At 43.0% G+C, this 288,358-nt stretch overlaps 5 protein-coding genes and 2 long non-coding RNA genes across 15 annotated transcripts in view; 3 read left to right on the top strand and 4 right to left on the bottom strand.

The window, feature by feature from the left end:
* CAMKK2 (calcium/calmodulin dependent protein kinase kinase 2) overlaps positions 1-10,815 on the top strand; it is a 49,797-nt gene extending 38,982 nt beyond the window's left edge. For 3 of the 5 annotated variants that reach the window (XM_075012288.1, XM_075012285.1, XM_075012286.1), the window contains 2 exons: positions 2,724-2,824; positions 7,166-10,815. In XM_075012288.1, the coding sequence (XP_074868389.1) occupies positions 2,724-2,824; positions 7,166-7,241 (177 nt within the window). In that variant the 3' untranslated portion in view covers positions 7,242-10,815. Of the gene's footprint in view, positions 1-2,723; positions 2,825-7,165 lie in introns of those variants that run through there. The other 2 variants (XM_075012287.1, XR_012647968.1) reach the window with 2 other exon arrangements.
* Positions 10,816-11,191: 376 nt separating this feature from the next.
* P2RX4 (purinergic receptor P2X 4) lies at positions 11,192-27,953 on the bottom strand. Of its 2 annotated transcripts, XR_012647969.1 has the most exons (13): positions 27,613-27,953; positions 22,860-23,007; positions 21,404-21,475; positions 21,199-21,271; positions 20,260-20,356; positions 19,203-19,283; positions 18,886-19,027; positions 17,836-17,972; positions 16,014-16,107; positions 15,837-15,902; positions 15,646-15,741; positions 14,889-14,990; positions 11,192-14,803 (listed from the first exon to the last, which is right to left on the bottom strand). XR_012647969.1 is itself a non-coding variant. In XM_075012289.1 (12 exons), the coding sequence occupies exons 1-12, from the start codon at positions 27,750-27,752 to the stop codon at positions 14,771-14,773; spliced, it is 1,179 nt and encodes a 392-aa protein (XP_074868390.1). In that variant the 5' UTR covers positions 27,753-27,953; the 3' UTR covers positions 11,192-14,770. The 2 variants fall into 2 exon arrangements, 1 of the variants encoding a protein (XP_074868390.1); XM_075012289.1 differs by lacking the exon at positions 14,889-14,990.
* Positions 27,954-33,763: 5,810 nt separating this feature from the next.
* P2RX7 (purinergic receptor P2X 7) lies at positions 33,764-63,908 on the bottom strand. Its single transcript, XM_075012283.1, has 13 exons — positions 63,784-63,908; positions 61,340-61,472; positions 60,922-60,993; positions 58,788-58,860; positions 57,221-57,317; positions 52,760-52,840; positions 51,843-51,972; positions 49,894-50,024; positions 41,782-41,875; positions 40,450-40,515; positions 40,242-40,355; positions 37,826-37,924; positions 33,764-35,901 (listed from the first exon to the last, which is right to left on the bottom strand). The coding sequence occupies exons 1-13, from the start codon at positions 63,906-63,908 to the stop codon at positions 35,410-35,412; spliced, it is 1,707 nt and encodes a 568-aa protein (XP_074868384.1). The 3' UTR covers positions 33,764-35,409.
* An 8,425-nt stretch (positions 63,909-72,333) lies between these two features.
* Positions 72,334-169,492, top strand: IFT81 (intraflagellar transport 81). Of its 3 annotated transcripts, XM_075012758.1 has the most exons (20): positions 72,334-72,362; positions 73,671-73,835; positions 74,653-74,756; positions 76,997-77,177; positions 86,660-86,749; positions 88,200-88,265; positions 88,582-88,692; positions 90,020-90,104; positions 101,028-101,191; positions 104,380-104,475; positions 106,631-106,777; positions 122,869-123,018; positions 124,890-125,018; positions 132,689-132,778; positions 133,028-133,114; positions 134,016-134,087; positions 134,185-134,270; positions 138,105-138,150; positions 139,161-139,254; positions 169,329-169,492. In XM_075012758.1, the coding sequence occupies exons 2-20, from the start codon at positions 73,692-73,694 to the stop codon at positions 169,331-169,333; spliced, it is 1,947 nt and encodes a 648-aa protein (XP_074868859.1). In that variant the 5' UTR covers positions 72,334-72,362; positions 73,671-73,691; the 3' UTR covers positions 169,334-169,492. The 3 variants fall into 3 exon arrangements, with proteins under 3 accessions (XP_074868859.1, XP_074868857.1, XP_074868858.1); XM_075012756.1 differs by lacking the exon at positions 169,329-169,492 and having other exon boundaries at positions 139,161-139,630; XM_075012757.1 differs by lacking the exons at positions 72,334-72,362; positions 169,329-169,492 and having other exon boundaries at positions 73,591-73,835; positions 139,161-139,630.
* On the bottom strand, positions 118,230-129,821 carry LOC142022674 (uncharacterized). Its single transcript, XR_012648016.1, has 3 exons — positions 129,522-129,821; positions 126,715-126,992; positions 118,230-118,274 (listed from the first exon to the last, which is right to left on the bottom strand). It is a non-coding gene; the product is annotated as an uncharacterized LOC142022674 (long non-coding RNA).
* Positions 169,493-180,980: 11,488 nt separating the features above from the next.
* On the bottom strand, positions 180,981-187,270 carry LOC142022737 (uncharacterized). The gene is made up of 4 exons (XR_012648030.1): positions 186,990-187,270; positions 186,501-186,613; positions 183,688-183,836; positions 180,981-181,552 (listed from the first exon to the last, which is right to left on the bottom strand). It is a non-coding gene; the product is annotated as an uncharacterized LOC142022737 (long non-coding RNA).
* Positions 187,271-187,531: 261 nt separating this feature from the next.
* On the top strand, positions 187,532-284,455 carry ATP2A2 (ATPase sarcoplasmic/endoplasmic reticulum Ca2+ transporting 2). 2 transcript variants are annotated; one of them, XM_075012701.1, is made up of 21 exons: positions 187,532-188,374; positions 189,375-189,392; positions 189,493-189,575; positions 200,626-200,730; positions 206,728-206,866; positions 244,229-244,309; positions 248,594-248,679; positions 250,380-250,844; positions 254,065-254,153; positions 257,143-257,245; positions 257,874-258,005; positions 258,098-258,220; positions 258,426-258,644; positions 259,853-260,188; positions 261,184-261,404; positions 271,046-271,248; positions 272,668-272,753; positions 273,214-273,347; positions 274,260-274,377; positions 274,982-275,102; positions 283,325-284,455. In XM_075012701.1, exons 1-21 carry the CDS (start codon positions 188,257-188,259, stop codon positions 283,336-283,338), a joined length of 2,994 nt encoding a protein of 997 aa, XP_074868802.1. In that variant the 5' UTR covers positions 187,532-188,256; the 3' UTR covers positions 283,339-284,455. The 2 variants fall into 2 exon arrangements, with proteins under 2 accessions (XP_074868802.1, XP_074868801.1); XM_075012700.1 differs by having other exon boundaries at positions 274,982-284,455.
* The last annotated feature ends 3,903 nt before the right edge of the window (positions 284,456-288,358 follow it).

Raw genomic sequence — 288,358 nt, 5'->3', positions numbered from 1 at the left:
AGTTCACGCACCTAGAAAATGCTCTGATCTTAGTGCCTCAGCTGCACTGCTCAGCAGGGTTCCCTGTAAACTGAGCGCTTGGGCAGCCACCCAGGAGAGATTCAGGTGCCACACAACTGATTAGCAGAGCCCCACAGTGGCAGCAAATGTACCTACTGTTGGTGCACATTCTTATATGCCTTGGTGTGCGTAACAAAATTTATTTCACCCACGGATGGAAAATAATAGAGGAAACCCTGCTGCTCAGAGCTAGCTGTGCTGATGAATGATTAGTGTTGAGGACTAGTTGCCAGGACTGCTGCGTTCTCTGTTTCTAGTGCACCCGTCAATGGGGTGGCATTGGGACATACTGTAGGTCAGAAACTTTTCCCAAATTAAATCAAGGACCTCACTGCCCTGAGCAGATACTAAAGAGGCCACAAAGTCAGTTGCGTGGCTGAGGTGGCCCTTCCCACAAGCTGGAGTGGAGTTGAACTCAGTAGGTCTGGAGATCATTCAGAGAAAGCCCTTTCCAAGGGATGTTGTCTAAGAAGTCACCCCCTTTCTGAAAACCACCTGATGGGAGTTTCTGTGGCTGCCTTACTTGGAAGTGCTGTTTGGTGGGACTTTGTTGGCCCTTCTAAACTCCAGCTTGTAACCTCACATTAGCAACTTGTTCAGATGGCTGCTCTGTGAACCACATCTAGACTGAGAGACGTCTGAGCCTATGGTCACACTTGTCCCATAGGACATCTCAGTGCACAGTAGTGGGAGCTGGCAGAATACTGAATGCTGTAGTCTCTGAATCTCCCTTTTAGGGTTTTCCTGGAGCTATTTGTCATATGCTGCTGTTGATGATGACAAAAGGGAAACAGAGATTTTAACGTGAGCTGGAAGTTCACATCTTGCCAGTGAGGGTTCCACTCTGATTTCACAGCCTTCCTACGTGGCCTCCTGATGACTGTGAAAGCCAGGTCCACTGCAGAACCATAGTTAAAGTTCTGGACCATATGTAGAGGATGTCTGCATGCAACAGAGACCAGGCCTTCCAACAGGCATCCCTGGGCCTTGAGAGGTTCTTTCGGTCCCCCAGAACCATGGCTGCTCATTGGAGTTGTTGGAGTTTTAGTTTGTATGCTCCATTTTTCACTGTGCACTGCAGGGACTCTTAAGAGGTGCCGTGGTGCCCTCTCCTGCCTGCTGCTATGTCCCATACCGGCAGGTTCCAAGGAAAGCACCAGTCTAGGAGGAAGTACGACGTGTGCGTGTTCTGCTGAGTGTCCGAAGCTGCAGGCAGCACTGTATGGCTTTTTTTTAGCAAATCAAACTCTGCCCAGCATGCTGCATTCTTGGTTCCAGCTTCAGTGGGAATGGTGGGTGCTCAGAACTTTGCAAGGGGCACTCTGATCCAGCCAGGTCACGCCCAGCACGACCAGCCTCTGCATTGGCTCCTCAGTGGGCTCAGATTCACATCAGACAGTCTCTGGTTTCCCAACCCCAAATCTCCTAGGCCTTGAATTCATTAGCAGCAACCTCCTTCTTGTCTTGCTGCCTCTTCTTTGAATTTAGGTCACTCTTCAAAAGAAGGGAAACAACTTGCTTCCGTTTTATTTGTGCCCTCATCTGCCTTTATTTGTGAATAGCTACCAGCTTTAACATCCCTGAAATAGATTTTTTGTATTTAATACCTTTTACATGCCTTGCTCTGTAATGGATGCAAATACGATGACTATCCCCATTCTGAAGAGCTTACAGGAGAACATTTGAAAATGTTTCTGCTATTTTTCCTCCACAAGTGCTGAGTACACAGAGCCCTACTTGAAATCAATGTGTCCCTAGCACAGATGAGTGCAAAGTAAATTCTTTATTCATCTTGGTTTGCCACTCTCCTTTCTGGTCATGAATTGGTTGCTGTCAGATTGCGGATTTCTTAAATTGGATTTGTCTTCAAAATTATTTACAAAGTTCTCAGGGAATGATTCTTAGAGTGACCATCAAGCTGCAAATGTGACACTTAAGTGTAACATTCAGAGGCTGCTGGCTTTTATATCAGTCCATATGATATTCTTTCTGTTCCCTTTCAAATTAAGTACTCCATTGTTAAGACTCGTGGTTGTATTGGTTGGCTGCATGCTTACTTAAATCAGGGAGTTGATGCAATTACTGATAAGATATGAAATTTAAGTGGTGACCCACATTTTAAATTGTTTTGTAATGTTTGTGCTTTCAGCTGAAGTGAGCTCAGTACAAACTGTAGAATTTCCCATCACAATTTAGTTTTAGCCAATATTAAACCAACTCACCTTATCTCCAGACAATTTTACTTTTAATGCATACTCTTGCCATTAAAGATCACACACTTAGAAGTTTGCAGAAGGTCAACTCAGCAGGGTGACAGATACATGCAAATCAAAATTCTATTTTGACTTGGAAAGATTATGGGAGGAGAAAGTTCCACGTTATTCACTCAGGTTTCAGATCCAGATGCCTGTGGTTTGCAGCATACATAAGTAGCTTTGAGGAGTTCCAGATAAAGAAACAAGCTTCTGTACTAACAGCTGGAGACTTGGCAATCGTTATTATCGTTAAAACTTTTCCCAGATTAGACTTGTTCTTAACTGTTTTCTGAAGCACAGATTCTGGTGGTTTGGTATAAGCTTTAACCATTTCTATTACTCTTGAATGGAAACGTACTGCTATCAGAAAGGGTTGTCCCTGACTGAAATCAGTCTCTCGTCCTACAGATCTTGGTTAAAACAATGATCAGGAAACGGTCTTTCGGGAATCCATTTGAGGGGAGTCGGAGAGAAGAACGATCTCTGTGTGCCCCAGGGAACGTACTGACGTAAGTGTCTCCATCTCACTCAGCTGCAATGGATGCTTCTCGTGAGTGAACAGTCACAGTGCAAAACACCAGCAGAGCCTGAGAATTTTTATTTAAATGTACCGCAGCCAAGATTTTAGTCGGTATGATGTGTGTATTGCACCCAACTTCAACTCCATAGCCCTAGAACAGTGGAGAGCAAACTTTTTACATTGGGCCCCATTTTTTGTCCCTGCAGTTAGCAGGGCCCCCTGCTCCTCTCTAATGTAATCCAAATAGATGGAAATTTTGGTTACATTCATATGGTGACGGGGGAACCCTTTCGGCACTAGTAAGAAAATAAGTCTGCAAAAGGTAAAAAGTTTATTAATTGGTATATAAGTGCGAATACACATACATAAAAACGGTAACAGATTTCAGCATTTTTAATGGGATGGATAAGCTTGAGATCCAACAGCTGATCATGCCACACCCCCCTCATGAAATTCCACGCCCCACAAGGAGGCCCACCACCACTGTGTGTGCCACCCACCTGCCACCACCGCCCTAGAACTCTGCCTTTCAGTGGTAAGGGAAATGATTCCTGTAAGTGACTTGTAACTAGTGCATGCAGTGCTCTGATACTTGCAAAACAGAATCCTGTACTGAATTCGAATGAAATCAAATCTTTGTCCCTAAAGAATGCCCTGTCTTTGTTTTTGTAGACCTACTGTAGCCTGAGCCAGTTCAGGACATGTCGTTCCCTATGCATGTCTGAGTGTTGCTGCAGCAAACTCATACAATGTATATTCCTTGAAGCTTTGGGGCATTCACAGATAATGTGTGATGCAAGGCAAAAGAAGCTTTTCTCTCTTTTGGGTGTGTTCTCTCCCAAATTGTCTGTGCGCAGAGAATTAGGTACAAGGAGAGGGTTTCAGAATGGGGGCTTGTCCGTACACTCGAGTACAGGAGCACATGAACCGATGGCCATTGTTTCAGACAATGAAGCCCATAAGCTGGAGAAAAAATTTAAAATTTTCATTTAAAACAGGATAGTCCCTTGAAGCTTTAATGAAGCTTCCTCAAAATGGATCACGTATTACTAGTAGATTACTGGTCACTAGCAAAAGCTCTTCTGGCTGTATACAGCGGATGAGAGATGTGCATGAATTGCTCTTCTGACAGCAAGGATGCTCTTGTACAGTTTTTCTTGCAAAAATGTAGCATGTCTCATGGGAGACGCAACAGAATTTGGCAGTAAATTCCTCTGGCAGATTAAAGATGCTTTGTTTTTCTTTTGGTTTGCATTGCAGCTGTGAAACATTAATAAATTACCTCTATACTTTAAAAGAAAGGTTTCACCTTAATAAACTGATCCATTATGTTGAATCTGTTTTGTACTAATACCAATTAATGATAAAAATGAACATTGATCTTCTTGTTTGCCATCACCTTTTCCCTGCTCGCTCGAAGCAGATTTTTTAATGTGGATTCATTCCATGGATGAGAAGACCCCAAGAGCTTATTTGTGGGCAAGCCCAGACATCCATAGCAAAAAACCGACTGACTTCATGGAAGCTGGGATTTCACCCCAAGCGTCTATAGACTTCTGAGCTGGAATGGGCTAACTAAGGACCTTGTTGAGCTTGTAGATACTTACTGTGAAGTTCCCATTTCCTAAACACCACAATGACCTGGTTTTGCTAGTTCCCCAGGCCCATGGGTGTCCTGGCTGCTAATGCTTAGAATGGGCTACATCTGCATGGGAGTTCAAATGACAAGATCTCTGAAGCAGGAAGCTCCTGTCTGGGTCAGTCCTGTATCTATTCGGCATGTAACTGCCTACTGCAAAAAAAAAGAATTGAATTTGAACTTGAGCCTTTGTACATGAGCCCAAAAGACAACGAATGCTTGTGAATTTGGTGTGTGTGGCATTTGTAATGTGGGCTCTATAAGGCATTTGGTTAGATAGATGTCTATCAGGGATGGTTTAGACAGTACTTGGTCCTGCCATTGGGGCAGGAGGCTGGACTCGAAGGCCTCTCGAGGTCCCTTCCAGTCCTAGCATTCTATGATTCCATGATTTGCCATCTGGATAAACTGGAAGACCTGTCCAGCAGAACATCTTCACAGACTAATAAGGAGAAGCTCAAATTGTCAATTTCAAGTTGCTGAAGTTGAAACTGATGTCCTGGCAGATGCAGTCTGTGATAGTGTAAGGTTATAATGCAAAGATACATTATTAGGTTTTGCTGCTCTGCCAATGTCTAACATGTTCTGGATTGAAGTTTCTGAAGGGAAGGGCTGATAAACTACTGAGGCTATGTCTAGACTGCAGGCTTCTGTCGTCAGAGGTTTTGTCAACAGAGCGCATGTGCAGACTGCAGATCTCTTGGAAGGGATCTGCCGCATTGGGAGCATTCTGTCGCCATCCCTGTAAACCTCATTCCAGGCAGAAGGGATGTCTGGACGAAGAGAGGTTTTTCCGACATTTGGCTCCATGTGGACGGGCCAAAGGTTGGAAAAGTCTCTCCCAACAGACCTGTCAGAAAAAATACACAAGTTGCGGTGCACAATTCGCATATCTTTTGCTGATCGTTCCCCGCAGTCTAGACATGGCCTGAAAGTGCTATTGCTGGACACCATTGACTCTGCTCTAACAGTGCCTAAAGAACATGTTTCTTTATTACATTTTCCCCAACAGCCCTGTATTACGTTGATTACAGGTGGTTCAGCTGACAGATATCTGTGATCTGACTGTTTTCCATAGCTGATGCTCTGTTGCTTTCTGAGCATGCCTGGAACTTAAGCAAGTAAATCCCACTCCCAACCCCCACAGTTAATCACTGGGGAGTAGGTTTATATAAGGCCTTATGCTGTGATGCTTTCAATCACTAAAATTCACCCCATGCAGGAGAAAAGAACAAGGCCTGTGCACCAGCCAACTCAATCCTATTTTGAGATATAAGCAGGATTTCAGTTGTATTTAGGCTTCAAGGTGGCCTGCAATAGGATGAATTTCACCTTACACATGCAATTCCCATTGACATCAGATGGAGTTGTGCATGGAAGGCATCTTCCCGGAACGTATGTTAACTATGGGCTAAAAGAATTTACCTTCAGCTTTTCTCAGTCTTTTTCTTCTATTCTGAATTGCAGCTGACTGACAGCTGGCCACTCAAATCCTATTCATATCGGTGTCTTACGTCGTTGCTCTACAACAGAGCCATATTTTAAAGGCTGGGGTTAGCAAGCTTCTGTCTTGTCCATCACTGATAAAGGAGAAGTGGTTGTCAAATACAGTAGCTGAAAGTAACTTGCTTTTAGTTTTGCTGTACACACCCTGCAACCCTGGGTTAAAACAGTTGTGTGACGTGAAGTGTCTGTTGAGGTTTACCCAGAGTGGGTAAGGAGGTGATTGGGTCCATATTTCACCATGTATGTGGCCCAGAATCTGCCCCTGTTCCTCTAATTTACTCCCAAGTTCTGCTATCCTGTAGCCTTCCATAAAGGGTACATCTACACATACCGTGAGGTCAACCCGGTCAGGGTCAATATTGCAGGGTTGGATTTCATGTGACAAATTAAACTGTCTGAGGTTAATAGTCAACTCTTGCACTCCTCATTATTGCAAGGAGGAAGGGAGGTCAGTGAGAGAGATTTTCCCATTGGCCTCCTTCACTGAGGGCACCCAGGTAAGTCAATCATAGATGGGTAATTTCAGCTATGGCAATTGTGTAGTTAGAAATTACTTATCTCATTGAGCTGGAAGGGACCTTCAGAGGGCAGAGTCCTGTCCTCCTGGGTCCTGCTATCACCATCCCTGGCAGATTATTATTATCTTTTAAATCTGTTTGCCCCAGATCCCTACATGGCCCCCTCAAGGGCTGAACTCACAACAGTGGGTTCAGCAGGCCAATGCTCAAACTTCTGAGCTGTTGCATCTCTAGAATTAACTTCTAGGTCTCATATAGACCTGCCCTGAGTCTGCTTCTCTGTGTGTTATCAGGTAATTTTTAATCGCTAGTACTGCTGTTGTGACTGTTGGAAAACTAATTCTCACCCAATCTGCAGTGTCTTCACATATTGAGGTTTGCTATGCTTACAGAGCTAAGCCCTGACACTGGGGTGCTGGAGGAGTTTGTATAACAGGGGTGCTGAAAGCCACTGAACCAAACTGTAAACCCGGAATATGATGAAAAACACTTCACGCTGGGGGGGGATACATTAGCATCCCTAATTCCAGCACCTATAGCGTGATGATGTGATTGGTGGTGTGGAAATTATTTAATTATATTGACACCATATACAGGCTCGCCCCCCCTCCCCCCCACAAAATGTTTCCCTTTTAAGGACACTAATGTTTTTTATTTCATTTTAAAGCAGGCAACAAGGCAGCGAAGATCATCTGAAGTGCAGTGATCTGCCAGATGGGGGTGGGGACGAAGTTCTTTCATGAAATGGACCATTATGTTTATGATGAGCAGCCAGATCTATAGCTCTTTGATACAACGTGCGTCTGAGCAGAGATGCCGCAGAGCCGCCACCAAATAAACACAGCATGACATGGCACTAGTACAGCATTATGCGCTGCATGTAGTGCTTACATAGCCGCATGTTGCAAGAAATCTGATTACAGTACTTGTCATAAACATTGAACATCTCTGATTGTGAAAAACATAACCAAATGGACTGCTTGAGTTACAGTTTGAAACTTGTTGGCCAAGGTCAGAAGGGTGCGCTAATGTGATGGGAAATGGTGGTGAGTAGGGAAAAAAACAGACAGCAAGGCGAAGCTGGGAATGGCTTTTAAGTGGTTTTAATGCCAAATATTTCACAGAGTTTACTGCCACACGGTATTGTACAAGATAGGTAGGTGTATGAAAGTGTGACTCTTCGCACACAGCTGTAAAAAACTAGAACGATGCACTTTGCTTGTTCACAACCTACTGGAAACGGTGTTGCATCTATTTTTTATTGTTTTTTTTTTCTAATTGACATATTTTAATTACATGGCGGCAAAGTAAAAACCATCACCTTAAAATTTTTCAACAATGCCTGTCCTGAGCAAAGTTTTTTGTTTGTTTAAATAGCATCTTTATAAACGCATGTTAATTCCTGTGTTTTGACGATACCACTTTTCCTAAAATCTTGACATTAGCAGGGATAGATGTGCAATAGTTGGGCCAAGTGTTCAGGATACAGATGGAAAAATCTATTTAAGGGCTTGAAGTTCGTTCTGCATTCCTACAGCAATGGGCATTTTTGTGTTAGATGATGAGTTGAACCCTGTATTGCTGGGGGAAGCTGAACTCCTATTGTGAATGGCAAAAGAAGCACTAATGTTTCTAAATCGTTTACTTGAGCTAAGTAGATCTATAGTTACATGTTAAATTCAGGGTGAAATCCTTCACTTCCATGTACATTACATGGTTTAATGCAGTTTAGAAAACCGATTTATGCTATTTGTAAGTATCTCAATAGATTTAGGGCTTATTTAGGATTGAAGAGCATATTGAAATATTTAGATTAGTCGGTAACTTTCAGAGAAGCATTTTTTAAACTCTTAATTGGGATTTTGGGGCTCAGTCTTTCTGCAGACTAACAGCCAATGGTTGGTAACTCCCTGTGGTAGCAGACTTTAGTAATTGAGATGCACATCTAGTTTACAGCTTACTCCTTACTAAGAGCATTTTCATTGTTCCTGGGATGGCTATGGAATTACTTTGTGCTGGTGTTAGACTCTAACTAGTAAGTAGCTGGATAGATTCTGGCGTCTGCTTCTGATTTTCAGATCCTGACTGCTCTGGTAGGGGTTAAATCAGAATAATGAAGGTCATCATGGATGTGGATGAGAGAGATGAGTCTTGTGACTAAAGCATAGCACTGAGAGGCAGGTGAGCGGATTCTTTTCGCAGCCCTTCCACTGATTTGAGGTAGAACCTTGGGCAAGACATGTCATCTGCCCATGGCTCCGAGAGAACAAAACTTCCCTACCATGTAAGGGGCTTAGGAGGTTGAAGTCTTTAACCTGGCATGGAAGGCACTAGAGAAAATTCCAGTATTATTTTGAAAATTAATGGTTTCCCCTCCCCTTCAAATCCTACCCATAGCCTATTGGGCCAGAGCCATTGTGAGGCTGTTGTGGTCTTGCTGTCCTCAGCAGCAGAAGTTAGCGGCCACAGCAAGAGGCAGGATGCTGGGTTCGTTGGCTGTATGTTCTGGTGTATGATGGCATGTATGTTCCACCCCCTCCAGGAGTGACAGCACTTTACTAAAGAGTCAGGACATTAATTCTCAATTAGCAAGAAAAGTTCCCATTAGCCTATGAGCAGGTATAGTCAGCACAGCCTTCTGGCTCACACTAAGTCAAGGTTCCCTGTGTGCCTACATGGGTGCTGGAATGGTACGGTCATCTTTCCAAAGCTGGTGACATGATTCCAATCAGAACCACAACTTCAGTAACTACTTTAGAGGCAGAAACCATGAGTCCAGAGCAGTGAAAAGGAGACTTGGGTCTTCCTGTTGCTTAAGATGAAGAGTGCTAGTGTTACCTCTGCTTTGCTTTTCAACAGCGGGAGGGACACCAAAGTAAACTCAAGCTTCAAAAGTCTCACCTTCCTCTTTCCCCGTTTGTCTTCCCTGGAAACACTCACTGATAGGCTAAAGAGCTGCCAAATGGTTTCTTGTGCTTGTAAATGGGTTTGTTGTTTTTCAAAAAAAAAGAAATGCATCTAACTGCTTTAAAAGGTCAGTTCTGTTTAATTGTTCTCGCTGAGTAGTTGATGTGGCATGTTTGCATTTAAGCGTTCCAGGCAGTGCTAGCTAAAGTCATGGAGGTTAGGTACATAAAAGGCTATTGGCCCAGGGGTAGGACTGGTGGCCCTGGCATTTGTTTGTCCATAGCTGGTGCTGGATGGTAGGAGACAAGTCACTTGATCATTGTCTTTGGGCTACCATCTCTGGGACACCTGCACTGGCCACTGTTGGTAGACGGGATGCTGGACTACATGGACCTTTGGTTTGACCCAGTAATGGCCCTTCTTAAAGGTCTGAGGGAGATACAGCCGTGCAGTAATGAATTTTTTTTCCCCGTGGAAGTAATGAGTTGGTACATGCCATTTGCTACAGTTAAGGTGCCATTTACAAAAGAGGAGTGATCATAGACCTGAGCAGTGAAATGCAGAGTGTAATGTATCTACTAAAACAATCTCAGGTCTTCTGCAGCCAACAGCACAGCATCTAGGGGCCAGAGATTAGCTGTAAAAGTTTTATGGATGTTGACCTTTAACTCCTAAGCATCCGACACCTAAGCGCTTTTTCAAGCAAACTCGCCAAGGAACTTATGTTCTTGCTACATGCAGTTCCATGCCAAGCGGCTGTAGCCTGACCTCTCCGCCTAATAGACTTTTCTGAATTAAGCTCTTTATGTTGGCTGCCTTGTTGAAGTATAAAATTTGCAAGTGTACAAAGTGTGAGGATGACCTGTTAGCTAAATGCATGAGCTGTTATACAAATCCGTTCCATTTTGTACCTACTGTCCTTGGCTAGTCAAGCAATCTTTCCTGTAGTGCAGTAAACCCTTTCGCCTGTGCCTTTGAATTAGGCTGTGGCTGGCTTTCCCCTTGAAACACCTTTACAACAAAAAACAACCACCCCAACCATGCCCCTAAGTTGTGCTGAGTGAGAGAGCCACATGGTGCTGCAATGGCACAGTAAAACTGTTTGTTGGTGATGCCCCCCCACCCCCCCATTATCGCCTAGATGAACAATCTGTTTTTTTCAAAGGTCTGTGATACTGCTTTTATACTCTTTCTTTAAATGCCCCAGGCTTATTACGTTCCTATCCCGTTTTACTATGCATTTTACTGTATCAAGTGTACAAAGTTTAAATACTGTGTATTTATCACTTAAATTATATTAACTAATACAAAGGTAGATGTTTTCCCACAGATGTTTAACCTGCTCTGTACAAGTTGAAATAAATAGCCTGCAAAAGTCAACTACAACTCAGCTTGTTTCATGCAGAGCTTTCAGTCTGGTTGCTCCAGAGACCTTTATCCTGCATTAGAGAAATACTAAAAGAGGGTACTTGCTAGTGTCGGGGCGGGGGGGGGGGGGAATTATTAACCTCTTACGGCCTGCTCTGAGCTGCCCGGTTAGCGCGACCAGCTTGCGAGGCTCCCCCCTCTAGTTGTCTGGATCCTCAAGGACCTAAGGTGTTAGGAGGGACAGCGGAGGCCTGGCGATGTTAGACCACCCCGTCCCTCTGCAGACCGCCCCCCCCCCAGCCCCACCGGCAAGAAGACCAGGGGTTATGCACATACCCTCCCGCTGAAGATGTAATCCTTCTGGCAAGCAGTGGCCAGCTCGAGGGGCGAAGGTGGAACACGGAGGAGGCTTAAGGGTATGACTAATGTTCTATTTATTTAACAGAGCCAACAACAGGCAAATAAACAACAAATGGTATAAAATACACACATAAAACAATTCATAATAATCCTGTACCCTAACAAACACTTACTATTATTAATATTAAATCTATAAAGGCAACCTGTAAAACTTCTATTGTACCGGAAGGCAAAAACAAGGCAGGTAGAAATGGACTTTTACAGTAAGAGGGAAAGGTGGTTTGTTTAGTTTAGCTCCAGGGTGCTACTCCTCCTATACCCTCCAGCCGGGTTGCTACTCTGGCCTATTGGTGGCCTTAAGGCTTCACCTCTGAGGCACCTCCCCGCCGCCCCCCCTCCAACTCGGTGTTTGCCACGGCCCCACCCACCTGGAGCGTGGAGATTTTTAGCATGGGTAAAGGTGCAGGGTTGAGTTGGGCAGTGGCAGGCTAGGCCTTCACTGCAGCGTGCCACTTGCTTAGTAAGTATAACTTATTAGCTAATGTGCAACTATGAATCTAATTTGAACTTAAGTAACTGTTAATCCAAATAAACTATTAAATCAAGTGTGTGGCTTGATATTGTTTCCAATTGGGTGTTTAAGCCTGGTCGAGCCCCAGATGCAGCCCTTCCCTGGCCCTGGAAAGGGTGCAGCTGGGGTGTGACCCCCCCCCCCCTTTGTTAGGGGACCCAGGACCCAAAGTGTCTGTGAAGGGTGGAGTGTCAAAGGTCCTGGGCTGTGCCACGGGCCAATAAGTAGGTTACGTGTCCGATGATTGAAGGTCCTGTCCAGGTGAGTTTGTCACAGCCGGTAAGTGACGGTCCAGTTAAATACAGCAGGCACAGATGCTGGGGAGCGCTGATGGTATCGGCAGCGGGTCCCTGGTTATGCCACTGGGTATGCAGTCCCCCCCCCCCCCCGCCAACTCCACAGTGGAGTGGAGGGTGGGGGGGGGGGGCCAGTTCACCACCTGGTGACTTGGCCGAGGGGGCCCACCTGCTGCTCCCTGGTGGCACTGTGGAGAGCTGATTTGTGAGAGCGCTGAGGGAGAGCTGCTGCTAGGGAGTGCTGGCGGTGAGAAATCTTGCGCCTCAGGTGGTGAAGGTGGCGCTCTGGGCTGCTGACACAGCAGTGGTGTGGCAGTGCTGTCAGTGATTTTTAGCGCTGGTGGATGCTGCCTAGGCAGCCACACCAAGCGTGATTCAGCTCAGCTCTGTGCAGCCACACCTCTCTGCTGTCAGGCCCCTACTGGAGTGAGCGAATGAGAGAGTGAGTCCCCTGCGTGAGCGCTGAGCACAATTTATATAGCGGTCTCATGAATCATTCATGATATGCTTATCATATTTGTGCAGTTTTCCACAAGGTCCTCTGATTCAGGGACAGTTCTGGAAACTCCAGCTGTCACCCAATCAGAGGCCTTTGATTCAAATACCTGTTTATGAGTTCAGGTTACCGGGGAAACCAACTGACAAAAAGTGACCATTGGAGGGGGCTGCTAAATGGCAGCGTATGTAATGTTAGACTTTACCTGTACCTGCATTGATGTTTAATGGCCAAAGGCTTGTTTCCCCTGGCCCATAGGGATGATAATGCCCAAGGGATTAAAAATCCCTGACAGCTAGCAATGGGTGCGATCATGATCATTCTGCTAAATGAGATGGACGGGTGTTATACAGGTTGACCCTCTCTCATCCAGAACACTCGCCCAGCAAAGTCCGTAATCCAGCATGATTTTAATTAGCTGGATGAGCCCTTGTGTGAGGTCAGGGCATCTGTGGTCCCATAGTGTTTACAGCCACCAGCCCTGGCTGTCAGTGTCTGTGTGCTTATTTAGCTGTAATTTTAATCCCTAAATGTTGTCTAAGAGGCCAATAAGCAGTGGAAGTGTTGGTAATGTGCTAGACGCTATTGACTCTGATAAATTCTCTCATCCCGCACTAGTCAGAACCTGCCCGTGCTGGATGAGAGCAGTTCAACCTGTAGTTACAAGCCAGTAGCAGAGGGAGGAAACCAAGATGACCATGTGAACAAGGGTGAGTGTGTTACAGTAGCCCAGGTGCCATTTCTTAAAATCATTGCATGCTCCAGCCTTAGCCTACTTGCATGAGGTGCTTGGGAGAAGCCACACAGGGCCAGCTGTCACCCCCCACACGACATCCCTTCTGCCTCATGCAATAAGGTGTACAGGGGTGTCCCCGCCTGTAATTCTATCTGCATCAACTCAATAGAAGTGTAGTGATATTGGGAGGAGCACAGGCTGTGAAGGTTAGCCGCTCCTAAAAGTCCAGCTGGCTTCCTGTGAAAGCCTGACTGTCCACTCCCCCCATCTGTTCTCACGGCATTTCAGACTAGCCCCTCTAAACTCTAAGTTCAGGGGCTGCGCTGGCACTTGGCTTGAGGAGGGGAAGGAGAACGGGCAGGCAGCTGCTGATGGAACATGGACAAGGACAATGATACTTTGCCTTGCATCTGTTCACTTGAAAGTCTTTCTCACAGCCATGGTCTAAGTGCAAATTCTGATTTGGCGGGGAAGCGATCAAACGCCAAGCAGCCACCGCCCTCTCCTCCCCCCACTGGTTCCTAGCTGTAGCGGGACTGTGTCCACCTCAGCCCTATCACAGAGACAGGCAAAGGGTTTTTACACTACCTGGGGCGAATGCTTCCATTCTGACCTTGTCATGCCAGCTGCAGCGTGTCTCATTCTTGAGATTACCCTTACACTGGCGCGAGCTTTAGTGGTTCAGTCCAAAAAGAGTCTCTTCTTAGCAGCTGACCATTTAGAAGAAAGTTGATTCTGTGTAATTCGTCCAGGTGCTACCACTTTCCCCCACTGTGAACTGCTGTGGACGTTGTCAGCTTTTTCCTTTACTACACATGCTGGCTTTCAGGAGGACCAGAAACTACGAAGCCTCTCTCTAAAAGCACCAGCCACTTACTGAACACAGGAGACCTGGAGCGAGCATCTCCCTGGCCTCCTGAAGCTTAAACATATGAGGGGTAACCTGAAGGTTAGCTGTTGATTTGTCCTCAAATTAAGGAAATGCAGTTTATAGCCAGCAGGCTGCAGCTAGATGCTCTTGAGGGCTGAGAAGACGACTAGCTACCAGTAGGAGAAGGGCTCTCACCTTTCCACCCTTCCCCCATTCATTGTCCCTCATCTTGAACATTTTCCACCAACCTAGCTAATCTGTGCACCTGGCCCAATTGCCTATGCCCATAGCAAAGAGGTGGGCTCTGGTCAACTGGCCCTTCTAGGGATACAGGAAGTTAGTCCCTAGAGATAATAGGGGGACTCTACTGCTTGCCAAACTTCCATGGAAAGTGTCTCAAGATAAGTCCTGACCTCTACACTTGTTTACCATGGACAGAATTCCATCACTTAGTAACAACTTTCCTCAGTTTGTCCAAAACGTGGAGCAAGAGTTCACGAGCCACAAGGTAATGAGGGAAGTTTCTCTTCCCATGCAGAGAAAATATTTATTAACCCAGTTCCAGGATGGCAAATCTGCAGCATCCTCTGACAATCTCTCCCTGAAGCAGAATGGTATTCACAGCAGCACATCATGTCAGGGAGGGGATGCTGCAGCTCCACTGATGTCACGACTGTGTTCCATATGTATCAGCGGCCCCCTTTAGAAAAGGACAGACAGTAATGCTTGTTATACTTACAGTGAGCGCAGGAGAGAGAGACTCGAGGTTCAGGTAGTGTACTAACTTCTCACTGCAGGAGGCCAGCTTGGAATCCTGCCTTGAACTAGTCAGCTGAAAAAGGAACCTTCCCCCAAGAAACCTGCTCCAGGCATGTATTGGATCAGCTCTGCTGATTGGAAAGGATAATTAATTTGTGGCTTTTCACAGGTCAGTCCAGCTCATCTATTAGCATTTCCAACCAAATCTAAGTAGCAGCAGGACAGATGTATGCTTGCAGAACAAATATTCCAAGACCTCTCTCACTTTTAGATCCCAGGTGGTGCCTGCAATTAACAAGCCAACGTCAGTTGCAGACACACTTTGAGCTGTGAGTCCAGATCAACAGGAATTTTTTTTTTTAAAGTCATTTTCAGAGCAAGATCCCACTTCAGTCACCAGTGAAAAGGTTTGGGGGAAAAGGAGCTTTGGTCTTTCCTCCAACATCTTCTGCTCCCAAAAGGCAGGTGTCAGAAGTTACAGGTCAGGACTGACAAAGTGAGAGTAGCTTGAGGGTCTCCCATCAATGAAAAATAATCTTGTTCCTGCTGCACGGAGGAGAGACACTGGCTCCTATGGGGTTGGATTCCACCAATAAATAAAACAGCTCCTTTGGACAAGTCCTGTCCTTCTCCACTACCTCACCTATGCATTTGGGATCCAGATAGAGGTAACTTGGTGGTGATCAGATAACAGCTGACCATTTCCATGTGTGCAATGTTTGAGGGAAAGAGGGACAAGTCTGGCTACAGCTGTAACTGACTATACATAGCCATGCTGCTTACCAGTTCATAATCTTCTACATATTTGTATTTCTTCTCTCGGTAGTAATATCTCTTCTTCATGCAGTACAGAACTACAAAGTCACACAGGACTGTTGCCTAGTTAAAACCAAACAGATCATGTAAGAGTTCTTATTTCAAGGCCAAAAGATATGAGCTTAAACGTCTGTCTCCATGAAGCCAGTATAACTTACCACTCCAAACAGTGCTAGCCCAGAGCCAATGTTAATCATTGTAGGAATTATATCAAATTTTCCTGCCTGAGAGAGAGACAATGTTATAGGTGTGAACATTTTGGTAGAGACTTTGAAAACACTTAGATGCTAATACAGGAGTCTTCCATGAAACCACTGAAGAAACGAAAGTGTTACCTTTCCAAACACCATGATATCAAACCGGATGCCGTAAGCCTTAATTAGCATCCGTGAGTCAGTGCCACTTGCATCCCTGTAGTATTTTGCAAACCTGAAAAACAAGTGTTTTAGAAGCTTAAGAAAACGTAGGGCTTACTTTCCCACCCCACACCTTGAGCCCAGTCGAACAGATGAGCTTGTATTATCACAAATACAGAAAATGCACTGTTCACAATGACACACCATGCAATATTTATCAAGGACAAGCTGACAGCCTTCAACAGGAGAAGTTAGTGGCTGGATTAGCAGAGCTGGGCTTAGAAAAGCTCTCAAGCACAGGCAGGGTAGGAATGGAAGAAGAGAAATGCACATTAGTTAAAACGAGACAGTAAAAACTACATTACCACTAATCACTTTACTGGATTTCTTTTTTGTGGCTGCTGCTCTTTGTAACTTGGATCCCTCTGTTGTCAGAGTATTTCAGATGACAAATTTAGTTTCCAATGGGACAGGAGGGGAGTGAAAATACCGAGAAGATTTTAGTTTACAGATTTATAACTGAGCCACTCAAAGGCTCCACCAAGTTAAACAATCTGAGGTGGAAGATAACTGAGAATTTTTGCAGATATGTGATTTTTCAAAGGGACTTGACGGTCTAGGATAGGACTTGCTTAGTGACAGTACTTGGAGCTACAAGGTTGCTCACTCACAGAAGTCTTTTTCTTAGTTCATGCAACGTTACTTGCATGCAGATACAGAACAGGGGAGAGAAAGGGAGATCAGACTTACTGCGCCCTGTGTTTTGCTGCTTCAGAAGGAAAGAGAAGAAAGGATGGAATAGAAGAGGAATGACTGCCATTTGGTCACATGTATTTTTTCATAAGAAGCACACAGAGGGTGAGTGTTAATGACCAAGTTTGGAATCAGTTTACACTCTGGACCAGTCTGTTCTAATCAAATAGGTTAGTTTAATAGGTCTTGATGGCCTCCCAAAATCTGCTAGATCTAGAGGTCTGTGGGCTTCTTATGGCAACCATGGTTAGGGTTGAGATCTGACCGACATAGCAGCACTGCTAAACATCCCTGGGGTAGAGGCAGCTGGACTGACAAAATGTGGGAGCTCTCCCAGTTGCATCCACACTAACAGGGCTTTGCCAAGGTACTGGTATAGCTGTACTGGCCAAACGCTCCTAGTCTAGACCTAGGCTTAGTTGCCATCTTGTAACCAGACTGAAACGTTGCCATCCAGCTGTACCTTTATAATCCAGTGGGCTAGTACTCCCTGCACTCCAACGCTAAACAACAGGGGATCCCAGAGTTCACTGTCCCACGTCTGCTCCTCCAGGCACCGTAACCTCCTATGAGACATTATGGGATGGCGACAGTGCTCTCTCATCTTTTCCATCCATGTGCAGAATAAATTTTATGGGCACTGAGGCCTGTGTGAACGTGCACCATCAGCAGAAACGAAAACCTAGTGGAGGACGCTCTGCTAATTATTTGGGCGGCACGTGACTCTCCTGAGGCAACGCACAAGCGCACAGCTTACAGGAGACACCAAATGGCTGCCCTGATTTTCATCAGCTGCACAGCTGCAGCCATGATTCAGTGTATGTTAAGCCGAGGTTTTTAAAGTCCCCACATCTCACACTGAAGCTCAGCACTGCTACAGTGATTTACAGCAGCTAAGAGTCTGCTCCATTGTAAGCAGGAGTCAGAGGAAGTCGTAAGACAAGCTGCTTTCTGGTGACATTAGCAGGGGCAGAGTGATCATCACAACCTGGTTCCCAAGAAACCACAAAGCTGCACTAACCACCGGCACTATTATTCAACCAAGTACCTGAAATTATAGCCAGGTGAGACCGTGTGGTCGGAATCCTTGTTGTCAAGGCGGCGGAAGGTATATTTTGGCACGCAGGCAGAAGCAGGTTTGTCAAGGTCACAGTTCCAGTTGATCTGCACCCCCATTACTCCTCCCTGCACAGCACAAACAAAAGGAGGTCCACACAAAGAGAAGGCATAAGAGAGGATACGCAGGGATTGCTGTGTGTTGACCAACACAGGCTCATTTAGGTGCACATAAAAATTTGCTTCTCAGCCTACTGCAGGTACCCCACTAAACTTAAGCACACGTTCATTTGTCAGTGTGAAACTTGCACATCACCCCTGTCTGGGCGCCCCCAACTTCCTATCCAGAGGATAAGCTGCTCCCTAGCCCACAAGAAAAATCAGCAGCAAAAAGCCAGGATCCAGTTTATTAAAACAAAGCCATCACCAGCTACTTATACATGGAGTTTTCATGGAAAAGCCAAGCCATTGGTACTCTGTCTCAGGCGCATAAAACCTCCCCAGTGCTAGCAGATCACAGTACCGTTGGCCTGAACTGTTTAACAGCTTTACTTTACCGCTGCTGAATGAGACCTTGCTTATAATGCTGCATCAGCATTTTCAGCAGCGCCCCGCAAGACAACAGAAGGGAAGTTAAATATTTACAAAGTTGTAATATCCCTTACGGCCCTGAAAAAAGCCTTCCAGCTAGCAGCAGTTACGCTACATGTGAAGATGGCCACCAGCAGAGATCAAGTTTTATGCTCGGAGGCGGTTCAAGAGGCAGCGTAGCGATGGCGCCTGTTCCTCTACTGCCTTCTTTCACCGAGCGGGCTCAAGACACCGCTGCTGCAGCACTTCAGTGAAGATGCTATTACAGGGTGGTGGCACAGTCAAGCCCACATCCGTCAGAGGCAGCAGCCAGGCTGGCAGGAGAAGAATCCCCGCCATTGACATAGTGCTGTTTTCATAGGGGGTTAGGTTGGTATGGGCAGGAGTGTGAAGTTTTCACATCCTGCCTCATGGAGTTATAACCAAGGTACGTATGTAGCGTGGACCTGACCTCAACCGCCATCTCCTGAAAATCCTGCCCTGCAGCCTCCACTATTTGATGGACTCGGAAGATTGGGCAGAAGGGATCCGTTTGAGGGTCATAAATGCAGCTCTGGAGGTGAGCGGTGCTGATGGAGGGCAGAATATTTCTCCTGAAGCGGCACAAGAGAGGAGACAAGACTTGTTACAGCAGTCCTGGGCAACCGCACCTCCTTCTGCTCTGCCTTCCCAGCCTCCCCCAGCCAGCAGCTCACTGAGCTTTGCCACCTGCCTCCCCAGAGAAGCCCTGGCCCCAGGGATCACCTCAGCACCTCTCGAGATACTTACTTGGTGAAGTTGAACTTGGGATACCAGATATTGTTCTTCACTAAAATGGTGAAGTTCTCAGCCTCCTTTAGGAACGCCGGCCTAGGAAACAATTGGAAGATCAAAACCATTCAGCTTCACGGTGTCCTTACACCACCATCTCAGAGCCCTTCGTGAAGCCGGCCTCCACCACGCTTGTAAGGCGAGTAAGTTACCCCACTTCACTAATGGAGAAATGGAAACAGCTGAGTTAAGGTGCTTGCGCAAAGCTCCTACTGCAGTGTGCACAGGCCCACCAGTGGGTGGGGGGAGAGGGGGTGTGGTACGCTGGTGGCAGCTGGAGCTCCAGACGCCCTCGAGTGCCACAGCAGTGCTGCTCCTCGCAGCTTTTGGGGGGCGGGGAGGGCACAACACTGCTGTCCAGGCGGTGCTAAGGGCTGACCACCCTAGGCCCCACCCCTTCCAGGGGAACGGAGCTGGGCCCCCACTCACACCTTGCCCCAGGGCCCGTGGCGGCGGCCAGACCTGCTGAGTGAGCACATTATAAATCTTGACTGAGGGGTTGGAGTGAAAAGGGGGGTGATCTCTGCCAGGAGTTTGACTCCTGGTTTGCTTTTCCAGGAACATAGGATTAGACCCCCAAGTCTACACGGGAGATGCATCAAAACTGAGAGTGCACAACAGCGCCTGTAGCCAAGGGCTGGGAAGTGACCAGCACACGGCTAAGGAAGCTACGGCTCAGTGTCCACACTTGCGAAATAGGAGTGTGATTCTCACTGCAGCGGACATTCTTGTGCTAATCTCATCAAACAACACACGACCACTACGGAGTAGCCCCCGTAGCATGTGATAGCAGCCCCCCAATATGTACCTATGGGGCCTTGGCAGCTCCCAGGTCTCCCTGTCTCCTTTCCATTCCCACTTACTGCCACTGCCAGAATTACCTCAAAGCCCCCTAGCACAGTGACTCACAAACTGCCATGGATGGACCACACAGTCAGAGCCATTGTGCAGAGACAAGGTCAGGCCCGTACAGAACACCAGCAGTCAACAGCCTATGGCTACAAGCAGCCCTCACCTGGGTAATTGCGTGTCATTTTCCACGGGACACCAAGCGTAGATTTCACAGGTTTTGACAGAGCCGGAGTATTCCCTACACTTCCCAGTCTGCACTCCTGGAGGGACACAGAAATGGAGTTAATAGCAGGGCACCAACAGCAGCAAGGCAATAGTCACCCAGATATGGGCACCGTACAGGCTGGATGGCTTATCCCCACCTCATGGGACAGGGCAGTGACAGAACCTCCAGTTAATTACATTAGCAAGGGGGAGCACCAGCACCTGCCTCTAGAGGAGGGCCAACATCCACTGCCGAGAGGTGAACATTAGCCACCCATGGCCCTCAAACAAGGCTCAGACGGACAGCCGGCTTCTTGGCCCCTCACTAAGAACCTGGCAATAGCTTGCTCCTACAGCAGGCCTAATACTGTCCTTGAGGTAACTGCTCAAAGGGGCCAACCCGAAACCCCCAGCACGACCCCTCCGCAGCCGCCAGTGGGAAGAGTTTAAGCAGTTATGGCTCATTTCAGAGCATCAGTCCAATAGGCTGCAACTGAAGGGCCAGAAGAAAACTCCAGGGTCTTTGGGACATGAAGCATTATAAACGCCCTCCATTTAAACAGCAGCTTGTTATCCCAGTACATGTTGTTGGCTGGCTTGTGACAGGAAAGGCTGCGCGTATGAAAATGAACTTCCCCAGAGGGAAATGACTAGCAAAGCAGAGGACCACAGCTGCTGAGATAGTAACGCACAGATCAGTAACATCTCTCTTTTCATGTGGCACTAGCACATTTAACCCTTTGTGCGCCACTTGGCAAAGCATCTCTTCTCAAGTTGCATTGCACTTCGCTTCCAGAATAATAGCCAAGGGAATCTGGCTAAACACAGCTCCTCCGCCTGTACTAATCCTAGCACAACCTCTTAGGTGTCGCCCTACAGATGGAGAGGGGTTCCATACCATTGCTGTGGGTGCCTATGTATCCCGCAGTACAGTCCTTACTGGAATTACACACTGTGGTCTCATCTGGAAGCTAGAAGGGGAGAATTGTTACTGTCAGCCATAAAGACCTGCCAATCTCTCCACCCTCCTCCTTGCCATGAGATGGGAGTCACTCCTCCCATTCCGGATTAGACTCTTCTGGAGGTTAAGAGACCACACCTACCTCTGGACAATAGCCTTGTGTCTGATTCAGTGTGATTATCAGGTTGGTCATGATGAATAACGTATTCTCCCCCTGCGTAGGCAAGACAGTTGATGAGATTTATGGAAAGCATCACTTGATCTACAGTTACAGGTTCTCAGGTGCACTGTGATAAAGGTATTGTTTGCAGAGAACAGGTGCACTGCTACTGTAACAGGTTCTCCTAGACATCAGTTGAGCAATAATCCTCCTTCCTTAGGACAGCGCAGCCCTTAACCCTTTCTGTTGTGCTCTGGTTTACTGCCTCCACATCAGGAACACTGAGGGACGCGCCCCACCCCATAATGCTCAATAGCACAGCTCCGTTGGTCTGGGGTGCAGGCTTCAAACCTGTTAGCTGACAGAGTGGTTGGGGTGACACGGACACAGGCAAGGCCCCCAGCTGTTGAAGCAGCAGGTGTAACAACCCAAGGAGATGATGTGTCACCCCCAGTATTAGTTTAGCATCAGGCCAAACGCCTCCAGGGAATTTAATGTAGTGCCTCTGTGACAAAGCCAACAGCAGCTACTTCTAGAACATCGGGGTTCTCCTACAAGCGTTGCTACGTGAGAGAGCCCAGCCCTGCAAACTGATCCACCTGGGGACAATGCTCCTGAAGGGAACACCATTGACTTTCAGTGGGTCCAGGCACAGACAGAGCGAGCCCATCAGCATGTGTCAGTAGGTGTGACCATGTGGTGCATTTTTAATCTCCCAGCATAGAGGTTTTTCATGCTTTGTACTTTCCCACCTGCCAGGCACTGACCTCCTGCCCGCATGTCTTTATGGCACCAGCCCAAAGGGCTCAGATTCTTCTCCTTGCTTATAACCCCAGCAAACGTCTGAATTACTTAATTGGCACATTCCCACTGAGAAGGCTTCTGGCGCTCCTCTACCAGGGCTGCTGTGGACAAGAGTCATCCCCAGGCTGGCAGCCTGATGGTGTCCAGTGAGGGCTGAAGGCCAAATACAGCTCACTGAGAACAAAGTATCAAGGTGGCAGCTGACTCGTCCCTGTCAATCAGTAACTTCCGACAGTTCCTGTTTAGTTCCGGGTCGGTTTATTTGAGGAGAATGGCTCCGACTGATGAGCCTGGGAGGGGACAGTGTTGAACTTTGGTCTATTGGCTTTCAAACAAACAAAGCAATACAGAAAGGGGACAGAGAGTACCCGGATCATTACTGCAGCTTTATCCAGAGTCTATTCCCCTCTCTGCTCCCGTAGAAACAGACAAGCTTCAGGCTTAAGACACAACAGCGCTGAGCCCTTGTACAACCTGATCAGGTGAGTGGGAGCTGCAGTTGTTTGGCACCTCTGGAGACCAGGCTGAGAGCCAAGCGCCCTTACGCATCATGCGGAAAGGGAGGCCCAGAGCGGAGGCACACTGGTCTGCGAGAGGCAAAGCCCTATCAAACTGCGCTGTAAAAGGCCCATACCTGAGGTGGAATAACATAGTCAGCCACATCCCAGACCCGGAGTCCCAACTGCGACGTGTTCGTCATGGTTATTCCCTTCACCTTGGTGGTGACAGAACTGACCACGGAGTCCATTTCCTGGTAGCCCTTTTCCCACAAAAAGACCCAGCTGCAAAAGAAGGAAAGTTCATCAGGTCTTCTGCATGAGATGCCTTTAGCGATTTCAGCAGCATGCCTGGTAGCCCAGAGGCCTGAGTTCTATTTCTAGCCACTGAGGTAACTTCGGGAGTCTTTTCAGATGTGACTCATTTTCCTCCCACATCCATCTGTAAAATGGGATAATAAGGGCTCACATTGCATGGGCGGACAGCCTTATCTAATGCTTCTATAACACCTGGAAGGCACTGTACATGTTGTAATCCCCCTCTCTCCACCCCGTCACCTGTTACATGATTAATGGATCCTTCAGCGGGGGCTTGCGTTGGAAGCTTTCACAGGTAAGTTTTAGGGCAAGGATCTGAAAGGAGAAGAGTGATATGGCAGACAACGGGAATTATTTGAGGTGGAAATGAGAAATACACTCACTTCAGATAAGAATCAGCTACAGTCGAGCTGCAAAAGCTGAAGAAAAAACTGTGACACTTATCAGCTTTTGTCTCTCCACCACTGGAGTTATTTCTTGTTTACACCAATAAGGATGGGCACTCAATCAGGCCAACAACACATAAAGAGCCTGTGTGCTTTTGTCATCTGACAGGATCATCCATTTTAGGAGAGCCCCTGAGAGCAGCTTACCAGGGGACGGGACTCAATGACCTCTTGAGGTCCCTTCGAGTTCTAGCATTCTATGATTCTGTGATTCACAACACTCCAGAAATCCCACAGTTCAGAAGACCCACAAGGCCATTCCGAGTTCCTGCCCTGTCATTTGGAAGCCCTGGGGATAAGCCTTAGGAAAACCCAGATTCAGATCATTTCAAAAGGCCTGAGGGCTTCCTTGGTTGTCTGAGCCTCAACAGCTCAGGACAGCCCTGTTACAGGGAGCTGGCACCAGAAGTGACACTATCCATGAAGAGGAACTACCTTACCTCAGAAATCAGACACCTCAGCAACGGCCAAACAAATTTATGGCCCAACTGAACTCCCAGTACAACCAGGGGTGGAGGGTGAAAGAGGTGGGGGAGGGAGTTTCCTTCCATTTAGATTCTCTATTCTATCTTTAAAGATTTGTTCAGCTGAAAAAGGAACGAGCTAGGCCGAGGTTTCTCTCTGCTTTACATTTAGTGGGTAGATGGGAAGGGCTTTGAGGAGGATGGCTGTGGAAAAAACCACAGAGCTGTGGCAAATGCAGAGCTGACACAGCAACCCTAAGATACATGGGCACAGTGAGGAACCAGACAGGAAGAAACAAGGTGAAAAATGACCTCAAATTTTTGTAAGCAGCAGCAGAGAGGACACCACCAGCGTTTCCCTTTGTGCACAGAAACAGGCTGGTCTCCTCTCATCTGCTCCAGTGCAAAGCAGGAGTTACTCCTGCACAGTCAATGGCATTACACACATATAATACCCAGGAGAGAAGAGAATCAGGTTGGCAGCAGAAGAATCCAACCAAGCCACATTAATGCCACTCTATCATTCCTCCATGATGCAGGCAAGTCCCCCAGAGACCTTCTGGTGCCCCATGAAATCAAGGCAGTTAAAAGACTCTGCATTTCTCCCCTTCAAGGGTGGAGGAAATCCGCATGAAGCCAAATTGCACAGATGGGCAGATGGATCTCAAATGATAATGAACAATCAGCAATCTCAACAGCAACGAAGTGACACGCCCAAAATTTCACCACAGAAAGAGAGAAAGGCAGACTCTAAGACAGACTGTCCAGACAACACTGAGGCGTACGCAGTCTCGTTGCAGCCATATTGGTCCTAGGATATCAGCGGGACAAAGTGGGTAGCAGCAAGATGGAGGCCTAAACCCATACAGCACAGGCCTAGTTTTAGGCCTCAGGCCTAGCGACAATGGACAAAGCATGGCTGAAAGCAAAGCTAAGCTGTGAGAAAGAGACAGGCCTCTGCAGACAGCACTTGGCACAGACAGAGCTGAGAGCACAAAACACTAACTGGTAAGCGGTCCAGATGCAGAATGATAATTGGTTCCAGTCATAAGTTGAAATCACAAGGTACCATCAGCTTGTTAAAAACTCCTCACAGATACAGGCCCAGGTTCAGGAAAGGATCTGAAATGGCCGCATGATGGATAGCGATGATCTAATCAAACCACAAGGTACAGAGTGATGGGTGGTATCTAAGTAGTGTCGGAGGTGGTAACCTGGCAACGTCAGCAGTGAGGTGTGCTGCTTGGACGTGGATAGAATGTGATGTATTGAGGTGGACCATCTTTGTCTGTCCTAAGGGGCAGTGGAATTCCCACTGGCTGTGTCAGTCCATTTCGGCAGGTACATCTGTGCAGTGGTTCAGGAAAGTCTAGTTAAGACCTGTTATTGTACTTTCTTGGGAATAAACCTGGTTGGGTGCCTTTGAGGGACCTCTGCCGTGGTCACTGGGCCCACATCATTGAACGCGCGCGCGCGCACACATACACACACAAGCAGCCTTCTGCTTATCATCAGTGATGGAGCCAGAGACCCATGAGGACAGCATGGCAGTAAATCCGCCAAACTACGTAGGTGAAGTAATATCTTTTATTGGATCAACTTCTACTGGTCAGAGACAAGTTTTGAGCTTACACAGATGTCTTCCTCGGGTCTGGGACAGATCCTCAGAATGTCACAGCTAAGCAGGGTTTCCGTAAGGTGTCAACAGCTCAATAAGACCCTTAACTTTACAAGCAATTCACACAGCAGACATTAGATATGTAAGAACTACTAAATTATAGTGTAATCCTCTCCATCCAGCTCTGTGGGATATTGGTATGCTTCGTCCTGCCTCCTTTTAAGTAAACTGGATTCCATCATTGACCATGTGAGACTCATTATCAGTGATTCTAACATTCATCTTAAGCGTTTTTGCTTGATTTCACTCTGTTACATCAGAAACACTGTGCTAGTTTTAAAACAATTAATTTTCTCTATCCCATATTTAGGCCCTTGAATATTTTTCTAGCAGATAAAAGCCACAATAACTATTTCCCTTATTGAGTGTCTTAGGTGCTGGACCTATGACTGGGAGGGAGGGGCAGGGGGGCATTGCAGCACCCCTGGCATGTTGTGGTTTCCATTATTTACAAGGATTACAGTTTGGTTCAATAGCTCTCAGCACCCCCATTATACAAATTGTTCCAACCTCCCTGCTTATTTGGCAGCTACAGCTGCCCCCAAAAGATAGCCACTGAAGTCTGACCTCCACATTTTAATGTATTTCTGACCTCGCTGAGTAGTCAAGCCAAGAGACTTAATTAGCCATTTTTCCCCTGACAGCTGACCACCCTCGTGGCTAATTACAACTCTGTAAACACTAAGTTCCAGGATCTGCCTGAGTTTATACGAGCACTTGATCAAGGGCCCAACCTATCAGGTGAGCCTTACAAGGAGGGCCTTCAGGGCACCAACTCAGCTGTGACAAACAAAATGAACAAGGATAAATTCTCCATACAAGAGCCCTGTGCTGCAGGCACCTGCCTGCTACAGGAAACTAAAGAGACCAGGATGTCCCTTCCAGCCAAACCCTTTAACTTCCATTAGAGGCCCAGAGTTTAGCTGGTTTGATTTAGAGTCAGTCAATTACAACACAGGGCTTGGGAGCCAGCTGTCTCACAGTCTGCCAACCCTATTTGCCTCCTCTTCTGGGCAACCTGACTGTGCTTGCTGCTGCAGCAGCATCCGGCACCCAAAGCATGAGATTTCAATATTTTGGACAGAGACTGTGTGGGGTGCAATGGTGCTGTTACATGCCACCCAAAGACCCCCATCGGGGCAGAGGCCCAGCTCGCTCCCTGCCCCAGGCAGCTCCCAGTGCAAAGGGGCAGAAGATGGGAAGGTAGAAACGTAGCTACACAGCTACGTATCAGCTTCACCCATAGGTGCTGGGACTGGAGGTGCTTGAAGTGATTCCCATTACATACAGAGTTTCCAGAACTCTCAGCGCCACCACTGTAAAAGTTGTTCCCGTGCCCCAGGCTTCCTGGTCCCTTGTCCCCCTCAGCAGCAGATTAATGTAAGGCCAAAGACTCCACAACTCCATGTGGTTTAAGCAATTTACTGGAATGGCAGGTAAGCTCACCAGGGTTCATGTTTCAGAGCAAAACTGTGAGGCAGGTAGAACAGCTTGTTAATTTGAGCATGTGACCAGACATCGCTATATTAACGTATGGGACAAAGCAGCCGAAATGTAGCACTTTAAATACTAGCAAAATGATTTATTCGGTGATGAGCTTTCGTGGGACAGTGTCTGTCCCACGAAAGCTCATCACCGAATAAATCATTTTGCTAGTCTTTAGAGCACTACGTTTCCGCTGCTTTGTTTTGTTGGAGTACAGACTAAGTACCTCTCTGTTAATGCGCTGGGGGGAGGCTTCACCAGGGCCTCACCTGCTGCTGTACCAAGAACCCTGCCCAAGGCAGCCGCCCCAGCAGGGCAAAGCTCACCCCAAACACACAGCTGGGAAAGCGGCGCGCGGGGGGGAGGTGTTACTGGTGAAGTCACAAAGTAAAGTGAAAGTGAAAATCCGTGCAAGGCGGGGGGGGGGGCTGCCTCCCTTACCCGCTGCTCCCCTCTCCCTCGGGGCAGCCAGCCAGCCCGCCCCCCCCGCCCCACTCACCCGATCACGTAGCCCAGGATGGCCAGCTGCACCAGCCGGTTCACCAGCCCCACTTTGCGGCTCTTGATCAGCACGATGCGGGGCGTGTCGTACTCGAACAAGAAGCTGGTGAGGGTCTGGCGGACGGCGCCCGCGGCCATAGCTCCGGGGGTGAGCGCAGCCCGCACCGCACCGCCCCGCTCCGACTGATGCGCCGCCTGGAGCCCCGGCTCGGACACGCCCCCGCCCTGCGGCCCAGGGAGCGAGCGAGCCCCCTGCTGCGCCAGGCCCCACGTGCGTTGCTGCTCCGCCTGCGGACCTTGCCCCGATCCCCACCCTGGAGGAGGCGGGTGGATTAAGTGCCGGGCGCTCTGGGGCAGGGGGTGCTGCTGCCCCTCCCCTCCCCGGGCCTGGTGGGGGTTCCGTCCTGTGCAGGACACGAGAGCCGGCCTGGAGCGCCTGCAAGACTAAGAACATGATTTTTGAGGTGAATGAGCTTTCCTGGGACAGACCCACTTCTTCCGGGCTGGACATGCATTTACAGCCGTCGGGGCAATGGCTCTCCCCCCATCCCTTATACAAACTATCCCAGCACAGGCATGCAGCCAGCTCAGGCTTTTGAGCCCTGGCTTTTTAAACCCAGGGCTGTAAATTCAATCCCTGAGGGGGGCCAGTTAGGGATCTGGCGCAGAAAAAGAAGGTGAGGGTGGCTTGCTCCTACCAAGAGGGCTGGGAACTGGAAGCCCCCTTTCAGCTCCATGAGATGTGTGTCTCTCACCCCCTTCAGAGCCCTTTAAACAAAGGTGGGTGAGACAAGCATTGCTGCAGGCAAAAATCCCAAATCCAATCCGAAAAGCAAGAGGTTTTTAAAGATCATAAATTTTAGGTCTTGTTAATTTGCTGCCTGGCATCAGCGCCTGTAGAGGGCAGGGCCTGTGTTCACGTTGCAGAGGGGCAGCTGCGTGAGTCGGTATCTTCAAAAACAACGAAGGGTCCTGGGGTGTCTCAAAGGCTAATGGATTTATTTGGGCAGGAGCTTTTGTAGGGAAAATGAGTCGGACGAAGTGGATTTTACCTTATGCCCAGAGGTGATTAATGTGGGGATTCTGGTGGGACACTGGCTACCTACCCCACTCTGCCCCACTCCAACCCTGCCTTTCCCTCTTACCAGCCCTGCTTTGCGCCCTTCTCCCTGCGGAAGCACCTGGCCCCCGGTGAGTGTGAGGGCAGCCACCCCCTCCCCCAGAGTGGCATGGGTAGAGAGCAGCATAAACTAGGAAGCTCACACTACTTTCAAGTTTTATCACTTCAGGAAGTGGTGGGACTGGCCCCACTGCTGGCTAGAAGCAGCCCCTGTGCTGACAGTGAGTGTGGCAGAGCCTCAGGATTCCTTAACAGCATGTTGTTTTTACATGTTTTCAAGCTTTTCTCTACACCCACAAGGGCGAGAAATGCACATTTAATAAACATTAAAGCGGAGATTTTCATGCAATCTCTGATTCCAACAGCTGGGCCATTAAGACAAGCGCTGAATGCTGTGAGACTCAAATGACAAGAGTTGGCAGCAATGACTGAGAATCTTTAACAAAAGGCAACTTTAGTCTCAGAGGGTGGAGTGTAGTAGCTGTGTTAACAAACAAACAAACCAAAAAAAAAAAAGAGTTATCACTCTGAACAAAACCATTCCCTTTGCAGCTGAATTGGGTTTTACATGTGCAATGACTTTGATATAATTTCCCAGTCACCCATGGAGTGTACTATGGATAAGACTTTAATTTCCAATTACTGTTTCACACTTACATCAGTAATACCCCAAGAGCATGATCCTGACTAGACCTCCCATTGTGGTAGGCAGATGATCGGAGTGCTACAAGTGTAATTTTTTAAAGAGTTTGAATCACACTGTACCTACCTCCTGCCCTGAAAAAAAGACTCAAGTTAGGAGCTCCCAAAGCATTTAGTAGCCACAAAAATAGAAATAGGTATAAAAGGCTAGCTTGCAATAGAAGGAAAAGAGATCCTGCTACACATTAGGGTCAGATAACCTGGGCAGTATCAAAGGTTGAAACAGTAAGGGGAAAATGGCTGTACAAGCTCAAGCCAGAATATCAGTGTGGTTCTCTCTGCAGTTTTTCACTACTGTTGATGGAGTTTTAAACAGCCAAGACATACAGCCTCTAGTCTGGTGGTTTTCCCAGGAGTGGAGCAAATTACAACAGAATTACACACATCAAACAATCTGCATGTTCAAAACTCCTGGTAGATGAAACTCACTGGATCAGCATCTCTCCGCAGTTAACGCCATGCCAGCACATTGAAGTCAGATTGTTGCTAGGGGGAGAGAGCAGAATCCAGTCGCATAGTTACGTACATCTAAGCCAGGCCCCAATGCTGCACCTATTAACAGTGAGGACAGAACTGGACCCTTGATGTCTTAGGCTCGCCATTTATCTCTTCCCTTAGATCAAATCCTTTACTTTTTTTTTCCCCTCTCATAAATTTAATCAGATATTCCATACAATTGAACTGCAGTGTGATACCAAACTATGAACTTTAAAGGGGGCCATGATTTGCTAAGGAGAGCAACAAAAGCAGTTAAGCACTGGAATTAATTGCCTAGAGAGGGTGTGAAATCTACATCTTTGGACCCATGAAAGCTCATGACCTAATACATTTGTTAGTCTCTAAGGTGCTACAGGACACTTTGTTATTTGTGAAGCTACAGACTAACATGGCTACCCCTCTATTTAAAAGTAGGTTAGACAAACACCTATCAGAGATGATCTAGATGGCGCTTGGTTCTCCCATGAGGGCAGGGGTCTGGACTTGATGACCTCCTGAGGTCCCTTCCAGTGCTAGTATTCTGTGATTCTAAGAGCTCACAGCTCTTCTGACACATGGCTGCCCAGATACAATGGTGAAGGGGTTTTAGAAACATGAGGAGTAATAATGATTTTCAAAACATTTGAGAATGGAAGGGGGAAGGATATAATGCATATGGTACCGCAAAATTTCTAAAGAAGAATCTTTCACTCTCCTATGGATTGATTAGATACTGTGTTTATTAATGAAAACAGCCAAAACTCATCGCATAATAAAAAGGACTGAAGAATGAACATAAGAACAAATTTTAACAAGTCGTTAAAATGACAGGCCTAACCAAATATCTCAGGTTCCAACATCAGTTATTGCAAAGGCAAAGGAAGACTGTTAATCAATATATTCATGCAGGAATGTATCAGTGCCAACTTGACAATGACAACACAGTCCCAGTGCATGGCTACAATGAGCCAAGAGAATGGCAGTGTAATTAATACATATTACAACAGGAAATGGAACTAGAGCTGGAATATTTTTTTCAGACACCAGGTTTCAAAAATATGTAAAAAAATTAAAACCATAAGCTCTGGAGCTGTGCAGCTTTACAATAATGCAGAGCTGAAATTGGCCCAGTGCATATTACAGTATATCCAGCTTGCCGCATTGCTGCAAAATTAGCTAGTGAGATTGAGTCAAAGTACAAGGAAAAATAGGAATCAATGCACAGGTTAATCCATCATTTATTTGCCATCTTAGGGCTACATATATTGCCCTGAGACTGCTATGCACCTGACTGGGAAACAAACGGGCTCATGGGTGGCATGTGGCACTACAGGACCTTAGAGCAAGCATGAGGCTAAAGTCTGCTCTCAGTCACACGGGTACCACCATGAGGACATCATGAATTAGCACCAGAATTTGATCCAAGGCTTCTGAAAATAAGGTAGGAAGGTGGTAAAAACATCAGTTTTAATCCCTGAGTTTACGTTTAAAGGGACACGATCTACATCACTGTGTGTTGTATCTTTTCCCAGGCCTTGAGACAGCAAAGGCGAACCTGGACAATAGCGACATCATCATACTGTAACTGTGCTCGGATGCCGAACCATGGACTGGCACCAGTGAGCTGTTCCAAGGTGATAGCCACAGGGGGATTCTGATTAGCGTTTCGTCTGGCCAGGAGAGTGGCCTCATCATGCCACCAGGTCTTAAACTGTAAAAATTCAGCCCCGTTCAGCACGGTGCGTCCCAATACTTCCCAATCCCACGGGATCAATCTCTCGGCCTGGCTCAATCCTTGCACCAGGCCAAAGGTATAGGGGAAATTAACACCATATTGGACACACGCTTGTTTCAGATCTTTTAGCATTTTAAAGGTCAATGGCTCATGCTGATAATTAATTCCTCCTTGGGGGAATTCCTGATTCGGAGGGACCTGTTGTACGGTAACTGGAAAAGCCGAGAGGGTCAAAGGGGATAATTCGAAACCCTCGTGGGCTCCGACCGCCAGAACCGTCCTCATCAAATTAGTTATAGGCTCTGTAACGGCCTGTCGCGGAGGTTCCGCAAAGGGATTGTTTTTCTCATAATAGGGAAAGGGAGGTGCAGAGGGGCCTTCCTCCTTGGTAGGTGGTAAGAGGAGCGGGGAAGGAGGAGGAGGAGGAAAATCGGGCTCCGGCCGAGCTACATAAGCACCAACAGGGAAAATGCTCGATGATATTTCGCGAGCATTAGGATTTTTTATCTGTCCAAAGCTTCCATAACGCCCTGTCCTCTCGTCTTCCGTAATAGGCTGATCCCCTGGTCCCTCTTCATTAGAGTCTCCTGATTCCTCTGATAGAGCCCCGTTTTCGTTAGGGACCCTGCGTCCGACTCCTGTTTCCGCTAAGGAGTCTGGCGAGAGGGGGTGACCCTCTTCGGAGCCAGACTGCAACGGCCCTAAGGCAAGGACTACAAGATTGCAAAGAGACCAAACGGGGAGCGGAATAATTTCCCCTTGTTGGCGCGCTCGGCGCAGAGCTTTCATAACCAACTTCCACTCTTTTAAATTTAGAGCATTTTTCCAGTTGGGGTAAACCAATAACAATGTTTACAGACCAGATCAAAAAGTTTCCGAAATGTACTTTGTTTTACTTTTACTCCCGAGCTTCTCAATGAGGTCTGAAGCAATTGAATGTAAGAGGAGTAAGAAGACGGGGAATTTCCCATCTTAACCCTGCCCAAATCCCAAAGGTCCGACTCACCCAGTCTGGAAATCACCTTCGGTCCCTCCAGCACTGCTACACCATCGTCTCGTAGATGCCTTTCACCTTCAGGTCCCTGTTCGGGCGCCAGATGTTGTATCTTTTCTAGGTCCCGAAGGCGAGGTGCCGCAAAGGATGAGACAAAGAATTGACAGCAGGGGACCGACAGTCTGGAAGACTGAAGGCCCTAAGTTTATTTTTCCATAGCTTTTATAATCAAGTGAGAGCACATTATTATGAAAAAAGCAATCAGATATATTTCATCTAGCTCAGCGCATCTATTTCTAGTAAAGGCACATTGTTCCTCCCAGGCCTTGAACATGAACTCTCGGAGAACATCTGGGTCAAGCAACACAGCTCCCCCGTGGCCTGCCTCCAGAAGAGCGGATGTCTTGTTTGCAAAACATGTTGTGTTGCTTCAGATGCCAAGAGTCTAGCTGGGCCTGGGAGGTTTGTAGGAGGGAAAGGCAAACTCTTTCAACTGTGCAATTAAAAATGCTTTTCCTGTGTTACTAATATCACCCAGTAATGTCCTCTGATAATAGATCTGATTGACCACAAAGCTGAAAGAATCTGAAATGTCACAGAATTTGTGCATGACATACACACTTAAGGGAACCAATCCTGGGAGGTGGGGGCGGGGCAATGGCACGTGGCCCCCAGCCCCCAGGAATCTCCATGAGAGTCACCACTGGTGGGCCATGTCTACACGAGCCCCAAACTTCGAAATGGCCACGCAAATGGCCATTTCGAAGTTTACTGATGAAGCGCTGAAATGCATATTCAGCGCTTCATTAGCATGCGGGCGGCCGCGGCACTTTGAAATTGACGCGGCTCGCCGCCGCGCGTCTCGTCCAGACGGGGCTCCTTTTCGAAAGGACCCCGCCTACTTCGAAGTCCCCTTATTCCAATGAGCAGATGGGAATAAGGGGACTTCGAAGTAGGCGGGGTCCTTTCGAAAAGGAGCCCCGTCTGGACGAGACGCGCGGCGGCGAGGAGCGTCAATTTCAAAGTGCCGCGGCCGCCCGCATGCTAATGAAGCGCTGAATATGCATTTCAGCGCTTCATTAGCAAACTTCGAAATGGCCATTTGCGTGGCCATTTCGAAGTCTGGGGCTCGTGTAGACGTAGCCGTGGTGAGTTATATGGGCCTGTGCTGCCTCTGCTCCCCTGATATTCAGAACAGCAGGGCCCAGCTCCACCAGTGTTCAGGGCCTGGCCTCCTTCCTGGGCACCACACTTGTGCACCTCCCCAAGAGCATCCCTGGGCAATGGCTGGCTGCCACTCCTCCCCCTTCTCCCTGAGCTGGAGCCACAAGCTCCCCCTCCAGAAAAGCCCTGATCATCTCCCCATACCTGCCTGGAGGAGCCTCAGGGCAGCCAGAGCTGTGCTGACCCAGCCTGTTCTGGGGAAATGCCACAGTGTTCTGAAATGCCCCTCGTAGGTTCTAGGGCAGCCGAGGCAGCAAGTAGGAAGTACCACTACCTCGGCCACCCTGGAACCTGCATGGGGCATATTTAAAGCGTCTTTGAATCAAGAGACACTTTCCCTGAGAGCAGGCAGAGCTACCACAGCAGTGGCTGGGGCCCCTGGGCCCTTTAAATCATCCAGCTGAGCCCCTAGTCCTCTTTTCCTTCTGATCAGAAGGCCTGAGGGGCAGGGAGAAGGGAGCCCCTGCTGCAGAGCTCACTGCTGCCAATGGGGAGAAGCTTGGGGGAGTCCTCTCTTGCCTAAGCCCCAGGGCAACCTGCCTGTACCCCAAATCCTTCATCCCAGATCTCACCCCCTCAGCTGGAGTCCTCAACCTTCTGCTCCAGCCTGGAGTCACCCCACTGCACCCTGAACCCCTCATCTCCACTCCCATTCCCTACTCCCCCTGCACCTCCCACACTGTTAAATAGGGAGACTGTTAAATGGTTCTAGGATAATTATTGCATCACATCTGATGAAGCAGGTCTTTGCCCACGAAAGCTTATGCTCCAAAAATCTGTTAGTCTATAAGGTGCCACAGGACTTGTGTTCATTTTGCAGATACAGACTAATACAGCTCCCCCCCTGAGGCTAATTATACATAATTTTTAAAAATAAGGACACACAGCTCCTGCATAAAGCAGGAGTTGGGGGATGTGGGCTACCGGACCCCATAAGTAGCATCCAGCTGCACAGGCCACCATGAAATTTGGGGCAGTTTCGTGCCCCAAATTTTTTTGTGCCCAGTACAGCTGTGTGCTTTGCATACTGGTAGGGAGAGTCCTGTATCCAACCCTGGGCATGGAAAAATTGGGGATACCTTTGAAAACTATGAGCCAGGCATCCTGTCGTAGGTCAAAGAGCCAGTGGCAGAATGAAAACAGGACCCAAGACTGACCAGTGTTCCTTGTAAGCTGAGTGCTTGTGTGGCCACACATCAGAGATTCAAATGCCTCCCAGCTGATTAGCAGAGCACCAGCAGTGAAGTTGGTTTCTACTGCTGGTGCACATTTCACATGCCTCGGTGCACATAAAAATTTATTCCACACATTGACAGAAAAAGATTAGAGGGGCCATTGCTCTTGGTTCCTAGCCTCCTGCACTAATCATTTGCTAATACTTCCCCATTATTGCCACTGAACATGGAATTCAGTCATACAGGAGTAGAACCTGGAAAGCTCACACTTTTCTTTTAGAAATAGCTCCTAAGAGAAATTAAGGAGACTTAACTGCAGGAAATAAATTCCATGGTGGTGCTGGAGTATAGCAGAGGCTTAGCCAAGTTTATTTCTTCCTCTCAAAACCAGTGTACTTGCCGTCCTCACTAGGATACATTTCTCTGATCTTCCACCTGCAGCAGCTGGGTATCAAAGCACTGCCCTCCACCTCTGCAGACCCAAACCGCCAGTGAATATATTGTCTGTAAGCACAGTGACGAAGATGGTTATTGAGCATCTCAGTGTTCAAATCCAACAAGGGCTCTTTGTAAAGCAGGATAAACTCCAGCGTTGCTCTGGAAAGAACGAGCTGCTCAAACAAAGGCGAGGTTGTAATGCATGACCCTTCTTTTCTTCGGCAGCAGAGCTGCTCCCGGAAAGCCAGCATTTGACGGCATTTTCCACAGCAGCACCAAGCAGGACGGTCGTGGGGTGGAGGGGTTTCCTCTGGCCTTTTAAGGGGTTGCATCTCATGGGCGTTTGCTACGGCAGGGACACGATCATGACACTGTGGTGGGATCTTGGTCATGTCAGTAAAATCTCCTGTGTGTCTCTGCAACTAAAATTCCCAAAAAACATAATCAGAGGAGTCACGGTGAAAATGATGACGGTATCAGAGGGGTAGCCATGTTAGTCTGTATCTGCAAAAACAATGAGAAGTCTTGTGGCACCTTAGGCACTAACAGACTTTTTGGAGCACAAGCTTTCGTGGGCAAAGACCCACTTCATCAGACGCACGCTCCAAAAATGTTAGTGTATTAGGTGTCCCAGGACTCCTCGTTGTTTTTACAGTGAAAATGAGAAAATCCAGCGTTTTCTTTGCTCTGTGCCCAAATCTGCGCTTACTTGTCATTGGAGAATCCCCTCTGTATTCACAAATTTGATTCTCACGACTCAGGCATCACATTTAATGCAGCAGATCAGATATAACAGGAAAGAGGCAGATCAGGAAAATGAATGGTTCCTGGCTTTGAATCCTAACACAGAACAAACCCTCAGACAGGAAGCTCTTGGTTCACTCCCACTCCACATGGGGAAGGCTCAGAATATTCTTTTATGTTTGTTTTGTAAGCCTGTCCCCAGTGATTGGCTGCACTAGGGACAGGATTGTATACAACAATGTAGTTGTAGTGGAGTCAGTCCCAGGACGTTAGAGACGAGACAGGTAGGAGTCCTTTCCACACAGCAGTCACAGCACAGGCAATTGCGGAAGAAGCTTCCTCCATGCTTCCCTGCCACGCCCCTTAATCCTTGCATGATGTATTGTTAGCACTGGATGAAGGCCTGCTGATGGAGGGAGGGAGACAAAGGAGGGAGTTGCCCCTGGGCCCAGAGATTCAATGGGGCCTGGAGCTCCTCACTGTCACTGCTGCTCCAGGCCCCTTTGAATTGCTGCTGGAACACCGCGCCATCAGGCTCTGAGGGCTAGAGGTGGGGGATGCACCAGAGTCTGGGCAGCACTAAGGCCTGACTACTCTCAGCCCCACCCCTTCTAGCTGAGGCACCACCCCTTCCAGGGGGGCAGAGCCAGCCCTCCCCCTGCACACCTTGTCCTGTCAGCTCTGATGATTGGATGGTTCTTGGCCTGCCTCTAGGCATGGCAAAGACAGGACCCAAGGACTGCCAATTATAATGGTTGTCTTTTTTGTGATATGAGCCCCCTCCCTCCATGGGAACTGAACTGAGAACTACCAAGGGCATGACAACACTGCTACTGGTTCGGGTCAGCTGACTCAGGCTCACAAGACTTGGACTATGGAGCTAAAAACTGCCATATACACACTGGAGCCTGACTCTGAAACCTCACAAAGGGGGTGAGTCTCCAGCCCAAGGCTGAAAGTCTGCATTGCTATTTCTAGCTCCACAAGCCCACTTCAACCGCTCCAGGCCCTGAGACTGGCTACGTCTACATGGCAGCCGAGATCGAGGCTCTGAGATGGAGCCTGGTGCTCGATTTAGGGGGTCTATTTAAGACCCACCACTGCTCACAGATTACTCTCCTATTGGCCCTGTTCCTCTACCCCAGATTAGAAGAATAAGGGAAGCTGGTGGGAAAGCTTCTCCTGTTGCCCTGCCGTAGTGCAGAGCCTGCGGTAACATGACTCAAGGTACATGGACTCCAGCCATGTTATTCTCATAGCTGGAGCTGCTTAGCTTAAATCAACTTTCTGTTGTAGTGTAGATGTTGCTTCTATTCCATCAGAGCTGACAGGACAAGGTGTGCTTCTATGCTCCAGATTTGTTACTGCAGTGTAGCTGTATCTCACTTTGTTTCAAGCAGGCCTAAGGACACCCTCTAATGAGATCTTTTAGTTTTACTGGAGAAAAAAAAACCAGTCATATTTCCAACACAGTAAACTTCCAACGCTTCCCTGGATCACAAGCGTGGTCCTTCCAAAAGCTAGCTAGAAACTTAGGGAGAAAAACTCAAGTCACACAGGAAATAAATCCCAAAAGCCATCAGCGCAAAGGCTTGAGCTCACCTGGACAATCTCGCCTTTAATGTTCTGCAGACTTGTCCTCAATTGTTTGTCTACCAGAAGAATGTGCGGCTCATCAACATATGACACGTACATCAGGGTCTGTGCAACAAAAGACATTAGCATCCTCTGCTGGAGTATGTGTTTAGAATGCTCAGGACTTAATACTCTATTTATTTGACCCATAATTAGGGTCCTTCCTTCCTTACTTAGATAAAAATTTTGTGGCACCTTATAGACTAACAGATATTTTGGACTGTAAACGTTCTTGGGCAAAGACCCGCTTCATCAGATGCATGAGTCATATGACGAAGTAGGTCTTTGCCTACAAAAGCTTCTGCTCCAAAATATCTGTTAGTCTATAAGGTGCCACAGGATTCTTGTTTTTGAAGATACAGAGTAACTCGGCTCCCCCTCTGATGCTTAGATAAAAATCTCTCTGAAGACAAAAGTCCATTGGAAGATTGTTCCTGGCATAGAGGGCAAAAGGTAGGAAGACAAGGCATTGGGAGCAGGGAGGGAGACAAAGGGAACAGTCAGATATTAGCCTTCAGTGGAGCCCAGGGAGCACTAAGAGAGGAGGATGGAACTGTAGGTGGGAGTTGGACTGTACAAGGGTTTATAGTGTTAAGCTTTTGAGCTGAGATTTGGACACCTAACTCCCTTAGACTCCTTGGAAACCCCACCCTGGAAGCAGAGTGCAGCATGACCAGATTGAGAAAAACAAAACTATTTTCAAAGCAAAAACGCAGTCAAGTAGCACTTTAAAGACTAACAAAATAATTTATTAGGTGAGCTTTTGCCGGACAGGCCCACTTCACCTAATACATTATTTTGTTAGTCTTTAAAGTGCTACTTGACTGCTTTTTTGCTTTGATAGTATATAGACCAGCACAGCTTCCTCTCTGTTACTAAAACTATTTTCATGCAATAGTAACAGAGAGGAAGCCGTGCTAGTCTGTACACTATCAAAACAAAAAGCAGTCAAGTAGCACTTTAAAGACTAGCAAAATAGTTTATTAGGTGAGCTTTCAAAGAAGTGGCATGTCCCACGAAAGCTCACCTAATAAGCTATTTTGCTAGTCTTTAAAGTGCTACTTGACTGCTTTTTATTTTCATGCAAATGCCCTTAACTGTTACAGGAGGGAAGTGCTAATGGGAGACACGCCATCCTCTAGAGCAGCAGGTCTCAATCCACAGGCCAGTCATTACACAGCTGCGGCCATGTGACAGCCTCAGGGCTGTTAGCCAGAGGCCTATGACCTACATAATACAGAGGGAGCTGTATATGCACCCCGTAAGGGTAAAGAAGTTGAGAACTGAGGCTCTACAGCAGCTTTCTCTAAAGGACAAAACCTGCCTCGCCCTCTGCAATGGCCAAAGGTCTTTGCTGTTGTAGATGTGTGCAGTGGAGCAGCATTTAGAGGGCCCAGGCCTAGAGGGGTGACAGGTTTGCTGAAATTTTGGTGGTGGCCAGCATGCCCAGAGCCTGCACCTCTCCCCCACCTGCCTAAGGCTCTGGGAGGGAGTTTGGGCGCTGGGTGCAGGCTCTTGGCTGGAGCAGGGGATTGGGGTATGGCTCTGGAAGGGAATGTGAGGAGAGATCTGGCATGAAAGCTCTAGGAGGGAGTCTGGGTGCTGGAGGGAGTTTGGGGGCAGGAGGATGGGGTCAGGGTGGAAGTTCTGGGTGGGAGTGAGAAAGAAGTGGGGGTGTGACGACTAACGGGGCACCCCCACTGGCCGCAGCTCCCAGGCGAGGGGACCAGCGATCTCTGCATGCTGCTGCCCCGCAGGCACCATCCCTGCAGCTTCCCACTGGCTACAGGGGTGCTCAGGGTGGGGGCAGTGAGCAGAGACTCCCCTGGCCCTGGGGGCCACACAGATGTGCTGGCAGCCAAGTCAGAAACAGCTCTAGCTCTTCCAGTGGTGGTGGCAGAGGCCCCAGCCTGTTTGAAATTGCCCAGGAATGGCAGCAAGGCTGGGGAAGAGACCTGACCTGAGCTCTGGTGGAGCCAAGCCTCAAACCAGGAATATTCCACAGGAGCCCACAGAACTTGCTGCCCAGAGGCAGGCCTCGTTTCCATGGCCTCCATAAAGTACAGAACACAGGGACATGGTTAAGAGCATTTTTGGATTGTGGCTGCTTGTGGGAAGAAGTGTAGACCCATAACTATAGGGACGCACTGGCCACTTTCCTGTGTAGCTGCCTGCAAAGAGTTCTACAGCACTTAAGTCCACTACTGCACTAACACTAACCTCCTGCCTGCAACCCAGTCCTGCAAGGTGTGCACAGGGTACAGGAGAACTCAGATCTACTCTGTACTGGGAACAGCCCCACAAAGAGCCGATGAAGGACACAATGAAGGGCCTGATACAAGTGGGTTTTCCTACTACTTAAGCAGCTAATTATATTCCGTACCCATTTTGGCCCCAGAGCAGACTCGCACTTCTTCCTGAAGTAATACTCCTTGATGGATGTAGTGCAGCAGGGGAAAGTGTATGAAGTAATAAGAAAATCAATAACGAACTGAGCCTGCATGCAAGACAAAAACAAGCAGTGATTCCATTTTCTTAATGAGGCTGCGTCTCCAAACCAGCTCCATCCGAACAGGAAATAAATCTCTTACCAAGCCAAAGTAGGACAGCACTGACCCAATGTACACCAGCAGCTCAAAGGCGCTAAACTGGCCAGCCTGAGGCAAAGCAGAAGAGAGTAGTTGGAATTCAGACCATCTTTGTCAGTTTGCTGCAGAACAGAAACAGCCCGGCCAAACACGTGTCACATGGCAGATTTCTAGCTCTTCTGACTTCATTGGAATTTAAGCACCCAACTGAGCAGAATGTGCTTAAATTAAACGGTAGCTAGCCAGGAACCCAGGGTTCCCTTTCAGCCCTGCCATGCCCTGCTGGAAGGACCACTTGTCTTCTTCCAAACAGCGCCAGTCACTTTCCCCACAGTCCCTACCCAGATAGAAGGGGAACCAGAGGCAGGGAAGGAGCTCTCACCTGCACACTAAGCAATGACACAAATGTTCCCACTTCATTTATTCTCCCCGTTCAGCAGGAGCATTTTTCCTCTCAGCCTCTGAAAGCAGGAAAGAGGAAGTGCTCCCTTCAGGGCATGTTTCAACCCTAGCAAGGCCGCCAGGGGCCCTCCCCTCTGGAGTTGCAAGTGGCACCTAACTTAGTAGCCAAGGACAATGGACCAATCCTTGAGCTCTGATCCCACTGCATGGCAAGGCTGAGTCCTGCCATTTGATGGAAGATGCACTGGATAGGACTCGATCCGGCAAAGCACCTGGGATTCTGTGCTCGCACAGGGGTCCCACTAGCAAATCAAGCCCTTGATTTCTGACGTGTTTTGAAGACACCAAACACTGTCTAACAGGGACATAGGTAACAATAATACCATGGCCTTCAATAGCACCACCCACCAATATTCTGTCAAATTTTTTCCATCCCAGGATGGAATGAATTTGTTATATGCACCAAAGCATGTGTGGATATGCACCACCAACAGAAATCCACGCTGCTGGCTGGGGGCACTTCGTTAATCAGCTGTGCAGCACCAGACTCCCTCCTGGGCAGCTGCCCAAGCACAGCTCACAGGGAACCCTGCTTTCCTCCAACCACCTCAGTGCGTTTTCCAAACCACAAGTATCATAGTCCCTGCCCTGCCGTAGGTACCGAGCACAACCTCAGTTTTACAGATGGGGAACTGAACCACAAAGAACGGAAGTGACCTGTCCAAGATCACAGAGAAAGTCACTGTCTGGATCAAGGTTATAAACAGGTTTCCACCATGGTCCTATGCTGTAATCACTAGGGAGTGCTGTCTCCCATAATAGCTGCCCAATTGTTATTACTGGAGTTATTTTTGCCAAAGGGTCAGACATTCTCATTTCTTTGAGGAAGCAGGCACATGTGCGGCGCTGATGAGAAAACAGGGTTGCACTTACTGTGCCGAAGACAAGGATGTCGAATCGTATCCCATAGGCTTTGATCAGCGTCCGCTCCTCCTTCCCATTGGGCTGTTTGTAGTACTTTGCGAATCTGTCAAAACCAAACAAGGACCATGCCACGTGTCAGGGGAATTCAATGCCTCTGCACTAGAGAATAAAATGGGCTTTTTGTTTTTACCACCTCATCCCCTTTCTGCCCGTTTAGTATGGTACTCTCACTCCCAGGACACTAGAAGGCTGTCACAGATAATGGACCATTCTGATAAACTGTATTTCATGTTTCTCCCTTCACAGGAGCTTAAAAAAAATCAGAGCAATGCACAGGAAGGGATCTCGTGTCCTGAATCAAAAGGTAACTTTTAGAGCAAAGATTCTAGAGAAGCAGTGAGATACAGGACACGCAGGAAGAAAAACCAGGGAAAATTTTAGCTGCTGGCAATGGTGTGAACACTAGTGTCTCCCCCAGGCACTGGTGCTTTTACCACTGTGTTGTCTACACCTTCTCTCAGCTCTTGGGGTCCCTTTCCTATATTGGTTTTTATAGCCACTTTCTGCTTAATCTACGGCTCTGTTTCAAACCAGGAGAATAGTAGCTGCAGGGATAAAGTGCAGCTTCATAACTCATGTGGGTGCCTGGGTCAGGGTTACACATCACCTCCAGTGCAGAAGTGAGATTATTGACTCCATTACTACCAACTCTTGGGCCCTCACTCTGCTCACTACACAACAGTTCTCCTCCTCCCTGAAATTAATTATCATGAGAAATTCCACTGGTGCCACCAGCATGGAGATCAGCAAACTGGGACACTGTGAGCACAGATCAACGAGAACACTCCCACCTGTTGTTGAAAAGTTGGCAGATCAGGTACAGTCATAAAAAAAACCAAACAAACAGAGAGACATCCTGAGAAATGTTCAATGCCATTAAAATCTTAACTCCAATACCAACGTTCATATCACTTATCTCAGAATCACCAGGTCAGTGCACCAGGCCTTGGCAGAAAGCACCGTCTTGTTCTTGATTGGTTCACTTAGTAGTAGTAGCATCCTTCAGTCTACGTAGACTATGGATCGCGCCCTTCGTAGTTCCGTTTGGCATCCTCATTTGCAGCATCAGCTGTGACTGTGAAGACTCACACGAGAGTGACAGTCCTTGCTGCATCTGTTGCATATGTAATCGGTGTCTGGCAGGTCCTTGCTGTGCTTTCTGTGGGCTTGCTTCTCCTTTGCTAGCTGTGTGATCCTCAACTCACCCTTCTGAAGGCCCTTGTATAGTTCCTGCCTCCATCTGCTGCGATCGTCTGCCAGCTCCTCCCAGCTGTCTGGCTTGACGTCTACTTCCCTGAGGTCTCTCTTGCAAACATCTTTGTAGCACAGCTGGGGGCGTCCGGGAGGTCTTTTGTCAGAGGCTAGCTCGCCATACAGGATGTCTTTTGGGATCCTTCCATCATTCATCCTGTGGACGTGGCCAAGCCAGCGGAGCCGCCGCTGCCTGAGGAGGGTGTGCATAGTTGGGATTCCAGCTTGCTCAAGGACGGTAGTGTTGGACACTCTGTCCTTCCACGATATTCCAAGGATGCGCCTGAGGCAGCGTAAGTGGAAGACGTTCAGCCTCTTTTCCTGGCGGGCGTACAGGGTCCAAGTCTCGCTGCCGTAAAGGAAGATGCAGGCCTGAGGATGCAGGCTCTGTAGACTTGCATTTTGGTGTGGGTGTACAGCTTGTTGTTATTCCACACTCTCTTGTTGAGTCTGGACAGAGTTGTAGCTGCTTTACCGATCCTCCTATTTAGCTCAGTCTCCAAGGACAGGGTGTCAGTGATGGTGGACCCGAGGTAAACGAACTTGTGGACAACCTCTAACGTATAGTTGTCAATGCTGATTGATGGAGAAACAGCAATGTCCTGAGCAAGTACATTTGTGTTCTTTAGGCTGATGGAGAGCCCAAAGTCCTTGCATGCTTTGGAGAACCGATCCAGCAGCTTCTGAAGCTGGTCTTCTGTGTGTGACACAACAGCAGTGTCATCTGCGAACAGCATCTCTCTGATGAGGACTTCCCGCACCTTAGATTTAGCTCTCAGCCTTGCAAGATTAAACAGTTTCCCATCAGATCTTGTGTGCAAAAAGATGCCCTCTGTTGAAGATCCAAAGACGTGTTTAAGGAGGAGTGCGAAGAAGATCCCGAACAGTGTCGGATCAAGGACGCATCCTTGTTTGACGCCGCTCCTGATGCTGAAAGCATCCAATGTGCCATCGTATTGGACGGTTCCTCTCATGTCTTCGTGGAAAGACTGGATCATCTTGAGTAACCGCGCCAGACATCCTATCTTGTGGAGCAGTTTGAACAGACCATCCCTGCTGACCAAATCGAAGGCCTTGGTTAGGTCGATGAAGGCAATATAGAGTGGCTTCCTCTGCTCCCTGCATTTCTCCTGCAGCTGCCTCAGAGAGAAGACCATGTCGACGGTAGATCTCTCTGCACGGAATCCACACTGTGATTCGGGATACACCCTCTCAGCAATCTTCTGGAGTCTGCCGAGGATGACGCGAGCAAACACTTTACCAGTGATGCTTAGGAGGGAGATTCCACAGTAATTGTCGCAGTCACTTCTGTCTCCTTTGTTCTTATACAAGGTATGATGTTAGCGTTGCGCATGTCCTGTGGAACCTCTCCCTCTCTCCAGCACAGGCACAGTAGCTCATGTAGGGGTTCCAGGAGAGTGTCTGTGGCACACTTGATTACCTCTGGCGGTATACCATCCTGGCCCGGGGCCTTTCCTACTGCAATGTTGTTGATGGCTTTCTTCAGTTCATCCACAGTTGGTTCCTGGTCCAGTTCGTCCATTACTGGTAAGAGCTCGACGGCATCGAGGGCTGAGTCGACCACAATGTTCTCGCATGAGTACAGCTCGGAGTAGTGCTCGACCCAGCGCTCCATCTGTTTGGCTTTGTCAGTGATGACTTCACCAGATTTGCATTTCAGAGGTGATTCCCAAGAAGCTGCACTGCTCTAAACCAACTGGAAGGTCGCGCATTGATGCCAGAAAGACGACTAACTCAGAGAGAGCTGAAAAGTTCAGAGTGACCCTGGAGGAGAATCTGCACAGCAACCCTGTGGGTGCCGATGTGACATACAGATGGCAGCATCTGAGGGATACAATGTACAACACGGCCTTGTCGGTGTTTGGAAGAAGAGCTAGAAACACAAATGACTGGTTCAAAGCTAACTCCGATGAGATGATTCCAGCCATCGAAAAAAAGGGGGCTGCGCTCCTGCAGTACAAACGTTCACCAAGCCAGAATACCCTGCAAGCGCTCAGAGCAGCCAGAAAAACAGTACAGCAGATGGCCAGGCACTGTGCCAACAACTACTGGCTTGAGCTATGCAGCAGCATCCAGACCAGTGCTGACTTTGGTAACCTCAGGGGAATGTATGAGAGCATCAAGAAGGCATTAGGACCCACCCAGGACAAGATGGCACTTCTGAATTGGTTCACTTAAGTATTTTCTAACATGGGTTCACTTTGGATTCATTTAGCCTAGCAATCCCCACTGTAATATTTTTTAGTACGGTGAACTGGTTTCAGGTCTACGGAGAGAAAGTATTTCAAGGTCACATGGTTGCTGCTGATGGTGACTTTATTGATTTTCTGTAGAACATGCCACCACCTCAGCCCTCTGCTCTCTAATTGCTCATGCTCTCAGACAGGCCAAACCACTGAATTGAGCCAATGAGCCAGTTTGGAGCTGCTCCCCATGTCCATATTCCCCCTCCGCTTCCTCTGCTCAATAGGCAGTGAACTCACCGGCACCCAAAATGAATAGCGAAAAAAGAGGTGCAGGGGTGCTGTCTATATCATTTGTCCCTCCTCACAGAAGCCCCTGTGTGGGTACACTGCTGAGCAAGGGCTCAGGCTGTATTTGGCACCAAAGCTGGGGGCAGAGCTGGAGGAGTAGCTGCACTCTGCAGTGTGTTTGCCTCAGTGCCCTGCAATGCCTCATGGCTCATGCTGCACTGCAGTGACTACACTGCCAAGGCCAGAGTAGGAGGGCTGTTTCCTCTTCACCCTAGGCCCTTTGGATCCAAGCAAGAAGACCCACCACCTGAGACAGCAGGCATTCCCAAGAGAGAAGTAGAACTGCCCCGGCTTCACTCTTCCTATGATGCCACCTTCCCATTTTATGGGGGGAGCTCCCTTGAAAAGCAGGCAGCTCCTGGCTATGGAAGCCCTGGGGCCAGAGAGCTGGGGATGAGGGGAGAGAGAGGGGGACACGGGGCTGCTAGGTGAACACAGAGGCAAAGGGCCTTCACACAGGTGGCTCCTGGCTTCCTGCTAATCCCCTGGACTGGATGTTCAGCGTGCATGCCCTGCGGTCTGTTTGTGGGAGGAATCCTATGCAAATTTCTTCCCTCGGCCTCTCCCACATCACGAGGGTCTTCCCTCAGAGGGAGTTAACAGACCCCTTGGCTGTTTTTGTACACGTCCTCATTCAGGAAATGGCCGTCTGGGAGAGCGAACTTATGGACGGAACAAAAACAGAGGCAGAACTCGCGGACTTGGCCCAACACTCCAGACGATTCAAACACCCCACTGTGAGGAGCATTTTACCAGCACAGCAGTTTCTCATCAGAAAACTCAGGACCTCCATGAAGTGCTCTGCAAGGGGTGGAGAGTTTCCTGCAGAATCCCCTGCCCCTTCCTGAGGTCAGTGGGAGTGAAGAGTGCTGGCTCCTGTGTGAGGCAGGATCCAAAAAGACAATGTTTCCTAAAGCTGTCAAGGCCCAGTAGCGTCTGTCATCGGCTTGATAGCAGCACATCAGCCAGTTTTCACTCACTCCCACCTGCTACAGCTTCCTCCCATCTCCCTTCTGCAGAACTCAGAAGTGCTTCTCAGCTGTACTTCAGGTCTTGTGTTCATTAACTTCCCCTTTGCTGAGTTCTCTTCACCAGGCAGTGAGTCACTCAGCATTATACAGCATGATGGGTTCTGCTTTTCCTGGCTGCTCAGACGTAAAATCCTCTTTTATCTCACGTTCAATGGTTCTGTGATCTCCAGCTGAGGCATGTTTTGCTGGCCAGCACTTGATTCAGATGCCATTGATGCCTGCAGCTTTGTGAGGTTCTATTTTCAGGTTTTACCAAGGTATTCAGGATCAGACAGTATCCCCCCACCTCTGCCACACACAAGTTTTCTATCTGCTGGAGGAGAGGTCACTTTACATGTGCTCAAGAGGTCAGAGAAACTTTCTTCTTTGCAAAAGCTTCGTGCTCTGATTTGATACAGAAGAGTATCGTTGATGGCCAGCTCGGCAGTCGCCCACTGCATTTCAAATACTTCTTTGTGTCCTTATGCCAATTAAATCTATGGCAAAATTTCTTTTTAAACACAACCAAAGTCAATGGAGCTGAATATAGGCACTGGCGTCCCCTCACACACAGAAGTCTGCATGGCTGGGGCCTTGGACAACTTGACTTCCAGAATCTGATCCTCATTCAGATGGTAAGAAGGTTCCCCCTATGATTATCTGTATATAGCCTCACTCTCCTGTGACAAAGACTCCCTAGATATCCTAGAAGGACCTACTGCTTCCCAGGCCTCCTCAGGAATGCACAAGAAAATACCCTTTGCTGTACACATTACCATTTGACTTTTTACCCCATGGAAAATTAGTCTGATTCAGTCCTAATCAGTTGAGAGTATGGCCCAGTCCTGCAATCCTTACTTACCCAACTAGCCATATTGAAGTCAATGCAGCTACATTATATAAATAAATCTGAGTCACAGGAGCAATAGTTTTGCAAGATCTTTACAGAAAAGCTCTCCTGACACATGAACAGGAAAAGACTGTCTGTGGGGCAGACTCTGGTGTCTCTTATTACGCCACAGCAACTTTGGAGAAGTTCCAGAGGGCTCAGTAAAATTACTCCCTTTGTACACCAGCATCACTGGGAGCAGAATCACTAGGAAAAAAATTCTTCTCTGCATTGAGTTATTCAGAGAAGAACAATGGAGCTTTTGCCTTCAAAACTGCAAATGTGGTCAGAAAAAAGCAGCATGTTTTAAAATTAAGTGGATTTTGTGCGGGGTTTCTTTTTCTTCTTGTCTTAATTAGCCTTGTCAGATTTGTCAAGCCCATTTTCTATTAGGATCTAATCAATCCAACAACCCACTGCCCATTGCTCTTCATTGACCTGCTTTGCTTTTTTAAAATTTCACCACTTTTATCTTAAACTGCCATACACAAATGATCTCCTTCCCTTGCTTTTATTCTTTGAGCCAGGGTGGTAGCTGGGTGAGGGATTTTCTATTCTCATAGAAAACACTAGCAAGAGCCAGGTATTGTGTGAGCTGGCATGAGCAGACTTCTGCAAACAGGCTTGCCAGTCAGTGTTCATAGGAAAGTGTTCACAAGAGCTTCAGGGCCGGGGCACATGGCAATGTTGTTTCTTAGGGTCTGATTGGCCACACTACCACAATGGACAGAGCTAACTGTGATGAACTACAGAAAAATGATCTAGCTACAGAGCCATAATTTTATATATACAAATAGTGTAATTTACAAAGTGGCCTCCTGCCTAGGTGCTCTCACACTAGTCAATAATTTTATCACAAACATTCACAAAGCAATCTTGCGGCCCTCCTGCAAAACCCTTCTATGGTATTTACAAAAATCTTGACCGCACTCAAGGAGCTGGTGTCATATATTCATGTCACGTCATGTCTTCCTTGCACGTGGTAGGTTGCAAAGCTGCAACTAGGCTTCTGTAGCAGATCTGGACAGGCCAAAGGGCACCTGTCTTGGAGTGGGTACACAAGCCATGTTCGCCTAATGCACTGCCAGGTATGACTGTTACCTGCTTAGCTACGGTATATTACACACTGTATCATCTAGTGATTGAATTTTATATGACAAATTTAGCATTTTGTTGCACTGAGACCACTTGGCCACCAGGCTGACACACAGGGTCTCATTGTTTCTTGATGTCCCTCCCCACATCTGTTAGTATCCACTTGTTGCCTTTTGTCCTAGACTGTAAGTTCTTTTTATTCTGTGTTTGTACAGCACCCAGCACAGTTGGGGCCTGGTCCCTGGCTAGGCCTCCTAAGAACTACAGTAACTCCATTCAACCCTACAACATAATAAAAAATTTATTATGGGATTTTATTGGTCAGACTCAGAAGATCACGTGTACAGCTTGGTCCCGAATCATATGAGCTGTTTCAAGCAGACAGACTCCTGTGCTATACTCAATAGAGTTCTATGTGATTGAGTAAGATCACAGACTCACAGTATCATAGGGCTGGAAGGGACCTCAGGAGGTCATCTAGTCCAGCCCCCTGCTTCAAGTAGGATCAACCCCCACTAAGTCGTCCCAGACAGGACCTTGTCCAGCCACCGGGACTTAAAAACCTTGAGGGATGGAGAATCCACCACCTCTCCAGGCAACACATTCCAGCGCTTCACCACCCTCCTGGTGAAGTAGTTTCTCCTAATATCTAACCTACACCTCTCCCTCTTCAACTTCAGACCATTGCACCTTGTTCTGCCTTCTGACACCACTGAGAACAGTTTATCACCCTCCTCTTTAGAGCTCCACTTCAGGAAGTTGAAGGCTGCTATTAAATCACCCCTAAGTCTTCTCTTCCGTAAACTAAACAAGCCCAAATCCTCAACCTATCCTCATAAGTCTTGTGCTCCAGCCCTCGATTCATTTTTGTTGCCCTCTGCTGAACCTGCGGGAACAGTTTGCAGGATCAGGATATAATTTGCACATACATTCACTAGAACTAAGCACACAGCTTTGGTAGATACAAGCACAAATGCATAAGCGGTTGTTTGTATGCACGAGACGACCCAACTGATAATGCACAGGCTACCACAGTAACTGTGCAGGCAAGTTAGGCTCCTCAGTAGAAGTGGCTATTATCAAAAAGAAAGATCATAGCAGAAACATGTTGCTTTGTCAAGAATGATAGCCAGAGCTCCAGCGCCCTAGCCACAAACATCTTGATTTCTACCCATCTGATTCCAACTGCACATCCATATCACCCAAGCAATATGGATAATATCACTGTTTTGCTACATATGATTTGAAAAATATCTTCTACCTGAAGTTGTAACCAGGATATTCAGTTGTTGTTTTGTCATCAAGACGACGAAAACTGTACTTTGGACTGCAGTGGAAGAACCATTTGTCCAGGTTACAGTCCCAGTTGATTTCAATGCCCATGATTCCGCCCTGGACAGAGAAAGGGATAACACACTTTAAATGAGTTCAGATGCATGAAAAAATGAATGCACAGAGCCTGATTCAGAAACTGCTCTGTGCTCTAAACTCCCATTGAAGCCAGTAGAGTGTAGTCTAATGGCAGGATTAGACCCATAAATACACTAATAGTTAAGGTATATTTCTACTCTCTAGCAAAAATTTCTTTCTAAGTGACAATTAACTGAACAGATCAAACTACAATAAACTCTTTTATATCCAGCAGCCCCAGGATATTCAAATATTCAAATATTCTGGATAATAGAGAGGTATACCTAGCAATGCATAAAACTAAAGAAAAACAAGATTAGATATTAAACAAACAAAATGTATGCAGAGTACTTTATTTACCAACACCAGTAGTATTGTACCCTGTAAACTTGTACTGTATTTCCTGCATTTATTTGTATTTACTTTCACTATACTGTACTTATGGAAAACTTAACTAAAATTTACTTTTGCTTAAAATGCTGGTTAAATGAGAGTTCTAGATAATAGAATACCAAATATGAAAGAGTTTACTGTAGCTAGAATCTGGAATTCATTCAGCTACTGAAGGCATCTCTTATTTTTTGGCCAATTTCGCATCCTGCCAACAAAAATTCTAACTTTATTGTCATTTTCTGACCCAGAACGGAATGTTGCAGCTTTGATAGGACTACAGATTGGAACTACAGCACTCCAGTTTCTTTCTCCGAACGAATCACTTCATATCTCTGTGTCTCCATTTCACTCATACGTAATTATTAGGGCTGTTGATTAACCACAGTTAACTCAAAAATTAATTGTGATTTAATTTAATTGTGGTTTTAATTACACAGTTGAATAACAGAATACCAATTAAAATTTATTACACATTTTGGATGTTCTAAAATTTCAAATATATTGATTTCCAGTACAACACAGAATACAAAGTGTACAGTGCTCACTTTATATCATTTTTATTATAAATATTTGCATTGTGAAAATGATAAAAGAAATAGTATTTTTCAATTCTCCACAAAAAAGTGATGTAGCCCCATCTCTTTGTAGTGAAAGTGCAACATAAAAATGTAGATTTTTATTACATAACTGCACACAAAAACAAAATAATGAAAAAAAAATTAGAACCTACAAGTCCACTTAGTCCTACTTCTTGTTCAGCCATTGCTAAGAGAAATGTTTGTTTGCATTTACACAAAATAATTGTGTCCGCTTATTTTTAATGTCACCTGTAAGTGAGAACAGGCATTCAAATGCACTTTCATAGCTAGCGTTGTAAAGTAGTTACATGCCAGACATGCTAAACATTCCATATGCCTCTTCATACTTTGGCCACCATTCTAGAGGACATGCCTCTATGCTGACAACATTAATTAAAAAAAAATGCATTAATTGAATTTTTGACTGAACTCCTTGGAAAAGAACTGTACATTTTCTGCTGATTCACCCGCATTCTGCCATATATTTCATGTCTTAGCAGTCTCAGATCATGCTGTTTGTTTTAAAATAAATGATGTCTAAAGATAGCTAGAGCACTTGACACAAGGTTCAAGAATCTGAAGTGCCTTCCAAATCCCATAGGGATGAAGTGCAGCGCATGCTTCCAGAAGTCTTAAAAAGCAACATTCTGATGCAGATATTACAGAACCCATATCACCAAAAGGGATTTGAAGGTGCCCTGAACCTCAGAAGATCAGCCCTTAAAAACTGGCCAATTCACTTTTTTGCGACATTTAACAAGGAAAATGAAAGAGAAATGTTATACAGGTATTCTAGTACTCAAGAGACAGCAGAAGACATGCCACAGACCTGAATTGCCATCTCTGAAAAATTTTCTCCTGTTGCTTGGAGAATATTTCCCAGCCGGAAAATTGGGCAGTCCGGTGCAGTTATCTTGTTGAATGTGCACGAAATATTCAATTTTGGTGAAAAGTTTCTTCTGCGAAGAACCCCCACAAAGTATTTAAAAACATAACATGAGGTCTTCCCTGAAAAAGCATCTACAAATACCACTGAGGGACTCCCTGCTCTTGGCTTCCCCCTGAATCTGTATCAAACGTGCTCAGTTTACAAGTAGAAATATGGGGTGTTCTGTAATTACCAGCTCCACAAATTTCACTTGGAGTCTGAGAATGAAGATGGATCTGTTAGTCCTTGGGCACAATCACCAGGAAGATCAAATTATTCCATAAGTGACATCTGCGCAACCCAATCCCTCCACATTATGCCCTCAGTGACATTTATGTTATTCTGGCCTTCAGCAGCTTTACCCTGGTATAGCCAAACAGAACTTGGTGAATAATTTTGTTGCCAATGCATGGGAAGGAGGAAAACAATGAGAAGTCCTAAGGCACCTTACAGACTAACAGATATTTTGGAACATAACCTTTTGTAGGCAGACTTTGCATCTGACAAAACGGGCCTTTTCCCATGAAAGCTTATGCTCCGAAATGTGTTAGTCTGCAAGGTGTCACATGACTTCTCGTTGTTTTTGCGGATACAGTCTAACACAGCTACCCCTCTGATACTGGAGACCATCTCATAGTCCTATAACTGCATTGAGTCCTGAAATGTTAGGAAGAATGATTTTTGTCACTCAGCATACAACATATATATCCCTAAATACACAGGGAGGCTGCGGAATTAATGAGTTAAGAAGCAGCTTTATTTACACATCCTTTTCTGGAGTGGAATCACTCTTTAAGAGAATGAATGTTTGCACTTACGCAGTGTGATTAAATTTTGGGAAGTGGATATTGTTCTTTATTAGTACCGTAAAGTTTTCAGCACTCTTCAGAATGGCAGGCCTGAAAGAGGAACATAACAAGTACAATGAAAGCTATTAAACCAGCTATCTTCCTTTTGTTAAATACATCAACTAATGCTATGCTATTTTACTATTACCTGGAAAATTGTCACGAGGAGAATATGATACTGAGAATTACTTACCAGTTAACCCATGAATTAGATGGCTCAGGAGACTGAGAATGGAATGCATAGCTTTCTTGATTTTACTTATAAACTTAAATCGGCAGCTCTCTGAGGGCGGGACTGTCTTTTATGCTTGCTTGTATAGTAGCTATACAATGGGGCCCAATTCTGACTCAGGTCCCCAGATGCTATTGAAATCTAGCCATTGATCACTAGTGACTGATGTTACCATGCAATGGCTGTAGCTTATGGGAAATTAGCTGTTCTGCATTCACTGCAGTTCCCAGAAGACAGATGGGTTTGCCACAGACATTTAAACTACAACTGGCACAGATTATAGAAAAGAGATGTTGAACTACTCTCTCCTGCATGGAGGTGCTCCCTCCAGGTCAGAGTTCAGTCACATCATCTGGACCATGTGAAGGAAGCTTGCTCTGCTACTACCCAGGACATCCTTGTTTCGTGACATTCAATTTCCAGCATCATCAACCTGGTACCAGAACAAATTTAGCTTTAAAAATAATATGTTGAGAAAGGATGTGAGTGGACAGACTGGATTTTCCTATTCTCTTTTCAAAGCAGGCCAGAACAGCTTTGATTTTCACCTAGAAAGCACTCAAAAGAGAACACGAGTGGTCCCTGAAGCAGTGACCCATCCAAAGGACAGCATATCAGAGCATCTGCCTTAGCACATCATTGTATTAACGGCCATGTCTGTGATCCAAAGACCTGGCAAGAACTGGCAGTATTTCAGCTGGCCGACACAGCATCAATTGTACTTTTCTGCATGTCTCCTAAGCATGTTGAAAAAGTAGCAGTTGACTGCAACCCAAACTTAAACATTTTGGGGCATGAGGTGAACAATTAAAATTTCTAACCAGTCAATAATGGTCAAGACATGATTAAATCATGCTGAATTAAAAAAAATTAAAATAGGGGAATACAAGATTTTTAAACTACTTGTGCATTCAGGAGAGACACTTCGGAATCTCCCCAGACCTTTTGTAGGAGGAAGCTGAAAACATTTGTCTTTAGGTCAGTTTATCCTGGTCAGTTCACCTGGCATTGCCCAGAGTTACAGATGAATGGAGGAAAAGAAACGAAAAGGGATCCTTCTTGCCTAAAATGTATGGCGTGGTTAAGTTTTAACCATCACAAAAGGGAGAACTTCCTGCTCAAGGGAACTTGCATAGAAAAGCCAGTTGTGCTGTAGCTGAGAGTAGGGCTGTAAAATCCCTTTTAATTAGTTAACTGGTTAAACTTTATGTTTTACCAGTTAATCAATTAAATGGGGGGATGGGAGCCAGACTGATCCAACTGGACTGGAGAGCCCCTGCTCATGGCATGCCCCAGGCCGCCGCAGATCATGGCTGTTCCAACTGGGCTGGAGAGCTGCTATGGACCAGGGCTGCTCCAGCTGAGCTGGAGCATTCCTGCCTGTACTGCCCCTGGGCTGGGGCTGTCGTGGGCACGGGGTGCTCCAGCTGCACTGGAGCACCCCCGGCCTGCAGGAAGCAGTCTCCCCTGCCAGCCCTCACTGGTTAACTGCAACTGGTAAGCCTCCTCGATTTAGGGTGAGGCTCATCAATTAACCAATTATCCACTATCATCCCTCGCTGAGAGTCAACATTGCTTTGCTAGAAGTCAATATCTGAAGGCTCCAGGCTACAGACTTCCATGTAGGTTGGTGTGCTTATCAACTTTCAAAGAAACCTTCAAATTACCCATTTAGGGACTGGCGTGAGGGCCTTCCCTGCTGGTGGATTTTGTTAAGAATTCTCATACATGTGATTTGCTACCCTGTCTCAGATTATTGTTTCACCTGTTTTGGACTCTTGGCAATGACCAATCATTGATCTGTTAAAGGAAAAAAGGACCAGAACATGGGTACTATACTAACTGTGCAATGTAAATACAGACTAACTCTGTTTCCTGCTGTGTGCAGGTATCTCTTTGGGCAATGAAACATTTAAAAATATTTAATATAGTCTGACCTCACACTGAAACAAAGCCAAGAGTTTTCACAACTTGGCTTTTACTAAGCTGATGTGCATGACATTGGTAAGAATGGAAGAATTCCCATTTTTACATGAATTTGGAGATTGACTGTGCAACATGTTAACCTGCCTCAAGCAACTGGAACTGAGACTGCTCAGCAGCATGCAGGATTGGAGCAGTGAGAATTTTACCACTGATTTCAATGAGAGAAGTATTAAGCCAGTTGTGGGGGTTCCGGCACTCTATCCATAGAGTAAAGAAAGCACAGCCAGCTTCCCCCATAGGTGCCTCTCACCCAGGAGAGTCTACCTCTTGGAATATTAGGTGAGTTTAGTTTCCCTGGACTATTTAGTTCATCCACCTCCACTGGAACTGCCAATAAGAGGGCAAATCAATGTTAATTGGACTGCAAGGTTTTGTGGTGTGGATATATCAGTTCAACAGGTGGACTATTCAGTTCTCTGTGATTAAGCCTACCAAACCACATGCAATGGTAATGAAGGGAGAAAAACGCAAACCATATCATGGTCTAAATACGCTGCTGGTGTAAAGTGGCACAGGTCCACTTGAGTCAAAGGAGCTGCATCAATCGACTCTAATAGAGAATTTACCCTGCATGTCTTTTCTAAGCCGAAAGGTCTAATTTATTACAAGAGACCAAAGGCCTTGTCCACGCATTTCAAAAGCTGCTACATATCAGGGATTGGTGGGAACAATATTATATCGTCAGGGCTCAAGTACAGAATACTTTTGCATTGTACATGTGAGTGAAATCAAATGTTTCATTATAACAATATTTACATTTTTGGCCTGACACAGATGAGTAACTATACACTAAAGTGGACTCCTTATATTATAAAACACTCATGGATCAAAGAAATTAGAAGTGGAAAAGAGATATTAGGTCCTTTTTAGACTACTTCAGTATATTTTATAGCGTTGTTTAGTCCAATTTTACACATTACTAGCACTAGGACTTTCACCACTTCCACAGTCAGAGTTTGCAAATGTTTCCCTTGAAACTTATTGATACGGCCTTACCAAATTCATGGCCATTAAAAATGTGCCCAGGACCATGATATCTGTTCTCTCCCTGTGAAATTTGGTCTTTTGTGTGCTTCTACCCTATACCAGGGGTTGGCAATCTGTGGCTCCGGAGCTGCAGGTGGCTCTTTAAGGAGTCATTTGTAGCTCCAGACGCTACTGCCACTGACTCCTCTGCAGGTCCCTGCCCTGCTGCCGCTGAAACACTAGAACTTAATTTAATTGGTTTGACAGCCAGCAGGAGGGATCTGGTCATTAAACCAACTGAATTTAGTTCTGTTATTTCAATGGCAGCAGGGCAGGGAGCCGCAGAGAGGCCCTCACTTGCCCTGCTACCTGAGAGTGTTTTTCAAACTGAAAGTCCTAACTCCAAAGGAAGTTACAGGGAGGTCACAAACTTTTTAAGACGGTTACAGTATCACCACCATTACATCTGAGCTGCTATCTTCAGAGCTGGGTGGCCACTGAGTGGCAGCTTCTGAGTGAGGGTCCAGCTCTGCATGTAGCAGGTCAGAAGGGTAAAAATACCATACCATGCTACCCTTACTTTAGTGTTGGTGCTGTTTCTGCTTTCAGATTTGCAGTACCAGCCACCAGCTGCCTCTCTTCAGCAGCTCAGCTTTGAAGGCAGCATTGCAACTAGCAGCAATGAAGAAAGAAGCGTAGCAGTATTTCAACCTTCACCCAATAACCTTGAGATCACCCACAAACCCATTTTAAGTCAGGGCCCTTAGAATTATAACACTGTGAAAGTTCAGCTTTAAATAGCTGAAATAATTAAATTTATTGTTTTTAAAATCCTATGATGGTGACATTGACCAAAGTGGGCTGTAAATTTGGTAGGGCCCTACTTATTAGTTCTTTCATATTTTTTCTTGTCCTCTTCTTTAATGATCAAAATGCCTTTAGTGAATCCATGGCAAGTCTGTGACAGGTAGAATTGTTCTCATGGCAACAGACTGTGAGGTTGTAAGCTTGGGCTTATTATTTCACTTCAAGGTCAGAGAGAAGGAGAAGCTGCTACAAGAAAATTGCTGATACTTAAATTTATAAAAATAAGAATTAATAATAGTAAGAGCTAGATCGACAACAACTGTTTTACAATGGTTCCAAGGACTCTCTGCCAGGTGCTGAGCACTCGCATATGCTATTGTTTTGGAGGAACTGGCTCTTATTGATTACAAAGTAATAAAAATATAAACACGTTTGCTTACACTGGGGCACCTTTCATCGATTCTACAGGGCACCAGGCAGTGACTTCACAGGTTTTAATTGTTGCATTATATTTCACACATCTTCCCGTCTGAATTCCTGTACAGAAGAAAAGTTAGCTATCACTAAGCTCTCACAGATGGTGTGACTCTGTCCTTTGGACACAGTTTAAAAGCATTAGTGGATCTCAACACACAGGTAGAAAAGACACTTTAAAATCAGAGCCAAGGTTTTGATTTTAGCAGCTCTTTGTGGGCTGAATTAGCTGTAGGAAGGGTTATCAGATCCATGTTTCAGCTACGCATGGACAGTGTTTAACCCCACCCCTTGCCCGCATCAACACGTCACTTTGGATGTGAATGATTTTCTCCATAGTCATGTTGAGTGACAATATTTAAGAATTCTAGGCAAGTTAGAAAACTACCAACATCCTCATGAAGAACTTAATTCAGCAATATGAGCCAATTAAAGCACAAGTGTTCTGCTAAGTACTACAACATACTGAGTGACATCATGCAGCCAGTGATACACAGGCTAACTATTACAGCGTCAGAGACAACTCCTATTGGCTATCAGTGCGCTAGAACAGCGGTATCCAATAGGAATTCAAAGATCGCCACACTTGTGGTTGTCGCCTTCCCATATTTGCCACTTTTGCCCCCCGCATAAATGCAACCCGCCTCCCCCAAAGCCAGGCACTCACAGACCCCCCCCACTGTAAATAATCTAAATAAATCCTCCTGGGGCTAGGCACCCCCAGTCCTCCCATTCTAATTCAATGCCAGCAACTCATCAGAGCTGCCACCAGAGCCGCTACTGCTGCCACACAATTCTCCCACCAAGCGGTGGGGCGCACATCTGGAACAAGCAGATGGAATTCCTTACATGGCGGCTCTCAGAAGTAGCCACAATTAAAGGTTCCAAGGGCTGTATGCAGCCCAAGAGCTGTGTTTGCTACAATGCAGCATCCTATTCACCACATGTGATGAGTGGCAAATGCATTGGACACCACAGTCCTAGAACACACACATTCTTAGAACAAACTATCCTTTCTGATGGTATCGAACATAACCAAGCCTTTAAATAGTGCTTGATCTTGCACTCACTCTGCATGCAGAATGGTCACTGACTTCAATGTGAATTACACTTGTAGAAAGCACTCCAGTATCTGTTCTGCATCCTCCCTCCTACTTCCACCCTCTCTGTAACCCCCTGATCATTCCCATCTTTTCTTAAAGTTCTCCACAGAGTGGGAAAATATCTATGTGAGTGAATACAAATTTCATGTAATTCCCCTTGCTACTCCTTTTGTTTCTGGCTCCCACTCTTGTCTTTATACTTCCCTCCTCGCCACCCACTGTGCTTGGTGGTTCATCTCCCTAGTCAGAGGGATGCATACGCAATTGCCAGTGGGAGCTGCACCACTGTATCTCAGAGCAGAATTTGGCTCTACAGTTGCAAACTCTCTAAGGCTGGACTCCACAATTTCTAATAATTATTAACTCAAGGACAGTTGCATTTTATCACCTACTACACAAGTTTTAAAATCTGATTGTGGAATCCATGTACCATTACTCCGGGGGTCCATGTGTCCTTTCACACACTTCACATCTGAAGAGCAGATAGCTTTGGGAATGGGGTACTGAAAAAGAAATCAACATAGAACACTATTATAAATCTCCTTCTCTCTCTTGCTATTGTAAAACGTTCTATGCATAAATGGCAACCCGTAAGATAAAATCATTCAGAACGAAAGGCAGACCAGAGGAAGTTCAGCAAGATAAAATCATTCAGAGCGAAAGGCAGAACAGAGGAAGTTCAGCCCCCATCTGTAACCTGCTCACTCAACTTGGAGCTTATGACTTCCTTTTTGGAGGAGGTCAGGACAAGCAAAGATATAATGGGACAAATTCACCTCAAGTGCAATCTCTTGGCTTCACTGGAGTTAGTCCAGGAATTTCTTTGTCCAGTAAATCTATTTTTAAAAATACACCCCAAAGATATAGGAAATGCATCAAATTCTATTCTGGTCACACCATGCCACCTCCTAGGCTGCAATCCTATTGTCAATAAGAGGAGAGTTCAGATTAATCCATGTAATTACTTTATGTATCAAACCTTTTAAAAAACTGCGTATCATCAGACTGCATTAAAGACTTAAGAGGATTTCAAGTTGCATCCATAAAAGAGTTCAAGAAAAGATTTATGTTCAAGTTACATACAAGTCCTGCAGAAATTAACAGGTTTCCTGAGTTTTCCTCATCAAATCCCCCTCAGTGCACATACTTAGCAAGCTGGTTTTTATCATTTCTGTCTCTCTGCAGTTCTCTGGTATCACTCTGATGCCTTTGTACTGGTAATTTAGAATATGGACAGAAAATGGAATACTAGCTTTTGACAAGCTTAGTTGTATCTTATAAAATTGTATTATGTCTAACAATGGCATGGAATTTACTTCTCTGTTTCACAAACATCAAAAATAGACTGTTAGGTGTTTTATGTATGTTGTTTTTTAAAAAGTGAATTGAATAGTTGAAGCCCACTTGTATATTCAAAAAAGTGCATGCATTTGTGTGCCCACATTTTCACACCCAACACTTATCATTGCCAGTCTAAATACCTAGTTGAGCACGCAAAGGCCTGATGTGTAAAGACAACTGTGGACGCTGTTGCCATGTAAGTGATTTAATCTGCATGTATTTTTGTGTCCCTGTGCCTCAGATCTATCCGCATACAAATTTGGCTTATTTATTAAACAATTGCTGCATCTATCTTGTACATCAAAACTGTAAAACAGAATAGGTGAAATAAGAGGCACGGATTCCTTTCGGCTTTTAAATTTCCTTGGTTTGCAGTAACATTTCTTTCCTGATCCTCTGCATCCTTCCATTTGGTGGGCACTGATTCTCACCTATCATACGGAGACAAGCCAACCTGACAGCGGATTGTTTATTTTCTTGTTTGTTAAGAGCACATACATGCAGAGAAGCTGGTAACAATTCTCCAACTCATGGGTGTGTAAAATGACAGGCAGGTTCCCTCTGGGGGCATGAAATTTCGTAAGTGGGGTGCAGGATGATCTACTGCCGGGCCTCAGGCTCATTCATCTAATTAAAAATGTTGAAAAATATTACTGTTTTTATGTATGGGTGGTCACATTTATACACCAATTAATAATGTTTTTACATTCTACATACTTATTTTCTTAAATATGCCGAAAAGGTTTTCATTAGACCACAACTGAAATTTCCATGGTTTGGTTTACATTAGACAGTTTGGGAGATCCCTGCTAATTGCCTGGATGAAAAGTGTGCCTGCCATAAAAAGTTTGCTCATCCCTGCTCTGACCCATATTCCTCATGGGTACACTTTATACAAGTGGTGAATCCAGATGTGTTCAATAAGAATAAATGCTTGGAGAGAGTGTGACCGAGGCGCAGGTTTAGCTGCAGGGTCTTTGGCGTGGCACATCACACCAAGACCAGTTGATTCACTGAGAAAAGCAAAAGGGTGGAGGGGAAAAAAGAAGTGTAACTAGACTAGTTGTTGCATGTGGCTGAATGAAATAAAGAAGCAGAGGAAGTCAAAGCAACGTTCACTTGTGCAGAACCACCATAGGGACAAGCCACTAATTAAAGCTTGCAGTTGCTATAGGGCACGTCTTTCAAAGAAGGCTACATTATGCATGTGGAAAATCACTTACCTCAGGGCAGACACTCTGAACCTGGTTTTCCGTTGTAATTATGTTGGTTATAACAAAAAAAGAGTCTATCCCCTAATTAGAGAGAAGAAAAGAGAAATAATATACTTTGTGCCACATTCTGATCTCAATCAGGACTGAATTTTTTCCTGCATTTGCTGCTAGTAATCAAAAATTACTTGTCCTAGAAACATCAAGTTTCTTAAAACTCCATAAAAATAAAATAATTAATATTATTTTTTCCATGCTTAAAAGTTAATGCTTCCAATTAACAGCCTTCTTAACTCATGCTCACAAATACAACTGCTTCTCTTGTTCACATGCTAAAACCACTGAGCAGCAGGCCAAAGACACATGCCAGCAAAACAACTGCACATGTCCATATAGTCAGAAACTGCAATGACATTAAACTGAGACTCACCTGCACGGGAATAGTGTATTCTGCAGTGTCCCAGATCCTTGAGTCAGTCTGAACAACTCCTTTCACTTTAGTATGAATTGAGCTGATCACGGAGTCCTTCTTCTGATACCGTTTATCAGTGACAAGTGCATAACTAACCAAACAAAATGAAAAGCACAATTTAAACAACTGAAATGGACTGAAATTACAGTTATTTCTTGGTATTATTGTCAGAGAAGGTATACTGTAATTTAAAAGTCATATTAAAATTTGTAAAGGAATTTGAGATCTTACCATGCACTGAATACATTTCTTAGGCCAAGATCTCCCTCAGTTATAGCTTTCCAATCCCATTGATTTTCATGGGATTGTAGGGATGTGTGCAAGAAGAGACATTTTATAATGTAGTTGTGTATTATTAGCGTGAAATCCTTGCCCCACTAAAATCAATGGTAAAATTCCCTGCTATCGTCAAGGAGCAAGAAACAGCATTTTTTTGCATTCCTCCTTGTGCAAAGGCACATAACAAGGCCCATGAAAAGCAGTAGTAACTGACATTTGTTAAGTCTTTTCAGACTTCTTACGATCATCTTAGTTTATTAAATGGTCAATCTGAAAGGCTTCTCTTTGAAGGAAAATCAAGATTTTCATGTTATTGTTATTATTAAAAGGTCACTGCTAAGAAACTTATTTGTATGCTGTAAAAATATATTTTTGTAAAACCTAAGGTCCATAGAAATGCTGCCACAGCATTATTTTATTCCACTTAAACAGATGTTTGGAAATAATGTAATTAGCCATTAACCCCACCTCTAAGACCTCTGGAAACCAAACACTGCAGGACAAAGACACTGAAAGTGTCCCTATTATCTGAAGGTAAAATTTTCTAAAATATCCAAATGACCTTCTATAGTCCATTGGCTTTTAATATGACAGACTCCTAAGTGCTTAAGTGCTTTTGAAAATGAGACAGACTCTTAAATCATTTAAGTGCTTTTGAAAATATTGCCCCGATGTATTTTCACTGTCCAAGTAATCAACAGGGATAAATAGTGACTTGTGCTTTGGATTTTATAACAAGAGTTTTAAAAGTGACTAATGATTTTGGAAATTTCAATTTTGGGTGTTCAAATATAGACTACGAAAGGGCCTGGTTTCTAGAAAATCCATCCCTCTCAGGTGTTTCAGATTAAGCACTCAAGATTACTAACCATTTGGAAAACGTTAAGCTGATCATTTCCATTTTGTTAATCTAATGCATTACCAACAATATAGAGAAGGAAATACATTTGTTTGCAATATTTTTCTAAAATTAAGTGACTTTCTTAAGAGTCACTGACATCCATTGCTTCTGCAGCATCTCATAAGCAAATGTCATAGTTCAAACTCTTGAAACTGATGGCAACTTTTAAAGATTTTATGGAAGTGCAGAAGACATTTTCCACATTAAATGGCATATAACAAGGACTGCTTTCACAGACTAGTCTGTATTTTACCTGAGTTAGCACCATTTCAGTTAAAAAAATACACATTTTCTGGGGTGCAAAACTGTATCTAAAATGTGTAAGTGTGAAATGATGGACCAAAACAATTCCCTTTTTCAAAATCACTCCTAATCTACCACTTTTCCTGTCTCAGAAGTGTTCTTCATAGTTAGCCTTTACCCTCTTGAGAACAGTGATTTGAGATATTCATGCTGCTGCAGTCTGGCTGTTTGAGAAAACTGCTTTCAATGACAGTTTGGAAATGGTGCCTTAATTAGGCAGTAGCACTTCTTACAAGTTTATTGCCAGAGAAATTGGTATCAGCTGTTCAATGTGCAAAGAATTCTGCAAGAATTAAACCTATTTTATAAACAACAAAGGACATTGATCTGCAAACACCAATGCTGAAAGCAGCCCAGTTCTGAAGCAAAGAGGAAAACACCCATTCTTTAGGGTCCCAGGGCTAAGCACTTAACAGTCATGAAACCCTGTTTTTAAGATTTATGTCCTGGGTGACTCCTTGTGCAACTTGAATGGTAGATATAGCATTGGACTCTTAAGGCCAGGTTCTGATTTCAGTTACATTAGCATAAACCTTAAGTAATTCTATTGACTAGGTAAAGGAAAGCAGACAGCACATACCAACGGAAACAAAGCTACATTCAGGCCCTTTTTACTAGAAGGATGAGAGAAAAATATGGACCAAGGACCACCACTCCAACCAGCCAACCCCCTGTTCTAAACAGCCATTCTACAGTATCTCTGCCATTACCATACTGATCAGACTGTAAATACCAACTAAACCAATTTCATATTGATTCCACAGTACAGATTTAAAGGCTGAGTTCCAATGACCCACATAAGAAACACATTTGCTCATCTATGTGCTACTTGACTGCTTTTTTGTTTTGATAGCATATAGACTAGCACGGCTTTCTCTCTGTTACTATTCATTTGTTCATCTGATCACTTTTAACTTACCAAACATACAGGAAGACAGCCATATGGAAGGTCCACTTCATACTCCCATAAGAAAAACTCTGAAAGCGGACAACTTTAGAAGTTTCATATTCACACAAACTCTTTAAACTGCAAAATGCAGCCATTGCTACAATTTCCTCTGAGATCTGTGCTCTCAAGAACTGTAGCCGTTTGATTCAGTCTACTTCCACGCCCACAACCCCGGTAGGCAGGCTACACCACTTAAAGGCACAGTAAGAAGACTGTTTGCATTACTAGCATGGAAGATGAAGAGGAGAAACTAAGTACATTAAGCTCTTAGAAGAAAAAGCATTAATTATTGTTAATCAGTAGCAAGAAAATGAGGAAATGTGTGCCAAAGGCTTCACCTATGGGCAAGCAAAAGACAAAGGGCTGTATTAATCCCTGCTGCATCTTCATTAAAATCAAAGTAATTCACAAGTGATGAATTTGGACCAATATTTGTTGACTAAATGCTATCCTCCACAGCCACCCACACTATGCTGGACAAAGACCGTTTTCAGAGGGGGAATATTTCTGGAATTCCATTTGATTGGATATTACAAATGTGCTTTAACATTTTGAATATTCAGGATTTTCAAAAGAAAAACTAAGTGCCAGATGTATTAATACTCCTATGATACCCTCCAAATAGCCTGGCTATTCATAGCAATGTTCTGGAATCCAAGTTTTATTTTCCTGTTAAATTATCACCAACAATCCCTCTGTTTCAAATTCTTATCTTTCTGGAATGGAAATCTTGTTTGCAGTTCTGTTGTAGCCACGCCAATCCCAGGATGTTAGAGAGACATGAAGTTGGTCCAATAAAAGATGCAGGCTGAACCTCTCTAGTCTGGCCCTCTCTCATCCAGCAACATCCATAACCCAGCATAATGTTAGTTACCTAGATGACCACTTATCAAAAGTATGGCCAAGTTTCCCACCATCCCATAAAGCTTGTTTACAGACACCTGTTCTCCCTCTCTGTGTTCGGTGCTGTTATTTAGTTGTAATTTACCCTAAATATCTTCTAAGAGCCCTGTAAGCAGGGGAAGTGTTGGTAACACTGCTAGATAATATTGACCTTCTCTGGCTCATCCAAGTCTCTCATTCAGCACCAGTCAGGTCCCAAAGATGCTGAACTAGAAAGGTTCAACCTGTATCCTCTCATCCAGTATCACTGGACATCTTATTTCTTACTGAACAAATCTGGATGTGCCAGACACCAGAGTGGCTTCTGAGAGCTGGTGAATGTCCCCAAATGCCCAGATTTCAACAGAAGTTGAGGGCACTTGGCATTCCACAGGAACAGAATTAGTTTCCAATATGCATTGGGGGTTCTGGCAGTCTGAAGTCAACAGAGTTCTTCAACAAACTAATATGGATGCAACTGCAGCAGAGCTGAAATGCATTTACCCGATTTCTCCTTCAAGCCACCAGAGCAGCTACAGATGCTCATGCCAGCTCACAGTCTATGTCACTATCTTTGCTCAATAGCACCACCTCCAAAGGCCATGACAGTTCTTTATCATTCCATTGACAGAAGGCTGGATGGTGTAGAGATATGAGAACAGGAAGGATAGGAAGGATTGGATGTCTAACCAGGGCTCCTCACTGTTTTATTCATAGATTCCAAGGCCAAAAAAAGACCACTGTGATTGTCTAGTCTGACTTTCAGGGATTGAAAGTGCAATAGTCCAAATCCACAGAAGCAACTTGCAATTGCTTTATCTACCTCCAATGGCTAATACGACACACCTGAGTGCACCCTTTCTCCTTTCTGGCCACTTTCCTTACCTCATTGTTTTTCACTCTATATTGCTGTTCCACCCTCTCGGAAACATCCCTTCTGATCTTCAATGCTCTCTTCTCTTGGACCAAATTCAGCGTCACCTGCGTAATCCGCTTCTCACTGATCTTCTTGTCTTCTGGAACAGTCTGCTCAATTGCCTCTTCTATCACTGTGGCTATCCCTTGGACTCCCTTATCTAGGTCTTTTTCTTGTCTGCATTCCTAATCTTTTCTTTGAATGCTGCTCTGTATGCATTCCCTACTTCTTCCTCACCTAGCCTTGCCACGTCTCTTCTTTTCTTAAACTGTGTTTTATACTTTCTCTTGAATTTCATCTTGATGTTTCCGATCTCTAGACTGTGGTCCGAGTCTATATCCGCTCCTTGGAAAGTTCGGCATTGCTGTACTTATGCTACACATCTTCTTCTTACCAAGGTCATATCTAACGTATTCTTGGACTTCTTGTCATTCGATCACCATGTCCACTTCCGACAGTCCTTTTGTTGGAATCTCATGTTGCAGATCACCATCTTGTGCTCCACAGCAAACTCCGGTAGTTTCTCACCTTGTTTGTTTCTTTCTCCATATCCAAACCTTCCCATGACTCTCTCCCAACCTTTATCTGTTTTGACCTTCGCATTCCAATCTCCTGTGATGATCAACACATCTCTCTTCAGTATCTCCTCCAGCATCTTTGTCAAGTCTTTATAGAATAGCTCGATCTCTTCCTCCATACTGTCCAACGTGTGGACAGACACCTGAACAACTGAGTTGTTGAACAGTTTTGCCTCAAATCTCACTACCATTATTCTTGCACCCACTGGTTTGTATCCTAACAATGCTTCTCTAGTTCTTTTGCTAAGAAGGAATCCAACTCCTGCCTCATGCTTTGTTTTGTCCCCTGACCAAATGACTTTGCAACCACACACCTCTCCCAATGCTGTCCAACGCATCTCTACCAGTTCAAGTATATCGCATCAGTATTTCTCCATCTCCTTTTGAAGCAGCACTAACTTTCCAGTCACCCACAATGTTCGGACATTCCATGTTCCAATTGATAGTATACGTGTTAGTTGTAATTTTCTTTCAGTAGCCAACTCATCAACCCAACCTGATCGCTTGATTGGTGCCACAGACCTTGTTTATCCATTTATCCGGCATCTTTTATCAGTTAGTCATACTTGCATCAGATTTCATTTGTATTGTTGTTTCACAATCAACCCATTAACACTCATCTGACCAATCCTCTTTCTTTATCCAGGCTTGGGACTAGCATGAAACCCCTGCTTCACTTCATGGTGGAGTTATAGAGAGATATTATGGTGAGGGTAAGAATAGGGAAGTGTATAAGATGATCAGGAATATTAATAGGAAGTGGCAGCCAAAACAGATTGTGATCAAAGATGAAAATGATGAGGTGCTCATGAACAAGGAGAAGGTTGTGCAATGATGGATGACATATTGCACCAATTTACACAAAGCACAGTTGGACCCAAGTGTCTCAGAGGGATTGTTTGAAGAATTGAAAGAGGCATCTCCACTGAGCATGTAGAGCAAGACTGATATTTCGAAGGAGGAAGTAGAAAGAGCAGTGAAACAACTAAACAACAAGAGCCCTGGAAATGATAAGATCACGGGAGAGATGATCAAATACGGAGGACAAAGCATGATTCAGGAAATCCACCAACTATGTAATATAGCATGGAAAGAAGGGAAGACAGCTAAGGAGTGGACAAGATCCATGCTAGTAACAATACAGAAGAAAGGAAGTGCACTGGACTGCAAGAACTATGGAACTATTGCCTTAATGAGTCATCTAGGCAAGGTGCTAATGATAATACTGACAGAAGGACTGAGATAGCAGATGGAAAAACATCTAGAGGACGAGCAAGCAGGATTCAGGAAAGACAGAAGTACCATATAGTAGATACTGGCACTAAGATTCATAGCAGAGGAAGATTGATGAAATAACAAGAGCATCTACAATTGCTTCATCGATTTTCAGAAGGCATTTAAAGTACAGATCAGAAAGTGGCTCGGGCAGTGTTGGAGTCATACAGAGTGGAAAGCAGACTGATATGATTGTTGAAGGATTTCAGCAACAATGTGGAGGCACCAGTGAGAGCGTGCAGAGAGTTGGGAAGTTGGTTTAGAATGAGTAGAGGTATGAGACAAGGAGATCCAATGTCACTGAGCATCTTTATCATACACCTAGAGAGAGCAATGGACAAAATCAAGGAAGCAGTAGAAGGGATATCTGCGCACAGGATGAGAATCAACAACGTGAGGTTTGTGGATGACATAGTTATCATTGAAGAAGAAGAGAAGTGAATGAGAACAGTGCAGGTGCTAAACAAGAAAGAGAAGAGGTACGGACTGATTATGAACAACGACAAAACAAAAACAATGGTATATGGGGATAAAGAAATTGGAAGGAAGATCACCGTGGATGGGATCAAACTAGACAATGTACAGAAGTTCACATATCTGGGGGGGCAACACAACATACGATCTAGACTGTAAAAAGGAAATAGCGAGTAGAATAGCGAAAGCAAGAGTGAGTTTGAAGGCAATGGATAAGATCTGGAAAAGCAAAGTGATTAGCTTAGGAATGAAGGTGAGTGTTTTGAAAATGTGTGTATTCAACAACATGTTGTACTGATATGAGACATGGATGATAACGAAAAATTCAAAGACAAGGATACTGGCATTTGAGAAGAGTTGTTATAGAAAGATCCTGAGTATAGGATGGATGCAGAAAGTCACCAACAAGGAATTATATAGGAAGATAAAACGGAAAGAGAATGTACTGCAGAAGGTCATACAATGGAAGTTACAACTATTCGAGCATACCTGCAGATTGAATGATGAATAAAAAAATCAAGACCCTGGTATTCAGCATAATAGACGGTTCAAATAAGAGAGGCAGACCCCACAGAGAATGGGTATACGATATAGTAGACGGTTGCAGACATAGTCTACAGAAACTAAGTCACTCAGCACTAGATAGGAAAAAATGGAAGGACATAGTGAGGGAGGCATCGGACACCAACGGGCGCTGAGCCCATGGTTGTTGATGTTGATGATAATGATGGGTGTGCACCAGAGGTCTGAAAACATTGGACTGAAAGGAGAGTGGCTCCATGAAGGGCCTGATTCTTTGTTGCCTTGAACTCTGCATAGAAATGCAAAGTACTATATTTACAATTTCTAAGTTCCTGAGAGAAATTCTGCAGTGATTCACAACTTGTGCAGCCCAATTTGCTCCAGTGTGGTATAAACCAGAAGATAATTTAATCCATTGTATGTGGGCTTGCATGTGATTCAGAAATAACTCTAGGGCTGTGGCCACACTTGGCCAAATCTTCAAAATGGCCATGCAAGTGGCTATTTCGAAGACTACTAATGAGGCGCTGAATTGAATATTCAGTGCCTCATTAGGATTAGGACACTTCTGGCCGTGGCGCTTCAAAAGTGCCGCTTTCGAATGCTCACTGCTTGGTGCTGCTGCATGGGGGTCCTTTTCGAAAGCACCTTTCAAAATCCCCTTATTCCCCTCAGCTGAGAGGCCATTTTGAAGTTTTTGCCAAATGCGGCCACAGCCTAGAAGTGGCTTACCATGGCTCAGGCTCTGAAATCTTCCTAGATATTGATCCCTGTTTTTCAAATGCTCTCTGTCTAGAAAAATCAAGAGTTGGATGTATCAGTATCATTCACAGAGCTCAGTTAATGTATGAGTTCTAGTCTCAGTTTCAGTGTTAGCAACAGATTATAAGTTTTGAAAAACTATTTTTGCCCACGTATTACCACCTGGAATGGCATTGACAAAACACAAGCAAAATTAAATTAAAGAAACTAATTTGTGAAGTACGTCTTAGAAAACCTTTGGATAAACATAGCATCCACGCTTCATGTGAACTGTCTCTTTAATTTTCAATTTCAAATAACCACAATAAAATTCACTCCAATACATAGGTGAATAGACAAGCGGGGGTTCCCCAAGACCTCTTACACTTGGTTTCCCAAGGATTCAGTTTGACACTAATTTCATCACCTAGGTTCTTTTAACCGGCATGCAGCCAAGCAAAAGTAAGTTCATTAGACTCAAACATAGGGCATGTGATACATCCAAATTTACACAGCAAACCTCTTTCTTCATGTATATTTTCATATTACATTGTATTTATAACACATAACATCACAGATTTTGGGATTGGATAGGTTACTTCATAAGTATCAACCATATACAGTATGCTCTGTCTGCACGCTGCCCAAGTATGGCATACTCTTTACCTCATCTCTACTATCTTACCCATTGTTATTTTGCCCATAGTAAATGGTACCCTGCATATTCCCCCTTACGTTAGTACATTCTGTTTCCACCCAGCTGATCTATTTACCCCCTCAATCCTGTCTCCCAACAAATTATGCCTCTTCCCCTACCAAGCCAAGTCTGTAAGACACAACAGTTCTATTTAGAATGTTTTCATGTTGTAGAAAACAGGGCAACTGCATTAGTCAAGATTTCCGCCTTTTGTACACAATCCACAATAATCAACATTTAAGAAAAGGGTCATTGTTATGGAGTACACATCTGTGTATGGAGACCTATATCCAGCTCATTTGCTCTTCATTTTATTAAATGATTCCTGAATACAGAATATCAAAAGTTTTTCAGAAAATCATCTTGCTCCGAGTTACACTGCTGCTAATTTTACAAAAGTGCACATTCTGGGACTAATTCTACTCTTTGTTGAGCCACAGTCCAGCAAAGCTTTTCCTACATGGCTAAGCATACACACTACCTATGGTTACACTGACCTGAACTGCCAGCAGCAGTATGTAAATGAGCAGTCTTGAGAATGCAAATAGCCACTCACTTTCATATTTACTAGCCAGCTGAGGCTGCTGCCAGCAGAAAAAAAGCAAGGTAAATGTGGGTCTGCCAGCAAAACCCACCCTTTCTTGGCAGCCTTTTATGACTGATTTTTTTCTAGGCATAAGAGGCTGCTGACAAAGCATGGCGAGTTCACTGGCAGAACCACATTTGCACTGCTTTTCTTCTGCCAGCAGCAGCGTGTGCTGGCCAGCAAATATGCAAACGAGCATCTATTTGCATTCTGACCTCTCATTTGCATACTGCTGCAGGCTGTTCGGGTCAGTGTAACCATAGCCACTGTGTATAGCCCCATCAAAGTCAAACCATGGAACTTTTTGCCAGAGGACACTGCAAAGGCCTAAACTACTAAATGGGTTAAAAAAAGAATTCAACACATTAATGGATGATAGATCCATCAGTGCTTTTTAGCCAAGCCAGGCAGGGTTGCAAAACCATCCTCTGAAATGCCCCTATCCTGAGTTTGCCAGAAACTGGGAATGGGCAAAAGGGGGTGAATCACTTGATTACCTGTTCTGTTCATTACTTCTAAAGCACTGGGCATTAGATGATAATGGTCTGACTCAGTAGGGTCATTTTTATGAAGCGTTATACACTAATCTTATCAGGAATGGGATATTATACATCTGTAAATCAAGATGAAGTCCTCTGAATTAATGGAGCTCTACTAGAATGAGACAATAATTAATTTCTCCATCAGGAAAGAGAAAACACAGCTCACATAAAAGCATACCAGAAAATAAAATAACTGGAAATACAAATTCTTTACTTTTGCAAATCAATTTATACACCCTGATCTTGAAAAAGAACAAACACTAGAACATTAAGAGATTAAGGTTTTGTTTTTTTTAATATACTGGAATCATTTCAGAATTGCAGGAGATGATAAAATTGCAAAGACTGGTACATGCACTGACCCTCCATCTGCCTGAAATTGGTTACAGTTATTTTCCCCAGTGATATGCATATTTATTTGTAAGCAATTATGGTTATTCAAATACTAGGGTAATCAGATACAAACTAAAAGAAAAGAAAAACACCTTTCTCTTCCTTATTTTATGCTTTTGTCAAATGAGGAAAACTACAAGTAGAACCTCTCTAATCTAGAAATTTTGTGTCCAGCAACATCCCTAATCTGGCATAATTTTAGTTAGTTGGACGACCATTTATCACTAGGGAAAGTTTGCTTTCAGCCACCAGTCCTGGCTTTCAGTGTTCTGTGCTGTTATTTAGCTGTAATTTACCCGTAAACATCCAGAAAGAGCCCAGTCAGCAATGGAAGTGTTGGCAATACTGCTAGACAATACTGACCTCCCTTGGTCTGGCAAATTCTCTTGTCTGGCACCCACCAGATCCCAAGGGTGTGAGATTAGAGAGGTTCACCTGTACGTGGGCCTAGGCTTAGTAGTACAGTAACCTTGCAAAGCTATTTGTTACCTCCTGAGGAAGAGGGCTCAGCAGGAGCCCAGGTGAACTACTAATAAGCCCCCGCAGAAACGGGCACCGCCTGTGGTGTAAGGAAAGATGCTAGGAGCCATTCTGGTGCTCCCTTCGACGGAGAGCGTTTGTGACCAGCGTGGGAGGCGACGGGACTGAGGCGCGGGTGGCTCACTCCCATGTACCACAGCTCCCAGCTGTGCTAACTGGAGTCACAACTGACAAGCGCCCAGTCACGGTCGCTCACAGCCCCCGTGGCCCCACGTTTACCCCTGCACCCCCACTGGCGCCTCCTCCCGCCCCGCCAAAGCAGAGTCCCACGCCTGCACATGCGCCCCGCAGTCCACCACGGGCTTGGCGTGCAATGGGCCTTTCCCGTACGGCGACACTCTGCACGCCACGTGACCGGAAGTGAGGCAGCCACTTAGACCTAGCAACCGTTACTAAGGGCCTGGTAACTAAGAGAAACACTCTTGGGGAGCAGAAGAAGGAAAAGGAGGAGGGGGAGGGGACGGCAACTGGTAACTGGGGCAGAAGGTCAGGTAAAGGGGGCTGGGGCGAGGGGTGGGGTGCTCGGAGGAGCAGTTTGTCCCCTGCAGCTCAGAGGTCCGTAGCGGTCAGAGCCGGGATAGATGCGGGGTTTCCATTCGTCCCGGCCACAGGGAGTGACCCCGGGAGGCACTGGCAGCTATGGCAGCGCTGTCTGTTGCGAGGAAGAGTATAGGCGTGCGCGGCAGCCGGTGGGATCAGACCCTTTGGGGGAAGTCGTTTGTGGTCCCCCAGAGGCACCCAAAGAAATCGGCCCCTGCTGAGGGGAGTGATACAGGGTCCCCATCAATCCCATTGAACAGAATGATGGGACTCCATCCATAGGGGTCCGTCCCAGCTTTGAGATCTGGGGTCCTCCAGTGTTCATAGAGCTTGTGACTTCCCCTGGAGAAAATATGGGGTTCTCTTGGCCCCTGCAGGGGGTATTCTGCTGTGGGAGAGGATATGAGGTTCCTCTGTTACCCATAAGGGTTGATCCCTGGTGAGGGGTTATGAGGTCCTGCATGTAGCTATAGTGCTCTCTGCTACAGGGATTGATACCTTATGCAGTAATTGCATCCAGGGTGGAAAGATCCACAAGGGCTTCTTGGTCCTGTGAGCTACTGTTTGCTCATAAATACAAATATTTGAATATATTTTTCTTTCTATGGCCTCAGCCAGTGGTTTCCAACCTGGGGTTGGCATGTGTATTGCAGGCAGTCTGCAGAAAAAAAAGATAAATAAAAATGATGGAGGTCTGTGAGCAGTTTTGGGAGAGTGCTTGGTGGTCCTGCCCTAGTGAAACACTGGCCCAAACTAAAAAAAGGTCAACCCAGCTAGGTCACTCAAGGGTGTGAAAAAGTCACGCTGCTGACTGACATTGGTACATTGACCTAACCCCCCCAGACACTTCTAGGTCAATGGAAGAATTCTGCCATCAACCTAGCTACCATCTCTTGTTGAGGTGGATTACCTATGTCCATGGGAGAACACCCCCCGCCCCGGCCGGTGTAGGTAATGTCCACACTGAAATAGTACAGTTTTAACTATAGACAAACTTGCATGATAAGAAGAAATGTACTAGACAGGGTTTGCATTCTTCCTGTCTTTCAGTGGTTATTTCTCCCCCCAGCTCTGTGCATCCCTCACAGGAATTATGCCATACAAAGGTTCACAGATTTCATTGCATCTGTTTTACTGAGTGGCTTTTTCCCTCCAACCCCCTCTTTTGCAGGATTGTCTTCAGGATTCAGTTATGAGTGATCAAATCAAATCAATTGTTGAGAAGCTCAATAAGGAGCCTTTTAAGAAGAACTACAATCTAATAACATTTGACTCACTGGAGTCAATGCAGCTCTTGCAGCTTCTCAATGATGTTCTGGGGGAGATTGACCCAAAGGTAAGGACGGAGTTTAAAAGGCTTGATCTCAAGAGTGGTAGAAGCAGAAATTGTGTAGAAAACCTCCATTTACAGTTGCTTTATATATTTTATGGCATATGTTAGCTTTAGATACGTAGGTTGTGCTAATCTTAGAGAGCTAAATATGTGTAATCAGAAGAGAATCCTTTCTGTCCAGTTACATAGTTATTTTTGTCAAACTAGCAAATATTGGAGACCAGTCATCTTAAGTTTCTGATTAGCTATCAAAATGTGGATATTGATCTTATTCGTATGTACAGTTTTTCTATCTATAGAACAAAATTCTGGTTAGCTCTTGCTCACATCTATAAGGTGGGAAGCGATTAGTAAATGAACTCTGGGATGCAACTTTTGCCTTTGTGTGCCACAAAGCAACGGGGTTGACTGTCCATAATCTAATCTAAGGTCTTACAGTGGCTGACCTATGGAGTGGAATAGGTTTTTAGATCAGAAGTTGTTGGCCATATATCTGAGTAATGACTCTGCCCACAGTGTCATCATGGCCCTGTCTTATCAGGATTACTGAAGTAATCTGTATGACTGGCATACTGTGGGCTCATTGCCAACCAGAATACAGGACTGAAATAAAGTTGTAAAGCACGCATATGGGGAAAGAGTCCAAAGAGAATCATAATTTGGCTCTTAGAGTAGTGTTCTGTATGTGATATCTCACTTATGTCAGTCACATGTTGTAGTATATCATGTAATGGGTGGATCAAGTACGTCCCTTTAGATCTGCTTGGCTAACTGTCTGACCTATCCATAGTAATATGGTATTTATTTTTTTGCTATTCAGCATGTTGTTGACATTAGAGAGGAGATGCCAGAGCAAACAGCTAAACGAATGTTGAGCCTTCTTGGTATCCTTAAATACAAACCTCCAGCAAGTATTACTGACTTGTGAGTATCAGCTTGTTTATAGACAATGGCAACATAGGTGTATTTTAATTGCAGACCAGTACTGAAATGATCTACTCTATGTAAAAATATTGTCTGTCTTCTGATTTTGTAATTGGTTACTTGAAGGTCTGTCTTATTAATTGGTTTGTCATTGCTAATGGTCTTTTCCTTGTTCAAAAAGAAAATTATATATTTGTACCACATTCTTTCACTTCCAGACTCTCTCATCAGTATAGATCTCTAATAATAAGTTACTGGCATATTTACCCAACATTGCTTGGGTCTTTAACTCAATTTTTTTAAAAGGAAAATGTACCTAGTTTATTGAAATGTTTGTATTTTTCAAAATACAGTGTTACTTTTATGAAGTTAATTTTTATTTTAGAACTCTTAAAAAATTGTTAATTTTTTTCCATTTAATTTTTCATTTATTTCTATCAAGTGTGTTTTTATTCTTCATCCTATAAACTCTTATCATTTACTATATTTTAACAAAAAAAAGCTATAGTCGTGATTTGCAATAGCAGTTTCCTTTACTATTCAAACTCTAAGCATTTATTTAGTTGTGCCAGAACAGAGCACTACTTCAAATTTCTCCATTTTTATTTATTTTCTGGAAGGTTATTGAGATGCAATCCTGTTCCAGTTTTATCCTGTTTTTCTGGCTCATCTTGTTTCGGTCCGGGGGGAAAGTAACTAAAATTTCTTACAGGTACTGTAGTATCACAGCCTCTTTAGGGGAGCCCCTCGGCAGGAGGTTTTGGATGGGATTGTGGTACAACAGTACCTGTAAGAAATTTAAGTGTGGGGTGGAGTGCGGGGGTGGGGGCGGGTCTTAAGGCAAGGGGTTGGAGAGTATTGAGATGTACAGGTGTTAGAGCAAGGGCTTGGAGATGTAGAGGATCAGGGCTGGGGCTGAGGGGTGCAGGAGTCAGGGTTGTGGAGGTGAAGAAGGGCTCAGGGCAGGAAGTGTAGAGATGCAGGAGTCAGGATTGCGGGGTGAGGAGGTGCTGAGTGCAGGAGCTGGGGGATATGGGGAGCAGGAGTTAGGGTTGAGGAGTGACTCAGTGTGTTTGGGCTGGGAGGGGGCCCTAACCCCCCACCTCAAGATTTGTGCCAGGGCTGCTTGCTCTTCCCCTTCCTGTTCCTTTCAGGGAGCAAGAGCAAAGTGCACAGCTCATGTGCCCCCTGGCCTCCCCAGCCAGAGTGGGAAATGCAGCAAACTGTGCACTTTCCCCTCACTGCCTGACAAAGCGGAACAGCCAGCAATGTTCACCTTCAGCCCCGCTCCTTTTCTCCCTAAAGGGCTCCTGACAGGTGGGAGGCTGAAGGCCCCTTTCACCTGTCTGTTTAGTTTTATCAGAGTCAATCCCATTCCAGGCACAGCCCATTTTCCTGGCACAGCCAACCCCTTACCTTGCTTTAAGTTATGATAACGGAATGCTGCATATCCAATTTGATGCTCCTGGCGCTTAACATTTAGGAGGAGTTCTTGAACAAACAGACAGACAAACTCGTTTCAATATATAGTAGGTTTTTTTTAGTGTTTAAATAGCAGTATCAGTCATGACTGATTGCTCCATTTAATATGCAGATGTTCCAAATATATTTCTTCTTTTAACCCCTAGGAGACATAGCTTTGTTTGTTGTAGCAAAGAATTCAAGGGTTTTGAGAGTTACTTCTCAATTCTGTCCTTATTGTAGCACCTTACAGACTAACAAAATGAAGAAGTGGGTTTGCCCCACAGAATCTCATCACCTAATACATTATTTTGTTAGTTTTTAAAGTGCTACATGACTTTTTTCATTTTGTTAAGATACAGACTAACACGGCCACCTCTCTGTTATTGTCCCATTTGGTGTGTTTTAGTATCTTGTGGTATTCAGTAGGTTAGCCAGTAGAGGGTGCTGTCTGACTAGGAGGGTCATCACCTCTTAGCCACCAGGCATATCAGTCTGTACTCCCCTCATTCGGTAGCAGCTTGGTAACCCAGGCCATTCCCATTTTAAATTTCTGGAGGGTACCACAGAAATACAAGATCCATTGCGGCAGTCTTTCTTCACTGAATTCTGTGTGAGTTTTGCCTGCATAAGGGCAGCAGAATTGGCCTGTGGTCAGCAAACTAACAACAACATTAGAGAAAAACATTAACAAATGGGGGAGGGAATCAAAAATTGCTAGAGTGTATGTTCCAAAGTAGCATTCTTTATTTGGATACTTATTTTTTATCGTTATTTAGGAGTACATTCCGCCAGGGGTTAGTTACAGGAAGCAAACCTGTAATTCATCCTGTCTTATACTGGCTCCTTCAGCGGACAAATGAACTCAAGAAAAGAGCTTATCTGGCACGTTTCTTAATTAAACTTGAAGTGCCAGCTGAGTTTCTGCAGGATGATACTGTGGCTGACACCAACAAACAGGTAATGTTTTTAGAGGACTTCGCTAGCCAGTTATAATTTTAAATTAATAAAACAGGTAAAAGGAGGGACAAAGAGATGGCTCAGGGGTTACTGTTTAGCAGATTGAGAAAAATGTGTTTTTCAAATGTGTTAGCTACACCTTTTAAATAAGTAGTGGTCAAAACCATGTTAAGAACTAATGCAGACAGACTTAACACTTTTAAAAAACCACCAACAGCTAACACTTTTTTAATATGTGAGCTACCATGTTTCTTCCTAGGCAAGGCTATGGTGCTTGTACTGTAAGTATCCCATTGTAAACTGTCCCCAAACATTCATAACTACATGCTATTGTCTTCTGATTGTTTTTTGGTTACTCAAATAAAATGCAGTGGTGGTCTGTCTAATTTCCAGCAGATATCTATGTTCTGTGGATAAACAAAAGAGTTCAGTTGCCAAGGCTGGCATTCCAGCATATTTTGTGAATGTTAAATGTGAATTTTAAGTAATCAGACTGAGTGGATCTGAAATTTAAAGCCAACAAGTTATATTTAAAATGTGTGTTCAGATTTATGTTATTTTAGGTACACATTTAGTTAATTTCTATGAAGTTTTTCTAGTGCTTTTCTTTAGGTACAGTCTTTCATTAAATCAGTGTGATGAAACATTTGTAACAACTATTTCTTGTTATGCATCATGAAAGCAGTACAGCTCTATGGAGGTTTGAACACCCCCTCCCTTTTTTTCTGCCATGGACATTCTCTGATTTTATAACTTCCAAAATAACTAAACGGAAGCAGAAGTTAGAGAAAGGAATGTAGACTGTACATTTGTTCAGTATGTGGCAGTCCTAATCTGTATAAATATCAAATTCTCTTGTTTCCGTGATGTAAGATGTTTCTTTTTGGGATTACAATAATATATTATTAAAGTAATACTGGCTCAAAATAGAAGCTGGAAAACATACCAGCTTTGATGCAATTTGACATTACCATATGAGAGTATTTAAATGCTGATGAAGTTAACTTCAATAAAAACTCAGTTAGCTGGTTACCAGATGTATATCATTATATTTTAGGGATAGATAACACAAATTCATAAGAACATAAGAACATAAGAATGGCCATACTGGGTCAGACCAAAGGTCCATCCAGCCCAGCATCCCATCTGCCGACGGTGGCCAATGCCAGGTGCCCCAGAGAAGGAGAACAGAAGACAATGATCAAGTGATTTATCTCCTGCCATCCATCTCCTGCCCTTGTTCTGAAGGCCAGGGCACCATACTTTATCCCTGGCTAATAGCCATTTATGGACCTAACCTGCAAAAATTTATCAAGCTCTTTTTTAAACCCTAATAGAGTCCTGGCCTTCACAGCCTCCTTGGGCAAGGAGTTCCACAGGTTGACTGTGCGCTGTGCGAAGAAAAATTTCCTTGTATTAGTTTTGAACCTACTACCCATCAATTTCATTTGGTGTCCCCTAGTTCTTGTATTATGGGAAAAGGTAAATAATTTTTCTATATTCACTTTCTCCACACCATTCATGATTTTATATACCTCTATCATATCGCCCCTCAATCGCCTCTTTTCCAAACTGAAAAGTCCCAGTCTCTCTAGCCTCTCCCCATATGGGACCCGTTCCAAGCCCCTAATCATCTTAGTCGCCCTTTTCTGAACCTTTCCTAATGCCAATATATCTTTTTTGAGGTGAGGAGACCACATCTGCACGCAGTACTCAAGATGTGGGCGTACCATAGTTTTATATAGGGGAAGTATGATATCTTTTGTCTTATTATCGATCCCTTTTTTAATAATTCCTAACATCCTATTTGCTTTACTAACTGCCGCTGCACACTGCGTGGATGTCTTCAGAGAACTATCCACTATAACTCCAAGATCCCTTTCCTGATCTGTCGTAGCTAAATTTGACCCCATCATGTAGTACGTGTAATTTGGGTTATTTTTTCCAACATGCATTACCTTACACTTACCCACATTAAATTTCATTTGCCATTTTGCTGCCCAATCACTCAGTTTGCTGAGATCTTTTTGTAGTTCTTCACAATCTGTTTTGGTTTTGACTGTCCTGAACAACTTGGTGTCATCTGCAAACTTTGCCACCTCACTGCTTACCTCATTTTCTAGATCATTGATGAACAAGTTGAACAGGATCGGTCCCAGGACTGACCGCTGGGGAACACCACTAGTTACCCTCCTCCATTGTGAAAATTTACCATTTATTCCAACCCTTTGTTTTCTGTCTTTTAACCAATTCCCGATCCATGAAAGGATCTTTCCTCCTATCCCATGACGACCTAATTTACATAAAAGCCTTTGGTGTGGGACCGTGTCAAAGGCTTTCTGGAAATCTAGGTATATTATGTCCACTGGGTGCCCCTTGTCCGCATGTTTATTAACCCCTTCAAAGAATTCTAATAGATTAGTTAGACACGACTTCCCTCTGCAGAAACCATGCTGACTTTTGCCCAACAATTTGTGCTCTTCTACGTGCCTTGCAATTTTATTCTTTACTAGTGTTTCTACTAATTTGCCTGGTACTGATGTTAAACTTATCGGTCTATAATTGCCAGGGTCTCCTCTAGAGCCTTTTTTAAATATTGACGTTATATTGGCCGTCTTCCAGTCATTTGGTACCAAAGTGGATTTAAAGGATAGGTTACAAACCACTGTTAATAACTCCGCAATTTCACATTTGAGTTCTTTCAGAACCCTTGGGTGAATACCGTCTGGTCCTGGAGACTTGTTACTATTCAGCTTATCAATTAACTCCAAAACCTCCTCTAATGTCACTTCAATCTGAGAGAGTTCCTCAGATTTGTCACCTAAAAAGGCTGGCTCAGATTTAGGAACCTCTGTAACATCCTCAGCCGTGAAGACTGAAGCAAAGAAATAATTTAATCGCTCCGCAATGGCACTGTCTTCCTTGATCGTTCCTGTTATATCTTTATCGTCCAAGGGCCCCACTGCTTTTTTAGCAGGCTTCCTGCTTCTAATGTATTTAAAAAACATTTTACTATCGTTTTTTGAATTTTTGGCTAGCTGTTCCTCAAAATCTTTTTTGGCTTTTCTTACTACATTATGACACTTAATTTGGGAGTGTTTATGTTCCTTTCTATTTTCCTCACTAGGATTTGACTTCCACTTTTTAAAAGCTGCCCTTTTCTCTCTCACTGCCTTTTTAACATGGCTGTTTAGCCATGGTGGTTCTTTGTTAGGTCTCTTACTGTGTTTTTTTATTTGGGGTATACATTTAAGTTGGGCCTCTAGTATGGTGTCTTTAAACAGTTTCCATGCAGCTTCCAGGGATTTTAGTTTAGTTACTCTACCTTTTAGTTTCTGTTTAACTAGCTTCCTCATTTTAGTGTAATTCCCCTTTTTGAAATTAAATGCCAGAGTGTTTGACCGCTGCGGTGTTCTTCCCAACACAGGAATATTAAAAGTTATTATATTGTGGTCACTATTTCCAAGCAGTCCAGTAACAGTTACCTCTTGGACCAGATCCTGCGTTCCAGTCAAGACTAGATCGAGAATTGACTCTCCCCTTGTGGGTTCCTGTACTAGCTGCTCCAAGAAGCAGTCATTTAAGGCATCAAGAAATTTAATCTCTGAATCCCGTCCTGAGGTGACATGCACCCAATCAATATGGGGATAATTGAAATCTCCTATTATTACTGTGTTTTTTGTTTTGATAGCCTCTCTAATCTCCCTTAACATTTCAGCATCACTATCACTGTCCTGGTTAGGTGGTCGGTAATATACTCCTAATGCCATATTCATATTAGAGGAATGAATTGTTATCCATAATGATTCTATGGAACATTTTGATTCCTTTAGGATTTTTGCTTCATTTGATTCTATATTATCCTTCACATATAGTACCACTCCGCCACCCGCACGACCTGTTCTGTCTTTCCGATATAATTTATATCCCGGTATGATAGTGTCCCACTGATTGTCCTCATTCCACCATGTTTCTGAGATGCCTATTATGTCAACTTCCTCCTTTGATATGAGGTACTCCAGTTCACCCATCTTATTAGACAGACTCCTAGCATTTGTGTAAAAGCACGTTAAAAAACTACCACTATTTATATGTCCGCCTTTCACAGACGCGTTGGATTTTTTTATATATGCGATTGTTTCACATCTGATCTTGCCCATATATTATTTCCCACGTTCCCTATCTGACTGACTTCTAGGGAATCCCTATCTATGGAGCCTCGTGTAAGAGAAGTCTCCGTCCGATCCAGGTGCTCCCCCGCACCAATCGGCTTTCCCCCACCTCTTAGTTTAAAAACTGCTCTATGACCTTTTTAATGTTTCATGCCAGCACTCTGGATCCACCTTGATTTAGGTGGAGCCCATCATTCACATATGATTTCTTGGAAGTAACATAGTTTATGCAGGTTTCTTTAGTATATGGTACTTTGCTTAGTTGTATTTTTCCAATTATTTCAGCAGGTGACTTCATGAAATTATTAGTTGCCAGGCCAGGCTGTGATTTGGAAATCAAATTGGCTGTAGTTTATACAGGAGACCCTCGCCATTCATTGGGGATATGTGCTTGAGATTACCGCAAATGGCGAAATCTACATATCCTGGTCATGGGGGTGTTCTTGACACAAAATAACTATATTTTGCACTTAAAATGATGTAATGATGCAATAGATTCATATTTATATGTAACTATGCAATAAACACATGTCATATCTAAAATAAACAAAAAGCCTTTCCTGAACTTATATTTAATGCTGGTGACAATGACGGGGAAGAAAATGATAATTTTGATTGATGATGATGGAGTGGTAAGAGGGGGAAAAAGGGCTGGAGAGAGTAAATCCAGTAAAGTGCTAGTTGGCATTTTATTCCCTGTACTTTCACAGTCTACACTTCAAAATAATGAATTTCTGACCAAGCTCAAACACAGAAATAGTAAAATCCTTAACTGAACTCTAATCTCCCTAAACAGTTCCTTGCAAGTGTTCCCTGGATATCTTACTGTTGTTTAATTGGCAGAGATGGTTGCCAAAGCACTTGAGAAAGGGGCAGTTGGTTACCAGGGGTGTGTGTGCAAAGGAACTGTGTGATGGAAAGCTGTTCAGATTTTTTCTTTAACTCTTTAAACATTTCCTGGTCTGGCATCATTACATCTTGAATTGCCCTTTTAATTTTAAGGTTTAATTCTATAGAGGGATCATACTCAAGCATTTTAGCTTCTTTCCTGCAAACAGTGAGGGGCTTCCTGTATCAAATAACCAAGAAAACATAGACCTAAATCTCTCTGGCTAATCTTTGCTGAACTTGCCCCCCTGCCATTGACAGCCAGGCCATCACTGAACATACAGGCTCTTTTGGGTTGCATGTGTGTGTCTTCAATTATGTGCTGTGTGCACTTCTTCTCCAGCTGCCACTGGAGTTTCATCCAATTAATCTGGCTAAGTATTCTCTTATTATGATCCAAAATATTATTCTGGGTCTTCACTCAAGTGTATCCCCAATTAATGAAATATTGAATCTATGTGGCTACTATTGGCTTTAAGCTCTCCAGCACATGTGCTATTGGAAAGTGGACCATCTGTGTCTAGCCTCTTGCCTGGATTGTGCCTCATTTGGAGAAAGGAATCTGTTAAGCAACAAAAGAAAGCCAAAGAAAATAGGGCTGTCCACACTTCCCTATGGCTGTGTCTGCACTACAAAAATAACTTTGAAGTTGCTTACTTTGAAGTACAATTTCAAAGTAAGCAACTTTGAAGCTGAGCATCTACACACGCCCTACTTCGAAGTTAAACTTTGATGTAGGGCAATACTCCATTCCTGGGACTGCAGTAAGGACTTTGAAGTTGGGCTCTCTACTTCAAGTTAACTTCGAAGTAAGGAAAAATGTGTATGGACTCTCTGCTGGCTACTTTGAAGTAGTACGTAAGTTCGAAGTTAACTTCAAAACTAGTTCCTAGTGTAGACGCACCCTATGAGTATGTAACTGTAAATGTCTCTGGATTTCAAACCAAGAAAGACTGTAGAAAATGGGCATGGAAAAGCCCTCCCAGATAATTTGATCATTTGTAGTTGCCAGAGCTAGATTGGTGTTCATAGTTTGCTTCCAAGGCTTTGGCCAGTCTTGTTTTAAATGTCCCAAGCTATGGGCTTCCATTGCTTCCAGTGAGAAACTATTCCCCAAGCTATCTGATTTATCTGTATAAAAGCTTTCATTATCATCATTCACCATCATTCATTTTGCTTATTTTTATGATTGGATTTATCATTTTTACTAGCATAGTGCCAAAAGGGGCACAGTTTCACCCCCCTACTCCAAGGTTTGTCTCTACAGAATGTTACTGCATAGTTAGGGAGAGTGTGAATCTATAGCACAATGGTTGAATTCACAACAACATCCTAGATGGACAGTGCTACTGTGTACTAAAAGTTCTGACTTTTTAGAGTGCAGTAGTGGTGTCCATGCAGAGTCATACCTGGCTCATTATGAATTAATGTCCCCCATAGACTAGCCCATAGTCATGTTTTTCTCCCACCTCTTTGCAGATAATTACTTGCCAACTTCATGCATGCATCTTACCATGTTTCCCTCTCTGTTTGTCAGTTAGCCACACTATCCCTGTGTCTACACATGCCCCTTTCAAAAGGGGCATGTTAATGAGCAGGTTCGAAAGATGCTAATGAGGCGCTGCAATGAATATGCAGTGCCTCATTAACATGATGGCAGCCGCGTCGATTCAAAAGTGTGGCTTTTCAAATCGCGCGCCACCCATGGAGATGGGACCTTCCGAAAGGGTCTCCCAGTTTTCGAAAGCCCTTCTTCCAATCACCAGATAGGAAGAAGGGCTTTCGAAAACTGGAGCGGGGTTCCTTTCAGAAGGTCCCGTCTCCACGGGTGGTGCGTGATTCTAAAAGCCACACTTTCGAATCTCCGTGGCTGCCATTATGCTAATGAGGTGCTGCATATTCATTGGAGCACCTCATTAGCCTCTTTCAAACCCACTCATTAACATGCCCCTTTCAAAAGGAAGGGGCATGCGTAGACCCAGACTATATGTATTTCTTCTTTACTATTTTCTTGTAAATCAATCCCTCCCGTGTTGTTTTTCTCTAAATTCATACCACTTTGTCAGGATGTGTCTGATACTGAAGGGCTGAGAACAGAATGTGGTATTTCAGCTACTATCTCATCAGAGTTAAACAGAAAGGAATAATCTCTTCACTGCTTTGTGATATATTTTTGGTGCATTGGACTTTTTGGTTCCTGTATTGTATTGAAGATTCATATTTAATTTGCTCTTGAAAGGAAGTAAGGGTATGTCTACCCAGAAGCCTTATTTTGAATAAGCTATTTCGGAAGAGCTATTCCAGAATACAGTAGGCTCTCAATTTTTGTGAACCTTAGGTTCACAAATTCAATTATTTGCAAGTGGCCAGAGCGGCCGCTTCCCGGGTCCCCAGGCAGGAGTGCTGGCAGCCACCACTTCCCTGGGGCCCCAGGCAGGAGTGCCGGAAGCTGGGGACTGCCATATTTGTGAAATGCAACATTTGCGAGGGTTTGCAACATGGAACCCTCAGGAATGTTGAGACCCTACTGTAAGTTATTTTGAAATAATGCTTCTACATGCAAAAATGCATTTCAAAATAGCACCTAGTTATTTCAAAATACAGCATCTGTATACATAGAGCCTAGTTTGTAATAGACCCATTAGACCCACCATAGCTTATGTCAGAATGGGCTTTCTTCCCTTTCTTAACAGCACCTGTTTTGAAATAGCTATTTCAACATAGGCACTGTTCCTCATAGAATGAGGTTTACCAATTTTAAAGTAAGCTAACCATTATTTCAGAATTATCAGGTGCATGGTGTTATACACTAGGCTCATTATTTCAAAATAATGGCTGTTATTTTGAAATAACTTTGCTGTGTAGACCTACCCTAAGAGAGCACTTGCAGGTTAGTTTTTGGATGTTTGTAATCTTATTTAATGTCTGTATTTCTGGGGGCATAATCTTTCCTTGAATGTTAGTGGGCATTTTTCCAAATTTAATCTCATTTCATTTTCCATCTATATTCCTAAACTTTCTAGGTCCTGTAAAATTATTTCTCTACCTGCACTTGTTCCCATTGGCTACGTCTACACGTGCAGCCAACATCGAAATAGCTTATTTCGATGTTGCGACGTCGAAATAGTCTATTTCGATGAATAACGTCTACACGTCCTCCAGGGCCGGCAACGTCGATGTTCAACTTCGACGTTGCTCAGCCCAACATCGAAATAGGCGCAGCGAGGGAACGTCTACACGTCAAAGTAGCACACATCGAAATAGGGATGCCAGGCACAGCTGCAGACAGGGTCACAGGGCGGACTCAACAGCCAGCCGCTCCCTTAAAGGGCCCCTCCCAGACACAGTTGCACTAAACAACACAAGATACACAGAGCTGACAACTGGTTGCAGACCCTGTGCCTGCAGCATAGATCCCCAGCTGCCGCAGAAGCAGCCAGAAGCCCTGGGCTAAGGGCTGCTGCCCACGGTGACCATAGAGCCCCGCAGGGGCTGGAGAGAGAGCATCTCTCAACCCCCCAGCTGATGGCCGCCATGGAGGACCCAGCAATTTCGACGTTGCGGGACGCGGATCGTCTACACGGTCCCTACTTCGACGTTGAACGTCGAAGTAGGGCGCTATTCCTATCTCCTCATGAGGTTAGTGACTTCGACGTCTCGCTGCCTAACGTCGAAGTTGGTGCCGCTACTTCGAAGTAGCGTGCACGTGTAGACGCAGCTATTGTCTTGCAGTTTAGGCTGTCTGGTGGGAACACAATGGCTTAGTGATAGCATGTGGTATACTACCTTATAGTAATTATATTGCCCCAGTCACCGTAGCATCTGAACACATTGGGTTCAATTCTGCAAGGTCTATGCACTCTGGTCACTACTACAGTATATGGGACTATTCGCGTGCTGTAAGTTAAGTATGCACTTTTGTTGGAGTGATGCCAGAGTGGTCAGTACCTTGCAAGAGCAAGAAGCTTGTGAGGCTTGTATCTGCATTCTTAGATCAAGTTTTTTCTCCCTGAGCTGGTAGAGTTACATTAGAAGTGTACTCAGACCTAGAGAAAGCCATACACCAGCCAACCAATGACTTTTACTGAGAACATACATGGATTAGCTCCCCCTGGAGCCAAGCAAGTTTTCTTTAATTAGAACCATGCTGGCTGCAATATGTGTCACTGAGAAAAGAATTAAAACAGGGCAGAAATTCTGGGCTTCATGAAGGCACCCTCAAATAGAAGGTTGTTTACTGCAGTGATGTAATGTGAACGTCCGCTTTATACGCTGACATGTTTTTCTGATGAAAACTCAGCTAAATGCCGTGGTGGTCACATTTCCGTTTTGTGCACATATGGTATTACTAAAAAACCAATGTAGTGATGTGAAATATATTAGATACAGTGCAGCCTTGAAGATTTTCTTTGTGTCTTGTAGTATGAAGATCTGATGGAAGCCTTTAAAAACCTGCATAAGGAATGTGAGCAGCTCAAGACTTCTGGTTTCTCCACTGCAGAAATAAGACGGGTAAAAAACAAACCAAACCAAACCATAGATTTCCAACAGTTTTGTCCATATTGTATCTTAAATGACTTTCAGTTTCCTCAGTTCCATGGGCCCACTGCAGTACCTAGTGAGTACAGGTCAGCGCTAATAGATACTGTAGATTTGCACTACTTAGCTGGACTGATTCTCTGCTGACAAAGGAAGAAGGAGCCCTGAGGTCACGCTCAGAACTGGGTCTTCTGCAGCACATTGTGAAGCAGTCCTGCCAAGACATAGGGCTGGCTTCAGAAATAGATTTCAAATATTAACACTATATTGTCCTCTGAAAACACATTCTATGTAAAACCTCTTTCATCAGTAAGGCAGGGTAACATTTTAAGAAGCACCTAAGTGACTTAAGATTCAATTGAAAACAACAGAAATAATGAAATGTAAACTCCATAGTAAAATTTATTTCAGCTATAAACTAAGGTGGTGATATTATTAAACAAGAATGTTTTCATAAATCCCTTGTGGAGCAAAGCATGTAAATATATTTCTAGATTTTCAACGAGACTGTTTGTGTGCTTAAAGTTAAGCATGTGTTTAAGTGCTGTGCTGGATTGTGGCCTAATTATGTAGTTCCTGTTTCTCCTTTGACAGCATATTGGGCAGGTCTACACTAGAGCTTAAAGTCGATTATAGAGATGCAATTCCAGCTACAGCAACTGTGTAGCTGAAATTGACTTATCTACAGTCAGCTTACCTGGCTGTCCTCACAGAGAGAGGATGACAGGAGAAATTCTCCTGCTAGCTTCCTTTAATCTTCACATTATTGAGGAGTACAGGGGTCAACTGTCAACCCCTGGTAGTTTGATTTTTGCATGTCCCTACTAGGTACATAATCGTGAACATCAGAAGACGTACCCTGTAAAACAGTAGACACATCACTGTAAAAAAAGAGTGAATTAGAATAGTAATCAAACTTGTTACTTATAACCAGAGTATCCCCTTAAATGTAATTTCACTGGAAAAATTGTGGAATGCAGTTCTCCTATGTAACTTGATGCAAAACTAGAATTCAAACTTCTATCTGCTTATAAGTGGACATGAAGGCAGCTTTTAAGGGCATACATGTTACAGGATCAAATTTGTAGTTGTCTTTTACTTTTTGTTTTTTTTTTTCTACTCATCAGAAGAAATCCATGTGCTCATATTTTAAATGTGCATAATAATACATAGGAAATGCTGTGCTGTTAGTCTATACTTCATAAAGATTATGAGGGTTGGGGTGATAGTATGAAAGAGAGCAGGACTTACAGTCTCGGATGGTTAGACCCTGAATCAATGAAGTTGCAAGTATATTAGTAATGTAAAAAGACAGATACTGATTTTGCTTATTGCACATTTATGTGACTGTAGTGGAAACTGGCCCAACCTATAATATTGTAAGTAAATTAATATTTTGTTGTTTATTTTTGCTGATTTGCAGGATATCACTGCAATGGAAGAGGAGAAGGATCAGCTCATCAAGAGAGTGGAGCGTCTTAAGAAGAGGGTAATGAGAGAAGTAACGTAACATTTCAGCGTCATAGTCTTTGGCTTGCAACTCTGATTTAGGAATGCAAACAAGGATTAAGATGAACATGCTGTATGTCTGAGGAAGGAATTGAATAAGTAATTGATGGAAAGGAGATCTCCCTAGGCTGTAGTCCAAAGCTTTTAAGGACCTTGAATCCAGGGCCTTACTGCCATCTCTAAGTAGCATTATATATGGAAAGGAAGTGCTAAGTGCCTTTGTGAGACACATGATCATGCTAATTTATTTCTCAGCTATCTGACAGTAATGTGCACTATTTATCCATGTGCTGTAGGTGGAGACGGTGCAAAATCATCAGCGAATGCTTGAAATAGCAAGACAGCTTCGAGTAGAGAAAGAGAGAGAGGAATCTTTAGCCCAGCAGAAACAAGAGCAAAAGAATCAGGTATCCATGTAAAAGCAAATCTGTTAAACATAAGGAAATAGATTTTTGGCTTTATTTGTGGATGAGCCATAGGTAGTTTTTTCAAAAGACTCACACTAAAGATATTAGGTGACCATTTCTATGTGGCCTGCCCCCAGGAATTAAAACCTAGTTTTAGTAGGAATATGTTAGCAAATTTCTATAGTAGAGGTTTAATCCAGTAGGGTGCTGAGCACCTCAAATGTCTCTAACAGTATTCACTGCCACTGATATAACTGCCATCAAAGCTGCTTAAGAAGTCTGTGCTCTGTTGTGTATTAATGTATTTTTGAGAGGGAATTAAATTTATTGTAGCAAGTAAATATTGGTTTGATGTGGTTTGTACTACTTATATGTGTTTCCATTATGGTTTAAGATGAGGAGTGGCATAAACAAACACAATGGCATTACACTACCCTGTTCTGTGGTATGTGGGTTCTGGAGCAACCTTGTGAGTTTGTCTTTCCAGCTTGAAGATCACATATACCCTAGGTGTAACATGCATGATTGAAGGTGGTTGGAATCAGAATGCAATGCTGGACTTTTCTAATAGGTTACGCTGACAAAACAAGATATTTTTTTTTACCAAAGTCCAGTCCTGTATGATTGCATTGTTTGTTATATCAGCTAGCCAACTTCAGACAACTAATAATGTGAACTGGCAAAATACACTGAAAGAAAAAGTTAAAAATTTTAATATTGCAGGCTACATTTGTGTTTGGCTCTTGTGCTGAAGTTATTGGACACTCTTTTGCCTGTTGAGTCTTCGCTTGACATTTCAATTAGACCTCAAGTGAAAGGAACTTGTTGTTCAAGATATTTGTCCAAATCACAAAAATGCTATTCAAGCAGGTACAGTTTAGGAACAAACTTGGCAGTGTCTTCTCAAACTTGGCTCAGAATTATAGCAGGTTGCTGTGACAACTCATCTGCATAGCCAAAGCACTGTAAAGATGTTCACCCAGTCCCTTTCAATAGCTCTCCCTGATCCTAGTTACTGGTTTTTGTCCTTACCTCGTGAATACTCAGGTTTGTTGATTTTTTTTTAAAGAGTTGTTAAATTAGTTTGTATCATAGAGAAAAAAATCAGTCAGATGTTGCTCAAGAAGTATGTATTCTGTAATTCTAAAATGCAGCAAATAAAACTAGACTAATTGTGGGTGCTTTCTACCTTTGTCTTGTGGAAGATGTGTTCTCCAGGTGCAAACTGTTACCATTTTTTGTATTTTGGGCATCTGAATGATACTACATTTTGTTGTTGCCTTTCAAAAGAATACATGTATTAATAAAGTCTCTTGTCTTTTATAAGCTGTTCCATGCAGAGCAGAGGTTGCAAAGAGTGCAGCTCCAGCTGAAAGATATGCAAAATGCAGTGGTGGATTCAAAGCCTGAAAGTAAGTAACATTGTTCCTAGGCTTCTGCTTTCATGTAAAGCCCTGTTAAATCTTTGGAGACTTCCGTATACTCAGAGGTTCACCCACATAACTGAATTGGAGCTGTGATTATATGTGTTTAGATTTATGTATTGCCAAATTAAGTATTGTCCTTCCCCTTCACAGACTTTAAATGTTCTAATAGCAACACGTAAGATTCATCTGATTCAAATTCTCCTACACCAAATCATGTGTCAAAAAGGAGGGCAGCAGAGGCCATTGTTATCTTAAAACATACAGGCTGCATCAAGTTCTTCTGAAATATTTTTTTTAAAGAAGGGGGCTCTTTCAAAAGATCCCACAGAGCATCTACACACAAAAAGTGTTCTTTCGAAAGTAAATCGAAAGAATATAGCCATCCTTTCGAAATCACTCTTCCTTTCCCATTTCAGGAACAGCACCCCTTTCAAAAGCTTCTTTCAAAAGAAAACATGTGGATGATCTGCAGGCCCCTTTTTTCAAAAGAGAAGTCCTCATAAGGCCTGATTTTTTGATCCTGGGCCTGTTCTTTCAAAACAGCGGGGGCCTTATGGACGCTCTCTTTCAAAAGAGCAGATCACTCCTTTGATCTGCTTTTTTGTGTGTGAAAGCACTCTTTCGAAAGAAGCTCTTTCAGAAGAGATCTTCCAGAAGGGCTTCTCTCAAAAGATTTCTCTAGTGTAGACATAGCCACAGTCTCTTTTGCCAAGCATTCATAGTAATTGTTCATAGTTAGATACCAAGGTGATAGAAATCTCAGATTGGTCGGAGTATGCACAAAACGGCATGTCGAAAGGAAAGCCAATTCACATACTCTTAAAAGAAATGTATACAGGTTCAGTTGTTGTATTGCATAGCAAACAGAAGGAGGAGATCAATGGTCTCTTTTCTTAGTTCTAAGTCTTTTAAAAAATTCCTTCCAGAAGTATATAGTGGAGAAGGTTTTGGCCCACACTTATCTGGGGGCTGATGAAGCAGTGATTTGCAAACTTCTTTTTTTAAAATCTGTTTGAAGTCTGCAAGAAAGCTGCAGAAATGGTGAAAGAATCAGGTTTTAAAATGGTAATATACAAGATTCTGAAGAGATTGAATAATGTAATTCTGTCTGGCTGAAAAAAGATAGAAGAACAGGGATAAATTTCAAATGGAACCAAAAAGGGATCTGAATTACATGCTTTATTCAGAAGGAATATGTAGGGCATTTTTAATCAGTCCATTTTCCCAGTAGCTGTACTTAGCTGCCTGAAATGTTGCCATACCATAGTGATGTCAACATTTCTGCACTAGTTCCAAGTTTTTTACTATTTTATTTTTAGTCCAATGGAAACTTCATGGGTTAGATTTATGTTAGCTTACAGAAGCAAGGGCAGCATAGTAAAAAGTCAATAAACTTGTTGTTTCATCATTGAGATAAAAATACAGATTAGGTTATATACTGAGATCGCATCTTCTGCTTTGTTTGCAAAAGAGAACCAAATGTTTAAAGATTCTGGGCTAAATCCTGGAGTCCGTACTTAAGTAAAGACCCTATTGAAGATTTCGCTGAGTAAAGGCTCCAGAATTTGGTTTTCTGCTTGGGGAGAAGCAAAGGCTCTGCTCTTCAGAGCAATTATAATGTAGCAGATAGGTCAGCTAATTTCATTTTTTCAACATAAGTATATTAAGTGGGGTTTAGGTTATTTAAAAAACTTTGTGGATCTGTACTTGGAACTAATATAGCCCTGGAAAATGTTTGGCTGCAGCTCTGTGTGCCAGGATGACAATTCCTACTAATTCACATCCATGTCAGGTTTGAGGTTGTCTGAAAAGCAGTGTAGTCTCGCTGCTGGTTTGGTATCTTCTCCCCTAAAATCAGGCTCCTCACTTTTCAATCTCTATTAGATTCTTTCATGTCTGACTCAAGAATAGGGTTGCCAGACATCCCACAATCAGCAGGACAGTTCCAGATTTCCCTGACAAGTCCTACATCCTGCATTTACACAAAAATGTCATGCTGGACATTTTTGCTAAAATGGGGGATGCAGGACTTGTCAGGAAAATTCCCCCCCCCGCCCCAGCTGGGTTCCCACAGCTGAGGCTGCCAGCAGGGTTTGGTGCCCCAGCCTGCTCCCAGCTGCAAGGCTTCAGACAGGTTTCCCATGGGTGATGCTGGCAGTGGGGCTCCACACCCCAGCCAGCTCCCTACCACAGGGCCACCGGGGATCCCAGCCCCTCCTCTGGAAGCCTATGGCTAGGGCTGTTGGCTGGGGCACGTTCCGCATAATCCCCCGCCCCTACTCAAGAAGGAAAGTCTGTTTAGTGAATGTGTTGCTCTTCAGTGAGTGCTTAAGTGGGAGTATTCTGTATGTCTTTGTATTACTGTGTGAGCTGATTTTGAGTTCTTTTTTTCTATGCATACATCAGTGCTTTCAACTGGGGGTGTAACTCCAGCCTGGAGGAGACATACTTGCATTAGCTCTCATCAAGATAGTGTGCTGAAAATAGTGTGTGTCACCAGAGCAGCATAAGCAGCTTGATGGTCTAGCTGCCCCACATACATATGTAGGGTCTCAGGTGGACAGCCAGCCTGTCCCACCACATGCATTTCCTTGGTTATCCTCTTATTTTTAGTGCATTAGCTCAGTCAGAGCTAGCGCAGGTATGTCCCCTCTAACGGGGAATTACACTCCCTCGCTTGAAGGGTAGACATACCTCCTAACATGAAGTTAATTTTAAGAAAAGCTTATAGTCCTGGACCTTGGTCACTATTTATTTTGTGCCAGTATGCTATTAGTATCAATGTGCATTATTAGCCTTGCCAGGAAAATATTACAGCTAATTGTTTGTAGAGGTTTTATTCTTCTAGAAGTGTAGCTGGAGTGAGTAATTTAAAAGATGTATTGTACCATGAAAAGTGGTTGACCATTGTAGTAGTCTCGATAGGTTTTCTCTTAAGTGTTTTGAAGTGACTGTTCTCCTTGGTTTCATTATAGTGTCCCATCCCAGTTTCATTGTTCAGCATTTCTTAATGTTTTTCTTAACTGTGAAGGCAGTTGCGGTTGCTGCTCTTTGTACTAAAGTAAGCGGCATGAATTTGCAGTTTCTAATTATTTGCCCAGGATATGACACAGTATTTTTGTTGACAGTGGCCAGTAGCAGAGTGGTTTAAAAAAAATCTAATTCATGCTTTCTCAGCATGATTGTCCTCGATTTGCTTTGAATATCTCTGTTGGCATAAACAGAAATTGTTAATGCCAAGAAGGAACTGAATTACTTAAATTCTTGGTCCTTGTCCACTGTAGAGAACACTAATGTTCATTCCATTGGCACGGATACTGGGATGTGGATGGCAGGCTGCAAAGTATTGATTAAAATGATGTGAAAAGACAACTGTTGTTGATAAACAGTAGCATTGGTAATTGATACACTTGCTCACATTAATAAATACCAATAGTACCAGAAGGGTAGTCACTTTAAAATGCTAGTAAGAGAGTATTCGCCATCTAACAAAGTGGGTCTTTGCTCATGCAAGCTTACGCTCTACCTAAATCTGTTAGTCTATAAGGTGCCACAGGACTTCTCGTAGTTTTTAGTAAAAGAGGAATTGCATCATATAAACTGTATCCAGTATTTAACCTTATTCTGTACATCTGATAAAAAGCATAAAATGCCTTTATTAAAATACATTACATTTAATTTTTAAAAGGTAATTTAAACAGTTCTTTGTAACCTATATTTTAAATGCATTGTATTTGGTTCACTGATGTTACTTCCTCTACATTCTTAGGGATGAATTCTTCCTACAGATTCTCCTGTTTAACTCCCGGTGAAGTCAAAGTTGTGTGTCATAGGGTTGATTCTTGACCACAATTAAAAAGAAGAGTTAATTTAGAGAAGAAATCAGATCACTTTTGCACATTGGAGTTTGTTTCTCAGAGATTTCATGAAAGAGCTAATTGATGTGATGTTAACAAATTATACTTCAATGAGTTTCTCATACACATGCATTGAATCAGGCTGGTGTCCTTAAATCCCTAACATTGCATGGGGGTTATTTGTTTTTTTCACATTACTTTTAAATGAAAAGTGAAATTAAAGAGGAGAAAAATAAAAATAGATTCAAATTCTTATCCAGGTCTCTGCTTCAACCCTGAGTCAATTTCTGTGGCAGCTGGGACTGGGGGATAAAGACGGGCCTCCTCTCCCGGGTTTCAGTCTAATAGGAGAACAGCATCACCAGTTTTACAGGACCTGATTCATAGCCCATTGAAATTAGTGGAAAGTCTCTTGTCCATGTCAGTGGGTGTTAGATCAAACCCACAGAACATGGCTTTTAATGGGCAGGGAGCATCCAGCTCTCTTCATGTACTAGAGCTGTACCAGTTTTGCTGTATTTCATGTAATATGTGGCTGTGGAATCAGAGGGAGAATTTTCTCTTGACACCTTAAACCCACATAGAATTTGATTTTTCTCCCATGTAAGTCAATGACAAAATAACCACTGCCTTCATCAGAAGTATAGACTATCAGTCAAAGAAGTTATTAGTTAAAAGCTGAAACTGTGTCCTTAATGTGCCCCATTGTGTTTAGACTGTTCACAGATTCTCTGACAATGACATGATCTAGCATGTGCAGTATGTGCTGCAATAGAGAAGTATAAGAAGACTGTAATAGTTTAATCCTCAGTTTTTCATTGCCTTGTTTTGGGGTTTTAATTAAGACGATTTTTGTCAGATTTTCAGGCCTGGCCTCAACTTTTTTGATCCACTTTTGCAGCTACAGATTTATTTTTTTGCATGTGTAAAAGTGATGCAGCCATTAGAGAAAACACTGAGACTTACTTTAATTTACAGGCTATTTTTCAATATGTCCTTTTTGTATTTTTATTATTTATTTATTATAAAGGAATTAGTAGATGTGCATATACTGTCATAAATGATTCTTACATACTTTTTGAAAAGCTCCTGTTTCCAGCAGGCCTTTCAGGGAGCAGAAAGCCTTTGAGCCAGAGAAGAGCCTTTTCTTTGGCCCATGAAATTCCATTCAGGTTTGCTAAAGTCCCAGTCCTATAATAGGAAAGGAATAATCTGGGTGAAAAGGAAAGTGAAAGAAGCTATAAAAGTAACTATGTATGTCAAATGGACATAGGAACAGTTGTTAACCATAAGTATTAATTTATAAGATAGGAATAATAGAAAATTGATATAGGAAATAAAGAGAAGAAAAAAATCAATGGCCAACAGAATTAAGGCCATTAAGGAGTTTTTAAAGTAGAAGTAAAAGGAATTTAACTAAAGGTGGAAATAGTAAAGTTGTCAATAATGACACAGAAAAGGCACATATGCTCAATAAATATTTCTGTTCTGCATTTTGGAAGAAGATGGTGTCTCCATGTTACATGACGGTAAGAGGCCACTAACTGTATGTTCCTCTTTTTTTTTAATAATCAGATAAGTTAATGTTGCAAGTGTCTATGATACAAATTTGCGCAATTAGCAGTGTCTGAGAGCTGAAGCAAGTCTAAATGTATGTTAGTTAACAAAGTCAAGGCAAGAAGGTTGCCTAATTCCTGCATAACTAAGCAAGTGCTAAATAACTCTTTGCTTACCCATTTCCTGTAATAAAAAATTCTGAATGGAAAACATGAGGGATTGCTGTTAATAGTTTTTCACATGTAAATATATGGTTGGCAGATCTCAGCTAAAATAGTCTTACGGCAGTAAGCCAAACTTACTGTGCAGCTTGTGTATCGAGAGAAATAAAGTCAGAGTTGGAAAAAATTAAAAACAAGATTTTATAGTTGGTAATGGAAAGATTTAAAATACACTTGCTTCTCTGCCTTCTAACCTGGGAATTTGAGAGAGAGGAAAAAAGCATGATTCACTGAAAAACACTGCTTAAAAAATAGCTTTTAGGGAGCTACTTCCCATATGTCTGATCCTACTGAGTAAAGTATTCCAAAATTATTTGTGAAGGAAACCAAGCAGGTTAGTCATCAGTATTCAGTGTGCACTTTCCCATCAAGTTGTCAAGTTTCAACTTGTTTCACTGCTTTCCTAAGGAGCAATCAGAATTTAGAACTGACTTGGCAATAGCTATCAACTTGTTGGAGAAATAAACCCAAATACTAGCAGGTTTCTAGCCCCTTGAAGCCACTTGGTCTCTGCTCCTCCGGAAATGCTTGGTTAGAGTCTCTAATATCATGTGTACAGTGGGCTGATTAGAAATGTATAGCCTTAAACAAAGATGTAAGTAGCAGTAGATATAAAATATATCATTTGGGACCATGGTGGACAATCAACTGATTGTGAGCTTTTAGTATAACTCTTTGGCCAAGAGCTAATGCAAATCTGGTATACATAAAAAGGGGAATATAGAGCAGTGGTTCCCAACCTTTTCAGTAACACAGCACGCTTCAATGAGACAAACAATCCCATAGCTTAGCCACTTTTTTCAGCTGAATCGATTACTCATAAACGTAACATTTACTTACATTTACTATGGTTACAGTCTAACTGGAGAGCTTTGCAACATAGTAGTGTGTACAACAAGTTAAACCTGGATTACGTGCATTACTGTTTCAAATCCAGCAGAGTACACTCTCTTAGACAGCAAGTACAAACACATTTTCAAAATCTGCTTGACACCATGTGAGGGATGTTGAGCAAATGAATAACCACTGAAAGCAGGCTCCCCTCCCCACCAGCCTGTTGGAGCCAGAACGTGACATTTAAACCATGTCCCAGGTCCGACTGGCTGCTGCCCTCCCTGCCTTCCACTTGCCACAGCAAGGAGTCGGGGGCAGGCTCCCTGATAGCTCGTGAACGGGATCCTTTGAGGTCAGCATTTCCCCTCACAGTGGCTCTGCTAAGAGCCACTATGGGTGGGAAATTGATGAACCCCTTGCTGCTTGATCTCTAGCTGGCACAGGGTCATTAATTCCCCCATCTCTACCCCTCCAGTGGCTCTGCAAAGAACCACAACAAGGGAAAATTGAGAATTGTTCACCTCTATATTGGGCGCTGCTGTGACTGCTGCCAGAATACTGTGTCCAGTTGTGGTGCGTGCAATTCAAGAAGGATGTTAATAAAGGTTTAGGAGAGGGTTTGTGGAAGAGTTAGGAGGATGATTAAAAGATTAGAAAATGTGTCTTATAATGATAGGACTCAAAGAGTTCAATCTGTGTAGCTTACCAAACAAGGTTAAGGGATGACTTCACGACAGTCTGTAAGTACTGCAAGGGAACAAATATTAAATAAGGGTTTCTTCAGTCTGGCATATAAAGTTATAGCATGATCCACTGGCTGGAAGCTGAAGCTAAATAAATTTGTACTGGAAATAAGGTATGAGGGTAATTAGCCGTTTGGAACAGTTTACCAAGGTTTGTGGTGGTTTCTCCATCGTTGGTAACTTTCAAATCCAAGTTGGATGCTATTTTTGTTTAAGATCTTCTCTAAGAATTATTTCGGGTAAGTTTTCTATAGATGGTCAGACTAGATGATCTAATAGTCCCTTCGGGCTTTACCGTCTATGGATCTATAGTGTTAAATATATTATAATCTTTCTTTCTGATTTAAGAAGAAGTTGGCAAGCTAGAAATCGCCTAAAGTAAAAAACTAGCACTTAGTTTCCAGGTAGGTGAAGTGGCATGACTTTTGTTTCCAAGCCAAGGGTCATGGTTACACATCCCCTACCAGGGCTTGTGTTCCCACTCAGTGTTGATTCCGAAGTTTAGTATGTTGTGTATATAGGAGAGGTTAGTGCACTTGTGGAGGTGCTGCTCCAATACTAGCTATGGGAAAAGGAACCCAACTCTTATGAAATGCCTGGTGAAAATTAAAAATTATAGCAGTTTGGGAGAAAAAGTAAATCGTGACTCTGCTGTGCTGCCCTGCATTTCCTTTAATAATCAGATGCTAATGGCAAGGTGGCATGTGAGCAGTTTTACAGCTTCTATATGCATCTACACATTATATCTCAGTTCTAAAATCACCCTTAAAGCTGCAATTTTATTTATTTTATATTTCAAATAAACACTTGACATTTTCCATGCAGTTAACTTGTAAATTTTGTAGAGAAATGCCTGATTTCTAAGTGCATGTTTAAATGGCCAGTATAAACCAAATAATCCTTATAAACTGCTGGAATGGAAACAAAGAAATCACTCTATTTTGGCTTGCGCTCAATTTTACCATATGACTAAAATTGCTTCCTCTAGTGGCCGCTTTCATTCCTCTTAAGTTTTGAAGAGCTTTTCCTCTGTGGCACCTGGTTTAAATCCCATAAGCTGCTGAAATAAGGAGCGCTCCCCCATTCTGCCTAAAACCTTTTGAGAACAGAAGAGTGAAGAGGGTCTGGCCCTCCCCACTTCTCAGATGTAAATAGCTACAGGAGAGTCACAACCCCTTTTCATAGACCCATTTCATTTTGACCTTCTCCTTCACCTGTTCTCAGTGGCAAAGCCTCAAGTTCCTCAGACTTCAAGGACCACAGGGCAGGGCAGCTATCCCCAGCCCTACTTTCATTTCCCCTTCCCTCCTGCCCTTCCATCTCTGCCTCAGCAAGATCAATCATATCTCAGACTTTTCCCTGCATGCGTGGAAGAAGTGAGAAACTGGCTGAGTCTGATTTTTCATGTTTTTCTTGGCATAGCTAATCTAACATTTTCTATAATATCTGTGACAACCCATGAAAATAACCATCATGCTTCCTAAGCACTTCAGGTAGCTATGGCACCATTAGTCTTTTTTTGTGCACATCAGACCCATGAAAATATTCTAAAATACCTGTCCCCACTGTCAGCTTATCTTGTGTATGCTTTTCAAATCACAGCCCTTGGCAGTGGTGTCTTAGAGAACTAATTGAGCTATTACCACCTACTGCTATCAGAAGACATTTTAAAAACTCACAGCTGCTTTAGTTTACTCTGTCATTTCCCACTGGTTGTGAATTTTACTTATCTGAAAGTATTAATGTTCCTTCCTGAATCAGCAGGAAAATAGGCTAAACTACTATACCTAGCAAGGGCCAAATGGTCAAAAGCTTAGTAACAGGAAGTGAACTTGATCATGTTTTGCAATTTCTTCTTGTCTTTTTCAATAACATTTTTATTTTCAGTATTCTTAGTCCAGGTACACTTGTGTGATTTTTTTTTTTTTCAAAGAGAACTGGGACTCTGCTCTGGCAGGTGAAGGGAGACTTAAAGTGAGCATAAATTGCAACTACGTTCACTTTTAGGCTCCGGTATCCTGCCAAAGTAACATAAAGAGGGTTTATTGGAACAAGAATGAAGATGAAGGGGGTTGGAGACTATCGGAAATCTGCACAGGCCAAGCTCTCACTAAGAACACCTACAAAAGCTTATTAAATATACTGGGTTGAATTCTGAACCTGTTTTATTAAACGAATATAAGAACAGCCCTACTGAGTCAAACCATAGGTCCATGTTGCCCAGTATCCTGTCTTCAACAGTGGCCAATGACAGGTGCCTCTGAGGGAGTGAACAGAACAGGTGATCATAAAGGGATCCATCCTTTGTTGCCCATTAGCAGCTTCTAACAAACAGAGGCTAGGGACACCATCCCTGCCCATCCTGGCTAATAGTTATTGACAGACCTATTCTGTATAAACTTACTTAGTTCTTTTTTGAACCCTACTATAGTCTTGGACTTCACAACATCCTCTGGCAAGTAGTTCCACAAGCTGATTGTGTGTTGTGTGAAGAAGTGATTCCTTTTTGTTTGTTTTAAACCTGCTACCTGTTAATTTCATTTAGCAGCTCCTAGTTCTCATGTTATGAAAAGGAGTAAATAACTCTTCTTTATGCACGTTTTCCAAACTAGTCACTATTTCATAGACCTCTATCATATTCCCTCCTCCAGCTGTCTCTTTTCAAAGCTGAAAAGTCTCTTATTGATCTCTCCTCATATGGCAGCCATTCCATACCCCAAAACGTTTTTGTTGCCCTTTTCTGAACTTTTTCCAATGTCATTAGGGTAGATGTGTGAACAGAGTTTGCAGTGATGTTTTGTTGCAGGGAATGGTTCCTCGGTTAGCATTTCTGTTGTGGGATGTGAGGTTGGTGGTATTTGTTTCAGGTTCGGGGAGGGAGACTGTCCTGACTCCCAAAGTCTGTGAGAGTGAGGGATCAAAATCTAGGATAGGTTGTAGATCCTTGATGATGTGTAGGAGATGTTTTAGCTGGGACCTGTATGTAATGACTAGTGGCATTGTGTTGCTTTCTTTGTTGGGTCTCACCTGGAGTAGGTGATTTCTGGGTGCCGGCCTGGCTTTATCAATCTGTTTTTTCACTTCCCCAGGTGGGGATTGAGTTTTAAGAATGATTGATGGAGATTCTGTAAATGTTTGTCTCTGTCTGAGAGACTGGAGCAAATGTGGTTGTATCCTAGGACTTGGAATTTGGAATTTGTGATTTTGTTCTGGATGAAAGGTGGAGGTGTGTAGGTAAATATAGCAGTCAGTAGGTTTCTGGTATAGAGTGGTGTTTATGTGACCATCATTTATTTGCACTGTAGTGTCCAGGAAGTGGATGTCTTTGTATGGACTGATCCAGGCTGAGATTGATGCTGGGGTGAAAATTGTTGGAGATTGTAACCAAATTCAGGTTAATAGAATTTCATTGAGGGGGGGTTTTATTGCAGTTAAATCTTGAAGAAAATTTGGAAGGGAAACATATGTAGGTTGTTGTATTGCATGTTGCTCTTTTTTAAAGAGAGAACCAGAATTTAACGTATAAATCAAACAACTTGGTATTCTTTTCAGGACTCAAGCATTACGCTCTAATTATTGTAATCTTTTGCTAAATAGCTTAATATGTTGGTTAAATTACAGTTATTATGGAGTGAACCCTAATTATCCTCTACATCCCTTTGTTTAGACACATGTTGATTTAATATTTTTTTCAAGGTTTAATGAAGAGACTGGAAGAGGAGATAAAGTTCAATTCATATCTGTGCTCTGAAAAATTTCCTAGAGAACTAGAAAGTAAGAAGCAATCATTGTATTTCCTACAAAAAGTGGTTTCAGAGCCAGCTATGGGTCAGTCTGATCTCAATGAACTTGAAACTAAGGTATGTTGACTAAAATCCCTCTTGTTTGTCTTCTGGACTTATATAAGCATTGTGTGTCTTATTTCTCTCCTAAACTCTGGAATAAATGTTTTCTGTTCCCAAGCCTAATTATCCTCATTTTTAAAGAAAAGAGAAAGTATGATTTGCTGACTCAGCCTAGGCTCTGGTATTACTGAAAACCCTGCCTTACAAAACTGTTTAGAAAATTATTTTAGTAATTTGGGTTTGTATGAATAGACATTTGTTGAAGAGCTGATCTTTTTCCCCACTCCTTACATCATTTTTACGCTGGTTTTAAGTCCATTAACTTCAGTGTAGTTACATTTATATAAAACCAGTATTAGTATAATTGACTTTTAATTTTAACGCAGTGTGCAGTGGTGTGAAGATGATTTGCATACCTGAATAACTTGCATGCTTTTTGTTTCAAGTGGTAATTTCCCAGCTAATTTGTTGATCAAAGCTAATAAATTTGATATACTCTTTAATATTGTTTTTTCAAACATCAAAAACTGAAGCTGCTCAGATCAGCTAATCTCTTTGGTGATAATAGATTTCTTATTTGCTTAGGAAAAATGAAAGCTTAGTAAACTGAATATTTAATTTTTGTCATCCACAGCAAAGTATAATTTATAAAAGAAAAAATGCCACAATGTTTTGAATACTATCTACAACAGAAATAGGGTTGCATATTTCCCTCAATTATTACATCAGCCTAAATGTGCAAATAGATGTGTACTGTAATAATCCTAGAGCTACTACTAGAAATTTAGAGAAAAGTAAAACATTGTTCGATGGTATGTATGTTGAAAATGATAAAAGCTGGCTGCAGCCTTAACTACAGATAGGCTAATGATTCCATAAATTTTGTACTGTGTTTGATAGAAATTTTCTCTCCCCAGCCTAAAGCTGACCCTCTATGATATCCCCAAATACCTCAGGAGTGGCTCATGGAGGATGGGTAGAAAAGAAACAGGGTGAAATCCTGGCTTAATTGAAGTTGGTGGGAGTTTTGCCATTTACATTAATGGAGCCAGGATTTCACCATATGTCTTTGTGATAGATTTTAATGATAGCATTTAGCTGTGTCACAATAGTTATGGACAGAAGCTACTCTAAGATATGCTTTAAAATATGTGGTGATAGTGTAATTAAATCATCCACTTTAGCTGAAGTTCTGGGAAAGAGGAGCTGTGTGATAATAGCTCACAGCGTGATAATCCCACATGCTGCATGTATAATGAAGCAGGACAAACTTCCAAATGGACAGTCAATTTAGAGGTGATCTAGTGAGAAGAAGAGTAATCTGGAACAATGGAAAGACCACCATGTGCCTACAGTGCATGAGGGAAAGGGACATACAGAAAGGACTATCTGGCTAGCAGAAGTGATTGAAACCATGAATGCTGTTTTGATCACAAGAAACACATGGTAGTGGATGGCAGAGGTTCCAAAACACCACTATTTCTGATCTAATCTGTGTTTAATAATGGTCTCAGCCTTGAAGAATATATCAGTGACAGTAGGGGAGGACGTGGTGTTGCCATTGATTTTACTTTGATCATAACAGAAGTGGCTAGTACCACAGGCTGTACAAGCCAAATAGGAGCATCCAGGACTGCAGCATGAGTTCATGCCTTCCACCCACTTCAGCACCACCTGCAGTTGATGCAGATGTCTCTCCCAGAGCTTGGCCAATGCCAGACAGCTAATTGTCTTGCCCCATCTTCATTCCCTACCACCTCACCTGGAAGCCCCCTTCATCCACATCCCTTCTTCCTACCCCCCAAAAAAGTTCCTGTTCCCCACACGAAATGCCTCTTTCAGCCCAGCCTGACACTCCAACACCTAACCCCCAAGGGCAGGACCTGGTCCTCTTCATCCTGCCTCAGCAAACCATAAGAGAAATACTAGGGAGGCATCCTCACTTTCAATCGTTGAGCTTTGACAGAGGTTAGTCCAAAAGGAATCGTGACATCAAAAAGTTTGGGAATCGCTGATATCAGGGAATTCACACCCATTCCAACAGAAAGTTAATGCCTTTAGAAATAGAGTCCCACCTAAAAGAAGAGTTGAGGAGTCTCAATATTTGGAAGTCTCTGTAAAACATTAAGCAATAGGCTGGACATATTTGGTTTTCAAAATACACAGCTGTGGCCCACAGAATTGCTAGGGTAGTGTCTAGTACCGTGTCTATTACTTAAAGAGTTCCCTCAGATTGCTGCACCCTTTTACAGCATTTGCTTATTAGCACACATTTTTCTAGGCGGCAGAGAATCAAGACAGCATGTTTAGGCTCTGGGCTCCATGGTTGGAGGGAACACCCAACGTAACAATGAGTCAGAGTTAGAATATCAGACATTAGTATATTGTCATAGTTCCTGTTGACTGGCTGCCAGCTGAGTACTAGTTGTTTTGCTTCACAGGAGGAAATCACGGTTTTGGAAGAAGAAGTAAAATAAGCCCATTTTGGATGAGTAGAAGGCTTTTGGGGCAAGTGGGTCTCGGGTCTTCAGAATTATTGTGCTGTTGGCCTCCATTTAGTTTGAATCTATCTCCTCTTCAGACTAGTTGTAAATGGTTTATTAAAGAAGAATTATAGCTGGTCATATATAGCTGGTTAATTATAGCTGGTCATTACACAAAGCAATTGTAACATCATCCCTTTTCTCCATAAGAATCAATCAACCTAGTTCCTACTGCAGGATCACAGCCTTGATTTGTAGGGACTCCCTAACACAGCTTGTTCTTGTTGTTAAGGCACAGGACTGGGAGTCTGAAAACATGGGCTGTATTTCTGGCTTTGCATCAGACTTGGTGTGCAACCTCGAATGAGTCACTTAACCTTTTGATGTCCTCCATCTTTAAAATGAGTCTGGTATTTCCTAAGTTGTGAGGCTAAATTAATTAGTCTGCAAATCATTCTGATATATATTGAGTATGATCTGGTATGGCTATGGTCTGAAGAAGTGGGTCTGTCCCACGAAAGCTCACCTAATAAATTATTTTGTTAGTCTTTAAAGTGCTACTTGACTGCTTTTTTGTTTTGATGGTATATAGACTAGCACGGCTTTCTCTCTGTTACTTAGAGAGAGGATGGAGTATTGATGTTCTATTTTCTCTGACTCTGCTAATATTTATGCAGTAAGAAATATGACATATTCTCAATCTTCCACTCTTTATTCCAGATAAGTGAAGTCAATGCTCAGATTAATCAATTAATTGAAAAGAGAATGTTGAAATATGAGCCAGTTGATAGTAAATTTTCCATGTATCGGCAACAGGTAAGAAGGAACAAAAGCTTTATCGTAAGCAGCAAAATCCTATCAAATTGACTGACTTTGTTATCTATACTCTTTCTTGTGTTGTCTTTTTCTTTATTTGTTTATGGAAAAACTAAATTAAACAAAAGCATAGAATATAAATAAATAACAGTTGAACACAAGTATATTTACGTAAACCCTGCAGCCGCTTAGTGCTGGGCATAGTTGTATCAACTGCAGTGGGACTAAGTCTTATAGTAAGTGGTTGCGGAATCAGGCCATTAGGCTTGGCATGTTAGATGTAGTAGAGAATTTGTATCCTAGGCCTAACACCTGAAAGGTGCCCTCAGCTCCTAAGAAGGTAGTTGTAGATGGGGCACAATCCATGCTCATTACTGAGGTGCTAGTCTACACTTAAAAATGTAACTGAAATAGCTCATCTGGAATCAGAGCATTCACATTAGGGCTTCTTCTAAACAGCCATATTGATACATTTTCAAGTGTAGACAAGTCCTAACAAAGAAAAATCTTGATCCTGATTTGGCAGTCACTGCTGGTCTCAACTCTCAGCCATATCCCACTTCTTGTGCGTGACCATGTATTATACCATTTTCCAAATTATCTCTATTTCAGAACATATATCATAGTCTTAAAGTGGGGAAAAAAAGCAAAGAACAAATGCTCTTGGTCAAGACATGCTAAAGCCATAGATTATAGACCAAAATTTGTGAAAACTGACCATTTCTAGGGCTTATATAGTAAAATATTAGATTTATTTCCTAATAATCTGTTAACTTGGAATTTTAATGGCATTATTTGTACAGTTCCTACAGCTATGGAAAATATTTTTTTAAAGTTATTTGGTAAAAATTGTAATTTAGTGGTAGAATGTGTGTTATTTTTATTTGCAAATGTGATCTAAAGTTTGTTATCTTTATTATATAAATATGTGTTTTGTTGACCAAGATAAGTTTGCTACATAATGTATTGTATAGAAGGCTAGGTGGCTCGTAATATAAAGCTTTGATGTTTCACAGAAGAAGCATTCCAGGAATTCAGCTTGAATGGAAAAACTTAGTTGTCTCTGCTCAGTTCCATAATGAGTATCAGTTAACTTTACAAAATCATCATATGTATTCATCACAGATTGTCTCTGTCAATAAGAAAGCAAAATCTGAGATGTCATGTAGACAGAATCACTTCTGATGTATGTTAAGGAAAACAAATGTTCCTTTAGTCCAGTACAGAGAAATTACCATAGAAGATACCTACCTTGTGCTAGACTTTATTTTAATATGCAGATTACAGTGTTACAGGTTTTAATTTTGGTGTCTGATTCTTGAAAAATGTGATATAAAATGCTTTATTTTTCTGGTATATTTTACACCTGCATTCTTAAACACATTAATTTTCCCACGAAATGTTAGGCAACGTTAAATATACTAATACTTTATAGTGTACACGGTGTGAAAATTTCATTTAAAAATAATCTATCTCTGAGGCTCAAAGAAGTGAAATAATCAGTAATCCTTATTTTTGCTCATCGATTTTTCTACAATGCATGAATTTAATGACTTATTTCTGTTGCTAGTTACATGCTACATATTTCTGTAGGTTGGAGTTATAAAAATGCATATTCTGACATTTGAAAAATCTCTAATATCTTTCCGGGTAAACCTGATTAGTGCCTCGTATATATGCGCAAAAAAGATTAAAATTAAACAGCAACAGTAATTTAACATCTGATTTTTTTAATGAAAATTAAATATTTGTGAGTAAAAATTTAAGCTAAATATAAAAGTATTATTGTGAATTTGGAACATAAGTTCTCTGGGTGAAATCCTAGTTCCAGTAAAGTCAATGAGAATTTTATCATTTAACAAAATGGATTCAGGATTGACTCTAATACAACTGTTGTTATAATTTACTTCCAGCATACAAAGGGGTCTGTTAAATAGCAATATTTTCTCAATAGTAAATGTCCTCCCTACAGTTTTCTTTATTGCCTCAATGTTACCACACATGAATTTTACAATTTAACTTTGATTTTGATGATGATTAATCCTTTGGGCTCCTAGTGGAGCATAGGGCCTCAGATTTTATTGATGATTAAATATGGGTGACCAAATGCACTGTTTACTTAGCTCACCGAGACTGACATCTAATAATCCCATAGGCATCCATCATTTCTCGGAAGAAAGAAGCCAAGGCTGAAGAGCTTCAAGCTGCCAAAGAGGAGATGTCAAACATGGAGAAGCAAATGTTACAGAAAGCAAACCAGGCCCGTGAGTTGGATGGCACTGAAGTTTTAAAAGGTGATGAGGTGAGCCGAAGTAGCAGTGAGGTTAGGAACGATGAGAGAAGGTAAAAGATGGAGCATTTCCAGTTGTTGAATTTTACAATCTGGTAACAATTTCTCGAGTAATTTACTGACGTTTTATGGAATGTTCACATCAAAGAAAACGACAGTGTTGTAACTAAATTAGGCCTCTGCTTTCTTGTGACGTATAATTTAGAATTTGATACCAAAGACTGCTTTTAATAATTGTTTTAATTTCATACTGTCAGATAAATAATATTTTCCATAGTTTATACTACAACAAAGTTTTTAAACCATTTGATTTTGCAGCTATTTTCAGGTGTTTAATGTTTTCTCCAAATCATACATAAATATTTGTATATAACATGTACTAGAGTAGTTGGTATCTTGTAACCTTCTAATGCCAGATTGATAGATTGATAGATTGTTAGATTGATGATAAATAATGGTGTTTTGGTCTTTCTAATAATCACGGTTCAATCACAAGGAATCAGAATTCAGATACGTCACTTGGCTCAAATTTGCTAAGGGATATGCAATGAAAAAATCCACAAATTTACCTTTTATTCTCTTTTGGACACATCATTACAGAGTGAAATTATCAGCATGACATGAAACACGTTTTAGTACCATTTGCTCATTATCCAGCTACATTTTGCTCTTTTTCTAGTCTCCCAGGCCCACTTGAAGTTTCTCTATTACAAAATGTTTTGGGAGTAAGGGAACTTCCAGGCTGCACAGCTACTTCAAAATGCCTACAGCTATATTGCTTGTCTCCACTATCTACACAAGCCCAGATTTTGACTCCACACTCAGTTTGGCTCAGGCAAAGCTTTTTTTGAAGCTGCACGCAACAAAGAAGCTTTTTGTCCTTCAAAGGTGTGTGAAGTATCAGGCTGCTGTAGCTGGGCAACAGCTTGTTGCCATGTGAAACTGACTTTCCTGATGTACCACTTTTCACATGGAGAAAACTGACACCCATATTAAGGGAGCAGAGACAGGCAGAATCAGTAAGACAAAGCCTGCCTAAGCTGAACCCACCCTCTTTCCTCTTGTTTCTTTTCACTCTTCTGCATGTGCTCATTGCTTAATCCATACTGCTTATCTGGAGTAACGCTCGGTGATCTTTTCCCAGGCCCAGGTCTTGCTGTCTGATATGCTACTCTGTGTGTGAACTCCATTCTGGACACCATCACTCAGGCCTCCTCCATTAACTCGCTCCTCAAATATCACCTTCCCTTCAAGGGAACCTTATGCACTAAAAATGTATGTATGTGCATGTGCACTTGTATGTGTTTTTACTCGTGGGAGTAATAAAACAAATGTTTAATCCTCAAGAGGGACACCTTTTTCTAGAGCAACGTGCTTGTTCATACTGCCTTTTGCCCACCTCCTGCCTAAACAATACTGAAAACCGCTGGTGACAACAACAGGAACTTACTATCCAGGATAGTATTTAGTACAGTGAATGGTTCAGTTGACTCAAGTAGAATATTCATGTTACCAAGACCCAGGTAAATCTGCAAGAACAAGGCTTTAGGCTGTCACCTCTTTCTTGTTTGTAAAGCACTAGGCAGATCTATGGTGCAATATCGGTTGTAATAATAACAAAACCAGGTGCTTGGATTTCTTACCACTACTAGCTCTTTGGCCCCAGGGTCTGGCTTGTCAGGGTCTTTGACAGCTTTTTTAATAAAACTTAGAACCAGGAAATCTGTGCTTCATGATGTCCCCACTATTCAAAAAGAAATGATTAATTATTCACAAGCTTGTTTTTTTTTTTTACAAGAGAAATATTCATGAACAGTCTTATCTCCAGAAAAAATGCTGCATATCTGTGTTACTACAAAGTAAATGAAGGAAACTTCATGTTGTGGCAAAACCTGAGGGGAACAATTGGTTTTAGTCTGGGAATGGTTAGGCAGTCGGTTAATATGGTAAATCAGGGTGCTTTGTTTCAGGTATAGAAAAACCCTTGGTGAGAGAATATGGGGGTTGCATAGCTGGGTCATAGCATGGAGCAAGGGATGTTGCCCAATATGGAGAAGCTGAAGAGAATATTTGAACGTAAGTTTGTCACCCGTGTCCAGACATGCTCTTTTATTTTGCTTGTCTTGTTGCCTTAAGGAGCTACTGCTATTTAGGAAAAGCGCCTGCTTCCCTTTTTTAAATACACTTCCTACTTTACAGAAGGCAGCACATTTGGATGCAAACCAAAGGGAACACACACAAATCTCGGCTCACCACTTGTCTAGCCAAACTTATATGCACCATGAGAGTCTGAGATGGGTTGCTCATAAATTTATATGTCCTGATTCACTGATGTTTAACTCCAACTATATGCCAGTGTGAATTTAAGTCTAAACTTGATAATGTAGGGGTAATTTGGGCTTGTAGACTGAATTGTATAGCATACGTTCAGTGGGGGCAAAGGTAGGTTTCACATTTAGCATTAACTTTTGCACTTTTGATAACTGAATGCTTGGTTATGCTAGCTTAATGTTCCAATAACAGATTCTTCTTTTAGTAGTGTCTCTGTAGGTGCTCCCCTTCAGGTGAGCAAGTGCTCTGCCACTTTGATCAGAGATTTTTGGTAGCAGTGTCAATTTGACCCACACTTGCACCCTACATAGTCTTGTGCCCCATATTTAGCTTATATAGGACTGCGTGGGCATACTGCCCTCGGTTCATTCTCCGTCACCTTCAGCCAGAGTTACAGTTTAGTGTGTGCTTATTTGTGCTTTATATTAGAAGGTAGCTCTTTAGTAGTAGTATGTTTAGTTTGTAATCTTACAGTTGTTGGAATGTTTGTTCCTGATTATAGTTTCTTTATAAACAGTTACTCTCTTTTGATTTTACCCTATGGAGTAATCCAAACACATTTTTCTTCTGTGTGGGATACCAGGGTGTCTTGGATTTAAAAGATGCCTCTTATGTCAAGAAACTGTCCCTGTCACTGTGGGCTGATGGGATTCCCAGTGCATATGGTGTTTCAGAGACTCTTAGTTCCTCAACAAGTGCAAGATTCTGCAGTTTTTTTAAAGTGAAGAGCCTGTAAAAATGGTGAAATAACGTATAGGCCGTGTCTGCACTAGCCCAAACCTTTGAAATGGCCATGCAAATGGCCATTTCGAAGTTTACTAATGAAGTGCTGAAATACATATTCAGCGCCTCATTAGCATGCGGGCGGTCGCAGCACTTCAAAGTAGCCGGGATCCTTTCGAAAAGGAGCCCCGTCTGGATGAGGCGTGCAGCGGCAAGCCGCATCAATTTCGAAGTCCCCTTATTCTTATGAGCAGATGGGAGTAAGGGGACTTCGAAGCAGGCGGGGTCCTTTCAAAAAGGAGCCCTGTCTGGACGAACCGCGCGGCAGTGAGCCCCGTCAATTTTGAAGCGCCGCGGCCACCCGCATGCTAATGAGGCGCTGAATATGTATTTCAGCGCTTCATTAGTAAACTTCAAAATGGCCATTTGCATGGCCATTTCGAAGTTTTGGGCTAGTGTAGACATGGCCACAGTGTATAAGTGATGGAGCAAGCCCTAAGATCAGCTCTAGACCCAGGTCCAAAGACTATTGTACATGGTCGCTCCTCATCTGTTAGTGCCCCATTGGTGTCAAGATCGTGATCACTGAGAGCTTTCAAAGTGAAGGCAGTTCTGAGACCCCAGTCTTCAACACCCTCCATGAGGTACAGTAACTGTTTGGAAGTACAAGTGCTTCCAACTCAAAGAGTAAGGAGGAGGATAAGAGGAGCACGATGGAGAGTTACTACTCAAGATTACATCACCAGAGACCTCAAACCACAAGAAAGGTGATAATGAGGCTCTGAGCACTATGGGTATGATAAATGACTCTAAGACAACTAAGTCCTGTTCCTCTCTGATAAAGGGAGTAGCAAAGACTTCTGTTACCAAGAGAATAGCTTCAGTGCAAGCCATGATACCCTGAGTACAGCACTTTGTACAGCAACATCAGGAACATCAGCAGCAGCACACCACCATACCAAGTTCCGTTGTGCTCCTTGTACCTCAGAAGTTCCATTATACTAAAGATCTTATGGTACTGAATGAGTGTCAGTCACTCCTCCTTGTGACTGCCAGTCACCTCCTAGTACCAAGGTCTACCTGGTTACCAACTGCTCATGTTTTTGGCAGCTTTTGCCACCACTTTCCCAACTTCTGTCTATCCATGAAGAAGGATTGTAATCTCCTGTATAATATGTGGAAGAACATTCTGACTCCAATTTGGAATTTTCCTTTGAAGGCTCTCCAATATAATGATCCCCGATGGACTTGCAAGAAAGGTATGATGCCAGCCTTCATCTTCACTCAGATACTTTCTAAATGGATTTCTGGATGCATTGTTGCCTGCTTATGGTTCTGCTGAGGTTCTGCCTTTCATACAGGTGACTGGATAGTCTACTAGGTCACAGTCTACATTTGCAGTTATACTCAAGGACATTCTCTAGTTGCTGAAATCTGACATGCTGCAATGTGGTTGTTGGTACATATGTTTTCCATCCATTATGCTTTGATTCATGAGGCAAGATCAGATGCTGCAGTAGGCAGTGCAATTATTTCTTCTGTGATGGATTATTTTCCAAAACTCTAACCTCATTAAGGAGTAATTGCTCAGAAGTCACCTGAAGTGCAGCACTGACACTAGAAAAAGGAGAAGTTACGTACATTGCACAGTAACTGGAGTTCTTTTAAGATTTGTCCATAAGGGTGCTTCAGTAACTGCCCTCCTTCCCTCTGCTTCAGTTTCGTTTGTGTGACTATTGTTTTCCAGCCCAGCCTTATATAGCTTCATTATGGGGCATAAGGATATGTAGGGCACATGCATGGGCCAAACTGGCATTGCTATAAATCTCCAGTCAAAGGCACAGGATGCATGCACATCTGAAGAGGTGTGCTAACAGAGAGGACCCATCTTGGAGAACTTCAGTTATTGCACAAGGTGAGTAACCTCTCCTTTTTGCATTTGTATATGATTTTTTAAAGGGATTAAATAATAGTGTTCACTATTAACACAACCATCTTCTTCCCAAATCCCAACATGTTCTTTTTCTCTTATACTTAGGCATTAATATCTGTGATGTCACATCTTGAATAGTTTATTGTGAAATTTCTCTGTCTAGTGCTGCTGTATCCTCTTATGGCATGGCATTCAATGCATTTGGCATTCAGATTTATACCTTCTTTGCCTTTACTGTTATAGCAGCTATTGTATCTCCATTTGAGGTTGTCTTCACTCTTCATCCTTGGAAAGGTCAATCTTGACTTATGTTTTTGGGAGCTACTGTTTTGCCTTCTCCTCTAGTCATGAAAAGGAACATAGAGCTTTCTAGGTACAGCTAGTTCAAGAAGTTGCACAGCCAGATGAGAACAATTCATTTGACCAACAGAGACCAACAGAGACCAACAGAGAGAGACCAATTAATTTGATACCAAACCACAAAATGCTGGAGCTATATTGTCTGTTTGCTTCAGGGACAGTGAAATCTTTTAAGTACTTCAAACAGAAATACAGTGAACATAGGGGCAAAGCTGGCAAGCTGTGAGCTGCAGCTGTCAGATCCTGAAAATTAGGGAATCCAATTTTGACACTTAGAAGGGTAGATGGTTCAATTACAAGTGATCCTAGGTAAACCTGTGGTATTTTTAGCTCTTTTCACAGCACATTGTACTTTCCAGAGTTCAGTGTAGGACGGCAGGAGCCTAGACTTTCCCAGGGTATCAGAATTAAATAGGATCAAAGCCGGGTTCACCCACAGCGGATGAGTCAAAAAGAACATGTTGATGAGAATGTAGCCTAGGAAATCCCGTGGATTTTAAACATATAGTTGAGTTAAGCAACTTGCTGGCTTGGTGTGTTATTTTTACTTACAGACCTCCCTCTCTCCCTTCCTCTCTCTCTCATTTGTTTGCAAATGTCAGGAGAAGAAAAGAGGTTTTGACTATAGATTGTTCTGCCAAAAGAGTAGTAGTCAGTGTGAGTCCATCAGAAAATAAACTTCTGTTAGCAATACCAGATAGATAATGTTTTATAAATGTAGTTATCAAGGAGCTAGCCATTTAGGTGTTAATAGGTTTAAGCAGTATCTGATGGGTGGATTTTTTGGTTTTTTTTACCATTATGCAACCGTCTCTTTCTCATAAATACTTAGGATTAAAACCTTTCTCCAGTATTTCTCTTTCTGCCAAAGGTTCTACAAATAAATTAAATGGGGAGAATGGATGTTATAGTCAGTCCTACTGTGTGCACAAAGAAGAGCTTATAGAATTAACTCAATCCCTGGGAAAATAATGGAAGGGATCCTCAAGGAATCTGTTTTTGAGCACTTGGAAGAGGGGAAAGTGATCAAAAGTAGCCAACATGGATTCACCAGGGGCAAGTCCTGCCTGACCAATCTGATTAGCTTCTATGATGAGGTAACAAGCTCTGTGGACATGGGGAAGTCAGTGGATGTGATATACCTTGACTTCAGCAACGCTTTTGATACGGTCACCCACAACATTCTTGTCCATAAGTTAAGGAAATATGGATTGGATCCTTGGACTGTAACATGGATAGAAAGCTGGCTTGATGGTCGGGCCCAATGGGTTGTGGTCAATGGCTCAATATCTGGATGGCGGTCTGTTTCAAGTGGAGTGCCGCAAGGCTCGGTTCTGGGGCCGGTGTTATTCAACATCTTTATTAATGACCTCGATGAGGGATTGGATTGCACCCTCAGCACGTTTGTGGATGACACAAAACTGGGGGGAGAGGTAGATACGTTGGAGGGTAGAGAGAGAGTCCAGAGGGACCTGGATAAAGAGGAGGACTGGGCCAAAAGAAATCTGATGTGGTTCAATAAGGAGAAGTGTAGAGTCCTGCACTGGGGCAGAAGAATCCCAAGCATTGTTACAGGCTGGGGACTGACTGGCTCAGCAGCAGGGTGATGAAAAGGGACCTAGGGGTTATGGTGGATGAAAGGCTGGATTTGAGTAAACAGTGTGCCCTTGTAGCCAAGAAGGCTAACGGCATACTAGGGTGCATTAGGAGGAGCATTTCGAGCAGATCTAGAGAAGTAGTTATTCCTCTTTATTTGGCACTGGTGAGGCCACATCTGGAATATTGTGTCCAGTTTTGGGCTCCCCAATATAAAAAGGATGTGGATTTGCTGGAGGAGGTTCAGCGAAGGGCAACAAAAGTGATTAAGGGTCTGGAGCACAAGACCTATGAGGATAGGCTGAGGATTTGGGCTTGTTTAGTTTACGGAAGAGAAGACTTAGAGGTCATTTAATAGCAGCCTTCAGCTCCCTGAAGAGGAACTCTAAAAAGGAGGATGAGAAACTGTTCTCAGTGGTGTCAGATGGCAAAACAAGGAGTAATGGTCTGAAGTTGAAGAGGGAGAGGTATAGGTTAGATATTTGGAAAAACTACTTCACCAGGCAGGTGGTGAAGCATTGGAATGCGTTGCTTAGAGAGGTGGTTGATTCTCCATCCCTTGAGGTTTTTAAGTCCCAGCTGGACAAGGTCCTGGCTGGGATGACTTAGTGGGGGTTGATTCTGCTTGAAGCAGGGGGCTGGACTAGATGACCTCCTGAGGTCCCGTCCAGCCCTGTGATTCTGTGATTCTGTAATTGCTACTGAAGCCAAAAGCTCTTGTTGTAAGACATTTAACTACTGCTGAAACAAAATATAGTCTGTGATTGCGGAAAGGTCTACACACCTGTGCAAGATTTACCTGCTCAGAGTCGATCTTTTGGGGGTTTGTTTTGCGCATGTGCGAAACAGCGCTGTCTGGGGTCAAAGTCTAGGCAAGCGGCAAGGATTAAGGAATGTCAATGGGAGAAGCACTCCCATTGACCTTCCTCCTTACAGAGAGACATTGAAGTTGACCACTGATATGTCAATTTTAGGTACACAATTGACATAGCTAAAATTGTGTATTGGCGATCAACTTTTATGTCTAGTAGATAGATGGCTTTCAGGGATGGTCTAGAAAGTGCTTGGTCCTGCCATGAGAGCAGGGGGCTGGACTTGATGGCCTCTCGAGGTCCCTTCCAGTCCTACTCTTCTATGATTCTATGATTGTATAGATGGCCTGAGATGTAAACTATGGCTTGAGACAACTGAATGATCTCTCTGCACCCATAAAGCATGAATCTTAACGATCTCCATGTTTTCAGTGATAATTTGAAACACTTTTTCATTAAATATATTCTGATTAGTATTAATAATAGCTGCTGTAATATCTATTCCTGCCCAGCAGCAAGCATTTTAGAAGAAACTTGCTAGTCAACGTTAATGAAATACCTCTGCGATTGGTCTGTCTGAGGAATAGACTGTAGAATAATTTTCTTTTTAATATATCAAAATAATTGGCTTCTTTCTAAAAGTTTGTCCTTCATATATGACTCATTAGTCATATGTAAAGCTGTCTATACTGGCTTACATGCCAAGATCTGATAAAAGATTACTGAAAGCCTGTCATTTCCAGGAACTTTCCCTGACTGAATTTTAATTGCTTGCAATGCCTTTATCATGTTAATTGGACTGGCTCAAAAATTAACCATCTGTTCCTTGATTCTCTCTATAGTTTTGACTAAGATTTTCTATAGTTGTCCTACTGAGACAATGATAATGTCCCTGTGTGGATAAAACTGCTTGTTCTGAATCTACCTTCAGTTCCTAATTTCAGAAAGAAAAGTCCCTTTTTGGAAATTAGATTGGCCTAATATTATTCATGTTTTCTTAATTATTAGTAGTTTAGTTGTTTTGGATACCTTGACACAACTGCTGCCAATGGCTTTTCTTCACATTTAATACATTGTTTTTTTACATTGCCTTTCTGCAAAGGAAAATTTTTAATATGATGCGTCCAAAATGATATTCCCACATGACACCATACTCAATCACTGTTGCAAAAGTAAGGAATTTATTTGTGGGTTTGTTTCCCTCCAACCCCAACAAACAAAAACAACCAGCAGCCAGCCTATTCTTTCATCTTTTATATGTTTGCTGTGGTTAATCCTGCAGTAAGGAGTCTCAGCAAGGTAGAGTAAGGAGTCTGTGAAATCTCCTTTCTTTTGTTCTTTTTCCTGTTTAGATGATAGAGGATACACAAACCAACTGGTTAGATCTGAAAAAAAAATTCTTTACTATATCTTTTAAAATAAATAAATGTTATTGTCAATGGCAGTGTTAACAGTAAAGTAGAAAATAACATAGAATGTGTCCCATCTTGTTTATAAATTCATAATCCCAAGCACTCAAATGTCATTGGATTGTCTTAAAACTAATGGTGTTTTTAAAATAAATATTTTGGATTGTTTTTAGTAGTTTTTCTTTTCTTTAGGGTTCTCAAGCTTTCCTCTGGAACTGTGAGGTCTAGAGATGTACAATGTAATTCCATAAGCAGAATAACATGAAATATTGTGAGTTATTTGCATTTATGATTGACACTTTAAGTTAGTAAAAAAAATCTAGAAGAAAACCTGAATATAAATTAGAATTATGCTGCTTGCTGAGGGCTCAGTCTTGCAGAGCATGATTTTAGCTTTACTTATGTAAAATGCCATTGAAGCCAATAGAACTGCTTGTGCTTAAAGTTAAGAACGTAAATAGTGTTTGCAAGGTTGGGGCTAAAATGCTAAGTGCTTTGACGGATCAGATCCTAAACTGTGTATAGGACATAATCAGTGGAAGCAGTTTGTAGTGGGTTAGAGTATATTGGGCAAGGTTTATGAAAAGAGAGAAAGCAAAGATATAGGAGGGAACAATTTAATATTCGGCTGTTCGCTGAGCTTGGCAATTAAATTGCAGACGTTTCATTACCATCCGAGGTAATATCGTCAGTGCACGATTCAGTTCAATAAAGTCCTCTGCAACTGGTCTTTATATAGTCCTTTTTGTGTGAACCTGACCAATAGTCAATCTTGATTGATTGTTTTCCTTTGACCAATCATTGTTGGCCATGGTTTCCTTGCAAGATCTTTTCCTATTATCTCTTAATCTCATAGGCTCAAACACCGGATCCAAATCGACGTGCCAGTTGATTGAATCAATACCTGAAAACCATGCTTCTAAAAACTCTCTTCCTTGTCTAAGGTCTGATTGTCCTATAACTTCCATGTTGTTCAAATCAAATGTATGGCCAGTGTTATCTTCATGCAATGTGATCAAGGAGGGAACAAAGTGAACCATTTATGTTCTTATGAATACAGTTCTTTAAAAACAAAGACCTCAAAGTGTTGTCTGTTTATGTCTGATACACTGCCCTTTCCGGAACTGCTTTGATTGTGGCAGATATCCCAGATACACTGAGAACTGTAAGAGGTGCTGGGTCAAAAGCCAATGGACTGTAACCATCTGAAGAGAGTGTGTTACCTACGTGTTACTTTTACGGAGAGGAGTGATGGTCTTGTGGTGAAAGCATAGGACTGAGAGTTAGGAAAGCTAGTGTTTGGTTCCTGTTCACATGCTTAAGTGCTTTGTAGAATGAAGAGCTAAATTCACAGCTGTCCCATAGACTTCATGTAAGGTCTTCCGAAAATCAGTTTAATAGCTCTGACTCAGTTTTCCCATCTACAAAATGACAATACTTATGTGTCTCACAAGAATCTTCTAAGGAGCCTGCAGATGCTAAGGCACAGTGTATAGTACGTGGAAAAGTTGATCTAAGATACACAACTCCAGCGACATGAATTGGATAGCTGGAGTCAATATATCCTAAATTGATTTCTCCTGCCATCCTCACAGCGGGAGGCTGACGGGATAAACTCTCCCATCGACTTCTCTTACTCCTTGCAACAGGGTTGATGGTGGAGCCCCGATGGTTCGATTTAGTGGAGCCACACTAGGCATGCTAAATTGAACCCTGGAAGATCAACTGCCAATGCATCGATCTTCTGTTAAGTGTAGATGTACACTTAGATGGAATTCAGTAAAGCAGGGGTAGGTGAGCATATCAGTGGTCGATATTTAAATAAAATGTGAGGAGATTCCACGTACCCATATGCCTTCCTGACCAAAGTCTGACTTTTATTCAATCCATTTTATAGCATAGCTACCAGACTGTGATATTACATCCGCCCATATAAATAATCACATGGAAAAGCATAATTTTTCCTTGCTTACATTAAAAGTTTCTGTATCTCAGGGGGCCTCTGGCTTGACTTGCAAGCAATGTCAGAAGGCTGGTTTATTTACTTTAATTGTTACCTCAGTGCCAGGGAATTTGTCCAGTCATTTGCTATTTGAAACATAAATAAATATTAATATTAAGTTGGTTGAAAACAGAAATCTCAGTAGTGGACAAAAGTCTTTGAAATTATACTTTCCTTTGGGTATCAACAGATCCGCAGAAATGCTCTAAGAGGATTCTTCTGAGCTATGCAGAAAGCAGATAACTGCTCAGAGATTAGATTAACCCCTGGAAAATGGATTCCTTTCTATTCATACTGACCAGCTGGCTGATATCTTCACCGCTGTGTGTCTCAGTTTCTCCATCTGTAAAAAGGGAATAGTGATACTGAGCTCCTTTTGTAAAGTGCTTGGAGATATACCAATGAAATGTGGAATATAAGAGCAAGGTGGATAATTTGAAAGGGATTTGGCTAAGCATAGCTAATCCTTTTCTTAGTTAACAGTATCTTACGAGAGTAAAATGTAATGTTTTATTAAAAGTTTTAAGAGACTGTTTGCTGCACTCCCAGCTCAAGATGAGTTGTTGGGAACTACAGAAGCTAACCATATCTGCAAAAAATATCCTAGTATGCTTTCACACATTTGAAAGCATTGATAATTTACAAATAGACTAGTCATAAATTACCTGATTTTGTGGAGCTCTTGGTTTGATTCATGGCTCCTGAGCTAAGGGGTGCCTGGGCTGTCACAGATCTGGTAAGTCTGCCATGAGTTCCCTTCCAGTTAAATTTAAATGGAGTTATCCCTGCTACCCTACCACTGAATTTGGCCCTAGACGTAGACGTGTTTTTAAATCTGTGGGAGATTTGTAGGAAATTAAATCTGTAGAAATTCTGCGAAGATATTTGATTCATTATCTACAGAAAATTGTCATCTCAGTACTATTATGTGAAAACCAAAATACACATTTATAAACCAGGAGATTGTACTATATTAAAGCCAGATCTGCATGTGTTCTGAAATGGATGGGGTTGCAGTTCTGTCCACATATCCTGTCTGGAGGTTTCCTCCATTTTTTTGTTTTGGATGGGTTGCTTGTTATATGGCCCAGACTTAGTCAACTAATAATAGAACATCTGAGGACTCAGTTTTTTTCATCAACATGTTGATTGGTTACCATTATTAAGCAGATATGCTTGGCCAAATACTGAATATGCAAATACCGTCTCCCCCACTCAGGCTATTTTCAAGACCTTAAAAATAGTTATGGAAGTGAGGAGTATAACAGCTTGCTTTCAACCCAGGGATAAACTGACAGAAAATCATTCAGATCTGACAGCTGTCTATAGTCACATGTGAAAAAAGTTTCTTCTCTTACATAATTCTTTACTATATTCTGCCATCCAGATGAAATATCACTGGAACTGAGCCATGAAGAGAAAAGAGAGCAACCCTTGTTTTTCTGAAATTAGTTTGTTATTTGGAGTTATGTCTGATTGTTTTGTAACCAAGTATCTTCTGAAATAGCTTGAAAATTACAGAAAATGCAGTTTTTGCATAAGTTATAAAACATTTTTTCTAGCCTGTATAAATTGAAAGGATGAGTTTGAGCTGACTGTGATCAAACATTTCTTCTGTTAATTTCCAGGATAGTTAAACTTGCAACAACAATATTACAATAAAGACCTTAGTATAATTGTAAGAAAAAGTTCTGCTTTACTGGTAGTTCTGTGACTTTTGTGACCTTGTCTATCTTTGTCCTAGGTAATACGCACAATATAAAATGGTATTCTAAAGCCACACAGTCCAATCTGCATAGAGCACATTGAGTAATCTGTGGGTTTGTTCTTTCACGAAAAACGTTTATAGCTTTTGGCTTTAAAAATAGTTCTGGAGCATAGCAAGATAGGAAAAAAAGCTTTGGCCTAGATATTGCACAGGATGGCAGATGAACAGGGTGGATTTCATTTTGGGCATTTTGCCCAGGACACTTTTTATAGAACATACAGTTACTCTAAGGGTTCTCAGGCTGTGGTCACATCAGTTTTATGCATTATTCTTCACCAGGGAAATTCACTGACAAGCTAGATACTTGCATCTTTAAAATTGTGTCCGTGGTAACAGGACTGCTAATATTTTCTTGTGATTCTTTGTTAGTAGAATGCACTAATTCTACAATAATTACCTTATCCCAGCTGAACCTTTTGAAACCTGTGTTATACTCAATTATAGTGTCATATTGGTTTTTCATTTCTTGCTTTCCATCTCTGGATAAATGTTAATGAATTTTGTCTTGTAACACCCCTGTGAAGTGTATCAATAAGAGCTAATCTCATTTTATAAATGGGAAACTAACAAGTAAGAAAAAGTTTAGGTCCTAGTTTAGAAAAATAATAATTCAAAGAGACTCGGTTCTGTATTCAGCTGGAGAGACACTTAAGGCCTGATTTTTCAGGCGTATGTCAAGTTGACTTAGGTAAATGTGGTGATTTTTAAGGCTCTGGATTGTTATGCTTTACATTTTAATAAGCAAAAATTGAACTCCTGTTCACTAAGTCTAGCTCTATGCTTTTATGCTAGTTCTAGGTATGACAGTTCTCCAGCTGGATATACAGAGTGAGGAGTAGACTCTGTTCAGTCTTGTCCTTTTGTTAAAAATGGTCAATCAATAATATCTTCTATTCAGCAAGAAAAATTCAGAGAGATCAGTGTTTTAACTACTTACAACCTGTATTTTAAAATTATGAATCTTTTCCCTATGACCCATTTCAATTTTCTCTCTGCAATTTTCTGTCTTTCCTGTCAGACTTGAGAATTCATAGAGTTTAAGGTGAGGAGGGGCCACCAAATCATCTAGTCTGACCTCCTATGTATCACAGACCATCAGCCCCAGCACTGCATATTAATCCAACAACCAACATGAGACCAAAGTATTACAGTCTGCAGGAGACTAGATGATAATGTGCCACGGGCCAAGAATAGGAAGGACTGACTGTAGTGTGCCGTTGCTTGAGGCTCAGAGAGGTCAACAGACTTGCCTGGCCCCAGGGCAAAGTGTGATGGGGGTGGGGCCTTAGGGTTAGGGGTGGAAAAGGTTGAGGGCAGTCAGCTCTCAGCACTGCTCAGAGTGTGCCACACCACCCTTCCCCGCCCATCAGCTCTCAGAGTTGTACAGTGCAGCACTCCAGAAGCAATGTAAAAGGCCTGAGCCTCTGCATGCTGCCACCACTGCAAAGGAACAGCAGCCAGGAGCACTGAGCCCTTTTGAATCATCGGGCCCTGGGACAACTGCACCTTTTGTCCCTGCCTGTCAGCAGCTCTGTCAAGGCTGTTACAATGGCAGGGAGATAGTTTAATGAGATATACCCAGACAGTCTTGGCAAGTGACCTGCACCCCAGGCTGCTGAGGAAAATGCAAATCTCCCAAGTTCACTACCAAACTGCAAGGTGGAATTTCCTCCCAACACCACATCCACCCACGCACCCAAGCAGAATGGTTGGTACCATTTCAGTGCCCTGATTAACTCCATTTAATGTCCCATCTCTAGATGTGGCCATCTTGATATTCCAGAGGAAGGAATTTTTATTTAAGATATTCCCTAGAATGCATGGTGGTGGGCATGGGAAATCAGTTCCCAATCCTGCAGGCGGCTTGCTGAAACATTGAAGCATGAGTTTTAGGAACACAGAACTCTCTGTAATTCCTATGTGTTTACTGGTTAAATTTGAAAAAAATATAATGGTACTTTTAATGTAAAAAAAAATTAAATTGCCATAGTGATATCCGAATCACAGTTAACTGGAACATTAATGATAATACTTGTTCACTGCCTTAGGAGAGCAAGGGCAATCTTGTGGCTCAAGCCCATAAATAGCTACTGGGAGACCTGAGTTCTAGTCCCAACTGTCACACGTCATGTCATTTTGAACAAGTCTCAGAAACTGTCTCTCAGGCTGGGTCTACACTCACTGTGGAAGATTGAATGCTTAGGTTCAATCTTCCAGGGTCCAGTTTCACGCATGAGGAAAAGGGCACGTTCTGGAGTCAATCTCGACCCCAGAACTCCTTGCCAGCCAGCAAGGATTAAGGAATGCCAATGGGAGGAGCACTCCCATCGGTATTCTGCAGTGAGGAAAGGGACTGATATCGACAGCTGCTAAATCAATTTTTGGTACACAACTGGCGTACCTAAAATTGTGTAGCAGTTGTCAATATTCAAGGTAAGTATAGACCCAGCCTCAGTTTCCATCTGTAATGTACTGTAACCAGGCATGACTCCCTGCCATGGCACCTCCTGCTGGTCACCTGGGATTTAGCTCTTCCAGTGTCTGGAGTGCACTGTTCTGGCCAGGGTCTTGCCTGCTGTTACCTGCCTAGAGCAAGAGTCTCAGCTCTTGTCCCCTCTGGGAGCCCTCTTTATACAGCCCTCAGCTGGGCCCTAATTAGCTTTTGTGCCCTACAGCTGATTGCTCTTCAGCCCCAGCCCTCTCCCAGGGCTTGCTTTAACCTTTGCTGGGCCATTGCGGGGCAAACATGCTGTCACATGTATAGGAATAAGAATGATTACCTAATTCTCAAGGATGGTTTATAATTTAGGTCTCTAAATCTCTTTGATGTTCTTGGATTGAGGGCACTTTCATGCAAGTGCAAAGCACTATTAAAACATCAGTCAATTTTATATTAACTTTTTTATTATCTAAAAGTCTACAAAAATTGCAAATATAAATTAGCTGTTCTAACCCCCAGTGGGACAGGTAGGCAGAAATGGTTTCCATGTTCCAAGTGATTAAACAGAGGTATAGTGAGCTGGAACACTATATATCTAAATGCTATGCTGCAGTCCTTTCAAAATGCTATAGGAACAGGATATTTTACTTTATATAGTTACAAAGTGGGATAAGGCCATTTTATTTACTCAAATTAAATTACAAGTGTCCCTGTTATATCTCTTTTCAGTTTAAACGCTATGTTAATAAGCTTCGAAGCAAGAACACATTTTACAAAAAGAAGCGTCTAGAAATAGCAGAAATTACAGCTGAGTACGGAATCCTACAGAGAACAGAAGAACTCCTAAAACAACGTCATGAAGCTATTCAGCAACAGTTGGTAAGGCAAAGTTCTCCCATTCCAATACATCCTAACCTCCACCACAGTGATAACCATCAATGCAATGAAATGGACATAATTGGTTTGGAATTTTTTAATGTTTTAATCTTTAAAGCTCTCTTACTATTATTAGCTAAACACTGATAAAGCATGCTGGATATAGGAATTTTTTTAATCTGCCAGTTATACTCAGCTATCATATTTCATGACTAGAAATAGTTTCTTATAGACAGTTGTACAAGCTCTAAATTTTATTTCTTGAGTTGGACAGGCCTAATTCTACACTCAAGTCATTGGGAAACTTTTTAGTGACTTCAACAGAAGTGGGTCTAGGTTCTTAATTAGTCAGAGGTAAGCTTTGGTATATTTTGAGGGCTTCAAAATTACTTTGTCAACAATAAGACACAGATATCAAGGGTCAGAAATACTGGAATAGTACTTAAAAACAGCAACAACAACCAAGCTTTAAGAAGTCATGTACTTCACAGTGGTTGCTGAAGTAAGATACAGAGTATGTATTATTGCTCAGAAATTGAAAACTAGCCAAACTCTACTTCTGCTATACAACGACAGTAAATATCCGGCATTCTGTCACCCAGAATGCTCAGATAGTGGCATTTTAACCATAGCTACACCCACATCTTGAATGCCGCCTACAGACGCAGTCTCCTCATCTCAAAAAAGATACATTGGCATTAGGAAAGGGCAACTAAAATGGTTAGGGGTTTGGAACTGGTCCCATATGAAGAGAGATTAAAGAGAGCAGGGCTTTTCATCTTAGAAAAGAGGAGACTAAGCGGGGATATGAGCGAGGAATATAAAATCATGAGTGGTGTGGAGAAAGTGAGCAAAGAAAAATTATGTACTTGTTCCCATAAGACCAGAACTAGAGGACACTGAATGAAATTATTGGGCAGCAGGTTTAAAACAAATAAAAGGAATTTCTTCACACCGTGCACAGTCAACCTGTGGAACTCCTTGCCAGAGGAGGCTGTGAAGGCCAGGACCATAACAGGGTTTAAAAAAGAGCTAGATAAAGTCATGGAGGTTAGGTCCATTAGTGGCTATTAGCCAGGATGTTAAGGAATGGTGTCCCTAGCCGCTGGTTGTCAGAAGCTGGAGATGGATGGCAGGAGAGAGATCGGTCCACTCCCTCTGGAGCATATGGCATTGGCCTCTGTCTGACAGGGTACTGGGCTGGATGGACCTTTCGTCTGACCCAGTACGGCCATTCTTATGTTCTTTGCATATGTAATGATTAACTACCATAACCACAGTGTCAATGGAAAGTAAAGTTTTGTTGAACTGTAAAAGGAATAAAAATAGTTAAAGAATAACTTCTCTACTGTATTACATCCCAACTGTTTTCAAGACATGTACAGAAAAATAGCCTTCTATAAAGTGGCATTACTTTAAGTTATTTTCTTCTGTAAAAACCAGCATTGGAGAACACAATTATAAAACAGTTCAGAAATACTGTATTCTGGGTTTTCTTTCAATACCATTTTTTGTAGAGTTCAGTACATTTCTTATAGATTACATCCTCCAAAATAGGCATCCCTCCTTTTATATATTTAATTGCTGCATATAAGATCTGATCTGAATCCCATTGAAGTCAATAGTAAACTTTCTTTTTACTTCAGTTGGCATTTCAAAGGTCTTGCAGAAAGTATTAATAGCCTACCAGTTGAACAGAATGGCAAATACTTTTGTTCTTTTGGCAGTCATGTAGTTTTATCAGTCTTAAAATAAACTGATTCCAGCACTTAACTTCACTTTCAGGATTCTTGAAATATTTTATTTACATGAGAGAACTTCATGGTTGGCCAGAACATATCCTCACATATTGTACTAATTTCCTATATCCACAGCAAGCTATTGAGGACAAGAAGGGTATCTCTGGATACAGTTACACACAGGAGGAACTGGAGAGAGTATCTGCAGCTAAGAGTGAGATGGATGAAATGAAGGGACGAACACTAGATAACATGTCTGAAATGGTGACTTTGCCTAATTTAACTATTATATTTCCACAAGCTGGATGTTAAATCTTAGAAAAAATAAAATCAGGATGGGTATTTTTACATGGGTTTTAGAATAAAATGCAACATATGTTTGTAGAAATACATTTTGTAATGTACTTCTGGATAAATATAGCTACAACGGTTTAGAGGCAGAGATTGAGAAAAATTGAGTATGTACCACTTTGTTTCTTTTTGATATACAAATAATGCCTTCAAAAGTGCATGTGTGTGGGGGCAGTGTTTCTTTCTTGTTTTTCATTTAGGAGTATTAGGGATGCCTAACTGGGGCTTCCTTGGTTTGACATTTTTGTGATTTCAGACATTGCCTATTATTATTGGCACCTTCATTGAAAACCTGGAATGGGATTGAAATTTAACAAAGACTCTGGAAGTTATTTAATCTCTGGAAGTTAATAGTTGTGAACAGAACCAAAGCATAATGAGTTTTAAAAGCCTGACTAATCCCTTCAGATCAATTGCTCAAGTTACAGAATCATAGAATCCTAGGGCTGTAAGGGATCTTAGGAGGTCATCTCCAGTCCCCTGCCTAAAGCTGGATCAACCCCAAATAAATCATCCCAGCCAGGACTTTGTTGAGCCGGGACTTAAAAAACTTTAGGGATGGAGAGTCCACCACCTCTCTAGGTAAAGCATTCTAGTGCTCCACCAGCCTCCTGGTGAAATAGTTTTTCCTAATATCCAACCTACACCTCTTCCTCTGCAATTTCAGACCATTGCTGCTTGTTATGCCATCTGTCACTATTGAGAACAGCCTCTGTCCATCCTCTTTAGAGCCCACCTTTAGGAATGTGAAGGCTACTGTCAGGTCACTCCTCAATCTTCTCTTCTCCAACTTCAGTACGCCCAAGTCCCTCAGCCTCTCCTCATAGGTCATGTGTTCCAGCTTCCTAATCATTTTCGTTGCCCTCTGTTGAACCCACTCCAATGCATCCCTTCTATATTGGGGGGCCCAGAACTGGACTCAGTGCTCCATATGAGGCCTCATCAGTGCCTAATAGAGGTGAATAATAACTTCTCTAAATCTGCTAGAAGTCCTTCTCCTAATGCACCCCACTATGCTGTTCGCCTTCTTGGCTACAAGGGCACACTGTTGACTCATATCCAGCCTCTCATCCACTGTAATCCCCAGGTCCTTTTCTGCTGTGCTGTTACTTAGCCAGTTAGTTCTCAACCTGTAACAATACTTGGGATTCTTCCATTCCAAGGTCAGGACTCTGCACTTGTCCTTGTTGAACCTCATCATATTTCTTTTGGCCCAGTCCTCCAATTTATCTAGGTCACTCTGGATCCTATCCCTACCCTCTAACATATCTACCTCTCCCCCTAGCTTAGTGTCATCCGCAAATTTGTTGAGGGTGCAATCCATCCCCTCATCTAGGTCATTAATAAAGATGTTGAACAATACTGGCCCTAGAACTGATCCTTGGAGCACTCCACTTGAAACTGATCACCAAGCAGACATTGAGCCATTGATCACTATCCGTTATGCCCAACCATCTAGCCAGCTTTCTATCCATCTAACAGTCTATGTATCCAATCCATACTTCCTTAATTTATGGGCAAGAATGTTGAACGAGACTGTATCAAAAGCTTTGCTAAAGTCAAGGTATATCACATCCTTTGAATTCCCCACATTCACAGAGCCAGTTACCTCATCATAGAAGCAAATCAAATTGGTCAGGCATGATTTTCCCCTGGTGAATCCATGTTGACTACTCTCGATCACTTTCCCCTCTTCCAAGTGCTTTAAAATGGATTTCTTGAGGATCCTCTCATGATTTTTCCAGGGACCATGGTAAGGCTGACCACTCTATAGTTTCCTGGATTGTCCTGTCCTTTTTTTAAAGATGGGTAATGCATTTGCCTTTTTCCAGTCATCTGAGACCTCTCCCGATCTCCACAAGTTTGCAAAGATAACAGCCAAAGGTTCTGCAATGATACCGGCCAGTTACTTGAGTAACCTTAAATGCATTAAATTCAGACCCATGAATCTGTGTGCATCTAGCATTTCTAAAAAGCTCTTAACCTGTACTTTCCCCACAGAGGGCTGCCCACCTCCTTCCCATGCTGCGTTGCCTAGCGTAGTCTGGGACCTTGACCTTGTCTGTGAAGCCTGAGGCAAAAATACCATAGAGTACTTCAGACTTCCCACATCATCTGTCACCAGTTTACCTCTCTCATCCAGTAACGGCCCCCTCTCTGATAACCCTCTTATTGCCTGTAGAAACCCTTCTTGTTGCCCTTCACATTCCTTGCTAGCTGTAGTTCCAATTGTGCTTTCGCTTTCCTGATTACTCCCCAGCATTCTCCAGCTATATATTTATACTCCTTCGTAGTCATCTGTCCAAGTTTCCACTTTTACACATCCTTTCCCTGGTAAGCCAAGCTGGTTGTGTAAAATATTTGCTTTTCTTACTGTGTATTGGGATGGTTTGTTCCTATGCCTTCAATAAGACTTCTTTAAAATACTTGCCAGTTCTCGTGAACCTCTTTCCCCTTCATATTAGCTCCTCGGGGGATCTTGCAGACTGGTTCTCTCAGGGAGTTGAAGTCTGATCTTCTGAAATCAAGGGTCTGTATTTTACTACTCGCCTTCCTTCTTTTTGCCAGAATCCTGAAGTCTACCATCTCATGATTGCTGAAGTCCAGGTTGCCACCCACATCTATTTCTCCTACTAGCTCTTCCCTGTTTGTGAGCAGCAGGTTGAGCTGTGCACAGTCCCTGGTTGGTTCCTTCAGGACTTATACCAGGAAGTTATCAACAACATTCTCCAAAAACTTCCTGGATTGTCTGTGTGCTGCTGTATTGGTCTCCCAATAAATGTCTGGATGATTAAAGTCTCCCAAGAGAACCAGGGCCTGTGATTTGGATGCTTCTCTTAGTTGTCTGAAGAAATCCTCCTCTACCTCATCTACCTGATCTAGTGGTCGATAGCAGACACCAATCACAACATCACCTCTGTTGCTTCCACCTCTAAGCTTAATCCAGAGACTCTCAACTGGCTTTTCTCCCATATTCTGGAGCTCTGAGCTATCGTACTGCTCTCTCGCATCCATCACAATTCCTCCTCCTCCTTTTCTCCTCTGCCTCTCCTTCCTAAGAGTGCTCCAGTTATAAGACTCATCCAACCACATCTCTGTTATTTCAATCACCTCATACTTCTTTGTCTGTGCCACGGCCTCTAATTCTTCTTGCTTGTATCCCAGGATTCTTGCATTTGTGTACACACACCTTAGATAATTAGCTGATTGGCCTACTTTTTCCTTTCAAACCAGAGGTCCTCATTTGTTGTTCTTTCCTCCTTCCCCACTTACTTCAGGGCTTGTGTCACCATCCCCCAGCAAACCTAGTTTAAAGCCCTCCTCATTAGGTTTACAAGCCTGCCTGCAAAGATGCTCTTTCCTCTCTTTGTTAGGTGGCTCCCATCTCTTCCTAGCAATCCTTGTTCCTGAAACAAAATCCCATTGTCATAGAAACCAAATCCCTCTCTCTGACACCACCTGTGCAACCATGCATTTACTTCCATGATTTGATGATCTTTATCTGAACCCCTTCCTACAACAGGGAGGCTGGACAAGAAAACCACTCGTGCTCCATATTCCTTGAACTTCCTTTCCATGGGCCGTGTCTACACTAGCCAAAAACTTCGAAATGGCCATGCAAATGGCCATTTCGAAGTTTACTAATGAAGCATTGAAATACATATTCAGCACCTCATTAGCATGCAGGCAACCGCAGCATTTCGAAATTGATGCGGCTCACCGCCACACGGCTCATCCAGATGGGGCTCCTTTTCGAAAGGACCCCAGCTACTTCGAAGTCCCCTTATTCCTATGAGCAGATGGGAATAATGGGACTTTGAAGTAGGTGGGGTATTTTCGAAAAGGAGCCCTGTCTGGACGAGCCGCGCGGCGGCAAGCTGCGTCAATTTTGAAGTGCAAAAGTCGCCTGCATGCTAATGAGGTGCTGAATATGTATTTCAGCGCTTCATTAGTAAATTTCGAAATGGCCATTTGCATGGCCATTTTGAAGTTTTTGGCTAATGTAGATGTAGCCATGGTTACATAATCCACAGTGATCTGCTCAAGGCCATTCTCTGCTGTGTCTTTAGTTCCTACATGGAGAAGTAGGAATGGGTAATAATCTGAGGGTCTGATGATTTTTGGAAGTCTCTCTGGTACATCATGGATTCTAGCTGTGGGTAAACAGCAAACTTCCCAAGATTCCAGGTCTGGACGGCAGATGGATGACTCTTTTCCTCTTAGGAGGGACTCCCTGACCACCAGCACCCGTCTTCTTCTCTTGGGGGTGGTGATTGTAGAGCTCCCATCTCTAGGACTATGCATCCCATGCCTTCCACTCAGTGGGGTCTTCTTCTGTTCCATTCCATGAGAGGTCTCTGCCACAGCATTATTCACCATATTATCCCTGCAGAGAGCCTGAAAGCAGTTGCTTACCTTCACCAGAATTGGAGATATCTTAATTGGCATTCTTCTCCTGGAGGTTACATGCTTCCAGTTTTCTTCCTCACTTTGTACTGCCCTCACTGATTGCTCAGCCGGCTGTGCCTGCAGTACTAAATGCTGCTTTCTGTTGAGGAAGTCTTTAACTTCTCTGATGGACCAGAGGTTTGATATTTGCATCTCAAGTCTTCTAATCTTTTATTCCAAAAGGGCGATCAGCTTGCACTTGGTATATACGAAATCCCTTCTATCTTCTGGGAGGAACACAAACACAGCACATGCTGTGCAGGTCATAACAGCTGACTTGTATCTTGTGATGTCATTTTTTAACTCATTGTATGGTCTTGCAGACACGACTTAAACTTCTAATGAAAAAAATCACAGAAAAAAAATTTTTTGAAAGCCTCTCAAAGCTTCTTAATTTATGCATAATAAAGAAGCAGTAAAAAGGGTGCTTTTTTGCACTTTGTTGGTCCCTTTTTAAACTGACTGGTGGAAATGCAAAAGGTTTCTCTTTATAACACTTAAAGGGAAAGCTATGCCTGTTAATCTATTTATACCCTAGATTACGATTCGCATTGGTTCCAATCCAACTTCCATCAAAGCGAATTTATCCATTAAGTTCAGTGAGCATTGGATTGGATCCTACGTTCATAGAAATGTTCTCTCTTTATCACACACTGTACAAAATACCTGGTTTTCAGGAACAGTCTTAGGACATATCTGCACTAAAAGCCCTACATCAGCATGGCTACAAAACCATAGTGCATCTAGTGAAGATGCTTTATGTCAACAGAATATTACTCTCTTGTCAGCATAGTTATTCCACCTCCAGAGAAAGGGAAGCTTTGTTGGCAGGAGAGCATCTTATGCCAGTGTGGATAGTGCTTAGGTCGCTGGAATTTACCTCCTCTTGGGGTGGGGAGAGGAGGCAGGGTGTCTTTTTCACACCACTAAGGCTGCGTCTACACGTGCACGCTACTTCGAAGTAGTGGCAGTAACTTCGAAATAGCGCCCGTCACGTCTACACATGTTGGGCGCTATTTCGAAGTTGAAATCGACGTTAGGCGGCGAGACGTCGAAGTCGCTAACCCCATGAGCGGATGGGAATAGCGCCCTACTTCGACGTTCAACATCGAAGTAGGGACGTGTAGACGATCCGCGTCCCGCAACATCGAAATAGCGGGGTCCTCCATGGCGGCCATCAGCTGGGGGGTTGAGAGATACTCTCTCTCCAGCCCTTGCGGGGCTCTGTGGTCACCGTGGGCAGCAGCCCTTAGCCCAGGGCTTCTGGCTGCTGCTGCTGCAGCTGGGGGTCCGTGCTGCATATACAGGGTCTGCAACTAGTTGTTGGCTCTGTGTATCTTGCACTGTTTAATGAAAGTGTGTCTGGGAGGGGCCCTTTAAGGGAGCGACTTGCTGTTGAGTCCGCCCCGTGACCCTGTCTGCAGCTGTGCCTGGCTCCCTTATTTCGATGTGTGCTACTTTGGCGTGTAGACGTTCCCTCGCTGTGCCTATTTCGATGTTGGGCTGAGCAACGTCGAAGTTGAACATCGACGTTGCCAGCCCTGGAGGACGTGTAGACGTTATTCATCGAAATAGCCTATTTCGATGTCGCAACATCGAAATAAGCTATTTCGAAGTTGGGTGCACGTGTAGACGTAGCCTAAACAACGTAAGTTCGACTGACATAAGAAGTAGTGCCCTTGGAGATAGAGAAGTAATTTTGGTGTAAATATGTGTAATTTTGTATCTGTCCCAATGGAGAACATTATAAAATATTGGCAGACTTGATTCTCTTATAAATGTACATTTATTTGTAACTGTTCTCTTTGGCTACAGTTACACTAGCAAGTTTTCCAGCAAAACCCTGGTTTTGTTGACAAAACTTGTGGAGTGTGCACACACACAATGAATTTTGTCAACTGTATCTGGACAAAACACAGTAGTTTCACTGGCAGCGTTCTGCCCCAAAGCTTTGATGCACAATGCTGCTGTTGACAGATTCTGTCGACATAGAAGCTGTGTGGCCACCCTAGGGGCCCTTCTCTCTCATCACAACAATGGGCAGCCCGGTCTGCTGTGGTTCTGGGTGCCTGTTTTGTCAAGAGCAGCCAGGCAGTCCGGCTGCTCTGTTGACAGAGCAGAGCACTCTCCTGATTAGCTGGGACTACGCTACAGAGTTCTGTTGACAGGAGTGGCTTCCTGTCGACAAAGTTCAGGAACATCCACGCTACAAATGTGTTCTGTTGACAATTTGTTGACAGAACACAGCAGTTTTCATGGCAGAGTTCTCTCTTGACCATATGATGCACAGTGCCTTTGTCACCAGATTCTGTCGACAAAAAAAATAGTGTAGATGCTCTGGGGAGGCCTCTGTTAACAGAGAGGGCTTCTGGTTCACCAGGCTGGCCTTTTTTTAGAGTTTCCGTTTGGCTTTCTGTCAACAGAGGGCTGGGCAGTCTGGCCACTCTCTGTAGACAGAGGGAGTTGACGGGGGAACCTGTATTAGGTGTGGACATGTTCTGTAGACAGAGGTTCTGTTGGGAAACATCTGTTGACAGTGACTTCTATTGACAGAACTCCGTAGGGTAGGCCCAATTATTGGCTTTTGTGTGTGGCTGCATGCTGTCAACATAAGTTTTGTTGGGGAAACTCTCCTGACAGTGACGTCTACTGACAGAGTGGTGTAATGTAATCATAGCCTTCGTGCATGTCTTACAGATCGATATATGCAAGTAATGTTAAAAGCTGACTAGACCTCTTAGCATTTTTTATGTTCTTGTCAGGGTCTCACAGGCCATATACCTATACTAAAAAGGGTCAGGGACCTTTTTTTTGCAATAACTTCTAGACTAAGCAAGGTATTAGGTTGCACAATCAGCAGGTTAGACTTCATCTAGAATAAACAGGCAATTCAAACCATGAGAGTAGAGTTGCATTAGATTGTGACAGTAACCCTCTTATAAAATATGCTGTTTCTTAGTTATCATTTGCCTATCATTTATTTTACAGAATATATGTTTCAGTCTCCTTTCTTCATGTCTCATACCTGTTTTCTCGCCGCATTTTTGCCTTCCTTTTCTTTACTTTCCCATTCTTAATAATCTCTCAGTTTTACTAGCAGCATTTTCATGTAATGCCTGTTGTTTATATATCAGGTAAAAAAACTTAATGCTATGGTGGCAGAGAAGAAGTCAAGCCTAGCTCCAATTATCAAAGAATTGAGACAGTTGCGTCAAAATTGCCAGGTTAGTAAAAATGTTTAGGAATACATAATGTAATAGATATTTGTGTGCTGTATGTACAGTGGGACAAATTTTTAGAAATCACCTCTATATTTTGTCTTGCAATTTTGTCCATGAAAACTGGACATAGCTTCAACCTGCTGTAGGTGAGCTTACAGTGTGAGACAGACAAGCACTTATATTGCTTAGTTGTTGTATGATACTAGACTGAAGTTTTATTTACACTAATTTTTTTTGCACTTTTCACACCAGGAGTTAACCCAACAGTGTGATGAAAAAAAGGTCCAGTATGACAGCTGTGCAGCAGGTTTAGAAAGTAATCGCTCCACACTTGAACAGGTAAGATTGTTACTACTGTATATTTACAAACTTTAGGAAGCATATAATTCGTTATGGGATAAATTACCCCTGCCCTGCCCCTGGAGAGGAAGGATGGACCAGTAAGTGGGGCACTGTTGGCAGGCGGAAGATCCAGGCTAAGTTTCCGGTATTCCCACAAACTTTCTGTGTGTGATCCTGGGAAAGTTACTCTGTCAGTTCCTCATCTATAAAATGGGGGTCCTAAAGAGGAGGTTGGATTTGAAGGAATAAAGATGCCCATTGAAGCCAACCATAGGAATGATGTCCCTGTAACTGTTTTGGTCATGAGACAGACACATACTCTGCTTTCTGGATGAGGAAGGACCTTGTGCACACAGGTTTTATCCCCAACTGTGCGTTTCCAACACCACACATCCTGAGCTGCTCAGGGCTGTCGAGAGTTATCCACATTTTTTGTTTGAGCAGCAACAAATTCCTTCCAGATACTGTGTCTTCCAGGCCCATCCAGTGGAACCTTTGTCCTGATCAGCATTGTCTCATGTAGAAGCTTCTAGGACAGAATTTAGCTGTTTGAATGTTAATGAGTTATCACCAAGCAAGACTTCAAATGTTTGTGTAACTGGAATGCCAGTTTCACTAAATTAGCAAAACAAAACCATTGTTTAATAGATAAATGTAATAAAACAGATAGGCAGGTGCTATCTGCATACAGAGTAATTGTTGGGAAAATACCCAAAGGAAATTCAATTACTAATTCACATGAATGTAGGGGCCACTGACTGCAGTCAGAATTCTGCACACAAAATGATGGCAGGATATTGCCCTAGACACTTCCTGTTGTGCTTCATCCAATAATAGTCTGTCTGCTGTGGACTTTCAAGAATACTGCCCAATAAAACATATTGTTCTCATATTGCAGGAGGTGAAAGGGCTTCGTGAGGAGTGTATTCAGGAAGAAAGCTGCTATCATTATACTAACTGCATGAAAAGGGTAAGGCCACAAGAGAGAAGGCAAAATTTGTACAGGTGAGAATATTTAAGAGTGAAAGATCATATATGTCTAAAATATGCTGTGTGTTTATATTTAGAATCTAGAAGTACAACTTCAGCGTGCTAAAGATGAGATGAAGACATATGTCTCTCCAGATCCACAAGACAGAAGAAAAGCAATTAGGTAAATGTTCTTGTCTGTCTCTTGTGTAATTCAGAGGATAGTTATAAACAGACTGCAGTCACAGATTGTTTCATTGGTATTTGAGCTGGAAGAAATAATTCACCATCTAGGTTTAAAAATAATAATAAAAAATAAGTACCCTACATCCAAAAGATATTGTTGTATACCTAGCAGTTCCCTCAAACATACCAAAAATCTTCCCTTTTGTCTTGGAGAATATAGGCCAGACAGCTGCTTTTAACTCCAGGATACTAGTGGAGAGGATTCAGAGTTGCCTTGCTGCAGCCAAGCCCAAGGAGGAAATATGAGTCAGACTGAGAGAGTCAGCCAGATTTTCTCCAGGGGTTCTTGAAAGTGCACACTGAAGCTGCAAATCCATCACCTTTTCAAGGGAATATGGCATATGTTGGTCTCAGATCCTCGTCAGCTCTCACTAGTCTGAGACAATAGCTAGCACTAACATTGGTGCTTGAAAGGAGGAGTATCTGTCTCCAAAGGAAAAATGCGTTGCTCCTTGTACCCTCCTTTTACCATCCACCCCAGAAGACACAAGTGGGTCCGACTGGAATATAAATATTTAATAATAACAACTCACTTTTGTGCAGAGAAGAAGTCTAATGTTTTGCAGAGGAGTTAATATTAGTAACTAGAACTGTAACTGGGAATTGGTGCAGGAGAAGGTGAGAGGGCAGGTTAAGGGGGAAGAGAATTTAGTGAATGGCAAAAACTCAAACCAACCTTAAATGCTTCTCAGTCCCTAACCTCATTGTGGCTATGTCTACACTAGCCCCCCCCACCCCCTTTCGAAAGGGGGATGCTAATGAGATGTTTCGGGATATGGTAAAGAGACGCTGCAATAAATATGCAGCGCCTCATTAGCATAATGGAGGCTGCAGCACTTCAAAAGTGCCGTTTTCGATCGTGCATGGCTCATCTACATGGGGTCCTTTTCGAAAGAACCCTGCATGCTGCAAAGTCCCCTTATTCCTATTTGGTTATAGGAATAAGGAAATTTTGAAATGTGTGGGGTCCTTTCAAAAAAGACTCTGTGTAGACTAGCCGCACGTGATCGAAAGCGGCACTTTCGAAGTGCTGCAGCCACCATTATGCTAATGAGGCACTACATATTTATTGAAGTGCCTCATTGGCATATCCCAAAGCATCTCATTAGCATCCCCCTTTCGAAAGGCGGGGTGGGGGAGCTAGTGTGGACATAGCCACAATGAGGTTAGGGACTGAGAAGCATTTAAGATTAGTTTGCGTTTCTAACATTCACTAAATTCTCTTCCCCCCTCAACTCACCCTCTCACTGTCTCCTGCACCAATTCCCAGTTTCAGTTCTAGTTACTAATATTAACTCCTCTGCAAAACATTAGACGACTTCTCTGCACAAGTGAGTTGTTATTATTACATAACAACTGCGGTCGCCATTATGCTAATGTGGTGTTGCATGTTCATTGAAGAGCCTCATTAGCATATCCCAAAATGTCTGATTAGCATCCCCCTTGCAAAAAGGCGGGGCTAGTGTAGACATCGCCATATACCCTGCACTTTCCATACACAGTGAAAGATGCAGCTTCTGCCCTAAAAAGCTTTCAGTCAAAATAAGGGCAGCCAAATGGTGGAACAGGCTTCAGCATACAGGCTAACACTATTGTCATCTGTCTAATAATTATTTAATGGAATCAAATCTTGGTGGCCACTCAATAATGAGTAGGACATCTTCATGTCACCCTCTTATTTCTGAGTCCGTTGTTGACTGACCTGCTTATCACAGAAGGGGCAGATGTTGGTAGCTGTTGGAGGGGCGCTGAGCAGTTTTCACTACTGTTTTCTTCTTCTCCACTTCTCCTTGTCTATGCTGCAGCAGAATCTCTCAAATTGTGCCACCCCCAATGGATTACTGCTCTGCACTGGGGACGGTCCTGGGCAAGGCTCTCCCAAGTGTCAACACGGATGCTGCACTTTCTCATGTGTGCCTTCAGCATGTCCTTATATCACTTTCTCTGGCTCCCAACATTCCTCCATCCATCCTCCAACTCCAAAAACAGAATCTGTTTTGGGAAGTGCGAATCAGACATCTGAACCACGTGACTAGTCCAACGAAATTGTTGGTGAATGAAAATGGCTTCAATTCTTGCAAGATGCTAGTGTTGTGCACCTGTCCTCCCACAAGATATTTAGGATTCTCCTGAGGGAGCATTGATGATATTGTTCAAATGCCTTCAGATGACACTTGTATGTTGTCCAGGTTTCACATGCGCACAATAGCATTGGAATAACCACTATGTGGTATTGTGACTAGGCAAAGAAAGGAGCCAGTAGGGGAAATGCAGGAACTGGAACATGGTGAATGGAGTTAGGGGGACTTAGGGCATTTTAAGACTTGAGTGGAGCATTGCCACTTCCCCTGCTGGCACTGCTTCACCAAACCTTTGCAAAATATGAGAAAAGAAGCTCGGTAAGAGGACAGTATTTCTGAAATAATAAACATTTTATTTTGACCTGTGCTTTCAGAAAGCATTCAAATTTATTTGTATTTTGAAGGCCATCATATGCAGATGTTTACAAAATACAAAATAGGGAGAGAAAATGAGTTTCTAGAACTCCTTTTAGAATGTATTTTCACTAGGCATTGGAATGTAAACATAGCTACAATGAACCATAAATAGAACTGCACTTTCCTAATAAAGTATTGAACAAAAAAGGTCTTAATTCTGATCCTCTTTATTGGATATAAACTCTCTGTTCCGTACAGTCAGTACTAAGGAATGTGAAAAGTTAATTTTATTCCCTAAAAATAAAAGTTGGCTTTTTAATTTAATTAAGTTGCAGTCTTTCCAGTCATCATTATAAATAGTAAAGAAAAAGACTTATGAAAAATGTTATCATTTTTTGCAAAAAAAATCTTTACTCAAAACAAACAAAAAATCATTCCTGGACCAGGTCCTTAGTTGTGCCTGAGTAACAAGCATTGTGCTTAATAGGAGAGGAGAGCTTTTAGGTGGCTTTCCACACTTTTGATCTTGTTGGAATAATCAGGAGCCATTTTGGGCCCCATGCACAGCTTAGAGCAGTCTCATGGCTGTTCTAAAGTGCACTGACTAGACTGGTCCTCATTTGCTAGAACACAGCATGCTCCAGGCTACACTCTCACCAATTCCTAACATATATCTACTCTGCTGAGTGAACCAGGAGCCAGGTTCAGGTGGTGTAGATTTGTAATACTGGTTGTCAAGAGTTTTGCACCTACATCTATGTTTAGTGCCTCATAAAAAGCCTGATTTTGAGGAGTGCTGAGCTCCCCTCAGTTCCTGTTGGAATTCATAGGCGCTGCAGGTTGCTCAGCATTTTGGAAATGAGGCCACCAACGTTAGGTTTTGTCAAACATGAAACCAAATACCATTCACCGTACATTCCTGACTCTTCCCATTTGCTCCAGTGACACTACTCCCATGAGCAAAGCAGTCTGGATTTGGACATGGTATGGCATTTTAACAAAAGTGTGGCACGGAGCAGTCTCAGAATCCTGGCAACTTTAATATGATATTAAAAAGAATTTCAACCATTCATTATTCCAGAAGGGCCATGCACCCAGACTTCACATGGGGAACGCCAGAAATCAAGCCTACTCTGAAAGCTTAACAGTGACCCTATCCACTGAATAAAGCATTTTCTTATACTTTTGACTTTCCTATTTAGGATTTTGATGTTATCCCCACATTCATTATACTTGCAAATTTTCTGCCACTTTCCATTTTTTCCACCCATGTATAGTAAATTTGTCCTACAACTAATTAAAATTATAACTCTGTTATCGTTTACCTTCTTTAGAGAACAATATACACGAATGATTCTTGAACAAGAAAACCTTGGAAAGGTAAGTATGAGTTTTTGTTTGTTTGTATGTTTTTTTATTTTAAGAAGCATGTTGCAGTTCATACTTTTATTTGGTTCATTGTGCAAAACTGTGCTTATCCTTTTTAAAAGCATATTGCAGACCACAAAGAAAACTGCATTACGGTTGGCATCAGTAACTAATCCCCTGAAAAGAGATTACACTTACCCTTCAGAGTTTGATTTCCTACAGCATATATATCATGAACTTCTTGTAAAAGATATTCAAACAGCTTAACACAAAAGCATATTCCCTGTAAAGCATCTGGGTAAGAACTGAAACAGATATTACAAACTGTGCCAGCTCAAATTTGAAGTCGTATATAAAGCAACCTGTTGAAGTCAATAAATTTTAGAGCTGTTGGTCTTTATAAAAAGGCTAATGATACCTTCAATGTAGCTGTGTTAACAAAAGCTGTTGTCCAAGTTTAATTGCATAAGAGAAGAGGTTCAGAGTAGTGAAAAAGGGCTTAGCCATTCTATTTCAATCAAAAAGTCCTCTTTTTTCCTTTCTCATTTTGCTTTTGAGTCAGTTTGAGAGTGAATTCTATAAGTTTGTGTCGCTACAATTGGGAATTATTTGCTGTTTATCATGTAAAAGTTTAATTTCATGATATATAACTATATTACCTGCTGCAACTTGATATGGAAAGTCTCGGTCTAGAAGTGAACTGATTTGTTAAAGTAAACTTCTATAAAAACAAATGGGACTCCTCACAGAGACCTGGGAACACAGCTATGTAAAGTTGCACCATATAACAAAGTAGGTGGTATTTTTAAGGAGCTAGACTAAAATTAACATCATACAAGGCACACACATCAAGACGCTACAAAGAATGCTACATTGAATGTTTTCGAACTTTAACTGAACATTAATAATGTTTCAAGGATAGAGGAAATGTTTTTAATTCACATTAGATTATCATTTTAAGGTAATGCTTGTCATGTTGTAACCATCCAAAAATCTGAAATAACTTTATTTGTTTGTAACAGAAACTACGAGAGAAACAAAAAGCTGTACGGGAAAGTCATGGGCCAAATATGAAGCAAGCTAAAATGTGGCGTGATTTTGAGCAACTCATGGCATGTAAGAGAGAATGTTTTCTAAAGCAACAAAATCAAGCTTCTGTTGGTCAAATAATTCAGGAGGGCGGTGAAGATAGGCTGGTATTATGAATTTGTTTACAATTCCTGCTTCATACCTCATCATTTCCTTAATCATTCCACAGAATATTGCTTTGTCCTCTCACTGTTTCTACATGGGTTACTTTTAAATTATTTGTTTTCAGTGGGGTAATAGAAGGGTGATATTAACACCTATGCAGAGAGCCCTCTACATTATTTTAGTGCCAGGTTAGTGGCTTAAGTCATACGGAGGGTCTTGCGTGAGCCTTCTGCACTAAGGAGAATTTCCATGAAAGCCTAGGTATCTTTCCAAAACAACAAGAGTCCCGTGGCACCTTATAGACAAACAGATATTTTGGAACATAAGCTTTCATGGGCAAAGACCTGCTTCATCAGATGAAGCAGGTCTTTGACCACAAAAGCTTATGCTCCAAAATATCTGTTAGTCTATAAGGTGCCACAGCATTCTTGTTATTTTTGAAGATACAGAATAACTTGGCTACCTCTCTGATACTTATCTTCCCAAAGAAACCAGGGGAAAAAGAATCCTCCCTCAAGGCCCTAGAAAGTTGGTAGAGCTGTTCTGCAACAACTATTGTTGGTCTAATACTACATTTTAAGGGGGAAAGATAGGAAGTGCTAGTTACTGGTGGAATTCACTCATTTCCTAGCTTGACCCTCTACTTGCTTCCTTGCCCCCATTCATCCACTTGTGCTGGTAATTATGGAGCCATTGGAGAACTGAACTCCAGGCCATACTAGAGGTGCACATTCCTGAACCCTCTACCTCGTTGTGCATCTGAAGTAACTGACTGTGCTCCTAGAGCTTGGGTGGGGAAACCATTGTCCAGATCTGGACCATGGCTTGCTTGGATCTAGGCCCCGAAGCTCACGGCTCCCTTCCCTCCCCAGCATCTGACCTGTCATGGGTTGGGGGATGTGGAGGCCCAAGCCTCATGGGACAGAGTCTGGCAAGCCGGGGCCAGATCCAGCCCACAGGCTCTGCCTAGGGGAACGACAGTGTAATGCTTCCTTGAGAGAGGCTTTTCCTGACGCTTTCATTGGTCAGAGTGCTGGCCAGTCAGAATAGTGAAGGAGGTGCCTGGGAGCGACAGGAGAGAACCTCTCCGGGCAGATTTTCTCCATCCACTGCTGCCAGACAGGGGAGGGGCAGCCATGTAAGTGCTCCCCCGTTGCCTGGACGCACTTTCTCTTGCCCACACCCCCCCCACCATGCTCCTGTACCCTCCCTCTTGTCCATACCCCTCACCTGCAGCCTATTCTTGAATCCTCCTCACTGCTGCCCCCAGCCCACTTATGCACCCAGATCCCCAACCCCAGCCCAGTCATGAACCCTCCCTCCCATTCAAACCCCCTCCCTGCTGCCTGTACCACACACTGAATACCACCCATGTTTGGTCCTGCCCTGGATCCCAAAAGAGAATCTAGCCTGGGGGAAGCCTTGAACTTCAGTTCCCACCTTCTCCACCCACCTGCCTATGATGCTGGAGCATGAAGGAGTGAGGTGTGTCCGTCAGGGGCCGCGTCAATGAGAGTTTTGTGTGTGTTTTTTAAATTTTATTTTGCTTCTTACTTTTATGTGGTCCCTGGTGGATTTTTCTGTGGGTCAGTGGCCCCCGACCCTAAAAAGGTTCCGCACCCATGTGCCAGAGGATATTTCATTGGCACAAAGGCAGACTCAGTATATGAGAACAATATCTTGGATTCTGAGCTTTTTCATTTTTTTTCTTTTCGAACGTATCATTACCCTCTTGGAAATTTAAACTGGGACCTACTAAAAATACAGGTCTAGGGTTTCCCCTGTGCTGAGGCAGCTTTGTTCTGCTTTATTATTGCAGTGTGGTTCTAAAGCAGTGACAGCTGCCTACAAGAAGATCATCCTGGTATAGGGGCCTCCTCCAGTGGTACAGGTCTGGCCCTGTTCTTTCTACCCAAATTAGGAAAATGTTTGTGGGCCAAACTTCCCTGTACCCTAACTAGTTATCAGAATAGCCCCTGGGGGTCACTGGCAGACTTCAGACTGTTCCAGTGTACATCAAGGGGTCCCCCTGGTGCACAGATAGCCCAGAATTAGTAGAGTGCAAAAATGGCTTTAAATTCTCCCAGCCCCTCCTGAGGTATACTCCTTGGCCAAACAGACAATGGTCAGAGCCACAGAGTTAAGCTACATCATAAAAACCAAAATTCTTGCTGCTTTTCTTAGGGTTTTTTCTTTTGGTTGGTTGGTTGGTTTGGTTGTTTGTTTTTTTGCCTGTGGAAAAACCATTTGGAAATTTCTATCCTGTTTGAAATAAAATTGACCTTATTTTTTAATAGTATTTTCTGAGTTATTTTGGGCATAAGAAATATTTTAGCTTTCTCTGATATTTACCTATGGAGCCACTTGCTGTTTTTATGTGAACCCCCTTCCTTGTCTGTATTTGCATTAAATATATTAACATAACTAGAAGAAAAATAAAATCTGATGTCTATAATGTGCCTTTGAATTTTTTAAAAGTTTCTTTAATTGACAGAAGTAATTGAATTGTCTTTAATGAAGGCAAGCAGCTTGCTGGGCCTTAGAGGGGAAAAAGGGGTTTCCAAAGCTCAGATTCACTTCACAGAGTTATTTCCAAATTCTTCCTTGGCAACAAAGAGTGTTTTCAGCCATGCTGAGATAATTCTTCAAATCCCACACAATCCTAAACTTTGTCCAAAGACTGGGGCAGTCCCATGTATCCCTATCTCATCCTCATGTGGGGTCCTGCCCCATGACTTCTTTTTCCCATTGAGGATAGCTCAAGGGACTCTCTTTCTCCACAGCTGCACGCTAATCTTCTCTCCAAGGATAGGCAGAAGCTGCAAAGAGTCAATAAGCAGCATTAACTGCTTTGCGGATTTTCACTGGGTTTGGAAGGAAGCCTGCTGTGTAGGAGTGGACCTTGGGTAGATTTACAGGCAGCTGGGATAGCATATCCTTACCACTGTGTGCCTCTTCCACAATTTGAGTGCCCTACATGGCGAAAGCAAAGGCATGGAAGTGGAACTATAGCAAACAATGTGCTAGGTGCAAACCCAACAAAATGGCAGCAGACTGTGTGGTGTGGGAGAGCCCAGATCCAGGAAGATTTTTAGATTCTTCTCCTGCTAGCCCAGTACTTATTAATTATTATTACATTTATTTACAGTGCTCTAATGTCAAATGGAGCTGAAGAAAGCTTTGGCAGTTACATACTTGGCCTTTTGAGGAAGGGTATAGGCATCTTGTTGAATGCTTGTCATCAACAGTGGAATAGCATGGCCATCTAGACAGGAGATATATTAGGGGAGCCTGGGATGATCTCCAGAAAAGGGGCATTTGGATTCCTTAGGAGTCATGTGCAGTGGGGAAGGAGAACACATGCTACAAAGCCACAGAAAAGGGGGAGGGAAGAGGATGAGTGAGGGACAAGCACAAATCATGTAGACATCTCTTTATTATATGGCATTGCCAGTTACCTGGGAATTATGCTTTTGAAATCTATAAAAGTAATGTACAGTCCAACTAGATGTATTTTTTTTCCTATTCTGTGTTGCCCTCAAAGTAGAATTTTTTGCTTTAAAAAAAAAGTTTCTGGTGGTTCATTTAAGATTTATGTGATGGTTGCACTGATTTAATTAGTGCTGTATGATTCTTATGGCATTAGAATGACTTGCTGAGGCAAGCAGAAAATTGTAATTACGCTAAGAAAAGACAATTGGAAAAAGTTGTTACAGTTATTTTTAGCTTTTAAATAAGTGGACAGTTAATAACATGGCTTTTGTAGATTCTGATCAGTGGCTTTTCTAACCAGGTAGAGATTTGATGAGAGTATTTAAAAATCTTGGACTGCTTCTGACAGTTAATTTCTTCTGCTGGTAACTGACAAAGAAGGAGCTTATTATCTTTTGCTCTGCTAGTATTAATAGGCTAGCTGGTTACGTAATGGGATTACAAAAAAAACTTGGAAAAATCAACTGCCTTTTACTTGTGAAAATGCAAATAAAACATAAAAAATGTAGTTAGTGAAATTCAGTGTTCCTGTACTTTTAAAAATGTCTTCCCATTAAAACACCACTTTGCTAACAGTTGTTAGGACAAACTGCATATGCTGATTGAAAAGAATAATACCTATCTTTAGCCAGAATTGAATCGGGATATATTCCAGCTTTAAAGGTTCTGTGTATTCTATAGCATTGCCTGGTTTTATCATGAATGTTTAACACTGATTCAAAGGATGTCCTTTTCAAGAGTTACAGGCACTACGAGTAAGCACTATGAACAGAGAAATCAGAAATGGGCATGAGCAAACATATTTGGCTTGTTACATAACCAATCAGTTAATATGTTTATCATCTGGATTTCACATGCTCATTTTGGTTTGGTCATTATTAGCAGTTATCATCTTGTTTCTACTTGAGCATTAGTAAAGAAGACACATTAGAATATCCCCCAAAAGATCTAAATCTGCAAATGCTTTGGCTACGTCTACACTACAGCAGTTTTTCGAAAGTTCTTCCGGAAGATCTCTTCCGAAAAAACTTCTTCTGAAAGACCGCATCCCCACACAAAAAAGCAAATCAAAAGATCGATCCTCTCTTTGAATAGACAGCATCCACACAGCCCCTGCTGTTTCAGAAGAACAGGACACAGATCGAAAAATCCAGCGCCATGAGGACTGCTCTTTCGAAAAAGGGCCCACAGAGCATCTACGCTTGCTTTTTTTTTTGAAAGAAGGCGCTCTCCCTGGCTGGGGAGAGGAATAGGGCTTCCAGAAGAAGAGCAGTGTTCTTTCGATTTCAGATTGAAAGAGTGCATTTTATATGTAGGTGCTCCACATGTTCTTTCGAAAAAGGGCTAGATTTTCCAAAAGAACTTGCTAGTGTAGATGCAGCCTATATGTATAAATTGGTACCATTGAGCAATTCACATATGCATACGTGTCCACGTGCCCACATGTTTATAGGCTTGAGCTCTACAGCTGTATTTTATTACATTTAAATGTTACATTTTTGATAGGTATAAAGTACAAAAAAAGACCTGAAGAAAAATCTAGTTCATTTAAGACCTTAACATTTTGTTCTAAAAATAATTTAAGTCAAAACATTTTTGGCACAGAATATACTAAAATATAAATCCCTGCAAACATCTGTATCTTAAGGTACAATACAATAGAAACGGTTACTTAGTGACAGCTCAGTGAGTTAAAAAAACATTGTGAGAATGTCCTGATTAATCACAGAATACTAGAACTAGAAGGAAGCTCAGAAGGTCATTGAGTCCAGTCCCCTGCATTCACGGCAGGACCAAGCACCATCTAGAGTGATACTATACCTTTTCAATATCTACTATATATTTGAGAGAGTTGGTCTGTCTGTTTGTTCAAGAACTCCTTCTAAACAGTAGGAGCCAGGACTATCAAATTTGGTAAAAGGTTTGGTTGTGCCAGGAAAATGGCATGTGCATGGAATGGGATTGCTTCTCGTAAAACCATACAGAAGAGAGACAAGCAATAGGCAGGACTGCTCCACCCCCAAACCTCCCACCCTCCAGGCACCTTTATCAAGGGCAGGGGAGAAGTTGCAGCTCTCTCCCTCTGATTTGAACGGGAATGTTGCTGGCTGTTCCCCGTCATCAGGAAGCCAAGGGAAGTGCACAGCTTGCTGCATTCCCCACTGTGTGGCTGGGGAAGGATAAGGACCTGAGCAACACTGGATAAATCTCCTAGTATACTATAAAATCAGGATGAACCAGATAGCCTGGGAACTGGAAATGGGATACAGAGCCTTTTACCTCTCGATTGCTGTTACATATGTGGCTCAGATCAGGAGTAGATGAAAGTCACTACTACCTTGTGGCTGTCCTCTGCTGTCAGTTCTGCTCTGACAAAATTCTTCATTTCTGTTGGAATTTTGCCACCATAAGGTCTGACAGAGTTAGCCCTATATTCTTCTTCCTGGCAAAACAGCATAAAGGGACAGTGGCAAAATTTAAAAGAACACATTTCAAAAATTCTTCTTACCTGCAATAATGGTCTTGATCCTGTGCAAGCCAAACTCTCATGGAGGGGGGGCACCTTAAATTACAGACCTGAAATTTATTAAAGTTTTTCTGAGCATGAAAGACAAAAATAGGCAAGCTGCTATCTCCTTAGTTTGTAGTTGATGGCTACTCAATTTCACTGTCAGGTTTTCATGCAGCAACACAATGTTGCAATATTTATGACTTTATTTTTAATTTAACTATTTTATATTATTTCATAGAAATTATTTTCATGAATGGGCAAAAAGCAAATAAAAGAATTCTTATGTATTTCCTTTGTTCTTAGGGTAGAGAAAAGCATAATTTTTACAAGACAGGGGAAAACTTGATCCAAGTATGTTCCTTTAACAAAATCATATTCCCAGAGCAATGCAAATATTATAGACAGACAGAAACATGCACATACAGAGAATCAGTTCCTGCCAAATGGATTAAGACCTTGATCTTGCAATTGGATCCACAGAGGCAGAGCTTATATCTACACAGGCTATATCTACATGGCAGAACCTTGGTATCCCAAAATAGCTATTCCGTGTGTTTGACATGTGCCTGTTATTTCAAAATGGTTTTCCAAAATAACATGTGCACTATTTCAGCACCCCTGTACTCCTCATTGCAGGAGGAGTAAGAGATGTTTAGAAATAGGCTATTTCAAACTACACACAAAATAAGCTATGCAAATTGCATAGCACATTTTGAGTTTAGGTTGTGGTGTTAGGTGTAGCCACGGAGTCCTAGTCAAGTCAATAAGTGTTGAATCAAATCACATTTTTAAGCACACTCTAACACAGTAAAAACATCACAGTGTTTCATTTTGGAATATAATAAAGTCAGGTCCTAACCCTACAGAAGAATTTGGTCAATAGGAGTATAGCAAACAGGATTTGACCAATATGTTTAAAAATAAGTGTTTCACTCTCACTGCTCCTATCACTTTGAATGCAAAGGGAACGAGCCTCATTAACAAATAATGAACCACAAATGTGCATTTTTATATATCAGGGAGTGATGCAGAAATTGGTCAAGTAATGTTTTGTTTTTAAATTATTCAAATGATGCCTGTGTAATCCAAATAGCTACTAGGTATGGTTCACTGTCCCGAGAGTGGCATCTAGACCATCTACAAAGAGAAAGAAAGCAAGCTCGACATCCTTAGCTGAGATCCACCTGCCTTTTAGTTCAAACTGTAGTAGTTCATGCACTACCTCCAGAGGTCCAAGGTTTGAGTGTGCCTGCTGGTGGTTACACATGCAGAGGAATTGTTAGTCTTTAAAGTGCTACATTTCTGCTGTTTTGTTTTGTTGGAATTCAGACTAACACAGCTACCTCTCTGTTACTATTCAGAAAATGACAATGACCATCTCAAGCATAAAGCTCATCAGGAAAACAGCTTCCACAACTTTTAATCACAGCAACATGAACTCCTCTCAAATGAGAAGAAGCTGGAGTTTGGCGCTCTAAATAATGTCTTGTTAACAATTATGTTCCTATTCCTTTAAGGTGGTTGTTTTTTTCTAATTTTGGTTTTTACATTGCATGCAACAGACACTGAGAATCTATCCATGTGAAACAATCCACTTTATGCTCTTCCTATACAGAACTAGGAACTCCTTGTTCTTCTTGAGGTTGATTAAATTGGATGACCTAGGAGATAAATTAAAAAATATTAACTGTGTCCACAGTAAGCTTACTTACATTGTAAAAATCATCACAAAATTCTTCCCAACTTTTGGTAACCTTTCCCAGTTTTTGGCTGAAAAAAGATTGAGTTGCTTACAAGGTATTTTTATGACGTTTTAAAATATTTACAGTTCTCATAACGTCAACTTTAATGTTTTTAAATGTTGGGCGGGGAGGGATATGCTATAGCCCTTACCACTGTGGCCAAAGCTATTTTCAGCCTTTAAAGGGATTCACTTGCTAGTGACTTGGCAATGTCAAACAAATGTTCAACTTTTATTCTGACACTTCTTGAAGAATTTGATTGAAACTATATATGTCTAGATAACATCCAACAAAGTGCCCCTCTTGCGTTTGTTTCAAGATATTTTTGGAAACAACAGAGGCGACCTTGGACAGAGCTGCTTTTCCAATTTAGGACTTCAGTTGGTCTAACTGAATAATTATAATCAGCAAATGTTTTTCTAAACACACCAACAGCAAAACAGATTTGGTAGTATATTGTACTGAAGAATTGTGTTTTTCTGTGATACCTACTTTGCCAGTTGTGCTGATCTATTTAGGGCAAAACTAGTATATTTCATAGTCAACAATCTACTTCCAAATCTATTTACAAGTGGCTCTCTCATTCACATTCACTGTTCATCAAAAAGTCTGTGTAATTTTAACTGAACAATTCTTTTTATGTAATATTTTAGTTTCTTTAAAAATCAGAACTAGACATTAGCCTTTTCTTACTGACATCAAAAGTCTGATTCAAGCCAGGGCTCAGTCAGACTTGATGTAAAGTCTAAATGAGGACAGTGGTAATGCTGGCAAATGCTCTGTGATGGGATTGCCACCTGTCCAGATCATAGGAGAAATACTGCGTGTCAAGCTTCAAGTTTAAAAAGCAAGGTTAGGTGCCAATGCCTGTTTACATCTAGTCTGGGACAGATCACTTGCTTTTCTTTTCTCCATTGGCCAGTCTTACAGTTGTATCCATAAATCTTTGTTGCATCCACTCAGTTATAACATTTAAACATTTTTGCATTTAATTTTATACCCAGTCAATACATTTGGATTTGTTCATTAGTTTGTTGGTATAACCTAACCCTGTGTTAGAAAGAAATAGCAGCTTACTGCAGTACAGTAGACCCCTGAGATACGTGCACTTGAGTTCCACGTATCTCAGGTTAACGTGACTGAGTGGCAGGGAGCTAGTGCCTGGTGCCAGCTCCCTGCTAGTCAGAGAAGTGGAGAAACTGACCAGCGATGCTGTACTGGTCAATTTCCTGGCTCCTGGCTCCACTCGACTGCCGCCAAGACAAGAAAGGTTTCCCCGCCACCACAGTAGCAGCAGCTTAGATGCCACCACTGACAGGAGTGGCTGCTGCCCCTGACAGAAGCGGAGAAACCGCTGTTATCAGGGGTGGCAGCCTGACTCTCCCCACCCCTCACAAGAGCAGTTTTCCCACTCCTGTCAGGGGCAGCAGCTGCTCCTGTCAGTGGTGGCATCTAAGCTGCTGCTACTGTCAAGAGCAGGGAAACCTCTCCTGACAGGAGCCAGGAAAATGACCAGTACAACCCTGGTCAGTTTCCCGGCTCTGCAAGTGGTGGGGAGCCAGGAGCCAGGCTGCTGCCTGGTTTGGCTCCTTCTACTTGCTGGAGCCAGGAAAGCGACTAGGTCTGCTGCCCTGGTCAGTTTCCTGACTCCTGAGTTGCCCGAAATTTGACTTACACAGGGGGGCAAGTCGGGGGGTCTACTGTAATAATGCAGTTCACAGATTGTAAGGTCAGAAGAGACCATGATGATCATCTAGTCTGACCTGCACATTGCAGTCCACAGAATCACACCCACGCACTACTGTAATAGATCCCTATCCTCTGGATGAGTTACTATTGTCCGCAAATCATGATTTAATGACTTCAGGTTACAGAGACTCCACTCTCTTCCAGTGTTATGAATGCAAACAGAAAAATCAAATTATCATATTCTTATTGTTTGTTCAGGAGAACATACCTCTGGAATAGTCATTTTTGCCCTCTTTTATTCAATTATCAAACCCAAACCCTATCAAAGTCAGGACTACCACCGAGCCCCACACAATGGAGTCTGGCTTCAGGGTCAGGGCTGCCACCTGGCCCCCACACAGCAGTGTTTGGGGTCACAGCTGCCACCCAGCTACACCACTGGGGTCCTATTCATGGCCCCATTCAGTGGAGGGATCACTGTGCTGGGGTCTCTGCACATAGCACTATGCAGGAAGGTTAGGGAGTGCTGTGGTTCTGAACCTACAAACCAGGTACTACATTATGGGCTGCATATGCCTCCCACAATGATTAATAGGTTGAGAACCACTGGTCTTTGCAAACAGAAATGCACATCCATTACACTGGGGTTAATTGCTGAAGGGCTTTGTGCTCACCTCCATTTTTGTAGGCACAATTTTGTGGCTCCAATTACACTTGCAGTGACGGGAAGCTCAAATGCTAGCATTAAGATATTTAAGGGCACAAATATGAACAGTAGTTTTGGACATCTAGGATGGGATCCACAAAGGTACTTGGATCAGATTTAACCTCCTAATCCTAGTCTGAGGTCTTTAAATCCCACTTCTGGTTCCACTGTTACCCACAAAACTCTTGCTGAACCCTGTAGGTGTCTAAACTTAGTCAGCACCTCTCACTTTCAGTGTAGAAGTTCCCTATGCCTGTGTTTCTGCCTCTGGGTATATGCACTGTTGCCTTCTTCTTGGAGTCCAGACACCTAACTTCTTCCTAAACCCTAGAGTAAACAGGCCACTTGTTTGGTGTTAAACTAAATAGTCCTGATTTTCTAGGGCTTGTTCCCCATCTGGCACTTAGACAAACGCAGATGTGGATCAGCCAGGAGATGCCCGTTTGAAGAGCACTTCTCTGCCATCACCAGCAAGACCTCACACACAAGGTCATACTGGAGGGTGACAGAGTGGCAGGCTCTGAAAAATGGCGCCCCTACTGAGGCTTGGCCTCACACATCTGTTGTGTGGAAAGTCATGTTGCGAGAGACAGGCCCATGCCATTCCCAGAAGTACCAGAATGATCAGCAGTCCAGAAATGCGTGAGTGGCCACCTTACTGTAAAGTGATTCACAAACAGGGAAAGAGAGCTACTTGGCCACCGAAGGTTTATGTGAGGCCTGATAAAGAGCAACTGGCGTGCTCAGAGGCACCTACTGGCTCAGAACTCATTCAAAATCAAGTTGGAGGAGCTGGTGGCATATATCCATCTTATAACTTTTAGCTCAGTGGTTAGCGTACTCATCTGGGGTGTGCGAGCCGCAGATTGTCTCCCACCCACGCCATGGAGTGCAGGATTTGTATCGGGGTCTCCACCCTCTGAAGAAGGTTCGCTAAACACTGAGCTGTGGAATAGTCTGCTGTGCACCTTTCTCAGTCTCTCCTGTAGAAACTGTCTTGCAATTTAGATATATTATGAAGGAGTGATTGGAGCAGAAGAACTGGACTCAACCCACAGTCTGTCACTTCCCAAGTGAGGGCCCCAAACACTGGATTACAGAATCATGCTTTGTTCCAATAACTGTTTCAGTATTTGTCCACAGTGGGATGAGGAGAGAAACCCCATATAAGAACATCCCCTAGCTCAGTAATGAGAGAACTCCCCTGCGAATTGAGAGAGTCCAGTCTTCTTCCCTCCTTTCCAGAACAGGAAATTAAAGCAGGTTCCCTCTCATTCTGGTGACAGGCTCCAACCACTGGGCTAATGGTTATAAAATGGTGAATAATACCTCCTCGTCTGAGTGTTTTCTGCAGAACAACTAACTCAGTCCTGTGAGTGGCATCTAAGCCCACTGAATCCAGTTGGAGCTGGAGATCCTATCTGTAGATCACTCAGCAGAGCCAGGTGCTTGCTTACAGAATGGACTTGGACACCTAGCACACAGAGGAGGCAGGGCTGAACACACATCTTTCCCTTTGGCTTCTCCTATTTGCTAGTATAGGCAGCTTCCTGCTTAGCATTCTGGCTTTTCTGGGTAGCATTTTTCAGCATCTGTCCTGTCCCATTCATTGTACAGACAGCCTAGACACCAAACTCAGGCTTTGTGGAAGGAGGTGTTGGTCCTGTGATTTTCTAGGCACCTAAAAGCTGGAAGTCATGATGCTCAGGATTGCAGTGCCTAAATTCCTTCATGGCACTGACCTTTGACCACTAGCCACAGTTAATTGGGCTGGTAAAAAGGAAGTTGCATGCACAAATGTGTGCTCACATATACTACTGACTAAATTAGCTCAGAATGATACTATTTATACAGGACCAAGAGTATGAACAACCCTGTGAGATCAGTAACAAAAAATTCATAAATTATTTAGTAGATGGGTAAATGAAAGCACAAAGAGATTTGACTCACTGTAGAAAGATGGATAAATTAGTTGGAGATAGAGCCAAGAACAGAATCTAGTACTAAGGAGTCCTAACTTCTAGTATTCTTTGGAGCACCTCCCGCTCCATAAAAGGTAAATAATTGTAGAGGCCGAATCATCATCGGCAGATCAATGGTATGATACTTAACTTGTTAAGACCTTTTAATTGAATCCAATTACAAAATGACAAATAGTAATATCAAGCCAATTTTTGACAGTATTATGACTAAAATGTAACACATGTAGCAGGATCTTCAGTGAATGATATCATACCAGAACCATCTGCAAAGATTTATACCTTAAAAACAAAAAAGCAGTCCAGTAGCACTTTAAAGACTAACAAAATAATTTATTAGGTGATGAGCTTTTCTGGGACAGACCCTCTTCTTCAGATCATAGCCACACCAGAACAGACATAGCTCAATATTTAAAGCACAGAGAACCAAAAATAGTAATCAAGGTTGACAAATCAGAAAAATATTATCAAGGTGAGCAAATCAGAGAGTAGAGGAGCAGAAGGTGGGGGGGAGGTCAAGAATTAGATTAAGCCAAGTATGAAAAAGAGCCCCTATAATGACCTAAAATGTTTCCATCCTGGTTCAAACCATGTGTTAATGTGTCGAATTTGAATATAAAAGAGAGTACAGCAAACTTTCTTACTGAAGAGGAATTTTCACAACAGATTGGAAAGAGAGGCTGCTGAACTCTCTTTTATATTCAAATTCGACACATTAACATGTGGTTTGAACCGGGATGGGAATTTTTTAGGTCATTATAGGGCTCTTTTGCACACTTGGCTTAATCTAATTCTTGACTCCCCCTCCCACCTTCTGCCCCTCTACTCTCTGATTTGCTCACCTTGATAATATTTTTCCGATTTGTCAACCTTGATTACCATTTTTGGTTCTCTGTGCCTTAAATATTGATTCTGTTCTGGTATGGCTATGGTCTGAAGAAGTGGGTCTGTCCCACGAAAGCTCATCACCTAATAAATTATTTTGTTAGTCTTTAAAGTGCTATTGAACTGCTTTTTTGTTTTGATAGTATATAGACTAGCACAGCTTTCTCTCTGTTGTTATATATTAAAAATATTCATTTATTTGTACACAAAGAAAGTTGCTAGGTTTAGGCCAACCAATAAACCCACTGACATCAACTAGACTATAGGCCTGATTCGCAGTGTCACTACAGCCTATGTCTGCTCCCAGAGCAGTGCAAAGGGACCAAAATTACACTTCCCCCGCACCTAATTTTAAGGCCTCTTTAAACTGACATACCTTATTCAGAATCATTCTCTTTGTACCAGAACAGTGCCTGTGAATAAGGTTTGTATGATTAGGCCTCTCATTTGTAAAGGATGTGTTTAATTTTATAAGACAGTATTTCTAAACAGGTTTTTGACAGGTGTGTTTGTCCTGTGTATAATTCCATTCTTCTGTGAACATCTAATGGTGCCACAGCTAAAGTGCACTAATTAAATAAGCTACAGCAAATTATAGCTAATCAACCCCAGAACTAACAGCAGTACTCACTTTTTTTTGGAGCCCTTCATTCTCTGCATTATTTGGCATTATCCTTTGAAATGCTAAATTAATACAATTGAAAGATAAAAAACAAAAAAGACATTGAATGGTTCAGGAGCCTGGTAATAGGAAATGGAGTTTCCACCTCTGGATTGTTTCTTTGGTCTGTAGTGATCCAAAGTGTTTTCATTTAAAGCTTCTTTAGTGGGCCAAGGGTCATGAATTTGGGGGTCTTCCATCCTTTCATGTTGTAAACAGATACAGGTTGACCCTCTCTGGTCCAGCACTCTCTGGTTTGGCAACAACCAGACCATGGATGTTGCTGAACCAGAGAGCTATGGTCACAGAGATTGCTGATCTGGTGGCAAACAGCTCCAGTGGCCTGGGGTGCAGAGCCACTGCAGGCCTGGGGCGCAGAGCCCTATAGGCTGGACAGGGGTGCCCAGAGCGGCCTGATTTCCCCTGGTCTAGTAAATTCCCTCCTTTGGGACAGCTCAGGTCCTGAGCGTATTGGACAAGGGAGGTCCAAATTGTATCACAAAATCAACAGCACAACTGAAAGTCATACTCCAGTCTCATTTATATGGGTACAAATCCAGGTTAGCCCTACTGAAAGTCAGTGGAGCTATGCTGTGGCTATGGCTACACTTCCAGGAAGATCAACACGTGAGTGGTAGATTTTCTGGGGCTCAGTTTAGCATGCCCAGTGGAGATGCACTAAATCGAACAATCAGGGTGCCGCCATCAACCCTGGTATGCCTCACAGTCACAAGGAGTATGGGAAGTCACTGGGAGAGTTTCTCCCCTCGACCTCCCACTGTGGGGGAGGCAGCAAAAAAATCGATTTAAGATATGTCGACTCCTGCTAGTAATTCTTGTAGCTGGATTTGTGTATCTTAAATTGATTTTATCCCCTCATGTAGAGGGACCTGTATATTGGTGTAAAGAGCAGAGTTTGGCCTTATATAGTAAGAGAGAGCTTGAGTGGGGAAAGGGTGCAGACTCCTGGCATTGTGGGCACTACCAAAATTTCTGCAAACCTGACACCCCTGAACTGAGGTGATGTGTACTGGTGCAGTCACCTTTTAGGGAAAAGAAAAGAAAAGCAAGGTAAAGAAAAGAGAAGAGCACACCTAATCTGGGACATTATGAGTACCCACAAATAATAATACTAACACACCCCCAAGCCAGGGATGATATTATTAGAACATAAGAATGGCCATACTGGGTCTGACCAATAATCCATTTAACCCAGTATCCTGCCAACAATGGTCAATGCCCAATGCTTCAGAGGAAATGAATGGAACAGGGCATTTGCTGAACATCCGTCCTGTCTTTCATTCTCAGTCTCTGGCAGTCAGCAGTTTAGGAACATGTAAAGCATGATTATCTTGGCTAATAGCCATTGAAGGGCCTGACCTTCATGAACTTAATACAATTCTTTTTTCAACCCAGTTATCATTTTGACCTCCACAGCATCACCTGGTAACAAGTTCCACAGGTTGACTGTGTGAAGAAATACTTCCTCTTGTTTTGAACCTGATGCCTATTAATTTCATCACATAACCCCAGCTCTTGTATTATGTAAAGTATGAAAAGCATAATGCTTTTAAACCCATAAAATGTACCATGCAAATGAGAAGTTGTATTCAAGAAATATTACAATATTTTAATGAGAATGTAAAGTAGCCATAATTTTATTCTGTGATCAAAGTGACCGATTTTTCTTTCAGTTATGGAGACAGCTATAAATCAAAATTAAATCCTTTGAAGTCAGTAGAATCACAGTGATGTACATGAGAGAAGAATCAGTCCCAAATGAGCCATAAGCAAATCCCCAGCTGGTAACATTATCAGCCTCCAGAATTACCTGAACTGCCACCATTTTCCAGCTACCAAAGAAAGACATATCACATTCATGGAAGTGACAGAAAAATGGGGCAAAAGTGTATTATAATAGCAGTGGTACAGGTTAAACCTATCTAATCCAGAACTCGCTTGATTGGCAACATCCATAATCTGGCATTATTTTAATTATGTGGATGTCCACCTATCATGGGTGTAGCCAAGTTTCCTACAATCTTATGAAGTTTGTTTACAGCCACCAGTCCTGGTCCTCAGCATTCTGTACTGTTCTTTAGCTGTAGTTTACCCCATATGTCTTCTAAGAGCCCAGTAAGTAGTGGAGTGTTGGTAATGTGCTAGACAATATTGACCTCCCGTGGTCCAGCAAATTCTCTTGTTCAGCATCAATCAGGTCCCGAGGATGCCAGATGAGAGAGGTTCAACCTGTACCTCTGTCTTCCTTGGCAGCAATATAATGCCCTCATGTATTACCCACTCAAAAATCTGATTATGACCCAGTCAAACATTATTGCTTAATAATGTATTGCTTAATACCATGAGAACAATTTTATTGCTTTTTATTGTGTTTTGAAGAAAAATTAAGGTGCCCTTTTTAGGCTATGCAATCAAGCTGACCGGTCTTAAAAGCACTTTCTACAAGACAAGGTTCAAATTAATGTCCTATATCTATCTACTTTTAGAAGCACAGTGTTGAATCAGTATTGAAATTTATACATAACATTTCTCTGTAACACCCATATTTACAGTATAACATCAGCATTACAAACATCTTGGGAAAGGTGTTTATAACTCTGAAATATTTATACCAATGAATAAAATGTTATGCTTGTTTTTCAGAAAATTTTACAACTGAACATTGATTTAAACCAGCCTTGAAACTTCACTATGCAGAAGAAAAATGCAGCTTTTAAACATCTTAAGCTAAATGAAACAAGCAAAGGAAAATTTCTTTACCTTGTCACATCTTTTTTTAAACTTTCCTTCTAAGTTTCAATATAATCTTCAAACTGCTGTGGTCCCATTTGCATTGCTCCACTTGTGTCTGTGGCATGCTAGGCCAACTTAAGTTAAAATCATTGACGACATTGGAGTTAAAAGTTTCTATATATGTGAAAGGTCTTGAGTTGTTACAACACTCAAGTTATAATTTGAGGCAACTTTGCCATGAAGAGAAGTCTTTAGTGATTTACCCAAGATCACACATCAGTAGCAGAGTGTGAAATAGAATGCAGCAGTAATACTTTTCAGGCCCTCTCTGTGGGCATTAGATCACATACTCTCTCAGCAAAGAGGTCATTATCATTTCAGAAGTCTTTTCCTATCAGGAATTGGTTGGGACAACTCTGCCAATCCCAATATCCTAAAGTGACAGTTTTGAACAGCTCCAGATCTGTGAGCAGAAGGAAAACAGCTTGCAGCAGATGGGTGAACAGGTTAAGATATAGAAAAAAATAAGTGTTATTTCATACTGAAACCAAATAACCTAAATGGGGAAAATGTCAAAGGATAATCAGATCTCCCATCTGCTCAAGGCTCAGCTCTTATTTTTAGGCATTTTCTATTGTAGTTAGGTTGCCTTGCAACCTCTCACATGTAAGACTTTAAACAATGTTGAGTTTCTCACGTCACCAGCTGTGGTAGCCAATAGTTACCGAACATAAACTTGGGTGTCTACTTTCTCCAAGTCAATGCCTCAGTAATATCGTTAAACATAATAGTCCCTGACTGTGGCTTGATTTCTCATGGGGAGGGAGACAGAACATTTTGTGTTCGCTTATCCTTTACGGTGATGAAACAGGAGGAGCACTACAATGCGAAACCAAATCTATTGCTATTAATAAAACATTGCCTTCCAACCACAGAGAAGTAACCTGTTTATTTAACTAAGCAAGAGAGATGCCTCTTTCTGACCTTTCCACAGCCTCAGTACCTCATCTGGGAGCAGATTTCTCAGACCAGGGTGCTTCTTTGAATAAATGACATTTCAAAACAAAAACCAACAGATCTAAGGCTGTGTCTTGAGGAATGTAGAATGCCAGAGAATATCAACACAGTATTCAGAGGAAAACCATCCACAAAATGAGTCCCTGTCAGCTTTTGTCTCTTGAAGTTGTTATTGTGCCTTGCACAGGAATTACTTAATACCCAGAGCCAATATTCACTCCTCACTCCAGGACCCTGCTGCATTCAACTGCCCACAGCCATACAGGGGGCTTACTAGCTGTCAGTCAATACAGATTCTTCTTGCAGAATCAAAGGCTTTACAGTGTGTGAAATAAAGGAAAAGATTGAGTAAGGAGGATTCCCTAATGTCTGGTGGTATTCATTTCCATCTATGGATTCTTCTAAAGCATTTTTGCTAGAGTAAGGAGGGAGAGACATGATCTTAATCCCTGGAGCATGAAGAGATTGTTTGTCTTGGGAATGCATTCCAACACAAATTATGTTCAAAATATTTTTTCAGAAGAGATGATCATCAAGACCCATTAAAAAGGTGTCATTCTCACTAACACTTGCAATTCACTGAGGACAGGTCTACAACAGATGAGAAAGTTGACCTAAAATACACAACTCCAGCTGTGAGAATAGCATAGCAGGAGTTGACATACCTTGGGTAAAATTTGTCTCCCACCTCCACAGTGGGAAGTTGATGGAAGAAACTCTCCCATCGACTTCCCTTACTCTTCACGACTTCAGGGAGTACCAGGGTTGATGGGGGTTCCCTCATCATTTGATTTAGTCGGTTGATACTACAGCCACTAAATGAAACCCTGCAGATCAACTTCCAGGGTGTCAACCTAGTGTCAAGTGTAGACAAGCCCTCAGTCTGAACAAAGACCTGTGTCTACTAAAGAAGTTCCAACTGTTTAACTAGATCTTAAACCACTGCACACCATAAGGGAGATGGACTTAAATTTGTTTAGATATTATTAAAATTGGTTTGGCTTAATTTGGTAATTTTCCAATGCTAGTTAAATTGACTGAACAAGAATTTAAATGTCTCAACGTTGGAGATTTGCATGTATGTAATTATATAGATTTAGAATTGATTTAGTTAAACTGTTGCAACTTTTCTAGCACAGGCAAAACCTAAATCAATGACAGTTGCATCCACCTAAGAGGTCTGCATCCGGTCCTATGTTTTTCTCAGAAGGTTGAATCTTAACTTTCATGGATACCCGTTCAGCTCTATTTCAACAACAGTGATCTCCAAGGGAGTGTGAACAAGGATGGATTTAGTTCAGTATTTTTAGAAAATCAGATTTAACTCTCTCTTTTGGAGTGAAACTAAATAAACCCCAAGTTCACCTTAACCAATATCAATCATTTATCTACAATTAAATACAATTTTCCTGCATTATCTTATCATTGGCAGCACCCAAAACTACTGGAAAGAAAATTTGCCTATATTTGTCCCAGACAGTCCTGCAGCCAACAAACAGGATAGATGCAGAAAACTTTTCCCCATCTCCAACTTATCTAGATTTCTTTATAAAACAGCAGAACAGATGATGCGTTCAAGCTGAAACTAATCATACAGATAGGGCGACCACATCTCCCTGTCCCAAATACAGGACAGGGAGACATGGCAGGGGAGTGGCTCCTCCTGGCTCCACCAAGTCCCAGGGAGTCAGGAAGGAGGTGGCAGCTGCCAGCATTCCCCCGAGCAGCCCCAGGGAAGCAGCAGTCACCAGTGCTCCCCCAGCTAGAGCTCCGGGGAAGCAGCAGCCACACACCCTCCCCACCAAAGTCCTGGGGAAGTGGCACGAAGGCAGCAGCTGTGCGCTCTCTGGCCACCAGCTGCTGGTGGAAAAGGTCAGCAGGGTGGGGAGGAGCAAATATGGGACAATTAGGCCCTTTTAAAAAATAAGTAACGACATCTTTCTAGCATCCCAAATATGGGACTGTCCCACCAAATACAGGACAGATGATCACCTTCTGTACAGATCCATTCCTTCCACTAAGTCTAATGCAAAATTCTGTTCCACTTTGGGGATTATTTATTCAGGTTGTATGCCAGAACTAGGTTTATCTCCATTGCAAAACTGATTATTTAGCAGAAGATGCCCGAACTAGGAAGCATGTGGGATACTCCAAAATAAGCACCAGTGTTGACAGATCCACTCTTCTACTCAATGGAGCCTTCTACTTTTGAGGATAAAGTTCATCTGTGAAGGAGACAGAGCTTCATCCAGGGCCAGACCAAGAATATGAAACAAACAGAAACTAAGAATCATCACATATCTCCCCACCTGTTGCTCCAACTTGCCTTTTCTAATATAAATATACAGTAGCATGTACATCTCCCCCCCCCATGCAATCCTAACAAAACAAAACACTATGCTGCAATTTTAAAATCCTACACTTGGGAATGCAGAAATGAAAGAATGAGCCACACATTCAAGATGTTAGCCATATCTCTTAATGCAGTACTAGAAGGCTGGAGGGTCAAGGAGAACAGAATAGAATAGAATGTGGATTTTCCTGGTTAGGATTTTGTGGCCTCAAAAGTAAAAAAAAAAAAAAAGACTGGACTTGCTGCTCAGAGACGTTATAGTAGCCTCCTGGCTGTCTCCAGCCCCAAGCATGTGTTCATCTGGTGTTGTGCCTACTCACAAGTTGTTCAGAGCACTGGCCCACATGGCAAGTGCCAGAGAGAAATTATGCTTTTAGACAGAATAAGAACACTTCACACAAATTGACTCTAAATCAAGATGGAGTGGATTGAGCATAAATAGGACATACGTCCAGCAAAATGTAAACATTTGCCCATGACTGCTACACGCACAAACTTTTCCAGGCTCCCTCTTCCCTTCCTCATACTTCTGAACTCATGATCTTCCTTCCAAGTGAGACTGCCCAGTCTACCCAACTTCACAAATCATGAAGAAAGTTATGACTCACTTTCTGAATGGGTTATCTAGTTTAGCTGATAATAATTACATAGTTTTTGTTTGAAAGTGATTACAACTTTTTAATTGTAGCTGGATTGAAATCTGAGCATTTTATTTTTGGTCACAACAAAATGGGACAAACTCCTCCTGGTAGAACTCCAGTGAAGTCAGTAGATTACCTCTCAGCTGAATTTGGCCGCATGTGCCTACAACATCCTGAAGGATTGTTCAGCTCTAAATATTAGACAACTGGCAGCACCTGCAGTTGCCAAGTGTTGTGATGTTTGGCACTGACATATGGACAATCCCAAAGGATTTTTGAAATGAGCCAGGTCCCTTGCTAATAGATCTTATCATTGTTTTCTTGGATATTGCCAGGGCTATGAACTTCTGGATTAACTGTGAAAATCCTGGGAACAAGCCATGTTTTCAGTGTTGTCAAAATGTCTTGCTCAAGTCAGAAGAAAATGAATCTAGAGTCCTCAGTTAAAAATCTACAGGTAGGATGATATCGGAAAAAAAGGAAAGCATAATTTGTTGACTGAGGATTTCCTGGATTTTTCTGCTTTCTATATTTATACTATGTTCTGGCCTGCTTTAAAACTGGAGTATAAGTTTCAGTATTATTTACGGAAGCCAGGCTGTTACTGTTTCTAGATCATACCATAAAAAATCAGGTCACAGTTTCAATACCTGATTTAAACTTCTATCTCAGAAGAAATCATCTGTGGACCAGATCCTCAAATCCAAGTCTGGCAGCACGAAAGAGACAAAATTGTCTTACAGGGGAAACTGAAGATTCCCCATGGTGCAGGGAAATCTTTGGGATGTGTAGAGCTAGTTATACTTTCTTACCACCCATCACCACAAATTGCATGGAGGACTAGCGTGGATGGGGCACAGTAGTTAGTGCTCCAGCTAGTTGTCAGCTAGCGTAGCAGTCCATATGAAACCACTACATCCAGATTGATTTAGAACAGCCTTTATGTAGCTCTAAACTATCCAGGGGAAAACTTCACCCATCAGTTAGGCCATTATCAAGAGAGTGGAGAGATAGGTTAGACCTTTTTTTCGTTCTTTCATTCCATTGTGCAAAGCATAAATCTGCTGCTGAGGACTGATCCTTTTATTTTAATATAATGTAATATCATCACAGTGCAATTACAGCAGAGAGGTCCTGATTCAGCACTGACACACACTGTGGGCTACAATTTATACCTATGCAACTAGGTGTAAAATTCTACTATTCAGATTTCACAATGAATTACAAAGCAGTGGAGAATCAGGTCCAAAGAAAGTGACCCACTGTCTCTGTTCTGTAAACAGCTTCACTAACATGAAACCCAAAACATGAAATGCTTCCTGCAGGACGATCCTCTATGAATCCCAACTAAGCTGTGCAGAATTTGAAGTGTGTTTTTTTAGGCCCTGTGAAAGGTCACTAAATAGCGAAAATGCATATTCCTCTTTGGACTATGCTGTAGCAATTGAGTCCATGAATCTAAACAGCCAATCAGTTTGTTAACTCGTCATAGACTCCTAGATCCCCTAAGCATTTCTGTTGTAATTTCTTAGCTATAACCAAATCAAAGAGTAATCCTTGTAGGCATACAGGTCCTGATTCTCCACAGCCGTATACCTTGTGTTGCTTTTCACTGCAGCTGAAAGTGAGTGCAGAATGATAACAGTTTACACCCACTTAGCACAAGTCTGACCATGCAAAGTGCAAGGCACTACAGAATCAGGCTAACGATATTTATGTAACTGGTTTCTCATCCACCACTTCTTGTCAGTTACAATGTTACCAGCTGCACAGTATAAATACCTGGATCATTAGCTAGGAGGGAGAAGGGAGCAGCTACAATAAATACCATATTTAAAGCAGTGCTCAGTTGCTCCTTTCAAATGCAGTCCCACCTCCTGGTACGTGAATAGCCCAATAGAGGCAAATATGGTCAATACACACTTTCAAAAGGGCTTTTCAAGTTTTTTAAGCATTATTACAGTAAATGGGATTTCCTGTTGAGTGCTCACCAGTCAATAAGAACCTAACAACATCCTCAAGAGAAACCCAGCCTCAGTACAAACAGCGTGGCCCTTTGACAACTTCCACTCTCTGGGTTGGACCTACCACCATCATGCTATCAAAACAGAATGGCAACAATCCACATCTACTTCGGACAGGAGTAAATGACTACACATGGTGGAAGGCAACGGAGAATCTGTCCCTGGACTCTATTCCTGGCTTGCACTGACGATGTAGGACCCTGGGACACAAAATCCTGGGTCCCATCTGCAACAAAAAAACAATATCTATTAGAGATAGGGATGTAAAATCCCATTTACAGTTAACTGGTTAAATTTAACATTTAACCAGTTAACTGATTAAATAGGGAGCAGCATGAGAGGCCACTCTATCCCACTCCCCACCTCTTGAAGCAGGGATGCTTTGTCTGGGCTGGAGAACCCCTGCCCCCCAGCGCTCTAGGGCCACACCTGCTGCAAACAAGGACTTCTCCAGCTGAGCTGGAGCAGACCCCTGCTTGCAATGGGTGGTTAACGGTAAATGGTAAGTCTCATCCTTTTAGGGTGAACTTATCCGTTAACTGGTTAACCATTAATGTCCCTATTTGGAGATTAATCTGAACTGGAACACTAACCCACATCCCATGGTGAACCAAACACAGAACTGAACTGGCACTGAAGATACTAAATGTAACCACACTTGAATTCTGAACCAAATTTTGCAATTCAGATCCATCTATATGCTTTATCTACCCCCATAGGCTTGTTGATCTTCTTTAATAATATTACTGAGGTTATGAAGTCAGGGTCTCAGAAGTTAGAAAATGCCAGAATTGAGGCTTGGATGCTTTGGAAAGTATGTGATCATGTACATAAAAACTATGTCATTATTACAAATGCAAAGAGCAGCCAAATTAAGGTTGCATAAGCAACCTTAATTCTGGTGTTTCCTAACTTTTGATTGCATGACTTTCCACCTTTAATAATGTAATTCCTATTTCTTTCTTTGTGTGTAATCTAGATACAGGGCCACATTCATCGCTAATACAACTCCAGTGAAATAAATAGGTCACATCTTTCAAAAAAACTGTCCCTTACCATTTTGAATAGGTAGTCCTTTTTCAGCGTATTGTTGTCCCATAAATATAGTTTGTTTTAAGGTTAGAACCTACAACATTAATATATTTGTACTTTAGATCTACTTGGTAATCCACAAGTTGAGAGGAGTCAACCACAGCCAAACGGAGTATGGATGCATCAAGAAACTTCAAATTTGCCAAGTACAATTTCTCCAAGCACCACCTCACAAATTCCTTTTGTGTGGCTTGTCTGATTGTTTCCAGATAAAGGGAGGCAAGCACTCACTTCTAGCTATACGCTGGGCATGTACTTAGGTGTTCTAACAATTCTTTCTTCATCTGTCACAAAATGGGGAATTCAGAATTTAAGATTGATGGAAGAAACACATTTATTACTTTTACTTTTTTCATTCCTCCCCATAATTGGCATTTTTTCCAAGCGGGATTGTATTGAAGGGCCAAATCATTTCTGATAAAAGAAGGGGTAGATCAAGCAGTGTTTCTTTACCAGGAACACAGCCAATTTATTTCAGTACAACAGGCATAGGCAGGGTCTGCAGAGGAGAGAAAGTGGATAATCCCATGAATTTAAAGATGCTCTTAAACATAGAAAAAGAAAATGGGGAAGGCAGACACCCACTAATTCACTTTCTCCTTGTGGATTACCTGCGTATGGGATAGATCCATCTGATCCTGACCAGAATATCTTTATTTAGTTCTCAAGAGGAAGGAGGGAAAACCTAAATTCCCTGCCAGTATGTTCAGAGGCAAAATTCCTTCCTGTCAACAAACCATCATACACTAAGGAAAGTACACGCGTGATTTGCACATCATTCTTATTTGCATTACAAGCGTGGTTATACTCTGAACTTTCTGTTTCTGTTTCTTTAATATAAAAGTTCCACAGTGATGATACTTTGCCCTTTTCTACTGCCTACCTCTGCTTGCCATCCAGGAATCTCAAGAGCTATGCAAACAAAAAATAAGCATTATAGTGCCTCCATGAAGTATTCAAGGAGAAACTGAAGCACAGAAAAACTGATTTGTGAAAATCTTAAATATCTGTGGAAAAACTGAGAAGAAAATATGGATCTGTTGCTTCTCAGTCTTGTGTGTTAACCACTAAACCTTGATCTCTCTTTCTATTACTCTATTCTCCTTTGGAAACCAAATAAAAGAGCACACACACTAAACATGATCTTACGTACATTTTAGAGAACTAATCTAACATCAGCACAGATCCATCAAGTCACAGAAAACACATTTTCAAGATGCCAAGAGAACATTTGACCTTTTGGCACTAGATGTTGGGATTTACGGATGCTTAATTCTAGTACAAAAAACATATTAGTACTTAGTATCAGGAAATCCTGACTGCTAGTGTTGAGAGGTTAATGAGATAATTGTTTACATTAGGTGTTTATTACCCCAGTATCACTTCCTCACAATATTAATGGGTTATTTAATACAGGAAGGTCAGTGAATGACTCTTTAATTTCCTTTGCACGCGTTTTGCTATTTTTAAAGTGAATTTTATCAGTAAAGACCTAGTTCTACAGCTGTAGACTTCTATTGACCCTCATTCTGAAGATGTCATGTCATTGGAAATTCCTGGAGCTATCCCCAACTGGTTCCTGATCACAACAACTAAGTAGAAACTGCCCTAGAGAGTTCAAAATATGCACCGAGCTCAGCATGTGCTGGGCCAGCACTTGTGGAAGTTTATTTATATCGCTATGTAAATACCCATGCACTACATAGATGAACAATAAATATCTTTATGAATCTCACTAATAAGTCTCGTTACATTAATATGAGGTGTGCCCAGCAACTTGAAACACAATGAAATCCACCCACTTGAAAGTGAGATTCAGTTATATCAGTTCACAGGGATTTGTGTGAAGAGCCTATTCAGTATTGACCTACTATAACACTTGCAAACGGTATGATGGGAAGAATTACACCTAACCTGGCATATTTCAGATGAAAAGCATATAAATGTTGGATAAAAACATACATTGACATCCACCCCAATCCTGCAAACTGCTCTCACAGGTAGGGCCTTATAGCCATGCACAGCTCCGTGAAATCAACGAGGCTCTGTGTGGCCACAAGGGTTCAATTGCACAAAACTGCTTGCACAGTTGGGGCCATAGGCAAAATGGGCATATATAAGTGGTATAGTGCGGGAAATCCTGATATAGGCCTAGAACTGCAGGGTAGTGGAATGTATAAGCATGAGGCAAAGATAAGACTGGGGAATTAGGTTGCTGGCACCTAGCAGCTGAGAGCTAACTGAATATAACGGATTGAGCTTCTACAACTGGACAGACAGGCAACAGACATTTAAACAGAATATTAACAGTTTTGCTCTTAATTATTTCTAAACCTTCTAGCTCATGCACACTCAGCATGAAATGTATTTTGGCCCCAGTTAATTATTTTCTATTTTTATGTGATCCCAGATAAGAGATAGTTAAGTGGTTTGTTGGGAGTTTCAGCCTATTTAAAGTTCTGGTTTTTAATACTCAGTTTTCTTCTAACTGATACTATTTAAAAAACAATAAACTTCCCATACAAATATTTATTGGTGCCCATCCCAAGGAGAATTTCATTTAAAAAATTAGTGATCTGAGGGCAGGAATGGGTAATATTCACTCCCAGGCCAGTGACAGCTGCAAAGCCCAAAATCTGATGACATTGTAAAGCTAAAAATGGAAACTTTATGCCATCTTGAAATGGAAGATCCCTATCTTTCCAATGAGAGTGTTTTGTTTTCAGTCCTGTGAAGTCCAAACATATGACACTCTTCAGATATATTACATTTTTATTATAGAAAATTTTTTTAGAAGGTTAGAAAACTTTATTAGTTATAGCTTTGATTTTTCACTGAAATTCATGCACTGGGAGTCATAGAAGCAAAAGTATCTGTTCTGTAGCTGGAGGGATTAAAAATTACCAATTAAATTTTAAAGTTCTATAAAACATGTATTTTCTATAAAATGTGTAGTATATACTTTTCACATTATCTATACTATAGCTGGTATTGGAAAATATATATGATAATCTGCATTAATAATTTATAGATTTACCATGTGTTAAGAATGGAACCATCTCAAAATCATTCAGTTTAAATGTTTTTAACCACACTTGTATTCCTTTATATAGCAAGATATGGCCCTATGACATCTCTGTCTAAAGCAAGGGAGTGGGATTCAGTAATTTTGGATTCTATTATAGGCTGAGTCTACACATTCAAGACCTTCCAGAAAAACACCCTCCAGATGCCTTAAAGGTCCTCTCCCAAACAACCCTTCCCTGCACGTGCTGCTCAGGCCTGCTGTGCCTCTTACAGCTATGTTGAGCCTGTCCTTGGTCCTAACTCTCGCCCCTGTGAATCATGGATCCTGAGCAGCTGCAGAACTGCCCTCACTTACCTGCTGGCCATCCTGCTTGTGGTCCTCCTGAGCCTCTTATGGGGCAGGAGACATAGGCCTGTGGATCCCAACTCTCCACAGCCCCTACCACACTTCACCTGGGCTATCTGGCATGTGTGGACCCACTCTGTAAGCTCCAAGTGGTGGCTGAGTGGGATGATGTGTGCTGGCCTCAGAACTTCCAAATGAAGGACTCTTTCTTGGAGATCTACAGCTGGCTCGCCCCCATCCTCTGATGCCAGGACACCTGGGTGCGGACAGCCCTCTCAGTGGAGAAGTGCATGGTCATCACCGTATTGAAACTGGACACCCCAAACAGCTATCGCTCCATCGGGCAGCAGTTTGGGGTGGACAAGTCCACCGTTGGGGCCATCATCCTTGAGGTAAGGCACACTCTGCACGCTGACCCAGCATGGGGAGTAGAGAGGAAGCCACACAGTATGGGGGATCCTCAGGGGCTGTGGGTGGTGGTGTGAGAGGGTGAGCAGGGGGGCCTAGCCCTGGGGAACCATGATGCCGCACCCACCCTTAGGCCGGCAGCCAGAGGGGAGGCCCCTGTGGTGGGGGAAGAGGGCCTGGCAGAGAAAGAGTGAGGGCTCAGGGAGAGGGTTTGGGGATGGGGTCCGGGGAGGAGGCAGGGTCACTCTGTGCACACCCACAAGTGTGCGGTCTCTCTGTCCCCTGCAGGTCGTGAGAACTATCAACCAGGTGCTGCTGCAGAGGCTGGTGCATGTTGGGGACCTGGGTGTGGCCGTCGCAGGGTTCGCCAACCTCGGCTTCCCCCAGTACTTCAGATCCATCGACCGCATGCACATACCCATCAGGGTCCCAGACCACAGTACCAGCTGATATGTGAAGCACAGGGGCTACCATTCCATCATGCTCCAGGTGGTGGTGGACCATCGAAGGCAGTTTATGGACACATATGTGGGCTAGGCAAGATGGGCGCAAGATGTGCTTGTGTTCAGGAATTCTGCCCTGTACTGTACGATGGAGGCCGGCACCTAAATCCCCCCAGCAGGAGCATGCTGTCAGGGACGTCGCTATGCCACTCTGCATTGAGGGAACCCAGCATAACCCCTGCAGCCATGGCTTATGCCGCCATACACCGGCCACCTCACCCCCTCCCAGGAGCTCTTCAATGACCGGCTCACATGGGCATGTTACCCTGTGGAGTGTACTTTTGGCTGCTTGAATGAAAGATTTTGTCTCCTCATGCACCTTGATGTCGGAGGGGAGAATGACCCCAGGTCATGGAGGCCTGCTGTGCCCTTCACAACCTCATTGAGGTGTGTGAGCAGGCCTTCCCACAGGGCTGGACAATCAAGTCCGCCCCCAGATATGAGCAGCCTGCCATGGCCCCCAACCGCCAGGTCCCCAGCAAAGGTGTGCGTTTCTGGGAGATGCTCTGAGAGGTTTTCGCTCATGAGGAGGACTGAACCTCACCTGGGCAACCTCACAGGCCCCCCACCCATGCACCCTTCACCGTTCCCTGCTAATAATCAGGGATACTGGGGTGTAGAAAACATAGAAATCTTTAGTTAACCATAAAAAATGTTCTGAAAGAAGGTGCTTTTCCTGTTTCGGAGGGGAGTATGGAATCCAGAAGAGGCACTGCATTCTTCTGGATTCCTTCTGGAAGAGTGCCTTTTATGTGCAAAAGCTCCTGGGATCTTCCAGAACAGTGCAGCCTTCTTCCAGAAGATCCTGAATGTGTAGATCCAGCCATAGTGTGTGCCACCACTGTAATCTTTTACATGTTATTCAGTTAAAAATTCACTTTTCAGTGGTTCCAATCCAATAAAACACAAGCAAAGTTAAGCACATGCTTAAGTGCTTAAGTGCTTTGTTGGATTGTGGCCAATTACATCAGTGTCATTTCAATCAGAGTAAATGGAAATTGCAGCGCTGTTGCTAAGCGGACAATTTATTTATTCACTCTCAGTAAACCAGTGAAAATAATTGCTTTTAAAGGATTTGAATGAAATGTGCTGTATGAGTACAAAGTGTAATTATTGCCCATCATTTATTTGGCAACAACAAAAAAATTAGAGAAAATTAAAATGTTTTAGGTATATAAAATTAATCCTGACTCATGATTTGCTGAAAATAGTCAGGATAAGATGATACATCTTTATAATTTATCTTCCCAAAAGTCAGTATTAGAGAGACCTATAGTAATGCTAACTAATCTGATTGCATGTGCAATAAGTATATCCTGACTGGCTGCAGTTATTAGTTGTTTCCCAAAAAGTGAAAAATAAAGCTTGTTTTTTCTTCCCTTAATCTCTAAGTATATCTCCCCATAAAAACATTAGCTTAAGCAGAAAAAATGTTCAAGTTTTTAAATTCATCACTATTGCGGAAAAATGTGCAGATATTTCTGATGAAAACATTCTGAATATTCATTACATACCTGCTATTTAATTTAAGATTTAACAGAGTAGTTGTTGTCATTTTAGTTCCCTTGTATCACAGCTTAGCATAGTTCATGAAGATGGACAATATCATGACATTCAACATAGTTCTGAGGATGGCAAAAGCCCATGATTCTTTTTGTAGATTGTATGATGTTTGTATAGCATCTAAAACAATGGAGTCCTGGTCTATGGCTAGGGCTTGTAGGTGCTATAACAACAACAATGATAATAACGAGATTCAAGTTGGAATACAGAAAATAGCCACAATGGTGTGAAATATTTGTATATTCTGAGCAGACAGAGAAAGACCAGTTTCTTACAGCAAGAGATCAGCAAATCCACTTCAGGTGTACAGGAATCCACAGAAAGCAGAGTTCCTTGAAGACAGAGTTGTGACCCACAGGGCAAGCTCCGAGAGTGTAATCTTCAAAAGATATTGTTTGACATAGCCCTCATTAAAAATCACTTATCCAGGAATTGTGAAGTTCTGGGTTCTAGAACCAAGGCCAAGCTGCTTAAAGGTGACCAAGAAAGGAAAAAATAATCGGACTCACAGCCTTTTTGCTTCTTTTTGATGTATAAAGAGGGTTGGGAGGTTGGTGTTCTGATTTTATTTTAACAGATTTATTTTTCTGTTTATTTTTTAGATTAGCAATTTCAGTTTTGTCGACTGTGGAAGAAACTATGGCAGCTCGAGAACTAATGAAATGATAACATTGCAAGAGCAAAGATAGTAAAAACAAAGCAGTTAGAAGAGGAAGGAATTCTGAGTCATGGTTTTAAAACTGGTTTCTTGTTTGTTTTTATTAATACCTGCTTAACTCAGTTACACGGGTACAGCAGAAGGAAGTCTTTAATATTTTGCACTCTACTTCTGTTACTGTGTGAGAGAACACAATAAAGAAGCATCAAGACAATCAAGGATCCTCCAACAAATCAGTTGGAAAATCAGACCTGACATTCCTGGTATTTCAAAAGGGGAAAAAAGCCTAATATTTTAAATATCCTTTGGAGGTTATATTTCATTCTAAATTGTCTTCTGACTGACTTTGATGCAATTTCCACATAAGTCAATAGAAGGTGAACAAAGGTAACTATGGAGTTTATCAGCCTCTGATGTCCTCTTCACACAAAGCAGCAATGATATATTCTTCCTTTGAGAAACCCCTGACAAGCCATGGAGTTATGCTAGGACCAAAAAAAAAAAATAGTCATCAACATCAGTCTAATTTTGATATTCACCACAACAGAACTCAATCTGCTTATAATTCCTTTGTTATCAAGAAAGGAAGAAAATCCTCTGAGAAGAGGATGGAATTTAAAAGACAGTGTTAAATAATTCTAATAATTTAATTGTCTTAATTTAAAATAGCACAAAACGAAACAACCAGGAGTGCCTTTGGCCAGCCTTGGTATCCAAAGGAAGGGCTGCAGGACAGTTATTTGGATGGCTTCAGAAGGAATGAAAAAAGATAGAAACTGAATCAAGATATGGTTTGAAATAAATCATTCAGAAGCAAATAAAGAATAGACAAACTGAAGAAGGCCTTGCTTTTGGGTGGCTATCACAATTCCTTAGACAACAAATTATAGACATTTTGCAGCAGTATGATACAGAATCTGCCTTTCTAGAGGGTAAATTTACATCTAGTATCTGTCGAGGGAAGCAGTACATACCTGTCTGTGGTATCTTTTAAGATACCATTCACTCTCATAAGACCACATTCTTGAAAATGGAAATGGAGCAGAACTGGAATAAATGGGATTTGTTCTGAAAAAAAAAATAACAGTGCTGAGGGACAGAAACTTCCCCTCTCCCCAGACAGCATGATTACGCTGGCAGAAGTTGTTAGTATGGAAGAAGTACAAAATATGAAGGGATGAGGAGCAAATCTCCTTTAATCTTCATCTCCATAGTGAGTTGTATAAAATAACTCCGCAAAAGCCATTAAAATTTTAAGATACTTTAGGGGCCTATAGACCCAAGACTCAGAATTTGGCCCAGCAACTGATGGAGATCAGTAGTATGACATTAGGAAAACTTTTCTGATGGAAGGTAAGCACCCCTTACAATCTCTTAGCGAGCTTCTTCAAGGTGACTGCTCCACCTTGGAATGTTTGTGGTTTGATGATACTAGAACCTGAACTTGCTTATTTCTGGTTGGATAAACCTAAGTAATAGGTACAATTCAACAAAAATAATGGGAGGAACTGTAACTATAAACCATCTCGTACTTGCCTCACATACTTCAGCTCTCGTGAACGGCTGCTGTATAACAAGTCTATTAACCATAATGAAGAAGAATTTTACTCTTTTTTTTTTTGCTAACATATTGTGAAAAACTTGGGATGTGCAAGACAGTCAGTTTCACATCTGGGAATAGTATGTGAGGCTAACATATTGCCCTCAGGCTTGTGTCTGAGCTGGGGAAGTCAACTTTGCAGAGAGATGACTGAATATAAAGAAGTGAAGTCAGAAATGTGAGGAACTTGTTGACATGGATAAATGTGAAAATAGATGGGTGTTATTAGGTTGACAAAAATAGCATTAGAAGGTAGATTTAGACGTAAAATGATACCAAATCAGAATGCTGATGATTTACACTCACTTTCACGGATGTAAATAACTACACTAGCACAGCAGTATAGTGCTGCCACTAGATTCCCCAAGTAGAAAGCAGGGTAAGTCCAAAGAAACAGCCAGTGCAACTGAGTAAACCTACTGCACTCATTCAAAGGGTGGGATTTCCAAGATGCCCTGGAGAAATCATGTCTGCTCTGGCTGATATGGCAAAAATTCCTCTTTGGGCAACTGATGCTCCTGCATGGCCAACTGAAGCTACAATCTGGCCCTAATTTCGCAGTTTGTGTCAGGTGACGAGTTAAGAGTGCTAAATTTTTCTGGTGCAGTGGCACATACATGCAGCAAGAGCTGTCTTTTGGCAGTTGTTTTCCAAGAGAGACAGAATATATTTTCCTGGGAATACAGGCTGTCTTCACATATCTGTAGTGTATAACCAGATGCACTTTCCACTTCAACAAAAATTGTGAAACAGATCTCTGAACTTCGAGTCAGAATAAACCAAGATAGTATTTTCTAAGGCCTCTTCCTTTGTGCTTCCACATACAAGAAAACAAGTCATATTTTCTCTGCAACAGAGCTAACTCTACTCCTTCCTGCATTTTGCAATCCCACTGAAGTCAGTGATATTGCATAGATGTAACAAGAGCAAAAATTTGCAATGTCGATTTGCTTACTTGCTTCTTCTATTACATATAATAGCATGAGATCACTGAAAATCTCCATCTTCTCTAATCTCCTTTTAATTTAATCATCCTATACTCTCTCCCCATTTTTATCGTCTGTCTGCCTATCAACATAACATCTGTTTAGGCTGTAGTGGACATACTCATCTTAAATCAACAGCTTTCATTAATAAAGTCTGCCAACACTTGAAGAAGGAGCCATAATAATCCAGAAGGAGTCTGCATCTGCCATTCATTTGGACTTAAGTTATTTTGCCAATTTTAAAGGTAATTTATTATGTAGCTTGTTCACTTTTTCTAACAGCTATACAGTTACAGTACAAATGTGTTCTGAAATTTCCCATCTGAATTTTATATGTCTATCTGGGATATGCGAAGATATGCATGATACATCCAAAATGAATTTTTAAGGAAATCACAGAACACCTCATTTCCTTTAGACTGCTGTACGTTAATTATTTATAAAATCTTTAAATCTCTTGATTATCTTGGGGTGGGGCAAATATATTTGTTTTAAGTGCAGCTAGAGTCAGGATTGACTTATGACATATACACTTTCTTGGCTTGGTCCTCATTCAGGCTAAAAGTATCCACCAATTACTTGATAGACTGGTGGTTGCTAGAACATGTTTTTTAGCATAGTTTGTCTTAGTATCATAGACAGGAATTTGTTCTGGAAAACCATACAGTACATTTATTACAAAGCCATGCTCTAGAGTGAGACTATTTAGTATGAATGATGAAGGCACAGGATGAAAAGCCAAGAGAATTAGTTTCTATTCCCACTTCTGCCATAGACTGTGTGACCTTGAATAAGTCACTTCATCTCTCTATACCTCAATTTCCCTTCTGTAAAATCAGGATGATAATAATACTAACCACCCTTGCAAGGGTGCTATGTAGCTCAATTATTTAAGGTTTATAAAGTGCTTTGAGATCCTTGAGCAGAAGGCACTATGAATACAAAGATTCATAGTAAAATGAGTAGTGAAATAATTTAAAAAAAGAAGCCAGTCTACAGTAAGAAAACCATACTAGAATATTTCTAAACAAGAATGTTATTAGCATAGTTTCAACCCAAGTGTGGAGAAAGCCACAGAGTTCTCAGGCTGTGTGGCTACATCCACATGAGAAGCTTTTCCTGGCAAAGCTGGGCCTTTGTCAGGAAAAAATGCAGCACGTCTATGTGCAAAAATGCACTTTGTGACGGTTTGTCGACAAAACCTGGAACATCATTCAGCAGCATTATACCTCTCCCTGTTCAGGTATAATGCCTCTCTCGACAGTATTGTGTTGACAAAACAGCTGTATAGATGCTCCAAGGCCCTTCTGTCAACACACAGGGCTTTTGGTTCACTGGGCAGACCTGTTTGCAGAGCTTGCAGTCAGCTGTTCTGTGGAGAGAGGGCTGGGCAATGTGGATGCTCTGTTGATGGAGCAGACTGCTCTTTCAATATGCTTTTATGTGTAGATACAATCTGTCGACAGAAGTTTTGCCAGGAAATCCCTTCTGACAGTAACTTTTGTCGACAGAGGCTTCTCGTGTAGACATATCCTGTGTATAAGTGGTGAAAATGGCTATCTTTTCAATAATGTTTTCTGACTGGGAGTTACAAGTGGCTCCTGGAAATGCTAAATTTCAAGAGTTTTACAATTGCCTCCAGAGAGGGTTAGCTATGACACAACATGTGTTTTCCTCAAAAGAAATGAAAAAAGCAGGGTAATATAGTCTTTTGCAAATATAGGTCCCTGAAATAGAAAGGATACTGTAGGTCAGGATAATTCCAGTTAGCACCTAATTTCCATTGATGTAGATGGGAACTATGCACAAGGAAAATTAAAAACTGGTCCCACAGGCTGCAAGTCCTGAGCTCTGACAGATTCATGCTAAGAATTTTGTTCTTTTGGAGATGAAAAACTTGTACTGGTCACCTATAAAATGAAAACCCTTGCTACCACATCTTGTTATGGAACACCTATAAAGATTATAGTGAAAGGTAGAGAAAAAGTCAGAAAATGGAAACTCAGATCAATATACCAGTTTTTCCATTGAAAAAATATGTCCTAAGGCTTAGCCTGCTAAGTTATATTACTAGAGGGACATAGCAGCCCAACAGTTCCTTTTTATTTTCTGAACTGAATCAAAATGGTTTGGAGACAGGTGCAATGCTCTAAGGAAAGGCAGAGGCTGGTGACAGATATGAAGTAATTGGGTCAATTAATCTTGCTACAGAAATGTTCCCTTTTGAGAGCAAATATCATGTGTTGCATTATAGTGATAATAATTCTAGCAAGGATCTTTGATGGATCAAATTGTTAGAATTATCAAACCTAAAAGAACCTTTGTGCTGTGATCTCTGACTAGTTTTGTCTTACTTAGAGGGGAGGATGCATGGGTAAAAGCAGGATGTTTATATTTCACATAATTTTATATTATCTTTAAAATAGCCTGGAAGGTGCGATTAATAAATTCCGTTGCTAATGGAGGTTGAACCTTTCTAGTCTGGCAACATCCATAGTCTGGCATGATTTTAGTTAGGTGGATGTCCACTTATCATGGGTTTGGCCAAGCCTCCTGTGGTTCCATAAAGTTTGTTTACAGCTTCCAGTCCCAGCTCTCCATGTTCTATGAAGCTGTTTATCTCTAATTTATGCCTAAATGTCTTGTAAAAGCCCAGTATGAAGTGGAAATTTTGGTAATGCAGGTAGGCAATATTGACCTCCTGTGGTTTGACAAATTCTCTGATTAGCCACTGGTTAGACTAGAGAGGTTCAACTTGTAATAAAGACTGTTTGATGACATGGGAGGATTTTATCTACAGGCAAAAACCCAAGAATGTCACTTCATTATGGATTTCATTATGTTAATAAACAAACATGTATGAGCCTGGAGAAGATAGCCCACAAAGTGCATATAAGATGATTCCACCTAGACCCCTGCCACAACAATGTAATAACAACAATAATAATTAATGGTTCATTAGTCCCCAGTGAATGACTCAAAGTCCTGCAAGCTGCAGAGCAAAGAAGGGCTTTTTGATCTTGTGTATTGCTGTTTGCTTACGCTCAGGGTACCTGCGAGTTCTTCTTTTGACCTTGAAAACTCATGAGCAATTTGAATTTCCCATTTGATTTTCCCTAGTAGGCCATTTTTTGTGGAGTGCGCTTGCTTGTGGTGGAGTGTCATAAGATTATGACTGTAACCTCCGACTTGAGCTGATTTCCCTTTAAGAGAAATTACATGACTACAAAGTGAAGGCAAAATTCTCCTCTCAGGTGATATCTAGATTGCTGAGAATTGTCAGCAAAAGATGTGCAAATTGCAGAATGCAGAACGCATTTGCGTATCTGCTGCTGATAGTTCTGTTGGGAGAGCCTTTCCCAACTCTTGGCCCATTCACAAGGGACCAAATGTCATGAAAAACCCCCTCTGCTGGCACATCCCTTCTTCCTCGTGGAACAAGGAAGACCAGGATGTTGGCAGAAGGCTTCCAACACACCAAACTTCTGTTGGGAGACCTCCAGTCTCCCAAGAGAAGCCTTCAATTTAGACATAGCCTCAGATGTGTGTGACAGGTCTCAGTTCCCTATATGTAAAGATTAGTTTTCCATATCATTGTTACTGAGGCGCTACTCCAGTGGAGTGGCAGCTATTCCAATGGAGTCTTCTGTGACATGCCAGGAAACTATCACAGGGGCACAAAATAAATTAAGAAACCTATTGAGTCTGATTCTGATCCCTTACTCCCTGTTTCACTGATAGTGGGAATCTGGCCAACTGTCTCTCTTCTACTTACACTGTCAAGGAGGGAAACAGCTGCTCAGTGCAGGAACAATGATCCAGTTCTAGAAATCTCCTGACTGCAACTCTATCCTTTGTATTCAGTCTTTGGGCTTCTGCGGTAGTGAAATCCTACCAGCTGCTGATCCAAGAATACACACAGCCTACCAATAAAAATTAAAAAGAAAGAAGCCAACTAACTTAATTATTCAAAATCAAAATCACATTTAATCACTGATAATTTGTCTACTGGGTTTCTATAACGGTTTCATCTCAATATTTTAAGCATTTTGCTGCTTAAACTTTAATCTTCTTGAAGGGGGAGAAAAAAATCCTTGACACACTACCATGAAATCAAAGAACAAGCTAAGTGGAAAAAAATAGTTACTATATTTAAACTGCATTACCCTATCAGAGAACTGCAGTCCTCAAATCATCCCATTTTGGTACAGCATTTTTGTGGCATTTTAATATGTTTTGCAGATTTTACGAGGCTGTTGCTGTACAACATTTTTAATGATAGTAATTTAAGAAGAACAAAGTAGTACAGTGGGGGTCATTGCCCTTATTTTTCATTCAATTGCTTTTGAATCTAACTCCAAAAACCAATCAGATGAGTTTGGGGATCTCTACCAAGGCTCTAGTGGGCAATGAGCCAGCCTGCAAAAATCATCACATAATTAGCATAGTTAAACATGGTGGTAAAACAGAGCCCGTGTCTGCTTAGGAGAGGTCCATTCTAAAATAGAAAGGGTATTGCAGGTCAGGATTCAGGTGCATTGACTGAGCTCACTAGGGATTTGTGCAGTACCCTCCTGTGGTATGCTCAGCACCAGCCAAAGCTATCAGTCTCTTTATTTGACATTTGAGCAACACAATACACAGAGACTTTATGTATGGAAAGGACAACCCTTAATATAACCAGCAACATCTTTGCAGCTTTGAGGTGGAGCAGTGAGGATTAGTGATTGTTACTGCATTTTTAGGACCAGATCACACAGTCCTCAACTCAGGCTAAATTCCTATTTGTTTCAATTCGTGTGGACCACAGGTGTAGTTCTTGTGTTGAGGCCCCATCTCTAGGGCTCTTCTCTTTATATAATACAGTAAAAAAGATAGTGGGCAAAATTAATGAATGGTGTATTTCCATTAAATCAATGTTGTTTCATTAAGGTAGCCCATTTGGTTGTGTTCCTTTCTAAGGTATCCCCCTGAATCCCACTTTAACTTCATTTTTTGTACATGATGAAATAAAACGGTTTCCCTTTCCCTTCTAGATGGCTGGTGGTGTGCATCTGCTAGATGAATTAATTTACTTTAAGTCTTCACACTTACACTGTTCAGGTAGCAATTAGGTGCCTTTCCACTGACTTGGTCTAAGATCACCTTCTACCCTGTGACTCGGAAGGGGAATAAATTTCCAGGGAAACTTCATGAGATCCCAAAGTATGTCCCTTTCAGAAGCTGCACTTCAAATGTGCAGCTATACAAGGTCTCCATGGACTTTGAATTATCTGCACAGACAGCCCCTCCAGTCTATTCTCTGGATCAACCCCCACACCCAACGTGCGGTTTGTTCCCTTGCCATGCGTGTGCTTTGCCCGTCCCCCACACATCAGAAGGGGAAAGAAGAGGGTGACTAGATTGGAAATTTGGTCCTTAAAGATGTAATGAACCATATTCAATTTATTAGCTTTTGAGAAAGAGGGTGACCCAGAGCCATCATCAAACCATTCATACCCCTCTCCCCACAAAAAAAAATCCTCAGAGCCTCAATATCACACAATTTGTACCATAGTCTTTAAAGTGCTACTTGACTGCTTTTGGTTTTGAATTTGTACCATGGAACTTCTATTGGATCAAAGGAAGGCAGAAGGAGGTGATTGGTGCCAGTTGGGCTTTATTCTCAGTTTTATATATATGTTTCCCAAAGGTGCAAAAGAAATTGAGGTGGGGAGGTGGGAACCAACTCTTGCAATTATGTTGAGGGTGGGATATCAACAGGATGGGGTGGAATTAGCAAATTACACTTGAAACTAGTGTGTCCTTAAGGACTCAGGATCACCCTAGCAGGACAAACACCTGTTGACAGCAATGGTCCTCAGGAGCACTCTGCTATTCTGTTACACTGCCCTTGCCACATTTGAGGTTCATTAAAAGATGCTCACATGAGCTTTTTGGAGAAACAAACACACATCAGGTAGTCCTATAATTTTGTGTAGAGTATGAATTATTTATGATTTTATTTTTAATATTTGTTTATTGGGGATACTATTATTGAGGTTAAGTCTCAGTCTGTTTGGAAACAGCCCACCACTCCAGTGATCACTGGTGCTGGTACAGTCCTTAAGGCTGTTGACAACTTCTGCTACCTCGGAACCATAATGTCCTCTAGTATAAACATAGATTATGAAGTATCTGCTCAATTAGCCAAAGCCAGCACTGCTGTTGGAAAATTGACCAAACGTCTATGGAATGACCATGGTATTAAACTCCATACCAAAGTAGCAATTTATCAGGCAGTTGTCCTGAATATCCTGCTGTATGGCTCAGAGTCATGGACACTATATCTCTGCCATATTTTGAAACTCGATCAGTTCCATATGCGCTGTCTGAGGAAGATCACCCATGTGAACTGGTGGGACAAAACTCCTAACACGGAGGTTCTTATGCTGGGTGGTGTCATTGGCATAGAAGCAATGCTTACAAACAGACAATTTTGTTGGATTGGTCAAGTTATGAGGATGCACGGATACCAAATATGGTCTTCTATTGCCACCTTGCTCATAGAAAGTGCCCTATCAGTGGTCAGCATGGCTACGTCTACACGTGCACCCAACTTCGAAATAGCTTATTTCGATGTTGCGACATCGAAATAGGCTATTTCGACGAATAACGTCTACACGTCCTCCAGGGCTGGCAACGTCGATGTTCAACTTCGACGTTGCACAGCCCGACATCGAAATAGGCGCAGCGAGGGAACGTCTACACGTCAAAGTACCACACATCGAAATAGGGATGCCAGGCACAGCTGCACACAGGGTCACAGGGCAGGCTAGCGCTTCCGGGGCAACAGCTAGCCGCTCCCTTAAAGGGCCCCTCCCACAGACGCTCAGCCTGCACAGCACGCGGTCTGACGAGCCAGATAGGCACACAGACCCCGAGCGCCGCAGTCATGGACCCCCAGCAGCAGCAGCAGCAGCAGCAGCAGCAGCAGCAGCAGCTAGAGGTCCAGCCAGCCCTCCTGGCAGGAGCAGGGCTTGCCCTGGCTCTTGTCATGTTGGGGGCAGCTGAGCACCTTCCTGCCCCAGGGGAGGAGATGCCCCCGGGGCAGCGGGGCTCAGCCCCTACCCCTGCAGCACCCCGCTCCACCCCCCGCCTCACACACCGGCGGCTGTGGAGCCACCCCACCAGCACCGACTGGTGGGAGCGCCTGGTGCTTGGGGAGTGGGACGACGAGCACTGGGTCCGCAACTTCAGGATGACCCGACAGACATTCCTGGAGCTGTGCCAGTGGCTCAGCCCCGCACTCAGGCACCGGGACACTGCCATGCGGCGTGCCCTCCCTGTGGAGAAACGGGTCGGCATCGCTGTCTGGAAGCTGGCCACTCCGGACAGCTACCGATCCGTGGGGCAGCAGTTTGGCGTCGGAAAGGCCACCGTCGGGGCTGTCCTCATGGAGGTAAGAGAACCCACAGGGGGAGGCCAGGCCAGGGCAGGGGGGCCAGGGCAGGCCAGGGGGGCCAGGGCAGAGCAGGGCAGGCCAGGGGGGCCAGGGCAGAGCAGGGCAGAGCAGGGCAGGCCAGGGCAGAGCAGGGCAGGCCAGGGGGGCCAGGGCAGGCCAGGGCAGAGCAGGGCAGGCCAGGGGGGCCAGGGCAGGCCAGGGCAGAGCAGGGCAGGCCAGGGGGGCCAGGGCAGAGCAGGGCAGGCCAGGGCAGAGCAGGGCAGGCCAGGGGGGCCAGGGCAGGCCAGGGCAGAGCAGGGCAGGCCAGGGGGGCCAGGGCAGGCCAGGGCAGGGCCATGCACACCCTGCTCACCCCTCATTGGGGCTGTCCCATGTGCTTTCCCTGCAGGTCGTGCGTGCCATCAACTCCATGCTCCTGCACAGGCTCGTGAGGCTGGGGGACCCACGTGCCACTGTCGCCGCCTTTGCCACCCTGGGCTTCCCCAACTGCTTCGGGGCTCTGGATGGGACCCACATCCCCATCCGTGCCCCAGACCACAGCGGAGGCCGATACGTGAACCGGAAGGGCTACCATTCAGTCGTCCTGCAGGCCTTGGTGGACAGCCGGGGACGGTTCCAGGACATTTACGTGGGCTGGCCTGGCAGCACCCACGACGCCTGGGTTTTCCGCAACTCGGGCCTGTGCCGCCGGCTGGAGGCGGGGACCTACATCCCCCAGCGGGAGATCCCTCTGGGGGACACCACCATGCCCTTCTGCATCATTGCGGATGCGGCCTACCCCCTCCGGCTGTGGCTCATGCGCCCCTACACGGGCCACCTCTCCGCCAGCCAGGAGCGCTTCAACGAGCGCCTGAACCGTGCGCGCCAGGTGGTGGAGCGCTCCTTCGGCCGCCTCAAGGGACGATGGCGATGTCTCCTCACCCGCCTGGATGCCAGCCCCAACAACATCCCCCAGATTGTGGGTGCCTGCTGCGCCCTGCACAACCTTGTCGAGAGCAAGGGGGAGACCTTCCTTCAGGGCTGGGCCGCCGAGGCCAGCAGGGCACACGTCCAGCCACCTGCTGCCCCCAGTCGGCAGGTGGACCCAGAGGGGACCCGGGTCCGGGAAGCCCTGCGGGCCCACTTCGACGACCAGGCCGCGGGGTGAACTCTGCCCAGGCCCCCGACTGCCCGCCCCTTCCTCCCCCACACTCCTGCCTCAACGCCCACACCACCATGGAGCACCCCACCGCCCCCCGCCCCCGTCCAGGAGAAACGACAGCACGAACTTGTGGGTGAACGTAAATGTTTTCTTTGGCTGAACCTTTTTTTTTTTTTAAATAGAAAAATATAGACATGTGAAAGGGAAAGCAAAAAGGAGGGACAAACATGTAACAAAAGCAAGATGGGCACGAATAAAACTATGTACAACAATAAACTCCAAGCAGGGTGCGCCATCAACAAAAGAAAACCAAAAAGCAGGGAGGAGAACAGGGAGAACTATTTACAGGGGGGACGGGGCAAGCAGGGGCAGCACCCACACCACCCACCCACCCAGTCCCCAAAGTCTGTCCATCGGGGGGGGGGGCCACGTCCCGGGCCCCTCACCCCCTACAGGCCCCCAGTGGGCGTTCCCGGCCGGGAGCTCCGGCGGGCCTGCAGTCTGGTCCGCGGCTGGGTGGGAGCGGGCTCCACCGGAAGATATCGGCGCCGGCGAGTCTCGGGTGGCTCCAGGGGTCCCTCGGCGCGGTGGCCCTCGCGGGGAGGTGGTGGGGCGACGGCGGACGGGCCGGCGGCGGCTGGAGCAGCCGGTGGTGGGGCTGCAGGAGCGGGCATGGCGGGCGGTGGCGCAGCCGGCGCGGCATGGGGGGCCAGGAAGTCAATCAGCCGGTTGACGGTCTGGAGAAGGGCCCCCCATGCCTCTCGGTGCCAGGCCAACGCCTGCTCCTGCAGCCGGAGGTGCTGCTCCGACACCTCCAGCTGCCGGCGGAAGATGGCCAGCAGCTGGGGGTCTGTGGCCACCGCCGGTAGTAGGCGCGGGGTCCGCCGTCTTGCCCTCCGCGGGGCCGGTGGTTCCTCGGCCGAGGGGCTTCCCTGGAGCGAGGGTCCCGGAGGAGTCTCCGGGACGACCGACGCCTCGCCGGCGCTCTCTTCCGGTCCTTCGGATGGTGCAGGTGCAGGTGCAGGACACAGGAGAGGAGGGGGGAAAGAAGAATGGAGACAGGCGTTAGTGTGGTCCCCGAGCCGTGGCCTTTGTCCCCCCCACCCTGTGCTGCAGGTTCCCCATCCCCGTCCCCGGGAGATGCTGCTGTGATGGATGGGGTTCAGGGGTCCCCCTGCCCTGCAGCCCGTCCCCTGGTGGGAGCGACTCTCACTTCAGCCCGCAGGGTCTGAGAGCAGGAGAGGTTTCTTAGGCCACAGCTGGCCAGTTTCTGGCAGGAGTGACAGCACCAGCTGTCGGAAGAGACAGTCCTTCCAACCCGTCGTGGGGAGAAGACCCCAAGGGGGGGCCCCTCTGGGATGCAGCTTTCCCTCTCCTCAGGCTGGCTGCCTACCAGCTCTCCCTTCCCCTAGCCTCTACCTGTGGCCCCCGCCCTCGCCCCCCAATTCCAAGCCAGCTCGGCTCCTCCCTCCTGTTTGTTCAGGGCAGAGGTGTCACCTGCCAGCTGTAGCGCCAGGATCCTCCTTTGGCCCTGGGAGCTCCTCGGCTCGGGTGGTTCATCTGCAGCCTGGGTCTCCCTTTGGCACTCCCCGCACTCCATCGCATGCTGCTGCTGCGGGGTGTCCCACCCCCTCCGCCCGGGGGCCCCTCGAGGTTCCGCTCCCCCCTGGCCTGGGGATGGGGCATGGCACTGTCATGCAGGGTGGCGGGGGGCAGGGGCTGCTGGCTGCAGTGCTGTGAGGGCCCTGTCCCTGGTGTCCTTGGGGCCATGGCCATGTGAGCGTGTGGGGGGCCCTGGACACATCTCTGTTCCCCCCGCCCCTCCAGCCCCGGGGTGTCCACCAGAGAGGGGTACCTACCTGTGGGTCCGCTCCCATGGTCCGGAGATCCCCGGGGGTCGGAGGCCCTGCTGCTGCTCCGGGATGGCAGGAGGAGGATCTGCAGGCTGGAATCGGTGGAGGAGGAGCCCCCCTCCTCCTCCTCCTCCTCCCCCTGCCGCAATGTCCCGGGAATGGCCTCCGGGGGGGACCCCGGGGTGCGGGGCTTACCTCCGGGCCGGAGCCCGGCTGCAGGGCCTGCTGGGGCTCGTCAGCCGACGTGTCAAGGGTGGCCGGAGGGGGGGAGGTGTGCCGGGAGCCCAGGATGTCCCTGAGCTCCCTGTAAAAGGGGCAAGTGACTGGGGCGGCCCCAGATCGGCTGGCCGCATCCCGGGCCCGGGCGTAACCCTGCCGCAGCTCCTTCACCTTGCTGCGCACATGGTCAGGAGTGCGGGCAGGGTGACCCCGGGCAGCCAGGCCGTCGGCCAGCCGAGCGAACGCATGCGCGTTCCGTCTCTTGCTCCCCATTACCTGGAGCACCTCCTCCTCGCTCCAGAGCCCCAGCAGGTCCCGCATCTTGGCCTCCGTCCAAGAGGGGCCCCGCTGCCGCTTTCCAGACTGCTTGGCCCTCTGGCTGGGCTGGCTGCCCTGGCTGCCCTTGGGGGGGGTCCCCTGGGGGCGCTGGGGGGGCTGCTGGGCTGCCATGGCTGCTGTCGGAGGCTGAGGTCTCTGCAGGCTCCTCGCCGCGTGTGCAGCCTGCAGCCTGCACGTTGCCACAGCCTCCTGCAGTCAGGGCGGGGGAGGGGCCCTTTAAGGGGCCGCTCCACGCGGCCACCAGTGAGCTGCGGGGCTGGAGAGAGCGTCTCTCAACCCCCCAGCTGATGGGCGCCATGGAGGACCCGTCAATTTCGACGTTGTGGGACGCGGATCGTCTACACTGTCCCTACTTCGACGTTGAACGTCGAAGTAGGGCGCTATTCCCATCCGCTCATGGGGTTAGCGACTTCGACGTCTCGCCGCCTAACGTCGAAGTTAACTTCGAAATAGCGCCCGACGTGTGTAGACGTGACGGGTGCTATTTCGAAGTTGGTGCCGCTACTTCGAAGTAGCGTGCACGTGTAGACGCAGCTCATAAGTGCTACAAAGACACCTCAAAGGCCAGTCTGAAGTCATGCAGCGTGTTTCCCAATGATCTAGAAGCTCTAATTCAGGACAGATTATCCTGGTGGCAAACTACTGTACAGGCTCTTAATTGCTTTGAGAGTCAGCGTAACCAGGCACTACAGGAAAAGCATAGCATTCGAAAAGAACATACAACGCTTGCAGTTGGTGTCATGTGACATCTGTAATCGGCTCCGACGATCAAGGACTAGTTTAGTCGCTCACCAATGGCTTCATAGAAGATGAAATCCACTGATCGACGGCTCAGTCCAGTCCAGTCCATTGATGTCACCTTTTACTGATCTGTGAAAGGTAAGAAAATGAAGCACAATCTTTTCAAAGATGTTGAAGTGTTTCTGATGTGTGAAGGCGAGTATTTTACATTTTGTGTACATCTGGTGTGTTGATTGTACCTGTCATATATATATATACACACACCCATCCCACACACTTGTGGTTTTTTGACATATCAGTTTGATGTATGCTGGCATACTGTGTTGGTATGAGGTGTATTGTGTTGGTGAATCGGTCAGCGTGTTATGCCTGTGCCACCTTGGGGCGTGTTCATACATGTGGAGTTGGTGTGCTGTTTGGTGTCATTGGTATGCGTCAGTATGAGTTGTATAAATTATTAATAGTTTGTATCATTCAGTATTGTGTATGCACATAACATTGGAAGCATATATTGTGTGTGTGTGTGACACAATGGTGTGCTTGGGGTCTATGTTGAATATTGGTGTGTTGGCCTGTATCATATATGCACAGGGCTTTTTTGTGGCAGTACATGCCAGTACTGGCACCTCCACCAAAACAGATCAATATTCCCCGCACTGGAATACCCGTGGTTGGGGCTGCTGGCAGGGCTTCACACCCCAGCTGGCTCCCAGCCCCAGGGGCTTTCAGAGCCCCTGCCAGCCCCCCAGCAGTGCAGTGCCGGGAGCTAGAGACTCCACCGTCCCACTGGCAGCCCTATGGAGGGGAGCTGCCTGGAGCGTGGAGCCTTGCTAGCAGGCCTAGCAGCTGGAACCCTGGCAGCACCAGGGGAGACATGGGAGGGAGTACCTGGCTGTGTACTGATTTCTTTGTTTTTTTACAAAAAAAGTACAGTATATGAATGTGTGTCAACCGATAGTGAGTGGTGAACTTTGTATCAGTTGGATCTGTGTCGTCTGTTAGTCACTGTGCATGTATGTGTATTGATGTGGGTTGTCAGTGTTATGTGCTTTTTGTGTGTGCTGGGTAAGTGTCAAGTGCATGTATTATGCATTTATCTTGGCTGGTGTCATATGTGCATAAAAAATTGAGGCAAGTAACAGAGAGTTCAATACAAGATAAAAACAAAGTTGACACATTCTGTATCTCCCTAACACTTAATTTGTCCTTTGTCTGGACAATGTCCATTTACATTAGAAGCTTTTTTGAGGGGCCAGTTACACTTCTACAAATGGTGTGGCATATTGCAGCAGAGATATAATGGCTAGAAGAAATGAGGGAGACCTATCCCTTGCAACTTTTTATTCTCATGTTGATTCCCCCCTCAGTGTGGCTGCAGGACCGAGGTATTTTTACCACGTCTCGCACAACCTTTTTAATGTGGTGACACATTACATTTTCGATGTTTCAGATTCAAAATGAGTGAATATTGCTACAATGGTACATGTAGTGCCTATATTAATTAGTGTCAAGTATATGTGTGTACAATGTGTGTCAGTGTCAAATTATATGTGATCTGGTATTAGGCACACATGTATGAGGCAGTATGTATATACATGTTATGTTGGTTGGTGCTGAGTATATGTACAAGGTTTATGTTGTATGTGGTTCTGTATCGTTCAGCATGTACATTCATGCTGTTCGTTAGGTGTGTCTTTCATGGTATGTCTATACTACAATCAAACGTCGTAATTTTAGCTTCTATAGACATATTTGAGCCAGCTTTAACTAGCTTATTCAGACCACGCTGAAAACCTGTGTGGTCATGACTTCACTGCTCTGATACCTGAGCTACCTAGATTAAAGCTAGCTCAGGTATGTCTACACAAGCTGCAATCACACCCCGTGATTCCATTATGGATATACTCCCAAACATCAGCTAGAGTTGGTGTGTGACAGTCAATGTCATATATTATTTATGTAACCTGAATTTTGTGAATTATTAACTGGTCTGGGTATAGCAGTCATGGTTGCCTATTTATAGTTTGGTTGGAAGGTGTTGGTTATTGTGGTACTGAGCATGAGATAGATGATGTGTGTTAGTTTCTAGGTCAGCCATTGTTATGTTGTGTACAGGAGAGCCAAAGGTGCATGTGTGTTATTTTTGGGGTTGGAACTAAGTCTTTGTGGACGCATTGGAGAGGGTTCAGCACAGGCCAACAAAAATTATTAGGGGGCTGGACCACATGACCTGTGAAGAGAGGCTGAGAGATTTGGGCTCATTTAGTTTGCAGAAGAGAAGGCTGAGTGGCGATTTGATAGCAGCCTTCAACTTCCTGAAAGGGGGCTCTAAGGAGGATGGAGAGAGACTGTTTTCAATGGTGACAGATGGCAGAACACGAAGCAGTGGTCTGAAGTTACAAAGGAAGAGGTGTAGGCTGGACATTAGGAAAAATTATTTCACGAGGAGGATGGTGAAGCACTGGAAAGCATTACCAAGAGAGATGGTGGAATCTCCATCCCTAGAGGTTTTTAAGTCCCGTCTTTTCATAGTCCTGGCTGGGATGATTTAGTTGGGGTTGATGCTGCCTTAGGCAGGGGGCTGGACTAGATGACCTCCTGAGGTCTCTTGCAGCCCTAGAATTCTATGATTCTGTGATCGTGATTCTATGATTTGTAATGGGGGCTGAGGTCACTGGCACCTAGCTAATGTTGGGCTAATGGCAGGGGGAGACAAGGTGGTGCTCAGCTGGGGACAGGGAAGCACTTTTCCATGCCAGCTCCCTCTTTGCTCCATTGGCCCATTTCTCTCACCTGTGCCCCTCCCCCACCACCAAGGTGGGGATCCTGTCAGGACAGAGGCAGCTCCTTCCACTGTGCTGGGGCGTGGGGGCTGTCGAGAGGCAGGAGGCTGTCAGCAGAGGAGCCTGTCAGGATAGTTATCACAGGGGTAGCCAGGTTAGTCTGTATCTTCAAAAACAACAAGAAGTCCTGTGGCACCTTATAGACCAACGGATATTTTGGAGCATGAGCTTTCGTGGGCAAAGACGCAAATCGTGTCAGGGTATCCATGTCAGGATAGGAAGCAGCCCCACACCCCCACCACAATAATGCTCCTGACAGAATAGGGAGCAGCTGCCCAGCAGTGCCGGCGCATAGGGGGAAGCTGACAGAATGGGGGACAGCCCCACAACCTGGGGGGAGCTGACAGAACAATGCACAGCGCCTCCCCCGCTGAAGACAAGGGGCAGCTCCCCATCCCATGCTGGGGGCCTGTCAGAACAGGGCTCAGCCCCGCCTTACCCCAGTCTGGGGCCCGGCTCTCTTCGGAACAGGGGCACCCCTTATCGTGCTGGCGGGGGGGCGCTGGCTCAGGACAGGGGCGACATCCCCTTACACAACGTTCCGGAGCTCGGGTCCTCTGAGGAGAGTGCGACAGGCCAGGCTCCCACCCGCCCCGACCGCAGTGAGGGTCAGGCAAGTGCAGGGAGCAGCCGCTGAGGGTCACGCCGGGGCAGGCCGCCAGCTCACTGAAGGCTATTCCTCCGCCTCAGCGAGCCGCGTTGGCAGGGAAGAGGCCAAGCAGCTTTTCTCCACCCAGGCCTCTCTCCTGCGCGCGCGCGCCCGCCTGCACAGTAGTAGCAGCGGCGAGGAACGCAGCGCTCCGCAGAATCGCGGTGCGGGCGGGCCCCTTTGCTTGCGGCGTTTCGGATCCGGGTGCGGAGGGGCGGGGCTGCTGCCTCCTCCCAGCTCCCCGCTCCCGGCCAATGAGCGGCGTCCACATGCCGCGGCCGCGAGAGGGGCAGCGGCGAGTTGGCTCCGATAAATTCTATTAGAGCAGCCGCTGCTGGCTCAGCCCGCGCTGGGGAGGGAACAGAGCGGAGCACAGCCCGGCAGCGCGCCGCACCGGCTCGCCGGGGACAGCGGCCTAGGCTACGCCGCCCGCTGGAGAAGCGCCGGGAGCGGATCTCCCCCGCGGGGCAATTCACACTCACCCCTAGAGGGGCCGGGGGCAGTTAACCACCCGGAGGCAGCGGCGCCCCCTAGAGGAGCCAGGGCATTTCGTACCCTCAGAGGCGAGCGGGGGCGACACGTTACCGTAGCACCCCTCGGGGCGGCGAAAGGGACAATTGCCCCGTCTGAGGCGAAGAGAGGGGCGGCTCAGTCCCCTCCGCGCGCGCCCCAGAGTGCCGGTGGGGGCGGCTGGTGCCTCAGCAGTATCCCCCGGAGAGCGGCCTGACGCCTGAGAGAAAGGGGGAGACTGCCTCGTGGCTCCCAGACGGCCGCCGGAGAAGGGGGTGCAGCTGAGGGGAAAGGGGGGCCGTTGCGTTCCCTCGGGGGCAAATTCCCCCCCGGTACGGAGCGAAGGGGGTGCAGGTGTCGTGGACGGAGAGGAGCGCGCCTAGGAGCCCTATTGTTGTCTCGGTCTATGGTGATAATCACCCGGGGGCGGCTGGGGACCTGTAGCGGGGGAGAGAGAGGCACCGAGCGGGCTGCGGGGAGGGCTGGCGGCGGCGGCTGCTGCTGAGAAGAAGGAAGCGGAGGCGGGACACCATTTGCCGGCCCGGCCATGGAGAACGCGCACACCAAGACGGTGGAGGAAGTTTTGGCTTATTTCGGTGTGAACGAGAGCACCGGGCTCAGCTTGGAGCAAGTCAAGAAGCTCAAGGAGCGATGGGGCGCCAACGGTAGGTGAACCACAATCCCCACAGCCGCCGCTGCCGGGGGGATGCTGGCGCCGCCGCTGCTGCTGCGTGCTGGGATCCTCTTTCTCCCTCTCCTCTCATCCTCCTTGGGGCCCTGTTTCAAGGCCTAACCTGTATGTGGAAAGCCGGCATCTGACTCAGGACCCGGAATAGGAGCGAGAGGGAGAGAAGATGGCTGACTTGAACTCCACCTCGTGGGTTTCTTTTATACCGTAAGCGCTCAGGGCTGATTCAGCCTGCAGGGTGCTACCTCTGCTTCCTTTCACCTAGTTGGGAAATCCTCTTCTGTCATGAAAGAAAGCACATACTTTTTGAATGTGCTTGTTTTATTATTTATTCAACCTTCATTTTCTTCGTTATTCTCGCCCTTTCCCTCCCAACCATCGTTCTTAGACTTTTTGAAGGAAGGTTTTTTAACATTAAAAAAACAGTTCAGGAGGCAATAAGGCCGACCTTCATTTTTTATAGCTTTCTTTTGTTCCAGTTGTATTACAGAATCGGCTTAAGGGGAGAAATAATAGCAGATCGGGAGACAGCAGTTACTAAATAGATTGTGAAACAGTTTGATATGCCTCATATTTTGGTAAAGTTAATGTGGAGGGAAATCAGCGTTCGTCTGGAGTGTAAAATAGGTTTTAAGCCTGTGATCCTTTGAATGCAGCAGGGCCAGAAGTAACATGCCAGGCATGAGTGATGACTTGGCTGATTTGTAACCCTACTAGATTGCTGCTAAAATTTATTTGACATGAATTGCAGAATTAGCTAGGCCCATTCCAGTTCTTGCTGAAAGGCAGGGCCTTAATTATGTTACCCTTAAAGTCAGAATTTCATATAACTATGGAATCTGGTAGAATTTCAGTTTTATAACTTTTTAGCTATAATAACCTTTTAATGATGGATGCTTTATAGTGGCTAATGTAGTTATCTAACAGTCTTTTCTCTCTTTAACATGCTCCATGGGGAAAATCTTTGGTACCTGCAGAACTACCTGCTGAAGAAGGTAAGCTAGCTTGTACAATCATCTGGTGTTTCTTATCCATAACTTTGGCTACTTCCGTGTATGTTTAAGATGTAATATACGTGCTTTTTATATCTTCCAGGAAAATCCTTACTTGAGCTTGTGATTGAACAATTTGAAGACTTGCTAGTTAGAATTTTATTGTTGGCAGCTTGTATATCTTTTGTAAGTATAAAATGTCTTTCAGGCTTTTCAAACTTTGAACAAATGAGAACATTATATGTGTATGGAGTTATTCCTTTATTATCTTGTTTACACCAATTCTATTTATTAAGTAGAAAATAAATGGCATGCTATGTCTTCCATTGGTTATCCTTCTGAGTTTAATTTTTCATGTTTTAGACATTCATTTTCTGTATTTGCATCATGTTTGGTGTACAACTCTTTCTTGAATACAGTTCAGTTAGATGCACAGAGACCTATGTATGTTTTGCCTATAATCCATCATATTTTTTTATACCTATGTGAGATTAAACAGCCCAATCCTCCTTTTTGTTGTTGGCTTTTTAAACCAACCTTGATAGATTTAATGGGTCATTCTTTTTGCTTTGACTTAATCCTTATCAAGCTAAATGAATGATCATTGGAAGAGGTTTGTAGGTACAGTTTGAACTGTAACCAGAATTTCCATGGGGAATATTTCAGTTGCCTTCCCTCCCTGATAATAGCAAGGTGACAGTTGTTGCTTTTGACAGTGACAAGAATGATGACGGCAATGATGGCACCATTGTTGACCAAATTTGGTAACTGACCTTTGGATAGTCTTTTTGTAAAGTGGCCCCCCTCATTGCATACAGGATTGAGAGGAGAAGAAATACTAAATGACTGTTTTTCAATATGTTTAATTGGATAGTTTCTTTATGTAGTCTGGATGGGGTATGTTGTTGCTAAGGAACTGGAGAAATGAAAACTAAGTACAGGAGGAAGGTGTTGGGGCTGCATATGTTCTTGACATGTTGGAGAACAGAATGATTGATTGATTTCTTTTTATTTTTTTAAATAGTGTGCAAAATGTTAGAGATTGTTAGTGAAGGCTATCAAATAGACTTCCACCTGAGGAACTGTAGCTTAACTGTGATCAGAAAAAACAGAAATTATAGAAGACTATGGGAATAAGAAGTGGAATTTGTGCGGATTTCTAGTGTTAGAGGTATCTCCAAAGTTCAAATAATGATGAAGAGAGCCTGAAGAAAATGAGTCATAACCATTTTTAAATGGTCTCGGTTTGTCTGCTGGTAAAACAAAAAAACATCCGTGTAGCACTTTAAAGACTAACAATTTACTGGGTGATGAGCTTTTGTGGGACAGACCCACTTCTTCAGGTTAGAACCTTATTAGAACAGACTAAATATATAAAGAACAATTTTTGGACCTCTGTGCTTTAGATATTGAGTCTGTTCTGGTAAGGCTCTGATCTGAAGAGGTGGATCTGTCCCATGAAAGCTCATTACCTAGTAAATTGTTTTGTTAGTCTTTAAAGTGCTACATGACTGCTTTTTTGTTTTGGTAGAATACAGACTAACATGGCTATCTCTCTAACTTTATCCCCTGTTGTGCCTGATGCCATATACTGTGCTGCTGATTCTTGACCAGTGAACTCTTGTAACATCACAAAACTGGCACATAGTTTCTTTAAAAAAAAAAAAAAAAAAGCTCCAGTTTTGATGTGTGTAATTGCCAGCTGGCCAAGGATTGGCATTGAGCATGCCTGTGGAGACAGGCATATTCTAGTCACTTGAATGTTTTCCTGGGAGAAATATGGCTGACAATAGCAATTTTGAGCAATGGGTGAACATCTTTCTTATCAGTGGGAGGTAGTTTCTTGTAAAAGGTATGAAAGTTTCATCCCTTGAGTAGAATGGGAAAGATAGCAATAAAGGGTAGAGGAATCTCTTCTAATGCATGAGTTACCACTTCTAGATACAGTAACAGAGGTAGCCGTGTTAGTCTGTAGTCCAACAAAACAAAGCAGCAGAAATGTGGTACTTTAAAGACTAACAAAATGATTTATTCGGTGATGAGCTTGATCTGAAGAAGTGGGTCTGTCCCATGAAAGCTCATCACCGAATAAATCATTTTGTTAGTCTTTAAAGTGCTACATTTCTGTTGCTTCACTTCTAGATAAGTACGCTCTGTTTAATTTTTAACCAAAGGGGTGAAGGTAGAGATCAAATTCACCAAAATGGAAATTGAATATTGAGTCACCTCATTAGACAAAACTGTACTAAACTGACAAAGGTCAAATAACATAAGGCCAAATACACTTTGCTAGTATGTATACTGAAATTATTAAATTTTCGTTTGAAATTTATTCTACTAAATTGGTAACTGTGGTACAAAATATAATACTGGACTGTTTGGGTTCTCTCCTCTGTGCTGCCACTGAGCTGCTGGAACCTTGGGCAAGTTACTTCAGTTTTCTGTGCCTCAGGTTGCCTCAGTCTTTTAAAGTGGGGATCATGCTTATAATTCCTTGTATAACATGTCATACCCTGGCCTGAAAATCATTAACTAAAACAGAAATGCTGCTAATCACTTTTACTGGCGTTCTATGACCAGATGAGCTACGTGTTAAAATTAATGAGGGGTTGTAATACTATAGTAGTACGCTTTATGTACACCCCTTACAACCTACAAAATACCTGGCTTTTCACATTTAACTTTTTCCTTTTTAGAATGAAATGTATCAGGATTGCTTTGATATTAACTTAATCTGTAGGGCTTTGCTTTTTGGCTGTAGTAATAGAATTTGCGGGGAGGACTGGCTTTTTAACAATTTTTGAGCTTATATATGTCCAAAATCAGATCTTTTGAGGCTTTCTCTTTGCTGGAATGGAGTAATCTGTACTGCTCTTTAATATAAACCATACCAAACACCACTGCTTTAAAGCACATTTGGAAACATCTAGTATGCCCAAGCAGAGTCTGCACAGACCAATTAATATGCAACATATTAATATGCTTTATAAATCACACATTTATAGTCTGCATTTCTGCTCCTTGGAGGCAAGCCGTTAGATACAAGGAACCATTTTTGGTGTTTTCTTTTTTTTTTCCAGTGTTTACTGGGTAAAACAACTTATTACATTGGGGGATGCAATAGTAGTGTCTTGTGGTTAAAACTGAAAATCAGAATCCTTGGTTACCTATTATTGAGTCCTTGGCAGGGCATGGGGCTTCTTTTGAAGTTGGTGGACTTCAGCAGGAGCAAGATCAGAACCATATTGCACAGGCTTGGATTGTGTGTCCTCAGTGACCCTAAGATATTTTCTGTAATCTTACTGATCTAGTAGACCGCTATAACTGTAGTGCTCAGATAGAAGTAAGTAAAATTGAGATTGTGTAACAGTTGCTGATCTGATCCTGGTTTTCAGTTTGTAACTTTCTGAAGCTTTCAGCTGAAATTTGGTGGACCTGGTCTTTGTACAAAAATTAAATATCCAGAAAGTTTTGTAACAAAATGGTTCTAATACCTTTTGAGTTTGTGTAGGGAAAGGGGAAATATACTTTGTGTGTGATTATTTTAAATCTCTTTGAAAAGTCTTGATTGAATTGTCATTGCTGAACTAGCTTAGTGGTTGAGTGTTGGAATTAGGCATGGAAATGGTCTTAATAGTGAAGTGCACTTGTGTTCCAGTGAACATTGGTCTCTTTTCTGAGAGAGAGAGAGAGAGAGAGGGAGTGTTCAGTCGATGAAAATCACACAATGCCTTCAAGGAGGCCTGGCAAGACGTGTGTCTTGTGCAGTAAAAGCCATAATGTTGGCAAGTATTAATTATGGCAGAGCTCCAGAGATGCCTTTGTTCTTTCACTGTTCATCTTTTAAGGTTTAAAAACTGCACCTGGTGAACTTTGCAAGGTAGGTACAATGGAGGGTTCCTTATGGAATATTTTGCTTTCAAAGTTTTTTTTATATATTTCACAGGCATATCTTGTCTATAAAACTTTGTTAGGGTTGCATGCATAATCACTCAAGTAAGGAATTGAGACAGTTAAGCTTGCACATGACACCTTGTCTCTGCAGCTTTTTGTATGTGCATTACATGCTTTTTCTGTAATTTCTTACAGTACTTGTGCTCAGATTGCAGTTTGTACACAATTGGCAATGGGTAGATTAGTCAATTTACATGCAGATGTATAATAGTGACATTGTAGCTATTACATGTGTACTGATTTAAACTACCAAGGTGATATGCAAAGTACCTATCAAGCTGTATCTTTTTTTGTATGCAGATCTCAAAGAAGATTTTTTTTCTGCAGCCTTAGATGCACATACTAGCACATTTTATTCTAGTGTTTGTAGATTTTCATTGTCCTATTCTTCATGTAAATTTCTAATGACTTAAAATACATGTCCAGAGGAGACAAAAACTTAAGTTCGACACCACCTGATCAAACAAAGGAATCTGTAAGCATGGACCTTTCCCAAAATGTCTTATCAGAATCTGTAGACCTCAGAGTAAGTTTCCTCAATGGGATCCACGTGAGGATTGGCAGTGTCTTAGTTAGTGGTGTCTTGATTCTAATTTAGAGGGTTAGCCAGGTAAACAAGAACTTAGTCAAGCTCTTTTCTTGAACTCATTTAGTCTAATATTTTGTTAGACTGGTTTACTGTGTAATGTCAAAAATGTTTGATAAATAGTAGTTGATCACTTAGCATATTTATAATTCATGTATACGTGCAAGAGAGGAGAGTTAAAGTAATGTACAGAACCATGACTTCAGCACTACCTGACTCTTGCATTTTACCATGAAACCTTTAATGTGCAATAGTTTCTCATACTGGACACAGGGTAGTCTAGGTAGAGTATCTATAACTGCCTAAATGAGAGGATCATGAAACCAGCTTTGTCTACTACTACCACTTCTGCTAGCCCCTTTCTACCAAATCAGACTTAGAGGTGGGAGCTCTGAAAACTTGCTAGCGACAGGGTTAGATGAAAATTTCACATTGGTATGTATAATGAACGTTTTTTATTGAGCTCCATTCACAACAATCAGGCATATGTCTGAGCTTTTTGTCCTCGAGTATGCAAAATTTGCACTGTACCATCAAAGTAAGAATTTTCTGTGCAAGGTCTTCAGGATTGTCTTAAAACATCCTGTGAACAAGCTGACTGTTAGATACGAAATAGTAATAAGTGCATGCTGCATAAGCTACCAGTAGGGTTGGAAAACTACATTGTCGTGTTCTCAGGAAAGCTGAGATTATGCAGTGTCACCTCAGACATTATCTAATGGAGAAAGATCACAGAGCTTTAAGAAGTAATTTATAAAGCTTTTAAAAATTCTTCCTTGTAGTAGGGTGCTGTAGCTAGGTAAAAAAACTTAAAGCAGATGGTTTGGCAATTTGTTTTTCTGCCATTAAGTATTTAGCAAAGCAATTGTATATTCAGAAACATGGGTCACACATACTACAGCTTGATGCAATCTGTTTACTCAAAATTATTTCCCTTTATATAATTGTCACTTAATTTTATTTTTCACCAACAGTTTGCAAGAAGAGCATTTTTTATCTCATCCTAAGTAACTCAATAAATTTGGGAGAAATGAAAATCTTACTCAGTGATAGTTTGTGCAAGGAATAGATTAGTGTTCAGGTGATTAAAAAGGTACTATCCAGTAAGGTAAACACATTTGAATAAAAACATGCACTAATAAGAGTCTAGCCTTCACTCAGGAGAAATACAAAAAAGGGTAACCCCTTTCCCCCGCCACTCTCTGAACATTGGCCAGGTAAAAGAGAGCCACTGAAGTTGTTTAAAGACCTTTTATTGATAGGATAAAATTTTGGTTCATATTTTGTGAAAATCTGGCTTGTGGCCACTGACCGTCTAGTTGATCAGTAGGTATAATCTCTTGGGCAATGGATTTCATCTCAGAACTGCCACTCTTGTTGAATACTTTAGTCATTTGACAAAAATCATTAAGAAAGAATGAGGGAGTAGTATTCTGAAGACAACAAAAATGGAATAATCTGTGTGCTCTGGTATAAAGAAAATATTCAAACAGTGAGGCTTTTTTTGAGAGAACAGATACTTACCATTTTATATATGTTTTTTTTTATTCGTTTTCAATACCATTCAGTTTATTGCTAGTTTGTTTACTAGTGCATCCTCTCTGCTTGTCTTAGTGACCTTGATGCAGAAGAATCTTTGTTTGTCATTGCATATGTATAGTGTTTATTTGTCTTTACATACGTTTCTACTTTAAAAAGCTGCATGATCCCATCCTTCTTAAAGTTTAAGAGATTCCTGCAATAGTTAAACCGATTAAATATGGCTTGAACACAAACTGCATACTGTTGAATCAGTTGTCTTCTAGGTTTGTTCTCTCATTCAGGTGTCAGGGCAGTATGTATATGCGATATTTCCCTTAGTTTCTAGACTCCCTTTCCACTGAAACAAAATCAAACAAAACAAAAAAAACTTTTTTAGCCTCTTAAGTATACAGAAAATTCTTTTAAATTACTTACTTTTGATAAACCTAGAATTGTCTTAAAACAGTTCATGGTGATCTTAATTATGTTCATTGAATCATGACTAAGATATGGTTACTAGACTTCTGTTGGTATGGTCATATCACTGAGCCCTTATTTTTTTAATTGAATACTCTGTGTATTGTGTATATTGTAAGACTCTGAGGGTTTTTGTGGTGGAACTATTTGCCACTCTGGCAATGCATTTGTAAACTGCCTTGCATAAAGATGTCCTGGTTTGTGAGTAGGGCCTTAGGCACTACAATAAAACAAGTAAATATTTATAAATTTGCTTATTTGCCAGAAGTTGGCTTATTGATCCTCTACTTAGTAAAGCAAACAAGATGTTGGTAACACTTCAATAAATGAATCTGTTTATGTTTCTGTTCATCCCTGCACTTGCTAGATCAGGGGTCTGCAACCTGCGGCTCCAGAGCTGCGTGCAGCTCTTTAAGGAATCAGCTGTGGCTCCAGGTGCTGCTGCTGCTGACTCCTCTTCTGGCTACCTGCCCTGCTGCAGCTGAAGGAATGGAACTAAATGTAATTAGTTTAACAGCCAATGGGAGTGAGCTGTTCATTAAATCAATTAATTTTAGTTCCATTATTTCAGCTATGGCAGGGGAGGGAGCTGCTTGTGCTGTAGGTGGGGAAAGTGCTAAGCCTGCAGGAGAGTTGGGAGGAGGGGCAGCCACATCTGCCCCACCAGAGCTGCATTGAAAAAGGTGGCGGCCATCATGGAGGAGCAGCGGCAGCGTGTGTAGCTGGAGGAGCTCATTGGCCGAAGTGGGTTAAGCCTGGAGATGGGGAGGGTTGTGGGGGCAGGTCTGGGGCTGAGAGAGTTTAAGCCTAGGGATGGCAGAGCAGATTTGGGTGTGGGAGGGGTTAAGCCTGCAGATGGAGGGGGGGGGAGTGGGTTTGTGGGATGGGGGGTAAAGCTGTGGGATGCAGGGAGTGGGTTTGGGGGCTGAGGCACAAAGAGCCTGGGAATGAGGTAGAAGGGGAGTGTGGAGGGTTGATTTGAATGTTGCTCCCTCCTGTTTAAGAACCTATCCCTATGTGCAGTGTTTGACTTATCCTCATTTGCTCTCCAATCCAGGGGTGAAAGTAATTTACACTTTCTAACTGGTATAAATCATTGTGTGTGCACTATTCTTAAAATAGGGATTACAAAAGGTAAGGGTTGTTGTGTATTAATGACTGTCTTGTATTCATGTGCATTGTGGTTCTTAAAGTACTAATTTTTTTAACTGAGTTTTCGAAAAAATGGCTCCTCTTGCTATTTTGATTGCAGACCTCCTGCACGAGTGCTTACTAAATCTAGGTTATTGTACAGTTACTTATTTTGGTTGGATGTTGCATCAGATGTATAGCATTTTGACACTCTCCCACAAACTATTGTAATAGGGGAAGATCAGACACTTGCAGCTGATGAAGCCTATTAACTTTTTATGGGTACAGTCACTGGAGCCTTTTTAACATACAGGAAACGTTTTTTTTTTTTTAAAGCCAAGCAATTATTCATTGCTAACAAGTCTTAAGCTAATTACAGTTAGAATTAATAGGAACACTTGAATTTTACCTTTTGTCGAATGTTTTGGAAAGATTCATATTTTGGGATTGGTGGTTGTTTGTTTGGCTTCTGAAACTTCTAAGGATTTTGGTCTGCCTGTTGATCCCAATGCACCTATGATTAAGACTTAAAATAAACTGTCACACTTGCTCTCTCATGATCTCCGTCTCAGTTTCAGCTGGTGCCTTATAGCATAGGTTATCACACTGTGAGGTAGGCACTCTGGGGGTACAGAATGTATTCTGGGGCCAAGGAGAAGCTTAGGAGTGAGGAGAGGAATTAACTGCACACATTTTACCCATAACAATGGATGAATAGCAAAGCTGACTTCTCCAGACATATCAGCTCTTCTGATGGCATTGTGAATTTGACTCTAGGTGGCACTGTGCATTTTGATTTGTGACATTTATATATCATTGTAAAAAGTCACTTCCATCTGTACATTATAATCAGTTTTACATTTGCTCCAACAGCCATGAATTATTGGCGTTGTTTGAATCAATGCTTTACCGTTTATACTTACTGAGAATTACATATTTTTAATCAATATAAATCCACATGTAGCAGAGCTGTGTAAATTGGGGGGCCCAGTCATATAAGTTTTAGAACCGCTGTTTTTAGGTACTTGATGCTGATGACTAGAAATTTCCCTTTAATGTTCATTATTCCTGAGACAGCCATATCTACATTTGGTGTATTGAGCATGCTGATATGATAGAAAAACATTTGCCTTTTTCAGTACTTCATGTCGTCGGAGATTAGCCATTCTTCATAGGACCTCTGAAATGCATTTTTCTATTGTGCGTATGATGGAAACTGTGGTCCCAATAAACTTCAGGTTTTAACCCAATCTTTTTCACAGGGTAGAAACTGCTGTGCTTTTCCACTAGACCATACAACCTCCGTAAGCAGAGCCTAACACAAGACTGCCTTGCTTGTCACAATATTAAACACTAAACTTGATCCTGTGTTGGTTTTGCTTGGTGGTTCAGATTGCTTTATCTTCAGGGCTCTCATGCTGTTGCGTTATCCTTTTTAACGTCCTGGAGCATTTCACAACTTGGAAATAGTGCTAGTACACCATAATAGTGGAATGATGGTGTCTTTGATAAGTTTGCTTGTTTTCTGGCCCACTTGGTAAAATAACTGAATCTGTCAGTGATTCATAATGCTGTTGTCTGACTACTGGCACTAATTATTTTTGCACATTTTTCCCATTTATTGTCACTTTATGGACTTCCTGTTGCTCAACATGTTCACTGAAGAATTAGACTGTGTTCTCAGTTATGACAGAATTTTTGCTTGAACTTATTTAATGACTAGGTCTTCTCTGTGTTCCTGAAGTGCTTGAGACATGTATATGACAAAAGCCTATGTAGTCCCAAAACTCATCTGAACCCTTACACATATAGACTTATAGGTGACTTGTAGACTCATTGTCCTTCAGCTTTAATACATTTCCAAGTAAAATGTAGGAGAAAAGCCTTGTTAGTTGTTCTTTACATAGAACCTCCCCAAGCTGCTTTTTAGCATTTTTTTTCTTCCTTATTAGTGAGGATTTTTGCTTCTGTGATCTGCTATTTTCATGTGACTATTGGGTGCCTTCCCTAGAATACTTAAGAGACTACTCAGGCCTAATTTGTAGTTTGTGTTTTAAACCACTGAGTATTGCTTTTTCCAACTTGCATTTTAAATTTCTAGAACTGTTTACTAACATCCACCTTGATCACCTTTTGTGCGGTCCCCTTTTTCTCATTGGCAAAGAGACATTTCACCTTGTAGAATAAGTATCGCTGGACAATCCCCATTGCCAGCGGATACTGACACAGTTGGGGACTATCCCATTCTTTCCTGTTGGTTGTGTGATTCTGCACTAGAATATATAAACCAGTGGCCAGTCAGGAAAAGAAATCCCAATCAGATTAAAAATATCAGGTTGAAATAATATTTTCAAAAGCTTTAGGTTTTCTTAAGTCTACTTTTGTAATTGCACCTTAAATAATAACACAATACAAGCATTAGTAATTTTTAAATATACTTTCCTTCCATCATGTTAGCTTGATTTGTTTTGTTTTGTTTTGCAAAGTCAATGTATCTTTTTCTCTCTGAAACAAATGCTTTCAAAGTAGTGTTTTTGACAAACCATTTTATTACAAAATTTTAATAAGCTAACAGTAGAAAATATTTCATAGAAAGTGAGGGAGGAATGTACGGAAAGTGAGGGAGGAATGTACGGAAAGAAAATGTAGCTCATAAATAGGGTCATAAATTCAGAGACATGAAAAATGTGTGCCTGAAATCTGGTCTTTTGTGTGCTTTACTGGGGTTCAAGGAGAGAGCAGAACTGGAGGTTGCAGTGGTAGTAAAGCTTGGAGATACGGCAGTAGTTCAGGTGGAATTGTTCATAATGGTAGGGATGGAACTGGTGGGAGAGGAGTTATCAGTTGTGGTGGGGCTGTGTGCTATACTACATAGACTTCATGAGGAAGATCAGGATGTCTCAAAATGGGAATCCTGACCTAAAAGGGAATTTGCAGGGAGGTTTCAAGGTTATTGAGGGTGGTGGTGGTTGTGATATTGCCACACTTACTTTTGCATTGTTGCCTTCAGAGCTCTGCAGCTAGAATGTGGCAGCTTCTGCTTGAGGGCAGGCAGAAGCAAGGATGGTAGTATCAGACCATGCCACAATTACCGCTCTTTGCCTTCAGAGCTGGGCTCCCAGCCAGTAACTGCTGCGCTTCAGCTGCCTAGCTCTCAAGGCAGCATTGCTGCCAGCAGCAGTGCAGAAGTCAGGATAGTAGCACACAACATCCTTCCATAAACAACTCCTTTTAAGGGTCCAGAGCCCTACAATTACAACACCATGAAATTTTCAGATTTAATTAGCTGAAATAAGGTTATTTTCAAAATCCTAGGACTGCAAAATTCCTCAAAATGGACTGATCTTCATAAGGTCTAACTAATAAATGAGTCAGTAAGTGAGCTTGAGAGAGGTGCCATAAGACTTCAGGAATCTTGTAATTAATTGGACCTTAAACAATAAAGATAAGTGTTTGTCATAGATATTTTTATGAAAGGTCTACAATTCTATCTTTTGTGTAGTATTGTCGTGTGCGTGTCTGTGTGTGCTTGTATCATTTAGATTATAAGTGTGATTTCTTTTTCAGGTTTTGGCCTGGTTTGAAGAAGGTGAAGAAACAATCACAGCATTTGTAGAACCTTTTGTAATCTTACTTATATTAGTAGCCAATGCAATTGTGGGTGTGTGGCAGGTAAGCAAACGTTTTTATAATATCAGACCTCAAATAGCTTGGTCTCTTGGTTAACAAAAGCAGATGGTGTGTACAGAACATTTAACAGTAGTATAGGCATATGCAAAAGAACTATATACATTGGTAACAATAAATTGCTTAGAACCAAAATCATCATGCGTCTTCTGGCATGCAGTGTTGATCCAAAGCTAAAATGGAAGCCTCAGAAATATTAAACACATAGGTAGACTGAACCATGTAACATAGAATACCTTATGGATGTGTCTAGGAAAGAGGTGGTTCTTAACACGAAACCATTCACAAACATTTTCTATGATGTTTAATTTATTCTGTTAAACATTTTGTTTGTTAGTGAAACAATTATTAATGGCTTCAAAACCAGATAGCAAAACTAAAGTTTTTAAGGTCATAGTTGAGTAAAGGAAGGTGTGATTGTGTATCTTGCACTCTTAGATGTTTTTCATTGAACAAAGGTTAGTTTTATTATGCATTTCCTGTAACACCTGTGCCAATCCATAAGAGTGTAATGTATTACATATTTTCCGGCTTGCACTTATGACAAAAATGCTTAAACAGTAAAGAAGCTGCTTTAAATATTTGAATAGTTATTGGCTATTTACAGTGGCTCAGACTGGAATTCTGACTTTTGAACTTCTTCCACTGTTTGCTTTATGACCTTGCTAATTGAACTGGATTAGGTTGGTGGGGGGAAAAAACTCTTAAATTCCGATAATTGATTTTAAAATGGCTCTCCATCATAAAGAGTACTTGCTCTCAAACTACCCCTTGTCCCTAGTAAACCAGGAGAGAGTTGAAGAGAGCTGTTAGAAAGTGAGCAGATTTTCGGAGTGATATCTTTTGATTTTTTTTTTTTGAAACACAGAAGCTGTTATGTTTTAAGTGTGGAACCTTTGAAAGTTTCCAATTGAAATTGGTAATCCAGTTCTCCTAATTTCAATGGTAACTCTCTTCAAATCTTAGGTAGCTTTAAAAAAATCTCAGCATTGGCTTCCCCTTTATCGGCCATTTATAGACATGCTAAAAATCCTCACTTTTTCTCTCTTGATGGGGATGAGGATTATGGAACACTGATCACCTTGCTTTTTTTTGTACTTGAGGTCACAAGTGCAGATCACAGAATAGTTATTGCTTCTGGTAGATACCATTTAACACTGGACTTTCAGTAACTTAAAGCTTTTTTTCTTAATTAGGTACACTTATCGCTACTGTGGATAGGTGTGATTGGATTATGATACTGTATTGATAAGAATATGGAGTCTAGAGGAATAGAATTTACAGTTTTTTGGAAAAATAACTTGAAGCTAGCATACATCTAGGGTTTCTGAGTCCAAACCCAGAAGGTGTTGGTTCTGCTTGAGACTACAATAAAGTCCTTATAGGAAGAAACCGTATATGTGGATGTATCATCTGAAGTCTGGCTTCCTGCTTGTCCCTGTCTCCCTCCCCCTAATATTCTCCTCAAATACAAAGAAAACTTTAATGAGGGATATCCTTTTCTCTGGAAGATACGAGGTTTTATGCTAGATAATTTAATATAAAGATGAAAAACTTATACTTTTCAGTTACTGTACCTGACTCTGGGACCTTGTCTGTACTTAGGCAAAACTTTGAAATGGTCATGAAATGAATATTCAGCACCTTATTAGCATGCCACCAGCCCCGGGACTTTGAAAGTGCCGTGTTTCGCTCATGAGCGGCTCATCTACATGGGGGTCCTTTTTCAAAAGGACCCTGCAAACATCAATCCCCTTATTCCTTTCAGCGCCTCATTAGTATTTTCCAGTTTGGCCATTAGCATGACCATTTCGAAGTTTTGCCCAAGTGTAGATGTAGCCTAGGTGATTCATCTCTTCAAAACCATCAATTTCATTGGTTTAAAATCTACCATATTCACATTTCTGTGTACATGTAACAAAAGCTGGCCCATCTCAATGAAATAATCCCTACATCAAAACGCTGTTACTTGGTGATGAGCTGAAAAATTTCAAAAAGTAAATGAACTTGTAAAGTCAGAATAACTGCAGAAAGATCAAGGTTTTTAAAAGAGCAGAATAAATAAATGCACATTCCGCCTCCATGGCCTAGCTCTGTTGGGACCTGAGCAGTCCCAGACCCAGGAATTTTTACTGGACTGGGGAGATCAGTGTCTTGCTGGTCTCTAGCCCTGGTCTCTGGCCCCTCAGCTGTGGCCTAGCAATGTCAGTGGTTGTGCCAGACCATGGATGTTGCAGGACCAAAGAGTCATGGGTTTTTAGGGGGTTCAACCTGTAGCTCTAATTCATTATCCAGTACTTGAACACTAATTAAATACATAATATAAATGAGAGAGCAAATCTGTGGCTACCCTCCGTATACTGGGTATAAAGAGATGTACTGGGTAATGATGTGGTCACTCTGCTTTGTTGGAATAAACTGTAAATGTTAGTCTCTCTCTAACTGGGGTGGGGGGGGGGGAATATATTTACTCTTTCAGCCCGTAGTCTAGTTAATACTAATGGAGGATCTAGGCAGGAGCTCTGTCTTACCGCCCTTGAAATTTTCTCTGTCTTGTTTTCGTGTCTCTCTTTCCTGGTGGATGACTGCGATGCAGTTTTTGATATACTTTTAAAATAACTTTGGGATATTTCAGAATCAACTTAGAGATCTGGTCTTAAACTCTTAAAGGGATGACTTCAGACTGGTGAAAGAATTTGGTTTCTGGCAATTTCAAATATTAGATTTGGGGGAGCGAGGCTTGTTTTTAAATGTGGTATTTATGTTTGATCCATGACTCTTCTCTAAAATGGAATTCATTATCAAGTTGTGAGCACTGAGGACTGAGCTAGCAAAGATTTCCTGTCAGCATCTTATTTGATTTAATTCTTGTTTTTGCCCCTCAAATTTTAATAGTGTTATTGACACTAAGCAGCCCACAGGGCACAGTAAAAATAAAAAAAAATTGTTACTGTTAACTATCTGTATATGCAGAGTAACCTGTACCTATGAGGAAGAACTAACATTCTGCTGTTCATCCTCTGAAGAGCAGAAAAGACATATGTTTGAAGCCATATCCCCCTGCTTCCTTGCACCTAAGGTGTCTCATAGTTGTTAATATTTATGGCATCCAAATCTTTTTCCACACTGCCATTTATTTGACAACATTTACCAGATCTTCTGATATAAAGTGTAATTCATGGTGTTTTGTTGTCTGTTGCAACTAGTTCTACACAGAGCACTGATCATGAGCAATCAGTTGTGTGTTAGCTGTTGACAAATTGAGCGCTGATGGCTTAGGGTTTGAATTTCTAAAGAGTTTGCTTTTATACATTTCTAACATGTACTAGAGACCTTTGGCATCTGGTGTAAGTCTGGAAAAGTTAGTATTAGTGTTGTTTGTATACCTAGAACAACTTAAACTGTCATAGATTGTGCTGGACTAGAGAGGTTCTTTCTCATCCAGCAACATCCATAATCCGGCATGATTTTAGTTAGACTAGTCATGGATGTGGCCAAGTTTCCCATGGTCTCGTAAAGTTTGTTTCCATCTCGGAGTTCTGGCTTTCCATGTTCTGTGCTGTTCTTGGGTTGCAGTTTACCCTTAAATGTCTTCTAAGAGCCTGGTAAGCAGTAGAAGTGTTGGTAATGCTGCTAGATAATATTGGCCTCCCTGTAGTCCAGCAAATTCTCTTCTTTGGCATCTGTCAGGTTCCGAGGGTGCCAGATGAGAGATTCAACCTTGTACTAATACTTTTTGAATTGCTCATAATAGTATTTCCACTGGTGTTAACAGTAGAGCTTGTAGAGATGAGCTGCTGTTTCACTGCTTGTGTCATCTAAACTGGGACAATACTCTATTTCATATGTTAGCTGCCAATCTGTGCTTCTACTTCCACTATTACTCCTTCTTGCAGAGTTGTACTTGTGGTAGCGCAGTGATGGGAAACATTAAGAACACCAAAGTAAACTTGATCTTAGTCTTATGTGACAGCTTGCTATAAACCTGTAAGCTGCTATTGGAGATCTTAAAATTAAGACTGGTGCTGAAGCCTCAGCATCAGGGCGTAGCCAGCTTCTAGAAGGCAATGGCTAACCTCTTCTCTGGGGGGGATGGGAAGCCAGAGGTGGGGGCCTTTTCTGCAGAGGGTGGGGGTGAGTCAGGTGCATAGCTCCAGAAGGTGTCCTTCTGCATGTGGAAATTCTGGAGCCAGCGCTGGTTGTTCCACTAGCCCATCACCACCTGGTCCCACCAGTCTGAGCTGGTGGTGTAGCACCAGACACACCTGATGAGTTGGGTGTATGTGCGTTACCACAGCAAGGCAGCAGTGACAATGGCTTCCCCCTCATGGAAGGGGTCAGGCTTGTTCTTCCAGAGGAAGAGGATGGCAGGGATGACAAGCTACAGCAGTCTTGGGTGCGGCTCGTGCAAGCTCCAGGGCTGCTCTGGCAGCATAGCTAACTGAAAAGTCTAAAGTCTGTCTCAATAAGCCTGGGAGCCTTGTACTAGCTTTGATATCCCTCCAAGAGGTATGCAAGACTACGCACAGGCAGGGAACATGGCCCTGGGAGGTTCTTTAAAGGTGGTGTGGGCTCTTGCTCCAGGAAGGGCTTGGAGTCTATGCAACCCTGACTTCTGGGTCATTGGAGTCTGCTCTATCAGGGTGCATGGACGCTGTCAACAGGGGGTGCCTGTATTAGGTGTGGATGTGTTCTGTAGACACAGGTTCTGCCAGGAAGTATTGGCTGACAGAATGGTGTAGTGTGGACACAGCTTTAGGGTACACCTGCATTGCAGTGGGGAGGTATAATTTCCTGTTTGGGTAGGCGGGCATTAATTGGTATGCTAAAATTGAGTGGTACTCTCATGGCTATTCCAAGCCACTGTAGCCACACTGCAGTCAGAGATTCTAGGCACATATCTGAGTGGCTAGGTATAGTCATCATCTGTGCTATTGTGGCCTCTCTGCTGTTTTTAGCACACTGGATCAGACAAATTCCAGGGCTTATATATCTCTTGACACTGAGAATTGCACCTCTCAGCTGCATTGTAGACATACCAAAGTTTAAGCTCCTTTTTCGGGTCCAATCTTCTGTAATTGATTGATAAGCCCGAAATCTTCTTTCTGTAATTGAGGCTTTTGCGCAGACACTAAATAGTTACAATTTCTATTTGTATTCTTAGTATGTTGTCACCTTCTCTGGTGTTACAGCTTTGGCACTGTATCTGGGAAGTTGTAGGTACTTTGTCAAATAATGGGTGTGAAATGTCATGTAGTATCCCTACTTTACAAGTGCAAAGAAGAGAGCTTTTGGACAATAGTTATTTCCAAGCTAGATAACAAAGTAGCTGTTTGTAAGTGGATATGTCCATGCCTCTTAATCTAAGTCTTTGTTCCACACTTGAGTTTTAAGAAGGGAGATGAGAATAGTATTTTAGCAAGTAAATGACTGGATTTTTCCCTCCCCCCACTGTCTCTTTATTTGTCAGTAACTAGTGAAAACCCCAGACAGATCTGGTCCAGGTATATTTTTGTACCAAAGGATGTGTTCTGTTTAGCAAGGCACAGCTGACCTATTGGTATGGACATCTAGTTTCAACTGGTGTTTCTGCTAGAGTGTACCTTGCATCAAACCATAACCATAAGATCCCTTAAATTTATAGTTTGCTTGATCTTCAGGTACCAAAACATAATGGATATTCTGGATAGGTGACTGCAGATGCCAAGACAGTGACTCCTTAAACCTTTTAAGGACCCAGTATAACCTGAATTCTCTTTTAGTGCTTTCCGGACTGCAACCTCATTTTGAAGTTGCAACCACATAATGGGGTGGGTCAAATGATCTTCTGTGTGAAAGAACATAGCATAATTGAATAAGTGATATTCATGTAATGCTACATGTGGAAAATTAGAAAGATGACCACTTTAGGTGTCAGAATTGACTTCCAAATATTTTAAAGTTTAATGTGTTTTTTTTTTTTCCCTCCCCCCCACCTTTCAGGAAAGAAATGCTGAAAATGCAATTGAAGCTCTTAAAGAATATGAACCTGAAATGGGCAAAGTATATCGACAAGACAGAAAAAGTGTACAAAGGATTAAAGCAAGAGACATTGTCCCTGGTGATATTGTGGAAGTAGCTGGTGAGAGATCTTTTTATTAGTAACATGTGTAAGGGCTTGTTTGTTTTATTTTTCTGTACTGGTTTGAAGCCATGGGATGGATTTTAATGAAGCATGAATAAAGCAAGTTAGACACTTCATGTATATGTTATTGAAAAATCAACATCCTCCATTGATCTATTATTATCTAACACTAAATATGCACTAGTATCTTCAAATTTGTTTTAGATTACCTTTTAAACTGGTAGACCTAAAAGCAAAAGATGTCCTTGCAACTAACTGGATTACAATTTCAGTGGGATTTTTTTCCTCTTCTTCATTGCAAACAAAAGGTAAAATAATAATGTACAATGTAAACGTAACAAAACTTAAATTTTCCTTAATATTCCAAATGTTACTTGTAATGGCAAAAAATTCATTTTTAATTTGAGCGGCCTGTATAAATGCCTGTGAGAAAGCAGGATGGCTTCTATTGAAACATTAGTATTCAGCTTCTAATCTTGCATCATGTCCTAAGAAAAATTCAAGTGACGTTTTCTTATACTTGGAAGTGACTATCACCTTGAAAAATGTTGTGTTGCTTATTCCTAACTGTATTGGCAGTGGCTTATTTTTTTTCCTAAGGATTTTACTAAAGTTTCTGTATAAATGCTATAGGTGGATCTTGTTGAAAGTGACACAAATCATTGTATTAACATTTTTAGGCCTTACTGTCAGTCGGCTGATTATGCTTTTAAGACAATTTGAGCTTTACATAAATTTTTTTTCTTCTGATCCTTCTTCCCACTTAGGATTTAATTTTTATAGTAGCCATCCAGAAGGGGAGATAAATATGTACCATTCAAGTTAACTGTCCTGCTATTTTTAGGATGCGAGAAAAGTATGCTCTCAAAGTGAAGTTAGCATTGGCTCTTGGCCCAGCTTTTACTCATTGAGAAACTTTAAAATTCCCTAACCCTGTTCTGAGCCTCTGCCTTGGAGATGGCATGCAATTAGTTATATTTGCCCTAGTTATTGATGCTTCTGGTTTGCCAGAATACCCAGGCTTTAAGTACTATCTTTTCTTGCTGAAACCCTATCCTAGCTGGTAACATACAGAGGAGCAAGATCCTGTTCTGTATATGTTTTACTGCATACAGATCTCAGCAGCTTATCTACCAGGACTACAAAACACAGTGGTGGACTTCCTCAGCACACTTTTCAGCGTTGCGCATGATTGTGGGCTGAATGAGTAGTTTTAGATGGGGGTCATATACAGATGGATTTCTTTGACATGCCATGTGGAGTGCAGGTACTTCTGCTCGAGAGGAGGGCATGATTGCAGCTTGATGGGAGATGCCCTGGCTGTTACTGGGCCTCATATATTGCTTAGCCCTCCAACTCCCTTCTTGCTCAAGGCTCTGAAGACATTGAAGCACCACTGTGTCCAACACAGGGATGGTTCCCAGGAATGGTTTGCATGTTTCTGTGCCCCCCACCATTTCCAACTTCCTCTGACAGTTAATCTTCTCACCCAGAAGTCAGGCACCATCACCATCCAAACTTCCATGCTGCACCTCAAGTCAGGCTGCTCTCTGGTATAGAGCAAGACTGCTCCCTGGCAGTACGAACAGTATTGCTTAATGGCAGAAGACCCTTAACAAGGAAGACTTAGCTACAGAAATGGAAATACTTCCAGACTTGGTACAGTCCCTGATTTGTGCCTCCCTTCTAGTCCAATACAGATTTTCAATTACTTGTTCAATTTAAAAAAAATTAGATTATTGCTGAATTACACCTTGCTGCCCTCACAGTTTCTCTCAACTGTTGAGGCATTTTCAGCCTTCACCACTATCCTCCCTCTACTAGGAGAGTTATCAATAGGTGACCACATCTCCCTGTCCCAAATATGGGACAGGGTGATATGGGGGACAGGGGCAGCTCCTCCTTGCTCTACCAAGCCCTGGGGAGCTGGGAATGAGGCATCAGCCACCGGCCCTCCCTGGGAGCCTCGGGGTAGCGGCAGCCCCTGGCACTTCCTGAGCCTCAGAAGAGGCAGCCACTGACATGCTGTAGGGACATGGCAACTGCCCATGCTTCCCTGCTTCCCTGAGCCTTGGAGCTGACTGGTGGTGACCTTGGAGGTGACCTGTGGTGCTCTCTGGCCAGCAGATCTGTTTGCTCAGCTGCTACGGAAAAGGTCAGCAAGAGACGGGCCCAAATACGGGACAGTTAGTCTCTTTTGAAGGGGGGGGGAAAAAAAAAAAAAAAAGTAGGGATGCCATTTTGGTGCCCAAAATTATGGGACTAGCCCACCAAATAAGGAATGGATGGTCACCCTAGTTATTAAAGGCTTGTTCAACTTCTTTCCACATATTAAGGAACCTGTTCCATCATGGGAGCTGACCTTCTCAGTGGGGCTGAGGATATCTCCATTTGAACTAACAAGGCTACCTTGACTGGCCCTTAAGGCTTCATTCCTCATAACAGTCACTTCTGCCAGGCAGGTGTGGAAGCTTGGTCCCTTTAGGGCTTCACCTAGGATTTTCATCTCATTTGCAGAATGCATAAAAGGACCAACTGGCTCAACCCAAAGACTGTACAAATTAACCTTGTGTAGTAACCAGAGCTCTTTGAGATGTATGTCCTTACGGCTGCTCCATTTCCTACCCTTCTTCCTTTTTGCCTTGGAGTTTCACTGGACTTGAAAGAACTGAACTGATGAGCCTGCCCATTCTTCATATCATGTTAGAGCAAAAGGATGTCTGAGGTGTACGTATGGACCCCCAGACACTGCTGAGAAAATCTCCAATCTAGAATGCACAGGTGTACACGCTCCCTGATGTGGAGTATCTGCAGGGATACTTGGCCAAAAGCAGATAAAATAAATTATGAAGCAGCATACTGTCTCCAGCTTTAATGCCACACTTCCTTTATTTCCTTTTCTGTATCTTCAGACTTAAACAGCCCTTTTTTGCAGCTAACCTGTTTTATAAACTAGTTGGGAATGAAAAATTAATGAAATTGAATATCTCAAAACTATAGTGGGCAAGGTATTTTAAGTGACAAATGAGAAGGGATGTTGATTTACTCTGTCTTCCTGTTTTTAATTTATTTTTATTGTGGGAAAAGTGGTTCATGTAACTGATTGTTTGTAAAACCAAGGTTCTGCTGTAGTTATTTGTTTCAACAACAAAATGATTTAATTTAATTCTTAAAAGGGAGTACACAAGTAATGTAGGCTTTGGGCCTATAAGTTTTATTGCAGCAACTTTGGACCTGACTTAAAGTGCCAGAAATAGAAAGCAATCTCTGAAAACAGTTTGCTTTGTTATGCGGACGCATTACTTTGGTACATTATACTATAAAGAATATTAGTGGAATTGCATGTGGATAATTAAGCTAAGGGTATGTATTGTAGTTTGGAACATCCAAATATGTGGAGATACTGACTTGATTTCACTGCATTACCAGTCAATTGGCATTCAGATGAAACTGAATTGCTTGTTTTCAACTGAGGAACTTTTGTAAAGTGGAAAGGACAGAGAGATCATAGTTGACTCTTTTTGTACCTGGGATGGGAACACTCTGAAATTACAAATGGAACACCTGAGGAGCCACCAGGCTTTACAGAACCAGAAGATCTCCTTTCTGTGCCTCACTGACTCTAGTCTGGGGACTTCTCTCAAAAGAAGGCAGCAGTTGCTAGATTTTTGCTGTTTGAACACAGTTAACCTTTCCTAATATGCCAAATGCTTGAGAATTCTTAAGGCAATATTTCTCAAAACCATAAATATGTTTATAGTATGAAAATATACGTTTGTGGTTAAAATGACAGACCTTGAAGTGCAGTTCAAATTAAAAACAAAATATCTTCCTGGCTTGTTAAATGTTAAATGTTTCAATAGTTTAGTTTTATTGTAAATCTGGTCTAACTGATTCCAGCTGCCATTTGCAACAGGAAAGTTCAAATGAGTTATGGGAAACTGAAACAGATGACATTACAGCACATCAGTGGTATGGGAATGTTTTGACTGCATTAGATACACAAAACCATTTGCCTCTTGTCCACTCTTCTTGTGCTATTTTGAGGATTGTTGCATGTCTTTGCTTAAATACATCTTCATCATCCAACAGTCTACCATGAGCCCTTCAAACTTGAAGTGAAAGTTGTTTTTTCTGAACTTGATGTTTGTTTCTTTGGCAATGATTGATGGACTCAGTTTATGCTTATTACAGTATCTTCTGGAGAGCTGAGGTTGTGCTATAAGTCAAGCTCTTTTTTAAGCTAAAAATATCAGAAATTATGGCAGTAAGACAACTAGACTTTCTTGAATCTTTTCTTGACTGGAAGACAGACTGCAGTTTCAAAGACCTTGCTTTCAAAAGGCATGATGGACAAACACATGCATTTTCAGCCCTAATTCAGGTACACAGGTACCAAAAATTGCAAACAGGGTATTGTAAACATAGCCAGCTATGCATTTAGAGTTTTCTAAAAGCAGTGGCTACTCAGTGACTGATCTAGATAAATTTTTTTCAAGAGACTCTCTAGCTTCTATCCCCAATTACGGATGGTCTTCTCAAAATCTGACCTCGATTGGCTAAACTTTAATTGCTGGTGTAAAGTAGGAGCTCAGGTACGTATTCTTGCAATTGCAGTTGTGTGTCTTAACTGTTTGTGTCTCTAAAGACCTATTTTTGCAGTAAACCTGTTAATCAGAAAATATTGTCATTAGATTATTTGAAACTTTTTCATGCATTCATGATGCAATATTTCTGTGGTGAATGGGTAGATGGTGTGGTCTGGGTGTTTAGTTTTGGTTTCCTTTGTGTTGGCACACGCCATCACCTACAGTACAGTTCAATCCTTTACTCAGCTCAAGTACAATAAGGTCTCAGAGTATGCAAACTTAGAGTACGCGACCCTGCTCTTATGCGACTGACCCTGATTCCTATAGTAAACCCTGTGGCCCGATTTTCCACTTGCACTTAACTTGCTCTTACCGCCCTGTCTCAACCCCACTGGGTCTGCATGGCCTGGGCTCAGCCTCACCAGCCCAGCTCCGCTCACCACCCACACATAGCTCCTGCTCAACCCGCACCTCTGGCTCTAGCTCACCACCCCTCAGGCGCAACTCCAGCTCAACCTCCCTGGTCCCTGTTCAACACCCCCTGCCAGCTCACCACCCGCGTGTGGCTCTGGCTCTCCTGCCACCCCCACCTCTGGCTCACCACCCCTCGTGTGTGGCTCTTGTTCACCCTCCTGCTCTAGTTTTAAACCCCCCACATGCAGCTCCAATTCAAACCTCTTGCATGTGGCCCCATTTCCACACTCCTGCCCCAGTTTAAATCCCCCATGTGTGGCTCTGGTTCAACCCCTGTGCCGGCTCACCACCCCTCGTGTGTGGCTGTGGTTTGCCCTCCATTCACCGCCCATGCGCAGTTCCAATTCAGACCTCTCACATGCGGCCCTGTTTGCACCCTCCCACCCCGGTTTAACCTCCCACCCTCAGTTCACCCCCCCCCCCCCCCGCATCTCTCCACCTGGCTCTGGCTCAGTCTCCCACCGTGTCTTGGCTCACCACCCAAGAAGGGCTCTGACTCACTACCCTGCACACAGCTCCAGTTTAACTACACCTCTCTCCTCCCTGTAGCCCTAACCCATCCCAGCCTTATTTCCCCCCCACCTCCAATGGCCTTAACCCTCCCCAGCTGCCCCCCCCACCCCAGGACTTATCTTTCCGCTGCTTCCCCAGCTGCAGAAAATGTGTTCTGCCAGGGAAAACGCTGGACCGCCACCTATGTGAAATTCAGGTCATGCCAGGGGGCGTGGAACAGAACCCTTGCGTCCTCTGAGACCTTACTGTACTTTATTCCAGTCTGATCTCTGTTTCATTCCAGAAAAGTCGTTTTTGTTTTTTTCTCCTGACAAAAAGGTGCATGATATATTTTGCATATTGGGGAATAGGATCATTTTAAGAATTTTAGTCGATAATCTGTTCAGTTCAAATAGTATCACTTATGCCTGTTGCATTAAATGGGAAAAAATTGACAGCTATTCTGCATTATCTGTAGTTGAACATTAGGATCTAAAACCCAAATATCAATTTCAATTTAAAACCACTTAGTTAAGCTCCTAGTGATCTAGGAGAGTCAAGTAGCTGCAACATATGAACAAATGTGATACTTTACTGCAACTACAGAATAGCATGCATGTGCAGGTATCTGCTGGAATACAATTTTTTGTACCCTTAATTTCAAGAAACTTATGCTAAGCTCATTGGTGTTTTGCTAATATCTGGATATACTCTTCTGCAAACCTTCGGGGTTTTTTTAGAAACAGAAAAATAATAGGTTGGCTTAAGTACTGTGATCTCTCAACTTTTTATATTTTCAACTACATGAATATCTAGGCATTAGTCTATGAACAGACTGAGTAGTAGTGGTTTCAACTGCTTTTCTTGGCTATTAGCACAATTGTGAATTTTGAACTCAGATGATGACACTATGTGGTCAAGATCTCTCCCCCTAGAGTAGGGCTAGGGAAATGATGGCCCACCGGCCAGATCCTGTCACCTGCTTATTTTCCTCTGGCTTACAGCATATCTCTGCATGTGGACCAGAAGCCCTTAGCCTGTTTCCCTCATCCCACTCCACTGGCCTGGAGCTGTGAGTGCTGGCTTGCAGTGATGAGTGGTGTGGCAATCGGGAAAGCTCTGCATGCTGACCTCACATTCAGGCTCTGCCCCCACAGCTTCCTTTGACCAGGAACCCAAGTTCCATGGCAGCTGGCAGGGCAGTGCACAGAGCTACCTACGGCTGCTTCCCCCTCAAGGGTCATAGGGACATGTCAGATGCTTCCAGGAGTTGCGCAGGGCCAGGGCAGGCAGGTAGCCTGCCTCAGTCCTCAGGTACCACCAATCATAAGCCACCTGAATTAACCCCTCAACCATCTGCCCCAGGCCTGAGCTCCCTTTTATACTCTTAATTCCATCACACACCACAACTGAAGCCCTTATGCACCTAGACTCCTTTTCAGAGCCTCAATTTCCCAGCCTACTCCAGCACCTTAACTCACATCCAGACCCGCAACTCACTGTCCTGAGCCTATTCTTGTACTCATCCCCTGCTCCCCCAGTTGGAGCACTCATTCCCTCCTGCACCCCAACTGTCTGCTCTAGACTGAAGCTGCCTTCTGCATCCTGAATCCCTCCTTTTTTGACCTCCATGCTGGATTAGGGAAGCTGTGAGTCTGTGTGTGCCCCACCTCCACCAGGGGATGGGTGGCCTGTGACTGATTTCCCCCACCCCCGGTCTCCCTGGGTCGGGGATCATTGTTCCCCTACTCCTGTCGTAGAGCATAGTCTTAACGGGAAAAAGCAGGAAAAATCTAATTGCTTTAGCATAATACAAATTCAGATACTGGAGCAATACAATCTGTACTTTTAAGTGGTAGAAAACAATGCACTAAATCATTTCAAACAAGGGAAAGCTCTGTGCAAGTAGAGAAGCCAATAATGTGAACCGTAGTTAATGTCAAGACTCGGAGGTGAGAGAAACTATCTGCATGCCTCTGTCTCAAGTGTAAGAGTATTTGCATGGCCTTTGACATGGTGTTTGCAAAAAGATGACCATGTAGGGAAGTGACAGAGCACTTCATACTGGGATACATATCTGGGCATGGAATTAGGGAATTCTAGGCGGCGTGCCAATGACATTTGTATGTCCGGGCAAGTGTGTCTCACCATTGAGTGTCGTAAATAACCAGGTGGTAGATTTCGCTGATATGTCAGTGGCATCTAAATTCTTTCTACAGGTCTTCCAGTGCAGAAGAGTAATAATAGTGATGTAGTTGGCACTGCATGGTAGTGACTAGCACTGTAATATCGTCTTTTTTTCCAGAAGAGTTCTAACTCTGAACAGTCAGTTTATATTTGGGCCTGAGAGACAGAAATCTAGTCAGGAAGCGATAGACTAGAGATTATTAAAAAGCTAAATGCATGCTTAATTTACTTTTTATAAGAACTATTTTAAAAGAACATAAGAACATAAGAATGGCCATACTGGGTCAGACCAAAGGTCCATCAAGCCCAGCATCCCATCTGCCGACGGTGGCCAATGCCAGGTGCCCCAGAGAAGGAGAACAGAAGACAATGATCAAGTGATTTATCTCCTGCCATCCATCTCCTGCCCTTGTTATGAAGGCTAGGGCACCATACTTTATCCCTGGCTAATAGCCATTTATGGACCTAACCTGCAAAAATTTATCAAGAGGCTCTTTTTTAAACCCTAATAGAGTCTGGCCTTCACAGCCTCCTCGGGCAAGGAGTTCCACAGGTTGACTGTGCGCTGTGTGAAGAAAAATTTCCTTTTATTAGTTTTGAACCTACTACCCATCAATTTCATTTGGTGTCCCCTAGTTCTTGTATTATGGGAAAAGGTAAATAATTTTTCTATATTCACTTTCTCCACACCATTTATGATTTTATATACCTCTATCATATCGCCCCTCAATCGCCTTTTTTCCAAACTGAAAAGTCCCAGTCTCTCTAGCCTCTCCCCATATGGGACCCTTTCCAAGCCCCTAATCATCTTAGTCGCCCTTTTCTGAACCTTTTCTAATGCCAATATATCTTTTTTGAGGTGAGGAGACCACATCTGCACGCAGTACTCGAGATGTGGGCGTACCATAGTTTTATATAGGGGAAGTATGATATCTTTTGTCTTATTATCGATCCCTTTTTTAATAATTCCTAACATCCTATTTGCCTTACTAACTGCCGCTGCACACTGCGTGGATGTCTTCAGAGAACTATCCACTATAACTCCAAGATCCGTTTCCTGATCTGTCGTAGCTAAATTTGACCCCATCATGTAGTACGTGTAATTTGGGTTATTTTTTCCAACATGCATTACCTTACACTTACCCACATTAAATTTCATAAAGAATTTTGGTTGCTGAGGTGTTTGAATGAACCATTCTCAAGGTTACCCTAAAGACCATGAATACTAGGTTGTATTATCATTCTTGTGTTAGGGGCGCCTAGAAATAGACGATTGAGGAGCCAGTTTATTGTAATTCATTGGGTCGGGGTGGAGAATTCACAATCTCTTTTTTCCTGTTGCTGGACTTCTGGAGTTGTCTGGGTTTCAGTTTACAGTAGCTGAAACCAGAGGATGTGATGACCACCCTGGAGTAAGGTGTATGTGTGGGGATTTGTCTCTGTGCTGATGGAGGAGGTGGGGCCTGGGTGGAAAGGCATGGGGCCAAAGTCAGTTAATCTTAAGCTCTGCCAAGATCATAGTGCTGCCCTGACCTCTCTGAGCCAGGTGGATCAATGCTGCGTCGACAACTCATAGGAATCCTGGGTTCCACCTGCAGTAGCAGGAGCAGTGGTGACTGGGATCTCCAGGCCCTGGTGCAATTGCATGTCCCATGCACCTCCCACCCCCAGTGGGCCTGGCTGAAATATATGTTGGGTCTGAGATGGGAGGGGGCCGAGAAACAAGTTTAACATCTTTTCAGAATGAAATAGTAAGTTGAAGAAAAGGAGGGCAGCAGATTTAAGACCACTTAGAGGCCAGGTGCAGATAACTTTTGGTAGGTGAAACGGGAAATCATGACCCTCATGTTCATGGGCTTGCAGCCTCTACAAATGTTAGTTTGGTTTGTTTTGTTTTGTTTTTAAAAGCTGTGTTTCATGAATGAGTCCCTCTTTCACACAGGATTAAGCAGGGTTCATGGAAAATGGTGTGATTTTTGTGAGACATGAACACGTTTTATGTGGGAGGTTTTTAAAAGCTCATAAAAATAAAACTTTATCTTCCTCTTTAATCACAGTAACTGAATATCAGATATCTGGAGGACTGTCTTAAGGCGTATGTCCCAAATCCTTTAAGGTTTTATACACAGACTTGTAGTTGGCCCAGTTCTCAGTAGTGTAGTGTTGAAAACAAACTTAGTGTAACTTAGTAACCTAGAGTTGGTGAGCAGAACAAATATCCAGATGTTATCCTCAAATGCCTTTTCACCTTTACTGCTTTTATAGAACTAGTCAGTTTGAGACAGTCAAGCTTCCTGGAAGTTGCATCTTATTGTCAATTACTAGTTATTTTAATAGACCAAAGGTTTTTTTCTATTTTTTAATTTTATTCAGAATGTTAAATTTAGTTTGGTTTCACTATGCCAAGTGAAAATTCTAGTTTAACAAGTGCCTTAGGTACATTTTAGCCTTCAGTTGTTAGTTTGGGGTCCTTGAGTAGAATCCTTCCATGGTTGCAAGAGCACTGTAGTGCATCCACCTCATTTCATTATAACCAGTATACATCCACTGTGTTGCAAAGCCCCAGCATTCTCCCTAGCTTGGACTCCCCTTTGGTGTAGTCAGTTTGCCCCACTTTTGTGAACTTCTGGGATTTCTTCCTCTTCTCCCCACTTCCGGCTTAACAGATCCCTCCTTGTTTGCTGTTGGGGGGTGAGCAGGTTTTTAGCCCTCAAGCTTTTATAGCGGAATCAATGGAATGGTTAATCTTACTAAGCTCTTTTTTTTTTTTTTTTATCAAAATAAAATGGGCTATACAGAGAATACTAGTGTTGTATTTTTGCACCACAGAAACACCCTATCTATTCATTCCAGCATATTAAAGCAGTTTTACATATTAATTTTAGTTATGTAAATATTAAGATATGGCAGTAAACTTGAAGTGTATAAAAGTCCAACATTTTAAAAAGCTATTTCTGAACATATCTATTCTGGAAGAGATTACATTCTGCTGCCTCAGATGGTTAAATTAGTGTTAGCTCTTGAAAATGGATTACTGCTTGTAGTGTATGTTTTTAAAAACGGTTGTAAACATGTTTACTGTAATGAGCTTTCCTAAAATGAATCTCACAGACAGCTTTCCAGGTACACTTATCAGTTGATTTTTTTTTTTTTCTTATTATTATACAGCTTTCTGGCTAGAGTAGGCCCCTTCTGTGGTGGCTAGAGGTGTGGAAGTTTGGGGAGGGGTTTAAGGAGGTCGTTGCAGCCCAGTTGGGCTGGAGCAGTACCCCCTGCCACAGACGGGCCGCCGTGGCCAGGCTGGAGTACCTCTGTGTTGTGGACTGTGGCTGCTCCAGTCCCCACCTTCAGCAGTGCTGTGGGCAGGGATGCTCCAGCTGGGCTAGAGCAGCCCCTGCACACTGCAAGCAGAGGCACTCTAGCCTGGAATGAGCAGCTCCTCCCCAGCTGCTCCCCACACCCATTTAATTGTTTAACAGGTTAAACATTGCATTTAACCAGTTAACTAGTTAAAACAGGGTTTTGCATCCCTAGTTTCCAGCCAGCTGGTGGCAGCGGCCAGCATGTCCTTCAGCCTGTGCTGCTTCCTGCTGCTCCCGTTGGCCAGCAGGGAGCTGCATCCACAGGGAATTCAGAGGCTTTGTGCCTGCTGAAGCTCCAGGTAAACAAAATGTCCTGGCTTTCCATCAGCTTACCCTGACTGGTTTGGAGCCAAAGTTAGCCGATCCCTGTTGAGGCTAGCCAATGGTTTTGTGTCTTTAAAAAAAAAAAAAAAAAAAGTGTTTAAAATTTTAATTAAATTGTGTATTTGGTATTTTATAACTGAGATAAAAGTAGTGTATTATAAATGTGTGGATATAGGGATCATCTTTCGTTTCATGCCCATGTAAACAAATCACTGGAAGTATGTGCTTCCCTGAAGTTTGGCTTTCTTAGTGGTAGCTGTTTGCTTTTCCTAGTATTATTCTGTTGCAGGACTAGATCATAATTACTGGTACTTCTATGGCACATAATTATATTGATTGTAAAATTTATTGGTGTCATTGTTATAGCCCTTTGAAGTTGCAAAAGCTTCATTGCAAACAAATCCTGAAGGAATGCCAAAAGAGCAGTGCTGAAGGTGTGCATGAAATTTGGCCCATCCATTTCACAAAATGCTAGACCTTTATAAGCTAATTAAGTACACAGTGAATGATAGTATTATGGCACTGGTATCCATCTGCTATTGTGTAATTTGATCTCTTAATGCAAGTCAACCACTAGATCAAATCTCAAGCCAATCTGAAAATATAAGGTGCAGAATTGATGGAATCGATGGTAAAATTAAATAGCCTGTTATCATGAGAGACATGCCAATCTATAGGGGTGTTTTAAAATGAACAAAGAATAACAATTTGACACGGATAAAGCCGGAGACGTTCCTCTGTAAAGTCCTACAAAATCTGTAACTAAATTTTCTAAGATTTTCATATTATTAAAATGGTCTGCTGATGAAGTGGCTTTTAAACTTAAAGTTGTTAGATATGCATAAGCAAATAGTTGTGATGCTGCTCGTGATTTCTGTATCAATGAGAAGCAAATAAGAGAATGATGAGCAAATCAAACACTAAAATGTGTCAAGAAGCAAGGGGGAAAAACATGTCCAACCAGGTGTACTTCATTTTGTGGACTAGGAAAGGATCTCTGTTTGGACTGTTGGGTGCCAACAAAATGGGCATCTTATCGCAAGAACTGGAATTTCTGTGTGCTCTGCAAATGTCAAAATATGACAAATACAAGTCAGTAAAGCCATCAGTATTGGTTTGCATCAGATAGGTTGGTGTACTCTCTTCATGATTTGCCAGGGTCTGTCTTCAGTGAACAAAAACAGCTAGCTCAAAAGCTGCCAAGAGATCTGAGGAACAAAATTGAAACTTTCCAAAGGTTTACTATAAAACATTGAAAGGAATATGCGTTTGAGTTGTCACAAATAGGAAGTATGGATGAAATACTGATTGGTTTTATCCTGTTTGGCTAATAGATCTGAGCTCCATCCTGTTTTTTTATTTAAAAGAAAAACCTTGCCTAAAAACATGACATTTCCTATATGCATTCATGAAGAGGAATAGATGGATGAAAGTGGGACTGTTGAATGGCTAAAGTGTGGAATAAAAGATGAGGAACATATCTGAAGAAACTTGCTATACTTGTTTGGGACATGTTCAGGGCATGTAAGGTGGATGAGATGAAACGGTCAGAAAATGAAAACTTTTAACTAATATGTGGCAGCTTAACTTGTGTTCTACAGCTTCTTGATGTATTCTTGAACAAACCCTTAAATACAGGCTATGCAAAATGTGGTCAGACTGGATGCGCTCAGGCATGGTGAAAGTGACAAAAGGCAGGAATATTTTGAACCACAAAATCAGTCTAGTTGCCCAGTGGATCAAGAATGTGAGAGTCCATTCCCTTGGAAATGATAGAAAAATCAATGTGCTCACTGAGTCAAAAGATGACACCATATTTGCTGATGACACAATGGAGGCTGATAAGGGATCTGAGTCTCAAGATTACAATGTTGACATCTAGGATGACACTGCAGGAGCAGCTTTGGCTGAAGCCCAATTTAAGGAACTAGAGAATTGGAGAGATTCAGACTGAGGGATTTTAAGACTTTAAGTACATTAGAATGATCTTAAACTTCAGTCAATTTTAAATATCCATTTACTCATTTTAATTTTGAAGGTATGTGAATACATATTCACTAGTAACCGGTTTTGCAGTACATTACATTAAAATCTCCTAAAACTTTTTGTGTTTCCTGTGACTCCAAAATTTAAAAGACAGCAGGGGCAGCAAACTCTCTCCCAGATTGTCAGAGTAAGCTGCTGATACACCTGTACATTGTGTGCATCTGGAGCATTGGCAGGCACTGAGTCCTTTAATTCCCAGTGGCTGGAGTTCACCAGTCCCAGCCACTGGGAATTGTAGAAAGTGATGCAGGCTGAGGGATGTACTGGCCAGCAATTCCCACTGCTCCTGTTGGCTGGGATTTGTGAATTGTAGAGTCTGGAAACTGGGGCTCTGTGCCTTCCGATGCTCTAGGTATACAAAACGTCCAGGCACGCCAGTGGCTTATCTTGACTGGCTGGGAGGCCAATCTTTAAGACAGAATCCACTTTTTGAGGATTCACTTGTTCACCAATATTTGGCTTATAAACAAGGATCTATAGTAGCGTATTTTGTACCCCGTTATAGTCTTGGCCTTCAGCATTCTCTGGCTGAAAGTTTCATAGGTTGACTGCATTGTGTGAAGAAATACTTCCTTTTGTTTTAAGTCCGCTGCCTATTCATTTCATTTGGTGACCCCTTACTCTTGTGTTATGGCAAGGAGTTAATAGCACTTTCTTACCTACTTCATACTAGTCATGATTTTATAGCCGTTTATCGTATTTCCCTTCAGTCTCTTTTCCGATCTCAGAAGTCCTGATCTTGTCAGTCTCTCCTCATACAGAAGCTGTTCTGTACCCCAATAAATTTTGTTGTCCTTTTCTGAATCTTTTTTTCAATTCCAACATATATATTGTGACGAGATGACCACATCTGCACATAATGTTCAAGATTCAGGATGTATGGATTTGTATCGAGGCAGTATATTTTCTGTCTTACTGTGTATCCCTTTTTTAATAGGCTGTTTGGTATCATTTACTTAACTGCTGCTGTGCATTGGGAGGGGGCTGGCGGTGTTTTCAGAGAACTAGCTACAATGACTCCAAGGTCTGTCTTGGCATAAGAACAGCTAACTTTAAATCTCACTTTTATGTGTATAGATGAGTTACATTTTCCAATGTGCATTAATTTGCATGTATCATGATTACATTTCATTGGCCATTTTATTGCCCACTCACTCAGTTTTGTGAAAACAAAAAAGCATTCCAGTAGCACTTTTAAGACTAACAAAATAAAGTGCTACTGGAATGCTTTTTTGCTTAGCTAGTATATAGACTAGCCCAGCTATCTCTCTGTTACTATTCCTTTAAAGCTTTTTGCAGTCTACAGTGGACTTAATTATCTTCTTCAAATTTTGCCACCTCACTGATTATGCCTTTCTCCAGATAATTTTGTAGTATGTTGAATAGGAATCATCCCAGTAAAGACCTCTGAGGGAGGCCACTAGTTAACTGACCATTTATTCCTATTGCTGTTATGTTTGTGGTTGCTTTGAGGTTTCAGACAATGTGCATCCCTGTGGGTGCTCCATCGTAGGCATTGGTGTGCCATTGATCAGTGGTTTCTAGAGCAGTGTTCTCATGGGGCCATGCAGGGACTGTGCCTGGCTCATGCATATTTGGTACTCTTCCCTTCTTCCTTCCCTCCCCCAACCCCACTGTTTACCTACCCTTCTTTTCCAGAGACAGAGCTCTGCACTGTTCCTCAGAGAAAAAAATTATCATTGACTTTTAGATATATATATATATATAATATATATATATCTAAGTCCCTTGATTTACGTGAGGGTTGCGTCTCCATGCACCCTTGTGTAACTGGAGTTTTGCGTAAGTCGGAGAGCAGCTTTTTTCCCCCCTGGCGGAACACACGTTCTGCGGCTGGGGGAACAGCAGGAGCACCTGGGTGGCGGGAGGGGGGCAGTCGGGGAGCATTAAGCCTGGTAATGGGTTGGGACCATGAGAAGGAGGTAGGAGGTTAAGCCTGGGGTGGGTTAGGACTGCAGGGGGGAGTGGTGGGTGGAGTCAGAGCCACACATGGGGGTGGTGAGCTGGAGCTGTGCTCAGGTGGTGAGCCAGGCTGCGGTGGGTAGGGGGTGTTGCACATGGGCGTGGTGAGCTGGAGCCATGTGTGGAGGGTTTCAACCACGGGAGAGGAACCAGAGCTGTGCTCAGGAGGCTTGAAGTGCTGTAGGGAGCTGGAGCCACATGTGGAGGGTGGGGTTGAGTCAGCACTGCGCCTGGGTGGTGAGCCAGCAGGGGGTTGAACTAGGGCTGGGATGCGGAGTGGGGGCGTTTATCTTGAGCTGCATGTGAAGGGTGGGGAAGTGGGGTCAGACACAGTAGTGGGGGATGAGCTGGAGCCATGCCTGAGTGGTGAGCAGGACTGTGTGGGGTTTGAACTGGGCCTGCGCAGGCTAGGGGGGAGCAGGGTTTTGAGTTGTTGTGCTTAAGTCATGTTAATGTGAGTTAAGTGCAACTTGTAATTGCGCATTTCGAGGGTTTACTGTAGTTTTCTTTTTCCTTAGATACATTTCTGTTAACCCAGTTTGGTCTAACCCTTTAATTTTTTTTCTTTCCCTTTTTCCTTGTGATTGGATAGAATGTCTGGTTCTCCAAGTTTTAGACATTGCATATCCTGTAATGCTATCCCTGTGTTGGATGGACACTTACAATGTACCGATTGCTTGTGGGGGGGAAAACCCATGCTCCCCAGAAATGTGCCCATTGCAGTAAATTAAAGACAGGGACCTACATTTAAAACTCCATTCTCATGTAAAAATTCTTTCACCCTGCCTTGGACCTGGGCCCTCGACATTCCATATCCCATTTTATGCCTCTCTGGTTAAGGAGACAAACTTTTAAAAGGTGAATGTTTGTTTGTTTTTACCTCAGAAGGCTCCCTCAGCCAGTAGGTGATATCCTAGCACTTCTGTGCCTATTGTAAAAGCCATACCGCTTGCACCGTTAATACTGCCAGTGCTCACCTCTCGTACCAAAGTAGATGACTTAAAGTTGCCTACCTCCCTCACAATGGCATCAGTTAGTACTGACAGTTCAGCAAACTGTTGCTGAACGTAGCACTTACTGCTAATAGGGCACTGGCAAGCAATGCTGCTGGCATGCTAACAGCCCCTCCACTCCTGTTTACACCCAACAAGCTGACACCACAGCCACCCACAGTATGGCACACTATGGTTCCATCCACGCCAGCACCACAATTCACCCACTGCTATGGCCTCCTGTATTGACTTTAACTCTTCACCTCTTGGCATTGACCTTTCTCCATACACACAGACACCATACCGTTGCCTGTCTCCTGCCAATCTTTTGAGCGAGGAAAAGGAAGCTATTGAGGCAGTTATTTTTACCGAGGCATTCCCCTTCCATCAACCCACAGATTCTTTTGGCACTGTCATGATCCAGATCATCATCATACCAAAAAATTTCCTACATGATTCCATCCATGGCTGACCGTACCACCTGTTCTGTGTCCTTTACACTGGCAATTTTGGAGCCCAGAGAGACCTCAAAAGACATCCCTCCAGTAAACACCTATCATAATGTGCCGCATAACAGATCTTGTCAACACCATCAGCCCCCACCTATAAACAGAAGGAAATGACTCCTGCACAGGCAGCGATTCTGTACGCCTCTCTCGGTATTAATTCATCTCCTCTTTATGAAGCCATCATGCTCCCCCCCTGCAATGCAGTGGATGACTTTACCCACTTTCAGGAACTCTTCAGAAGGGTGGCTGCAGAGCTCAAATACCACCCTTGAAGAGGTTACAGAAAACCAACAAGTAACTGATCTCCTCCCATCAGTTACATCCTCTAAGATTGCCCTGCTGATCAACCCAGCCATTAGGGACTCGGCCAGAACTATCTGGCAAATGCCAGCCACTAGAATACCTATTCACAAAAGAGCAGATAGGAAATATGTCCCACCCAAGGGTCTGGATTTTCTTTTCAAACAACCTATCTCATACTCCCTAGATGTGGAAGCTGCTCAACAAAAGATGAAGCTGCAACATTACTCCTTCAGACTGTGACAGTAAAAGACTTGACCTCTTTGGCCATAAAGCTAATGTTTCTTCCACTCTGCAGTTTAGAGTGGCCAGTTATTCAGGCCTCCTCAGTAAGTACAACCACAGGAATTATTCCGAATTCAGTTTGATTAATGACGTCTCCAATGCAAGAACAGTTCAAAGCACTAATAAGGGAAGATCATACGGCTTCAGGCTTCTCTCAGTGCTGCTGGTGCAGATGCAGTTTCCACTGCAACAGCAGTAGTTGAGTATTGTGGTTTGCTACTTCTGCTTTCCCACAAGAGAGAGAATCCATGGCGGTGGCCCTTTCCTTCAACAGAGAGACTCTTCTACACTTTGCTTTCTTGGTATTCACATTAGGTCCTAGACAATAATAATAATAATAGAGATCAACCATATCCCAGACCACAATATTCTGTGTACTGCAAACAATCACATGCCCTGTATGATGGGCATCAACTGTAGCGAAACAGAAGCAGGTCTCCATGTTGACACCCAGCAACAAACACTGCACCCAACCACTTCAATCTACTAACAAAGTTTGGGTTTTGGAAAATGGTTCTCTGGCTCCATCTGAATCCCTTAAACTGTTTGGCCAGTTGGCATGTCATTACCTCATATAAATGGGTGTTGGAAACAATGTTATATTTATCCGCTCCATCTGGTGGCCATAGGACCAGTTCTGACCCAATATGAAGAGAGGCTTCTGTTCTCATCTTCTCACACAGAAGAAAAATGAGGGATGACACCTTGTTTTTGACCTCAGAGCCCTTAATTATTTATGTAAAAAATCAGATGTGTTAGATGGTGACCTTCACAGCCCATGATTCCAGTGCTGGAGACATCCCTCTACTTTTGACTCGTTTCCACAGATGTTTGACCTAAGTCAGAATTGTTACCAGTACCAAATTTTACCCTTTGGCCTCTCCAGTCTATTCCAAAATTCTGGTGGTACTAACTGCACACCTCAGAAGGAAGAGCATCATCATTACCTGGATGATTGCCTCCTGAAAGCATATTCTGTTCAGGGCCCAAATGGTAGGCGCTTACCACTGTCTGCTGTTTCCAATCCCTCTATCAATAAACAAAACAGAACCAACACTCTCACTCCCACCCAAAAGATATAGTTTATAGGAGCTCAGCACAACAACTGCAACCTCTTCTCTTCCACACAACAGATCCAATAGCATAGAAGCATTACTATGCAAGCTAAAGAGCAGCCCGTAGGTTACGGTAGATAACTGGCTCTCTAACTACTTGCAGGTGGCCATGTGTGCAATGTAGCCATGCAAAATGCATACCTCTTTTTGCATTGGTTCCAGGGAAGAGCGAGTATGGCTCATATACCTAACATACACCCTCTTGCCCAACTCTTTTCTCTTCCTGCTCCAGTCAAACATTTGCTTGCAGGGTGGACACTCTCACAGTCTCTGCTCAGGACTCAATTCACACAAGAGCCCATGGTGACCATTACCATAGACTCCCCCCGTACAAGTTAAGGAATACACCTTGGGAACCAAACCACTTGGGGCCTGTGGTCCACCTCTGATAGGTTCCTACATTTGAAAAAAAAACAAACCAAAACCCTCAACTCAAGCTCCAAGCAGTTTGATTATACCTGCAGCTGGTTTCTCCCTTTCAATATGTCAGAGTCCATTGTGACAATGTAGTCTGCTTGTTTTTAACATAAACTGACATGGGGAAGCTTGATCCCATGCACTCTATACAGAATCCATGAAACTCTGGAACTGGGGTGTCCAACACAAAACAAGAATACATGTCTTTCACCTTCCCACGGTTCTCAGTGCCTCTGTGGACACATTCATCAGCTCTCATTTCAGGAAGTAGGAATGGGTGATAACATTATCAGCCTAATACATCAGATGTAGTCACCCCAAGATCGATTATTTATGCCACTTAGAGCAACAGATCCCTGGTCTGGAGCACAAGTCTGGGCATAAGTAAACGCTTTCTGGGAGGAGCACTGCTGATTGAAAGGGATTGCGGTATCACATGCTTTCCCACAAATACCCCTCCTCAACAAAGTAGTGCAAAAAAACTGAAGGACAGAGCTATAGTCTTACTCACAGTCTCCTCATGGACCAGACAATCATTGTACCCCTTTCTCATGAAGATGTTTGCCATTCCATCAATAACTTTTCCATCCAGGCACAACATCCTGATCTTCGCATGCTACATCTCAAAGCCTGGTACCACAATGGGTCTCTGCTCAGAAAGTAGAATGTTCAGGACTTGTGCAGTTATTACATAGCAGTGCCCAGACCGCTCACAACACTTAAACAGAAATGGAGCACAAATGTGAGAATCTTTTCCAACAGGGACATCCCACCAGCCTCAGCATCCCTTTTTATTACTGTTTTACATATTAAGCACTCCAGTCCCTCTCATAGCAGCGTAAAGGTATATCTCACAGCTATTGCAACATTCCGCCTGAAAATAAATGGCGCTGCTATATTCACTCATCCAGTCACAAAGATTCTTAAGGGGACTCTAAGTCTTCTAGCCAGCTATTAAACCACCTTGTGACTGCTGGGACTTCTATGTTTTCCTCAGTTCACTGATTTGCCAACCATTTGGACCAATTTGCAACCTGTTCTCTGTTGCATCTATCAGTGGAAACCGTGTTTTTAGTAGCTACAGGCTGAACCTCTCTCATTTGGCACCCTCAGGACATGACCAGTGCTGGACGAGAGAATTCGCTGGACTACGGGACGTCATTATTGTCTAGCACATTACCAACACTTTCATTGCTTAGTGGGTTTTTAAGGGAAATTTAGCGGAAGTTACAGGTAAATACCAGCACAGAATGCAGAGCCAGGACTGGTGGCTGAAAACAAACCTTATGGGACCACGGGGAACTTGGCCGTATCCATGGTAAGTGGTTGTCTGTCTGTCTAAAATCACGGCAGATTATGGATGTTGCTGGATGAAAGAGTTCCAGATTAGAGAAGTTGAACAGGTATGATGATCACCAGATTGGGGAAAAATCACAGCACTCATGGCAGAGCCACCATACACTACATTTTTTTTTAAATATATACCAAAAACTTACTTCTCCTTCCACAGTAACAAAACCATCCAGCTTCTGACCTTCTTTCCAAAACCACATACTAGTGTCTCTTACCTCCACAGGGCTAAACCTTTTAGAGCTTTTCCTGGACTCTTCATATCAATAGCAGATCATAAGGGCAAAGCTCTTCCTTCCCATAGGCTTTCACACTAGATATCTGACTGCATCTGGTTATGCTATCAGTATAACAGAGGGAGGAGCGCTCATGTTAGAGCACACTCTGAGCGCTGCATCCACACCTGTAGCATTTTTTACAGGAAGTTCCAATTACAGACCTATGCAGACCACATGAGCCTCTGAATGTGCTTTCATGAAACACTATGTACACATTTGAAGCCTGCTCGTAGACACTAGCAAGGCTAAAGCTGTCCTGTCGATTTTGCTTTTTTTATTAGATCCTAAGTCTCTCCCCCCGCCCCGTCCTTAATAGGTAATTCTACAGTCCCCTATAGTGGCACATCTACAGAGACCTCCCTCAAAGAAGAGGTTACTGTTTTTTGGCGATGAGTTTCCCTCTGGGTGCTATACTACCTGCCCTCCTCCATTCAACTTCAGAACTTTCTGGTGTAGTCTCCCTTGTAGAGAAGGAGGTGCGGGAGGCGGGGGGGAGCTGTCAGGGCACGGAAGATATACCAGCCATGCAGTGCACTTGTGTGGCCGGTGAGAACAATGCTCTAAAAACCTCTGATCAACAGTGCAGAGGCTCACTGATACCTACAGCAGAGCACCCACAGGGACATTTACCTTGAAGAATGTCAGATACTGCTCTTCTCCTCCTCCCTGCCTTTTTTTCTCTTTCCTTTTTAAAAAAAAATCATATCTTTGTATTCAAGTTCTGTCTTTTCTAAATGTTTGTATAGGAGTGGGCAAACATTGTTCGTTCTTGTGTTTTGACAATTTCTGCAGTTCTAACAGCATTCGCCATTCTGTATATAGGAAATACTTCAGACAGCCAGAATACGAAAACATGCGAAACTATGGCTGTTTGCTGTAGTGTATAGGCATAGAACTGTTTTTTATGCAATAGACCACAATGATATATTTTCTTTTATACTTCTAAAAGCTTAAATATTCCCACACATATCCTATAACTTTCTCTGAGAATCTCTTAACAGGGAAGAACTTTTTAAAATTTATACCATGGATACTTAACTAAGCAACTGGTAAGAAATAATTTAAGTCTAGAATTGATAACACTAAATATAAATAAAAAAATATTTATGCCAATACTTGGTGTGTTTGAGTGTATCTGCTGAGACAGAAATTACTAAACAGTTTACACTCAGCATTATAAATAAGATTCTTTCTAGAATTAAATCAATATTTCTGCAGCTTCAGGGATTTAGAATTCTATTTTTTCAGTGTACTCGGACTAGCTGTCCATTCAACTTCGAGGATTTGTGGGGCTTTTGTTTTTTGAAGTGCGAAGGCGTGCAGTCCTTGACTCCCTTTTGGCAAGCTTTTGATTCAGGAATTAGATGCATCTGGGTAACTGAACACACTAACAGCATGGACTGTGTATCTTAAAGTCTACTAATCTGTTTGAAGAGTGTCCTAAATACAAAAAAGCAAAACTGTGCTCTTGGGGGACTGTTATGTTGAAGGTTGAAATGGCTTTTCTTAAAGTGTTTTGAAAATCTAATCCTTTTTCATTGTTAAGCAACAGTAAAATTAGAATGTTTTTATATATGTAGAATTTGGGAGATTAGCTTGAGTCAGCCTAACTCTGTGTGCACCACAAAAAAAGCAATGTAGGTTTGGTAACCTCAGTTAACAATTTACCGTAACCAGAAACTACAGTTCAAATGGTATTGGAGTTAAGTTTTTAGGCCCTATCTGTTATTGAACTTGGAATACTTACCCAACCTATTTTTAAACCCATTCAGACTGTTAAATATGTGGTTTAAGTGCTATTCTAGCCTAGAATACTAGTATTAGTTGCTGCTTTTGAATAGACAGGAACTGGGAGGTTTAGTGTTTCATTAATGAAAAACATTTTTCTGAGTAGTACCTGAAAGTGTGGTGGTAGTGGAAACCCTTGACTGATTATGGGATATATAGCCTTCAGTGTTGGTTTTCCTGATATCCAAATGCATAGTGACTGTCAGAAGTTGGCTCATTGTTGCAGCACCTCCTACTGACTATCCTGGGGATTAGGGCTATAAGCCAGTATGCCCTCTTCTGATGATGATTTGTCATTACTTCTGCTTCAGGGATCCACATCATTGTGAGGACCACTGCATCTTCTTCATGACACAGATACTCCATGATGCCAGTATTGCAGTCCCTCAATCCAGCCACTTTCACAGTGGTGAAATGCATGGAGAGGTGTTAGAGTGACGGGGTTACTGAGTCCTGCATCTCCATTCACATCTAGATGAGAATTTTTAGCCACTAAGGAGACCATAAAGTTTATTAGTTGACAGAAATACAGCATAGAACAGGCTAGTCAGTACAGAAACGAGCTGCAGATAGTACAGTCCATCTTAGGAGAGAGAGAACAATGTGCGTCTTTGCCCACGAAAGCTTTATGCTTCAAAAAATCTGTTTAGCCTATAAGGTGCCACAGGACTTCTCATTTTTGCGGATACAAACTAACACTGCTACCCCTCTGACAATTGGGGGAGAGGGAGGTCAGGGCCTGGCCCTCACCTTTGCTTTCCTAGCCAGCCAAAACTGCCTACTCCCTGCCTGGTTCAAATTCAAAATGGCTTTTCCCTGCTTCTGAGGGAAAAAGGTTTAGACGGCTGCGTTCCTCCTTCCCCTGCCCCCAGGCTCAGGTTATGAAGGCATGGTAGTTGTGTATGTATAGAAACTATCACACTTCCAACTCCACCAACTAGGTATTGATGCAGTGCCTAGAGAAACTGAGGCATACACCAGGCATTTACTACAGGACAGGTAGAAAACATGCAATATAAGGGGAATAAAATCTCCACAATTCCCATTTTGTCACAAGTATATTGGGCCTATGCACTATACTGGGTCTGAGCCTGAGAACCCTATAGATGGCAGCCTCTTGCTATGTCCCCTCTGACTCCTCTATAGATCTCCCTGGGCTGCTTCCCTGCAGCCTTACCACCCTTTTTGTCCTGGCTTCAGAGCTTTAGCTTGCATGCATCCCAATGGGAGCTACCTTTAGCTCCCTGGGTCTCTGTCTGTGGCACTGCTCTGTTCAGGGTGCTTGCCCAGCTCTCCCTTGAACTCCAAGGGAATGAGTCCAGGTATTCTGTACTACAGCTCTTCCTATATAGGCCTATGTGGCCTTGGTTGACTGACTGCTCCATGAGCCCTTCTATGATTTTTCTGTTTTCTGTACAGTCTCCCTAGGTCTGCAAACCCTGAGAGCCCAGTGTGGGGCAGGTGCCCCAACACACCTTCCCCTTTAAGACCAGCATCCTTCTGGGTGGAGGAAAGGGTGTTTCTGCCTTCTCAACCTCCCCTGCAGCTCGGCCTATAAGATGTCCCTGTCTGCTGCCTCACATTCTCTAGTGAGAGGAATAATCTGCTTCTCTCTTCCAGGGTGTGGGTTCCCTGTGGTTCTGCAGGTCCTCTGTCCTACTCAATTTTATCTACCATCTCTCAAACACCCCCTGCTGGGTATAGGAAAGGGCTCCTTGCCAGGCCCCCAGTCCTCACTACCCCATAGCTCTGGACAGTCTCCTACCCAGCCCAGCTCTCAAGCATCACTTCTTTGAGTGTCCCCGTGGGTGCTCCACAATAGGTGACGGGCTTGCCTGGCGCCGCAGATCAGATCTTCCAAGCAGTTTCTGCCGGACCGCGCATGCGCCGGCGCGCGCCGCTCCCTTGCGCGCTCCTGGCCATGTGCGCGATCCGGTCCCCGCCAGTTCCTCTTAACCGCCGTCGGCTGCAGACGGAATCCGACTAGGCTAAGGCCAAATAGCGTATTCAACGGCTTTATCTGTTTTTCTTTCAAAGTTTTTTCAGATACTTAGGCTACTATGAGTTAGCCGGTTGTTGTTATTTTGCAAAAAAAAAAAAAAAAACCAAACAAACCACAACAAACAAACTACGAGCGGGACAGCTTCAGTCCAGTCCCAGTAACAAGTGCCGGAGGCCAGGAGCTACGGCCATCAGCCCTCCTGCTGAGGCAGGCCATCGGACGGGGGAAAACAGCACAAAGAAGGTGCTAAGTACCCACTTAATAAAACTCAAAGACTCACCAACAATGTCCTCTTCAGGCTTTAAAAAATGTGAGTCCTGCCGAGAGGCGATGCCAGTGTCCGATGGGCACAGCCTATGCATAAGGTGCCTGGGGGAGTCCCATGTGGCACAAAAATGCGCCTTCTGTGCAAAATTAACGACAAGAGCACGGAGAGACAGGGAGATGTGCATTAAAATGCTGCTTCTTGATAAGGCCCTCCAGCCAGACGTGCCGGAGCGGCCGCAGCAGGAGGGACCCTCCGGGGCCCTTAAAAGGAAAGCTGCCTCCCTCACTCCATCAGCGCAGAAACGGAGGAAAGTCTCTCCAGCCTGATCCCTGCCGGCAGCAACAGTGAGCGGGACGGGAGGAACACGCAGCCCCCAGCCGCAGCAACAGCTGATCGGCGGCGGCACGGAGAGCCACGTGCAAACGGCTCGGCCTCCGATGATCAGCCAGCCGCCCCGCACCGCAGGCAGGGCAGCGGCTAAACAAGCGCCGGTACCGGCGGCACCGCAGGCAGCGGCACCGACCCTGGCGGAACCGGTGGTGCAGAGCGCGCAGGCGCACAGCCTGCAGGCGCAGAAGGACACCGCACGTGCGGCGCCGCCTTCGAGCATGCCTAGCACGGGGCCGGGATCCCCCGTGCGTCAGGGGGCGGAGTCACCTCCTCCAGGGAGGGGGAAGGCTGCACATAAGAGGAGGCATTGCAGCCCCTCTCCGGACAGGGCTGTGGAGCTGCTTTCTCACAGCCCTCCGCTTACGTTGCAGACTCCAACCAGAAGGCAGGGGTCCCCCCTAGCCTACCCGGAGCCCCCTTCTCCATTTTTTGCAACCAGCCTCATCCTGGATGGCACCACCTTCACCCTTCCTGGGGTTTGAACCACTGGACTATTATGCGAAGTCGCTCTCTCCAGTGTCTCGACGATCTCCCTCCCCCAGACGCAGAGGGTACACACCAAGGGAGTGGTCTAGGTCACTCTCCCAAGAACAGTGCCTATACTGCCATGGTCGCCCCTACCACGCGGGGCATACACACCATCGGCAATCTACTAGGGAAAGATCCCCACAAACTATCTCGTACCCCCGAGGGCAATCGCGACCGGGGACAGAGACTCAAGCATCTCAAGGGGGACTGGTCATGGAACCCCGAGACTTTCCCTCGCAAACCTCTAGCGAGAGGGTGTACCATCACCAGCAGGAACCGGAAGAGTCCAGAGGGATGTACCCCAGCGGTTCCTCACTCTCTTCCCCGGACGAGGCTACGGCCCTGGGGGACGTCCATCCTACGGACGATCTCAAACAGTTTCAGGAGCTGTTTAAGAGGGTGGCCTTCACGCAAGGCATCCAGACAGCAGAGGTGCAAGAGAAACACCATAAGCTCCTCAAAAATTTGAGACCTCCGGCCTCTTCCAGAGTAGCAATACCGCTTGATGAAGCGATCTTAGAGTCCACCACTACGATATGGCGGACCCCTGCAACTATTCCGCCTGTCCAAAAGAGAGCGGATAAGAAATACTTCGTGCCGGCGAAGGGTATGGAGTTCCTGTTTAGCCACCCACAGCCAAACTCCCTGGTGGTGGAGTCCTCGCAACAAAGATCAAAAACATCTCAATTTAAAACAGGGGGAACGGACAAAGATGCCAAGAAGCTAGAGCTGTTCGGCAGAAAGGTCTACTCCTCCTCCACTTTAACGTTGCGAATGGCAAATTACGCAGCGCACTTAGCGAACCATAATTTTGACAACTATTCCAGGTTAACTTCCCTCATGGACTCGCTTCCAGAGGACAAAAAGCCGGTCCTCAAGGCCATAGTGCAAGAAGGCTGCGAGGATGGGAGTTCAGATTGCTTTGGATGTTGCGGACACGGCAGCACGTTCCACAGCAACCGCAGTGGTGATGCGAAGGGAGTCCTGGCTCCAGACCTCGGGTATACCGAGGGATCTGCAGGCGAAGATAGTTGACCTTCCCTTCGACTCGCAGAAGCTGTTTGCTGAATCAACTGACTCGGTCCTTCATTCCAGTAAAGATTCAAGAGCCACACTCAGGACCCTGGGGATTTACACCCCCCCATACACAAAGAAAAGGTACTACCCTCAGCAAAGGCGGTACCGGTACCAGTACCAGCAACAGCGCCCCCAGTATCACAGGGGTTACGAGCAAGGGCGACATCAACAGCACCAGTAGTACAGAACTCCCAGGCGACGCTCACAACAGAGCCGGGCGTCCTCGGGGCGGGGCCAAAGGCCACAAGTTTGACATACAGATCCAGGGCTGCGCCATCACTACCATCGCACACGGTCATCCGAAGCAGCTATTTCACCATCGCCTCCGACCATTCTACGACCAGTGGCAAAGGATCACCACAGACAAATGGGTGCTGGAGATCATAGCCACGGGGTACGCCATCCCCTTCCAGTCGCTCCCACTGTCACGACCTCCACCCAAGCCCCACCTCCAGGAGGCCTCCCAGGTAGCGAGGCTCAGGCAGGAGGTGGACCATCTCATGCTCATAGGGGCGGTGGAAAGAGTGCCGGAGCAACTGCACGGGAAAGGGTTCTACTCCAGGTATTTCCTCACGGAGAAAAAGACAGGAGGCTGGAGGCCCATCTTAGACCTTCGCGGCCTCAACAGGTACCTGCGCAAGCAACGTTTTCGGATGACCACGATCGCCTCCATCCTTACAGCTCTGGACGATGGAGACTGGTTCGCAGCCCTCGATTTACAAGACGCGTACTTCCACATAACCATCCATCCAGCTCACCGGTGATTCCTCCGGTTCATGGTGGGCAACGAACACTTCCAATACAAGGTCCTACCGTTTGGCCTCTCCTCGGCCCCCAGAGTCTTCACCAAGACCTTGGCAGTGGTGTCAGCCTACCTGCACAGACAGGGGGTATTCATTTTCCCGTATCTGGACGACTGCCTGCTCAAAGGGGCCTCGAAAGGAGAGGTTCTGCGCATGATACACGTCACAGCAAACACGTTCTCCTCACTTGGCCTGGTTATCAATCTGGCAAAATCACAAATAGACCCCACACAGGACATAGAGTTCATAGGGGCTCGCATAAACTCGGTTGCAGCGAGAGTATACCTACCAGAGGCTCGCTTTCGAGCCATCGGTTCCCTCGTGCAAGTCATCACCTTCAGCCCTACGGTGCCGGTCTTGACGTGCCTGCAGCTGCTGGGCCACATGGCAGCGGCGACGTTTGTAGTGCAGAACTCCAGGTTACACATGCGCAGCATGCAGCACTGGCTGGCGAGTGTATACAAACGGGCAGTACACACCGTTCACAAGGTGGTGTCGCCCACAGCCGGGGTGCGCAAATCCCTGCAATGGTGGGTAAACCTCAGGAACTTGCTAACAGGGGTACCCTTCCACCAGCCGCAAATATCGGTTTTTCTCACTACAGATGCCTCCCTCATAGGGTGGGGAGCGCACATGGGCGAAGAGGTGACTCAAGGACTGTGGTCACCCACGGAACAGTCGCTACACATCAACGTACTGGAGCTCAGAGCAGTGTTCAACGCCTGCAAACACTTTCGAGACCACATACAAGGCAAAGTCGTCGGGATCAGTACAGACAATACCTCCACCATGTTTTATATAAACAGGCAAGGAGGAGCTCGATCCCGTGCCTTATGCGCGGAAGCAATCCGCTTATGGAACTGGTGCATCGCCCACGATATAATTTTGAAAGCCTCATACTTACCGGGTGCGCACAACGTGAAGGCAGACCAGCTAAGCAGGCGTTTTGCGCTCACACACGAGTGGCAGATCCGTCCCGATCTGCTACGGTCGATTTTCCACGCATGGGGTTTTCCCCAAATAGATCTGTTTGCCACTCAGCACAACAAGCAGTGCCCACGATTCTGCTCCAGGGCAGGACTGGGATGGGGGTCCCTGGGGGACGCGTTCGCGATCCCGTGGGGGGGCCCCCTGCTTTATGCGTTTCCTCCCACAGTGCTGATCCACAAAGTTTTGCAAAAAGCCAGGAGGGAAAGGGCCCGGATGATCCTGATAGTCCCAATGTGGGATCGCCAACAATGGTTCCCCCTACTCCTGCGCATGTCGAACCGTCCACCGATGCCTCTTCCGGTGGCGCCGGATCTGCTCACGCAAGCCCAGGGGTCCGTAGTGCATCCGCACCCCCACAGCCTGCGACTGCAAGCGTGGTTAATCCATGGCTCAGCTCCCTAGAGAGCACATGCACAGTGGCAGTACAACATGTCCTAGAAAGTAGCAGGAGGACTTCCACTAGGAAGACCTACAAACAAAAATGGACTCGCTTCACGGCTTGGTGTTCTACCAAATAGCTGGCCCCCCTTTCGGTGCCTATACCTACAATTCTAGAGTATTTACTGGACCTCAAGAGAGGAGGACTCTCGCTATCCTCGTTAAAGGTCCACCTTGCTGCCATCTCGGCGTTCAGACATGAGGAGGAAGGGCACACGGTGTTCGCCCACCCTATGGTTACCAGGTTGCTCAAAGGGTTGATAAACCTCTACCCCCCTCGGAAACCGATTCCACCTTCGTGGAACTTGGACCTAGTGCTTACCACACTGATGGGACCACCGTTCGAGCCCTTGGCCACGGTTCCCCTCCGCCTCCTTACAATTAAGACGACCTTTCTTCTCGCAATTACGTCAGCTCGTAGGGTGAGCGAGCTCGCGGCAGTCATGGCAACGCCACCCTGCACTGTTTTTTCCAAGGAGGCGGTAACCATACGGCTGCATCCAGCCTTTGTCCCCAAAGTTTCTTCCGAATTTCACATAAACAAACCTATTGTTCTACCCTCGTTTTATCCAAAACCGCATAACTCCAACGAAGAGGCGCGCCTACACCTCCTGGACGTGAGGAGGGCGCTAGCCTTCTACGTAGACAGGACCAAGTCCTTCCGGAAAACGGATAGACTCCTAGTCTCCCTCGCTCCCAAATAGAAAGGAGAGGGTCTCTCCTCGCAGAGAATCTCAAAGCACATTGTATCCTGCATAAAAATGTGCTACGAGCTCAGAAAGACTCCTTTATCGGCCACTCCCAGGGCTCATTCCACCAGGGCGGTGGCGGCATCAACAGCCTTTTTCAAGGGCGTTGCGTTAAAAGACATTTGCAGAGCGGCGACCTGGTCGTCCTACGACACCTTCGCCAAACATTACGCCCTTCACAGGGTATTCCAAGAGGATACCCGTCTCTCTGCAGCGGTCCTCTCGGGGACAAGCTGCACATAATCCGATTACCCACCTCCTATCTTGGGTTACTGCTGGGTAGTCACCTATTGTGGAGCACCCACGGGGACACTCGAAGAAGAAAGAGAAGTTACTCACCGTAGTAACGGTGGTTCTTCGAGATGTGTCCCCGTGGGTGCTCCACTACCTGCCCATCCTCCCCGCTTCGGATCTCTGTTAGTGTTTTGCAGGGGCACCCGAGGCGGTTGGTCGAGGAACTGGCGGGGACCGGATCGCACACGTGGCCAGGAGCGCGCAAGGGAGCGGCGTGCGCCGGCGCATGCGTGGTCCGGCAGAAACTGCTTGGAAGATCCGATCTGCGGCGCCGGGCAAGCCCGTCACCTATTGTGGAGCACCCACGGGGACACATCTCGAAGAACCACCGTTACTACGGTGAGTAACTTCTCTTTTCCTATCCTTCCTTCTCTTAAGGACACAGTGCCTTTTTATATGGCCTCAGAAGCAAGCCCTGTGCTTCCACTCAGACAAGGGCTCCCATTGTCCTTTTCTTGCTTAGCCTCTTCCAGTGGGCTAGCTGTGACTTTGCAACTGAGATTTGGGCCCTCCCTTTGCAAGTGCTCCTGTTTCCTACAGATCCTGCAGGTCTTCCCCATGCCTCCTTCTGGGCTCTTTCCATTTTTAACGTGAGGCTTTTGTTCCCCATTCTCATACAGGTGCATTCTCCCTTCCAACGTCTGTCATCTGCAGGTGTAACATTTGCTTACTAAAAAGGTGTTGCTATTTGCTGAGACATGTAATTCGGCAAGCTCTCCAGGGCCTTCCACAGTCTCTGTTGGGTCCCGTGTACCTGCAGCAGCAGGACCTGAAGCTGCCCTTGCTGCTTCTCGGCCCCGTATTGCTTGGGCTCTGACTTTGGAGTCCGGTCCAGAAGGGCATATAAACCCTCAGCAAAACATGCTTTTGCATATTGTGGCTCCATTATCTTACCACACTTTGTCTCTCAAACCATCTTTCAGATTCCCTTTGTATCAGGGCAGTAGTCAAACTATTGAATCCTTCACTCATTCCCCTTCTCTCAAGGTGACCACATGCTTAAATTCTCTAATGTGTGACAGGGTTTGATTCACAACTTGGCACCTCTTGCTGGCTGTCCTGGGGTTTAGCTCTGTATGCCAGTGTGCCTGCATCTAGTGATCTGTTGCCCTAATAACTTCTGCTCCAGGGACCCACATTGCTCCCAGGGCACTGCATCTTCATGACAGAGCCCTCTGGCTATGCCACACTCTGTGGTGCCCCCTACACCCCATTCTTGGGGGCAATATCGCAGTCTTTCAGTCTGGCCACTTTTTCAGTGTTTAGGGGTGTGTGGGTGGCATAAGCCAGGTCCACCTACTACTCCAAATCCCAGCCCAGGGACTGTGTAGATGGCCACAGTGTGCTGCATCTCCTCTTATTCCTCTTTAGATTTCCATGGGCCGCTTCCCAGTCAACCCAGCATCATCTTTGACCTTGTCTCGGGGACTCAGCCTGTAGATTCCTGCAGTCTGGCAGGTGCTGCCTTTTAATTCCTTGGGTCTCCTCTGCCTGCAGCACTGCTTTGTCCAAGGTGCTTGCTGCCCTCCTGCTGCAAGGGAACCATCCTTCAAGTTCCAGTGAATCACTCACACTAATCTGTATTGCGGTTTTTCTGATTATGGACCTTCCCCAGCCTTGATTGGCTACTCCTATAAGCCCGTATGTGGTTGGCTACTCCTGCGCATCTTCCTAGGGCTCTTTTCATTCTGTGTCCATTGTGGAGCAGAAGCCCCATCATGGTGTCCTGCAGCTGTTTATAGTTGGTGATCTAGCCGTTGTCTGATTTGTGGTTTCAGTCCATTGACTAACTGAAAAAAAAGCTGATTACGAATGTTTGTGGGAGCTCAAATCCTTGCTTCTCAGAGTGGTTCCACAGATTTTGAGATGTGGATAGGGAAGTAGCAACTGAGTGTGCTGTTGTGTCTAGAGAGATACTTACTTTCTAAGATGGCTGATTTGTGGCATCTTTATATTGTTAGTTGCATATATCTTTTAGTTGGTCTTTAAACAACACCCAAAGATCTGTGGGGTGAAAGGCTGGACAACTTCGTTGGCATATTGCGGTAAAATCCGAGGACCTGATTTGAGCATGTTTCTATGTAATAATGCTGTGGTCTTCAACCAGTATGGGCTTGCTTGAAAATGATGGGATGTCCCCCTTTGACTTATATAATATGGGATAGCGGCCTATATCAAAAGTACCTCGATATTAAAATTGATCATAGTTGTTACTGTTTATAGAATGCCAAAACTTTTGCCTTCTAGAAAAAGTCCCTTCTCTGTGACTTCAGAATCAGATCTCAAGCCTGCAAACATTTGCATAACTTGAAACATGGGAATAGTCCCACTGACGGTAATATTTAGAGGCGTTTAACTGTTTGCAGGACTAGGCCCAAATTAATCAATCTCTGCACCATCAAAACAAAAGAAGAGATGAAGGTGAGATGCAAAACAAAATAGGTAAGCTGAAAACCAGTTTTAAACTTGAGAGTAAAATACAGCAAAAGTGAAATAGATGGCTCTAGAAAGAAGTAAACTATGAGAAGATTATTGGAAACAGTCTTGCCTTAAGTTAAATAGTAATTTCAGGTACTTAATAGTTAGAACAAGTTTCTGATTAAAGATCTAGGATTGACACATCTGATGGAATCAATGGAATAGGAATTAAACTTGACTCAAAAGTTTCATATTTAAATCTGCATATCCTAAACTGCCCACTTCTGTTCGAAATAAACTTCTTCGTACACACAAACATGAATTTAGAGCAGCACTTAAGCCAGCTATTATGTTTAATGATATATTTTTAAAATTTAATTTCTTTATTATACATCAGGATTTATATTGAAACTTTGCTGAAAAGTATTCCATTTTTTGTGGCACAAAGAGGAATAAAATCTTTTGAGTGAAAGACTGCAGAATTAGTCCCATATTTAAATTGGAGGGGCTGCTTGTATGAGGCAGGAAAGCAAGAGTTGGCCCAAGCATTGCACAAATCATGGCATTGTCCGGAACTATCTAGGTAGCTTTTCAGCCCTCTGGAGATGAAGGTATTGTAATCCTACAATCTGTTTTTGGAATTGAAAATCACAAAATTGTAATTCTGATTTCCCCACCCCTTATACCCTGGGGAAGTATAATTAAGTTAAAATATTAATAGTTTTAGATTTTGGGGGAACTGTAGTGGAATTGCTCTTTCAAATACAAAGCCCAGTCATTTTTGTCCTCTCACTTTGTGGCAGTTTGTAGCAGACAATTTGTTCCAAGTAGTTTAGGGTTTGGCTTGCTTCAGACCTACTTTGTGGCCTACTGATATATCTTCGTCCTTCTGAAATACTTTCATGGCTTCTGTGGATGATTTGAAGCTATCTAATATTAAAACTCTTTTCTATCTTGAATAAGATAGATGAAGAAAACCACTAATGACTTTGAGGCATTGGCTACGTCTACACATGCCCCTCCCTTTTGGAAGGGGCATGTAAATGAAATGGGTTGAAAAATACTAATGAGGTACTGATACGAATATTCGGTGCCTTGTTTGCACAATGCCAGCTACCTGGAGCATCGAAAGTGTGGTTTCAGATTGCAAACTAGCTGTGTAGATGGGGTTTCTTTGAAAGGAAACCCCAGTTTGGAAAGCACCCTTCCCAGTTATCATGAAAAGGTTTTGCATTAGTATCCTTGTGCAGATTGGTGTGCAAACCTTGATTTTTTTTTTTTTTTTCTTTGCTGAAAGTGTGAATGGGTAAGTGGGAAATGCAGTCTTTAACTTGTTGGATGCTGCTATCAGATTAATTTTGTGTAAATTGTATTTGCAAATGTGACTGGTTTTAAATCTTGTTGCATTTTAAACTACTTCTGCTTGTACCTGAAACTCCTTCATGTTACAGGCCATGCTGATAGTTTTGAATAGAGGGAAGATGATATACATATCTCATAGAACTGGAAGGGACCTCAAGAGGTCATTGAATCCAGACCTCTGTCCCTGGAGGAGCATAAGTGGTTTTCAGCTATCACAGTTTCACAAGAGGAGAAGGCACAGGATTAGGCATTGAAGTACTGAGTTTTAATGCATACTCTGCCACTACTGGGCCGTGGCCTGCAGCAGGTCTCTTTGTCTCCATTTTCCTGTCTGTAAAATGGGAATAATACTTGCTTCCCTATCCCACGTGAATATGTGTGGTGCAGGATTTTCAATAGCTCTTTGCAGATGTAAATTCTATTTATTTTTAAAAGCTTAGTTGTTAGCCACCTAGAAAAGCTTGTGCGCTAAAGAGAGACTTACAGTACTAGGTTGCGAATATGCAGGAGGAAACATAATGCTCCTGAATCTAAGTGGTTACTGAAATGTCAAATCTATGTACTCTATTGTGGCACTAGTACGACCTCACTATTTGTGTACGTGGTGTCTGTCTTAAATTGTTCGTTTGAGCATTCTAGCAAACTATAGAACAATGAAATGTTAACTTGGTCACAGTACCTTTTGCCTAAAACAATTGTTGGTGACTAGAAGTAAATATTTATTTCATGGACTGGCAGTCACTGGGTATCGTTTAATCTAGCAGATCAAAGCTCTAACTTGAAGTTGAAATTTCATCAACTTTGTTTTCTGTGACTTTTGCTGAACACTTTCTAGAATTTCAGAAGTAGTAAATGAAGACACTTCCTTGAGTATACTTCCCTAAATGTGCTGGTTATTTAAGTGCTGCTTTAGGTAGGTGCATGTACACAAAGTCATTGTAAAGTTCCTGGTAAAGCAGTTTCTTCTAATACAGGTTGAAGCTTTCTTATCTAGCACATTGGGGACCTGGCCCAAGCCAGATGAGAGAATTTTCCAAACCACGGGAAGTCACCTTCCCTCAGACCCCCGCTCCAGCTGGTTCTTTACTGACCGCAGGTCCTGGCAGCTGGGTCTTGGCCACTGTTCACCATGGCTCCCTACCACCCACAGATCCCGGAAGCCTGCAGCTGTTCACAGCCACTAACCCCAGCTTCCCACATCTCCCCCATGCCCTCGTATGTCTCCCTACACCCCAGCAGCTGACATCAGGCACAGACTTCTGGGACCCACAGGCAGCGGGGAGCATGGGCCAGCATCTGACAGCAGGTGCAGGCTGCTGGGCCCGTGGGTTGCCAGATGAAGAATGTTGCCAGATAAGAGAATTCCAGTTAAGGGAGGCAGAACCTGTATAGCTTTGTTAAATGTGTTGCTATGTTTTAGATACTAGTAGATGCTCAGCTGTTGAAAGTACAGCAACAGTGTACACACACAGATTGACAAGACCTGTACCACATTGTACTGAGGTATTAGCCTTCTCTTGTGAAATTGTGATAGCTGAAAACCAGCTGCTATCATATGTCTACATATAAACCTCCTCACGACATCCAGAGAACATATTCAAATAGCTTTCCCATTTTTGGCCTCAGTTATTGTTTGTCTAGTGCTATTTTCTCTCACTGCTCAAGGGCACTGTAGCTTAGATTAGTTTTCACATTCAGTAATGGTACGAAATGGAACATGAACTTAGCTGTTTATTGGCTTTTTTCATATACACAGATGTGATGGGCCTTTTGCAAATTAATGGCAGTCTTTTATGTTTGTCACCTGAAAGAAGAATTTGCTAACTAGCACTATTTTTATCTTTGTGAGCCTTCATGAATAGGGCCCAAAATTCATTTTTAATTGGCTTTTTACAGTTAAAAATAGTGTGTATTTAATTCTCAGATCCCATCTCTCTCCTCCATGGCATTTCTGCTTATTAACTGGAGTACATGAAGATTTTAACACTCATACTGGCTTGCTTACACTGTTACTCTTATGTGCACTATTGCTGCTAGTTGCATAAGCAGTTCCTGTAGGAATTGCAGCTTGCTTTTTACTGCAGGGATATATTGGAGAGGGAATGTTGTAATACATTCACTGGCAAGATCAGTTCTTACAAGTTAGTAAGCAAAACATTCAGATTCTTTGTTTCTTTCAGAACATGTATGCTTTATTTCATAATAATTGACACTGGAGACTTTCCGCATTAAGAATAGCAATGGACCTTTGTACAGAAGTTATACTTGTCCATTTAGAAATTTTTAACTGCAGTATATAAAGAGAGGTACAGAAATGTGAATTAGAATAACGAGTTTCAGCAGGTTTGTCTCCACAAACCAGTTTCTTGGGCTAAGTCTCACAGTGGTGGTGATGACAGCAGCAGTTCATTTTTTCTTTGTCTCAAAAACGAGGACTAATATTCCCCTTGAGTTCCCTCTTATCCTGCATTTGGGATTTAGAAATCCAGTGAACATACTGGGGGGGTCAGAGGGGAAAACCTGATTAAGATGCAGGAAAATAGCCAGCTACATAGTTCTGGTTGGGCACATGCTTACTACTGTCTGGCATCTTTTCTACTGATTGTTCTCTTCAGCTACATTTTTAGAAAACTGTTCCTAGCATTGAATGGAAAGGGCTTTTTCAAATGTCTTCCTTAATATCTAGTAGGTAGAACATGCGTCAGTCCGAGGACAGAAAATACCTCATGTGAATGTCATCATAATTCACAAATGGGGGTTCAGAACTTGGTATCTTGTTGGTTAGCAGATCCTATTGGTTTTGAGGGTATGGGAAAATTTAAATAATTTTATATTCAGATTTCAAAAAAACTAGGTTGAAGCTTTATGGGAACTCTTTTAAAATATAGCATTAAACTTGCAGTGGCTAGCATGTTTCCTGAAAGTGCAGAATGCTCACAATTGGCCCATAACAAGGGGGTACTATAGTCTTTTTGTAGTTAAAAAAATTTTTTGATAACTTTTTGAAAATTCTCTGTATATTTTCCCATAGTTGAAGACTAAGTTTAGCTATTTCATTTGTGCAAAATATATTGCATAAGCATAGGATTTCTAAAGAGGGGAAGGTCAGCCAGAAACCAATATTGGTGCCTGGAAACCACAGTAGTTTGTGGAGTTTTTTGTTACCAGGAAAAGCTTTGAAATGTGTATTCTCCAATTGCTTTTAGAATTCATTCAGCTTCTAGTAGACCATGTTCAGTCTAAGCTATCTCCAGGTGATCTGAGAAGTAACTTAATGGAAACATAAATTTCTTTTCCTTTTTTTTTTCCTCAGAAACTTGTATCAGACTTCTTTATTAGTGCTTATACAGGTCCTGAATTATTTTAGCAGCTCAAAGTGAATTTTATAACATGTTTGTAAAGAATATTGTAACTTACTACTAACGTTTCCTGAACACTTACGTGGAAGTTACTCAGTAAATACCCAAAAAGTCAATGATATAGCATGAAGACTTGTAAATCAATACTGAATAACTTAATTCTCTAACTTTTTTGTTTTTGAATCCACAGTTGGTGACAAAGTTCCTGCTGATATAAGAATTACTTCTATCAAATCAACAACTCTAAGAGTGGACCAGTCAATTCTGACAGGTAAGCTGTGTAATTTTTGAGTTATGTACACAAGTGTTTGGAAGTGGTTTTCATTTACTGTTTATTTGAAGAGTCCACTGGAAACAAGGCCCAAGTTGCTTAAATAACGTGGTGTGCTTGGTGACTGTATAATAATGGCTAATGGTCCTGTTGAATGTTATGATCTTGCAATTTTATATTGCAATGATGAACATATGCTATTAAACACTTGGCTATATAGGCTCCACCGGTGGGAGACCAATGAGTTTTCTTTTTGGGGTTTTGAAGTTTTATTGAGATTCTTAGTGGATATGCTATAGAGCAATGAACAACATCAGAGAATACCAGAACTTGGCCAATTGATCTGTGACCAATGATCTATTAAAAATATTAAGTATTGGGTTGTGATAGCAATTGCTTTGTGCAGATGCAAAACCTATAGACGCTCTTCTACTGCTAAAATGATCAACCCTCCCAATACACCTTTCACAATCCATAGGTCTTACACCTTCTTATCACAACATGTGATGTACCTCATTCAGAGCACTAAATGCCCCAATACATCTATGTGGCTGAAGCCAGACAACCACTATACTCTCAAATGAACTCGCATTGTAAAATTTTAAGACAAAAAATCCCAACACCCTTGGATGAAACATTTCTCAGAAACTGGTCTCTCTCTCTATCTAACCTGTTCTCAAAAGAAACCACAACACTTCTAAAAGACAAACCTGGAATTTTAAATTCATAACTGGGCTAGGCACTAAAAAATCATGGACTGAACACAGACACTGTGTTTAGGGGTTATTACAACAATCTTTAATCCATAATGACCCTCTAACACATTTTCCTCTGGAGGAGTGTTTAATATGTCATAACCTTGAATGATTCAATTAAGTCTGTTAACTGCTTACGCTAAACAATCAGTTCAAGCCTTCTGTTTAGCAGGGTTGCTTCTCTGTTACTATGAGTGAGGGATTCCTGGACTTGAAGAAAAGTTCAGTGTAAGCTTAAAAGCTTTTGTCTCTGTTCAACAGAGTTGGTCCAACAAAAATTATTCAATCACTTACCTTGTTTAACTAGCAATTGCTTGCTCTTTATGGAATTCACTCAGTTTGAACAATCAAACTTTATATCTGGGCAATATACAGAAAATGCAACAATTTTTTTTTAAAGTTATGGAAGCTCACATTAAATAAAGTACATTAAGGAACATGTGACACTGTAGTACTCAAGTCTACCAATTACCAGTTTTTCCTTTTTATAAAAGCACATTCAAATTAATTTTTGTTTAACTTTAGGGGGCCTGTTTTGTCTATGGTTTTAACAAAATTCTTATTTAGTTTATGATAGCAAGCAGAAAAATTTGGTCAAACTCCCTAAGGTATGATGACCCTATCACTTGTTTACATATCTCCCTCTTTTCATGGCTCCAGTGTGCTCAAAACCCTTTGTTTGAGGTGGGAGGCAGTTTACATAACTTTTAAGACCTTGTTATCCAGACTAACCTAGGACAATGAAATGTAGAAACTGCGGTTTAATAGAGCCTTTTCTTTAATTTCTCTTGAAGAAATCCTTATATTAAATGTTCCAATAAAAATGAAATTTTCTATCTGGATGAATGTTGGACTACTAAGCTTATTTTCGTTTGTTTACTTTTTTGTTAAACCTTACATAATGCCCTATAATCTGCTATTAAGATGCCCCTGAAATCCAGATATTATACCCTCTACCTCCTGAGGCTTCCAATAAGCCAGACTTCATCTTTAAATAGCAGGTAACTCACCAGATGTAACAGCAACATATGGCCTTTATGCAAAACTGACCTTGTAAAGAAGTGCATTCAGCTACATGTAGATTTCAAGAACATATTGTTCTGCTAAGGACACTCTCTCTTTTTTTCATCCAAACCCCCTACTTCTTACAGATTGCATCTGTGCTCTCCTAAGCCTGTTTTAAAATACCTGAAAGCATATAAATTCTAATCTACAGCTGTTGTGGATTCATTTTAAAGGGAAAAAAGCAAGTAAAGGAGAAAGGAATTTTAGGGTGTTTGTTTCTGGAAGATGTCTAGACATCTGGACGTGAGCTCCACTTGTGTATAGTTCTTTCAGAGGCATATAAAAATGATTGGGTTGTCTTCTCTCAATCAGTGAATGATTAGTCAAATTAATGGTCTTTTTTGTTTTTGTTTGTGTTGATTTCTGTTTTACCATGTTATAAACCTAATGTCCCTTTTTAATCCTTCCCAGCATTCAGAGTTTCACTATCTAGTCCAGTGAGGCTATAATGGACTTTCTAGAGAAAAGCCTTTCCCTCCCCACTTGCAGTAAAGATGACAGACTCTTGACTAGCATTGGGCAGCCTCTTTGTTGCAAGTGAAACCCCTTAAAGTGGGGAGGGAAAGGGGGAAGACCCATCCAGGAATATAAATGTAACCTATCAGTTGTCAACCTTTTCCTCTTCACTGTCCCCTTCCACTTACCTACTCTGTATGTATTTTAGAATTTTGTCTGTGTTTATGCTAAGCAATCTGTCATTGGTGCTCTCCAACAGATGAAGGAATATCTTTGACTCTCCTTACAAGACACTGAAATCTGTTCCTCTTGATTATCAGTACCCAAATGTTAATACTAAAGTAATCCAATAATTGACCATAAATAGAAACCTGAAATTAACATTTTCCTTATAACTTGAATATAGTAATAAAAAAGTGACTCAAACCATTTGCTCATCAAAGCCTGAAGGCAAGAGACCATAAGAAGCTTGTCATTTTTAAAATCTTAAGGAAGCAAGCTTTTAATTTCTGCATTGATTAGATTATTTTGTTTTACATCTTTAAACCTTTGATCAACAGTTCTCCTATTGATTTTAATGTGGCACAATCATGCTAAAATTTGTTACTTACAGAACAGGACCCTTTCTATTACTAGTTGAATATGTTTTGTAGAAGTCCACATTCATGTTTCAGCATTTGTATTTTTGTTTGGAGGAAACGGTTTAATTTTACCAACTGAAGAAGCAAATTTCATAGTCTGCTATTGTCACGTATCAATGAATAGTGTAGATTCATGTCCAGTGATAAAGCAATGATAAGATCAAATTCTGTAATCATAAGAGTGGCCATCCTAGCTCAGACCAAAGGTCCCCCCAGCCCTGTATTCTGTCTTCTGAGTGACAAGTAGCTGGAGCCAGACCAGGCAATCATCAAGTGATCCATCCTCTTACCTATTTGTGGTTTCTGGCAAACCAAGGGTAGGGATACCAATCTTGCCCATCCTGGCTAATTGCCATTGATGGACCTATCCTCCATGAACTTACCTAGTTCCCTTTTTTTTTTTTTTTTTTTTTTTTTTTTTTCTTTTTTTGAATGATCTTGTGGTCTTTGCCTTCACAGCATCCTCTGGAGTTGACTGTGTGTTTTCAAAAGAACTTCCTTTGGTTTTAAACCTGTTGCCTCCTAATTTCATTTGGTGATCCCTAATTCTGTTATGGGAAGGTGTAAATAACTCTCTTCTTTATTCACTTTCTCCACGCCAGTCATGATTTTGTAGACCTCTGTCATATTCCCACCCCTTAGGCATGTCTTTTTCCTAGCTGAAACAATAACATGATGATCACTTATCACTTTTAAAATTTATGGAGGCAGCAAAAGTATACACAGTTCCACATTACAGTAAATGCATCATAGCAAATGGTTTAAATTTGTTCACTGCCTTTTGAAAAGCAAAAATATATCTTTGTGTATGCCTCTGTTAACTGTATTAGCCTAGTTGTACTATTGACATCTGGTGTTCTAGAAATGGCTTAAAGATATCACTATCACTTGTATGTCTAATAAAACTAGTGGTATATTCTTCCAGTTCTAGTATACAACAGCAGCAGCGTGGAAACTGGAGCAGGAGTCCCCTGGCTGCCCACCAGCAGTGCAGGATGTGGCTGGGAGTCCCTGGGGGAGCGGGATGCTGGGGCCACAGCAGCCACCAGAAGCACAGGCTGGCTGGGGCCAGAAGCCCTGGACTATCCCCAGTGTGGCAAATTCTCTCTCTTGTTCAGAACCCATCAGGTCTTGACCGTGCTGGACCTGGGAGGCTAAAAAACTGTCAGCCTTAAAAGAGACAGGAAGAGGGACTATGGAAACAATTAACTATTGAAATGCTATAAGGAAAGGTATAAGCAAGTGCCATGACACAAGAGAAATGCAATTTTGAGGAGTATAAGTTTTTACTCTATTTTCTAATAGATCAGTTTGTGTAATTTTAACTTCACTTGTAAACTCCTGTTAACAGTTTAACCTTTATTTAGGTGAGTCTGTGTCTGTTATCAAGCATACTGATCCTGTGCCTGATCCTCGTGCTGTGAACCAAGACAAGAAGAACATGCTCTTTTCTGTAAGTAATGAAGTTGAGTTAGTGATTTACAGCAAAATAAATTTTAGCAAATGAACACTTGTGGAGGCTTTTAAGTCTTAGAATTTTCCAGGTTAAATAACTCTATATTGACAGGATATGCATACTGCCTTGCTGAACTCTTCTGAAACATAAACTGCTGAAAGGAAATACTATCTTGTTTTGTTAAAGCAAATCCTTAAGGGTAGGGTTCCCAATTCAGATAAAATAGACAATTTTTAACTTTCTTTGGTGCTGAAACTTGAATATATTCTAGAAAAACACTTTTTAAGAAAGTTTCGCCAGCACATGCAAACAATTTCTGAAACCTATGTCTCATCACCTAAGAACTACCAGTATTTTGTGAAGAGGAATGATTCGAATTTCACTTCCCTAATTTGATTGTGTCCAAATATGCAGTGAGAACTGTAAACTTAATTTTAGTCTATCTACTGTTTATACAAAAGGAAACAAAAATTTGAATTCTTTAGGTTGCTTAATTATTGAAATAATAAACGAATGATAGTAGGTCATTGATAGACTTTGCTTTTAAAGGTCTTATTCTGTCATTGTTATTCATACATTCATGAGGGCAACTGTTGTGCTCTGGAACATTCACTGTATATACAAACTGGCAGAATTGGGCTTATAGTTGACAAAACATAAAATTCTTTCTCTGGTTTAAGGGTGAAAGCTATCATGGCTGTAAGCCCCGTGATTTGAGTGGAGTGGTGCCTGCTTACCTAAGGACTCATTTTGGATATAAGTCATAGAAGAATTTTGTCATGCTGTATGTTAATTCATCTCCATTGACCCATTCCTTGTAGAGGTGATGCTGTAAACATTAACTCTTAACATTTTCACCCTGTGTATTTCCAATACTATACTGCATGAGCTAGAGCTCACATTTACATAATGGTGATAGCAGTTAAGGTTTGTAGTAGTCTTTATTCATAGCTGGCAGGCTGTTTTCACTGCTCTGAATTTAAAGCATTGGAGAATCTAGCTTAATTTTACTAGCAACTTGTGTAGAGATGAGCAGTGAACAGTTTTAAAAATGAGAAAAACAGCTGTATTTCAAACTGATAGCAGCATTATATGTACAAGACAAACACACAATACTCTGCATTTTTCTTCCCCTGCAGAAGCTCTCTTGGATTTGATGTTACTTTACTAAAAACAGATACAGCTGTTAACAGAAAGCTCCTTGACTACACAGGACGTTAGGTTTATTTTTGCTTCAAGCTTAAATGAAAATCTGCAACTTTTTAAAAATTCTGCTTACTAGGAAAATTGTTGCATAAACTTGAACAATTTTTAATTGCAATAGTTTCATGTATTTTCCTTTTGTATTGGGTTAACTTTTTTTTTACTATAATCATATAAAAAGTAACATTTAAATATATAAAAATATGTAAGGCTGTGTGTGCCCCTTTAAAGACTAATGTATATCTCCTTACTGACCTCACAAAGAATGGCTGTCAAAATAGAATCCAAAATAACTTAACAAGAACTGATAAGTGAAGTATGTGAACCACATGAGCATTGCATCTTAAATTAGCCAAAATCAGAACAAACTTTCAAATAGAACTTAGTGTCTTAGTAGAAAATGTTATCTGTGAAATCTGGTTTGTAATAGACCTACTTCATTGTTGCCACAGAACAACTTATCAAGCTTTTCGCTCCTTTCAATTCAATTTTAGGGTACTAATATTGCTGCTGGTAAAGCTATGGGAGTGGTGGTAGCAACAGGAGTGAACACTGAAATTGGGAAGATTCGTGATGAGATGGTGGCTACTGAACAAGAGAGAACACCACTCCAACAGAAACTGGATGAGTTTGGAGAGCAGCTGTCCAAAGTCATCTCACTTATTTGCATTGCTGTCTGGATAATCAACATAGGTCACTTCAATGATCCAGTTCATGGTGGCTCGTGGATACGAGGTGCTATCTACTACTTTAAAATTGCTGTTGCTCTCGCCGTTGCTGCTATCCCAGAGGGTCTGCCTGCTGTTATTACCACATGCTTGGCCCTAGGAACCCGCAGAATGGCCAAGAAGAATGCTATTGTTAGAAGTCTGCCATCTGTTGAAACGTTGGGTTGCACATCGGTTATTTGTTCTGACAAGACTGGTACTCTCACAACTAACCAGATGTCAGTTTGCAGGGTATGGTAAAGATTATGAAGTTTTGAATATTTTTCTGCAGTCTTTGGTATATGCTGTTAGTGTTTCTGATTTACTTCATACCAGACATCATTGCTCCCAACTCTGCACTGACACTAAGTGTCCACTTTATTAGATAGACAAAATGAAGAGAGGAAAGGGTCAGCCTTGGTGGGAGTATGACCAAATTACAGCAACTTTCATGTCCTATTACACCGTGTCCTTTTGTTTCAGGTCTGTAATTCATCCTCTTTTTTTCTTACTGAATTGTCTGCCCTACCAAAAATGGGATCTGTAACTCACCACTATTGCAGCTCCAAAGTTGGGAGTTCTAGTATTATAGATGAGGCTTAGGTGGGTGCAGGAGTTTCACCACCATATTGCATCAGATCCTGTGAAAATGCGTACTTCCCTCTGTTTTATTCTATCTTGTCTAGTTTTATGAGATTTCATATCCCTGCAGTATTTCAAGTACACTGTATTGCAATATTCATTTGATAGTCCAGAGTTTGAGCTCAGATGCCTTCAGCTATGAAAATAATCATGCATTGATTCATTTGCCTGTGTCATTTGATGCTAGGCATAGCAGAGTAAAGCAGCTGACTGATTTTTGTTCTTCAAAAAATAGTTTTAAAGTAGTATACTATTTAGGCTGCATATTCATTTTCGAATCTTTTGTACAGCCCTGCCACTTGGAATTCTGAACAGAAATTTATTGGAAAGTTTTTCCATTTTGATACATTTCTGACCCCATATCTTGAAAGGTAGTTAAGTGATTATCAGATGTCAAGCCCCTATGCTGGCTGTATTATGTGATCTCCAAATACTTGTCAAAGTTAACAGTATCGGTCCAGAATTTTTAAACGTATAAATGTGCCACTGAGGATTCGAAGAACCTCTTCCCTCCCAAAAAAGCCCTGAAACTCTTAAACATGGTTTTTGTTCTCTCATTTAATTAATTGCAAGCTTTTCTTCCTTTTTAACCAGATTGCTGGTCTTACACAGAGTTAAGTATTGTAGTATTTATACCTAAAAGATAAAGCAGCTGCTCATTAGTATTCCGGAGGAGATTACTTGCAGTGGTATTGCATAACTGCCCTAGCCTTCATAGCAATCATTTCATTACTTAGATGCCAAAAAGCAGAGCACTTCCTATAAAGATTTTAATGCACTACTAGTCCTTTTTTATGTCTAGAGGGCTAAGAGTTTTGGATCTTATGTACCATGATCAATTTGTGTTTTCAGAGGAGTCAGAATCACTAAATTTTTTACAAGTGAAACTTGTCTACAATAAGTGTGTTGAACAAGTAGTACAGCTAGGTCAGACTTTACTTATGGAGGCACTGCGCATAGGTTTTCAAGAAGCCTTTTCAGTGGTAGTTCCACATGAAATTTTTATCTGCTGTGTGTTGTTGCTGAATTTATAGCCTGTACAAGTTTGTAGGACTTTGAAGGTTTGTCTGACAAAAGTTAGACATGTAGTACTGTCTTTACAGCCTGATGCCACTTCAAATTTTTTTACCCTCCATGTGCATCTTTGACCAGAATGTAATGGAAGTGTTATCATCTCTTCAGATTGACCTGGAGGTCGGGGAAGTGTCTGCTTCCCTCAAATACTAGTTTTATTCTGTAGTTCAGAAACGTATGTTCCAATATATGTTGCCTTCCAATAGAATAATAGACTGGAAACCAATTTCTTCAATAAAAAATGAAGATGGGAATACTCTTACTCAAAGGCTGGAAGGAAAGGATCACTTCCCATGAGTCAGACACTGCCTAAATTCTCTGTCTCTCATACTTAGAAGCAGACTTTTGCTGCTCTGGAGTTCTGTAGAGATAAATGCAGTGTGATCTTCAAACTGATTTGTTTTTCTTGACTTGGGACTCCTGTGCTTGTTAACAATAACAGAATATGGATTTCTGGATTTATATATCTGAAGCATAGGAACATATGTTCAGAAGGATCTTCTAATAGAACTCAAATTCCCATCACCTGGGCACATGACTAGGTCAAGCAGTTGGTTTAGTCAGTTACTTGCCCTTTTGATCAGCTTGCTCCACTGTTTCTACAACTGAGACTAACAATCCTGATTTACATAATAAAGTACAGGTTGAACATCTCTAATCCAGAGCTATCTCATCTGGCAATGTCCATAATGATTTTAGTTAGCCAGACAACCACTTATCCTGGGTGTGGCTAAGTTTTTTGCATGGTCCCATAAAGTTTGTTTCCAGCCACCAGTCCTGGCTCTGTTCTGTGCTGGTGTTTAGAAAGCACTTAGGGGCAAATTACAGCTAAGACCCCAGTTAGCTGTGAGAGTGTTGATGAGGTGTTAGACAATGGCAGATTCTCTTGATCACCGCTGGTCAGGTCCCAAGAATGGGTGAGGGGTGGAATAGCTCAGTGCTTAGCGTATTGGCCTTGTAAACTCAGGGTTGTGAGATCAAACCTTGGGGGCGCTTTCCAGGGTATGCAGCAGGTTAGATTTTGAAAAAAAAAAACAAAACAAAAAAAAAAAACTGTGCAGGATGGTAGGTTCTGCTGTGAGTGCAGCAGACTGGGCTCAATGATCTCTCAAGGTCCCTTCCAGCTCTATGAGATCTGCATATCTCCATGTTACAACTGGACAAGAGAGGTTTAACCTGTAGTGTTACATGCACATATGGCTAAATATTTAGAGTAAATAAAATTATGTAGTCTAGGATGAATTCCAGAATAGGAATCCTTCTTGCCTATTCCTTAGCTTTTTGTGAACTGATTGCTCCTTCTTAAATTTTGTTTTGTGTATATACACTTGAATCTCTTTATCCAGCAACCTTGGGAAACAGTATGCTGGATTAAAAAAAAAAAAAAAAGCCAGGCTGGGAGGCTGCTGCAGAGCCTGAGCATGTGGTGGTGGAGACAGTATGGTTAGGATGGCATGAGGGCATGGTTGGTTCTTTACTCCCAGAGAACATAGCTCTGCACTTCCCACCACTGTGGGAGCAGTGTGGAAAAGCCTCAGGGAAGCATTTCACTGTGCTGCCATTGCAGGGGAGCAGCAGCACACAGAGCTGCTTCGTCCTCTGTCTGCCAGGCTCCATACCAGGGGAGTTCCTGAATTAGACACACAGAAGTAAAGAGGTTCAGGCGTATAACATAACATAATCAGGCTGATTTTAGTCCATTCAACTTCAGTGTGTGATAGAAATTTAATATTTTAAAACACTTTATTTCTTACAGATATTTATCCTGGAAAGAGTAGAAGGAGACAGCTGTTCCCTGAATGAATTTACTGTAACAGGGTCAACATATGCTCCCATGGGAGAAGTGTAAGTATTTATCTCACATTAAATGTCTGTCTGTCAGATTATTCCTTGGTTGTACATGTACAGACTGATAGGCAGCTCAGTAATTAAAGTATCTGATAACATTTTGTTTACCAAAGTTTGTCAGACATTGTGTATAATAAATTTGAGGTTAGAGAGAACCTGTTTTGGCCTAGAATATAGTTTACTGAAAAGAAGTTAAATTCTGCAAAGCATAAACATAAGAAAACACCCGTAAAAGACACCTTTCTGTCATTGTTCATTTGATAACTAGTCTTCCAAAAATGATGAGTTAGGGCTGTAAAAAGCTTTGCACTTTTAGGTTTTTGGAAAGGTTTTAATTTAAATGTGATATATACTCATGTGCTGGCAGTACCCCTCTGGCATATATGTTGAACAAACCAAAGGATAAACCTGCACAAATCAACCATCAAGAAAGGGAAAACTTTAACCTCCCTGGACATTCAGTAAAGGATTTAAAAGTAGCCATTCTTCTACAAAAAACTGAATTGAAGGTCACTTGCAAAGTCAATACTAGACATGAAGGCCTCAGTGAGGATCTTAATTGGTAACACACTATGGCTACGTCTACACTAGCCCCAAACTTCGAAATGGCCACGGAAATGGCCATTTCAAAGTTTACTAATGAAGCGCTGAAATGCATATTCAGCGCTTCATTAGCATGCGGGCGGCCGCGGCGCTTCGAAATTGGCGCGGCTCGTCCTGATGGGGCTCCTTTTCGAAAGGACCCCACCTACTTCGAAGGCCCCTTATTCCCATGAGCAGATGGGAATAAGGGGACTTCGAAGTAGGCGAGCTCCTTTCGAAAAGGAGCCCCGTCAGGGCAAGCCACGTCAATTTCGAAGTGCCGCGGCCGCCCGCATGCTAATGAAGCGCTGAATATGCATTTCAGCGCTTCATTAGTAAACTTTGAAATGGCCATTTTGCGTGGCCATTTCGAAGTTTGGGGCTAGTGTAGACACGGCCTATAGAGGCAACTTTCCCTAGATGGATCTTCACAGCTCCCTATCGGTTGTATTGAATGGCTGCAGTCATCCTGACTGATCACCATGATATACAATGGGTAATATCTTTTTTGCAATAATTTTTACATATAGACCTGCCTTTTTTATTTCATCTCCTTTCCATCTGATGACGCGTCTTTTACCCTAAAAGCTTATGCCCTAATACAGGGGTGAGCAAACTTTATTTTTGGCCCCACTTTTTGTCTTTGCAATTAGCAGAGCCCTCCAACCTGTTGGGAAGCAAGTGCCAGTCTCCTGGAGGTGGCGCATTGCATGCCTTTTGTAGCTACAGGGGCTGGAGGGGAGGGGGTGGGGGTTATGACCCCCAAATTAAGTTCTGATTATATCTTCCAGGCTCTTTTTAAGCAGGCTTGGCTCCCAGGTTTATCACTTGGCAATGTCTCATTTCAAACTTTGTAAACAGCCAGAGAATACTGCAAGTCAGCAGGTACTACAGGATCTGCCCTGCTGTTTCCATCGCTTAGAACTGACTCCTGCTCTGCAAAAACAAATTGAGTTGGAAGGAGTTAAAAACCACCTAATGATAAAAGAAAAGGAAACTGGGCACCATGCCTGCAGAAAGGGGAAGTGGCTGTGCTGGGAAGGCATGTTGAATGGATCCAGCATGCTTGCTGCTTTTCAGTTCATTTTCTGGCTCCTGCCCCTTTAAGAAGCCTGGGGACTTGACTGTTCCAATCTAAGCTGGTTGGTGCAAGCCAGTCCGCTGGGAAGCTTTGAGGATTGCTTGCTGTTACCTATCTCTCTGCCTCCCCAACCTGAATTTCAGGGGAGGAGCAGCACTAGTGGGAGACTAATCCCAAACTTGTTCCTTTTCAAAAGCTCCGGAAAAAAGAGCAGCAGGTTTGGGGAAAACAGCTCCCAGCTCTGGATTTATAAACACAGCAGCAGACAGAGTGGCAGAGCAGTATGCTCTTCCTCCAGCAATTGGACCTGGGAATATTTTTTTTGTTTTTCTTTTTCCTCCTCCTCTCTTGCCAAATTTTCTCTCTCACCCGCCCCCATTTTTTTTTTTTTTTAACTTGATGGCTTGGAAAATTTGAAAGAAGATTCAGTGGCCCAAAGCAGGTGGTGGGAGAGAAGGGTCTTCTGCAAACTTACTTTCTCTAGAACAAGGAGAGAGCAGGGAGGAGGAATAAATCTTTGGAGGGGGGCAGCTTGACTGGAGGCTGGTTAAAGAGCAGAGGAGCTGGCTTAATATGCTAGCAGCGTGTACAAGAAGTGACATGGCAAAGAGGGAGAAGAAGCATAGGGAGGGTGGGGAGGGATGGTGGTACTGCACCACTGTTTAGGTGTTTCATGCCTCCCCACTTTTTGCACTCCTACCCTAATGAATCCATTAGTCTCTAGGATGCCACAGGACTCCTTGTTTTTTACCAATACCAGTCCGTGTAGAGCATTAGCATAAATTGATACTCAATGTCAGGCCTTATAAATAAGATACAGTTGTCATTGCATATTTTGTTTACACAGCATCTTTGAAAGCGATCAGGTAGTCTACTATGCTTGTGCCTTTCATAGTTCTACAGTATGTCGTCTTGCCATAAAAATTTTTAGATAGTTGAATCCCCAGGTCCTTTGGGCAAATTGATGATCTTCTTTGGCTTTGTTTGAAGTGGATTTCCTCGTTCAGTCCACTGAGAATTTTTTGTTTGTTTGGGAGTGGGATGGTTTATAAAACATTTGAATCAATAACTGACTTCACTTTTTGGATATAAATTATTTTTAAAGAAAATAATTGTAAAAACAAAATTTTCCAGGACATTTAAAATAACAATTCATATGTAAGTCTAGAATTGGACTTTTTTAAATAAAAAGCTAAGGAAACTTTACCATTTAGGGAGATGGAAAGAGACACTTACGACAGTTTAATGTACGTGAAATGTAAGCAGTTAGTTAACTGGCTCAGTAACTTTCACTCCAATTCTTCATTTTTTATGTTTGGACAGGCATAAAGATGACAAGCTTGTTAAATGTCATCAGTATGATGGCCTTGTAGAACTGGCAACAATCTGTGCACTTTGTAATGATTCTTCTTTGGATTACAATGAAGTAAGTCAGTCTTTTTTATGGAAACCACAATGAACTTAAAATTAGATGGGGAAAGATAAATGTCTGTTCTCAAGTTTGGGAGTTGGTTCACATTTCTGAACAAGCCCTCTGGGTGTAAGACTCTGTTTCCCACACAAACAGCAATAAAGCACAGTGCTATATCTGCTATTCTTTTGTTGAGGGAAATTTTGTAGTCCCCTAAGAACCGGTTAATGCCACTCATTAATTAGTTGGAAGGGACATTGTTGAGGTACTTGAGTCCAAAGAGTAAGACTAATTTGGAACTCAGACCTCTTGCTTAACAACGTAGCATGAATTGCTGCTAGGCTTTCCTGCTAGTCCCAAATCTGTCTTGAAATGATAGATAAAAGATATAAATTAGGAAAATAGCAAAAATTTTCTTTTAAAATGAGGAAAAAAGATGGGTGGAATCTGACATTTGGAGAAACTCATTTCTTTGTACATTTTTCATTATGAACTACAGCAAAATCTGCTAAGTACGGTTTCCATTTGTAGTATCACTTGAACTTTCACTATGGTGACCTGCCAAAGGTCATGGTTTCTATAGCAGCAAAAGTAACTTTTTTTTGTTTTGTTTTGTTTTTGTTTGTTTGTAAATCACTTGAAGGCTAAGGGAGTGTATGAAAAGGTTGGAGAAGCTACAGAGACTGCACTCACCTGCTTGGTTGAGAAGATGAATGTATTTGACACTGAATTAAAGGGGCTCTCCCGAATTGAACGTGCAAATGCTTGCAACTCGGTCAGTACTTAGAGAATACTGTAAATAGTAGGTGTTTTTAGTTGTTTGTTACAACCTGAATGCAATGTTACTATTTAATGTTTCCTTCATAGGTCATAAAACAACTCATGAAGAAAGAGTTCACCCTGGAATTCTCAAGAGACAGAAAATCTATGTCTGTCTATTGTACTCCAAATAAACCAAGCCGGACATCCATGAGCAAGATGTTTGTTAAGGCAAGTTCAGAATATGAGAAGTGTAGTTTTGAAATGGCTACAAAGCAACATGACTCTTGAAGTTGTGCCGAGATTAATTGCAGATAAATCATGAGCATATATATATGCCAAATGTTCTCTGTTTTGGGAATGGAGTGTCTTATCTTGTGTTAAATGCTTCTGTGATGGAGAGAAGCTTTCCTCATTTCTTGTTTTGCTCCTTTAGGGTGCTCCTGAAGGTGTACTTGATAGGTGTACACATGTTCGTGTTGGAAGCACCAAAGTACCATTAACATCAGGAATTAAGCAGAGGATCATGGCTGTCATTCGAGAGTGGGGTACTGGTAGAGACACGTTGCGTTGCTTGGCTCTAGCAACGCATGACAATCCACCAAGAAAAGAAGAAATGAACCTTGAGGACTCTGCAAACTTTGTTAATTATGAGGTTAGTTTAGTAAAAGGCCTGTTCCACCTTTTGTTTCAACAGCTCTTCTGTAAGAGTGGTAACTCTTTTATTAAGAATGAGTTTATCTATTTATTTTTAGAAAACAAAACAGTAAAGGGCAGTGAGTTTAACAAGCTGGGAGTCTCTTAAATCATATATAAAACACTTTAGAAACTTTTCTGAATTAATAGGTGTGGTCTGGCTCAGCAGTGGCAAATTATACTTGCTATGCTAGGGTCCACAATTAGTAGCATCCCTTGAATTCTTTCATGTTCCCCACCTGCATTACTCCTCCAGCAGGGCTTGGACTAAATGTTAATATGTCTTTTAATTTTATTTATTTGTCCTTCTAGCAGCTCATCTATACAAGGACACTTGATTATAAGTTTTTAGTAAGGTGCCATTCAGACTGGTCCTTCACAGATAATGCTAATGTTATATGCACAATACATTTCTCTAAATGCCTGTTCTCTCGGATACTCAATTGATTAGACTATTTAAATTTCACTTCTGGAAAAAGTAATTTGTTAAAATAGCACTGAGGAAATTCTGTGTGTAATGTGCTTCATTTACTTTTAATACCAGGCCTCCTCCCGTCCCCATTATCCATAATGTAATCTTTCCATGCCTCGCTGGGGGCAGAGTAGGGCTGAGCAATAGTCACTTCCTTCCCCATTATGGGGGCTGGCTTAGGCCCTGCCACACCTCCAAATGTTCCTGTATGCCCAAGCCAAGGAGACATCCTCTACCAGTGTTTAAGATCTCATTTGTTCAGATTAGAAGTGTTTCCCAATAGCTTGTCCTGCAAACTCACTTTGAAATCTCAGGGTCACGCTGAATTCTTTCCCTTTTTTTGGATTTCCATTAGTAAAGATTTTTCTCTCAGTTATCTGAAGAACTCCATTATATTTCCATACATGTAAATGTTAATCTTGGTAAGTATGGTGTGCTGATCCTGGTCCTTTCAGTTTTGGAAAAAAAACTGAGGGAAGGAGGTTTGGTGGGGGTTGGCATACAAGTGTATAGATGCTTAACTTCTAAATACAATTTGTTTTTGATTTTGTGGGATAAAAAAAGTGCTCTTTTTCTTGTGAACTAATGTTTAAGCCACTTTGACTTGTAGGGAAAAAAAGATGTATACTGTCATACCAAAGGAATAAAATATCTCCTAATATTTTATGTTAAATCTCAATGGTCTCTTGTTTTAGACCAGTTTGACCTTCATTGGCTGTGTGGGTATGCTGGACCCCCCAAGAACTGAAGTAGCCTCATCCATAAAATTATGTAAGAAAGCTGGCATTCGTGTTATTATGATTACTGGTGACAATAAGGGCACGGCAGTAGCCATCTGTCGTCGTATTGGTATCTTTGGAGAAGATGAGGATGTTTCTTCAAAAGCCTTTACTGGACGTGAGTTTGATGAACTTTCCCCAGCTGTCCAGAGAGATGCTTGCCTACATGCTCGTTGCTTTGCCCGTGTAGAGCCTTCTCATAAGTCTAAGATTGTTGAGTTCCTCCAGTCTTTCGATGAGATCACAGCTATGGTAAGTAATTAGAAGCTCGCATGGCTTGTAAGAGAGACTTTACTTTCTGAAACAAATTTATAGCTCATCAAACACCTGAATCTGATAAAATTCAGTTACTTTTTTAAAAAACCGTAAAGGGATTCCTCCCTTGTATTTTTTTTCCTAAAACAACAGGTAAATGATCACAGCTATTGGTTCATGGAAAACATTTTAGCCTGAAAACTTGGAATTTTCACCCAATTAGTGATAACTGTCATCAATCACACTTTCAGTTTTTTTTAGGAATATGTTCAGTATTGCGTTGCTCAGAAAACTACTTCAGTTATCTCGACACAGTTCAGCATAAGGAGTACCTTACTGGTTCACAGCAAAACCTTGACAAAATATGGTATTTGTGATCTGGTAGAACTGGGATTTTTTTTTCTTCCTGTCCCCCAAGCATCTGAGCATGTCTCTGATCACTTGGGGCTGTGTAAAATCAAAGGCACTGCCATCTCCTGAGGGCAGAAACTTGTTATCTTCAGCCTCATCAAAGTAACAGGTAGAAAATTAGAAAACCAGCTGTCTTTCGGTTTAGGCACTTTCTACACTAAGCCTATGGCCTGAAGAACTAAGATAGCTGACCTCTGAGACAATGTTAGACAAGGAAGGAATATTTGTGTAATGGTTCCCTTGATAGTGGATGTTTGGGTGGAGTAAATGGAGAGGTTTCCCTTGAACCTGATTTTCTTGCATTTCTGCAATCAATGGCATAGCTAGTTACGTTGCACGTGTCTCGTTAATGTCCACATAAGAGGCATAACCAGAAAAAGGAATTGGAAATGGACTGTTGCTACTCAGATCATCTTCTGTAGTTGTCAATTCAAGTTTAAACTTCCTGTCCTTCTTCACCTTAAAGCTCCATCCCAATTCTGCATCTCCTTGCACACTTAAGATTTTTGCCTCCTGTGTAAAATCCTCCTCCAGTCCCTATATACAAATACTGATGTTTTCTGTTAAACTTTGTATTTTAGACTGGTGATGGTGTGAATGATGCCCCTGCACTGAAGAAAGCAGAAATTGGGATTGCTATGGGGTCAGGTACTGCAGTAGCTAAAACTGCTTCTGAAATGGTGTTAGCTGATGACAACTTCTCAACAATTGTAGCTGCTGTGGAAGAAGGGCGTGCAATCTACAACAACATGAAGCAGTTCATCCGTTATCTTATCTCTTCAAATGTTGGAGAAGTTGTCTGGTAAGTCTAAGTGGTTCCATTTTCATTTTGCATATCTATAATGGAAGTTGGTCAGTTTCAACTTCTAATATTGCCAGATGCTATTTGGGGAACAGACTTATTAGAAACAATAACTGTGTTTAAAACAAATCAGGGAATTAATTATATAGTCCACTATGTTATGAGAAAAATTTTTCAGAGAAACTTCTATTCAAAGGTTATATACATATACTTGAACTGATCTTGAGCTGAAAGTAGCAGACAGACTTGTTGAAAGTCTTTAGGGAAAGATAAAAAGGGTTAAAAACAAGGGCGATACCATTGTAGCAGTCTGCTACAAACCATCTATCCAGGAAAAAGAGGTGGATGAGGTTTTCTTTATAACAACACCGTCCAAAGCACAGAGCTTGGCAGTTGAAGTCCCCCATCAGCACCACCCACACATCTGTTGGGGAAAATAACAAGTCAGGTTACAGATTATACAAAAAGTTCTTGGACTGTATTGGAGACATCTCTTATTTAAGAAGGTGGAGAAAGCTACTAGGCTATACTAGATTTAATTTTGACAAATAGGAACTGTTTGAGAATTTTGAAAGTGGAAGGTGCCTTGGCTGAAAGGGATCATGAAATGATAGTTTGTGATTTCTAAGGAATGGTAGGAGGGACAACAGCAAAATAAAAAGTATGGATTTCAAGAAGGCATACTTTAGCAAACTTGGAGTTGGTAGATAAGGTCCCATGGGAAGCAAGTGCAAGAGGAAAGACAATTGGCAGTTTTTCAAAGAGACGTTATTAAGGGCATGAGCAAACTATTCTGCTATGCAGGAAAAATTGGAAGTAAGACAAGAAGACCTGGCTTAACTAGGAGATCTTCAATTATATAAAAAAATCAAGAGCCCTACAAACGGGAATCTGGGTCAAATTACAAAGGATTAATATGAACAAATAACACAAGTATGTAGGAACAAAATTAGAAAGGTCAAGGCATAAAAGAGATCAAACTAGCTAGAGAGACATAAAGGGAAATAAGAAAACATTCTACCAGTACACTAGAAGCAAGAGGAAGACCAAGAACAAGGTAGGCCTATTACTCAATGAAAGGGGGGAAAAACAAACAGAAAATGTGGAAATGGCAGGGGTGCTTAATGACGGTTGAGGTTTTTCACCAAGAAGGTTGGTGGAGAATACTCAATTAGCTGATTATCGAGATAGCTGAGCCATTAGTGATTATATGTAAGAAGTAATAGAAGATGGGAGAGATTCCAAAAGAGTGGAAAATGACAAATACAGTGCCCGTCTACAGAAGGGAAATAAGAGTGAACCAGGGAATTAAACTAGTCAGCTTAGCCTTTTGTACTTGGAAAGATAAAGGAGCAAATAGTGAGGCAAACAACTTTCAAATATCTAGAGCAGGGATTCCCAAACTTTATATAGCTGGGAGCTGGGGTTTTTTCGGTACCCTTTTTTTGCAGCCCAAAAATGTAAACTTCTTCCTCGAGTGTCCCCGTGGGTGCTCCACGATAGGTGTCGGGCTCACCCCGGTGCCCCAGATCGGATCTTTCCAGCAGTTTCTGCCGGACCGCACATGCGCCGGCGCGTACCGCTCCCCTGCGCACTCCCGGCCACATGCGCGATCCAGTCCCCGCCAGTTCCTTCTTAACCACCATCGGCTGCAGACGGAATCTGCTCAGGCTGCAGCCAGAGTCAGCGTATTTAAAGTTTTTCAGAGTTTGAGTTTCTTTTCAGAGTTCTTAGTTAAATTGTTTGTTTGTTTCTTTATTGCAAAAATATATTGCAAAAAAAAAAAATATATATATATATATATATATATATATATATATATATATATATATATATATATATAAAAATAGAAAGTCTTAGTAATGAGAAGGAGGCGCGGAGGCAACCCGGGGACGTGAAGGCCAGTAGGCCTCCTGCTGCGGCAGGCTGGAGTCCGTGAGAGGGGAACAGGTGCTAAGTACCCTATTAACAGCTCAAAGACTCACCGCAATGTCCTCTTCAGGATTCAAGAAGTGTGAGTCGTGCCACGAAGCTATGCCGGCCTCTGATGGGCACAGTCAATGTATTAGGTGCCTGGGGGAATCACACGTCACCCAGAAATGCTCCTTCTGTGCAAAGCTTACGGCCAGAGCCAGAAAGGATAGAGAAATGTGGCTGAAAATGCTGCTGTTTGATAAGGCCCTCCAGCCAGATGTGCCGGAGAGGCCTCAACTGGAGGGACCCACAGGGCTCCATAAAAGGAAGGCGGTGTCCCTCACCCCCTCGGTGCAGAAACGGAGGAAGCTCTCTCCAGCCCGATCCCTGCCAGCAGTCATGGCGAGTGGGACGGGCGTAGCACACAGTCACAAGCAAGCAGCAGCGCACGTGGCAGAGGCTGAGCCTCCGATTACTAAGCAGCCGGCCCGCGCATTCAGAGCGGCGGCCAGGCAAGCGCCGGAACCGGCGGCACCTCCACAAGCGGCACAGACCCCCGTGGCACCAACGGTGCAGGGCCAACAGGCACGTAGCCTGCAGGCACCGGAGGAGACCACCCGCGCGGCACCGACAGCGGGGCCGAGATCCCCGGCACGGGGAGGGGCGGAGCCAGCCCCACAGGGGAGGAGAAAGGCAGCAGCGAAAACTCGGCACCGCAGCCCTTCTCTGGACAGGGCTGCTCTCAACAAGTCCTCCCCTTATGCTGCGTACACCAACCAGGAGACATGGGTCTCCCCCAGCCTACCCAGAGCCGCCTTCTCTGTTCCTCCAACCAGCGTCACCATGGCTCGGGCCACCCTCGCCTTTTCTGGGATTTGACCCTCTGGAGTACTACCACAAACCAGTTTCACCCTTGTCTCAGTCATCTAGACAGTCTCGCTCCCCCAGACATCGGGGGTATGCACCTCGAGAGTGGTCCAGGTGTCCATCTCAGGAACCATGCCCGTGCTGCCACGGTCGTCCTTATCACGCTGGGCATAGACACCACAGGCGTACACCCAGGGGCAGGTCCCCCTCGACCGCCCAGTACTCCTGCGGGCACTCACGGACGGGGACGGAAACACAGCTGTCTCAAGGGGAGCTGATTTTGGAACCCCGAGATTTTCCCTCACAAGCCTCCAGTGAGAGGGTGTACCACCGGCAGCAGGACCCTGAGAGTTCAAGGGAGGTCTACCCTAGTGGTTCCTCCTTGTCCTCCCCCGACGAGGCTACGGCCCCCGGGGATGTTGCCGCCCCCCCCCCCCGCCCCGGACGACCTCAAACAGTTTCAGGAGCTGTTTAAAAGAGTGGCTTTCACGCAAGGCATCCAAACAGCAGAGGTGCAGGAGAAGCACCACAAGCTCCTCAAAAACCTGAGGCCTCCGGCCTCATCCAAAATCGCTATCCCGCTCGACAAAGCAATCATAGAGTCTGCTACTACCATATGGCAGACTCCGGCTTCCGCTCCACCTCTAAACAAGAGGGCGGATAAGAAATACTTCGTCCCGGCGAAGGGCATGGAGTTCCTGTTTAGTCACCCACAACCAAATTCTCTGGTGGTGGAATCGTCTCAGCAGAGATCAGACTTCCCCAGTACAAAGCGGGGGGAACGGATAGAGATGCCAAGAAGCTAGAGCTATTTGGCAGAAAGGTATACTCCTCCTCCACCCTGCTGCTGAGAGTGGCTAATTATGCAGCACATCTAGCGAACCACAATTTTGACAATTACTCCAGGCTTACTTCTCTCATGGATTCACTTCCAGAAGATAAGAAGCCGGTGCTGAAGGCCATCGTGCAAGAGGGCTATGCAGCTTCAAGGATGGGAGTCCAGATCGCCCTGGACGTAGTGGACACGGCGGCACGCTCAACGGCTACGGCAGTGGTCATGCGCAGGGAATCCTGGCTCCAGACATCGGGTATCCCGGGGGATCTGCAGGCAAAAGTTGTCGATTTCCCTTTCGACACACAGAAGTTGTTTGCAGAGTCAACTGATTCGGTCCTTCATTCCAGTAAAGACTCAAGAGCCACACTCAGAACCTTGGGTATTTATACCCCTCCATGCAGAAAGAAAAAGTATTACCCTCAACAAAGGCGATACCCGTACCAACCTCAGCGTGCTCAGTACCACCGGGGCTACGACCGAGGGCGGCATCAACAGCAACAACAGTATGGAACTCCTAGGCGACATTCCCAACAAAGCCGTGCATCCTCAGGGCAGGCCCAAAGGCAACAAGTTTGACGGACAGGTTGAGGGCTGCACTATTACTACCATTGTGCAATGTCATCCACAATTAATGTTCCATTATCGCCTCCGACCGTTCCACTCACAATGGCAAAAGATCACCACAGACAAGTGGGTACTAGAGATCATAGCCACGGGTTATGTGATCCCCTTTCAGTCGCTCCCACCGCCAAGACCTCCGCCCAGGCCTCATCTCAGGGATGCCTCCCACGAGGCGAAACTCAAGCACGAGGTGGACCACCTGATGCTTATGGGGGCGGTGGAAGGAGTGCCGGAGCGACTCCAGGGGAAAGGATTTTATTCACGATACTTCCTCACAGAGAAGAAAACAGGAGGCTGGAGGCCCATCTTAGATCTTCGAGGCCTCAACCGGTACTTGCGCAAACAACGCTTTCGGATGATCACAGTCGCCTCTATACTCACGGCACTGGACGATGGAGATTGGTTTGCAGCCCTCGACTTACAAGATGCGTGTTTTCATATAACGATCCACCCGGCTCACAGACGTTTTCTCCAGTTTATGGTCGGCAAAGAACATTTTCCAATACAAGGTTCTGCCGTTCGGCCTCTCCTCAGCCCCCAGAGTCTTTACCAAGACCCTGGCAGTGGTGTCAGCCTACCTACACAGACGGGGGGTATTTTTATTCCCATATCTGGACGACTGCCTACTGAAAGGGGCCTCAAAGGCGGAGGTACTACGCATGATACGCGTAACAGCAAACACGTTTTCTTCGCTGGGCCTGGTCATCAACCTTGCGAAGTCAAAGATCGACCCCACACAGGACATAGAGTTCATAGGGGCACGCATAAATTCTATCACAGCAAGGGTTTATCTACCCGACGCTCGTTTTCGTGCCATCGGTTCCCTAGTACAAGTCATTACATGCAGCCCCACAGTGCCAGTTTTAACTTGCTTGCAGCTGCTTGGTCACATGGCAGCGGCAGCGTTCGTAGTACAGAACGCCAGATAGCATATGCGCAACCTACAACATTGGCTAGCGAGCGTTTACAAGCCGGCATCCCATACCGTCCGCAGGGTGGTGTTGCCCACGACAGAGGTGCACAGATCCCTGCAATGGTGGGTAAACCCCAAGAACATGCTAACAGAGGTACCCTTTCACCAACCGCAAATCTCTATTTTTCTCACCACCGACGCCTCCCACATAGGGTGGGGAGCACATATTGGCAAAAAGGTGACGCAAGGACTGTGGTCCCCTACGGAACAGTCACTGCATATAAATATACTGGAGCTCAGAGCGGTGTCCAATGCCTGCAAACACTTTCAAGACCACATACAAGGCAAGGTAGTCGGGATCAATACAGACAATATCTCCACCATGTTTTATATAAATCGACAAGGCGGAGCTCGATCCCGTGCCTTATGTGCGGAAGCAGTCCGGCTGTGGAACTGGTGCATCGCCAACAATATAACGTTGAAAGCCTTGTACTTAACCAGGTGCTCACAACGTGAAGGCAGACCAGCTGAGCAGGCACTTCGCACTCTCACACGAGTGGCAGATCCGCTCCAATCTGCTACGACCGATTTTTCACACATGGGGGTTTCCCCAGATAGACCTGTTTGTCACTCAGCACAACAAGAAGTGCCCCCAATACTGCTCCAGGGCAGGACTGGGGCGGGAGTCCTTGGGGGGACGCATTCGCGATTTCATGGAAGGGCCCACTGCTTTACGCATTCCCCAACACGGTGCTCATCCACAAGGTCCTGCAGAAAGCCAGGAGGGAGAGAGCCCGCATGATCCTAATGGTCCCCACTTGGGATTGACAGCAATGGTTCCCCTTGCTTCTCCACATGTCGGATCGTCCACCGCTTCCCCTTCCGGTAGTGCCGGACCTGCTCACGCAGGCCCAGGGGTCCATAGTGCATCCACACCCCCAAGGCCTGCGCCTACAAGCATGGTTAATCCATGGCTCAGCTCCCTAGAAAGTACATGTACGGAGGGAGTACAACAAGTCCTGGAAAGTAGCCGAAGGATCTCCACCAGGAAGACCTACAAACAGAAATGGACTCGATTCACTGCATGGTGTTCCACCAAGCAGTTAGCTCCCCTTGAAGTGCCTATACCTGTCATACTAGAATACTTACTGGACCTCGAGAGAGGTGGGCTCTCCCTCTCCTCGTTGAAGGTCCATCTCGCCGCTATATCAGCTTTTCAGCATGAAGAGGAAGGGCCCACAGTGTTTGCCCATCCTATTGTTACCAGGTTCCTGAAGGGGCTGGTAAACCTGTACCCCCCTCGGAAACCGCTTCCACCATCGTGGAGCTTGGACCTGGTGCTCAGCGCGCTAAAGGGACCACCTTTTGAACCCTTAGCCACGGTTTCTCTCCGTCTCCTTACGATAAAGACAACCTTCCCTCTTGCAATCACGTCAGCTCGCAGGGTGGGTGAGCTCACAGCAGTTATGACAATGCCACCCTGCACGGTATTCTCAAAGGAGGCGGTAACCTTATGGCTGCACTCAGCCTTTGTTCTGAAAGTTTCTTCAGAGTTCCATCTTAACGAACCCATAGTTTTACCCTCGTTTTACCCGAAGCCTCACAGCTCCAGCAAGGAGGCACGCCTGCACCTCCTGGACGTGAGGAGGGCGTTGGCCTTCTACGTAGACAGAACTAAGTCCTTCCGGAAAACGGACAGACTCTTAGTCTCTCTCACTCCCAGGTCAAAAGGAGAGGGTCTCTCTTCACAGAGAATCTCAAAGCATATTGTGTCCTGCATAAAGATGTGCTATGAACTTCGAAAGACTCCTTTACTGGCCCCACCTAGGGCTCACTCCACCCGGGCGGTGGCGGCATCAACAGCCTTTTTCAAGGGCATCGTGCTAAAAGACATCTGCAGAGCGGCGACCTGGTCATCCTATAACACCTTCGCCAAGCATTATGCCCTACACAGGGTATTCCAAGAGGATACCCGCCTCTCGACAGCGGTCCTTTCAGGGGCAAGCTGCACATAACCCGATTACCCACCTCCTTTCTTGGGTTACTGCTGGGTAGTCACCTGTCGTGGAGCACCCACGGGGACACTCGAGGAAGAAAGAAGTTACTCACCGTAGTAACGATGGTTCTTCGAGATGTGTCCCCGTGGGTGCTCCACCCCCCGCCCCCATCCTCCCCGCTTCGGATCTCTGTTTGGTGTTTTTTCAGGAGCATCGGAGGCGGTTGGTCAAGGAACTGGCGGGGACTGGATCGCGCACGTGGCCAGGAGCACGCAGGGGAGCGGCGCGCACCGGCGCATGCGCGGTCCGGCAGAAACTGCTGGAAAGATCCGATCTGCGGCGCCGGGGCGAGCCAGACACCTATCGTGGAGCACCCACGGGGACACATCTCGAAGAACCATCGTTATTACGGTGAGTAACTTCTTTGTATATTAAAAAAGAGAGTGAATAAATTTTCACTGTGTATTTATTCACAGCAATAGTATATAGCAGTAATTTGTATATTTTCTAAGGACCAGGTTTTTTTTTTGTTTGTCTCCCCCCCCCCCCGCGCATTTTGGGAAATGCTGATCTAGAGAACAATAAAGCTATAAATAGCAGGCATTTGTCAAGAACCAATTGTATCAAACCATCTTAATGGCTTTCTTTGACAGGATAAAAAGCCTTGTGGATGGGGGGAAAGTAGTAGATGTGGTATCTTCACATTAGTAAAGCTTCTGACTGTCTCAATAGGGATATACAACCTAGATGGAGCTACTATAAGATGTGTGTAAAGCTGGTTGGAAAACTGTTCCCAGAGTAGTTCAGTGGTTCACAATCATCTGGAAGGCATTTACAAGTGGGGTCCCACAGGGCTCGGTTCTGGGTCTGGTTCTGTTAAGTGTCTTCATCAGCTATTAGATAATGGCATATGTAGTTACACTTATAAAAGTTCCCAGATGATACCAAACTGGGAAAGGGACTGCATGTGCTTTGGAGGATAGCATTAAAATTTGAAATGATCTTGATGAACTGGGGAAGTCTGAAGTGAAAAACTCCAAAGGACTCCACCATTTAGGAAGGAGCAATCAGTTGCATATATGCAAGATGTGGGAAATGACTGCCTGGGAAGCAGTTCTGTGGAAATGGATCTGGGAGTCATGGTCAAGCTAACTGAATCAACAGTAGCAACGAAGGGTCCTGTGGCACCTTATAGACTAACAGAAAAGTTTAGAGCATGAGCTTTTGTGAGTTAACTCACTTCTTTAGATGCTCAGATGCTCAGTTAACTCACGAAAGCTCATGCTCTAAACTTTTGTTAGTCTATAAGGTGCCACAGGACCCTTCGTTGCTGCTACAGACCCAGACTAACACGGCTACCCCTCTGATACTTGAATCAACAGTGTAACATTATTGCAAAAAAACCAAACTTCACTCTGGGATATGTTAGTAGGAGTGTTTTCAGCAAGAAAGAAGTAATTCTTCTGACTTGCTCTGCAATGATTAGTCTTCAACTGAAGTATTGTCCAGTTCTGGGTGCTACATTTCATGAAAGATGGACAAATTGGACAAGGTCCAAAGGAGAGCAACAAAAATCATTAAAGTTTAGTAAAACATTACCTGTGAGGCAAGATTGAAGAAACTGGGTTTGTTTAATCTGGAACAGAGAAGGTGGTTTTCACGTGCATAAAAAGTCGTTGGAAGAAGGGAAAAAAATGGTGGCTTTTAATTCCAGAGGATAGGATAAGATGCATATGTGCAACAACTGAGGCAGGGGTTGGCAACCGTCAGTACATGACTCATCAAGGGTAATTTGCTATTGGGAGGCAAGCCCTTCTGTTAACTTTGACCATCCATAGCATGCACCCTTGAAGCTCCCAGCGGCCATGGTTTGCCTTTCCCAGTCAGTGGGAGTTGTGGGGGCCATGTCTGCAGATAATCAGTGTAACCCAAATGTCTCTTGGCCTGCCAGCAGATTACTCTAATGGGTCGCATGCTGAAGGTTTTTTATCTCTAGACTGAAGAATATCCCATTCAGTTGAACTTTGTGCCTCAGTTGCAGAAGTGCTGTAATTCTAGAACCGTTCCAAGCATTTAGAAAGGCATTTACAAGCTGTCTTGATCATAAACTCAGACTATAGGTCAGTCAAAGCAGTGTCTTCCAAGTACTCCAGAAGTCAGGCTAATGCTTTGTGAGGGTTACTCTGGTGGAGAATAATAATGTTCCTCAGTTCTTCGATCTGTTCCAAAAAGTGCACCTCTGTCAGAACAAACTTGAAAAGTTATTCCATTATTGTTGGTTATAAAATGTCATGACCGTTCCTTTCTGTCTGTGTGAAATTTTAGCTTCTGATATTACATAGATGTTGCATTGAGACTCAGCATAAATTTTCCTTGCCAGTTACTAAAGCACAGAACTACTTAACTACTAATCTACAATTAGTTTATTTATAATATGTTTGATTTGGTGTTTTTAACATGGTCTAATTCAATTTTGTGCTTGTTCTTTTGGTAGTATCTTCTTGACTGCAGCTCTGGGTTTCCCTGAAGCTTTAATTCCTGTCCAGCTGTTATGGGTAAATCTTGTAACGGATGGTCTTCCAGCCACTGCTCTGGGCTTCAATCCTCCTGATTTAGATATCATGGATAAGCCACCACGTAATCCTAAAGAGCCCCTGATCAGTGGGTGGCTCTTCTTCCGTTACTTGGCTATTGGATGTGAGTAGCTCTTTGTCTTTTATTTGTAACTGTTTGTGCATGTAGAATGACTTAAAGGAACTTGATATGGAAGTCACTTATGCGGTCTTCAGTTGTCTTTGAGGCCTGGTCTACGCTAGGGATCAAAGTGGATCCCATATACATAATTCTAGCCACACCATAGCTAGAATAGACATCAGGATCGACGTTTTCTTGGTGTAGATCAGGCCCCTTTGGGCTTGTGTTGTCCCTTACTCTGCGCCTCAGCATGGAGTACCTGGGTTGACAGCTGAGCCCGGAGAGATCCATTTTGCTGCATCTTCATGCACATGGCAAAATTGATTCCTGGAAGATCCATCACGGCGCCCCTGAGGATCTTGCAGAGCAGCACCATATATGGCAGAACTGGCACACTCCTTTCAGTCTTGGTTCCAAGATGGTCACACTTCATTGTTGCATCAGTTTATGTAGTAGGTGCACTATACTTGCAGTATACATCCTGTAGTCCATAGTATTCTTATTTATCTTATCCGTGTCAGGCAAAGCAACGTGTGCATGGACACCTTAACACTGTCACATCACTGTTTGTTGCTATTTCTAACTTTTAAACAATTTATAATTTACTCTTAGAATGTAGGAATTGTTATATTGGGTCAGATCATCCATCTAGTCCAGTACCGGTCTATGGCATTGCTTAGTGCTATATGATTCATAGGAAAGAACCCCCCTATAGGTGTATGTGCTCAAGTTAAATTTGAGTTATCTCTGTCCAGAACATTTTGTTTCTGCCCAGAAACATGTACTACTTTCTCTCCTACAACATTCTCTTCCCCTTCCTGTGACCCATCCCAATTTCTCTCTCTCCTCCCCACATATCCTCTTTCAGCTGAGGACACATGGGGATTGCCACTTAGCTATCTTCAGAGGCTGGGAAATGCAAGACACCAGTTAATGAAGCTACCTCCCTGATAGCTAGAACCTGTTTTTAATCAGTAAAGGAGATTCGTGATGGGTATGGCCAAAAATCAATCGCTATCCAAAATGTTTTGCAGCACATTCATACTTGCACTTTGCAGAGCAGAGTTATGTTTCTCACTTTTTTTATTAGAAAGGAAGAACTTAGGATTTTTTTTTTTTTTTTTTTTTTTTTTTTTTTGCTAAATACATTTGTATTTACTGATCCCCTTCCAAAGTCATGACCCTGGTTGAATTCTGTTTTCCCTAAATTACAATAAATACATAAGATCTTTACAGTTGGACAGATTCCAATTATGGTGACTTGGCAAACTTAAAAGCAGATTCCTTCTACAGGAAATGGGCAAAGGTTACATTATATGTGTACCCAAAGGGCGGTAAAGCAGGAAGCTCAAGTGAGGTTTAACAAGACAGTATCACAAATACCTTTCCTGATATAGAAAAACAGTCTCTCTTTTCTTTAAGGTTATGTTGGAGCTGCGACAGTGGGTGCTGCTGCTTGGTGGTTCATTGCTGCAGATGGTGGCCCAAGAGTTACCTATTACCAGCTGGTATTCATTCAGTTTTTAATTTACTTCAGAAAACCTGCAGAAATATGTGAATCTATACTTTGTGTAATAAAATGTTGGTACTTACTGTATGCTCTACCTTTTCATTTCAAAGAGAACTGCAGATGGACCACCTTTAATTTTATTAAATAATCCCACTAATTCAAAGTTAGTAGCTATACAAAGCTGAAAGTTAGAATACCGAAGATTTTCTTTAAACTGCTTCTGAAGGACTATAATTGCCTTTTATTGGAAAACTTCTCTTTTTATATATATCAAATTTAATGTGAAGCTGTTTGAATCAGAGATGAAGTAGTCAAAAGTAATTCTTAGTGGTGTTGGTCTCCATGGGCGCATACTTTTTATAAGCTTAGTGCTAGACTGTTGCACCATCTTACTTTTTTTTTTTTGTCAGTAGGTAGTATTTTTGAAATCATGAGAGACATGCTTTATTCTATTGTAGAGTCACTTCCTACAGTGCAATGAGGACAACCCAGAATTCACAGATGTAGATTGTGTGGTCTTTGAGTCACCATACCCAATGACGATGGCACTGTCTGTTCTGGTCACCATAGAAATGTGTAATGCTCTCAACAGGTTAGTATGTCTGAAGTAGGAAACTGAAAGTATGAAGTTTTACATAGCATATGTCCTTTCTGAATGCATGGACAGCTCAAGTAATAGATAATGAGGCAATGGTGAATTTGAGTTTGTTTATGGAAGGCCAAAGGACCTTTTTTTTTGATTATCTTACCCCATAAGTAAAAATACTTTAAATCCTTCAGTTCATTCTTGGACTTTAGTATTAGACTGCTAGGATATTTCCCACTATTTAAGCCTCATCAATCATATTATCCCTCATACTTCTGATATAAAGTGATATCAAGGAGACTTAAAATAAGACTGTTAAATGTATGGAAAATAGTTTTTTCGTGCCCTAAGGGAGCAAGCCTTAGCTAATTAATACTAAATTATAAATGGAAACCTCTAAATAGCACAATATGTCAAGGGTATTTGAAGAAACATAAACTGGAGGACAGTTAAATTTTTTTTTAAACAATTAAGGTATGATTCAAAATATTCTACATTGTGAGATTCCTCTTCTAAACTCCACAGTGCAGCTCAAAAACCTAATCTGGTATAGCCAAAACTTTTGTGTAGCTCGAAGCTACACCGAAAACTGACTTAATATGGACACTGACTTACTAGTTTAAAATACAATCTAATATTCAAATTAGCTCTTTAGAGTATGAGTGTATTGCTATTATACACCATTGGTCTAATAAATTGTTGTTGTTTAGTAGCATTGTGTAACAACTTTTTATTTAATACAGCAATTAGTTACTTTAAAAACAGACTTTTAGCATCTGAACAAGGATCACTGACTAAAAGTGTGAGCAGGCCCTAACTGTTGTGTTCTTAAATACCTTGTAGACTTAGAATTATGACCTACTAAGATGCCTGATGTGTCTTGTTGAATGTCTTCTATATGCATTGTCTCTGTTCCAGTTTATCAGAAAACCAGTCTTTACTGAGAATGCCCCCATGGGAGAATATCTGGCTAGTGGGTTCTATTTGCTTGTCCATGTCGCTCCATTTTCTTATCCTTTATGTGGAACCACTGCCGGTAAGTAAACTTGTTTATAGGTACAAGCTATGTAGAAAGAACAAGAATAGCAAAATTACTAGCCCATAATTTCAAAGAAAAATCACTGAGAAGTCTATTTTGTCTGTGTGTAAGTACAGTGACTCTTAATATTGTAGTTCTGTTCCTGAAAACAGCTACGTAAGGCAAAACGACGTGAAGCAAATCCAATTTCCTCATAAAAATGAATGTCAATGGGCTGGGTTCTAGGCAGTGTTTCAGGCAGAAGACATTGTGTATATACATGTTTCAAACTTTTATACTGTATAATGCTGTGCTCACCAATGAAGAATGATGCTTGCCTGAGGGTGGGGCGTGACAGGGTCAGGGTCTGGGAGCTTGCCCCATTTGGCCTTCCCTGCTCTCTGGCTAGGGAGAGCATTCAGATGCTTTCTTTATTCCCTTGCCGGAATACAGGGTAAGCGGGTGGGGGGAACCAAACAACCTCATAATGGAACATTGCGTCACTTTAAATGAATATGTTCTCATCTAGATTAGCAACCTAACAAGGAAAGAACCTTAACAGGGATAATTTTAAGTGAGGAGTTACGGTAAAAGGATCTAATGCTTGGCTTCTCTTCCACAGCTAATTTTCCAAATCACACCTCTGAATGTGACACAGTGGCTGATGGTGTTGAAAATCTCACTACCTGTCATTCTGCTGGACGAGACACTTAAGTTTGTGGCCCGTAACTACCTGGAACCTGGTAAAGATTGTGTGAAGCCTGCCACCAAGCCATGTTCTTTATCAGCATGCACCGAAGGGATTTCCTGGCCATTTGTGCTCTTTACTATGCCATTGCTTATCTGGCTTTACAGTACAGACACTAACTTTAGTGATATGTTCTGGTCTTGACTGACATAGTGATGATTTTGCATAAAGATGTTTAACTTAATCAAATTTTTTATTGTTTAAAGCAACTGTCTCTTTCTGCTGAATTTTCACATGAACATATTTGCTGGTGATGGAGGTTTCATACTCTAGATTGTGTTTTGCTTTTTCTGACTCCAGTGGGGGCAATATTTTCCTCTTTTATACACAACTAAAGTGTCCATTGACATGTACAGAGAACTAACACTATTTTATGCAAATATTTTTTGTAGATGAAAAGCATGTACAGTGTTCTGTTTAATAGTCTGTTCATCTTGTAAAAAAAACAAAACAAAAAAACAAAAAACTTTTTTTTTGAGCCAGCGGACACTATCAAAATAAATTGGCAGCAGATTTTAGGGAATGAATGTTTTTTCTAAAACTAAAAAAGCATGTAACTGTCTGTCTCTCTTGCATGACATGAAATTTAAGTTGATGTCAGTTTAATTTTTATTCATAAGCCAATTTTTTTCCTGCACTGGGCAGAGTATACTGCTACCTCAGTCAGTATTTTTTTTTTTTTTTAAATTTGCCCCTCCATATGCCCCCTCATCTTGTTTACACCAGTCTTTGTAAGTGGTGGAGTATGCCTATTCATGCTTGTGCAGAAACCATAATTCCAGGTGGAACTTGCTGGGGTGTTCTACCATCCCTTTAACACACGTAGTTTTTTAAGGTTATTTATTTGAATGTCTAATGTATTTTATGATAACAAACCTTGTTTGGCCAGTGTTTCCCACTTTACTGGGGGGGAGAGGGCACTACTTCAGTCTAACTTGAACTTTTAAACGGACAAAAAAAATTTTTTTTTTAACTCTAAAAGATGGTTTAAGTTCTGTTTTTTAATACCTTATTTACGTGTGTTTAGATGTTTTTCAGTCTCTTAGATCAGGGCTTTTGTAAAATGACCTGGAAAAAATACTTTGCACTGCATAGTTAGAAATTGGATTTCTTACACGTTTAGTTAGGGCACTAATGATCAGTTACACATTTTGAGTTACTCTGCTGGCCTTGTTCTAGCCTGACTTAGAGAAGTAACAAGCTCGTGTGTGTTTTTTTTTTGTAAAATCTGTAAATAGCACATGACCAAATGAACATATTGTATAGAACTATTTTTATTTTAATGTGGCACTAACCACCTTCATTATATTATGATAAACGTTAGAGCATGTTTTCAAATTCAGTCCTGTATCAACAATGTGTAAGTCATTAACAGTCCTAACTGTGGTGTTTTTTCTCCAATGCCTTCCAACATTCATCGACTTAAGTGAGTATTTCTCTTCCATTTCACCATCCCAGTGGTGACTTACTGTAAAATGGCATTCTGTATACCTGTCCAAGAATAAATAGTAATATCCTTCATTCTGTGCTGCGTCTGTCAGATTCTGCTGTGCTACATTATTATCACCACTTTAAACTACGTATCCTGTAGCGTTAGGCACAAACTACTCAAGCAAATTGCTTTAGATTCAGGATCACAGTACTTCTTGGGACTAGAAGCTTCAGTGCACCAAGAAATGAGAGCTCTTGCTCAATTTTATCCTGCTCTCTTGGTCAGGTCAACAGTAAGCTTTTTCAAATCCTTGGACAGCTGCTGTCTGAATTTGATAACCCAGTATTAATGGTACATATGTTGACGCTTATGATCAGACATCATTTCTTCTGAAGAGATATACTCACTATAGAAGATGCAGGATGCTGTTTGCAAGCAGACTCTGTCCATTCCAGTTATATTCTATTGGAACCCTAGAGTGCTTACTATGCAGCTGCTCCTTTTGTGATAGAACAAGCCATTGATTGTTCCCTTTGAATGAGAGTGCTTTCTTCTGTACAATGGGTGTAAGAAAAGATGAAAAAAGAAAACATTCCTGTTAACTTAAGCCTGCTTAGTGCCTAACCTTTTAGAGCAGCACTGGAGGGCACAGTGGCTATGTAAAATGGCAGGTGATGTGTTGGTTTAAATCTGTATTTAATAGCTGCTGGGCCACAACTTTTCAACTCGCATTGAAGATAACTGATTGATTGATTGATAAATCAAGGCACCAAAAAACTCTGCTGGATCTCTGAACTGCTGCAGAGGGGCATGGATAGCGTAGGTTCCATACTTACTTACAAGTGAAGAAGCTTAAATTTCCCAAAGGACTTGTCCACAAAGTGTGGCATTGTATACTGGAGGGTGTAAATTCCAGAGCGTTCTGTACAGATACGCTCTTTGCTGCTGGAGACCTTGCTGACACCCTCTTAAAGTTCCTAGTGTAAGAGGTGGATTGATTTTAAAATCAAGTTTCTCACCTATACTTCATATTTCTTAAATAGTGGTGCAAATATAATCATTAATATTAATTTACAACTCAGTACAGTCTTTTAGATCATCTCAGAGGGTATACTTTGCAATTTTTGTAGGTAACTTGTTTTATGTTACTTTAGGAAATAGTACATAATACTCATTTACCTGTGTCCAGCTGCAGGTGCCACAGCAGTACATTAGGAATGGTAAGCAGTAAGTCACAAACACAATAACATTTTATATTTTATTAAACTAAATCTTAAATACTACATAAATGCTTCAGTCTCCTAAGTGGCTAGCTGATGGGCTGCCCTTCAACTTTTTTAAAGTATTTTAATTCTAACAGACAAGTCCTCGAACGCTAACCATACAGTGTCCTTAAAAATTTTACAACTAGCTCTCTTCTTCCCCACTGTCATTTTGAACCATAGAAAAACAGATGAGTTTTCTTGCTTTTTCAACTCCTAGTCAATTTTTTAGGTTTGTGACTAACGCCAAACAATGAAAATATTCTCTGTGCATGCAGAGGAAGCAACTGCTGCAAAAAGTTGGATTAGCAACTGAAAGAACTCTGTTTCAAGGTGCTAAGCTAATGATTCCTACCAGTTCAGGGTAGTTACATGGTTCAAAGTAATCCATAAAGATGTACTAATTATATGGTTTCACTCCAGCCCTGAAACTTATTTTGCCTGGCATAACTGAGGAGTGATTTTGAGATGCCTATGCCATGGCAGCAACATCCTCTTCAGAACTTAAGCATGTGCCTTTATATCTGGGGCTAAAAATATTCACAAGAAAATGAGGTTGAGTTAGTGTTCAATCCAGTAGTTTCTTCACTGCATGTAGTTTAACTGTCTGGTGAGAGATTTTTTTCATTGCTGTTTCTTGAAATGCCTTCAAATTTCAAGAGCATCAGCAATGCCGCAGCAATTTCTCTGAAGTTTAGTTAAGGCTATGGTTAAGAGTTCACTATACTGAGCTCATCCTCTACATTCCTCTTTAATCTAATGATACATACTTTGGATAGGATACTTCCATCTAGTTAATTGCTGTTGTCTTAAAGTTTTATGAAAGTAGGCAGATTCTTAATAAATTGTTCAAAACAAACAGCCACTGAATTTCACTGGACATTTTGAGGGAGAAGTCATTTGTATTCTCCTCCTCTCTTCAATGAAACTGAAGCAAAAAGAGTTATGGAATTATTTTGTAACGTCAACACTTCTATTCATGAAGGAGACTCAATGTTCGGCTAAGATGCTTTAAATTCCATTTCTTCTAAATATCGTCTCATCTTTGCCAGGTTTGCAGCATTGTCTGTGGAAAAAATTGCACATGAGCTTTTTGTTCACAGTATAGTACAGCTTCCACTGCCACTTTTAAATATTCCATGTGGGCATTTCCTGATGAAGCTATTGTTTCTTGTCACATGGGCACGTATTACTGGATCATTGTGTACGTTGCCCCACCCAGGAAAGTAACTGGCAAATTTCTCTTCAGTATTTCTTGTAAACTGTTCACGTTCCTACTCCACTATCTAGCAACTTCCCACCAATGTCTGCTGTACCAGGTAAAATATAGCGTGGTTTTAAGGACTTAGCCACGTCAATAAAGGTGTTTAAACAGTACAAAAAGGAGAATTGGTGGCATAAATGAACCGAGCAATATTTTCATCTATGGTACCTTGTTAGTATTTGCTAGTTCTTACTACAAATCCATCCATGGTGGTAGTTTTACTGGAATACTGAAATATTTTGCTTGCTACTGATACTCTTTCTGAAACCTGTTGAGTTGCAGCACTGCTGCTAAGTATACCAGTGAATGATTCTGAAGCATTGCAGATAACACAATCTCTTGCACTTAAATGGGCTCCTGAAACGAAATTCAAACATATCTTGAACAGTCATTCTCACTCTACTTATTCAGATAATTTTTTGGATTTTTTTTCCAACCGGGATGCAGATCCCATTCCCAGTTACCAAAGAAGCTCAGACGGACTGTGCTTAGAGTGCACTTAATTTTGGAGTAACCCCATTGAACTCACTGGCACTTCTTTCCTCCAAAAAAAAAAAGTCTAGAATGGGGTTCCCTTGGAAAAGCTAAGTTACACTGAAGTAAAATAAGGAACAGACTTGGGATAGCACCATTATGGTCTGTGGCCGTGGTATTCCAAAATAAGAGGCGTATTATGTAATAACACAAGAAAATGAGTGTTTGGATTTTTTCTGGAAGCTTTGTCTCTGAAGCAGACGGTATCATCTCAACGGAGTTTGTGCCTCTCGAATGACCTCCTTGTATGACTTTAGAACAGTGATGGGCACCCACTTAATACGTGGGCTGTGTGCAGCCTGCACACCACCTCTCCCATGCGCTTCTGGAGTCCCACCCTTCATAGCTCCTTCTTTGCCCTCTTAGCACCTTTGAGCATCACAAATCTGCTTACTTGCAGTCTGTCCCTTCTTCCATAGCTTGAATAACCACAAATAGCTAATTTGCAAGGTTCCTGCTCAAGGAAGGAGCAGGGACAGAGTGCAAATCAACAGAGGGGTGGGAGGGAGAGGAGATGAGTAGAAAATGCTCCAGTGCACGAGGCATATGGGAGCACAGGGGCCACATACAGCCTGCTGGCCACAAGTTGTCTGCCACTGCTTTAGAATCAGCGTGTAGCCCTGCTCCTGTAATGAGAACAATGTAAACCTGGGCATTCAATTTTGAAAGTGGAAATCTGGGTTGTGGGGTGGACTGGCCTGAAGAGAGGACAAAACCAGAACAGGCTTTGAATTTTGCTTTAACGCTGAGGTTCTAAGCTCTAGCTCTGTCTAGGGGCTTTATCTAAAGTTGGAGCATGAAAGAGCTCTCTGGCAGTGCACTGAATAGTAAGCATTAATAGCTAAAGACTGGACTTCAGGCAAGTGCAGATTCTACCCCATCTCTGCTATTTCAACAGCAGGTGTGCTTATTAAATGCTAAGGATCTTACCTTTCCTCCTTCCCAGTGTTGTCCCCAGAGTTGGATTTAGGCTGCATGGGGCCTAGAGGTGCCAAGCTTTAAGGTCCAGCAGCCCCATTCTTCCTTGTACTGGATGTTTGTCGTGATCCTCCTGTGGCAGCCTGCTCTAGCCCATGCCTAGCACGGAGTTAAAGGCTGTACATGCACCGTGAGCTGCAATGTTGTGGCTTGGGAAGGCACCCTCCCTTGACAATGCACAAATTAATCTTACAAGAGGTGCACAAAAATTACTGAAGTAACATATGGAATGGCTCAAAGCCACTTAACTGCGAAGGCCATACCGAATATATTGTTGTGATTTATCCTGCCCTGCTGGCAGCCTGGTACAGAAGGAGCAACCATTAAGGAAGGAGGAAGGAGGTGTGACTAGAAAGCAGCAGTCACATGTTCAGCTCTTGCCTGTAGTCAAAAGACTCAGGGCTCAATGTGGGACCTGCAGGCTGAGACAGGGAAAGGGTTCTGATGACTACAAAGGAAGGGCTTGGGTGAAACCAAGTTGCATTACTTCTAAGTAGAATTTCTTGCCAAACTTTGTCTTCCATATTAGAAAAATTCCTTTTGCTTCCCACCTACCAGGGTCATCTTGTGGGAACAGTTCAACTGCATGTTCAGTTTTTCTGGACGAGAAGTTTCCACGTTCTTTCTAACCCCACTTGATAAGTTGTGTAGCAGAGAGGGAAGGGAGTATAGACAAGTCTATGGGACTGTTCGCTCAGGAGAGATCCATTTGATCTAGTTCATAACCCCACCAACAACATATCTTGTTAGCTGCACAGTTACTTGTATTTCCCCTTTCTAGGCTTTGCTCCAGTGTTTCTTGGAACATGTCTGTGCCTTTTGCCTCTGCTTATATTTTCCTTTCACACTTCTGAGCTCTGTTGTCAGCCACTGCATGCTGGGTTCTTTAACACTCACCTTTGGTAATCTTTTTGATCCCAGACTCAGAGGGGTACCAGGGAACCTAGGTTTGTAGCTGATTAGGTCAGAGCTGGATCAGAGAGGTCTTTCTAAGGCTTAGGCTGGAAAAATTTACTTTCAAAATTTGAAACCATCTCCTTTCCTCTGTGCTGAAACATTACCTAATGCTGCTTCTAGCTGGAGGGTGAAGTGACTTTTTCAGATGCATCTAGCCTAGGACTTCCCAGATGTTGTGATAGTGTGGATCTATGTCATTCTCCAAAGAGCTATTCCTGAGCCATATTTAAATGGCTGCTCTTATTTTACCTCCAGCAGTACAAGATGAATATCTGATGACTTCAGATAACACTTCAAGGCTACGTCTACACAAGCCCCAGACTTCGAAATGGCCACGCAAATGGCCATTTTGAAGTTTACTAATGAAGTACTGAAATGTATATTCAGCGCTTCATTAGCATGCGGGCGGCCGCAGCACTTCGAAGTAGCTGGGCTCCTTTTGAAAAGGAGCCCTGTCGGGATGAGACACACAGCAGTGAGGCGCGTCAATTTCAAAGTCCCCTTATTCCCATGAGCTGATGGGAATAAGGGGACTTTGAAGTAGGTGGGGTCCTTTCGAAAAGGAGCCCTGTCAGGATGAGACTTACAGCTGCGAGACGTGTCGATTTTGAAGTGCCGTGGCTGCCCGCATGCTAATGAAGCACTGAATATGCATTTCAGTGCTTCATTAGTAAACTTCAAAATGGCCATTTGCATGGCCATTTTGAAGCTTGGGGCTTGTGTAGACACAGCCCAAGAGCCCAACTGTAAAAGATACAGTATAAAACTAAGTCGTTTCATAAAATTACTCTGGCTAATAGTTGTGGGAAGGCACTTTCATAAATGTTTAAATGCAAGAAAATGAAGTTTTAATCTGTGATGATAAAATGCAGTACAGCAGTCCTCTAGGTTCTTCCAAGAACACAGCTAATAAATGGAATATAATGACAAACAGCTCAAAGAGGAAGGATGATGGAATTTGCTGAGATGGGAAGGGGAAGAGGTAAATCAGATTACAAAATTCTCTTACACTTGTTGTGTTTAATTTTTGCACATCTAACTGTTTGCCTAATCTCTGCTAATCACAGCTTTAATTTCATTAATACTAAGTATATTCTCAAAAATCTTAGCCTTAGTACATTGTAGGCTGTGCTCCTAAGGGTTGTGTTTAACACATTCATCAGAACTTTGTAGGAAATTAGAATACATTGTTGCATATCCTTATGTGCAGAGTAGTCATTTTATTAGAAACTCTTTTTTGTCCCTCAAGTTAAATGACTATGTCCAGAACTAGTTGCATAACCTGGATAATTAAAGGGACACTTTAGTCAACTCTGAGCCAAAGCTTGCTTCTTTTTTCCTTCAAGAAGTTGCTAGACATTTCCAAGACAAACTCATTTTTTTTAAATTCATGCAGGGGTTAGTTCAAATATTAAAACCTTGTCAGTGAATCAGAACCTGAAAGTGAGAAGAGCTTTGTCTTATTTCATTGTGTAGTTTTACATTTCTCTGTCTGGCCAAAATAAATTAGATTTTAATTCTTTTATTGTGGAATCTTTCAGTGATAAATCCTGGCCCTATTGAAATCACTGGGAGCTCTCTCACTGATTTTGGTAAGGTCAGAATTTCATTAAGTGTTTGAGTTTAGGGTTTTTTTAATTTTTAAACCTGACAGTGTCCTTTCAATTACATCAGTTATCCAACTTAACATTCTCTCTTCTATCACTATTGATCTTACAAGTCTTGCTTTTATAATGTTACAGCAGTATTCATCCTTTTCACTAACTGATTCCGTTTTCTTTCCTTTTCAGCAATGCTGGAGTAATCACATCCTAAACAATTTTGCAGAAATGTAAGGTTGTTTTTTTGCGTGCATGTGTTTTAGCAACACATCTAGCAAAAACCTCTGCATGTATCATGTGTATGTAAAAAAAACAAAAAAAAACAAAAAAAAAAACCACCCACAAACTTGCTTTCCCTAAAATGAAATTCATTGTGTGCTCTGTGGAGGAAATGTGTGGTACCATTACGGCTTCAGTTATACAAATGTACAAACGTGCAATATGGCTTAACAAAAAAAAAAGAAAATTCTCCAGAGAAGTTTGGTTTCTTTGCTGCATGAAGACTGTTTATTCTTAAACATTTAGACCAGAATTAAGTACCTGTCAGCCAAGTTTCCATATTTCTCTGTACAAACTGTATAATAGATAAATGCATGCCTTCAGTTGTAAGTAGCCAAATCTTTCTGTATTGTATCATCTAAACATACTTCTTTATGAACAGCTCTGTACAATATGCTATACTATTTATAAATTCAGTAAAAAAAAACCTACAGATGTTGAATGTTTGAACTATAAGCCTTCAGTTCATAACTTCAGTTTTTTTTATTTTTCATGTGCAGATACCTCTTGCACTATAACTTATTTAAATCTAAAGCAGTAGACAGATGTTGGTGCAATACATGTGTGTGTGATGCATTTCTCTCAAAAGAAACTGTCAGTTACAACAACTGCATGTGACCTTTAGAAGTTGTTAATAAGATAATTGTCTATTCCAATGCTGACAATAATAAGCATCACACCTAATTTCGTTGTTTCAGGGTAAATAAATTTATTCTACAATACCTACTTGGCGTGTTATTTTATGCAATTTGTTTTCTGCAGGTATAAGTGTACATACTTCAGCACTGTCTTATATTAATGCCAGGATGACAGTTACTAGCAGCAACAGCATTGCAATCTTTCCTACTAGAACTATACAGGTGCCAGCTGCTCTTGAGCATTGACCTCCTTGCTGGTGATTTCTTTTTCTTCTCTCCAGGGGCTTGTGTGTAGCTAAGAGACACTGTCAAGTACTTGGATCACTTAATTTTTTTAAAAATGCGCTCCATTGTTTGTAAAATCCCTCTGAGAAACTTCAAAATAAACATTTTTGCCAACTAATTAACTTTTGTCCTTTCCTATGTTGCAAATAATTTTTACTACCCCCAAATCATCTAGGGCCACTAACATTCCCTGTGCTCCTCCAATTAGGGCCAAAAGCAACCCCTTGTTGTCAATTGTACTTGCCTATTAGCTTGTAACTGACTGCAGGACCCACTAAGTCTGTCCTTCAGCCTCCAGTGGCGCACCACGAGCACATTGAAGAGCCTGGTCCTCAAAGAACATGTGCTAAGTGCTTTATATCAGTGGGGCAAATACTCTTTCACAACAGCTCACTGAGATAGGCAAGATTTATTCTCCCATGGTATTAGACAGGGAAACGGACAGAATTCATGCTGAAGGGCAATGAATGAGATTAGAGGCGTGGTCATACCTCTCATAGAAGAGGGTAAAAGAGGCCTTTAGGGGAGACGCATGGGCTACATCTACACTAGAGTTGTCGCCAAAACCAGAGTGTTGTTGACAGAACTCAGAGTGTCTACACACAATGTGGTCTGTCGTCAGTCTCAACAAAACTCAGCGCTTCTGCCGACAGCGTTCTGCCGCTCCGCCATGAGGAATGATGCCTTTTGACAGTTTGTGGACCAAAAAAAAAGCCATGTAGATGCTCCAGAGGACCTCTTGACAGACAGGGCTGCCAGTTCACCAGGAAGCCCTGTTTGCTGTACTTGCGATTGGCTGCTCTGTTGAGAGAGGGCTGGGGAGTCTGGATGCTCTGATGGAACAGATTTTTTTTTTTTTTTTTCCAATCCACTTTTATGTGTGGACGCGATCTGTCGACAGAAGTTTTGCCAGAAGATCTCTTCGACATCATTTCTGTGATGGGTCACAGTAGTGTAGACAAGCCATGGCATGAGAGACAACTGGACTACAAACTGTGGACTGAGTTCCTCGTTTAAATTAAAAGGCAGCAAGTCTCAAAGGAGAGAGTAGCATACAAACCTCTTATGGCACTTAATTCTCCATCTTCCAGGTGAGTGTACAGAACTGCTGAGTCCTGCTAAGCTCACACTGTAGTTACTCAAACAGTTGAAAAAAATCTCACCCATGCTTCAGGCATGAACTGGCCCCTCATTGCCAGGGTTCAGGAAGAAAAAACTAAGTCAGGGGCTCTCAAGCTTCATTGTGCTGTGACCCTCTAACAACAAAAATTGCTACATGACCCCAATGGGTAGGACCAAAGCTTCAACTCGCCCAAGCCCCAGTATCTAGGGCTGAAGTCTGTGGAACTTTGGCTTCAGCCCTGTCAACCCCATTAAAATTGGGTCCTGACCCACCATTTGAGAACCACTGCTCTAGGCAGATTTGTCTTGGAACCTGCCTAACACCCTCCTCTCTCCAAAGTAGCTGCTAATGAATCCTGAAGCATGTCCCTAAATTAAGGATTGTACCCAACACAACTCTAGCCCTTAAAAACTACACAAACAGAATTCCTCAGACTGTCAGAGCTGGATTCAATGTGTGCTCACACTACTTCTCAACTAAGCCTGGCCTCCACAAAATTAGCATTCAAGACTTACAGCTAGCAAAGAACCTAGCTCTCACCAAGATCCTGTAGCACCAAGCCAACAAAGTAGGCAACATTCAAAAGGGACAAAGGGAGAGTGTTTTCTTCTCTAAGGCAGTTTTCAAAATGAGCTTCAGTGACCTTTAAGTGTAATCACCATCCCTTTACGCTCCAGCGCATGACTAGCAAGCAAAGCTAAACAAATGTGACATCAGTTCAGGTTTTTCAGTTAAAACAATGTAATTCAACTACACTAATACTTGTTATGCAATGCTGCAAAATGCTTGTGTACATTTTTAATACGTAGAGAGATAATTTATCAGTCCCTCTCCTTATGGCATTATCTCCTACTATGGTAGTGTTCTAAGTATACCGAGCACTAAAATTTCAGTTCTTGGAGTTAGACAAGGATGATTGTCCACTCATCTCTAATCTACAAACTGTCCTCACTCTCCTCTCCTGTATAAAGTAATTTCACAGCACACAGACACAGCAGTGGCAGCTGACAGCTGCTTCCTGGTTGTTACATTGCTCAGACATTGCATTTACATCATACCTTTCAGTCAAGAATCCCCAAAGGCACACCTAGAGCAAAATGGGCTCAATTACTTGGTAAAGGTCACTCAAGACATGCCTGCTATCTTGGCTGGGCTAACACCAGGGCTGATGTTTTATGCTGCAGATTCCTTACCATCTAATTCCAAAGACCAGGATCACAGATTATTACAGTAAGATTGCTATAAATGACATGTGGCACCCCCACGAGATGTATTCATTCAACACTATCTTTGCTGGCTAGTTGCCAGTGTTACAGTGAGTGGTGCATACAAGTCACTTACCAAAGACAGCTGGTTCAAAATCTGTAATGGCAATTCACATTCCAAACATCACATCAATATTGTTACACGCAGACACAAACCTGGTGCTAGAACAAAGTTGTCACACACTAAAGTTGTAACTCTCACAGTTCGAGTCCCACGTCACTACTCAGTAACTCGCTAGAAGAGAAAATAGACCTGTGGCACCTTAAAGACTAACAGTTATTTAGGCATAAGCTTTCATGGACAAAGACCCAGCTTTGTCAAATGCAGAGAATGCACTGATGCAAGCAAACAAGGTGAAAGGGCTCCCAGGTGCTTCATCCTCAGAACTGTGCCTGCAATAAGTGGGGTAAGAGATGCTCAAACAGCCTATCAGGGTTCCCTCTATTTTTTTCCATCTGTGGGCCATACAAGTTTTGTTGCATGCACCCAGGCATGTGTGGATGTGCACCACCACTGGAAACACAGGCTGCCCACAGTGGAGGGCTGTGGTGCTCTGCAAATCACCTGGGCAGCACCTGAATCTCCTCTGCAGCCACCCAAGTGCTCAGCTTACAATGAACACTGGCCCAACAATCAACTCATCTAGCTACTCAGCCTGTTGAAAAACTAGGCACATAAAGCACTAGTGAGGTCCATACAACTTAACTGCCGCGCTATTACTTATAGTACTCTATGTATTATACCCTGAAATTTTCCAATAACCATGTGCTGTGGCACTTATTTCTAAGTCTGATTCCATAAGTGAGCAGTTTAAGGGATGTGAAATTTGGCAGCATACAAGACAAATCCAATGCCTGAAGGGGGTACAGTAGTCTGGAACGGTTCAGAGCCCCAGCTTTAGAGAACGGTCACACATGAGCCCTGGATTTGGGGGCAACTGGGGAAAACAGGGAGGTGAAGTTTAGTAAGTGTCTCACCGCAAGGAAAGAGAGGCAGGAGGAAGCACTACTCCCCTTTGGTAGCTATAGCTTTGGCCCAGCTTGTGAATAAATTAGAAATCTTTAGACTTTCACCTATGTTAAGTAAGGCATAAGAAAATCTAGCACTGCTGTAGGAACCTGACCCAGGGTGGGGACCCTGTACACATCATCAGACTGCCTTACATAGCAAAGATTGACCAGCTCTGATTATGAAGTGCCTGCTGTAATAGCATTGAACACCCAAATAAGGTCTTCTCCAAATTATTTGCTCCCTGTGTTAGTTGGTCAAGGCTCTGTCCTCGGGTGACACTGTCTATAACGTAGAACTGCTGCTTTACACTGGTATGTGGACCTTTAGGAGAAATGATAACCAGCAAATAAAACTAGAGCTGAGTGAAGGGCTTTTTTCCCCCTCAAGTTGCATAAGTGCATTTTTTGGCAACCAGACAAGGTGGGTGAGGTAATAGCTTTTGTTGGACAGCTTCTGTTGAGGAGACAAGCTTCATAGCCTAGGAGCAGCTCTCTCTAGCTCCAAAGCTTGTCTCTCTCACCAACAGAAGCTGGTTCAATAGAAAAATTTCCCACCTGTCTTGTTTCTTTAATATCTTGGGACCAATATGCCCATGACAAATGCAGCTGTCAACCAAAACGA

Source organism: Carettochelys insculpta, chromosome 18 (assembly GCF_033958435.1).
Source record: "Carettochelys insculpta isolate YL-2023 chromosome 18, ASM3395843v1, whole genome shotgun sequence".
NCBI lineage: Eukaryota > Metazoa > Chordata > Testudines > Carettochelyidae > Carettochelys > Carettochelys insculpta.
This window is presented reverse-complemented; position numbering and strand designations above follow the sequence as displayed.

Coding starts and splice junctions, on each gene's coding strand:
- P2RX7 (XM_075012283.1), bottom strand. CDS start 63,908: ATGGCTGCATTTTGCAGTTTAAAGAGTTTGTGTGAATATGAAACTTCT. Junction 52,841..57,220: donor TCGATGAAAGGTGCCCCAGT/GTAAGCAAACGT, acceptor TTCCTCTTTCAG/GCCTGCCATTCTGAAGAGTG. Junction 40,356..40,449: donor TGCTGTCCTACTTTGGCTTG/GTAAGAGATTTA, acceptor TCTTGCATGCAG/GCTCAGTTCGTTATTGATTT.
- IFT81 (XM_075012756.1), top strand. CDS start 73,692: ATGAGTGATCAAATCAAATCAATTGTTGAGAAGCTCAATAAGGAGCCT. Junction 104,476..106,630: donor TTTCCATGTATCGGCAACAG/GTAAGAAGGAAC, acceptor ATAATCCCATAG/GCATCCATCATTTCTCGGAA. Junction 133,115..134,015: donor ATCGCTCCACACTTGAACAG/GTAAGATTGTTA, acceptor CTCATATTGCAG/GAGGTGAAAGGGCTTCGTGA.
- ATP2A2 (XM_075012700.1), top strand. CDS start 188,257: ATGGAGAACGCGCACACCAAGACGGTGGAGGAAGTTTTGGCTTATTTC. Junction 189,576..200,625: donor TGGCAGCTTGTATATCTTTT/GTAAGTATAAAA, acceptor TTTCTTTTTCAG/GTTTTGGCCTGGTTTGAAGA. Junction 258,006..258,097: donor GTGCAAATGCTTGCAACTCG/GTCAGTACTTAG, acceptor TTTCCTTCATAG/GTCATAAAACAACTCATGAA.
- P2RX4 (XM_075012289.1), bottom strand. CDS start 27,752: ATGGCCGCGGGCGCCGTCCGCCAGACCCTCACCAGCTTCTTGTTCGAG. Junction 19,284..20,259: donor AATGACACGCAATTACCCAG/GTGAGGGCTGCT, acceptor ATTGTTTCCTAG/GCCGGCGTTCCTAAAGGAGG. Junction 15,742..15,836: donor GGCTAGCACTGTTTGGAGTG/GTAAGTTATACT, acceptor GGTTTTAACTAG/GCAACAGTCCTGTGTGACTT.